The 288,358-nt window shown below is 42.8% G+C and overlaps 2 protein-coding genes across 2 annotated transcripts in view; one reads left to right on the plus strand and one right to left on the minus strand.

Moving 5' to 3' along the window:
- Positions 1 to 8,931: 8,931 nt before the first annotated feature.
- On the plus strand, positions 8,932 to 160,838 carry sorcs1 (sortilin-related VPS10 domain containing receptor 1; the record flags this gene model as incomplete). Its single annotated transcript, XM_079220231.1, has 27 exons — positions 8,932 to 9,872; positions 84,266 to 84,333; positions 94,712 to 94,811; positions 111,938 to 112,096; positions 119,207 to 119,280; positions 123,081 to 123,145; positions 125,160 to 125,278; positions 125,469 to 125,558; positions 128,249 to 128,428; positions 133,248 to 133,394; positions 134,256 to 134,358; positions 137,258 to 137,334; positions 138,915 to 139,006; positions 139,336 to 139,443; positions 141,614 to 141,731; positions 144,545 to 144,678; positions 146,142 to 146,255; positions 147,600 to 147,771; positions 148,956 to 149,142; positions 149,698 to 149,831; positions 151,096 to 151,222; positions 152,467 to 152,579; positions 154,597 to 154,731; positions 157,266 to 157,365; positions 158,294 to 158,399; positions 158,938 to 159,095; positions 160,777 to 160,838. Exons 1-27 carry the CDS (start codon positions 9,129 to 9,131, stop codon positions 160,836 to 160,838), a joined length of 3,786 nt encoding a protein of 1,261 aa, XP_079076357.1. The 5' UTR covers positions 8,932 to 9,128.
- An 85,013-nt stretch (positions 160,839 to 245,851) lies between these two features.
- Positions 245,852 to 288,358, minus strand: part of sorcs3a (sortilin related VPS10 domain containing receptor 3a) — a gene marked incomplete at both ends in the record, with an annotated part of 213,984 nt that continues 171,477 nt past the window's right edge. Inside the window, 15 exons of the mRNA XM_079219624.1 lie at positions 245,852 to 245,910; positions 247,687 to 247,847; positions 248,661 to 248,766; positions 250,071 to 250,170; positions 250,258 to 250,389; positions 260,223 to 260,335; positions 260,800 to 260,923; positions 263,951 to 264,084; positions 267,296 to 267,482; positions 276,871 to 277,042; positions 281,939 to 282,052; positions 284,750 to 284,883; positions 284,982 to 285,099; positions 286,962 to 287,069; positions 288,223 to 288,314. Coding sequence (XP_079075750.1) covers positions 245,852 to 245,910; positions 247,687 to 247,847; positions 248,661 to 248,766; positions 250,071 to 250,170; positions 250,258 to 250,389; positions 260,223 to 260,335; positions 260,800 to 260,923; positions 263,951 to 264,084; positions 267,296 to 267,482; positions 276,871 to 277,042; positions 281,939 to 282,052; positions 284,750 to 284,883; positions 284,982 to 285,099; positions 286,962 to 287,069; positions 288,223 to 288,314 — 1,854 coding nt within the window. The remainder of the gene's footprint in view (positions 245,911 to 247,686; positions 247,848 to 248,660; positions 248,767 to 250,070; positions 250,171 to 250,257; positions 250,390 to 260,222; positions 260,336 to 260,799; positions 260,924 to 263,950; positions 264,085 to 267,295; positions 267,483 to 276,870; positions 277,043 to 281,938; positions 282,053 to 284,749; positions 284,884 to 284,981; positions 285,100 to 286,961; positions 287,070 to 288,222; positions 288,315 to 288,358) is intronic.

Consider the following 288,358-nt stretch of genomic DNA (forward strand, 5'->3'; position numbering starts at 1 on the left):
TGTGTTGTTCACTGACAACTACAATTCCAACAAGCCACACTAGTTTCTTCATGGGCCGACACCACAAGGAAATGTCAATTTGCGGCTTGTAGAGTCGGTCACCACAGGCTTTCATATTTGCATGAAGTAAGGGATATTGCGATAAAGACTGAGTTGTCGGAAAGTGGGCAGAGGGGCATAAGCTGCTCTGAGAAACAGTCCAGTGTAAGTGGAATAAATAACAAGTAACCTCTTTAGAGGAGAAGTGAACTTGAAATCCTGAACAGGAGGATTTTCTCACAGTTTCACACACAGCTGGATTGATGCCGTCAAGGTTACTGTACATCTTGTTTGAGATGACAATATAACTCACTCTCCAAATTCATTCGGGAGATGCGGTATTGCAGTGAGTTTGGGGTTTTCATCGGCATCTTTAAATGGATTATCCAATTACTGCTCTTCAAATGCCATGACAATACAGAGCAGAGCTGCGGTCGGGCTCAGCCAATTTGGGGCACTGCTTGAAATTCAATTCATGAATTGGAAATGGAATCCTAAGTAACCACTGGTCTATTTCTGTAGGGAGGCTTTTTTTCCCACCTTGTGAACGACTGACTTTGATTGAGGCTGCAGTCCGTATCTCAGCAGCTCACATTGTTATGGGTGGACGGTTTTGCAATTAATGGCCGGCTGAGACACAAACATGCCAAAAAGTGTTGGAAATTGAAAGATGCTGAACTCCGATGTTAAACCCTCTCTATGAAACTGATTGCTCCTGACCCCCATGTCTGCCGTCTGCTCTGAGGGAATACCAATACAGTATTATGTTACTTATTTATCTGGAGACACTTTGAAATTCTTTCTTGCATTGGCTTCTCTTTTCTTGACTTCCTTCCTCTTTTCCGCTCTCAATTGTTCACCTAGAGCGCTTTGAACACAAGCTCTGCTCTTACATCCATTGGGTTTCTTTTGTCTCTCGTTAGAAACAGGAATGTTTTGGCTGGGGAATAAAGGACATCGCTGTTTATTCCACTGAGTCCAAGTCTTGTTTGTGTTAATGCTCTAAAGCTTTTACTGGGTAACCCCGGGAGCTGAGCCAGGGACGGGGGAACAATGTTGTAAAAGTGGTGAAAAGATTCTTTATGAGTGGGTGTCATGGTTCAATCGAGCGACTGAAATGATATGAAGCGGTGGCTTTGGAAGAGGAAAAAGGTCGTACAAGGTCTGCTAACTTCGATGGGATTTTTATGATGTGTTTCACATGTGGTGATTTTCCTGAATAACCAGACAAATAGCAGGCTTTAACAGCATGAAAAAAAAACAATGCTGCAAGTACATGTCCCTTTCCTACTGGACAAAAAAATGATGTATGTAAATAGTGTCAACAAATATTAAAAGGTATTTGTGGTATATTGATCACAGTTGGTTGTAACAAGTACAAATGCTTTTTGGACCTTAGTGAACACGGTCCTGCTTAGTAACTGTAGTGCGCATGCACAGTACTGTTTTGGGAGTTCTTCCATGGCCGATTAACGTAACTAACGTGCATCCGCTTGGTTAACACACCACAGTATCATTGTACAAAACATGCAATTAAAACGCTCTCCTCAAAGCCACCATGACCCAGTTAGACAACGGTCATTTCACATCACTCATCATCTGCAAACACAAAATGAAACTCATCAAAACTCTGGTTTGAGAAGTTGAAGGAGAGACTAATTAACTAATGGAGATGAGGAAAAGGAAGTAACCACGGTAAGACGTTCACTGTTTACTCACTCAAAAATATCGCCTATTTTTAGCGGATTCCCTCGTGCTGCGTGGAGGACGGGTTCACGTGAAATGAAGACAAAACTGTGAGGCGGCACCTGCCTCTGGAGGGGCTTTCACTTGTGAAGTTGCTGGCGAGCCAGAGGTCATATTCTCCGCCCTCACTTTTGCACACACCAACGTTTTCCTCTGATTTGTGAAGCTTCCTCCCTTGTTGTGGATTCATAGTCCGGGAGAGCACATACAAATCAGACGGCCCGGGCCTGCATATTGCCTTCTGCAACATCCTCAAAAATCCATTTCTGCTATTGGCAGCGCATCGATTCCCTGTGAATGGATGGTGAGTCCAGGCGTGGACAGGAGAGGATGCGGTGAGACGGTTGCCGCAGGAGACGCGCACACACACACACACGCACACGCACACACACACACCACAGAACTGCTTGATAAGTGTCTGAGAGCCATGTGGTCCCTGTCCATTGCAGCACCATTAATCCAATACAATATGTCTGCTTAATGCCGTGTGCCGTGAGGATGGGCGACACTTATCATCTTTAGTGTCTCTGATAGGACATGACTGGGGAGGATTCGCTCCCTAAAAATGAAGAGAGAGTGTAATCAGACCTCCCTTTAAGAGTGTAATTTAAAGGGTCGTTTCACCCACATTAAGAACAAAAAAACACATTTTCGTTCGCACCTCTGGCGGCATCGAGGCGCACAGACACTGTTGAGGTTGTTCTGTTTAGCTGTAACAAGACGGGATAGAGATCTTCACAGGTCTAAGATGGATCGGGTCGGGCCCTTTGCATATGGGTCTCAGGGCTGCTGGTGTAAAGAGCCCAGAGCAGACCCTCTATCAGCGCAACATATGCTCATAACATAAACATTCAGTTAAATTACCTCAAACCTAATTTGGCAATTTTGTACAGCCATTTTATTTGCTCATCAGCCAACATACACTCAGAAACTGATATATTTTCAGTAAGCTAGCAGCAGCTGATACGTCAGCCTGACTAATTTATCCGTCTCGCTCTAATGTACTGATACTCTATCTGACTCTGACTTGTTAATTAATAGCAGGTCAAGCTGCAGCGTGGTGTTCTCTTCACATTCGTCCTCAGTAGCTTCTACAAACCACAGGATACTGTGACTGTTGACTTTCTAAACCCAAACTATGTTTCATAAATATGTTTGATATCAGCCTCGTAGCAAGCTGGGCAGATGCTTAATGCTGTGAAACAACTGCTTAGGTTTAGACAACAACAATGCTTGTTGTAACATAACACGGTGAAAGTCAACATTTACATTTGGTCTCACAGGGAACATGAACAGGAGCCTCCTGGGTGAAAGTCTTGTGTTTGTTTGACCCATCGACCACTGCTGCCAAACGGAATAATTATGAATAATAATAGCTTAATATACTACGGCACCTTCTCTGACCAAATGCAAAAACATTGACACAATGCCAACAGATATATTTTGGCACATTATAATTATTATTATAAATTATTTCCTAGCCTCCGGTGAATTTTAGTTTTGGTCTCTAAATGTCTATTGTAGATAAACTTAAAAGACATTGTATTGTATTATTGTGGTAAAATAACAAAAACAATATAGAACACCATTGGAACAAAATGTAAGGTTTAACAGCAACGTTTTTAAAGTTCTCACTTTCGACAATACCTGCACATGGCAACTAGGGTATGGTTCAGATTAAATAGGTTCAATAGGTTTAGTTCACAGACCTCATCCGTCTCCTCCTCTCACCACACCTCCACACCTCCCCCTATGCCCCCCCTGTTGAGCTGCACTTTCGCTGAGCCCTCAACACCCAATGGCTCTTCCAATGAGCCCTCAACACCCGGTGGCTCTTCAAATGGGCCCTCAACAACAATAGGCTCCTCCAACCTCCCCCCTCTCTCTGTGACGACTGACCAGGTGAGAAGACAGCTGGAGAAACTCCACCAAAGCAAAGCTGAAGGACCTGATGGCATCAGCCCCAGGGTCCTGAAGACCTTTGCCACCCAGCTGTCTGGTGTCCTGCAGCACCTCTACAACCTCAGCCTGAGGCAGGAGGAGGTCCCGGTGCTGTGGAAGACGTCGTGCCTGGTCCCTGTCCCAAAGAAGTCAATTCCATCCGTCCTCAACAACTACCGACCGGTTGCCCTCACCTCCCATGTGATGAAGGTGCTGGAGAGGCTGGTCTTGGCTCACCTCCGACCGCAGGTGAAATCTTCGCTGGACCCTCTACAATTTGCTTACCAGCCTCATGTGGATGTGGACGACGCCATCATCTACCTGCTGCAACGAGCTCAGCACCTGGATGGTACCGGTGTCTCTGTGAGAGTCACTTTCTTTGACTTCTCCTCTTTGACCATCTCCTGGATCACTGACTACCTCACAGGCAGACCACAGTTTGTCAGAATGGGCCGTGTGCTGTCTGGGACGGTGGTCAGTGATGTTGGAGCCCCACAGGGAACTGTTCTGTCTCCCTTCCTGTTCACCCTGTACACCACTGACTTCCAGTACAACACGGAGTCATGCCATCTGCAGAAGTTCTCTGATGACTCTGCAGTGGTCGGGTGTATTAGGGATGGACGGGAGGAGGAGTACAGGGCAGTGGTGAGTGACTTTGTGAAGTGGGCCGGTGAGAATCACCTGCTTCTGAACGTGGCCAAGACCAGAGAGATGGTCGACTTCAGGAGGAAGACAACAGCTCCTAGTCCTCTGAGTGTTCTGGGGGAGGACGTGGACACAGTGGAGGAGTACAGGTACCTGGTGTCTCATCACATGGTGGAGGAGTACAGGCACCTGGGTGTTGCCATCGACAGCCGACTGAACTGGAAGGCCAACGTCAACGCTGTGTACAAGAAGGGGATGAGTCGACTCTTTTTCCTGAGGAAGCTTCGACCCTTCAATGTGTGCAGCAAGATGCTGGAGATGTTCTACCAGTCGGTTGTGGCCAGCGCCCTGTACTTCGCTATTGTCTGCTGGGGGAGCAGCATTGGAGCCGGTGACACCAACAGACTTAACAAGCTGGTTAAGAAGGCCGGCTCCATCATCGGCTGCAAGCAGGAGTTTCTGGAGCAGGTGGTGGAGAGGAGGACGTTGAAGAAACTTTTGTCCATATTGGACAACCTGGACCACCCTCTCCACCACCTGCTGCAGGGCCAGAGGAGCACTTTCTCTAAGAGGTTCCTTACGCTCCGCTGCAATAAGGACCGTTACAGGAAAACATTCCTGCCGACAGCAATACGGCTTTACAACAAGTCACCGCTTGCTAGTTCTTCCATGGATTAGTTCATCACTGTACCATATATACTTTGCATTTTGCACTTTGCACATCTGTTTATCTAATTTAAGTATTTACTTAATTAATGAATACACTCTTCAGCTGTAAATATAAATATTTCATTCCAGTTAGTTGTATTCTATTTTATTTTATTATATTGTGTATATTTAAATATATATATATGTATATATATATATATATATATATATATATATATATATATATATATATATATATATATATATATATATAACTTTATTTTAATTTGTATATATCTCTCATCCCTGTTGCTTCTTTATATATTTTATCTTTTATCTTTATCTTGTGTGTTTGTATTTCAAGTGGTAAGGCGCTACTGATGCCGACAAGAAAATTTCCCCTTGGGGATTAATAAAGTATATATTCATTCATTCATTAGAGAGGTATTGTGGTTCTGGCAAAAAGAAAAATAGGGTTAGGCCTTAACGGTGGTGTAGTGGTGTCGGTCTATATGAGTCCTGAGATAAACTGGTGACCTGCCCAGGTGAACCCTGCCTTCGCCCAGAGTCAGCTGGGATCGGCTCCAGCGACCCCGCGACCCTCCATTTAGGATAAGGGGTTCTGATAGTGGAATGGAATGGACAGGGTTAAGGTTATCTGAAACGCTTGGTGAACGTGGCCGTCACTGCATCCTGTGCAGAGCGCCGCCCAAAAAGTATTAAAGAACACAAACAATCCAGATTGATTTCTTTTCCTTCTAACAGAAAGATAATGGAGGAGCCGGACCTTCCTGTCACGCCTGACACGGCGCAATGGAGGCACGGCTCTCAAGGGCGTAGGTTTGCATCGGGTCCATAGGGACTAGTCACCACCAAAGTTTGGGAAAGACACAATGGCCCCCACCAATACGAAAAAATATCTTGCACAATATATTTGAAAACGTATTTGTATTCTTATCTATACTATGTTCGTCGCCCACGTTTTCCAATGCGCCTTCGAGCCCGCGAGACAAGATGCTGTCATTTAATTGGCTGAAGTGGCGAGTCAGGAACACGACGTGATTCTTGACATGCAGAAAGAGATGCAGCAGGTTGAGGAAGCGGGGTCGGCAACCCGCGACTCCGGCGCGGTAAACTCCACTCCTGCTGCTGTTTCAGTGGCGGCTCATGAGACACAAGGCGTCCGCGAGTAAAAACGGATCCGTCCTCCTCCGTTTGCGGTGATCTAAAAGTCCGTAGTGAGGACGCTCAGTGTGAACGTTGCAAAGAATATGCGTTTAAAATATAAACCTCATGTGGGGATCAAACCTGCTTGCAGTCCAAGGACGAGCACCCTACCAGATTAGCCACAAATATTGATAGGACTTTGGGTCTGCATAGTTTTGTGTACTCTCATAGTCGACACATGACAGTATTTTTTTTCTCCTCTTTATAAGAGTTTGATAGTTATATAGCAATACAATGTCAATAATTGTCTTTATTCTTGTTCTATGATTTCATAAATACAACAAACTATAGTTTTTGTATATATAATATGACTATATATACAACTTTATAAACTGTGATATCAAATAGCTTTTGCAGCTCTAGCCACATTTTTTGTGGAAAAAGGGGAGTCCCTACCAATGCTGAGACATAACCTGCCCTTGACGGCTCTGCCCGACCAGCTGGAACAGTTACCTCCCCTCTGACAGAAACAAAGATGGCTCCCTGGCCATAACAAGGGATCAGGTCACCGCCCCAGATTGTCATAGTGCTGACTTTAACACAGAAACCAGGATGTTAATACAACTAAATGATGCATGTTCACATTTTCAAAGAAAACTGGATGTTTTTTAGTTGTTTTCATCATTAGTGTAATTTCTATGTAATTCATATAGTCTTCACCAATGTTATAATTATAAAAAACATACATGGAATGCAATTACCTCATGATGATTCATAAGGAGATAAAATGCAGGATTACAGATTCACAGAGGGGAGACTGAACGTGGCAAAATGAGCAGTATTGAGCTGTAATCACCACAGATGGGTCATTATGAATATATGACTAATTAAAAACCAATGTGCTTACATCCAGCACACTTCAGAACACACAATGCAACATGTGTTAGGAGGAAACATTTGTTTTTTAAAGGATGCATGACACTCTAATTATATAACCCTTTACTCTTTAATCTTAATTTATAGCTTATAGATAGTTTTCCTTGTGGTAAAATGAACCAGCTCCCGAGGCCCAATCTGTCCATTTTATTCCCCGTCGGCAGCATCCTGAATGCAGCCAGCTGGTGTAGTAGTCTGTGCCCATTTGTATATCCCTTTGTGCTCATCAGCAATCACCATAACCTACAGTCATTAGACACGGAGAGCTGCAGGGCTCATATCAAAGGGATGGACTTCCAGCCTTGATGTTTCCACCAGTTACACTCGTTGCTATCGGCCGAGACACTCTGGCTGCTTGTTGAGGCGAAATTATAGCGATAAACATGGTGTCTCTTTGTTCACAAAGTGTTTAAAAAAATCATTATGTAGTCCGGGCTGCATGCTTCACCTCACAGCTCTCCAGCGCTGCCCTCCGCTGGTCTTTAGAGCATCGCATCAACCGGAGGATGCAAGTTCAGGTGGTAAATGCCTCCAGATAGAGGTGTGAGCTGTGTTCCTTTGTGGGCTGTTGGATTCTGTATTGCTCTTTAAAAAGTCATAGATTTGCCATCCCTGACATGCACTTGGGAATATTACAGTGTTTTGTTATTGACGAAGCTTGTGGCACAGTTATTGAAACCACTAACGCATGGAGCCTACAGTATATATTATTATTATGTATTATATAATAACATACAATATTAGTATAGATATATTCTTAACTCTACTCTCTCCTCCTTGAGCTCGTACGAGTGAGCCATGTCAGATTCAACCGGTCAGATAACGATGTGAATGACCAGAGAATGGTGACATCGTTAGGAATAACTTTACAATGATATCAGTTTCAATAAAACTATATTAGAGGGCTGTAATTGCAATATGCTGTATTGAGTTAGCAGTCAAATACAGAAGCTATGCTCAAGTCATCTTCAGTTAAGGACAGATGATGTTAACAGATATCACCATGAAACTGATTTTTTTATTATAAGTTTTGTGGAAAATGAGCCATCAAATACAAATTTGATGAATTTATGAGACAAATAAATAACATAAACAGATACATGTGCATTCTTTCCACTGAAAACTTCCTATGGAATCACAATAAACCAAAGTATCTAAATTGACTGCTTGACAAACTGTGTTTTGCCTTATAGCTCTCGTCTTAGTAACTGTGTGTGATGAATAAACCTTTTGTGTTCACATTAACGCCACGCTACACAGACTTTAGATAATAATGTTGCAGCCCATCAGTGTGCAGTTGACATGTGGAACCATGCTGTTTAAAAAACAAGACTTGTTTTGTCTGTTTGCTTTTGCGAGGGACGTTTTAATTTTTTATTTCATGTTTATGTTGTTTTGGTTGTAGAGTTTTGACAAAGAGGGCCCTAGTTTCAGAAATGGGCAATTTAAAAAGTCTGTAATATGTTGCAATTACTGGATGCCTTGTTCAGACCTAAAAGGATTGAATCCAAACAGGATCATCACAGGAAATTATGCAGTTTCATTTGCAAAATGAAGCGATTTACTCTCCCCGAAGGCACGATGGTGATCAAATCTGCATCAGGAGAGAGAGAGAGAGAAAGAAAAAAAAGTAGCAGAAATAGCTTCGCAAAAAATGTGGCTGTGAGGAGAAATAAAAGAATGAAATTACTATATTACTGACTGCTTTAATTATAACCGACCATATGGTGGGAAATAACAAATATGGAGAAAGTCAGTCCAGCATTACCCTCCATCTCTGTGTGGATCAGCTCCTCCCCCCTGCGTGCAGGGCTTCATTTGATCAAATCCTTCAACTTGGAGCACTTTTTTTTTTTTTTTTACAACACTGCATTTGAGCAACGCCACAACTTGCGCAGCACTTCCTCTTCCACCGCCGAACGGCAATTTACACCCGAAAAAGGCAGCGGGAAGAGTGAGGGGAGAAGAGCTTCCTGCATCCTCAGCATCCTCCTCTGCCGCCAGCGATGGAGAGGGAGGTCAGATTCCGCCCAAAGTGGCACAGTGCGTTTCGCTTTTTGCTTTTGATGATGCTCTGTTTCTTCCATGCTGCCAAAGCAGAGATAACTTGCAGGTCGTGCCAACCTGGGAATAAGTGGCGTGCACAGGAATTACGGCTGAAATTCGACACAAGCGAGTCCACAACCGGATTAAAGAGAGAAGTTGTTGGACCCGGAGACGGGGCAGCGAGGTCCGGGGCGGCGAGCGCCGAAAGTCGGCGTCTCCGGTGCGCAGCGGGTTCCGCCGAATGCGCTCCGGAGAACCGGGCGGAATACGCGCAACCGACGCTGCAAAGGAGTACAGACGAGCGGCCCGGTGAAGGAGACACCGGCGGGAGAGAGTTGGAGAAGATGAAAGTTTCTAATGTCGAAACCAGTGGCGAGCAGAAGACCCGCGCCGGGGCCACCGGCTCCAACGCGCGCGCTAGAAGGAACAGTGGTGATGATGATGATAATGATAATGATAATGATGATGATGATGATAATAAAAGCAGACTCGCCGGTCCAGCCCAGAGTCAAGACCCGGGGGAGGACACGCGCCGGGCGGCCGGACTCAGAGTGACCCGCTCTGCGCTGCGCCGGAGCGGAGCGGAGCGCAGAGCCGCCGGTCCCAAGCCGGAGGAGCTCAAACTCAACAGTTCCACGTTCGCCCTGACCGGGGACTCCTCTCACAACCAGGCCATGGTGCACTGGTCCGGCCAGAACAGCAGTGTAAGTGACCCATCATCCACTCTAAGCATCGCACGCATCCACCGCGGGGTCCCAACGTGCAGTCAGGTGGGCACGCGCCACCTCACGAGAGAGCATCGCTGTCTCAATGAGTCCGCGTGCGCGCGTGTGTGTGTGCGTGTGTGTGTGTGTGTGTGTGTGTGTGTGTGTGTGTGTGTGTGTGTGTGTGTGTGTGTGTGTCACTAGTGTTTTCAGCAACATTTGGTTCCAGAATAATAAAACATTACAGTGGTGCTATTCTACCAACTGACATTATTTAAACAAACCAGATTGTTAAATTATGATTAGATCTGAATTAGACCTGCATGCAGCTTTGGTCAGGGCGTGTTGTTGCTGTTGTAGTTGAGAGAGTGACCCCCGTAGAGGAGAGAGAGGCCTTCTTCATCAGGACTTTCTGCATTAAGCACCCAGCAGCTCTGACCACAGGGCAGGCTTCTCCTGCAGTGCTGTGGGTTGTGGGAGAGGTGAAGCAGCTTCAGCCCTCCTCCCTTTTCTCTCTCCTAAAGCCAGGCCTGCAGAGCGGCCCCCAGCTCGTGGCCCCTCTCTTTGCTCGATGACCTGAGATCATCTGGACGTAATGGCAGCAATGAGAGGATCACATTTACAGGCGCTCCAGACGGTATCAAGTATTGTCATTGATCGCGAATCGCAATGAAAAGCGCTTGCTTGTGTAAAAGGGCTTTTACACACCAGGGGCCGACTATGTTAGAACTGTTGTTGAGGTCACGGATATTTTCACACAGCGAGTGAATATTACGCCACCAAAAAGGGGTTTCCAGAATGAGGTCAATATTTCTGAGCTTTCGACACTGCGAATGAACCAATCAAGTTATGCCGAAAAGGTTGAGTCACAGCTTTATTTATGAGGATTATAAAACATCACTGTGGAAGCTCAGATCCACCCCTCCTGTTCTGACCTATCACAATAAAACCCCTAGACGTATAATAGTGGCAGGCAAGTATTTAGCATTTTCATGCGGTTTCTTTGTCACCCCGCCTCCGCCGTGTTAAGGCCTTACGTTGTGGATTTCCATCATTAAAATAATCGTGAATACCCCCACACACACACTCACTGTCATGGTGGAGAAGTGAAAAATAGAGCCGGATTTTGAATATACAATAATTCAATTGTAATAATGACAAAAAGAACTGATTTATAAAATGTGTTTTTTTTTATTCCTGCAGGATTCATGATTAAGGATTGTTTTTAGTTAGTTTAGTTTAAAAAATATATTTGTCCCATCTGTGACGCAATGCAAATATGTTTTTATTCACAAAATGTGACGTCAAATGTTTGTGCCATTTTAAGAGTGTAAGCATATGTAGATGCTCTTGTGAATGCCTTTATTTAGGACAGGAAAATGATCATTTCATATCGCACCTACGCCAGACTCCTTAGAGCAGGCAGGGAGTTGTTCAAACGCGGCACATATTTCCAAATCACATGAGCAGCAGCTGCAGGTGTCAAACCTCAATGCTTATTTGGTGCCCACCTGTTTATGTTACAGGCCTTAGCTTGTACAACTTCATGAGTGACACAGACGACCCTTTGATGTCAATCCAATGATCTAAAAATCCAAAGATTAAGCGACCACAGAATAGGACCGAATGAGTGATGTCATGTCATGATGTTCATTTATGTGAACTTCAATTGGGCAGAAATCTCCAATGGAGTCCCTGCCGTCTCTTTAAAGCATTAATAATGTGCAGCGTGTTTTCTGCTACATTATAGCTGGCAGTGCTGTTGAACCCCATTCTGGTCCAACGCATTTTATCTCTTGTTTGACCAGCTGCCTTTTATGCAGCATTTCATGCATTCTTCAAAGACAACACATACTGGATGTGGGAGGAGAAAAAAAAGGACAAAAGCTGTTTTTCTCGTGTTCAATCTGAGCATGAATCAGAACCTAGACGACACATGCTTTATTTTATGTTCAATCCCCAAGAGATAATCTAAGCCTAAATGCAATTTAGATTATTGCTTTAAACTTTAATTAACATGGTACGAAGAAAGTCTTTGGGCAGAAAAGCACTGGAGCACAGTTCAAATGTATTCATTTGCCGCGGGCGCTGATATCTCGACACGCCTGCTTCTTCAGAGTCAAAATATAATAAGCGTGGACCGAGAATCCAAGGCAATGAAACGGGGAAAGCGTCTTTTTGGCCTCCAAAATCTGCCGTCCTGAAAAAAAAAAGGAGTGAACGTTTCTCCTCAAAGTGCTTTCAGTGAGCCGATGTCCTGTCGTTCCACGGCTGCGGCTCCGCGTTCTGCCCACACCACTTAGTCCCGTCTGTAACAAAGCCCATTACAGTCCCATGCGTACCAGCAGCTCCCATGCCCTCCACTTCGCTTCTGACTCAAACTCTGTCCTGTGCCTCAGGTGCTTTTCTGTGGGCTCGGCAGACTACTGAAAAGTGACCTGACCAGTGGAGGCAAGGGGCGATACAAAATAATGTTCACTTATGAAAATGTTTTCCACGCTTATTTGTTTGCTTCTCATGCGTCGGCCAATTTGTGTTTACCCTCAGAATAAAGCATTGCTATTGAGCGGCCCTGTTTGAGTTGCTGAAACCATTTGCCCCTATTCTTTCAGTCGACGCAAACAAGTAACTCGAGGCGTGCGAGAATACAGGATCTTGCATTAAATATGTAGAGTTGCTGCTATAAGCAGGAACAGACGTTCTCGGTCTTTACAATCTGAGTTTCTGTATAAATAAACAGATGAGTCAACAACATGCCACGGAGCTTAGATAAGGCCTTCGCTCTTGCTCTTAATATTTAACCTTTAAGGCATTTACAAAGCTTGTCTTTTAACCATCCCACTTTACTGGCAGCCTGTATGCCAGACGGGATTGGAGGTTATCATTGTGACTCATGAAACATTGGCCACAGGAGTCAAATACAGGGAAACAAGAATGAGTAAAACATTACTTACACACAGGCCGACAGCCGCTGAGGACTGTACTGAATTTAAAATGTCATCATCTTAGTCTGCGTGTAAGAAGTGGATGTAGTCACTGTGGCGTCACCCATTGGTTAATGGACTGCCATCTTGAAGCATCAAGAACGGCCCTTTTGGCCGTTGCCATCTTGCTTTTTGCAACCAGAAGTGACAGCAGAGGGTTGAGCTAAATACAACACGACACTGAAGAAGACATTTCTTAGGCAACCAATATGTTACAATTACTTTCCGTGAGGCGAAGACATCCTTTGAAAGACAAAAACACGGCCAACTTCCAGACTGGACAATGCCATGGTAGCAACCTGTCAATCACCTTGTAGCCCCGCCCTAAAGCATACCCTGCTTTATGGTCTGTTTGACTCTAAATGGACCATAATTTACTAAATAAGACATGCTGTAGGAGACATGGGAAACCTCATGCTTAAGTCAATGCATTATGCCCCTGATGTGTTCTTGCATATTTATTTGTATTGAAATAAGAAGTTCAAACTTGTTTGCGTCTGTTGCAAAGTTTACATCAACGGTCTTTAAGAGTTGGAGCATTTGTGAACTGCGCTGCTACTTTCACAGCTGTACCGTTACTCCACACTCACTAATGTTACAAACACAACCTACACACTAACTATATCCCCAAAAACATTTAAAAAAACATTAACAATTATAATCCCATTTGTTTAGACCCAGTGGACTTGCATTACACTGGAGTCCATCATAATTCAAATGTAAAATAGTAGTAATAACCTCTTTTTTCTCAGTTTAGGGCTTATCCTCGCACCTGGAACTGTTACATCCATAGCCCCTCACTTACCTTCTCTCTAATTGACCAGCTGCTCTCCTAAAAATGTCATAAAAATGTATTTTCTCCCAGATTAGATTTCTTCTTTACATACCACAAATACGTTTCTAATAGTGTGAAGTCGATGGAGAGTTGTGTGGTTCAGTGTAGCTGCTTGGGAATGTGATTTGGTTGGACAGAGTTGAACTGACTCACGTCTGTAGCTACACTTGTTTTGATCAAAACGGGTTTTCTTTTCATTCCAGGCTTTACTTTGTAATTTGTTTAGAGTGTATTTTTTTCGGTGTATCCATTTTCTGTCAACCATTACTTTGTGTCTGTCCACTTCAGATACTGATTCCCCTCATTCTCTATGAAGACATTTGACAGCTCTCAGTGAACTGGGTTGCATTGGTAAATGGACTGTACTTTTATAGATCTTTTCTAGTCTTCCACTGAAAGCTCTTGAACACTACATGTCATCGTTCACACCCATTCATACACTGATGACAGGGGCTACAAGGTGTTACCTGTCCATCAGGACTCTAACTCATCATAACTATTTTGGCGTGAAGTGTCTTGCCCAAAGACACATCGACATGGACTATTGGGATCATTGGAGACATCACCTCCAAATAAAATGTTAGCTAATCTGGCTAAACTGTTTAAGAACCTGAACATACAATGTACATATTTGTAGATCTCAGTAAATAAACAAGTGAATAAATAACCAGATGTATTTAACAGGTGTTCTTTATCATACAGCTGCTAGAGAACTTCATACAGATTAGCAGTCATGCTAGCAGTGGGGCTCAAGGGATGGCATGTACTACGATAGCCAAAAGGCCTGAGTGGAGACTGGTGTAACTATAGGAATGTAACATTATTAATAGGGCTGGGCAAAGTTGAACAAATTTAACTAATTAATCTCAATATTTTTCTGTGATTAACTGTGATTAATTGCATTATGCGCCAAATTCAATAATGAATGACAAACTAGTGTATTGCAGGCTTTTATTTTAAAGTAATGTTATCAGAACAATGTAACAGGCACTCTCGGAGCACTAGCAAGTTAAGATACAGTATATAAATCTGTTTTCTTTTTTTTAAGCTGGTGAAAACGGAGTTGAAACGGAAGTCGCATAGTGCGCCGTTTAACGGCTAAAGCTACGGTCTTCACGATCAATTTTGAATGGAGAAAGAAACGGTATTAGCGCTCCCCCGAAGAGGCACAAGTTCCTATGTTGGTTTTGGAATAAATAAAACACATTTAAAACCCATGAGTCGTTGTGTTGTAACGTAGTGCGCTCCGTTTTCATACAACTTGTGTGTTCTCCTGACGACGGTGCGTCTGGAGGCTCATACGCGCCGTCAATCGTTGCGATTTTAACCCTAGAGCACTAACGTCAGGTGATTTTCACCCGAGCGATTGTTGTTACGTTATTTTCATTGTGTTGCTTTTGTCTGAGTTGCGTGGGTCCTTCTGTAGCTTCATGCTGCTCACGGACGTTAGTGAAGGTGGGCGTGTCTTATTGAATGTGGGCGTGTCTTCCTGCTGTTTGCGTGATTTTCACCCGACGTTAGTGAGAGTGTGACTATTTTTTACGGATGGGTTTTAACATTGACTTTTAACATTAATTAACCTTTCCTTCACATAATAAGACTCGTATGTTCCAGGAACATGTGGACCAGATAACAAGTTCATAGCTCCTTTATTTATATTTTTAATCATGTTTTATTGACGATTCCCACATTTTTCACCGGATTTTGGGCCTTTTTTTGAGTAAAATAAAAGAACTAAAAGAGTACTTCAACTTGCCTTGTATTGTTGTATTTGAATATATTTCGATGAGAAGTATATTTGATCAGGTACATTATATCGGATGAAATTCACCCGACGTTAGTGATAGTGTAACTATTTTTAACGTTAGTGTTTGAAGTTCAATGCTGTGTAACGCCTTTAAGGTCCTTCAGGCTCGTAGTACTCTGCTGATTAGACAATTAGAGTTTGCAGTGGTTACAAATAACTTTGCTTTTTTTATACAACTATGCCGTCTGGTAGAGCTTTAAAATGAAAATGTACGTTTAAGAGTGCAGTACCTTTCTCCATATTCTCGGTTGATGTGTGTAGTAGTGTTAATGCTAAAAAAATAAATAATGCTGTTAACGCAGGATTAAATCATTAACGTGCCTAGCCCTAATTATTGCAATTACGTTTTTAAGCCACTACTTGTTGAATTGTGTGGTACAATATTTCAATGTATTCTGCTGCCATAAGTTTGAGTAATATGAGACAATGTGCCCGGTTTCACACAGCAGCATACGGTGTGAGCGGTCTACCGCTACAACCCCCACCAAAACATTTGAATATTACTATTTCATATTTTTACACCGCCATGCCAGAATGATACACCAACCCACTCACATCTAAATTATGGAACCGAAGAGAGAGAAATACAACTGATCAAACAAATGTTTCTTGATCTGGTATTCACAGAGCAACATTGAGACTCTGAGAAAAAGGTTAGAGGCAAAGAGCAGCCTCGCCGTGGGGCTTGTGGCATATTGCTCAAATGCAGGTACAACATGCACAGGGGCAGTATTATTTGCATTATAAAATGTCAGACATTTGGTACTTTGCTCCGTCACTCAGATGGATTCAGGCTGACATATTTACGATCAGTCTAAGAAGATTACTCTTGAGCTTTATTGCTTCCAGACATGTAGGACATGTCCTGCTGGAACAGAAGCAGGTGAATTATAACGTGAAACCCCACAGAGAGAACAGTAGCGTCTCCATATATCTGAAGAACTCGTCACTAATGAATGAAGAGTCGATCACATGGCGAAGTGTTGTGATAAACTCACTAGTCTCCGCTGACAGTCTCACACCTTTCTAGCTGTTGAGGGAATCTATTTATGGTTGTTGCGTTCTGATAGTCATGGCAACGCCCAATACACCGCCAAGCTCCAGATTTGTCTCACCAAAGTCACATCTCGGGCCAGCGTCTGAAATACACCAGGGCAAAGGGAAAAACTGCCCCGAGAAATATAATTTTGCCCCTGGTATCAATAGGAGAGGAGCAAAAAAATGCCCCCATAATTTCCTCTAATAATTATGATTGTTTAATGAAGTTGTCAAAAACATCGCAGCCTATATGATCCGGTCCAGTTGCCAATGTTTTTGATTTCCGACTTGACTGATGCTGCGTGTGCGCGAGGAATTTTTTTTTTTTCAATGGAGCGCTCTGATCAGACCTGTGACTGCAAGTAGAAATCAGGATCAGCCAACAGAGTCTCTGATGTTGTGATCTTCGCAATAAAACATCTTTGATGTGACGTGTTGAGTCTTGGCCAATCAGCGTTAAGATGTCGACAGCGTCCCTACAGCTTTGTATCCTTTCACTCCAAGTTGAAGTTACCGGCGATACGAACGAAGTAACTCGCCATCCAAGTTGTGTGTGTCGTAATATTTTTGTCACGTTACCCTATTAAATCTTTCCCAACCTGTTATTTAATGGAAAGCTAGTCGTAGTGTAACGTAACGTGATGAAACATGTCGTACATATTTGTCTTCTTCAAACATAATATTGCCTGCCTTTGCTAAACAACTTCAGATACAAACAGACTTGTCAGCTGTCAGTCGTCCATCACTTTGGTTTCTTTGCACGATAGCTGGATTCACATGAAATCACATGAGAATCTTGTGAAGCAATGAAAGAAAAAGCACTCTTTCAAAACTATTCCTTTTCATTTTTTCTTCTTCTCCTAAATAGATTTACTTTTTAAATTGCACATGTTCAAGTGTTTTTTCTTACAATATTAATATATAAATATATCTTTTGTAAAAAAAATTAAATATCTGGAGTGCTCGGAAATAAAGGTACTCTTCTGGCAAAAGGTTACAAAGCTTTTAATCAGATGGCGCTTTCACAGTGAAATTGTAAAAACATAGAAGAAGCTTGTTCTTGTTAATATAGAGCTGGGTTATAACCCACAACACAGCTTTCCTCCCATTAAAGGCTTTTTAAGCAGTTTTCCCAGAAGAGAGCCTTGATCCTTTTCAAGCTGACGTAAGAGATGAGAAGTAGTTTACAGATAATTAACCTGAAGGATTCTTTTGGCCTTCTGTTTCTATTTGTTGTTGAGAGAACAAACTAATATTATTAGTATATTATTAGTATTTAATTAGTATGTATTAATACTTATAAAGCCTATAACTTTCAGATGTAAAAAACAAGAAGCCTTGTGATAGTCTGGCGACCTGTCCAGTTAAATTGAAAACCACATTTATTTTAGTTATATAAATTCTATATTCTTTTCCCTCGCTTTCTATAACACGTTTTTGTCTGAGCTTTTTTGTTGCAAGAGTTAGACTTTTTGGATGAGGTGATTGGATGTTCTTTTTAGAGCTGATTATTACATTATTAAACACTCTTGAGATGTCGGTGTGGCCATGTGGGTCTTATTGTAAACATCTCTATGAATGGATTTGACAAGTCATATATTCATAAAAGGCCTTCATTTGCCAGTTCTCCATCTCTTGTGCTTTTCTTTTCCTAAACCTGTGTACATGCTTCTCTCTGCCTCTCCTCCCTCTCTCCCTCCTCTTGGCTCACAGTCACCTTGTGTCTTGGCCACACTCATGTTGTGTAATGCGACAATTACAATGTAAGCTTCCAAATCAGGTTGTGAACATCCCATTGCCACGCAAGCACAGTCTGATCTGTGTGCTTTCAGACCTGGTACTTAACACATCCTGCTGAGAGGAGAGAATTTGAAAAAACAATCCCACAGAGAAAACAAGGGAAGACACATTGAAATAACAAACATCACCAAAGCCACTGTGTGGGCTCGGCGGTCCTTCGGGTATGTGCCTGGGAGTGATCAGGCAGGCGGACGCTGTCACGCTCCAATGAGCCGTGTTTACTCGCCATCGGGCTGCATATGCCCATAAACAAACTAGGCTCCCAGTCCTGCTCTCTTTCAGGAAGATAAAACAAATAAGTCATTATTTCCTTTAGTCTGAAGTTATATTCTGTATATGTCTCTGCAGTCCGAGTCTTCCTGTGGGCAGGCTTTGTGGGTAATATGTTGGGCAGTCTAAGCCGAGCCTGTGAGACCTCAGGTGCACACACTTTATTTCAGTAAGTGCCCTTAGGTGCTCCTGAGAGGATCGTTCCTATTGCTCCCTCCATTCTGTTTCTCCTTAAGTTCTTTCTCAATCATGCAATGACAATATTTCCACTTGTGATTTTTCACGGTCCACTCAATTTATGGCCCCTTCAATTTACAGTAAGTGGCGTGAATGCGTCTTAATTCACTCACAGCTGTGCTTCACAGAGGCCCTGGCGAAGGAGACTTTGCACATTGTACCAGTGGCGGGCCGTGGATTTTCTACCTGCGCTTTCAGTGGATCAGCTGTCCTCCCCGACCCGCGGCGCATCTCACCCTGCCTGGCCACCCGAGGTGCGATGTTAGCTCGCGAGCTAACTAGCGCTCGCTGTTATCTTCCACGGCCCGCCACTGCTTGGTCAACAGTTGAAGGCTGATCAGCTAAAAAAACATCGGTGCATCTCGAGATTAAAGGCAATCTCACAGAATCCATGAAAGGACCATGATTTATTCACAGCCTAATAAGGACAGTTGCAACTTTGAGTACCAGTGGAGAGGGAGGAGTTTACTACGGCGATGATGAGACACACATAATAAGCTAATAGCAGTTGTTCCTACACTGTACATAGCCATTAAACTAGCCTGTTGAAGGAGGAAGGTGGGATTTACCAAACTGGTGCCATGCCCACGCAAAAAAAGCCTGTTAAGAACAGACAGATTGCTTGGCAGTTCTCTGAAGAACAACTTATGCAACTTTACAGTCAGCCATTTGTATAAAGACAGATGTTTTAGTGTTTCCAACTTTCTTATAGGGGGCACCCAGAGTTGAACTGGGGACCCTTTGATCTGCAGTCAAATGCTCTACCACTGAGCTATACCCCCTGTTGTTCTATGAAGTGTAGTTTCTGGGCCATGGTGTTGTACCTGTAATGGTTTTGCCGTAAAATGTCATGTAGATGCTGGGGTTTGTTTACAAATTGGAGTCCAAGTGGGTTTTCAGTTGTGAGGCAACATTGTGTTCAGGCATTTTTAAGTTTAAGTTTTTCTAGATGTCCTTGTCAAGTCCAGGCTTTTTAAGGATTGGCTTAACAGCTGTTGCTTTGAGTAGAGATGGGGAAATACCAGTGGAGAGGGAGGAGTTTATTACAGCGATGATGAGACACACTGGTAGTGCCCACACAGAATAAGCTAACAGCACTCGTTCCTACACTGTAATGACCCTTCACACGTTTACAAGCCTGTTAAGAATGGCTTCATTGATTGCTTGGAAGTTCTCTGGAGAACCACTTATATAAAGACATATGTTTTAGGGAAACCAATGTTCTTATAGGGGGCACCCAGAGTTGAACTGGGGACCCTTTGATCTGCAGTCAAATACTCTACCACTGAGCTATATCCCCAGCTGTCTTTTGGAGTGTAGTTTGCCGGTCGCTCTGTTGTACCCTTAATGGTCTTGGTATAAACCGTTATGTCAGTGCTGGGGTTTGTTTGCAAATTGGAGTCCAAGTGGGTTTTCAGTTCTTAGGCAACAGTGTTCAGGCATTCTTTAACAGAAAAGTTAGATATAACACTGTTACAGCCCTTAAACTGTCCTGTTGTAGTATGAAGGTGTGTTTTACCAAACTGCTATCATCCCAACGCAAAACAAGCCTGTTAAGCGGTGGTAGTGCAGAATGTGTTAAAATTAGGTCCCACCAACACTGAAACAATTATGGTTTAAGGATCAAAGGTACTTTTAAGATTTACATAAGTACGTTCGTTCAATATGTTATTTAAAATAAGTCAATGTTGACTTCTGGTGTTAACATTGGACACAGACACAAGTATCCTGTGTGAAGGTCTTGTGTTTGACCATTCCATCCATCCATAAGCACAAGCTCTTTGTTTGAAGCTTGCTCACAGCTTAGGTCAGGCTCAACAAACACACCTTCTGGTAGTGATTCCTCTGCCTTTATTTGCCGCTTGTATTTTGCATTTCAATCATTTTCAAACTTTGACCTACTTAGTTGGTGACCTTTCAACATCTAATGAGAATAATACATTTGACGTAACCTGGAAGTGACTTGATTAGTTGCTCGTTCTCTTGAAGAAATACCTCCATCCTTGGACAGATTGTAGCATGGCAGAATGCAAATAGTCATAGGGAGATGTCTGTGAATGGGCATAAAGAAAATAAACCGTACACATGCCAGTTACATTTTTTGCAAACCGGCTGAAATGGAATTGTCATTATGACGTGTTCTGGCAAGTTAAAAAGTCTATATGTCACAGTGTTAAATCTAGCTTGTAATGTATTAGTAATAAGCAATACGCCAATGTGATGAACCTCATATTATGTTTGTTTATCAACGGACTAATGGAGTCAATGTATCCAGTGGCGGGCCGTGGATTTTCTACCTGCGCTTCAGTGGATCAGCTGTTTAACAGCCCCCCCCCTCGCGAGCGCTAGTTAGCTTGCGAGCTAACAGCGAGATCTGCTTTCCAGACCTGCTTTCCATCGCGCCTCGGGTGGTCAAGCAAGGTGAGATGCGCCACAGCGCAGGGAGGACAGCAGGTCCAAGTGTTATACAGTGTCCAAAGGGAAAGTATGAAGAAAGTTCTTCTTCTTCAGTTTAAATGGAAGATCGCAACCAACTTGACTAGATGCATACCGTCACCTACTGCACCCTGAGTGTGCAGATTCAGAGTGCTGCTGATGATCCTTGTCCCTGTGAGGAATCACACGTACAGAACCCTCCTAGCAGGCCGTCACGATGTAGTTCAACACGCTTTTCTACCATAGTGAAACAGAGGTGAAATGTGATTGGATAAGCTCTGCTTAACAGCTGACAAGCCACGCTCGCGCGCAGCCAGAAGCTGAGGAACAGACAAGAGCTGGAGCTGTGCAATGAGCTGTGCAATGAGAAAATAAGCTAATAGGGAAAAATAATTATAGTACATGTAGTGTATTTGTGAAAAACAATGAAATTATAAAATAGCTACAACTTTGTGATTCTGTTTAGATTGACGACCCGTCACTGAATGTATCTGACAGGCAGTGCACAACTTACTGCCGAACCGAGGCCGGCACCATGAAATTGATCAAATTGTAGTCAATGTGTTTACTCGGAAGTTTCGGGATGACGAGATCTGACATGGTTCCGCCAGCCGGTGTTTTGCAAGCCTGTAGCAACCCATAACGTTAGCGTGTGTGCAGTCGAGAAGGAGAGAGAGGGCGCCCGCATGTGGGACACCAAGTGTTACATTTCGGTACACGATCCAGTCCGGTGTTTGGCCTATTATCAAACCGGTTTGAAATGTTTTGCAGCAGCAACGTCTCCACTGGCAACATTACCTTCTGCGACAAGAGCCGGGCTGCTTCCCTGGCTTCCAGTCCCCATGCTACGCCAAGCTAATCGCCTCCTGGCTCCAGCTCCGATCTTAATGCACAAACATGAGAGTGGTATTGATCTTATTATAGAACTCTTGGAAAGATACCAAAGAATCGTATTTCCTAAAATGTCAAACTATGTCCTTAACAATCAGTCACTGACAGCTCTTTGCAGAGAGGACATTAACGAAACAATAGCCAAGAGTTTCACTTCGGTCTTCTGACAAGTTACTCGCCAAATTATGGAACTAAAGCTGATATAATGTGCTGCAAGCAAAGTTGTCAGCGCCATATAATATGAGAGGCCTGTTTCCAGATTTTTCCCAATGGGAGCCAGGAGAAAGGACATAAAATGTGTTAGCTTTGGAGCTGAAATAATTTCAGGCTGCTAATTTTGGATTCAAACTGGAACCAGATATCAGAACCAAAAGCGTAGCATATGCCTGGGTTAGTATCGCTGTAAGTTATACTGCAGTGCTAGTTTCTCTTCCCAAATATCAGTGCACTGTATTTACCTGCTCCAGCTGGTGACATCACTGCTGCTGCTCCAATGCCCTGTGATGTGATTGACACATGTGAATGATGGTGATCGAGGTGACTGCTTTGTGGGAGAAAGGAGCACTGCAGACTATTAGGAGAGTATTGAAGCGCAGCTAGAGGCTGAGCTGCAAGGTGGAGCACACTCACAGATCAGATTTTGTCCGGACACTTGTGACACTTATGGGAGTAAATGTAATGTATACCCTACACAGAGAGTATTACGTGTTAAGTATTAAGAACAAGGAGTTACATTTAATTTAGAATATCTGAAAAAGTCAAACTAGCTGGATGGAGTTCATGGAGATGTAGCTGCAGATACTCGGTCTGAGGCACAAGGATTGAATTGCTGGCCGTGGTGTTTATATATTATCTGCTTCCTTACCCCTCGTAGCAATTCAGATCGACAAGGGCGATTCAGGCAGCTGTTGCAAGGCAGTCAGAAGTCTCCTTCTAGGAGGCAGAGAGTCCCATCTCACCCACTGATCAGGTTCAGAATTTCATCGGACATTTCTGTGGCACAAATTGAATCCCTGGCAATCTGTAAACCACGGGAAGAGGCCTGAAAGTGAAGATGAAAAAGGTGTTTTTCAAGAGCCGCTCACGGTGATTGAGAGAAGCAGATGAGATGGCCGGTCAACTTAATTGCGCGAGTCGGATACAACACGGAGACACAGCGTGGTAAAAATAGCCTTGACAGACCCCGAATAGCACAAAGAAGAACAGGAGATGGATGGACGTCTGCTTCTCGACACGCGGCGCTTGTTGTTTTTGTTGAGCCGCTGTCTTTTTCCTGATCCGTTTGCTCGTGTATCAGAATAAAACTCAAGAACAGAACATGTGTTGCCCACTAAATTGACATCTAGGATGCCGAATACTCAATGTTCAAAAGTAACAGCAACTGAGCCTTTCTTCTCTTCCTTTACAACAGCCAACGCACTTCCTGTCTCTGACCGAACATAGCACTATACAAATCTTTTAATGAGCCCATATCGCATTACGATTCATTATGATCAATGCATTTTCCCACCGCCTTTGCACAAATGCTGCTGCTTGAAGAAGTACACTACAAACAATGCTATTTAGAACTCGAGCTGGAATTCATTATTTTCAATTTTTCTCTTATCTTGCTGGGTGGTAAAGTTCACACAATGATATTTTTTTCTCTGTAAGCTGCCAAGGTTCTAAAGGGCTTGTGTAGGGCATGTGTGTGCGTGAGCTGTTATGTCTTTCCGTGTGTGTGCGCGTGCTGCAGAACCTCTGAGTAGATTACTAACTCTGGGCAAGACAAACGCTAAACGCCAGCGCCTCGTGTTTGAAATATTCATGATTTGATGTTAATTAACACCATTAGAAAAGTTGCAAATAATTGTCTGCTCCAAAGTCTTTGTGGTTACTTATGATTAAGATCCATGAAACATGAGTGTAAATTCATCAAACATGTGGCATTTAAAATGCTTATTTCAGTGTGCGACTAATAGCCTATGTTTAGTGGAAGTGCATGATGCCACATTAGTGCTGCAAATCAACACCACGGATTTTAATTGGTAATGCAAAAGCCAGGCTACAGAGTGCAATCCAAAATAGACACTGCTCGTGTAATTACCTCCAAGGAGGATATGCTGGACCAGTTTTCATGAAACCTGGTGGAAGGCTGTATAATAGGAAAAGGAAGAGCCCATTGTATTTTGATTGAGATATATGCACTCATGTTCACTTTCACTAAAGGTGTTCACACGACATGTTGAACACACGTTCAAATGTGATCAGCTGATTGAGTGGGCGTCGCCAGCAGTTATCACTCCCGTAGATACGGGTTAGAACGGGCCTGTCACACCTTCTAGTCAGGTTCAGAAGGCCGTGATCATCTGCTCACGTGGTTAATCACCGATACGGATACAAGAGGACGACTCTGACCTCTAGTGGTCGTAGTTATCACGACGGGAGCAGAAGAGGAAGTCAGGTGATGTAGCATAAAGAGGGACGAAGTCTGTGTAGAAAGAAGGTCGAGGTGGTGGATGAGTCAAACAAACACTTTCACACGGGACTCAGCTTTTTGTGTCCAGAAACCAGGCTTATTTTACCATACCTTTGATACTTGACTTATGCACTTATTTTAATGATCTTTTTACCAAATAGTTTTGTCACAATGTTACATTTCACCGTCACAGTGTGGTAGGTGTAGTTTGACCTGCATTACAATAGTGATAACAACTGAGAACGGCCATTCAATTGTCTGTTATCATTAAAAATGGATGGTCTTCGCCGGGACTTTCTGCACATGGCTCTAACCTCTGACGACACAAGCAAACATAAAGGTGGCTGAAGCAAAATGGCGGCGAGCAGTGCTAGCCATGCTAACAGCGCCAACAGTGCTAACAGTGAAATAAAAACAGCAGTGATTTGGTGGGGAAAACAGCCAAACAAGCTTTGATGACAACACACAGAAGGTGGCTGAAGCAAAATGGCGATTAGCAGTGCTAGCCATGCTAACAGCGCCAACAGTACTAACAGTGCTAACAGTGAAAGAAAAACAGCAGTGATTTGGTGGGGAAAGCAGCCGAACAAGCTTTGATAACAACACACACAGAGGGAGAGAGACTTCATGCTCTGCTCAGGTAGACTATACTCCTCAATAACTTTACATAAATGATCGTTGTTTTCTGCTATATTATTACTCAGAAGGTAGCAACGGAACTATACATAACGATAGATTGGTCATTTGGCCGTGGATGGAAAGATGGATACAAAGACAGTCTTTGTAGTGAGGTTGATCAGTCTTACAGCAGCAGCTATACTCTACAGACCCATACTAATTATATGCAGATTTAAAAGAAAATTGCAGTTTCCACCTTTTAAAACATTTTATTATGCTGATTGTTATGTAGCACACATGGTGTAGAATTAATATGTAGTGTGGATTTTGGGTCACAGCTATGGTGTCCATACTAAATACTGTTTCTAAGGCATTTGTAATACTAAATTTGGTGATTCATGAAGCTACATCTAACCATAAATGGAGCACCACCAGTTTGAGTCATGACACAGAGATAAAGTGGTGCGGTTTCGATTCAAAACACGTCAGTCGGGCGCTCAGGGTCAAAAGTGTCCAATTACAGACGATTCCACTTTCTTTCTTCACAGCTCCTTTTAGTCAGTGGTCTCTGGTTCTATTAATGTCAACAGGGTAGGGGTAACGTACAGCCCAACAAATAAATACATACATGAAACATTACCTAATTTGTTCCAATAAGGGAACAGCTTTAAATCCAAATTGCATGCACGAAAGGGAGTTTTCAAAGCCAGAAGTGTCAGCACCTGAAGTAGTCATTGAGCGATTTGTGTTGCTCTGCTACCCCATGACACCTCTCCAAATGGTATCACTCTGTGCTGTGTGATGTTAAAGATGATGCTGCATCTTCAAAGATTACTGCTCTGTGAGCGGTCCTAACGTTTGAAGACTGATGGCAGCTGTAAAGCCTTTTGTGAAGGAGAAATCTGTGGAATCAAAATAAAACAGCCCCTTAAGTATTTTTTACATTTTTCCTAAAACAAATGAGACAGGCATTACATGCTCGGTACGAAAGATGTGGGCAAATCAAACTGTCCTGCATTCTTGTTGACTTTTGGCACCGGCTCTGCACGAACAGACATCAGCTTTTTGTCTGCCATTGGCAATGCCCTGCAAGAGTTGTCCATGTGTTTTATGAACCAAGAGTACTTGCAGAGGCAAAATAAATCACTTCCTGTTTCTTGGCAGGCCCCATCTGTGTATGGAGTCATCCTTGCAAAGACTCGCCGGGGACAGATGAAGACATCTGGAGATACAGTACCTGCCACATCTGCTAACGTCTAAACACATTTACCTCAACCCCGTCATTACCATTTGAATTACCATGTTTCCCTCGGATGATGCTTTGATCGGACCGGCTCCCTGTGTCACAGTCCTTGAAGCCAGCATCCAGCCATCAGAGCCCATTAGACAGCAGCGACGTTAGGCTGTCGACGACTTCAGCTGGATCACATTCAGAAAATATCCCTCTTCTATTAACAGCTAGTGCATACTGTACAGTCTCCAGATAACTGCTCCTAACAAATGTAGGCCAACTCAAAACATTGAGGGGGCACGGAATGAGCTGGACAATGAAGCGTCTCCGAAGGACAACATGAAGCTGTTAAGTCTCCATGTTCATAGAACGGAAGACATATTTTCCCCATCAGTGATGACTTTTTTCACCCACAATGTTAATTAGCTAATTAGTTCTTTGTGAGCTAAGACCGTGCCTTCAGTGTCAGGTCGTCTGCCTCAGTAGCTCGTTCCTACGTTCCAGCGTGGCTCCTACTGTTTGGTTTTCTCATTATTTTTTCTTTTTTTTGGGACTCCCAGCTGCAGGTTGTTTTCCTCATTAAATCATTGAACTCTACCTGCTGCCTTTTCATCTCCTCATCTGCTTTTGGGTCCAAACCTGTTGTTCCTGAATCGTGCCAGTTCTAAGGTTCTCCTTTTTTGTTTTGTTTTTGTTCCTACTGAGCTGCTGGAAGGGCTTTAATGTGAAACATCTTTGCTTAAGTTCCACCAATCAAATCAAATGGACGGCAAAGTAGAGCAGACTATTAATCAAAGAATGAGGACAGTATTTCTGATACAGGAGAGGAACTCAGAGCACTGGTGAGTTTGCATGACTTTGTTGTTGTAGTGATGGATTTAGTGCGGTGAAAATGCACATTACGCTGTTCCGTAACAGCAAGTAGGATGTTTTGAGTTGGCCTTAAACATCAAAAGAGAAAATTAAAATTAGGACTAAAGAGAGTGATACATGAATAAGAAACAATCTTGAATTTAAGCTTTCAAATAACCAGTTAGATGAAGGCCACTTTTGAGAAATCTAATTATGTTAATCAGGATGTCAGGATGTCACATTGGATAAGTGTGTCTGACCACATCAGGCATCAGCTCATTAGTACTTCAGGTCTTTCTGGTGGACGTAAGGAACACAGAGGTCTAATTAATTCATCCACCCTGGGGGCAGCAAGGACCTTTTTTTTTTTAAGTCGGATGATAGCATACATTCTTCCCAAGGCTGAGATGGACTGAAAAGATATCAACCCACTCCAGTTTAAAAAAAAAAAGCAAACCGTCACGCCTCTTTGAGCGCTGCCTCTGTGCGTCACACCTTCCACACTGCTGCCGAGTTAAGGCTCGGAGAGTAAAAAGAAATCTCGAGTTCAAACGTATGAGATAAGGTGAGGCTCCATGTGATCATCATTGTGAGAGCAGTGGTAGGCACTTCACATATTTGACTCACCACTTGGCCGATGCGCTGTGGAGGTGTGCGATAGTGGGAGGCACATGAGAGGAGTAGTTCACTGAGTTCAGGACGGTACCTTCTAATATCCTAAGAACCTACAGGATTTTGCTTTGACATGCAAGTAATACAGTTAAACCAGGAGCAGATAATGGGACTATTATTCATTTCTTTTTCTAATTATTTGATCTAATTAGCGTCCCTAAACCGCTGAATGAGGATACGTTTCTCTGTTAATAGCAACATTAGACCCCTGAAACGCACAAAAATTATTAGTCATGGGATATTCTACTTGCTCTATTGTTCTGGTCAATAGAAAACCTCCTATGATTTTGCTTTGTTCTCTCCATTATAGAGCTCCATTAAACAAAAGTACAAAGACATGCGTGAATGATGTCATTATACTGACACGTCCCTTCATTAACATGAACATACATATATATTTAGAATCTTTCCCATATACAAAAGGTTCCTGTCAGAAACCCTCACTAATGCAACAATACTCCTGTTTGAGTACCATTTACAAAAATCTGCAGTGTCTAGCTGTTTTAGGAAATGATTAAAAATCTTCATGAATTGATCATTGTATATTCTTTTAAAGATCTATGTCCTTAGTAGGATCATGTGTGGCTTGAATGCCACAGACAGAAAATAATGGGATATGGCAAATGTCCATGTTGGTCTTTTTATGGGAACAGAACGTTTCAACATTTCAACTTTTCAAGTCTCCATTTTGTGTTTGTCATCACCACATTAATTCACTCATTCTGTTTGAGGATTCATCTCTTTACAAGATGGCTTCATTCTTGAAAAGCGTCCCCTTTTTCAGTTAGATGGACTTAGAGCTCCAGCTGAGCTGCCCTTTGAACTTCCTCTGCTCCATTTGGTAACCTTCCAGCCAGAGGACCTCCATGCTGAGTGGGCCCGTCCAAACACGAGCGGTATCTTTCCATATCTGGCAAACTACCAAGGCGTTCCATGCCAACTTCACCAGGTGCCCGTGGCCCCGGTGTAGAGGCCGGAGTCAGGTAGCGCTCTTCAGGCCAGATGGTCCTTCCATGGGCTTCATCACTCAGCCCCCCTCCTGAGCCCTTCTGGAGACCACTGGTCACGGACATAAAGGATCCTAAAAGACAGAAACAGCACAGCAGAGAGAAATTATTAACAAATACATACATCCCCATGTCCTGTATGTATGTATGTATGTATGTATGTATGTATGTATGTATGTATTAATGTATGTATGTGTTGATGTATGTATGTATTAATGTATGTATGTATGTATGTAAGCATGTATGTATGTATGTATGTATGTATGTATTAATGTATGTATGTATTAATGTATGTATGTATGTATGTATGTAAGCATGTATGTATGTATGTATGTATTAATGTATGTATGTATGTATGTATGTATGTATTAATGTATGTATGTATTAATGTATGTATGTATGTATGTATGTAAGCATGTATGTATGTATGTATGTATTAATGTATGTATGTATGTATGTATGTATTAATGTATGTATGTATGTATGTATGTATGTATGTATGTATTAATGTATGTATGTATGTATGTATACATACATATATATACATTTATACATGTGTGTATGTGTATATATATATATATATATATATATATATATATATATATATATATATATATATATATATATCCCAGTAGTGTCTCTGAACATAGATCCTTCTTACAGCATTTTACAGTCTGCCCAAGTTTGAAATGAAATGACAGCATGGTTCACACAGTACGGCCAATCAGGATGGATTTAAATTCAAAGTCCATCAACGCACTCTGCCGACCCGCCGGCCCCATAGCCCTTTCTCACCACTTCTCCCAGCACTTGATTGCTCTAAATGAAGAAAGGAACAATCAATGGTCAACTGACAGACTGCATTGCAGCGTCGCATGCTGAGGGAAGTCGGGGCTCAAAGTGATCCGGCCACTCTCGTCACACAAAGCCCTCCCCTGCAGGCCCCAGCAAGGTCAAGGTTACAGGCTGAAGAAACTGTACAAGCATATCCACTCACTTCATATCTGTAAAAAAGTGACTCAGTCTGTGGCTCATGCGGAAGCTCCCCAGGGATGCACACGGACGATCTGTAGACACAATGGTGCCCATCTGCAGATGGAGATCGTAAGCTCAGATAGAGAGTTTGATGCTTTTCAATTGAAATATAAACAAGATTTCTCAATGCGATACATAGGGTTAAAGGTCTCAGGATCCAAATATCTATTTTATGTTGACCGTATGAATGTAGCTGACTTTAAACCAGTGCGATGTCTTAGGAGAGGGTTAGGTTTATCTTTTGGTATCAGATGTTGGACTTAGAGATGCTCCTTACATGTACAGGTTCATTAAACAGGTCATGAATCCCTCTCTAATATCTATTTCCTGTTGCCGTGAAAACATCTCCTTCAAACTTCCTTTGTTTAACATAATCCTGAATTTTAGTGCTGGAATTTCAATTTTGAGGTTGTTGTACTTGTAATACTTCTGTTCCACTACATCTCAGTGGCAAATATTCTACTTTTTGTGCCACGACATCAATACATATTTTAAAGATATTGTCAATAAATACTTTGTTTGTTTCTATTCCGTATCCATATGTATATTGTTTATAGGTTAAGCCACCCAGCAGCATAAAGTAGTTGCCTGCATGCAGTCCCATGTAAATATTCTTCCCTCCCTTCACTCTCAACCTCTCCCTCCATCTCCGTCCTGATGCTGTCGGTGGGTCTGACTGCTTACCGGACAGATTTAACGTCCCCCGCCGTCTCAGTGACATGAAACAGCGACTTCCCTCCGAGGGGGCAGGGAGGCCCGCGTGCCGCCGTGACACACGCTGGCCCATTAAGTGCAAACAACCAGGACACTGTGATGCTAATGAAGTGTTTGGGCTCCGGAGGAGCGGAGAGCGCCAGAATACCGGCTTGCAGGCCCGTGCTCCACTGAGAATGTAACCCGACAAATCTAAGAAAAAAGGCTTCAACATAGTCATATTTTCATGAGATGTCCATCACAAAATGCTCACTTTGAGCCCTAGGGTCCTTTATCCCTTTATCACAAGGTACACATCAAGAAAAAAACATAGTATAAATCCCCCAAAAACATGCTAGAGATCAAATTAAACATAAAAATCAGGGCTACAATAATATATAATCTCTGTGTACAACCTCAAAACACAACTCAAACAATAAATAGGATTAGGGGTTAGGGTTTAGGGTGAGGGCGTAAATCTTGTAAGATTGCTCTGTGTTGGAAGGCACAATTCCTGACACACGTCAAATATGATAAGAACAGCTTTTTTTGCGAAGAGTTTTTCTTTGAAATTATAAAATATGTTTCCCACTGTCAAGCCTCAACGCCTCAACGCATATCTGTTGGTGTTAAACCTTCCAGAAATGTTTTCACTGCGGTCAAAAACTCCCTCAATAGAGAGCTTGAATGTAAAACATCTACAATTCCGAACAGACCTAGTTTCCACTGATTTCCTCGTCATGCCGTCCATGAAAAAGACACAATTTTAGTGACGGTAAACACCTCAGATTTAACAAACGATGCAGTAACCAGTCAGCGCAGTTCGGTCCTTTGTTGCAAAATTCCCACTTGTGCCTTGTTGTGAATTTGGCAAACACAGAATACTTTAAGTCATCTATTTATTTGTGTCAACAGATCAGCGGCTCAGATGAGTATCGCACACACAGCTGTTGCTTACTGTACCTGATGGATCCCCCCTGTGTTGTATCATTTACAGGGAGAATAATTATATTGAATACAGCATCTCTTAAAACGTTCATGGACAGAATAGACAGTAACTAGAGGTGTGTCTCCTTCAGCTGTCTCGCCATTTCATGCACAAAAACAACAGCGCGTGCACTGACCGGGGAGGTGACACGTGTTGTTGTTGTTGTGTCTGTGTAGCCTAAATGAGCTGATCATTGATCTAATGACGTGATGTTGGATCGGTGCATAGACTCGAACTCGCCAACACCAATCCAGCTGTTTAGGCTGTATCGGAAGCATTTCTGAAACCGTGAAAAGACTCCACTTTGCTGTGTTTGATGTTTTGGTCCGAATAAATCAGCACATACGTCAGTATCCGGGTGCAATAAACCCCTTTAGAAGAAGCCGCATACCCACTACATACAACATGGCATCTCATAGTTGTCAGTGGCAGAGAGAAGACAGGAACAGTGTTTGCTTTGTGTGCGGGTACTTCCTTACATCTCCCTCCTTCCACTGTTTCTCTTTCCATCTCACTCTGCTGTCAGAGGTTGACTGAATCAGGTTAGAGATGGGCGGTGCAGAAACAGAAGCATTGCTGCAGAAAATGACAATGCATCTATCCTTTTTTGGATATTGAGATGCACAAACCTGCTTCCTTCCCTAGGAAAACACAAGCTTATGTAACCTGTAAGTACAAAACCAAAAAAAGAAGAGAGACCTGCAAACGTGTGTTGCAGGTGTGCAGCAGTAATCGGAAAGGGAAACCAATTTAAACATGGGAAAAAAATGTAGAAGCAATGGCTACTGAAATATTTATGTATATCAGAGATGTTCATAATCTATAACCCTTACAAAAAGATATTGTAATACAACCCTGTTCTGATTTACGGACGGCGCAGAGACAACAAGTAATAAAGCGCCTTGCAGATAGTGGGGCGGCGGCAGAATGCTCTATGGCTTTATTTGATGTGACATTCACTGACTTGAAATTCAAAGTCTGACACATTGAGCACAGATAGTCCTGACATGTCTGTCTGTCTGTCTGTAGTCTGTCTGTCTGTCTGTAGTCTGTCTGTAGTCTGTCTGTCTGTCTGTCTGTCTGTAGTCTGTCTGTCTGTCTGTCTGTCTGTAGTCTGTCTGTCTGTCTGTAGTCTGTCTGCCTGTCTGTAATATGTCTGTCTGTCTGTTTGTCTGTCTGTCTGTCTGTAGTCTGTCTGCCTGTCTGTAATATGTCTGTCTGTCTGTTTGTCTGTCTGTCTGTAGTTGGTAGTTTCACCTGTTTTCAGCAGAGCTCTCTCCTTCCACTTGAACCTGACTTTCCTCTCAGAATAAGGTGATCATAATGTGCAGCACAGATGGCGTCTGTATTTAGAGTTCAACCTCAGAGAGGAAACCAGCTGTCATCTCTTTCCTTCTGATGCACTCAAGGCTTTTGAAATGAATTCAACACTTATGGTCAGACGGCCTTTTAAAAATCGAACCTGCCGATTCTGATTTTCTTTCCAAGAACTATAATTAACAGCAAGAGCCAAACTTTTTTTCTTCTTTACTTGCCCGACATTTTGGTTTTAATGGCCCTGAAGTCTAAATGTTCTCCCTTTACTTCATTATTGTCGTCTACTGTGGTCATTTAAATAAAAACGTTTCGGCATTAATAGTTTTAATAATGCAACACTTCATAATTCCCGTCATACAACTGCGAAAAAAACATCTCCTTCAAACAACTGGATTCATTCATATTTCTTAAATGTCATAATTAGTTTCGCCCAGTATGTTTTTACTGAGTAGAGCTCGAACATCTTCAGGTGCGCCTGCGTGGAAGCAGCACTGCTGGACTCGCCGTGACACATTTACTGATGCATCCTCTGAGTGTGTGAGCGAGTGTGTGCTGCCTGTGACTCCAGCCTCTGTCGCCGCCGCTGATCTCCTCCGGTCACAGCGGGTTAGCGCGCCCTGCAGGCCCTGTTCATACACACAGTAGTTCCTTCATAGTTTTATTCTAGTTTTAGTCGACTGTTTCAACGGTTACCCATTACGTTCAGTCAACATGTTTCTTTAATGGCTTTTTAAATGGCATTCTGATGTTTGCATGTTTTCTTACACACGTAAGGCAAGCTCACACGCACACACACACACACGCACACACACAGCCAGATGAAAAGAGAGGGAGAGAACCAGTGTCAGTTGTCTCTCGTCCTTTACTCCCTCACTCAGTCAGAGAAAGTTTTCTGTTGTTCTTGTTTCTGAGTAAAAAAAATGCTGGAGCATCCATTTGTGTGTGTGTGTGTGTGTGAGAGTAACAGCCAGAATGCGCTTTGTCCTATCTGAATAAAGCACCTTTATATATGAACAGCAGGATAAGACCGCACCGTTGTCGGTCAGGGGTGAAGTCTCTTTCTGCTGCATGGAGACAGCGATGCGTCGGACCAAACCTTGTGTTAAGACCAACCCGATGTGCCACTTACACAACGTGGGTACGGCTTTGACAGCTTTTATAAGTACACTGGAAAAGAGGAACTTCTCAGGACCATCAAGTCCTCGGCGAAGACGCTTCCATCCCGTCGGCCTCACAGAGAGGTTCCTTCCCTCAGAAGGCTACTGATCAGACGTGTTCCAAGCTGTCTATTTTTATCTCCGGAGCTTTTCTTCCTGTTATTTTGTGGAGACTTTATTTTCTTCCTTCCTTCTGTTTATATGTGCTTCGTATGCAAGAGCTTCTGTTCCTCCACCTGGGAATCCAAAATATTGCTGGTACGAGCACTTTTACTTCATCTCATGGCAGGAAATCTGCAGCTTGGCAGCTTTTTTTTTTCCCTTTCTTTTGAGCGTCTGTTTCAGTGCCACCGATGCACATCCAGGCAAGCGGGATGTCTTTGTTTCTTCAGTTTGCTGCTTTTTTTTCACCGTCCTTAAACTTGACTGCTGGGATTCCTTAGGCTCGACATTGTGATGGGGCAGCCGTGTAAAAGAAGGATTGTGCCTAATGAGATTTCCCTTCGCCCGGGGCCTTCAGGAGCCTCGCGTAGTTCAAGTGGAGGTCTTATTACCGTATTCCTCAATTGAAGGACTTCTTCAGATTCACACCTCAAGCAAATTCTGGCCTGTTTGATCCTTCAGCACTGCACTGATGAGTTGATCTGATAGGGGGAAAAAATAATATAAAGAAAAGTGCTTCACTCAGAGATGGAGACATGCGGCGTCGAACGGCACTTGCCGGGTTTTTAATTGCTGGACAAACGGGGATCAGGTCAGAATGATGCCGGCACGGCGTCAGTAGATGGAATAAGGAACTTTCTGTCTCGTCAACCGGATCCCATACGGAAAGCATAGTTAAAGCAGCTTTAATTAGCATACCTATTGGATGACAGGCGGCCAACGTCTTCCTATGTTGACGATGTGTTTTTTAAATCCGCAGCTCGTCCCTCAAAAGGCTTCATTTGTTCTGTAATGAAGTCTCAATTTTATCTCACTCTTACAGTTTTATTTCACTCGGTGGCTGCTGCACAGCGCACAGACAGCGTGATACATCTGGGGACACTTTCTCTATTTCTGTTTACATATCCAGACAGAAACCAACATCACTTGAGCTTCTGTTATTGTAATGACGCTACTGATAAAACAGATATCTCCAGCATCCATGAGGGTGTTGAACTTGGCTAATAGAATTCACAGGGGAGGAGAGTTGAGGCAGTTTTTTCATTACCATCAATCACGAAATTGTTAATTCCAATGATTAATGTTGGCTTCAGTCTCCTTTGCTATTTCTGCCTGTCTCTATACACATCTTCAGCTCCTCGGGATGGCTCCAGCCACAGCAATGTCACAGCAAGGAGAAATTAAGGCTTTTATTCATTTAAATTAATGTGGCAGAAATGACTGTGAATGCATAATTAGCAGTCTTCATTAACAGAGAATGATTTGAGACTTATTGATGAATATCAATGAAATGTTTGTTTTAAAAAAGTAGTTTAGCAAGCGATGGTTGGATGTGCACGTCCCTTATCTGGAATTCAAGACATTACCAGCTATAATTGGAATATTTTACTGACTACAAGGGATTTAACCAAACAAAACAATATTTGAATATGAACAGATGCGCCACATGATCTGGAATCTGTGTTTAATGCATTTAATTATTATTTCCTCTCAACGATCAACACAGTATGCCTCAAATCCACTCCCCTTTTCACAACAGAACACACAGAACTCAGATAATCATATCGTATTCACTCTTTCCAGTGATGGTAGTGGTATTCATTTCTGATAAAGAGCAATTAATGAGATATTAATCATAGACACTTCTTATAACTTGATTAATGTAGATGTGTTCTACTTCTAATCCACTTCACGGCTCTCTGTACGTCTACTGTGTAGTTTGAGTGGAACCAGAAATGTCTCGGAGCTAATGCGGCATAAAATGTAGATGGATTGCTGAACTCTAAAAGCAGCTAATATTAATACAGAGACACAGTGTAGTTTACAGTTAGATGTTTAGACATTCTGCTCGAGTAACGGTGAAAACTGAAAACTGATAAAGAAGTTAGGGGCCGTCTTGAAAGTGGGAGCAACGTTATCAAGAAAGCGTCAACATTTTCTGTCATCATTTCTGTTTTCACCCGGGCTTCTCTCCATTTATCTATGTACCTATTTATCTATTTTAAAATGATGCAACGTGCCATTAGACATATGTCTGTTGTTTGTCAATTCCTCCCTTACTATTTACATTCATGCACTATTCAGTACAGTTTTTTCTGACTTCCTCACTGTTAAAAAAAACTTTAACCTTTTTCTTTCTTTATTATTTGATTAATTCTCATACACGATTTGAATATTGTTATTTTTGTGCATTTTGTGGGCAACTAAATTGACGTGAAGACTATAACGAGCACCAGAAAACTATTTAATACAAAAAGTGAGTCCGTAAATGAGGCATACTGTACAGCAGTGTTTTTCAACCTTTTTTGAGCCACGGCACATTTTCTACAATAAAAAAATCCCGCGGCACACCAACAACCCAAAAAATTACGAAATGTCACATTGTAGCATAACACAGCATATATGGTAGGTAATTATTGCACTACCTACTGGCATGGACGAGTATTCAGTGTTTCAAGTAAACCAGATCGCTCCATCTGACAAAAAAAAGGTGTTATCACTTTGTTAGAAAGATGAAAATAAAGCTATGTAAAAAATAACTAATAATTAGTTACTACTAAATAGCTTATTGTGGAAAACAATAAGCTATTTTGTTGCAAAATAAAACTGAATGAGTGCAGATGTGTGAGCATCAAGTTGTATCAGTATTCGTGGCTGCAGTGAGCTGCTTTCCTCTACACATCTTTTGAAACGAGGTTGTAGATTTGATACGGCCCTCAATTCATGCTCAATGATGAGAGACACAACAGCAGAAAGACGACCTCACGGAGATCTCATAAAGATCGTCTTTTGGCGAAATGACAAGAATCGGCGAGTATTAATAAATACTGACTTAAAGGAAACATGGTGTTCATTTATTTTAATGACAACCACAAAGTGTGCAAGCTTTGTTACTGCTATGTGTTTTTTGGGCTTTTGGAAGAATATTTCCAGAGCCTCGATATGCAAAGTCAGAAACGTCATTTATGGAGCTCCTGGCTGTTTGTCTTGACCTGCAAATACATGAACTGTTAGGTTTTACAAGTGAGAGGTCATAGCTTAAAATACTGATAGCTTTAGCAGCAAATCCCATTGTGAAAAGCACGTGACATATTTTTCGTCGCGCCCTGTCCACTGTGTGCTCACCTGTCACAGGCACAGGGAGCAGAGAAGAGTTGTAGACGCGACCCAGAAATGACAAGCTGTCTTGTAGATAAGATCAATAACATACGGCCGTTTAGTTTGTTTAATAGCAGAACAAGGTGTAGTCCTGTTCTATATTACTCTGCCAGTCGCTATATTGCAGGCTAAGACGCTCAACAATGGAAAATCATTGCAGCAACTGAATAATATTTTTTTGGACCAATTAAGTGAAATTGGACATTTTCCCATGGCACACTTGGTTGACAATCACTGCTATACAGGGTTTCCCACAAATCAGTGTTCAAATCCAGATACAAACCGAGACATTTTGATGAAATAAACACTAAATGATACATTCTGTTTTGGTTTTGGTTGCACATGTAGAACACCGCCTACATTTGACAAATGCTTCGCCCTCAGGTGCTCCTGCAGACCTGCTGCTGCGTACCTGGAGAACATTCAGCATGTGTAGGAGTTGCTTCTCACTTCTTATTACCTGTAGCGGATCTCGGCGAGCATCAGGATGCTGGAATCATGTCGGTACGACCTGCTGCCCGGCCTTGGATATTTAATGACAGCCTCTCATGAGAGAAAGTGGAAGTCAAGATGTACATGAGCGATGCTGTGAAGTGCATTATGCATTAAGGTCTCTACCTGAACCCTCCGTCACCTAGTTGACGTTGTCTTGTTGTAATTACAGTGCGGGGAAGAAAAAACCCAACGAAGTGTCACAACAACATCTCCGCGGTGCGGCTGATACGCCGCGCGCTAATGTTTTCTAATAGCTTTGATCACATGTAGACCGAGAGGTCGGAGCAGGAGAAATCAGGTGTTGTCATCCATCGTCAAACTTTTCTGCAGGAACATAACTCGCGGAAGCAGAAGAAGTGTGATTAGCAGCGCGCTGCTTTGTTTCACAATCAGACATTGTCTGTGACGAATCCAGAAATTGGATGAAATGGAGAATGAACAATTTGCAATCTAGCTCCTTTTAGCCGCAAATTGGACAGACATCTACTTTCTTTTCCATGTTGCTGTTTTTCTTTCCCTGCTCCCCCTGCGTGGGGGCGATAATCCGGCTCTTTGCTGTCATTTGAATAGCGTGTTTGTACAGATCCCTGCAGTGTGCATCCGTGTGATGCTTCTCTCTGAGGACCGTAACTCTCTTTATAATGTCACTGGCATTTTTTATTCTGACTCCAGCCCGCCAGCACCCCGGAGAGAGGACAGGAGGAGAGTCCATCAGTCATTGAGTGTAGAGTCATTACATCAAATAGGTGGGAGTTCCAGGAGTTACATATTGTAATGTGTAATTCTTGTCCACACCTCCTAGTTGCTTCGGGGAAGATTGATGTTGCACCACAGAAGGCTTTGGAAACTTTTTTTTGCGGCACTCTCATCGCAGAATGATGGACATCTTCATTTGAATTAAGAAAAACTTAAATCAGCGTGTGTCACATTTACTAAGTCATGGTCTAAAATACTGTGTGCCCACGGGCTTCTGCTTGTAAAACCCAGTTCTTGATCAAGTTCTTGATCAAATGAAAGCTGCTTCCAGCTCGAGAGGAAACCCTCTCCAGGTGAGGTTTGCTGAGCCGGTATTCACAGCAGCTCCTGTCTCTCTTTTTACACTTTCCCCCTCATTATGGCATAAAAGTTACAGCTCGCTCACCAAGAGAAAAATGAGTCAAGAGTCTCTTAAACTTGAGTAAATGCATTCTTAAAAACACAAACCAGCAATTCTTGAATGAAACTGGAGATGCTGCGTTCACACCAAACGCGTTGTTGAATTTGACGCGCGAGTAGTTTACATGCAAAGTCGATGCACAGACACGAATTACGTGAATTTCCGCGAATAATTCGCCTCAAAAATGTTCGTGGCGGAAGCCAAGAAGCTCCGCCCATCATCACCGCCGTCCTGCCGTTGCTGAATCAAACTGTAGTAGCGCTGGTAGCGGCCGTCATTCAGACGCTGTTGTGGGACTACGGATAATATTATGAACCCAGACACCATGGAGTTTGATGTTCCGACGTGTGTGGAATCTACACAACAAGTATAACGCAGAACTAGTGGTTATTTCCATGATGGATGGCGGAAACGGTAACTCTTTTTCCGGAGATAAGCCACGCCCCCTTTGAGGCGCGAGCAACTTTGGCGACGCGTTTGGTGTGAACGCAGCATTATTGCCGAGCGAGTAGACTGAGGCGAGTAACGCAGCATTAGCCTAAAGGCTGCTTCATTTCTTCTATAGATTCAATGTGGACGCCATTTTATTTGGTCATGGCAAAATAAATGCTGTTGTCCCTCCTCCTCCTGACATGATGGATAATAGAAGTTATAGCTCTAGAGATCACTAGTGTCATATGACAGAGGAGAAATACTACACATATTGAAGTACTACTCTTCGCACAAGGTTTACTAAACTAGGAGCGTGATGAAGTTTTGATTTAGGATATTCAGCGGTACAAGTATTCAGATATATTACTTTAGTTAATGTATCAATATCACATTTGAAACCTTACTTAGTGGTAACTAAGATTATATTTTGTTTGTAGAGTAATATTTCTGCGGCATTAATGTTGATTGCATTTAACTGCTGCAGTAGAGTTTGAGAAGATGTTGAGAAGATTTTTAGACTGTTGGCAAGTTCAGTCGACAGCAAAGCATCATATTCTAGACGTAACTTATAATCACATAATAATAAGACAGTGATGATAACATTCCATCATTGGGTATGTTTATCTGTTATACTTTATTATACTTGTATTGTACGCATTAAAGGAGTGCACATTCCGTATTAGTCTTACTTTGAAGATCCTCTACCTTTAAGTGCCTGCATCTATAAACCTGATTCTATTGTGTGCAGCATTGCATTGTAATCAGCCAGATCAGGGGTTTGATTCCACATTTCATGACAGTAAAATGTGATAATGCTGCAAATAACAGTAACAGCTGATCTCGACCAAATAAACACTGACAATGCCAAACGTATAAGATACTCAACATATCCCATGAATCAATGAAAGCTTCAAGACAGGTGGCCTTAGTAGTGGCACAGTATGTTTTGAAGAGGTTCTTCACATTGGATTTGATTTCTTTCCATTTAGTACTTCCCATGCACTTAACAGAGAGAGCAAATCCAGACTTTGTGCGCTGTTCAGAGTGAGTTTGTTATCCCGGTTCAACAGCTGGCCCAGACAGACAGCGCGGTGCTGAACCGAAGCTGAATCTGCTTTGGGTTTGTTTTCCCTCTCAAAAGGCTGCAGAGAATAGGGCTTTATGGAGAATTGCATTACTCTGCATAATTACAGCACATTATGCATCATCATTTGTCATCCTGTACTAAAATGCTCATCAGACAAATGTTTGGTCTCTCAGTTGTCGCGCCATTTGTAATAATACCAAGTCCCCTTTCAGAGGAGCAACAAAGTCTGTCGAGTCATTTGGAAGGATTTTAGTGTAATTCTTTTTAGTAAGGCAGACTACAGCCGAGTTATATTCGTGTTGGAACTCTTCAGCTTACTGAGGTATCAATGTTTCTCTCAAACAAAACCAAAAACATGTGTCATTCTTTAACACTCTCTTTTCTTCAGCATAGATCAAGAAGTGGGGAAAAACGCCTTTATAATTGGCCTCTCCTTTATAGAACACATTCATTAAATATGATTGTGAGTAGCATGTATGAAATCCCAGAGATTTTTGCCAACACTTTCTCTACATCATGTTAATATATTCATAGAGCCATCGTATTTAAAGAAGCAGTGCATTATTTATAGACCCAAGTATGAGTTGCATGGAGTCATGCACTAGTCAGAAGCTTTTGAACTGTATTTTGAAAAAAGTCGTAGCTGCCTTCCCCTGCACTTCCCTTTTTAACTGCTGTGCTTTTTAAGATTGTACTTCAACTATATATATAGTATCCTGGGGAACCTAAAAACTGTAATAGAAATACACAATATTACATGTATGTGATCTGCTTCAACTGACAAGACTACACAGTCTGGAGGCATTTGAATAACAGACATTGGTTTCCTTACGTATTCCCAGCGAGTGTGGATCCGACCGAAACAAACCCTTAAATAACAGGAGCTTGAGCTGCCATTGTTAAATCTGTCACTCGGTGCCCAGGAGATCCGGTGCTACAGGCCTCAGCTAAATTTGCTGTCTGTATTACTCGGGCAAGGTGGAACCAAGAGCAACTCAACCAGGGGCTTCTGGGCTTTCCACAATATAAAGTACTTCATATGATTTATGTGGGTTTTTTTTGGGTTGAAGAAATGTGAGCACAGTGTGTCCATAGGGTGGAACAGACTGTCATGGAGGTTTTTAGTGCACAGTCAGTTACAACTTCAGGGCTGTACAGTAAGTTTGGGATTTATTGAGACTCTCTTTAACTCGGTTTGTCTTTGCTGTGGAACTTTGTTTTCTTCTTTTTTTTTAACTCAATGTAAACAATAGTGTGCCTTTTAAAGACACAGTGAGTAGGATGTGTTGGTTTAAAAGTTGGCTCCTCCTCCCTGGCTGTTCGGGTGCCGGCCGCCAACGATTGAAAGCCAACCGCGGTTATATTATTTCAATCGGTGATGGAGATGTCCACTCTGTCTGTGACCACAAAGTCACGGGAAGTAGAGTGATGATGATGGTATGTGTTTGAATAATATATATGTTAACAGCCAGCATTTTTGAGCCACTGTGGTTAAAATGGAGACCTTTAAAGAGCGGGGACGGTTTCCAGAAACCATTAAAGTTATCGATAAAACCATAGTTCAGACGAGTGCATTGGCATTGAATCCAGCTGTGGAAGCTAAGCAGTCTTCTAAAATGCCTTTAGCCCTGATTCATTGTCCGTGAGGGGCCGTAGATAAAAATGTACTTTCCACTGGACTCTACAGCGTTAGAAAGAAGATAAAAATAATGTTTCAATAGTTGAGATTGTCGACATGGGACGTTATTAGTTTCGGGCTGAATGGCGACCGTGCTTACACGGGGATGCAACGGTGGTCAGATTGACGATAACATCAGTTACCTGAGCTTCATCCACGGACTCGACGTCCCTGATGGAGTCCCCAAAGATGACATCATAGAAAAGTTGGGTCTCATTTTGATCCACTGACGTTAGACACAATACAGGCTGATAATACATCCCTGGTTTTGTCATCTTCATTGCCCTATTGACCATAAGGGAGCCAGGAGGGACACTTCTGATATTATACATTTAAATAAATGTAAATATATATTACAAATCTGTAAATGTGTACATCGATGTTATTGGCTGATACGTATTTCGCTTCAAGACCTGGAAACACAGATAAGTCATCATTTTAAACTCAGCAGGCCTGTCACTTCTCTCTTTTTACACATTCCTATTGCTACACCCCCACGACATGGGAGAGATCTGCAGATGCATGAGGTGATTTGTCCGTTCCACTAGGGCTGTCATACCACCAGTCAGAGCACCCGGCCAAGACTGGCCAACCCTGTTAACTGCCAACTTTCAGCCCAACGTAAGACAGAATACATCAACATAATACATATACAATAGAATACATAGCTGTCCTTGGGAATTACTCTTTATTTTGCTTTAAAATACAATGTCATATCGGACATTGTCTGAACTGTCATTGGAGGTTTGTTTGATGCGTGTTCACTCATTTATGACGTGTCTTCTGGTGCTTATGTACTTATGTAAGGTCGTCCATGATGTTTTTGCTTCACCTAAGTGATTTTGTTGAATAAATCCAACCATAACTTTTCCCTTTTAAAATGAAATGAGAAAAGTTTAGAATGCATATCATGACACGGGGAATGTCCTTAAAAGTATTGTGCTCTTTACAGGCCTTCCCATGGGATCATATTGGAAGAGCATATGACAAAAGTGTCTAACTGTTCAAAGGTTATATCTCAATGGGAAATTGAAGAAACGGTTTGTTTGAAACGTTACATTAACTAAACAGTGTCTGCCGTGTTTGGACAAATTCCATTCTCAATAGATGGAGAATCTTCTTGGGCTGTATTGGTCCAAATCCTCTTCCTTATTGGTTTTGGAAGCAGAATATTCAGCTCCAGATGAATTACCCCGGATCCCCAGGCCTTTCATTTGTCAGCACTAATGACCACAGTTCCCTCCCTCTCGCTCCGCTGTTGTTTTACCTGTAATAATGGATTGATTTGCAGCTCTCAAAGCAGCTGTGAGTGAGTGAGAGAAAGTTTGCATTGAACTCATTAAAGTTTGTATTATCCAGTGTTTAGCACACTGATTATAGCAAAAGGAGCCATCTGCTTGTGGGAGTGGGGCTCCCATCACAGCTCTGTATAATTTACCAAACAAAGTTTGTCGCTCCCGTCAAAAGTGTGCAATCTAGAGCGGTAGAGCCCAGGTTTGAACTGAAGGGGTTGCTGTATCGGCAGTGAATGAACATTATGGAAATGATGTTTTCATGGGGTTCTCCTTGGCGCTCCCTGTGTCATTCAATTAATGCAGTTTGCTATTAATCTGTTCTTCAAAATTGAATTGGCTTACTGAGAAATGAGATTGTCTTGCTTCTCATTAAAGGGTAATAGTGTAGGCCTCTCCTGGAGGTCCTTCCTCTGGATGACATTCGAATATTTCTCTGTTAGCATTCTGGACTAGTTTTCAAGAAATTACACGTTTGTTAGGGTTGTAACAGGTACCAATACAATTTTTTTTAGCACTACTATACCAAAATTCCCCTACCTCTTACCTTCCTCACCATATAAATGACAGGACTGGTGATTTGTTTCAGTGCTTAAGACAACCTAATGCATTTTCGTGAAAAGCATTCTCGACAAACAATTACCATTGTTTCTCTGAAGCGCCGGTGGATAGTCATAAAAAGGTAGGTCAAGAATACAGGACTGGGGCCTGTCTGATCAAATAGGAATCCCTTGTTCTTCTCTAACTCATATGGCATCGTACAGAAAGTATTTGGTTGGTCCATGCAACGTGATTTCATCAGTAGTTTAATTATATAATTGTGATTGGAGCTCTTTGGTTTTGGCCGTATTTCATGCGCAAATTAAGCTCTTGCAAGGACATTAAAGCAAGGGGCTTTGTATGAGCCAATCCTTCCTTGGCAACCGTATAAGCAGATCTGAACTAAGTAGCATTTTACCGCATTACGTTAGCATTTACTTCAATCACCTTTGTTTTGACACCTTTTTTTCTCGTCTCAAAAGATGAACAGGGTTTTTTTATTTGCCAAAGTGTCTTGATGCTCTTAAATGTGTGGATCATCATTGCTGGCCTCGCTGCTGCAGACGGCTGTGGTGCAAGCTAGCCGTAGCTAACCACTGATGTCGTCCTCATTGCTAGTTGTCTCTTTTCCGATGAAGACTCCAAAGGGCTCAAGGTTGCGGTCGTTTTTATTTCGACATTCTTGCCCATACATGTTGAATGAGGAGAGAGAGTGTTTGAAAGTATTGTCTCACAAAATGAATTATCTTAATTAAGTGGCACCCTTGGTGGCATTCACTCATCAGCCAGAAGGACGCTCATGCAAAGGACGCATTGAGTGCACCCAACATGGATGGCTAGATCAGGAATAGACAAATATGTATTGGACAATGGGAAATTCCAAAATGTACGTCTTTATTTGAGCTGCCGCTCGATTTCTTAAATGAGGCTTTCCGGGGAGCTCACGAGCCAAATGGTTTTGGAACAAACAAATATGATTTCTGGACTTTGTTGCCCCAATTGGAAACAAACTGAGAGACCTCAAACCGTCTTACATGATCAACGATGAATCTGAGCTCCGCTCTTCAAGCTTCAGATGTTCTGAGATCGTTCTTGCTTCTGAGGAGTCTTTGTGGAGCGCGAGGGGAAGAAATTGAAAAACACCGCTGTCACGGCTTCAACGTTTGCCTGCACCTCTGGATTTGCTGCAAAGCCGAATAAAAATACCTCTGTTGTATTTCTACCGACCTTAATTTATTTAGAAGTCAATATCAGTGTCTGATTTAAGTGCCTGCTCCATTTGTTTCAGCTAATAAAGCCAGCAGCTTCATAGGGATAACAAATGTTCATTACCTTTCAAAGTTCACTGGGTTTTTATCTGTCCTGTTAAAGAGGGTTTTAAGTGCCTTGTTAAGTTGCCCATTAATTCAGCTCATATTGATCTCACATGGCTGCTGTAGAGCTGCCCAACTATACCATATTTCTAAAAAACTTCCCCTTGACTCAAAAAAGGTTACATACAAATTATTTTTAAATGTTGGACTTTCTTCACTACTTCTAACCATTAGTGATCAATAGTGTCTGATACTCCTCTGCACGTGGTCATTACTCGTGTCACTGCTGCAATTACTGCATGGTGGGTATTGATGCAAAGCTTTTGCTTGTCTCCAGGGTTTTACACTGTTAGTTAAACTTGTGACAGAAGATTTAGCCCTGATCCTCGCTAAATGTACACATTTTCATCATCCGCTTGCCCCCTTACCTCTATTCTTGCTCCCTCCTCTGTGGATCGCTCAGTCAATAGTTTTCTCAAGCAGCGTTTGATCTCACAATTCAAGTGATTCTCTGTCGTTCAGACATCCTTTCAACGGTTCAGTGATGTCCGATCACGTCTTTCTGACAGCATGCAGTGGCACAACAATCCAGTACCTGTCGTCTGCGGGTTGAGCCTCGTGTGTGTGAGAACAAACTTTTTTTTCTGTAGCACAGAAGCCAGAATAGATCAATGACAGTCAAAACAGTCGAGATTCACAAATAGCTTCTCCCCTTCTCCATCACAAGGACGTTTCTCCATCTCTCCCTTCATTTTCACAGATGAAAGTTCCTCTCTTCCTCTTCTCCCTGTTTGCTTGTCGCATTGTTTGCCTAACATAAATAAAGAATATAGAAATTGGTATTTTTTTATGTTATATACATTCAGTTCTATCTATTTGTTTCTGTGCCTGTCGGGCAGCCTTGTCAATTAAATGCATGTCTGCAACACTCGATGCGTCCTTCACATCCAGTGATGGAGAGACCGTTGAACAACAACGCTTCTCTTTTCATGACAATTCAATTTATTTTCTGTTCCCCAAAATCACAAATTTGCATCAGAGGGCTTTACCATCTGTACAACATACGTCCTCTGTCCAGGGACCTCACATCGGGGGGGAAACAGGAAGAAACCTCAGATAGAGAAAGGGAGGATGATCCCACTGTCAGGATGGTCAGAATATATGTACAGAATGAACAACATCATACAGTTACAACACAGTCAATGTATATGATAGACATTATTCATGAGACTGGTAAGCAGAATAATGAGTTACAGTAGTCCAGTCTTGAAGTAACAAATGCGTGACTGGACTTTTCTGCATCGCTTTGAGGTGAGATGCGCCTGATTTATGAAATGTTACGTCGGTGAAAAAAAAGGCAGTCCTTGAAATGTGTTTAACGTGGGAGTTAAAGGACAAGTCCTGATCAAAGATAACGCAGAGATGCTTTACAGCGGCGCTGGATGCCAGAGCAATGCGCTGTGAGAGCTCAGACGAAATTGGCATTGCTTTGTTGCTACCTAATCTTCTTCTGTGTGAAAGGATTCACGACAACACAAACATATATACTTCTCTGCGAAATAGTCCAAAATCCCCCAGGGTTCCTAAATCTCCTCCCTGCTGTGCACCTCCATGATTAGTCCAGGGGCGCCGGTGCTCCGGGAGGCTGCCAGGCTCCTGCCTGAAGCAGCGTCTGTACTTCAGGGATAGACCTCTGTCCTTTTAACCACTGAGAAGAACAACGACCTGTCCGAAGTGATTGATCTCCCTGAACTGACAACTAGATGACACATTTCCATTTCCTCCTCGTCCTCCTGCTGCACGTGCATGGAGACTTGTGAAGGTCAGGCTGGCAGGCATCATTCACAGGTGACTGCCAGGAGGGATCTTCACACACATCAGTGACATTGTTACCTCTTAGTGACATCAAGTGTGTACGCATGTGGAGCATTAGGTTGACTCAAAACCAGATTACCTCATCCCTACAGGGATGCTGCCTCTTTCCTTTGGTGTTGAGGCCCAGTCGGTCACACGGCAGCGTTTCAAACCAAGTCGGTTTCAATGGGATGGCTGCAGTTAGTGAACTCACTCTTTGTTGGCAAAGTAAATCCACATGACCTGTGGCAAATAGCAAACTTGAAAATGCTCCCTATTAGAGAACAAAGACTGACAGATGAGGTTGAATTAAAGTGAATGGAGTAACTAATAAGCTATGATATCTTCTTTAGAGTATTAATGTCTATGGCTAGACTGCTAAACTCCGGGAGAACAAAGGATACATTAGTTTTTGTCTTTAATCAGAATCAGATAATTAATATATGATTTTTTTTAGGTTCCTCGTAGATTATTTGTGTGTTTTCTTGCCAGAGAAAATAGACCAGACACCGAAACTAGTGCTGGGCCGTTCCTGTGTGACAGCTGGCAATGCTTCTCGGGGAATGTCGTTGCGTCTCTGGCCTTCCACATCCAGTGTGAACACATATTATCCAAACAGGCCGGACCATCGGAGCAGGGTCTCTGTCTATATATATATATATATATATATATATATATATATATATATATATATATATATATATATATATATATATATATATATATATATATATGTATATATACATATATATATATATATATATATATATATATATATATATATATATATATATATATATGTATATATATATATATATATATATATATATATATATATATATATATATAAACGTGTAGGGAACAATTATCATGCAAAGTCAAGAAGACAAATTATTCAATTGGAAATTTAAGCTCTTGAGCTTCAGCTCTGCTGTGAAAAAAATGGAAACCAATGTTGCAAATGAGAATATGAATCAATGAGCAAACAAGAATAAAAAAGGCAAGACAGATTGTAAATTTACGGTGTGAATTGTTAGTCGTAGAACACATTACTCTTGGTGCTATTTATATTTCCTATTGCGTAACTGCATACCTATAGTCAACCGGCTGAATTCAGACCGTGGAGGTTGAGGTTACATCACAGAGAAGCTACTTTCTCTCCCAAAACTACAACTGTTTTATAATGTGTCATCATTAGTTGACATAGTATATTATTCTAATATAATAATACGGCCTCCTTTCCTTGTTTTAATTGGACTTGACGGGGTCAAGTATTTAGTGACAAAACATGATGGGCAGAGTCGTGTGTGTAGTTGTTTCTGTACATGATGTTGACTCGTAATGACATGAACTTATCTATGAACTATGAATTATACATGGAACGCATACTGTAAATGAAGATATCCTTGTAGTTGCTTCTATTGTTATTTTTCCACTTTGTGATCAACACATGTAAAATGCACACCTCAATCACTTCTTCCTTATTAAAGTGTTAAAGTACAGCCTCTTTATCGAGAGGAGAAACATGGTTTGCTCTCTCTCCTTGCTCTCGTCTCGGCCCGTAGAAAACACCCCCTACACCAACATTTTGTTTTTTTCTCCATGTAAAATTCTGTGTTCATAAATTGTTAATCGTATACATAACAAGTGTTGAAATCAAAGCCTCTCTCTCCAGGTAAATCATTTAGCACATAAACAATTCAGAATTCAGTCAGCCTTTGAAAAAAAAAAAGAGGAGAACATTTTATTTTGCCAGAAATGTGCATCTGCTGCCTCCGGACCCGTGAACCTGTTTGAGAGAGAAATGACATTGATGCATGATCCTTCCTGGGTGGAAATGATGGATACCACACATTGGAAAGACTAAATTGCCACAATTTGTTTAGATCCTTGGCAGAGAATATTCTGCATTAATGAAACATTATCAATCATTAGCATGAATCTCTGTGCGGGAGCCTGTATGCAAATTAGCCTCCCGTTTTTAGCCAGAGATGTGCTTCTCATAAAAACCAAAACACATACGTCTTGTCATCTGCAAGCCGCCAAAGTCTAGAAATTCGAATGAGCCAAATAAAACATGTTGGTGTGCTTGAGGCTCAGTGCTTATCATGTGTCTGGGAGAGGTCCTGACAGCATGATGGGGAAAAAGAACAAATACTTTTTACCACTTTTCCCCCCGGGAGTACAGTGTGTCATCATTTACAGTAATCTGTACTCAGTCACTACGATTCCCCCGTCTAGTGATGAGGCTTCAGCGTGAATGTGACAATATGAGGTAACAAGACAACACATACGTTCCATGATCCTCTTCTTTAATGTTTCTACTCACGCATGAGGGATGTGCAATATAAACGTATATACTATATATATATATATACTATACGATATTGAAACCTTTTGGATCAATTCAAACGCTACTACTACTGATCATGTGATCATTTTTAGAAAAAAAATAAAAGCTCATTACATTAAAAAGCAAATCACATGGTATACTGCCATTAAAACATTTTTATTACAGAAGCAAATATGAACGCATTCATAAAGATGTATAAAAACATTGTCCAGTAATTTCGATTAAAAGCTGTGATTAAATAATAAACCTCTTTATAACTGTCTTGTTTTCAGATGTTTGAAGAGGTTTCTCGTGTTGCTGTGTGGGACTCGTCTTGTTTAAATAGTGCCTCCTATATGTTGTATCTACAGGTGAAAAGTAACACCACTCTACATTAACAACAGATGAGTGTCCCTGTCTTTCACCTCGCCAGACCACTTTTATTGCACTTGTGTGATGAAAAATATGAATAGAACAGGTAAAGCCTATTAATCTATCTATAGATGTATTAATTTAATCTGTTATTTTAGGAAGTCTCTTTAGGGATGAGGAGGCAAAGGACAAATGTAAAGGATGTGAATGAAGAACACGGCAGAGACAGCGTTTTGGGATGTTTGGCTCTGTGTGCTCTGCATTAACGTTTGTATCATTATTGTAACACACAGCGTTTTGAGGGCACGAGGGACACTGAGATTTAATCTCCCTCTCTGGGCTGATTTGAGTAAAACATGAAAAAAATGAATGCTGTATGTTGCATATTCTCCAAGATGATGTGCTGCTTTCTGACAGAAAGTAGAGCAAACATGTCCAGCTGCTTGAAGCACCTTGAAGAAATCCTCACAAAATATGCTTTTTATTGATAATCCGCAGCATTAAAGACCCCTTGAAGTAATCGGTGATGTTTACATTCAATAGCTCCTCCGAGAGATCGGCATTCTCCTCCCATCGCGCTCGATCCAACACGTGGAATGCTGCTGTCTGGACTTCCTGACGCTCCCACCATGCAAATGAAATAGACAGTGTGACATTTAAGTAAGTGCTGTGCCTTCGCCTTGACTTTACTCTCCCAAATCTCTCCCCCGTGGTGTTATCTTGGAAAACTAATGCATCGGTCCCCACTGTGAGGGCTCTAACAGCGGAGGAACACTGTGTACCGCTCACTTATGCCGAGACGCCAAAGTGGCGGAATAGCCTGGTCCGGTGTGGAAGAGAGGTCGGCGCGGCTATTCCGAGGATTTGAAAAGGCGCTTCTTGTGGCTAATCACGAGGACTCATGTTGTCCTATCGAGCTCTGGAGGCTTTCAGAAGGATCCCGCTGAGCGGAAAGCCGTCTATCCAAAGTGTGCGGAGGTCACCCGTTGAACAAAATTGGAGAAAATGGATGAAAAATGCATTTCTTCCACTTGGAATGAGTCGTATTTTTAGGTTTTCAGTCCCCGCATCATTTCTTGAGGCATCTTTCCATATTGAGTGGATTTGAGCGCTTCTCTTTCTTTAATGATAGACGCACAGGCCGGCTGTGTGTAGTGCGGCCTCATGTTGTGTCGAGTACGGAGCGGCCCCAGAGAGGCCCCCGCTCATCGGAGCCCTACCGACAGCTTCCAACAAACCAGTGCCTCCCTTTACTTAAAGGTTTTTGAGATAAGCCCCGTGTGGAGATGGAGAGAGGGGGGGGGGCACCGGAAGGTTTTCTTTTGCTATCAACCCGGCCGTAGGCTGTACGGGATTTCCCACAAGGCCCGGAGAGCAAACAGACCTTATGGAGAACTGGATGAACAAATCTCCTGAACAACCGGTAGGCCGTGGTGGGCATCACGGGACTTTAAACAGAAACCTGTCTGGACATCGCACCAATCGGCTCCAAGGAAAGTTGAATTTAATCAAGACATGCGGAGCTTCCTGACATAACTCCTACGTACTGTCACATTCAGAATTCAAGATGCCTCTTTAGACCTCCTCGAGGCTTTACAATCAAATCATCCGGGCAGACATAATACGAGGTCATGTTCAAGTTTGTGTACTGATGAATTTAATTGCGTCACATTGTTTCCAAGTTGGATCAGAATCTTCTGTCTTTCTCTTTGTTCCCATAAGTCCTTGGCATATTGGAAAAGAGCCTTAAGACGCCGGCTACAGTTAACACCTTGTCAGCAGTAAAGGATTCCTTCTAATCTATTTGATCACATTAAAATGCTCCATAGCACGCGGCCGTGCTACAGCTGGCTCTCTACAGCTGCCAGTCCTGGAAATGTGGTTACTGCGTGTGGATGCCAGGGTTTAGGGCAAAGGGGCAAATCTCACTGGAATAGAAAGAAAATGCTTTAGAACATTACAAGAAGATATGGGACAGTTGGACGGTTTAAAAACAGGCTGACATTGGGACATTGGGACAAGGACAGTACCGTACTAGTAGAGTTTGGCTTGTGCTTGTGTAAGAGGAGGTGAGGTACGCTACTGAATGCAAAGAGGAAACTGGACAAGGTGGGGAGAATTATACATGTTCATTAATAATAATAATCATGAAAAGATGGAGGATGTGAGTGTTTTAGTCTTGCAGGGTTGTAAATTGGCCATTTAAGGCTCAGGGATGACAGCTGCTTATATGAATATGGATGTTTTTTATTATCATTGTCGAGAGTTTTGGTCGCGCTTTGGGAGTTGCCGCAGCGGGAAACCCCCCTCGGAGGGGACCGCCCATCCAGGATCGCTCTCTGATGGTATATTGCACAAAGAAAAAAGAAAGAAAGATAGAAAGAAAGACAAGGCCTACAATGATCGGTTATTTATTCAGGGGTATTATGTTTAGAGATCAAAACTATGTTTTGTCCCAGACATGATTAGATATTAGTTATTAGCTATAGAGACAAAGGCGTTGCCTCTTGGTGGTTGGGGAGGATATGGGTCTTTTACTTCACCATGTCTGCCCTCCGTCAATCTCCATGATTGTCGATCACATTTTGTCACAGATCCAAATATAGATGCAGATGAAATCTTTTTAAACATGTTCGATTATTGGAACCTATGCAGTCGTGGTAATCTTTATCTGAGGGCGTTCTCATTTGAATACGTGATGCATCTATAAACATGTGGCCCTTATAGTGCTGCCCTGGTGGAGAAAACTTTGCAGTGTATAAAGTGTCTGTGAGAGAGTATTCTACTAAAAAGTCCTTCAGGTAAGTTGCAGAGACAGCAGCTTGCTGCCAGTGGGGAGAGGATGACTTTGGTGTCTGGCAGAAGTCCCCAGTCCCCTGGTGAGACACAGGACACAATTTACATAACTAACATCTTGATTTGCTGTAAAGTGAAATTAGGGCCTGCGCTATGTTCAATTACCTCCACGGATCTTCTTGTAATTAAAACTCAGCGCTCCCCCACTGTTCCATAACTCTGTGCCAGGAGAAAGAACGGCGGTGAGGGAGATTGAGAGAGAGGAAGCTGGAGAGAGGGAGGCGGAGAATAGAGAGGAAAGATAAACTGCTGCTTCATCATGTTTTCAGCAGACGTGACCTTGGCAGTCATAATGGTGGGCTGAGGCCACCGCTGGAGAAGAGCCACACTATCCATAAGTTGAAAGGTAATGTGAGGAGCGGTGGCCTCTTTATTGCGCCTCTGCCAGCTGTTATGTGGAGATCAGCGGCCGAGTAGCGGGCCTCTAATGAGATGTTTATCCTTAAATTGATAACATAGGGGAGGGATTATGCCGCGCTGTATATTGCTGAGTATTTTTGCTTTCAGGTTAACTATTTGCTATTCCATCCCAAGTCCCTTGCTCTTTGGTAATTGCTGTAATTCCAGCATTTAAGAGGATAAGGGACTTGTTATTCTTGATCCCTGTGGACGGCTTACACAAAGAGCAAGTAGACTTATTCCTCAATAACCAACTCTTTGATTCCTGTTTTTGATTGTGGGGAAGTGATGATGAGGCAGAGCGGTGCTGCAGTGCAGTGTCAGGTCTGCGGGGTGATTCAGTGAAGAAACGCTTGTCATTATGATATGCTGCTATTCTAAAACTGTACTTTAGCGTCCGTGCTTTTCTTTTATGCCAGCCATTAATCTTTATTATACGTTTATCTGGAAATTGCAAAGTGACAGAAAGGCAGCGTCTCCTTTCCCTATACAATGCATGTAAAGTGGCTGCTTTATGGGATCGGTTAGAGAATTTTAACTAAGCCATAATCCCTAAATTGATAAAATTGCTTGCAAAAGTACTGCAATGTTTAATTCATGAGCAATAATATGCAGGTAATAAATCTGAATACAAGTAAAATGGGCCCCGAACCTCTGCAACACAGAGCTTTAGCTGATTTCACTGTGTTTGCTAATTGTTTTCATGTTTCATAGAGTAAAACACTGTTAAATACGCTCTTTGTGGACAGAAGCGGTGTTCTGAGCAGCTCTCATTTTACTGCAGCAGGTTCTGCGGGTCGGTTCCGCTCAGTCCGGGTTCTGGTTCTCCCTCCAGCGTGCTCAGCCACACGGCCCGGGTCTGTCCATCTGCTGGAGTCTGAGCTGATGATTTGCTCTGATTTCACTGGATTCTGACCCAGTGGCACAGATGACAAGCATTAAGAATAACTATATAGAAATAGTTTCTCTCTCATGGTCTTGTTTACGGATGTAGGTCATTTAAGAGGAATCAGTGTTCAACAGAGACTTCAAATGTATTTGTACTTTTATTTCATTTTAAATATATTTTCTAGCTGAAGACCCGCTTGGCCATGTTCATTTTGCTCATGGTCAGCTTCTACGGGCAATTTCTTCCACATAACACCCCCTGCTTATTGCATATATATTAAAATCCTGTCCCTGGAGTGCATTCCCTTTGTGGGGATCACAGGATCCAACACACACCTGCCTGCTGTGAGCTGTGTGTGCACTTTGGGAAGTAATGAACATCCTCCATCTCCTAATTGTTTATACAGTCCACAGACATGATTGTATGGATGAACTCTGTATATCATTCAGAATAAGCTGCTAATGTGTAACAGCCTTTTAACAAACAAGTATCTTTAGGAGGGTTGGGTGCGGTAGCCGCAGAGCGCTATGGGTATCAGAGACCTGCTGACAGTGATGGTGGTGGGGAGCACAAGGCAAGACACCGACTAATGGCTGCACGGAGGCACCGCTCTTTGAAAGCATTTTTATTTATTTGTTTTTAATCACAAGAAAGGTTAGTCCTCAATCAATGAAAATGTAAAGCGGCCACTTTCTGTTCTATTGGTGCTGATAGCAGCTTAACCCTAGAACACCAACGTTAAAAATAGACACACTATCACTAACGTCGGGCGAATTTCACCCGAAATAATGCACCTGATCAAATATACTTCTCATCCAGATATATTCAAATACAACAATACAAGGCAAGTTGAAGTACTCTTCTTCTATTTTAGCCTATAGAACTTCTCATAAAACGATAAACAGGTAAAAGGCTCAAATTAGGGAATCATCAATAAAAGATTATTTAAAATATAAATAATGGAGCTATGAACTTGTCCTTTGGTCCACATGTTCCTGGGACATGTGAGTCTTGTTCTGCGAAGGAAAAGTTTCCCCTCAATGTTAAAACCCATCGGGAAAAAAATAGTCACACTCTCACTAACGTCGGGTGAAAATCACCCGAACAGGTGCCTATAGAAAAAAACGACTTCCTCTTCTTTTCGGGACGCCCCTGAAACGGTTGGGGAGGTAACGCTCGAGCTCGTGAAGGCTATTAGAGATTGTTTGCCCCATACTGAAGTGGAAACAGCTAGTGTGGTTAGACACAGTTTTTGTTCCTCATTTGAATCCCGGAGCCTGCTTCCCATGGCCGTGTTGTTGAGGAGTTAGCGATAGGCTGCACATTCACATCAAACACAAAGCCAACGTAAGTTCAAAAGGCCGCTGCTCTTGTATCATACGTTCCCTTTAATGTCTTAAGATCAGGGCGGTGCATGTTGTTGGAGACATATTCTCTTTTGCTGACACCAACAATTCTGCTCATTTTCTGTCGTGAAAATGCACGGCAGCTTGTTATGGTAATACCTCAGCTAGCGTGTCGGAGCCCGATAAGGGAAGTCGGGACATTATTCAGCCTTGAATCTTGGTGGCTCCCACTAAGCAGCTCTGTTTAACGGCCCATAGGAGAGGCTGCGTCAAAGGGAGTCAGGTATAACAGTAAACATTAAAGTTACAATTATGCATGCTGCCATTCCTAATGGGCATCGGCGATAAACAGCAGCTTAAACCCGTGGTAATACTTTCTATGAAGCCCATGTCTATAATGCATTATATACGTAATTATAATGTATTATAATATGCGCAAAGCAGTGTATAGTTATAGTTATAAGCCCTCATTGTTATTTATATTACTTTACATTATAATTAACACAATATGATGCATTTTTTATAATTACTTATGAGGTTAAGTATAATAAATCAGCTTTATTGCTCAACTGACTTTTTTCCATCATGAATTTGAATTTCCATAGTTGTCATGAATGAATGAATTATAATGCGATTATAAGAAGTATAATAACATTAATTCATAATCACATTATATTATCTATAATGTGATTATGAATTAATATTTTTTAATATTTCAGCGAGCTTACAACTATAAAGAGTGCTATTAGAAGATTATAAAGCATTATAAGTATGTGAATAATGCATTATAGACCTGTGTGTTATAGAAAGTGTTTCCAAAGTCATATGTGTTTCAAAGATGTGACCCCATATCAATATATATCAGAATAGAAGTATTCCTCTATTTTTGTTGCTTTTTATCAGTATAATTCTCTGCTACTCGGTTTCTCCTGGCTCAGAGGAAGTGGAAGCAGCAACGGTACAAAGTGTCTGAATATCAATCTTTTTAGACCAACTGAACCTTCTTTTGCTGATGCCATGAGCAACACCCCAAACGTACACTCTGGCAGAGCATCTCATTGATGCTGGATCAGTGGATTCATTTATATCATGTGAACACTCCTCACCCGGTCCACTATAAATCATAACTGCCGTGCCTCCAAGAATGGCTCAGAGCTGATATCCCTCCACCTTGACACCATTGTAATCACATTGGCCACCTGCTTATGTAGCTGCTGGGACATTTTCCACCACAGAGACGCCTAATTGCGAGTCATCTGATGCTATTGTCACGATAACATAGTGGAATTGTTGGAGAGGCTTGCAGGATTTGCATTCTCTTTTGGTGCTGATAGCATGTGCGCTGGTTAATCGTTTGCCTTTGTGCACAGCGAAAGAAACGCTTGTTTTTCTAAACACTACTATTCCTACTTCCACTTGAACTTCTTTGTGTCGAGTTGAAATCTTTTGAAGTTATTCTTACTATTTGTCTGCGCCCAATTTAGCCTCTGTAGCACTGTGTTGTGTCTGGTAGCTTCAGAGCTGCCAACTTTTCAAAAAACCTTGGAGTGAGATTTTGTCGGGGGTGACCAAAATCTTGCCGCGCACGCAGCCACACACGTTGGTGGCTCAAATATCAGGAAATTGGAATTCATTTGGCGTTGTCCCCATGTTGTGCCCTGCATCCTGGTGGTTTGTGGGGCCCAAAGTCGTTGATAGGGGCGGCCTACTGGAGATGGACAACATTGGTTGCATTCTGTGAAGCAAAGGCATAGCTGATGGTCCACCCCCAGGACATTTTGGTTGAAGTAGATGTTCTTTCATGCATTCTAGTGGATTTTTGGGTGGTATGCTAAAGATGTAGCCTGGTACCAGCCAAACTTAGCCCCGCCCACAACATTTGAGGTCTGGAAGTTCGGTCTGGCACTGCTCCGTTGGGGAGAACTTATCCAAAATCGAAAATTGTTCGGACCAATCAAATTGTCAGGGCGGGCTTTATACGATGATGGACAGATGACAGTAACGTAATCAACCACGTCACCAAAGAGCGCTTGGGAACCACATGTCATTAACATACCGTAGTCCAGGGGTGGGCAATTCATTTTCCCAAGGGGCCACATGAGAAATTTAGACCCTTGTGGAGGGCCGAACCAATAGTCTGAACTTAATTCAATTAACTCCATATGAATGTTATTACTTTATTAAAAAACTGTAAATTATATTGTTTTGAGCTGCTACTGGTAAGAATACATGTTACAATAAGGCTATGAAAATAAGTTAAAAAAATGTAAACCGTATCTTAAATATGTATGTTAAAGACCAGCAATTTATTAACTTTAAACAAAAGCCATAAGTGCTTTTGATGTTTTCCAGTTCAGTTGTTCTTACTCGGTGAGAAAAGTCCAGTCTGTGTTGCTTGAACAAGAGCATGAAGTCTGGTTGAATGAAGTGGAGATGAAGGACAGCAGAGAGAGAGGATCTGATCTGTTGAACTTCATCACTAGAATGTTTGTTCTCATGTAGGTAGATCCAAAGAGAACCAACATCTTCTGAGCATCTTTCCTCATGTGAGGAACGTTCTCCTCTTTGAGAGAAGAGTGAAAATCCTGACTTAAAGTGCTCTGCCATAGTGGATCAGACCGCAGGTCAGATCCACGGCGGCTTTCCGCGATTAATTTTCAATCTGGAGGCGGAGACTGCAGCGCGAGGCTCCTTGGGAGGCGGGGTCTCAAGACAGAAACTGCATAACAACACGCTTTCACTTCAGTCTCCAAGTCGGCAACACTGCCCGTAGAGAGGCTGCATAAGCGTGCGCGCGCGTACGCGCACACATAAATAAATCGCCTTCAAAGTAAAAGCAGTGCCGTTTGTATTGCACTCATGGCGTGCACCTTATTTATTTATTTTTCATTTTTGATTGACCTCACGCGGGCCAGACTGGGAGAGCCGCGGGCCGTCAGATGCCCAGGTCTGCCTTAGTCTCTGCTCCTCCTGAGTTTCTCCCGCGGTTGTCTCTGTTTGAAAATCTTCTTCTGTTGCTAACTTCGGGACTCTTTGGGGTAAATAGGATGTCTATGCAGCGAATAGGTTAACAGATGCGCTCCTTAGCGCCATCTGTCGTCGGGGAGTTTGAAAAGGAACGAACGCCCCTCGGCCCAAAATCGGAATTTTTTTTTTGCCGTGAGAAATTGGTTGTGTGGCGTGAGTGCGTGTGAAAACATGCAAAAGCGTGTGTCACACGGCGAAACCGTGAGAGTTGGTAGCTCTGTAGCTTCATCCCAGGATGTTAGCTGCAGTAAAATCCCCCTTGTCCACCATTTTAATCTAGAGATTTCTCGACAAACAAAAACGTAACCTTTTGTCGAGCGCCGTCATCATCACATTCTTCATTTATCCAAAGCTTTGGTTTAAATACCTCCCCTATTAGCCCGGGATCTACTTTGTGTTTCATGCTAACTAGCAAGTGCTAACATGCTAACACATTAGACTTAGATGAACAGCTAAACAAATCGATGTGAAATGCACCCGTAACTGTGCTGCCAAGCAAATAGTGTCTCGTTGCTCCTGGGATATTTGCACATATTTAAATTGGTTAATATTTAGACATCTAGCGCACAGCATGTCCCTTTTCTTTTCTGTCCAATTCACAGAGTTCAGCACTGATAGCCACATGCAGTGGCACTGAAATGATTACGGTAGCGTCTTCAGAGAGTCGATGTGAACTGAGGCACATTTACAAGGAGCGGCGGCTCAAACTCATTTATTTTGGGATGCAGTGACAGTTGTGTCATGAAAAATAAATGAATAAAGCTCCCCTTCATGTCACTTTGGAAAATACATGAGCAGAAAACAACGCAAAATAAGGTTGAATACATGAATAAACACATTGTTTCATACCTCTACTTTCTTTCTTAAATCCTTGGCCAGTTGCTGTGTTAATTGCCTTCTGGTGGTTTGGATGACGTGGCTCTCTGGCCGGCCCTCCTGACCTCTGACCTCTGGCTCAGACTCTCCCCTCTCACAACAGATGCTTTGGCCTCAAGGACATTTATACTTTGGCGCACAGAGAATAATTGCAATCTGACGGCAAATTGCATTTGCTGCAAAACTTAGCTGTGATATCATTAGTGCAAAACGAATCACGCCGCGGGCAAATAATGCTCAATGTGATCCATTCTCTGTTCATTTGCCCCTCAGTGTTAGTTTAGTTTAGAGGGCTAACTGAGTGTTGCAATGACTTTGCCTCAAAGTGTAGCATTCCTAGACAACCGATCGATCCTAAATCCTGTAAAATACCGTCAGCGAGATCATCAGTAACGTTATTTTCTTTGAAATGAATGAAATTAGTGTGATTGATCTCGGATGATACTTTTGAACATTATCGAGCCAAAGTCAAAAGCACACAACCGGATGTGAACGAGGAACCGTTGGCTCTGATCTCAGGGGGCGGAGCTGCTTTTGCATCCAGATGAAAGTGTTTTCTTCATAACGGTCATAAGTCATAACGGTTTAAAGAAATCAAGAAGGCATTTCCACCCAAAACTGTTTCACACCAAAACATGAGCATTGCTAATGTCGTCCTACAAATATTACCCTGGGCATTATGCTCATTTAGTTATTACTATTTTACCATTACTTAATTGTATTTATTCATCTTTAAAAAGTGTAATTAAGAAATGTGTAATGTATCAGGTTTTAGACATGGTTCCTGCTGTCCATAATAAGAAATCAGTCATTATAAAATGTTGTTTATTTCACTTTGAAAAGTTGAAAGTCTACTTTTACTGTAAATTCTCAGCATTTCCAGAAATATTTTTTCTTGATACAAATTGGAAGAAATCATTATTCCTTTTTACAAGCCTATGTTCACACAATAATCTGGATCAATTCCATCATTTAGAGATGAAGTATGAAACATTTGCATTTACACTTTTACAGAGGAATCAAAAGCATCTTATTTGCCTCAGTACGACACTACACACACACATTTTAGACTCGCATGTATAAATACATTTATGAAATATATAATTTTTGGAATGAACAATATGGTGAACAATTACACACACACACACCAAAGTCAGGAAGAGATAGTCAATCTTTGACTTCCAAATAGTTTGTGACTAAGATGTAGGTGGGAATAGTTTACCCTCAAGAAACAGAAGAATGGAGCACTTGATGGGTCAGCCTGTCAGATGTACAGTCCATGTTTAGAGTCAAGCTCTAAATCGTTTTTGGAAACGCAGCCCGTGGAATGCTTTGCACTGCCGGAGCTCGGTGGAAATTGAAGCAGAGGGAATATGTCTGAACTTCGACAGATGAGATATCAAATTGGCGGGCGGGAGTGTGATAATCAGGGAATTGGAGAGGGAAAATTGCATCAGAATGGAATCATAAGCCTGGCCAGAAGAGAGGATTTGCTGATCCCTGACCTTCTGTTTCAGAGCTGAGGATTTTAGGTAATGAGATCTATGCAGTGAAACAAGCGAGAGTCTGCCGCTACGAAAAGCACAGCCAATGGATCCAACACATATTTAGAAAAACTCAAAGACACGCAGGGTTAAGGAGGAAGACAGACCTCGCATGGAGATACAATGTGCTGCAGGGCTTTGGTGTCTGATATTGAATATGTTATCCACTGTCTACTCTACTGTTACATGAAACAGCTGCCTGACAAACAAGGGCATATATGAGATATTCTTCAGTACATTTGCATGAGGCTGTACACTCTATACTCTAAATATCTGGTAACTCTTTCAGTATTTCTCACCTTTTTTTTTTCACGTAACACGTATCAGTTTGAATAAGTGAAAGTAGAGCTTCTCATTCCTTCACTTTTTGTATTTATTATCTCTTCTCATTTCACGGGCATTGAGAGCAGCTTAGCAATAATAGAGACACAATGTAATAAGACCATCCGTCTTTTCTCCTCTAATCGCTTGCTAATTGCTCCTTACATGTTATTTTGTTTGGAAATGATCCTGAATTAAGAAGAGAGTGTTTTTCAACCCGGCGGCGTTGAGAATCCCCTCATTAATTATGCCTTCATCGCTGGAGTGATTAGCTCACATTTAAAGAAAGTTGCAAGAGGCTTGAAAAGGCTCGAGATGTAGAACTTCACGAAACCTTTTCAATGACTTCATTTCATTCGGATTATTAGCCTAAATGATGAACCTAATTGAACTAATTTGGTTAATTTCTTTCGCAGATTGTTTGAGGTTTGAAAAGGTTTTCGTGAACAATAATGTATATCCAGACTGTTTCTAATGTACCATTTCAACCAGTAAAATGATAATATTCATCTTGATGATGAACGTTGATAGGTTACATGAATTTCTCCAATTATCTGTGACATATGCAGCAATAATCTAATCTTCACTGCAAGCTAAAACATGCCATAACCATGCTGTTGCTTGTGATCGTCTTCGTTGAGTTAAAGGCCCCTGTGGAATTATTTGACACGAGTAGCACTATGTTCAAAATATTTAAAACGAAGGAAGTTCACACTCTCTTCACACTCTCTACATTTTCTATAACATCGACGCTCTGTCAGACGCTGAACACGCTGCTGCTCCCTCAGTGCAGATTTTCTCCTCTCACCCCATTTTAGCATACTTTTGTCCTAATTTCTGTTTTTTTTTATGCTTATTGCTCATGAGTTATATCCAAAATGTGTTCTACTGAAATATGACTATTTTATGCACAATTTGAAGAGTTTAAAATATAGAAACGATCGTCCAACCCTGGTTTTAACATGTGGGTGTCCGAGTTGTTTCAACATTGTACTCATTAAATTTCAATTTCATTTTAGTTTCTCCGATTTGTTTGTATGTCGTGCACGAGCACGAGCACGTGGCAACACAATGCATTTCTACCAGAGGGTTTAATGAATGAAATGCTCTCACAATTACATCTTGGCTGTCTCAGGACTGTAATAAGCCCGTCAAATCATTTCATTTGGCCCACATGTAATGATTGTGCAGGCTGCACGTATTCCTGCACTCATAGCTCGTTACCAGTGTCAATTATGAGCTAATAGCTTGACAGCTGTGAGTACAAACAGCAGCCATGTCCGTGGCGTGCATCGATTATAATATGTTTACATGATGATCGTTTATGGAGCGAGGCCCTTTATCGCTAGAGTGAGCAACTTTTTGAGCTAATGCTAAACACATAAAATAACTAAATCTAGTGTACTTTTGAATTCAACATTACCAACTCTGGGCTTAAAGTAATGTGTGACATGTCATCTCCTCTGGGACGAACGCTTTAAGACAAAAGACAAGTTAATGTCCAAATGATTTTAATCCACAGTTGAAAGAGAAAGCTTTATATAGTGTACATATATTATAGTGTACTTCTTACATGTGTATTGTACATAATTATCCTACTCTTTGTGATAGTATTTTTTTTACATTTAATTGTACTATCCTATGCGTATATTCTACATTTGCAGTATTTTTCATTTTTTTTAATTTATTTTAACTTCCTCTTAATATGTGTATTGTATCCACTAAACACTGAGCCTATTGAATGTAAACCTTATTCTGATTGTAAATGAGGCCTCTGCCAGCGTAGAGACTTTACTTACAACATCCGCCCTGTGCTCTGCTGGTTCCAGCTCTCGCCTCCAGCTCGCCACACAAGTCTGCCCAATTCTAGGCATCAGGGTAAAAAACAGGTCTGTCCTGCCATTGAATCTCATGCGTAAAGAGACGGGGATGATTGGATGGAATGGTTGAAGACAGTGGAGGGAAACCTGCTAGAAACAAGTAGAAGGAGAGGCGCTGCCACCTTAAATGAAATTGGATGGAGGGAGAGCGAGGTGCAGCATACTGTGAAGATTGACTCTAGATTGCAGAGCAGAGAATATACGCGGCAGATTGTGAGCACGAAGAAAGACACCCAAAAAAAACGCTCAGACTTCCTCCCCATCTTTCCCCTCAAAGCCCAGAGCGACTGCTCACTATCCAGGGAAGCACTGACATGTCCAGGCTTTTAGTCCAGCTGTGTCCAGTCCACTGCATGAACCACCAGACCCTAGCAGAGAATAACAGCATACACTCTTTAAAGGGATAGTTCACAGTATTTGTTGCGAGGTCGTATGAGGTACTTCCTGCAGTACCTAGAGTTTGGAGAAGCAGATATAAGAACCATCACAGGAGCAAAGTAACGCACTGCTGTAGCGGAGCAGCAGCTGAACCTATTTCATATGCTAACAATCAATATCAGTAGAAGTGTATAATAAGAATATTTTCCGATGTGGAACTGAACTGAATGTGAACATTATTTATGTATTTTTTTTAAAGCAGGTATATTTGAAGACAGTGATGTAACAGCTTCAATTCCCGTCAGAAATGTCCATCTGGCAGCAAGGTAAAGCTGTGAGAATATTCTAAGTATAGCGTTTAACTTGAACTGATATGGATCCTATTAGTGTCTAAAATACACAGCAGTACACTGCTTTGCTGCATCCACTGGCTCTGGAGAAGAGCCTCATACAACCACACACACAATCCAGACTGTCCCTTTAACCAAAGCACACCACATATTCTTCACTTTAGATATGCAAAGTCCATCCTATCATGAAGAGTTGCTTTGAGAACCGCTCGGCGCCGCACCATCTGCTGCTCATGCATTCCCTGCTCCGATGAGAGGAGGGCGCTGGATGTGTTTGTGTGAGCCAGAGTCCACAGTAATCCAGCAGCAACGCACTTTCTGCTTTCATCCGTTTACAAAATGATGAAAACAGCTTGCATTTTGAACTATTGGGGGGAAAAACAACGTGTCATATCTATTTATAATCTTTTCATCAATAACATATTACCGTTTGGAGAAACATTTGACATTTGGTGTTAGTCTAATATAGCTACGCAAATGTGAAGGCCCAAATGTTCAAAAGAACCGTGCCTATTTATGTTGTCGCTTCACTCCACAGTACGGTCTTTCTCTCTATTTCTCTATTTGCGATGCGTTTGCTCTTTGTTTTGGATTTTCGTATGTGTTTTTGAGTTGACATTTTTTCATATGCAGTAATAAAATGCTTCTTCTGGCCGAGACACACAAACCCTTTTGTTGTGTCATGTGCACATGAAGTTACTGTTGACAGCTTACTGGCAAGCAAACCCATTTTTTTCAGCAAATCAGACAAACTAAGCGACAACTAAAAAAGACAAAAATGCATTCACTGTTCTCAGTTCAAGAAGAGGATTGACTTCTGTCATAATGCATTACATGTGTTGTAACTCTGTTATGTTGTTCATTCTGAACACATGACATCTGAAAATCTGAAAATTTGGGATTTTTGATTTTGGGCTATACTAAATAAATTGAATTGAATTGACAGTTCAAGCCAAATGTTAATATCATCAATCAACAGCATGCATACTATATAAGGTATATAAAAGGGACGTATTCACCGTGACGTCAACCATTACACTGTAGACTCTGTAGACACACTTTGAAAGGGTTAAAGTTCCATCCATCCATCCATTATCAGCCACTTATCCGGGGTCGGGTCGCGGTGGCAGCAGGTTCAGCAGGCCGACCCAGGCTTCCCTCTCACCCGCAACACTTTCCAGCTCATTCTGGGGGATCCCGAGGCGTTCCAAGGCCAGCCGGGAGATATAATCCCTCCAGCGTGTCCTCGGTCTTCCCCGGGGTCTCCTACCAGTTGGACGTGCCTGGAAAACCTCTAATGGGAGGCGTCCAGGAGGCATCCTGACTAGATGCCCGAACCACCTCAGCTGACTCCTTTCGACACGAAGGAGCAGCGACTCGACTCCAAGCTCCCTCCTGATGTCCGAGCTCCTTACCCTATCTCTAAGGGTGAGCCCGGCCACCCTGCGGAGGAAGCTCATTTCGGCCGCTTGTATTCGAGATCTCGTTCTTTCGGTCACGACCCAGAGTTCGTGACCATAGGTGAGGGTTGGAACATAGACCGACCAGTAAATGGAGAGCTTCGCCTTCCGGCTCAGCTCCCTCTTCACCAGGACGGACCGGTACAGCGCCTGTTTTATTGCTGCAGCCGCACCGATCCGTCTGTCGATCTCCCGCTCCACCTTACCCTCACTCGTGAACAAGACCCCGAGATACTTGAACTCCTTCGCTTGGGGTAGGCAGTTTGTCCCCACCTGGAGGGAGCAATCCACCGGTTTCCGGCAGAGCACCATGGCCTCAGATTTGGAGGCGCTAACTCTCATCCCTGCCGCTTCACACTCGGCTGCAAAACGCCCCAGTGAATGCTGGAGGTCACAATCCGAGGAGGCAAACAGGACCACATCATCCGCGAACAGCAGAGAGGCGATCCCGAGACTCCCGAACCGGATCCTCTCCGCCCCCTGGCTGCGCCTAGATATCCTGTCCATGAAGGTCACGAACAGGACCGGTGATAAAGGGCAGCCCTGGCGGAGGCCAACACCCACCGGGAACGTGTCTGACTTACTACCGAGGATACGAACACAGCTCCTACTGCAGGCGTACAAAGACCGGATAGCCCGTGCCAACGGGTCCGGCACCCCATACTCCCGCAGCACCCCCCACAAAAACCCCCGAGGGACCCGGTCGAAAGCCTTCTCCAAGTCCACAAAGCACATGTAGACTGGTTGGGCAAACTCCCAGGACCCCTCCAGTAGTCTTGCAAGGGTAAAGAGCTGGTCCACTGTTCCACGACCGGGACGGAATCCGCACTGCTCGTCTTGAATCTGAGGTTCGACAAGCGGTCGGAGCCTCCCTTCCAGCACCCTGGCATAAGCTTTTCCCGGGAGGCTGAGCAGTGTGATGCCACGATAGTTTGAGCACACTCTCCGGTCCCCCTTCTTGAAGATGGGAACCACCACCCCGGTCTGCCAGTCCATGGGCACTCTGCCAGGGATATGGGAGAAACCACCCCAAAGACTTCCGGCGCTGCCCCCTCTCCGGGGGACATGTTAGCCGGGTTTAGGAGTTCCTCAAAGTGCTCTTTCCACCGCCCGACGATGTCCCCAGTCCGGGTCAGCAGTTCCCCACCCCCGCTGAGAACAGCCTGGGGTAGGCCCTGCTTTCCCTTCCTGAGCCGTCGGATGGTTTGCCAGAACTTCCTTGAGGCCAACCGAAAGTCCTTCTCCATGGCCTCCCCGAACTCCTCCCATGCCATTTGAACATGGTCCACTCGGGTTCCATGTCCCCAGCCTCCCTCGGGATTTGTGAGAAGTTCTTCCGGAGGTGGGAGTTGAAGACCTCCCGGACAGGATCCTCCGCCAGACGTTCCCAGTTCACACTCACTACACGTTTGGGCTTGCCAGGTCTTTCTAGCCGACTCCCCCGCCATCTGATCCAACTCACCACCAGGTGGTGATCAGTTGACAGCTCTGTTCCTCTCTTCACCCGAGTGTCCAAGACATACGGCCGCAGACCAGATGATACGACTACAAAGTCGATCATTGATCTCCGGCCTAAGGTGTTCTGGTACCAGGTACACTTATGAGCCACCTTATGCTCGAACATGGTGTTCGTTATGGACAAACTGTGGCTAGCACAGAAGTCCAACAACAAAACACCATTCGGGTTCAGATCGGGCAAGCCGTTCCTCCCAATCACGCCCCGCCAGGTTTCTCTGTCATTGCCCACGTGAGCGTTGAAGTCTCCCAGGAGAACTATGGAGTCGGCAGGCGGCGCCCTTTCCAGGACCCCTCCCACCGACTCCAAGAAGGCCGGATACTCCGAACTGCTGTTCGGTGCATAAGCACAGACAACAGTCAGAGCTTTACTCCCTGCAACCCGTAGGCGCAGGGAGGCGACCCTCTCGTTCTCCGGGGAAAACTCCAACATAGCAGCGCTCAGCCGGAGGCTCGTGAGTATCCCCACTCCCGCCCGGCGCCTCTCACCCTGGGCAACTCCAGAAAAGGACAAAGTCCAACCCTTCTCCAGGAGCTTGGTTCCAGAGCCCATGCTGTGCGTGGAGGTGAGCCCAACTAAATCTAGCTGGTACCGCTCCACCTCCTGCACCAGCTCCGGCTCTTTCCCCGCTAGCGAGGTGACGTTCCACGTCCCTAGAGCTAGTCTATGCTGCCGGCGATCGGCTCGCCCAGGTCTCCTGCCTGGCCCGCCGCCCGGTCTGCATAGCACCCGACCCCGATGCTTCCCCCCGCGGGTGGTGAGTCCACAGGGTTGCTGGTCCATGATCTTATTTCGGGCTGAGCCCGACCGGGCCCCATGGGTGAAAGCCCGGCCACCAGACGCTCGCCGTCGAGCTCCCCTCACGGGTCTGGCTCCGGGAGGGTGCCCCGGTTTCCCTTGTCCGGGCGAGGTAGCTTCATTCCGTGGGCCGTACATCATCAGGGTTTTTTGAACCGCTCTTAGTCTGGGCTCTCCCCCGAGACCTGTTTGCCTTGGGAGACCCTACCAGGGGCTGACGCCCCGGACAACATAGCTCCCAGGATCACTGAGCCACTCAAACTCCTCCACCACGTTAAGGTGGCGATTCATTGGAGGAGCCAATGAATCGCCATCATTGGATGGGCATGGAGGAGGACTCTTTAACAAACACTTCGTTATTTATCGATCAAATGACCATCATTTACTAAATAATCATCATGCTGTATTGAAGAAGACTTGAAACTAGAGATTGAGACATAAACTCATGGTTACAATGTTTACTGAGGGAATAAATCAAGAGAGAAGTAGAGTCATTTATATAGACTTCTATACAACCAGAGAAGTCGCCCCCTGCTGGCCAACACAGAGAATGCAGCTTTAACACATGAAGCGTTGGCTTCATTTTTCCGATTGGGAGGTTTCTCCTTTATTCCTACGCTGCATCCCTGCATAATACTACTAATAGTATCACTAATAGTGCAGTAGTGTCCAACAAAAGGTTCCTATCTGACGCTCCCCTCTCTTTGTTGCTTTGAAGGCTCTTCCTCCTGATTACCTCTTGATATGTTTGAACAAATCTGTGTCGCTGCAGCAGCTGCAGACTTGCATTGTAGCAGCAAACCTGTTCAGTCGAGAAAGGTGAGAGAAAGAACCAAACTAAGCCACATTTTCTCTCAGCCGGTATCGCAGCATTAGTGCTATTGATATTAATCCACCCATCACATTTGTTTCAGCTTTACTCTGAAAAGTCAATCCCAAAAGGTGATAGTTTTACCAGGTAGCTTTTTTGGCAGTAATAATGAATGTTGTCTAAAAGCTGTTTCACTAAATAATGAAATATCAGCAATGGATCAAATTAATAATTATATTGTAAAAGGTGCCGCTTGTAGAGACAAAGCCATGCATTATTACTATGAACAGAATTGTTTCGCGTCTCATCCTTTTGGTTTCTCTGCTCTCTTCCATCTTGTTTTTCCTCACTATCTGCCCAGCACCAAGCAGTAGATAAAGTTAGACTCTACCTGGGGAACATAGCGGAGCAGTTAGCAGCTAAAAAGACTGATTTGTCCTTCAGCTCAGAACAAACAGACCTCAAAGGAGAGTAAATATTAGACTTCCATTCGTCAGGTATAGCCAGAAAATAGACTCCATCTAAATTCAGCGAACATCACTAACATTACTCTGTGTCTCTCTTTTGGATGCATAAATAAATAAATGTCTAATGACCGAATTGTCCGGATCTCTAGTCCGGGCAGGATGTGAGATTGATTGGCCCTGGAATGGTACACTTTGTGGTAAAGTAATTGCAATGTGCACGTCCTTCTTTGACATTTCCGTGCAGGACATTTGTTTGCTGAGGGATGCTGTCTGTGTACCTTGTCACGGTTTCTGACAGTTTTGAACTTAAGTAGCATTTCTTAGAATGGAGGACATCCGTCTTATTGATACGATGAAGCCATCAGAAAAGAAATTCCACAATTTGACTACTTTCTGAGACAAGTCCTGATTTGCTGTGAGGTCTCGATCATGAGTAACAATTACCTCCTTCAGTGGTAGCCGACTTTTTAATTATAGAAGGTAAATATGCAGACAGTGAAACTGATCAGGCAGATTATACATAAATGCTGATAAAGCAAATTTGGCGAGAAAAGGAAATCATTTGAATGTTGAGCTAGGCCCTTACTCTTTTTCGGCGCCCGTACGTCCTTTTCTAATCACAATATCTCCTGGATACACAACAGTAATTACATTTCACTGAATACATGTGCTGAGACTGAAGTATAAAGCCTCTCCATTCATATTTCTCCAACCATAGAGAACATTTGAAAATGTCATTTACTCAGCAGAAATGTGCAGATTTACCAGGGGATTGTCAAAGCCCACAAATCAATCTGATCATAACTATTTGAAAAAAAAATTAGGCGATGACCTTTCACAGATTCACTTTCTGATTTGATCGTAGTCTGGATGCGTTTCATTTCATCAAGTCTGGATGGGAACTGACGGCTCTGTGCCGACAAATCGAATGCATTAGTCAGACCAAGGCACATTATCGTGTCTGCTTTTAGTCATAACAGATTTGTTCCAAACTCATCCAGTCAGTCCTCCCCTTTGCTAGCAAACATAAAACATTTGATACAAGGTCAGATTCCTAGTTTTATTGTGGATCTTAGGAGTTGTTCAATAAGTCATTATGGATAAAAACGTAGTGCTACTCATACGGCTGGTAATGGATCTGTCCATGATCTGCATGGAAGATCCCTGAGGACTCTTTCCCACTGGTTCACTCAACTCATCTCTACTGAGCAACGTTGAGCTGAGCCTTTGTGTTGTGGCTATAGGAAGCCACTGTTGGCAAGACATATACTTTCAGAATACAACACAGTAATGGTTTACCAATAACTCTTAATGCTGCCCATGGCGGAGGTGTATTTAGAGTCTTCTCCTGCGCTCTGTGTTCTGCAATGGACTCCACATTCAACTTCTAGTCAGCCACTTATTAATTTATGCATTAACTTGGAACAAGTCCAGTTTGAAATTTCCAATGGCGTCCAGTCGGCGGTGCAAGCTCCGATGATACCACAGTAAGTAATTGGATGGCGATGGGAATACCATTAAAAACTCTGAAGCGGCTGGCAGAAGCAGGTCAACAATCAATCACTCGCTCTTGTCGACCAGGAGGCTTCCTCACATACATCATCACATTTCATTTCCGTTGAGTTATTATTTGATAGGAATGTGTTGCTTGGTATTATACCCATTATTAACTCGAATCATTTCATTGTAGTCTATACGTGTGACACTGGAGGTCAGCATTAAGTTTGGTTGCATAGTTATAAGCCCCTTCTTCACAGTCATAAATCAGTCAAATCTGAGCAAACAAACACACATTCTTGGAATCATTCTGATAAGAACTTTAGTGTTAAAACTACAAACACGTATTGTTTGCATACAAGCAATGCATGCCCAAAAAGTCAGCAGTCAGATGGAGCTACCAGGTTTATGAATCGACATATAGTTTTAAAACCTAGCCAAATCTGACTTTTTGATGCATATACCTGCACTGCTATGTGCGCTCCCTTCTGAAGGATACCCAGGAACACCAACACTCTCCTTCATTGTTGATGAAACAGAAAAACAATGAAAGGATTGGTGACGATCTCACAGGCCTTTAGATAATACGAGTAAAACATACACTGGTCAAAGTTATAATTCTTAGATCTCAGGTTTAATAGTTTTGGAAACACCTATGATCACTGGTGGTAAAGAGTGCATTTTGATAACAAATTTAACAAAACCTCTTAGTTTGACCCAACCATCCACCAGCACCTCCTTCCTACGAGGACTATGAACTGTGCTGAAAACGTGTTTGTGATACAACGAAAGCAAACATGTATTTGTAGGTTGATCATAATATGACGTGACTAACGACCTCAGCTCAACATATATGTTGCCGTTATTTCCATAGGAATCAAATATTTGAGGTGTCATATCGTTGGCTCAGCGCAGTAATAAACTAACTTAAGTAGGAAGTCAACACAAATATATTACCGTTGATGAAAAAGTGATTTTCCAATTCCAATGTTCTGGCTTTTGTTGCCCCCATGGAAACCAGTACATGAACTATTTCACATCAGGCCCATATGGATGCTATGCAACTTGAAGAGGATTTTGTTCCTCTTCCGAAGAGGCCCAAGGACATTGGATGTGGTGTGCTGCATATTTGATAAAGCCCTCTGAGGCAAATTTGTGATTTTGTGCTATATAACAAATTATCATTGAATTATTGAATACATAGTATGCAGTAGTAGGAGTTTATGGCATTATGGCTGGCAATTTTGTATTCTGTAGAACTACAGACATATTAGTTCTACGGCATACAAAATTGCCAGCCATATTGCCATAAATGGTATCCGAAATAGCTAGATTTGATATAATTATTTTTTGAAGGATTATAATATGGTATCCTCTATAAAATGACAGCAAAGGGAGAAACCCATCCGTGGCATTGAGGGGAGGTTCCCACTGCAGGGCCCTGTTCCTTTACGACAGGAATCACAGGGGTCACAGGGGTCCGAACCCAGAAGCCGTTGTCTCTGGACCCTGGACCTGAGCAAACGGACCTCACATCCGAAATTAAGGCACAGAAAATAAAGAGCTCAATATGATCAGGATTCTAAGACATTACTTAACTGACCGACAGTGATGTTAACAGAGAGGAGAAATGAGCTGAAACCAGTTGTTTCATAACCAGAGATACAGTCCCTGCACCCACATTTCTCTTTTTAGCACAGAACCCTGAGGACAGAGCAGAGAACCCTAAGGTCAGATAATAGAACCCTGAGATCAGATAGTAGAACCCTGAGGTCAGAGCAGAGAACCCTGAGGTCAGAGCTTAGAACCCTGAGGTCAGACCATAGAACCCTGAGATCAGATAGTAGAACCATGAGATCAAAGCATAGAACCCTGAGGTCAGAGTGGTTTAATAAGTGGTTTAATAACCACAGAAGTCCATAACCCCACATTGATTGACTCCCGAATAAACTGAATTTAAAGCGGCAGGACAATTCAGTGAAATTATTTTTTCTAAAATAAAGTCCTTTATTTTAAGAGTCACATTTTTCAAAAGCTTTCTGTTTTAAATCCAGCCTTTCTTTTACTTGAAATAAGAGAAGGTACTGTCTTCACTATTAGAGTATGTATTATTTATAATTAATCCAGTTCAATTGGAAATCTGTAATCATAAATAATATATGTTTTTCAATTGAACTTTCTTTATTTACGTTAATACGACGTTAATACAACTGTTGGCTACTGTTGGAAATTCTCTTTCGCTGGATTCTAGTTGAATACCCCTGCTTCACGCCATGCTGCCGCCCCACAGCAGACGGACATTGCTCATGTTTACCCGCGTCGTCTTTATTAGCGTAGCGTGCAGGTAATGACAGCCATTCAGATCAACGGTTCTGACGGCCCCCGATCTGAGGATCCTGTGGTTGGAAGTCAATGAGCTTCAACAGATACTTAAAGAGAGAAACGACTCAATTCCTCTAATTCGCCTGCTTTCCTTTCTCGTTCAGTCCTGCCAAGCTTGCTCATTTGTCCTTGGATGTATTCCTCTAATCGGGGAGCCAGCATGCCTTCTGCCTCCGCTTGTACATGCACTCAGCAGCCAAGGCTCGACCGCCTGGCCTTGAACGACTTCCTGTGTGGGCCGGGTTGAATTCTTGGTCAGGACTGGCATCATGAGGAGATGGATCCAATGCCAACGGCAACTCAATTACTGCTAACTCGTGTAAAGTCAGACAGTTTGGTTTTGACCTTAAAAGCTGTATCTGGGTTTGAAATCAACATCTGCAGCGCACACATGAGCTGATCTTTGAAAAGGACCGCTTGATCACCTCATCATCACTGCGTTGAGACGAGGTCCCGACTGGAGCTCTCGTTCCTGTCCCACGGCGCCGCTTCCTCCTTGTAAAGCCTGTCCGTCGTTTGAGTTATCATCTATCTAATTGCCGATCTTGTTGATCACGCTCTCTTAACACAGATATCCCACTCAAGCCTGTAATCTGTAATAATTGCGCGAGCAAGAGCAATTTGCACGGCGCTTTGATGATACAGATTGAGAAGTAGGCAAAGAAACAAAAGAGGGTCAGTGTCAGTTCTGCGTTGTTGTCTGTGTTGATTAGCGGAGGCGAGGTTAGCCGTTCTGAAGGAGTGCTTTCATCACAGCCGTGTCTAATCACCTTTAATCAAATGCAAATGGTGAGAATAGGGAATCTTTAATTCAGAATAATGGGAACAAAGGGAGAGATGGTGGGGGAGCATAAGAGCTTGTTAGTTACCACCATCGGGTTGCTCTTCAGGCGGCTCCTAAGGGGGCTTCTTTTAATCTAGCATCGCCTTGGGCAACAGCTACCCAGCCCTAAAGCGTCCGAACCAGAGGAAATTAAGCAAAATCAATGAGGCTTAATTCTGTTTGAGAAAAGTTGACACGTTTTATTTTCACTCTGTTACCGCAGCATCTTTTGCTGAAAGAAGTCATCACAGGTTTCCTTTGTAGGCCTATTGAACAGTTAGCCAACCAGAGGGTCCTCCTGACTACGGAGATTTTAATAATGAATCGACGCTGGCAGCCAGATTCCTCCGGTTGCATCCCGCCGCCACGACAACGTGTCGGAGATCTCCCGGATTGTCACAATGTGTTCTCCTAGTTTCTAGCGGCCTCTCTCCGTTCCATGCTTCTACTTTACGCCGCTGCTCAGGGAGGAACACGTCTACCTCTGGGGCCAAGCAGTGCCCTCAGCGCTTCTCACCGACTCCACACAAGTTGAGTGTCTCCAAGCGGCACTTGACTCCACGCTTTTTTATTTATCGCAGCTTTTGAAAAACATCCTTACGAAACAGCTAAATAGGATTAAAATTCATATATTCAGTCTGTTCGTTCCAATGATCACAATAGGGAGACCATATTTCCCTGAAACAGGATTTACGTTTACTAGGTGAGTAACCCAGTTTCCCAGTTATACAAGGTTGTTGTTTCTCTTTTTATTCACACAACGCACTTGGAGGGATGCGCTGTCTGTTATCAGCAGGTGTCCATGAGCGTCTTTTCAATAATTGTGTCAAGTGTTATCTCCCCGTTATGACAAAGCACTAAACAGTGATTTATCACCTAAATATAAATTCCATCCAGACACAACACTCCATTAAAGCTGAGAATGTTTTTCACAGGCAAGTACACGTATAAGATGAGTCCATATTATAATCAGGGCCTCACATGCAAGGACACGGAACACAAGCTGCGTGTTTAGATGAGCTTCAAAGCCTTTTAAAGGACCGTGACCTGTTGATGCTGAGGCGGATAGCTGACGGTCCTCTGTTTGCCCCGATGTCGTCCTCTAGGATGGCCGATTTTTATTTCAGGCAGGATGACGCTTTTTTCTTTCCTGTTGGGTTTTCAGACAATTTTGCAACAAGTTACTGAACAGTACAAACTAAATCAGTTCGCTTTTCAAAAGCATATCGTTCTCCAAGGCAACACCAAAAGTTGTTCAAAGTGTATTAACTACTGTTCAAAATATGCAGCACTTTGATCATACACTTGAACCTCTCCTCACATCCACATGGATTAGATCCACACAGCAGCTATTCAAAAACAAGTCTGAAAATAAAAAGGTTCGCTAAAACAGTGTGGAGTTTTCATTAAAACCGCATTATGACTGGTGTGCTTACTGCATACACTGACCACACGCCAAGACAATATTATGTAAGGTATATTAAAAAAATATTTTAACAATCAACACTTGAAATGATGGAGCTACTTATTGCAAATGGCAAGGTAGTACAGAATGAAATCCATACTTTGGTGTATCATGTTTACCTCATTACTTGAGATTTAATTTGCTTTCTTTTTAAAGTGCACCAAAACACTGGCGACGAGTTTGATCTAGGATAAGAAATGATAAGAATAAATATGAAGAAAGAAAAATGTAAATCATACCCTCTAAACTAAAAAGGCAATCTGGTTTGAATTGACATCAAACACTATAACTAAGCTTGTTTACTAGATATTTAACCAAAGACTAGAATTTGAAAGGTTGCTTTTTGAAACGGCGTCTGGTGCAGTGCTGACTCCGCATAAAACACATCGGGGCTCCATTACATCACTTCCAGCAAACTTCACAGGGAACAATGAGGATCTCTTTTAACTCAACATCCTCTGCTCACACACTCACACACCGCCGTTGAGTCCACTCACCGTGGGCCGGTTTGGGCCTGCTGTCCCGCTCCTCCCCTGGAGAGGAACTCCAGCTCTTAAAGAGCAATAACAGACCGCTGGGCAGTGGCGACGTCTGAGGGTGTTGGATCTATTATCCCCACTTGTCCCTGACTCGGGCAGCTTGAAGTAGAGATGGACGATTTTGATATAGCTGCTAATCAGTTAGCAACATCTGTAAAGTACATACACACTACACTGTATGTGAGAGTGTCTACCCGAGAGGTATATGTATACATGTGTATGTGTTTGTATATATATATATATATATATATATATATATATATATATATATATATATATATATATATATATATATATATATATATATATATACACACATATACAGTACATAAATATTCTCATAAATATTCTCTTTGCTCTCTTCGTACCTATGTACATACTATTTACAAATAAACAAAAGAAAGAATATGATAATTAAAAATACAGCTTTACTGTGTGAAGGAAGTGAAAATAAAGGCATGTGAGAGAAAGTATGAACGTATAATGTGTATAGACAGAAGGGTGTATAGCGTATATTTGGCACTTCAAACACATCTGACTCGTTCATAATTAAATGCATTAGTAAACTCTTGAACTCAACGAAGGAGAGACTTGTAGAGCTATCATACTACGTCACGTCCCAAAAAGCGTATGATTTGTCATCATAATGTACATTTAATAATTCCTCTGCATACTTTTAATACTTGTCACCAGTAAACATCCCCTTCATGTCTTCCTTAAGCCTTTCATGTTTTAAAACGCATTAGCAACACCACACTCCAGAGATCTGCTCCTTAACCGCAATCATTTTCATACACTGAATCCAAAGTGGGTTAACAACCAATTAAGAGCAGCAAATAGCTAAAGATCAAGGGAAGTAGTTGCCGGGAACTTGGAGACCGCATCACCATCAAAAGACAAAGAAAACAAAGGTGACAGGTCTGCGTGGATCAAACGAGCAGCGCGTGAAACTGCAGATATTCTCAAAAGCTCAGCTCCCTCAGTCTTCTATGTGCACCTCTGCAAACATCACACTTCCCAAAATAATCTGCTCCAACGTAATCAAAAATAGAAAAGATCTTTTCTTTTCATCTCGGTGCAAAAGAAAATCGAAAGAATGAGATTTTGATTGTAAGCCACAGTTATTATAAGTTGTTATAAGTGACACGGTCCGCATTGAGGGAGCACGTTTACGTCTCCTTGAGCGCTGGAAGAGACCCGGCTACATGAGGCCACAGAAGGCCCACCGCTTGCTGGCTAATAAGCAGCTGAACATTAGTACGCATGTGTGTAACCTCCCTGGGACACACACACCTCCGACAGGCTTGATCAATTTTGATCCCGATGAAGACGTATTATCTTTAGATATGCGACAAGCACCTGGAAACCCGTTTCCTAGGTATATTTCACTTTTATATTAGCGACAGCCACGAGTAGTGAATCTTCCAAAGGAAGATGTGACAGCTAATCCACAGAGACGAATGATCCTCATGAGCCTGACAGTTTGAGGTATTCGGCGATGTCGGCAGGTACAACTTGCTTACATCATTATGTGTGTGTGTGTTTGTGTGTGTGTGTTGCAGTGTGTTTCCTCTCTCTGAGTCATCGATACGGAAGGAATTCATTGATTAAAAATAAAGCGCAAGACCGTGACATTTGTGGCGAGACAATTTGTTTGTTTGTTCCTCGTCGTCTTCTGTGCGAGCGTCGTTCTCTCCGTCTTCCCTCTAATGAAACGGTGCAAAAAAGAAGAGAGATCCGTCCCCTGGAGAAATCTGCTCTCACATGATGTGGAGATGTGCGGAAAAACAAATAGTCCGTAATGCCTTGCAGAACATGAGCACAACACATTTCCCTGTTCTGGGAGCCGCAGAATGTGTGCGAACATTCTGCATTTCATATTTGTTTATTCTGCCTTCTGATGCCCCAGGAAATGGTAATCGCTGTTTGTATACGCATGTTTGGGTATTTTGATTCATGGGGATATTTCCTCCCCTCCATCCTAGGACAATTATCAAGCAGTATAGGAGATAACAGTGTTTGCTAGCAGCAAAGGCATACGTTTGATTAAAAAGAAATAATGGGGAGATATTTTAAACACCTAAAGTTGTGCACAGACACATAAGTTACTGATCCCCTCCCGGAGCGGAGGCTTCCCTCCGCATGACTAACATCGCCGCTCTTCTTCTGTCTGCATTTGAAAAGCTTCCAAACACGAGACGCATCCAAGGTTGTTTTCTTTGAACGCTGCTCTTTATCCTTCAAAATCCTGTGCAACACAGAAGCTCATCAATTGATCAAAATTGTGTTGTTGTTGTTTTTTACAAAAAAAGGATCCGATGTTGATGGAATAATTACGGTCTGAAAAATGAAGAACAAAACAACACCTTGTGTGTTCTCAATAATGCTGTAAATAAGCTTTTGTTGTGTTGTTTTAAACATTTATTTTAGTCCTAAACAGAACACAAGGCCACACTAATAGCTGAGTTTAGCAGGAGTACATGATGGCGTAAGCGCTTGGAAAGGTGCATCATGCTGGAAAGAGGAACGTGAGCGCCTGTTAGCGTAGCTGTTAGCACGAGCATTCACAAACAACCTTGAGTATCTCGTCACTCTGGAGTTTACTTCTATGTGCGACTCTTCTACAGCGGTGGGACGAACACTGACATGGACGCAGCAGCAGGATCAGCTGTTAGTCGTCATGGTGACGGGTCACAATCAGTGTTCCCTCTAAACTGCGTGCATGCGCGGCCGCGCAGGCCAGTCGAAGTGGCCGCGCAATAGATTTTTCAGACCGCGCACATTTTTCAGGCCGCACAAACGATTTTTTGTCAGGGGTTAAAAATCTTTTTTGCGCCAGTTTTTCTGAGATAGGAGTGAGCCATCTTCACAATAATAAGATCTTTGACGTGTCGAGTCTTCTTGGCCAATCAGCGTCCCGTTTCTCGACATGCGCTCTCTGTACCTCTGCTAGCGCTCTGCCTCCGTTAGCACCCCCAACCCCCGCTGTCCTCCTCCGGGCGCCAGGAGTGAAGCTCGCCCAGAGCGCCACATGAGCTCGGGCCGGCGCTGTTTATGCTCCTCTTGGCGGGCCCTGCTCCAGCAGCTATAAGCTACCATGGAGAAAAGAAAGGCAGAGCAGGCGCCCCAGAAAAAGGTCTGCCTAACATTCAAACATGAGTGGCTAGATGAAATAGTCCAAACTGACACAGGGAGGATGACACTTTCAGACATATTTAAATATGAAGAATATGAAGTTATTAAATTGTTTATATAGGCTACCTTTAGGAAAAATGACACCATGTCAATTTAATAGGCCTAAAGTTATTGTTAAGCACTGCATTAGCATTTTTCTTTAAATGTTGCTGAGAAATGACTAAACACCTTTGATACTTTTATTTTGTTATATATATATCATTATCAGTCATAACCAGTGAACCAGTCATAACCTCCCCTTATTGAAGTTCAACAAAGATCCTTTAAGTTCAACTGAACTGACTGGTAAAACACCATCATTAAAATGTTCCCAAAGTCCAGCCATTATAAAGGACATTGAATAAATATCAACCTTGTATACATATTGATGCATTTGCTGTCATCTCTTTGAATCCCCTATGGCTAACGCAGGCTTGTGGTCATTTTCGGCAGGTCGCGTGGTTGCGAATTGCTCACAGTGCTGAAATGTTCGCTCAGCAAAAACAAATTTTTGCTCAGTGCTGAAAAGAATTAGAGGGAACATTGGTCACAATGTGTTTGTTTCAATGCAATCTCATCAATATCATATCCATCAAAATGAGTCAGTCACTTTTGGTACAATATGGGCTCATTATTGCGTAGCGAGCTGATTATTCATAAAACGTATTACAAATGACATAGTGGACTGTTGTGTTGTAATCTACGGGATCATATCATCTAAAAATGATATGGTTTCATTAATAACAATAACCTGAACCATCGCACTGACGAGATAAGCACGAGTGCTTTTGCCTTTTTCCGCCACAGAAACTTCAAGCGGCTGCGACACCCAGTGAGCTTGTTAACTTTGTCCCAACGAAGAGCTTTTTTGTGCGCCTCTGGTGCCGAGGACGGCCGAGACCGGAGGCACTTTGATTCCGTGTCTCACCACGCCGACAACAATGGGGTGAAACGACGTTATGCATGCGGCGCCGGCTGCTCTGACATCTTTGCCGCAGTTGGAATGTGGGGAGAAAGTCACGGCTTTAACTTTTTTCTTCAGAAACTTGTCAGGAACTGAACAATTGTCCTTGCTGTGTGCTCCTCTTGTTATCTGGAGCGGAGCAGGCGGCGGCTGACTGCTGATCCCGGAGCTACGGTTCCAAGTCAGATGCCTCTGACTCCCCGGGAAGACACCGTTGCATCATTCTGGTTGTTGTTCGAGACACAGACATCTATGGCGCCATCTTCTCTCGTCTGGTCAGTGCAGCCTCCGTAACAACACGCTGTAGGTCGCGCCGTACACTCAGGGACAGCGCTGGCCTTGTGACTGCGCCGTTTTGAAGCATCTGTTAATCCCTGCGTCGCTTTGCTCAAACTGTAACACACAGCCACGGCCTCCTTCTGATGCCTTCATGCTCCTCTGCACATCTCCTCGCTGTGTCTGAACCAGCGCCGGCTCTGCTGCCCCATCGCAGTATTTACAGGAGGACGAGCCCACAGGCCTAATTGGCGCGGTCAGTGATGGAGCATATGCACTTTCCAGTGGGAGCCCAAGTGACAGGAGCCCTCGCTGATGACTGCCTACACAGTGTCCATATGTGGCAGACAGAAGGGCCCGCATGCACACGGCCCTCCAACTAATGAAGCCAGGTCACCCGGCGTGTACCTCGGCCCTTTTAGAGGACTTTCTCCAGAGTCTGGAGCCAGAGCACCGCCTCTCACACACACACACACACACACACACACACACACACACACACACATATAGAGGCCGTAAAGGAAGGAAGGCTCAAGGTTGTAAATAGTGCTCCCTCGCCTTCACCCCGACAGATATGCTGATTCACAAACACACAGCAGAGTGACTCAGAGATGCTGGAAATATAATTGCACCATTACCCCATACCTTTACCCCCTCTCTCTATCTCTCTCTCTCTCACACACACACACACTCACACACATAGAGTTGCAGGAGAAAAGGGTGTTGAAATGTTTCGGGAGAAAATAAATAAGGGGAGGGGTGTTAACAGGGAAGTGAGGCGATACAGAGAAAGAGAAGCTGCGTGGCAAGAGTGTGAATTCAGCCTCCAGCTGGGCAGCTAAACGGACTTAGTCAGTCATTAGCATGCAAAGGTCTAGTCGGGACATTTAAGGTTGTTCATTCCCCAGAATAAACCTCCTCACACTCCTTCCTGAATCACTCTTGATGCCTGTTTTACTCCTCGTGGTTGTTTTCCACAACACGCCTCAACAACCCTCCAAAACCCCGCCGGCCGGACATTCCCAGTGTTTTACGGGGGCTGCAGATGTTAATAAGCTTGATCACAGGAGCCCCAACCTCGCAATGTAATTCCACTACCCAAGGTGCATCGGTTCTGCTTGTACTCACAGGGAACCCCACTGTGGTGGGACTGTTCCCCAAAGTCACACGAGTCATACAGCGGCCTCGGTATCAGGCAGCAGCGGAGGTATCAAAAGGCAGCCGGGGCCAAGGGGGAACAGTTGGATATTGGCAGTGCACAGCGGGCGCACCACTTCAAGGCACCAAGTACAAATTGTATGGACTCTGTTGTTTATTTCACTCCATGCATTGGGATATATCTGCACGCATCGCCTGCCTTGTACATACAGACACTTCCGCCCGATGGCAAAGATGGAGAGATGAGGCAGAGCGGCGCTTCACAAGCGATGCATTATGTGAACAGATGTTTCTCCATTGGCAGCTTCTCTTCGCCCACACCATAGTGCTGCAAGTTATCCACAATGCATATGGACTCATCAGAAAACTGTCAAAGTCACAGCAACATATCTCTGGGGATGTTCACACAGTGTTATCAAAATGAAGCCTCACTCATGAGCAAGAGAAGAAAGAGCAGGACACAACTGTAAAAAAGGACTATATTGAACTGAAACTGCAGCGTTCCCTGTGAAGATTTCCTTGCCTCTTCTTCTTCTTCTTCTGAGTTATATTCATTTCAGATTCACCTCCAGTCACAAAGTAAATAGATTGTGACTTTCCATGCTGCTTTACTTCTGTTGCTCAAAGCCAAATGTGATGTTTCTGCTTCTGTTTTTCCCTCAAGACTTTGGCTGACCCACTTTCCCTCATCCCGTGTACCTTGAGGGCGTTAACGGCATAAGGAATATTTACAGTGGAAGTGTTTAGAATCAATTTGATATAATAAAGTAATGAGTTTGAAACAATTAGCGGGGGATAAGATGGCACGATGTCATTGGAGCTTTCAGAAGCTGGTGGGGAAGAGAAACGCTGAGCCCTCGTCTTCACAGTGTTGCCACAAAGGTATAACTAGTCAAGGTATGTAATGAGAGAAACATGTTTGTGGTTTTAAATGAGAGTTAGAGGTTCCACATGGCAGCTCTGCTTCCACAACCCACCCAGCGGACAAAGTCAAATCACACTCAAATCACAATTTACAACAACATTAAAACGCAGAGACGCAACATCAGGATATTTTAAGAAGACGTATGTTTCCTTTGCTTTAAGGCTAATCGATCCTAAACATATCACTTAGCTAAGGTAAACTAAGCTAGTCCAAGCTAGCTGGTCACTTTACCTTCAAACTACAGGTTCACACGTTCACAATGATTCAAAGGAAACAACCCAAACCTGTCTGTACATAGCAAGCTCCAGAGAAAGAACCTAACCACAATGGACCTGGGGACAGTTAGACCCGAATAGAGCGAGGCATCATTAGACCCGGAGAAGGAAAAGGAACGGTAACTGACAAGGATACTGACAAGCTGGAGCCAAACGCAGCAACACTTCTTCTCCTGCAATTTACAGTCCGTTCTCACATTTTTGATTCAATGGCTGGAAGATCGAAGCTGAGTGAGTTTGCTCAGATTTCTACAGATATTAAGTGTTATTCATGTTATATATACAGGCAGCGTCGCAGTACTCGATATCGGTCTTGGTATTGATCTTTGTTGACGTCACTAAACTGCCTGTGCATTGTCACATTTATTTGTATCATTACTGTGGTTGCTCATAGAAAACCAAAGAGAATTCCTGCTGACGTTTCTCTTGGTACACTCACACATGTGCAGTGTATACGGCAGGAGAAGAGGTGACAGAGGAGGAGTCTTCATTGGTGTTTTCATGGGAATGTGGATCTTTCACATTAGTTTGATGAGTGCTTTTGCTTTGCGTGTTCCACATGTCATCATACGTGTATCTAAGTGTGGGACGAGCACTGCTCAGGTCTTGACTTGGTCTCAACCCTCAAAGTCTTGGTCTTTGGTGGTTGGTCGTATTTTTAACTGTAGCATCTGCAGAATGATTCCTTACCCAATGTGTTATGATCCACTGAAGTTAGGTATGCAACGAGATGCATGAATCCCTGTTGTTGTTATCTTTCTATCGGTCTCTCTGACTATAAGGGAGCGGGAGACATTGACTGAGATTGGAAAAAAAGTCAAAATATTGCAAACAAATCTTTGTTTGACTGAAGTGAAAGGTTGATACAGGAAATGTGACAAATAATCATAAAGTGCATGAAGTGAATGAATATCTTGTCCTCTGGTTCGGCTGCCTGGTCCCAGGCCAACAGTCCACATTTAGATCCATTAAGGATTTTTTTTTTACAAATTTAGATTTTAAGTTCTGCAAACTGATTTCTATTATGTGACGTGTGTTTTTATTACATCTTTAAATACATATATTAAGAGATTACAGAGCTGCAGCAGATCCACCAGAGCAGCTTCAAGTGGGAACGGTAAAGTTTTGCTCAGACCGCTTGTTCTATGAAAGGAATAAAGTAAAAATCCACAAAAAAAAACAAATTAGCATATGAACACTGTGACACATGCATTGCATAGATTTGTTCAGTTTGTCTATGTATATTGCATCTGCCACAAACACATAACCATGAATATTAAATAATCTGTCAACCAGCTCCTCTCATGAAACAAACACAAATGTCATATTCCCATCATGATTTCATGAATATTCTCCATTGTTCGGGTGTGATTTACGCTTTTTGGTAGGTTGATGTGCTCAACTCTGAGTAATATGAAACAAAAATGCACTTACTTGTAGTACTTTGTAGTTTGGCTCTCTTGAAGAAAATGTACTTTCTTGATTCTTGTTGTTCTGAGTTTGTTTGAATGCACTTATTGTAAACTTTGTATTTGTATTTTCATTTGCCGATTTTCTGGAAACATTTGGATAGAACACTGACCGTGGTTTGCAGGAATGAATAATACCCAAACATCGCCTTAGAAAATCCATGGTTTGGTCTGACAATTACTTCATAGGAGAACTTCCTTGATGGACACAAGGGTCTTTTGCTGTTGAACAGCCGTTTGTCCAATCCGGCGTGAAACTATTTAACTTGCCCACCAGACATGTGAGCGATGGGCCTGTGTATTGACTGACACCCTTGTCTCGTTCTGCAGGTGATTTTGATGCTGACCAAACTCTTTGACTTCAACCTCAACAGTGTGACGGAGAGTTCATTATGGAGGTAAGCTTATCACACGACATGACATTTCTAGAAAAGCCTGGAGCAGTTAGGAGTTGGGCACGACAAATTGGTCAGAGGGGACGGTTTTATATATTTCTGATATTTCTATTCCTGTGGTGTGAACCGCTCCCAGCACTGCTCTCAGGAATAACAAATGCTAATGCTCACAAGGGTCTCATAATGGGAATTAAAGAAACATCCAAAGCTCGAGAAAGAAGCAACATTCAAAAAGACATCTTTCAAATGGCAAGTTTGAGTCGCCGAATGTCTTCAATCAGTTTAATGTCTGTGGGCACCAGGAAGCCCTCACATGAAAGCCACTAATCAACGTGACTGGAGCTTGCAAAGTTATCCAGTAAATTACCTTGACCAGCCTTGAACTCAGCATAGCCTTGCTGAGAGCGCCGCTTCTGATCCTGATGTAACTTTGGTTGCTGCCTGTTAGGGAGCACTGTAGCTGCATTAATGTCTTGAAGAAAGAAAGTCATAACAAAGAATATCTGCCCAAGTAATAAGCATTATGATTTGTTTTATGGTTGTCTATGAACTGTCATACCAACAGACATGAACAGTTCGCTTTAGGAAAATATGTAGGAGGAACAAGAATGAATAAAGATTAACGACATGAAGGACTGACTGTTCAGCCTCGTGGTGTTTAATCTCCCTTCATGTTTTAAACCAGAACAATTCTCAAACTTGCTGAAAATACATTAGATGTTCTCATGACTGCCATCTCTGCAAATTCCTTGTAATAACTGACTGTAATTTATTGTCCCAATGAGACAAAAAGCTACTTTTTGAGGGATGTTTACAAAATCTGATTGTATTGTCGTAATACTCTTCACCTTCATATTTTTTCCAGTGAATGATATATTTTTCAAATCAACCTTAAATACCAGTAAACCTGTTTGAATACTTGAGATTTTCGGCCCTGTGACCTTTTGAACAGAATTGGCTTGTTATGTGGACCGCTGTGCAAGATCAAAGGAAATGTGTCTGAAAGCAGAGAAAACACAAGTGGGGGGAAAAAAAAAACATAAAACCGTAAGATATACAACGCGACTTAAGAAAGTTGCAATGTGACCTCCAAATAAAACTGGATTCAAGGCTGTTCTGTTTCATTCAAACTCACAGATGTTGTTTTAAATTCTAGTGGCGATCCCAAACTTTAAAAACATATCAGATATGTCTAACATAATTATGAAGGAGACACGTATGCAAAAAATGCACGAGACATCTAGATGATTTCCATTTGAAGTAATGGTGCAGCCCTGAAAACACGGCACCTCGGATTTCAACGTTTCACTTGGTATGAGCATCACGAAGCTGAAACAAGCTCATGCTGCACATTAGATGATGCTGCTCAGTGAGAGTCTTGAAGTAATATGAAGGTAGAAACTGTGCATGCAGTTGATACTGTATTCATATGATGTCAAAGTATAATAACATTCAGTATGAATATCTAATCCAGTGCATGGACAACTGACAGTAAGGCGTTCAGTTAACTATCTCTCATTACTTTGTAGAGTCTCAGTTCATCCACTTTCTACTGCTATCCAGATGGATGAAGTAGTCCTCAGGATATGAAAGTCAAAATCTTTCAAAGAGCTGTATACTAAGATTAATACTTGTCAGCTTAATTATTTAAATTAAAGGTTCCTGAAAGTCTGACTATTTAATTCCTGTTTCCAAAGTTAATATTAAGCTGTCAGGCAATACACGTTTGACACATTTTGTATTCTTTAAAAAATAAAAATAAGAAGTCATCGAATTAGAGATGACACACATTCACCTTATCAATCTGTATTCAGCTAAATAATCATTAGTGAGGATACAATGCTGAAATACTATGCAAAAAAAACCTATACACGCTTTACAGGGTTTATAGTAATGGATGTGGAATTGTTATTACACCTGTATTAATAGATTTGTTTTGTTTTGGTCCCTTGGGTCCACACCATGGAGGAGAACCAACCAAGTGGAACATTTACACATGAAAACGGCAAAGAGAAACTTTGGCTTTCTTTCTTAGTTGTGTTTTTGTCCACCAGACCAATGGAATACTTATATTCACTCTTTTTTAACTCTGTTTTTGTGAAAGTGTCGAGCTATTTAGCTGCCCGATGCTCCACTTTGCTCACCAGCTAGTTGCTAGCTGTGCCCGTCCATTGGCGCTGCGCTGGCAGCAGACAGTCGCTTTCTCAGAGATCGCTGGCTGAAAACAGTTGCTGTGTCTAAAGATGACAATGATGAGAGCAGTGAGAGTGAATCCAACAGAATATTAATCAAACACTTCTGGGCTGTAAAACCAAGACAGTTACCTGACTTCAAAGCCCATAGAGCTGAGGGGAGCTGCAGAATCGAGTCACACTTCTGTGTGGGTTTGTTTGCAAGTGACCCCGTTCACAAACCTGTTTGATCCACGGTTAATAATAACGTAATTCTTTGTGCAGCTTTAAATAAATCATTGGGTCATTTTACCTGCATCTCAGTGGAGCATGCCACGTTGTCTTGCCATCTTTCACAACTCATACATCTGCTTCTTTAGCTCTGTCTCACTAACATGAGGGGCAGAATTATCAACGTTGCTGTGCGGAACAAAGGTCTTATGTTCCCAGGGTTCTATGTTCCCTGAGTCCTATGTTTCCAGGGTCCAATGTTCCTAGAGTCCTATGTTCCCAGGGTGCTATGCCCCCAGGCGTCCATGTTCCCAGGGCCTTTGTTTCCAAGGTTCTATGTTCCTAGGGGCTTATGTCCCCAGATACCGGTGTTCCAAGACTATTATGTTTCAGGATTCTATGTTCCCAAGGTCCTATGGTTCCCATTTTAATTTCCTGTTAACACATATAAAGTTAAGTCAAAAGGTGTTTCATTGTCAGGGACTCATTTCCCCAGGTCCTTCTGCTCAACTCCATACTATGTTCCTTTTGACGAGTTCCCACAATAGTCCATGTCATATTAAGCGAAGCCGGGTACCATCTATTGCAGGCTCCCATTATGTGATATGAAGAGCTGGGGTGACCACGTATTTCTTATGCTTAAACCAAGGGATCCCGACCAAGCATCCATTTGTGACGAGTTGGGGATGAGAACATAGAATCCTTTGTCATGTTGCCATTATGTTCCATTTACATCTTCGGAACATTGGAATGACCCCATTTTGCCCAGCTGCCAATATTTATGCAAATCTAGGTCACGTAGCTCAAACACAGAAGAGTAGGATCACTCTTTTAATCCCACATGCAATTTAACAAAGATGTTTTTCACCAGGAAAAAACATGTCTCACTGCTTGCTTATTAGAGAAATCCTCTTTGCTTTTGTTGTTATTCAAAAGGGATTGTACCTGGGCCCTGTTTCTTGTACCTGGCTAAACAAAGTCAAGCAAATGTCCTAATCTCCAGTTTAAATTAGCGAGATGATTGATATCAGGCTTCTTTACGGCTGATCCGCGCTGAAACGGTCTCGTTAATTCTAGCCAGACGTCAGTCATCTGGATAAATGCGCCCGCTCCTCTTCAGAAGAGATAATAATGGAGCACTGACACCACCATGTTCTAACAGTACAATGGCAAATAAACTCAGAGGAACCTCTTTTTATTTATCTGATGAGAAGCAGGAGATGATCATGAAGGCATATGAGGAAGTCAATACTGTAGTCATTCACAGCAAACACGTTGCGAATATTCCAACGTTTTTGCAACATTGTTGCCGTGAACGCAACTTTAACACCTGCCCCGCTGCCAGACAGAAGCGTTGCAAATATATCAGACAAGTTAAATGCGTCAGTGTTGAGAAAATGTATCGGCTAATTTGAAGTGCTTCATCACCCAAATCAATCAGATTATATTTACGAATAAATATATACTTATGAGGATATATGTACTGTATGCACATATGAATCATGTACTATATATGTGTATATACATGTATATGTAGATTACCATATAACTAGAAGTTTGAATATGTGTATGGGCGGATCAGTATATATGTATTGTTCATAATCAGAAATTCAATAAATTGAAGCAGTGAAAATAAATTCTGTGTGATTCTCTGTATTCTCATCACGATCACCTTAATCATGTTCTACAATGATGATATGTTTGGTATACTAATAGCACTGTCATATAATTATGAGTGCTTTCAACACATCCATAAGTTTCTTAAGAGTTAAATAAACTTAAGAACAGCGGCATGCAGCGGTGATAGTCTGTGTCTGAGACGGGCGATCAGCTGCGCCTGTGGTGATCAATGTCCGCGACTCGAGAAGCTTTCGTAAATAAATTATTTCTTGCCGGCAAAATCTATATCGCCGCGTACGGGAAGTCATGATAATGTAAAGGATGGATCCTGGCGATCTGAAAGAACTCTCTCTCTATAAAACTAATATAACTAATATCGCTCCTTCATCAATGAGGAAGGGAGCTGCCTTTTTTGTCCGGTGGGAGTGGCCAGTTTATCCAGTGAATTTCAGTAAGCCTGCCCGGGAGCAGGTTTAAATTTTTGGATGTGTTGCTATGGTGATTTATCTTGCTTCGAGAAACCGAGAAAGCCTGACCTACGTCATCTTATCTGACAATTAGCCGCTAACTCAGTAAGCCAGGTACGAGAAATAGGGACCTGGTCATGAACATGTTATCCCGATTTTAGCAACATAAAAGCAGCAGGACGACCCAATAAAGCTCTCCAAATTGGCAGAGCAGAAAACTGAACTGAGCTGCTTAACAAGTTGAGGAAAACAGTTATGTCCAACAGTTGGATTATCGGCAATGTTAAATTGTTTGGAAAATGGGAAATAGCGCATAATGTCGCAATTGTACAACATTTTCTGTTTTTTCATCTGTTCAAAGTAGTTCTTGTCCCATCATTTGCCACCTACAATGCCATAACACGTTCATTATGAGTGCTCTTACCCCACGCAGACACAAGTGAGGCTCCAGCTCTGTCTCTGATGAAGGTCCTACAGTACCCCTGTAGTGGTGCATCTGCTACTACTGTTTCATTAAATCTGATGCCATGAGAAAAAAGAGATTCTAGTGATGGATGGATGATTAACGGTGCATGATGAAAAGTAGACAGATTGACAGAAACAGATGAGAGAACAGATGAGGTAGATTTTGAGAGAATAAAGAGAACATTTACAGCCATGAAGATAGACAGAGCAGCAAAGCAACTGATAATTGCAATAAAGATAACCAATTGGTCTGCTAGAAACCCAACTCTCCTCAGGCGGTGTTTAAAGTTAAACCAGGTATTTCTGCCTGTTGTGGCCCCAAATAGCAGCATGAGGTAACAGCTTGAAATGTTTATATCTGGAAATCATGTGGCGCAATGTGAGCATGCACACGTCTGTCAACCTGTCTGTCATCGCTTTACGCCAAAGGACAAACAAAACATCTAACCTTGGTAAGCTTTGGTTACAAGTGTGTTTCTCAGCTTTGACAACATTTATTTACAAGTTCATAGTCACTTGTGTTTCTACAGCAAGCTAACACGGAAACCTGAACTGACCCTGTACCTGTCAGGGGGCTTTCACAAGCCACAGTCCGTCTGGCTAGTCCCAATCACTGAGTGAAATTGATCCTTTTATTTTTTATTTAGTCAGCTTCGGTTTCAGTGCAGAACTGGCAAAATATAAATATATTTTCTGAGAGATGTGAATAAAGGAGAAGGGCCAAAGCTTTTTCACCTTAGCTCTGCACTGGTCTACTGTGCGCACACTTGGGGTTCGCTTGAAAATGGTCTCAGACCTCCTCTGGCAAACCGCGGCTGACCAATTGTTTTACTCAACAATCCAAAACAAACAGATCCACATTTAGACTGCCACGTTTGAGAACCGAACTACGGCTATATATTTGCTTTGTTTCATCCTTAAGTAGCTTATTAGGCCAATGCAAAACCGTTGGAAACAACGAGACCCAACGCTCGCCCAAAGCTTTCTACAACAAAACAGTCCAAACCTGACAACTAGGCAGCAGATTCCCAAAGGTATGCTCAGACTGAAGTACATTGTAGGTGAGCTAGGTGGTTAACTTACATAGAAAGAAAGAAAATACAATAAAATGCACACTTACAAATACATGTTCCAGCTTGATTAGGAAACACAAGTGAAAGAAGTGTATCTAGAAACTCTTAGATTAAACCGGCCACTATGCCAATCCGGGTCCCTTCCCCCTTTACACCTCCTATACTTCCGGTGCCCCTGCTCAGACCCCACCCACCTTCGAATTTGGCCTTCATTTTGGTCTCATCTACACACCTGTAAAGTTCCGTCTTGCCAACCCGGGGTCACATTGGGCAGATGGAAGTGCTTTTGTCACGGCTGGGGAGTTATGCCATCTATTGTAGTCGCTTCATAAACACACATCATGATATTGTGGGATGCTCTTCTCTACCTCTTAATCTTTACAGTTTTAAAGGACACTCTTGTCTCGTGTAGCTTTGAGAGTTAGCCTGCTGCTCAGCAGAAACACTCTCTGAGCTTGTTGAGAGTTTCCTGTCTCAAGCAGTGTCTCCAAAGAGTGACCTCATGTTAACTATCCCGAGATGCTTCAGCTCTCATCCCCCAAAACATAATAAATCAAACCCTCACGGAAAATGTAAAAGCTGTGCAGTTGCTGCCTATCAGGGTTCATACACATTTTGACCAATGGATTTCCATGACTTTAAACCAAATTTCCATGACCAAATCGGTGTATACATGAAAAAGTGAGTAAATGTAGTATTTCAACTAACAATGAGAATTCCAAAGCATACAGTAAACCTAAAATGACACAAATGAATGAGACAATAGTTTGATTAAAAGAATAAACATTTATATAGATGCCTGTATGTATGCCTGCTTATATTCTGAGCGTCTTTCTTTTAAAAGCATATTCATTATTTCAAATTCAGCGCAAATGAACGTCATGAACACATGAATATAACACATTTACATGACTTTTCCAAAACTTTTAGGATTTTTTTTTTTCAAGGACTTTTCCAGGCCTGGAAATGACCATTTTAAAATTCCATGACTTTTCCAGGTTTTCCATGAGCATTAATAAGTGGACATAGACATAATTTTAATCCGATCTCAGATACAGTAGAAAGGGATAATTAGGCTTTTGATTGTCCTCCTAGCATATCCAGGATCCATTTTCCTCATATCACTGTAATATGACTGATACCCTTATTGTGTCCTCGTACAATAGTTCAGTTTCTCCCCCCTACTTGGTTTCAACATGTGGTCAGTGAGCAGCATTGGCTCACCTATGGCCCCTGTGAAGCCAACATCCGCTCAACAGATGAAATCACCGCAGTGCGCTCACTCAGAGCTCTTTACACCCACACATAACCACGGAGTAGCCTTCCAAAGGCCAGCAGCAAGGCGGACAAGTTTCACTCCAAATCATCGTCCTTGAGAAACTGTCATTTTCCATTAAATGTAACTACCATCATCTCGGGGGGCTTTCAACTGCTGGGGTTGGGCTGTTTTATTGGTTCATGTTGAAAGTTGCTGTGACACTAAAAATAAGTCATTAACCCATAAATCAAGTGATTCTGTGACAGGGGCCTCCAAGGAGCAGATCGATAACCTGATGACGTCATACTAGACTGATCCAACAGAATGTGCCCGGTTGCAAGAACACCAGGTCATGGGGGGGAAACAGCTCCATGCATCATTTTCAATCAAACTTCTTTGGCAAAATGTGTATTTTAACGTAAATCAACTTAAATTATGCAAATTATAAGATTATTTTATTCCAATGTGATGTTACAGAAGATCAAATTAATTAATTGGGTGAAATCTCTGAGGGTGGGTAAATGAGCGAAATTGCCAGTGCGCCTTGAATATTTTCGTATTTTCATGGCTGTAAACTTCAAGCGTGAAGCTCAGTAAACTCCTTCAGAACCCTTCAAACAAGGACTTTAGTCTGGATTTAACAGCTACTCTGAGAGAAGGTGGAGAGAGAGAACATCAGTCGATGAGAGTGATTGCTTCATTTGAAGTCACACAAGGCATTCTACGGTGTCTTTGCTGCATTTTTAAGATTTGCATGCTTTGGGCACGATCTTCATGTGGAATTAGAATAGCTTGTTGAGCTGATTGAGCCTCAGACCACTCAAAACAAATTAGACCTGCCAGCTCAGATAAGTCGTTTTAGACTTTCGGAGACAGTCTGAGATGCTGAATTTCAACCAAACACAAATTTTGCATTAGCGCTTTGACCAACATTTGAATATTTCAGCAGTCATTCAAAGCTGGTCTTGGTTTACAGTCATAGACGTAAGCTGAAAGGAGTTTACTCATGTATTGGGATAAAAGAGGTATGTGGCAAAGAGAGAAAGAGAGAGAGAGAGAGAGAGAGAGAGAGAGAGGCGTGACACGGTATCCTCAGTGTTATCCTAATCACACCTTCTCAGTGTTTTATTTATCATTAATGTCCATTTTAAAATGAATAAATGTCCACACACACGATTTTAATTAATTTAGAAACGCATCTATTGAATCAGTTTAAACACAGAAAACCTTTTGAACTGCATGAATTTACACCCACATAAAACTTTGCAAAAAGATTCTGCTATTTGTCTAACCATTTAGTTTATGCAGATTAATGAGTGATTGTTAGCAGTATTTTTCATCCATAGAAGCTTTTAAGACTCACTTATTTAAGTGGTGATCTGAAGGCAGCACGACAGACGGTTCTGTATCTGTAGCCTCTCCTTTGAAGACACACATTCATGCACGATGATCCACCAATGAATGCTTGGACCATCAGCTCCAGGCCACAAACCTCTGTGTGTTCATCAAAGTGGTCAGTTTTATTCTGCCAGGTTACAACAGTGACCTGGCAGAATAAAACATGACATCCACAAAGCTAATGTATTTCTAGCATCTTTGGCAAAACTATTATATTTTTACATAATTCTACCTAAAACATTTTAATGATTCATTACATATATTTCACTAATAGACTGTAAAAACATGGGCGTAGTCTACGTGAAGTTACCTATGGGTTTCTAAAGTGAATGCCTCAAGCCGTCGCCATCATCTGTGAGGAATCACATGTCCACCCTAGCAGGCCGTCACCATGTAGTTTAACCCACTTTTCTACCATAGAGAAACAGAGGTGAAATCTGATTGGATAAGAGCTCTGCTTAACCAGATGCCAAACCGCGCCTGCGCTGTGGCCAGAAGCTGAGGAACAGACAAGACAGGAGCTGTGCAATGAGAAAATGAGCTAATAGGGAAAACAAATTATAATCGTGCAGTTGTCCCCTTTTGTTTGATCTGATTCTGTTTTGTTTGCCATTTTGCCCGTTTCTTGTTTTTTGTTTTTTGTTTTCTACTTGCTCACTTCTGGACTCACCTGCCATGCAGGTTTTGTTTGGGACGTCTCTTCATGAAAATCCGCATTAATTATCCGTCTGCTCCTCTTGCCTGTCTGGCTTTGGGTCCATCCTCCGTCTGTTCTCCAGACCGTGACATATTGTTGTTTGTCACCCTTGTGAGCTGCACCAGGAGGAGTGTCCAGCATAAAACCTATGTCAAATCCAATGATGTGGATCATAAAATCTGATTTCCACTCCGGATCAGTTGAGGCCCAGTTTTCCAACTAGGGAGTCGGCTTTGGTGACAGCCAAACAGCTGCAACTGACGATGTTTTATGTCCTATTAATCCAAAATGGTAACACTTTATAATAACTGCACGTATGAAGCAGTTAAGCTAAGCATTCTTCCACACTTTATAAATGATGGATTCACCATTTGTAAATGAAGCATTATATAATGCTTCATAGCGTGCAGTTATTATAAAGTGTTTCCGAGCCATAGGACCAGAGAGAGACTTCTCTAGTCCACTGCTGCCTCTAACGTGACCAAATATTACAGAGACAAACTCAAATAAACAGGAACACTTCATAATAACTGCACGCTTTGAAGCATTATATAATACTCAATTTACAAATGATGAATCCATCATTTAGAAAAAGTGTGGAACAATGCTCTATAAAGTATGAATGAAGTGTTTACTCATACTCAACTAATGCTTCATCACGTGCAGTTATTATAAAGTGTTACCTTCAGAGTTATTACATGTTCTAGGTTTAAGTTTAATAACTATAGTTTGGAATTAGTCTTTACATTTTTGTATCATTTGTGTGATTGCATTGCAGTTAGTAAATCAGACTTTAAGTTGTATGAATCACACTGATAATGGACATCTGGAGGAAACAACTGTGTGTTGTTGTTGACCATAATGATGTGGCCGTGTTGCTGCGTTGAGCACGACAGGGACTTCATTACATCAGCGCTCTCTCACGAAAATCTCAAGGGTGACTTTTAATTGCAACAAGTAATTCATCAAGTGTTCATCCAACCTTTCTGATTAAATTTCAGGTCAACTGACTACGGAGCAACGTACCAGAAGCTGAACGACAAAGTGGGATCCAAGACAATACTCAGTTATTTGTACGTGAGTCCCAACAACAAGAGAAAGGTATTGTTCTACTTTTTATTTCCTTTGAATTTAACAACTGTCTTGATTGTTTGTTACTTTTGTTTTCTTCTTCACGGTGAGTCTGATACTCAATGTGTAGAATCAAATACAGGCATGGCTCATGGTTTGATGCCTGTCTCTCCTCTGTCACTCTCTGCAATGTCAGTGAGATGCATTGAGCACAAAGACTGTAAATAAGACCTGGACCTGGGTCACGGATCAGCTGATTCCCTTCTATTGGCACATGCTCGTCCAGGGCCACTATTCAAGCTGTTTCCTCTGAACCCTCCTGAACCCCAGCTCCTCCTCCTCCTCCTCCTCCTCCTCCTCCTCATGCTGTGTTGGACTTAATGTTATTATGTTGTCACTTAGGCCGGCTCTGTTTTGTACCCTCTGAGGCTCTTTGATGCTGCTCTTCCTGCCTCGGGCTTTTTACATAAGCTCATGCTTGCGAAACAGAGATATATCGCCAAATATAATTGACTGCAACTAGAAATGAAAGTTTTCTTCTGACTAAAGTGGTGCTGACTCAATTACAATGTTTATTGAGGTAATAAATCAGGTGAGAAGTAGGGTCATTATCTCACAGACTTCTATAGAATCAGACATTTGCAAGAATGCAAGTTTCAGTCACTTCACTCTCCTGACCTGGAGGTTGCTGCCTGATTGAGCAGCACTTCATTTATTAACCCACCTAGACAGTTAGCTGGGAGCAGGAAAAGAAATACTCTCCAACTTCTAAAATTAATAGCTTGGCTATTGTCTCCCTTTTTCTTCCTGTCTTTCCGGGACTACATCAATTCCGAGCAAGGGGAAACAGACAGGGATGGGTTCATATTCCAGCCATTCATTTTGGCCGTGCCTCTGTATTTCTCTGGGTTTGAGTCAATTCATGGTTAAAACCATCCGGCTCGGTTCACTCCATAGTTTCACCTTTCTCCTCGTACACCACTCTAATCAGGAGGGGTCATTCTCTCTGAGTTAATTATTGTCTAATAATGAAGATGAATTGCAGCGCCACCTCAGATCAAAATGCTGGCTGGCCCACCTGATCCAGTTAGGTGGTCTGTCGGTAATTGGGACGTCCCCGAGGTCAGGTAAAGGTGACAAGCCCGATTAGACAGAGTAAGTGAGTTGAGCCAGAAGATAGGCTACACAGGGAGGATTTACACACATACAAATCACTGATACACACAGCAATAAAGAGGAGGAACACAAGAATAAAAACACAGCAGTGAAGTGATAGTTAGAGAAGTGATGGATACAGAATTGCCTCATAATAGAGAAGACGCTAATAGAGGCTGTGCAAATGTGAGGGGATTACAAAGCAATATGCAGATTGTGCATAATAGCCTGTGATTTACAGTAGAAGCCAAAGTAATTTAAAAAGTGCAAAAACAATTATATAAAATACAAAATGAAGACAAATATATGTGTGAAATATCATAGCCGTATTCTGTGAGAAATATACAGACAAATATGCATTTTGCTATAAAAGATAAAATGCCTTCAGTACTAAACCTTTTTTTACTGAATCATAGGTTCATATATAGATGCAGATTATTGTATATACGGAGCAACATGTGGGTTCTCAGGGAGAGACTTGTTTCCCCTAATGGCCAAAGCATGCCCCGCCCTCCTCTGCCTCTTAATACTCATTGCCTTCGTTGGTTGGGTTGGTTAGGTTTAGGCACTCATCATGATTAGTCAGGGTCAGGCTGAGAATATCAAGGTAAACCAATCAGAGACGGTGTAGGGCGGGTCATGCCTTGGCAGTCATTTGCTGCGTTGTGCAGGGAGTGTGTATTTTTGAAGCAATGGGCCATTACAACTATGGAGCTCTTTTGTTTTTGTAATTGGGTTTTCCCATTTGCAACGGCCGTCAGAACAATGGCTTGGCACCCAATCACCAACGCTAAGCCTGTGAGTGAGTTAGTGTCCCAAGTGAGGGAGTTCAGGTATCTTGGGGTCTTGCTCGTGAAAGAGGGTAAATAAAGTATGACGTCAACATGTGGATAGGTGTGGCATCAGCAGTTATGCATTTCAAACATGGTAACACATTTTGGGTGTCTGAAACAATGATGTCACAGGTAAAAGCGACCTTAATGATGGGTTGGCCCAGTAACTCCCATTGCAACCAAGTTTGCCTGCAAAATATATATTGGATCTGACATGACCTGAGGAGAATCAAGACTGGCGATACAAGCTGCATATTTAGTTAGAAAATCCAAATCTTATTGACCGAAATATTAAGTTGTGTTGGAACTTGTGCCTGTGACTTTAAGATTATTGTAATTTAGACCAGAGGAAGCCATGCGGGCCACTGAGTTGTTATTTGACGTTCAGACCCAACTATCGAAGGCAAGGGTGCATTGTTGTGTACTGTGGTGCGTTGCTGGAGTTACAGGTGAGACAATGAAATATGAACAGAAAGTTTAGCTGGAGTAACAGATATATGAGGCCCCACTAGGATAAATAAGGGCTGCATCCAGTGTGAATGCAGTATTAGCCAACCCAACTGAATTTTTTAAAAATAAATTATTGCCACAGAAAAAATGAATGCCCCTGTCCATAAAGAGGACTCCTTCCTAATGCTGAATTGAACCTGAATGAATGACATGATTAAAAGCCAGTGAGTTTTTAATCATCTGGTTTTGAGTTGGATGAGGTGACATTGGCAAGGTACTTATGCAGGCTAAAACAAATTACAGGCAGCACATTAATAAATGATGAGTGTTAACAATTTTTTTCTGCACTGAGGTCCATTTGGATCCATTTAGTCTGGTTTCATTACAGCCCTGGGCCATTAGCTTTTTTGAGCATTTCTGTTTTGTTTTTGTCTTTTATCCATGTCCATTTTTGTTTTATATAAGGGGGTAATGGGTCCGAACATCTTTGTCATTTTCATCTCTCATCCTTTTCTTGTTATTCAGTGTGCCACATTGACAAAAAGGTCATAATTAAACTTGATTAAAACACCACATCTATATTTAAATATTTAATTATTTAGCAGATCTGTGATTTAAGTGAACATTCACACAAGCCAATTCAAATGGTCAATGTCTTACACATGTTCACACGCCCTCTCTGAGTCTCATTCTCTCACATGCAGAGTATCCCTATGTGGCCAAAGCTTGACATTTGTAAACATAAACAAGACTAAAGGTCTACAGCTACACCAGCGGCCCCATGAGGATAGAATAATTACATGCAAGTCCCAACAATGGTGGATGGATGAAAAACAGAGCGGGAGCTTTGCTTTAAACAAAAACCCATCATGCTGGCGTGTAGGGCCCTGAATTATCAAGGAGTGTGGTATTGATAACCTCCGTCGTTAGCTGTCCTCTTTATCTGTACTTTTTAACATGCTTGTGTGAAGAGATCAATCATTACGACACTAACTACACTCGCTACTGTTACAATAAAATATGATGACACATCGGTGAGTAGAAACAAAACACTTTTTCAATAGAGCTGATTAACAAACATGAACATGTAAACAAAAGTGAAACCTATTTCAATCTGCTCTCTCCACAGTTTCTCATGCACGCTGGTTTACACAGGCACAGGACCCGTCTGTCTGTCTTATTGTTTAGCTCATTGTTCTTGTAATCTGGCTGAGACAAAGCAGCCCTCCTGCCTCTATCAGATATAGTATATATATCATGACTTTGATGTTTTAAATAGTTATGTTGCTGCTCCAGCAGCTCTCTAGCATTTAGTTGTATACAAACAAATACATTCTAATCCTGTACCTATTATGTTGTCATAAAAAATAACCGATCAGAGTATTGATAAAGAACTGAACCAATAAGAGGAGGAGTATCAATACACTCCTCTGGATCCCCGTTGTGTGAGAGCAGCAGAGAAAAGGCTGTTCCCTAAATCAAATGTTTATCCTCAGAACGGTGCTCATGTTTTGCTCTCAAGTCTCTAAACGCTTCACTTAATTAGAGACGGAAGACAATCTCCCTGCTTTCTGTTGTTAAACCTGTGTGAAACAATTATAGAGTTGTAAATGGACGAGAGACTGGTTGTTTTGTTCTGTTTTAAACCCCAAAGAGCTTTATAGTATTTTCAGCTGTGAAACAGAACCTGTTGTCTCATACATTCCTGCGGTGCTCCCAGTGACGTCTCAAACATCTCTTCCACTTCAAGGTCTACGGACCAGTTCCACACTGTATTCTTGATGAAGTATTTTATGATAGTCTCAGACCAGAGGAATCACATGTATGATTTTTGAAAAATGGGCTTGGTTCCTATTTAATAATGCAGAAGAAGCAATGCCTGAAAGTAGGGGAGGCTCGGTGTATTGGCTTCCTCACCGGCACCGCTGTCATCTCTTGGTGACAGCATCTCTTCATGTAAAAGGTTACGTCATCTTTTGGTTCCTTCAGAGATGTCAGTTCTTTGAAGGGTAATGTAATTCACAGTTTGGCCGTGGCAAAAATATAAATAATAAAATAAGAGTAAACGTGGGAGAAAGACGAAGAAGAAGAAGCTACTAACTCTCAATGAATCACGTTTCATTTACATTATGGGGCTGGCTATTCCTCAAAAAAAACATGAAGGTCTATTCCTGATTTTCATTCTTATTTGGACCCAAAATAATAAGTATATCTTCACGCAACCAACTCTGCAATCATGTGAATTCTTGCAGATCTTAAACATGGTAATCTTGATTCATCCCATCAACGCTTCATTAACAATGATCTCATTAGCATGCTGATGCTTGGCATGTAATCTACCACATGCTATAAACAAGCTAACTGTACGCATGCTAACATGTGTTGAGCTTAGCATGCTGACAGGTTTATTAGTATTAGTATATGCTAACCATGCTAATGTTGTTTCGTAGTAGTAATGTTTAGTGCCGGCTGTGGCACAGACATAGAGCGGGTTTCCCTTCAATCAGAAGCTCGGCGGTTTGATCCCCAGCTCTTCCCGTCCATGCCAAGACCCTTAACCCATGAATAGTTAGTAATGTAGTGCAAGGTGCACCTTGCATGGCAGCCCCCGGCCGTCATCACTGTATGAATGAGTGTGAATGACTTGTGGTTTTAAAATGCTTGAGTGATCGGAAAACTAGACAGGCGCTGTACAAGTCTATTTACCATTTTCCATTAGTATATTAGCATGCAGTTAGCATTGTAGCATGCTACAGTAGCATTAATATCAAAGCAGAGGTTGACAGGAACTTGTTTTCGAGGTGTTGTGCTGCACATGAACATTTTAAACTGTTGTGCTATATGAAAAACAGGAGATCACCAAATACATATATTTTTTTATGTTTGATTGTTCACCATCCATATATGCTTTGGACAGCCTTGGCATGGACACATTTGGCAAATCAAATGGCAATCCATCATCCAACAGACGGAAGGAGATCGCCATCGCAGTGTGACTGAAATCAAACACAAAGTTACATAATTCAGAGAAACAGATTTGAAAACAAACATTCTCCCTCTCAAATACACACACACACACACACACACACACACACACACACACACACACACACACACACACACACACACACACACACACACACACACACACACACACACACACACACACACACACACACACTATCTCTGTTCTTCCACCCACATACAGTTGATTCCCAGCACACAGCTCACATGTCGGAGAGGAGGGACTGCAGCTTCCTCACTCTCGCTGTCACCCCCGGCATGGCGCCATGTGACTGCTGCTAGTGGCAGACAAAAGCCCCTCTCTTCACTCAATAGTGGGAGTATATCAGGCCTCTGTGGCTGCAAGGTATGGAGGGAGTGAAGCGCTGGAGAACCTAGAACAGAGGGGGAGAGAAACGGAGAGAGAGGGAGAGAGAGAAACTGACAGAGCGCAAGTGAGCGTGGAAGAGTAGAGATGGGAGGAAAAAGGGGGGGGAAAAGTGACATAGCAAAAAAGTAGAGCGATGGCCCAGGGGTCACCCATGGAGAAAACTGTCTGACAGCACTGCAATTACATCAATTTTCATACTGTGGCTTCACACTGAGCCCGTACATGAGAGAACACATGTCGAGTGCATATTAGGGGAAATTATTCAGGGTTTTAGTCTGAGTCTTGTGTGAGAGCACATTATTACAGTAAATGGCTGGGGATGGTGAGTGCTGGTTAAAAAAGAAAAAACAAAAAAACTGACAGTCTCCTACAAATGGGTAATGCCTCTAATGGTTTGAAAACAAAGAGGAATTTTCCAGAGGAAAGCGTATGAGTGACAGATGGGTTCAGTCGCTGCTACTTTACACTCTTTAGTCTTTGAGTTCTCTTTTAGGAATACACTACTGCTTTTTCTCAAGGATGTATTGACTAAAACAGCAATTGCCGGCCCCAATTGTTTTTCCGGCAAAAGGCCTCAATTGTATTTGTGTGTGTCTGCCTCCTCGTCTGTGTGTGTGTGTGTGTGTGTGTGTGTGTGTGTGTGTGTGTGTGTGTGTGTGTGTGCGTGTGTGCATGTGTGTGTGTGTGTGTGCATGTGTTTGCCTGCATGGCGCTCAAAAACAATTACGACCTTGTGTGGCTCAAACGGCAACGACAGGCAGGTGGGTGGAATATGAATTCACCTCAGATGGGGCCTCTCCCACTGTCGAGCTTCAAAGACTATTGTTTAGTGTTTCACTTCTGGATACAAGCTCCAACTTAAAAGTGAACTTTAATATTTCATATCCTCAAACTGTCCTCAAAATGGCAATGACAACAAAAAGTCTCCCAGAAAGACAAACAGAATCCATTAGACAACAAGAGGGTGTCCAAAGACGTATGATGCAAATGCTTAGAGGAATTTCATACATAAATACTCAATATTATATTACATTTATAAACATTTCTCTGCAGTAGCATCACTGTACAGAAGGTTTCATATCTATTCATCTTTAAAGTATGACCAAAATATCTCTTCAGCTTTTTTTACATGGATTTGACAGGTTTACAATATTTGCCTTTGCTTGGACATTTTCCATTAGGTTAGAGTGGTCAAGTCTTGCTTATAGTTGGCTGATCATTGAATCATGTTTTTTTTTGCTCATTGATCCATATTGTCATTTGCAAGATTGGCTTCCATTCTTTCCACACACCACACAAAAGAGCTGAGGCATCAATATAAACTATTCGTCTTCTTGACTTGGCATGAGAATGAATGAAGTGTTCCATCCATTTCCTCCAGGAGGCAGTTCTGTGTGTTGCGTAAGAGGTGTGCGTTTGTGGGTGCGGCGCTGTCCGCAGTGCTGAAACGGAGCGGATTGACAGCAGGGAAACGATACTCCGTCAACAGCAGACAGACTATTATGGTCCCACAAATGTGGACAGTGCAACTTAGTCTACATGGGGATTTATTTACACATAGTGAGAATGATTGAAAGCACATGAGTTATACATTTTTTGGGGGAATTAACAGTGTTATTAAATGTCCATTAGTACCAAATTGATTATATATCATGATTTATTAGGAGAAACTAAACAATTATGTGTAAAACCGGACATTTAATCAATTCTTATAATAATAATTTAATTATTAATTCTTAATAATGACTGACTTTTTTTTTTATCTTAAGTGCGGTGTCAATTACCCTGTGTTTCCTGTGGCTCCTTCACAATAAAAGCTGGCTCACTCTCACTGGACACCTTAAACAGAACAAACCCATCATTAATGTAACTGGCAACAAAAGTATTTTTTTACATTATAACAAGAAAAAAATGCCCATTGTGAAAAAGCCTATTAGAATAACTTGTTGACCATCCTGGAAAACAAATCTAGTCACAAACAATTATGTCAAACTCAAAATGAAATGACCTTCAGTCGAAAAGTGCACAAAAATAGTTATTTTCAAAGTGTTCAAATGTCTTAAAACATAACTCATTGAGAACACAGGAGTAACTTTGGTGCTATGACATGTTTTTGTTAATGTTTGCACAACATTAGAATATTTAAACACACAGTTAAACACATGTTGACAGGTTTATGTAACAAGCATTACAGACACATTCCTTTTAGTGTGCTGAAAATGTAAATGCACTTAAACCTAAACACTGGAAAAACCTTTCGTAATAAATTCAGTGCAGTGGCCTGTTCATAATGAGCTGAACTCAGCTACTTACTGTGTACTTCTACAGGAAAACATTGTAATCGAGGTGACTGTGGGTCAGCGGTGGAGTAGGGTCGTCCTTCAATCAGAGGATCGGCGATTCGATCCCCATAGTCCGTGTTAATGTATCCTTGGGCAAAACACTTAACCCCAAGTTGCTCCCGTAGCGGTGTGTGAATGTTAGACAGTCCGGATGGGCAGGTGGCACCTTGCATAGTAGCCCCTCCCATCAGTGTGTGAATGGGTGAAGACTTTGAGTGGCCTGAAGACTAGAAAGGAGCTCTACTAGTACAGTCCATTTACCATTTAGTACAGACAGAGAAATTCAAAATTCAAACTCCACCTTGAACAGACACTAAGTGCATTTTAGTACATTGTGCTGATAATACCTCTCTTTCACTCTTCTCTTGAAGTAAACATTTGAATGCAGGACTTGTATTGTGTGGTATTTTCAGCTTTACTATTACTAGTTCATAATTTATCGTCGGCAAAAATGTTTCAAGTACTTTTTCTACCAGTGCAAATGCAAAATAGAAAGGATGAAAAGTGAAGCATGACAGCATTTGCCTGTGACCATCAACTTCCTTTATCCAACCCTGGGAAAAAGTCGGTTCACAGGAAAGATACCAGGGACCAACTCCACTGCAACCAGGGCCTGAGGCCCCCAAGAAATATATATGTATCATAATGTTTAAACATTAAAAATAATGGATCATGGTTCTATTCTAACTCATAGTATCCCAAAATAACTTACATGGTCGCAAAGCACTTACAATATATGAAACTCAACTGTATGTTGCTGAGTATACCTGACAGAGTGACGAGTTGCATTGCAGATTCAGATTATACTCACAAAATATAATATAATGAAATTATGATGAGTTATTATGAACTATATATGTATGTCGTTAACACGGCGGCGGACAAAAAGACACGTTCCCTCCTCGTTAAGAGGCCAAGAGTCATTACGTCACATACCACCTGGTGCAGGACCAACATTCTATCAGCCCATACCGACGCAGAAGTAACCGAAGAGGAGGAAGGGAGGTGAAGAGTCTCTATGTCCGCCAGCTTTTTAAGGACACAATGCATGCCAGATGAATCAGTGAATCAGCCATGCTTAGCTGGCTGGGACATGCCACGCACGCAGCGCTGAGAACCCAATTGAGGACAAGCTAGGGCATGATGGTTTTGTTTGTGGTGGTGGTTGTAGGGGATGGGGGGGGATGGGAGGGGTCCGGGAGGGGAAACAACATCTGTCTGCCCCGAGGCACAATCTCCAAATGGCTGCGACGAGCAGAGAGGCAAGGGCCCGGGACCCTGGGAGAAGAGGAGGGGAGACAGGATGAGAGACACAAATACAGATGGACAGAGAATGGAGGCAGGCTGACAGAGTGTGAGACAGAGACAGAAGAGGGGGGGAGAACAGGAGTTGTTCAGAAGATGGGATGGGTAAACCCAGGTGAGCAGCGGGACTCCATCAATATTCTTTTACTTGCCTTTACAGGACATTGCCCACTTTCTCAACATGGGAGTAAAAGCAATTCAATCCGCCTGAAAGACAGGGTGAGGGACCAGACGCCCCTCCACTCATGCTAACATAAAGTGTTCAGAATAAAGGCATGCACAAGATGGCATATGCCGTGGTGTTATTTATGAATGATCACTGTGAAGAATTTATTTCCGCTGAAGCTCAACACAGATCAGGATTTCCGAGGAGGGAATGCTGCTGGTTAATTATCCAAACGCATCTTGTTTGCCTTGTCTCTGTTCATTCACGAGTAATGAATGTGTAGCTCTGTGTTTTCCAACACAGCTGGCACGCCTTCCCACCTCTGTACCGCCATGAGGGGCAGCTAGATCGCTGTAGCCGAGATGGAAACCCAATTATACCAGAGGCAGAAACATGACATGTTGCTGTTTGTCAGGTCTGGCAGGAGCTGAAATGTCAGGCAGTGTTCAATTAGGCTGAGCTTAAACGCTCCGATCAAGAGACAGGAGTTGCGTTTAATAAGACTGATCAAACCGTTTGAGGATCACCTGGTCGATGTGCTGAAGGAGGCGGCGGGGAAAAGAGAAGTGACGATTATGAATATGCGCGTCGACTCTTTGTTTTCCATGTCCTCCACTTCAGAGCCACGTAGCACGTAGCCACGATGCGTCATGGATATTCATGGCCGAAGTAAGCGAGAGCGATGTGCTGTCGGTGTAGACGGTTTGCTAAGTTACCATGGTTACACATGGACACACAGGCCTGTCTGCCACGTGAGGGCTACAGTTAACTCATTAGTGATCCTGCAGCCTCCCTTACACCTGATAGCAGCTCTGTTATTGTCCCAGACTAAGAACATGTGTGTGTGTGTGTGTGTGTGTGTGTGTGTGTGTGTGTGTGAGTGTGTGTGTGTGTGTGTGTGTGTGTGTGTGTTGCTGTCCAAAGCACTGAATCGAAGCAACAGACCAGGTTTCTTAGCCTGTTTGTATGTCAAACTTTACGCCCATTTATTGGTAGAAACCAAGCAGAAGCAATAGATGTCCTGTGTACAGAATGAACATATGAATATGTAGTGGCGGCTGACAGTAAATGATGGTTATCTACAGCTGTATATTTGCTCCCTAATGAATGATTTAGTGACATAGACTTACAGACATTTCATGCAAGCTTTGACTCAACTTGCAAGGTATGTCAAGAGTCTATGAAGAGGTTAACATAAAAATACTTTGACTCTTTTCACATGATAAAAGAGAGTCTGGGTAAACATTAAAAACAATGCGTCTTTTTAAGCCAGACGTGGTATACAGTGAGAAAGACTTATTGTGGGTGGAAGGGAAGGAGAATAGTCAAGAGTTATTTTGAAGTTAAGTTACTATTTCTCTGACACATAGCTCTCTGCACTAACAGAAGGGTTTCTGTCCGTGTTTCTCCTCCATAGTACACCTCGTTCCAGCTTCACCCTGCAAGGGAAGAGGACACACGTGTCTGTTCCTCCCTCATCCATCTCCACAGGGAAGACGAGAGGGATTAAATACACAGTGACATGATGTGATCTGTGATGCGTTCACATACCTCATCACAGACTCGGCACTTCCAATGTTGGCCCAGCCTTCTGCTCATGGAGTGTCTGGCAGCGGAGAGGGCCGAGACAGGACATCCCGTGGCTTTAAGTGCTGGTCGCTCCTCTTCTAACTCCTGCACGCTGACAGAAGGGATGGACGGGACCCAGAGACTGTTATTTTCTTCAGTTCTGCAGTGTCCCTCCCCCGTTTATGGGTGACAAGGAGGTGAATCAATCCTCCAAAGAGGAGATCGATTACCTCTCAGCAGAGTTCCAGGACACCCCACTCGCAACAGACAGAGAGGGTTTTACTGAACACACTTCCTGGTTCCAAAGAAGATGGGAGAGTTCAGACCCATTAAACATCTCGATGGGCGACAGGTGCGTCGCCCACTCTGGGCCATCGTCTCCGGCTCCTGTTATTGAAAAGGCTGAAGAGGGACTCTCTGCGCAGGTTGTGCAGACCCTCCAGGTAGCAAGAGCAGGATCCATCACTGTCTGTTAGAAAAAGTGGTCCGGGTTCCAACGCTGATGCAAAGAAAGGCTGGAAACACTGATCCTATGCATCTGGGTTTGTTCTCCCTGTTCCACAGTGTTTTGTGGTTATAGGACCGTGTCATGCCTCCGTTACAGTGGATGCAGCACCCACTTCTTCCTGACATGAGGGTTTTGGCGAGAAACCAGTCTTTGGCCACCCTCTCGCGAAGTGGTTCTTGCATGGGGTCCGAAGGCAATGCCCAGCGTTCTGTGCCACCTGCACACAGTGGGAACTGCCATTGGTGCTCGAGGCCTCGCTGGAGGGTCCCTTGGAGCCTCCGGAGTGCAGCACAGTGGCTTGCTGCTTCATGGTGATTGTCGAGGGGCTTCCCTCAGACCAAACCCCTTTCTTTGTTCTCAATACCTTAAGGAGTGCGTTCATGCCGAGGGGTTATTCAGCTGGATCCTTGTTGTCTTCCACACCATGTGAGGGACATGGAGTTACATTCGCTTTGCACAGTTCATGCTTTGGCATGTTATGTTGAACGCACAGCCCTCATCAGTCACACTGAACAGCTGCTTATGGGCTTCTGGGATTGGTGTGGATGAGAAAGCCATGTACAAGAAAATCCTGCTTGGATGGCTTTGTGACTGCATCTCCTAAGCGTATCTGCAGGTGGGATGGGATTACTAGGGTTACTGTAGGGTTACTATATCATAACCTTTGTTTTGAGCACCTCAGTGAAGTGTTGTGGGTGAACATATTCTATAAGTTTTCTCTGAGTTCTAGCCTTGTTACTTTTTTGCCAAGACAGTGACGGCAGGAGATGTTGAGACCTTTAGCCGGTCCAGCACATGTTTACGACTGACATTTCTCAACCTCTTGTGAATACTTTACCCTCTCCTGGCTAGACCTGCTCCCCTTTGACTGCCCTTTGGCTTCAATTAGGAGTCTCGGTATCTCTGCTTTAAGTACACTTTTCCTTTTCCCACAGCCGCTGCTGATACGGGTATGAAAAAGTCCACAGTCGCTGCTGTAGCTTCATACAAAATAACTAATAGAATCATATTCCTTTTATGGTAAATATACTGTCCTTCACCACACAAAGAGACTCAATAAATACAATGTGTTGTAAATAAGTGGTTTATACAGTATCTGTCCTCCATGTCCTTTCTCTGCCTGGCTTTCTTTTGCATGCTCTTTGAGAAACATATACTTTGAAACATTTGAATCAGAGAAGAGTCACAGGCTATTCATAGTGGCAACACAAAGACAGGCCAACGGGCTCAAAAGGAAATTTCCGCCAATGCTTCAAAAGGAGTTCTGAAACATAGAGTAGGTGACAAACTCGAAGAATGCGCTTCTCAGATGTGAACTGACCCTCTCATTTTTCATATTGTTTATGCTCTGACATGTAAAATTGATTTAAAATACGAGATAGTGAGATAACTTGTGAGATGGCTCTGTCAAAGTCAGTAAGTTCAAAACTGTAACCTCAGGTGGATCGGTCTTTGTTCACGAGTAGTTTTTTGCTCAGAAATAAAAATAAACAGGAATTGGCTGAAACCAGTTAATTTACTTCCATTGAATCATTCCAAACCAAGTCGCTGTCACGGCAAAGATAGAACATGGACTTGCCCCAGAGAGATTAAATCTCAGGCTCCTTTTTATTGTTGCACTTTTTGAACGCTTTTCCAATCTGAACAATGTCTGACAACAACAACAAAAATACATATTTATTGCAGGGTGGGACACTAGGCATAGATTTATAGCAAGGACTCACAATCCAATTACTGGGTGACTGTGTGAAATGGAAAGTATGAAGCTAATTTCATTAATATTCTATCTTGGAGTATTTACGGTACTGCGTCGGCAGAATTAATTCAAGTATTCCTTACACATATCCTAAATGTCCTCCAGCTGGCACATATACGCTTCATTAACCTTTGTCATTTTCAACCTTTTGGCCTCATGATTTACAGTCTCTCACGCACACACGCACACACACACACACACACACACACACACACACACACACACACACACACACACACACACACACACATTCTTCTCTTCCACTGAGTGAAATGCTATTCTCATCCTATGAGTGTGCCACTGTTGATCCTTTACATATCTTGTGTCAATTGTCCAAAATCCATCGGGTTGCAATAATGTTTTGGGGTTCATTAATATAGCATTCTAAATACACTATTGGTGTGATTAGTTGTCAGTAACTTATATGAAGACCTTACAGTATGTGGAGATCTACAAATGTGATTTAAAGTTGAAAAGCCAGCAGATGTGGTCCCTCAGAAAATGAAAAGCTGCTAATTGGACCTGTCAATCAACATGAAGAAAATCAACAGGAAAAGGTTTCCAGGAGAACCATGGCCTCCTGTGGTGCTTGCTTTGGATAAAGCAGGCAGTGGCTCGGCCGAGACCTTCAGATAGACTGGAGCGAGTCACAGTGGACTGGTGGCTGGTGGCTGGTGGGTTGGTGGGTTGGTGGCTGGTGGGCTGGTGGGCAGGTGGCTGCTGGGCTGGTGGGTTGGTGGCTGGTGGGCTGGTGGGCTGGTGGGCTGCCGGATTGGTGACTGGTGGCTGGTGCCTGGTGCGCTGGTGGCTGGTGGGTTGGTGGCTGGTGGCTGGTGGCTGGTGGCTGGTGGGTTGGTGGCTGGTGGCAGGTGGCTGGTGGCTGGTGGGTTGGTGGCTGGTGGCAGGTGGCTGGTGGCTGGTGGGTTGGTGGCTGGTGGCAGGTGGCTGGTGCCTGGTGGCTGGTGGCTGGTGGGTTGGTGGCTGGTGGCAGGTGGCTGGTGCCTGGTGCGCTGGTGGCTGGTGGGTTGGTGGCTGGTGGCTGGTGGCTGGTGGCTGGTGGGTTGGTGGCTGGTGGCTGGTGGCTGGTGGGTTGGTGGCTGCTGGGCAGGTGGCTGCTGGGCTGGTGGGCAGGTGGCTGGTGGGCAGGTGGGCAGGTGGCTGGTGGGCTGGTGGCTGGTGGGCTCGTGGCTGGAGCGCTGGTGCGCTGGTGGCTGGTGGGTTGGTGGCTGGTGGGCTGGTGGCTGCTCGGCTGGTGGCTGGTGGGCAGGTGGCTGCTGGGCTGGTGACCTGGTGGGCAGGTGGCTGGTGGGCAGGTGGCTGGTGGGCTGGTGGGCTGGTGGCTGGTGGCTGCTGGGCTGTGGGCTGGTGGGCAGGTGGCTGCTGGACTGGTGGCCTGGTGGCCTGTAGCAGTTCTTGGTCTAACCTGCATGGTGTAACGGCAGCAAACGTGTTTTAGGTTTGACCCAGCGCTGTCGTGCCGGGTCTACATCCCTGTTTCGGAGGAAGAAGGGCAATTCAGGATCGGTTTTGGCTTCTTTGAATCCCTGCATCTGTTGATAGACCGCCCAAGGTTGGTTTGTGTTAGGTCCTTTTTTCGTTCTTTTGTTCTTTTCTTTTGCTCTTTGCTGATCCTGCCCCAGTATCATGGCTGATACTGCCAAAATAACGTCAACAATAAAATAAATAAAATAAAAATCTTCCTCCTACTTCCTTTGAACTGGATAATGTACTTGCCAAGGCTAAAAGGTGTGTAAGCACGTGTCTCTGCCATCGTTTCTATTAAAAAGTATGGATGAGTTTATATTATAAATCCTTGTTTTTAAAGTTTTCCGTGAAATGTCTCTTATGACCACAATCAGTCCAATATGTACAGATAGAAAATATGGATAGAAAAGATTCTGACATTTTCTTTCTAATCTATACTCCAGGTTTTTCTATTTCCACATGTTTTGCTTGCCTTTTCATTAGATGGTGGATTCCCATATTATCATTCAAGCCCATATAAAATCAATATATGGGAACTCATGCACACATCAACATGCAAAAGTAATTTTTTGAGACACTTTGGCATGCAGGAAAGCAACGTGTGGAGGGACTGAGGAGAGGGAATAGCCGTGGAATGCAAACAAGGCAAAGCCCTCCCAATTTCACACCATCGTTTCCTGATCTGAATAACATTATGCTCCCGGCTGCAAGCCTGTCAGTCGCCCAGCCTTTCCTCTTGTTTGTTTAAGATTGAAAAGGTTAAATAAGACTTCGTGTTTCATACAACAAACCAAAACAAGCCTCTTGCATCAGAACCGGAGCAATCTCCATATAGATCTCACCTGGGTGTATTAATCTTCTTATTCCGATACATATTATTGGAATACACAATTTCCGTACGCATGCTGAATCATATTTATATTGCTGTAATCCTCCATTTACCAGAAATACATCCACCACTGATAAAGTTGTCCACTGTTCGAGCTGAGTTTCAGTTCCAGGGAGAGAGCACAGCACTAGTTGGGATTTGTAGTTCAGACAGTTTGAGTACATTTGATTGAATGGGTCAGCATGTGGTCACGTATGTGGCATTATATCTGCCTTTTGTGATTGATGAACTGGTGTTAGTGGTAACGGCTGTTACCCCGGCGAGTGCTGACAAATGACTCACCGGCATTAGAGACCAGAACCACTTTGCTGTATGCTGCCCAGACGGATATTGACTGAGAGAGCCACGTCTCTCAGCTGTCTGACGGCGTGACGGCCACCGAGAGATTGCCACGTTGGCCTTATTCTAATCATATAACAATATATTATTTAATATATTAATTTTTTAACATGATCAGTCAGTTTCTCTTTCAGTATATCTACATTGACTACACTAAGCCTCTTTTTTATATATACAATTAGAAATATTCCCCAGTGAGTATTATGCAAAAAATTATGAAGCAAGAATACAAGATGCTGACCGGGCCTTTTTGTCTGCCATGAGCTGACTGCTAAACATCTGTATGTTGCTCCTTAGTGAACATGCATCTTTAATGGGGGTCACACCAGGGGCCGGTATTTCCCAGCGCTCGTATAGACCCTCTGCTACTGCACTCTACTAATCATGATTGCTCCTCTGACGTTCATTCAATTATATTTGCATCTGATATTACCTCGGGATTTCTTTGTGATTGTGTGATTTTTCTTCTGGGGACTGTGCCAGCATTTGAAGAAAACAGAAAAAAAACAGTAGAACCTCTAAGAAAAGAAAGAAGCTCATGGGAAATTATAGCTTTCAAGCCCTGATGGAGCATCAGCGGAGAGAATGAAGAGAGACGTGAAATGTGAATGATGAGGCACACGCACGCACAGCAACTCCACTCACACACACACACATATATATTTATATAAATATATATATCATACTGATTATATCATCAAGCCTAACAGAAACAAATTATTATTATTTGAGATGTGGAATCATAAGTGAAAAGCTGACTGTTGATGACACGTTTTTATCATGCTAATCTGCAGCCACAGTTGTAATAATACGCTTTACATCTCAGATATGGTAATATGTCTTGACTGACTCGTCTCTTTGTGTCTGTCTTTTTAACGATGCCGACCTTCCTTCTGTTCAGTGCTGAAAACCACAGAGCGGAGCTTCACGCTGTCGCTAATCTCTCATCCCTCTGCCGTCTTCAGATCATGCTGCTGACGGATCCCGAGGTGGAGAGCAGTCTCCTGATCAGCTCCGATGAAGGGGCCACCTACCAGAAGTACCGGCTGAGCTTCTACATCCTCAGCCTGCTCTTCCACCCCGAGCAGGAGGACTGGATCTTGGCCTACAGCCACGACCAAAAGGTGAGAGAGCGGCCACCAAGGCCAGCGGCCCCCAAGGCCAGCGGCCCCCAAGGCCACCAAGGCCAGGGGGCCACAAAAGCTACCAAGGCCAGCGGCCACCAAGGCCACAAATGCCACAAATGCCACCAAGGCCACCAAGGCCACCAAGACCACCAAGGCCAGGGGCCCCCAAAGCCACACAGGCCACCAAGGCCAGCAGCCACCAAGGCCACCATGGCCAGGGGTCACCAAGACCACCAAGGCCAGGGGCCCCCAAAGCCACCAAGGCCAGGGGCCCCCAAAGCCACCAAGGCCAGGGGCATCCAAGGCCACCAAGGCCAGGTGCCACCATGGTCAGCGGCCACCATGGCCACCAAGGCCAGGGGCCACCAAGGCCAGGGGCCACCAAGGCCAGGGCAGCAGGCGGTTGTTGAAAGGTATCAGAGGAGGCTGATCATGAAGTCAGATTAGAAACAAAAGATGGATAAATGTGAGATTTTGTTTCACAAGAGTGTGGCTCAAAGCAAACAGTTCATGACGTCCATTTTGGAGCGGAGCAGATACACATTGGATAATGCAGGTTTCTCCAAATTCACTGATCCAACATTTGACTGTCTACATCCCTGTCGGAGAGCTACGGTGGCCTTTAGGTGACATACACACATGAACGACAAAATCAGGAGACATTAAGTCTAACCTGACTTTGAAAATCAAAACTTTAAACCTAATAAGGACTGAATCATTTTAATATATCATAATGTAAGCAAGAACAATGTATTACTATTAAGTTACATAATATTAATATAAAACATGAAGCGAGACTATTCAAAATGAGTATGTTTTACGAGTAATAAAGCGAAACATTTACTGAGAGCTGACTTGGAGCGTCTGATCAGATTCATAATCTTCTTAGTTATGCTTTGATCAGATGATTCCTGGTTTTGCCAGTTATATGCTTTTTTTACGAAGTCAAAGGTTTATGCAGTTATGTTTTGACTTTCATCAAATGACAAAAGGAGAACAGACCCTTCAAATCCTTTTGCAGAGTTGTCATACCTCTCACAGTGAGCTTTCAAAACAACTTTCGTTGTGGTGCCTTCACTGACAGTCAGGTACATTTCAAACGCAGCCATATTATTGCTCAGTCAAATGTCTCATCATAAAGTAAATGATTAAAAAAGCTTCCTGGCGCCAGCTCAGAGACACAGTGCAAATGGTCTTTAAATAAATAAATGAATCTTCTAAGGAGGCCGTGCAGGATATGCAAAAATAATTGTGTCTGTGAACGTGAGGCAGAGAGAAAGAAAAGAGAGAGGTCAAATTCATACACATTTTAAAATAACCGTTTGCATTAATAAAATTATTTTCTCGCAGCTCAGCCCATTTGTGGCTAATGTTTCAGTTGAAATGAATAATGAAGGCATTCTCCTTTTCTGACGAGACGTGTGTGTGTGTGTGTGTGTGTGTGTGTGATCCTCCTTTCCCTTCTTGAAGAAAGACCACACTTACATTGTGCAGAGTATGATCTCTCATATACTCTCTCTCTCACACACACACACACACACACACACACACACACACACACACACACACACACACACACACACACACACACACACACAAAACAACATACACACATATACCTACACACAGACCTGCTGTTTGATAACTCTGAGATGCCTGAAAGCCATGAATGCAAGTTGTGTTTTTTTCACTTCATTTTAGCTTTTTTAGAATTCAGCTTTCTGGCTTTGAACGAGTCAGACTGAATGCAGAGCATGAATAAATGTAAATAAGGGTATGGGCTTTTAAACCTCTCTTAAATTATAATTATAATTATACTGTAAAAAAGCTGCCCTCTTGCATGAGCCATGTCTACAACGCTGCATATCGGGCCATTGTCCGTAAAATAAAATAAAAACGTGGATATTGAACAGATGTCATGATTTTCTGTAGAAGCAAAAAAACTCTTCTTTTTAAAGAAGACTTTAAAAAGATTAAAGTCCCAGTGAAGCCACACGATATAAAGGGAACACATCGCTCTGCTTCTGGATCCACTTCATCAAACCACAGACGTCACATCAAACACCATAGTAATTTGCAAACATATATTCATTATATCAGCATTCATTCATGTTCATAAAAGAAGATGACGGAAAACACGTATATGATTGTCTTATCAATCTGTGAGTTTTTTTCATGTCAATGTACCACTTTAATCTCAAAGGATATTCGACTCTCTTAAATCCAGGCAATGGCCCTAATATGCTGTCATATCTTGTAGTGAAAGCTTTCAGAATACTTTCCCCTCTCGCTCCATCAGCGGCCTCTTTAGAGGAATGTTTATTTAACACAGAATTCAAAGTAGGACATTGTGTCTACACTTAGCTCTGAGCAACGTTATGCTAAACACGGAGAAAAGTCTTCACGGCGCTTGTGACAGATCACCTTCCTATAAACTTGTTCTGTAAACATTACATACAAATGTCTTCAGGTTTAATCAAAGAGGTCACAGAGGGAGATGGAGTAAGTTGACCTCTGATTTTGACAAATCTGAGAAATAGTTGAATCGTCTTCTTTCAAAAGTCAGAAGCATATTTCGGTATCACACAAAAGCCTTTCAGCCATCAACTTGTTTGCAACAATTAATTGCCTCCCGCTTTGTCAGACGCCATTGCTTTAAACTCTGTAACGCTAAATATCCCTGTAGACCGCGTGTCTCTCTTCAAAGTAGCCCTTTAGCCCTTTAACCCTTTAAGCCCACACCCAAGCCCTGATTTGTATGTTTAATTTGATACATACCATGTTTTTTTCTGGATTTGTGACCTGATACTTCTGACGATGGTTTACATAGTTGTTAGCTTCACTTACGCAACAAAACTACGTTTGTACTTTAGGCTTAGGAGAGGATTGTGGTTTGGCTTAATACAAGTATGTTTTGTTTCTCTAACTGACCAAACTTAGATAAATTAAGTCAACGCTTTGGGTTTCACACAGGAAACAAACAGCGGTCTCCTGGGTGAAAGTCCTGTGTCTGTTTAGTCCATCTAACCTCCTTTCTCTACTGCCACCTACACATAAGCCTTTCACTGGGCAGCTTGTTGGAGTAGTCCATACTCTAGCTTGTGGGTACCACAGAGGATAAAGTCAGGTCCCTAAAACATCCAAACTTTAATTTTGTTGTGTATGAACAACAATTAAGGAAACACGCCGCTCTTGAAGTTCCATAGATGAAGTGAGGGGACATGAACTGCATCATGATGCTGTTTTCCTTCTTGGGACATCTTCACTATGAAAGTAACCGAGCCGCCCTGCGCCTATTATCGGGTGCGAAAATCTTTAAAAAAAAATGTGAACGTCTCCTTAATTATCTCCGGAACCACAGCGTTGTTTAACTTCATTCAAAGTGCTTAAAAAAACTCTTGTGAGAAGAGAAAAAAATAATGAAAGTAACCGTTAAATTGGAGTACTGACGTAATCTCCGACGACCCTACGTCAGCTTGCCGCGGTGGCCAAACGGTTTCACAAGATCCTTCATAAGTATCCCTTACAACGTCGGATTTCACAAACAAACACATTTAAAGATCAGGCAGCTCTCGGTGAGAGAAGGCTTTCACATAGAAAAAGTGATTTTTCCATTTTTGAACCGAACAACAGTTTTCTTTTGCAAAAAATAGGTGCCAACACCCCATAAGCTTTCAGAATCCGATTATTTAGGTCATACTATTTCCAAAAAGGTGTCTCATTAGTATGTGGGATGTTGGTAAGGGTCTGAACCATGGAGGTGGTACAAGTCGGCGACCGCTCCAAAACACGTTTGAGAAATCTTGCTTAGATCATGCTGGATGTTCATAGTTATGATTAAAATATAGTGTAAAAGTAATTTTTATTGAAAATATACAATTTTTTCACAAAAGAATTCTGAAAAAAATGATATAAAATAATACATGTAATATAACTCAATGGGGTTCATACGACTACTTGAACACGGGAACAAAAGTACAGAAGTAAAAACGACCCATAAGTGGAATTTAAAAGGTTCCTCCAGTCATTTTAGTGGGACTGTTCGAGCAATTGACGGGAATGACTCAGCTCTTTGACAATGCGTCAAGAAATGCAAATCAATAACGACAACTTAGTGGCCCCTGAGCCCTTGGGCTCCGAACCCTGGGCCCCGTAGGCCCTTTGGTAACGCAATGGTGGAAACAGACTGCGGTCGCCTCACTATTTTACTCTGTGTGTTCACTCCCTCATGTCTGGGGCCGACTCACTCACACATCATCTCCACCCCTGAGGAAGAGCTTCTCTTTCACTTCCCTCACCTCCGGTTGGCAGTGCCGCTGCATTTGTTGATTGAGAGACCTTTTGGAGGTTGTAAAGTCTGAGTCGACCCCTCCACCCCTCGCCTCCCCCGCCTCCCGCTCGCCGCCTCTTCCCTGTCACTTGCTTGGCTACATACTAACTTGCTGCGGGAGGATAATTAGGCAAAGTGATTTCCTGCACCCCTCTGCCTCGCCCCCTTTTGCTTGCATCTGCTTAGCACAGCTTGGCATGGAAGTCATGGTAATGTCATCACCCGGGCCGTTTGTCTCTCCCTCTTTGACTGGAGAATATACACACAGCAGCTGCAGTCGTCACAGTGAATATATAGTTTGCATATGCCCACTGAGGAGGAAAAAATATATGCGCCACATAATGCAAGGACTGCAATATCATTCTCATGGTGGAGTGGAATATAAAGTCTTAAAGGCATAATATGTAACATTTTCACAATGTTGTATATTGTTGTTGTGTTGTGTACATTATCCCAAATTTCAAACAATTTTCAACCATAAGAAATCTGTTATTTTAATGAAAGATATGGTGTTTCTGTACTGATAGAAGGCTCAACATTGTGGTGTATTTTACAGACTGAAGTGTACTTGTGTGACCTGTGCTGAGTGGGAGATGAACCTCTGCTGTTTGTGGGACACGTTATGGTCCTGGAGCTAGATTATGTGACCTATTTCAGGGCTGAGTCATACAGGGGTCAGGGTTGGGCAAACCTGTAAACGCTATCACCAAATCACTGGGAGCCAGCAGCTAAGCTTTTATCATGGGATGGAAGAACAGGAATTACATTAATAAAACACAGTCGTACAGAAAACACAGTGTGGATTTAACTTTTTGCGAGATGGTCAAAAGGGCATTTGGGCGACCCCTAGCAGCAGGACATGACATGTTTTTTTATTGAAGCGATAATCCATTAAAGTTAGCAGTAACCTTTGTCTTTTGTTTTTGTGATGTTAAAACACAGAGAAATGTAAGAAAGCAATAAGGAACTCAAAGAAAAGAAAAACTCCCCTCTTTGTAAAACAAACAAATACTTGATATGACAGCCGTGATGATCGGTCTGGGTTTTAAAGGATGCTTTGGAGATGCGGGCCCACGCTTCACTCTTGGGGACGGATTCATAAACGCAATTATAAAATAAATGAACATAAACAAATGGAGTCACGTGTTTGTAATCCACTAATAAAGGGTTGTTTACACAGTCTGCATAGTTGATCACGCTCACAATGGAAGAAGTCCAGCTTGAACCAGTGGAATATGTTTTATTCCTCATTGCATTCCAGCTGTGAGCTCAGGTGAGCGGGTTCGACATCAACAGGTGAGGGAGGGGTTTACTTTTGGGGCACGAGGGGTCGAGGTGTCGACCCGACTGCAACCAAAATGTCCTTTTTGTTTCTCGCCATCCCATCATATCTTGGCCCCTCAGAAATAAATTCTGTGTACTTGTTTGAGAGGCAAAGTAAACATGAATTCTGCTGATTCATTTCCACTGTCTGATCTAAATTGTCTTCTCTCCTGGCTTCATGACAAAAACAGATTCCAGGATTATCTTAAAGTTTCTTTAATAAAAATAAAGTAAAAAAAGGTGGGGGATAATAGGGGGTATAACTTTTTCTGAATTGCTTTTTTATTAATCATTTGAAAACAGATTATTGGCAGGATACTTTGTTATAATACTCGCTCTGTCCTCGAGGCTGAAGCACCTCCACCCCGTGATCCCAACAGGACCTGAAACATGAATGTGTTCCTCCAGGTGAGCTGTAATTACTCACCTGGGGAGGACGTGGAACATGTAGTCCTATTTAGAACATGAGGTAATATTATCATTATTACTATTTAGTTTGAGTTTTTTCTGCCAAAGCTCTCAGAACTTGAAGGATCAGAACAATCAAATAGAAATTGAAAGTTTGGAGTTTGTTGTGGCGCTCATAGCTTTTTAAAATGATATTTAAAGCTTATTTATTCTTTTAGTATTATTTTTGGCAGTTTGGAACATGAATCAATGGGGAAAATATTTCAAACTAAATATTAAACGTATATTTCTTTGTGATTTAGGTGAACCAACCGTTAAATATTGACTTGATTATATGTATTAAATGATATTGAATAGTGAAATATTTCCACTGAAAACAGCACGTCTGAAATGGCCATGAACCGGTGAAGGTTCTTATTTGAATGGACAACAGTTCCATCCCACAGAGTCTCCTCCTCCCTCTCTGTCTGGTAATAATGTGAGCGATGCAGTGATTTACTGACTGGGGAACAATGGCTGCATAGAGACCTCCCACCGGGCCGGGCGGCTCTCGCCTCATCTTCCCTCCCGCTCACAGGTGTGGAGCAGGAACACCGGCGGCCTGCACATCTTCCTTTGTGGTCCCGTTGTTAGCGCGGCGGCCATTGTGTGTGTCTGCGTGTGTCGCAGTAGTCTGGTTTCTGCAGTAATAGGAAGTCGTGTTGGACGGCAGACAATCCTCTCTCCCTAAATGTCCTTAAGCCATTATTCCTCTGCAGCGGTTGAGTCTTATGTAAATTATAATCTAATTTAGTGGATTCAAATAAAGACCTACTTACAGTGTGTGTGTGTGTGTGTGTGTGTGTGTGTGTGTGTGTGTGTGAGAGAGTCTCCCACGCGTTACACAGCAGCTGTTAAAAGGATCACTGAGGTACTGACTAAATCAAAGTGTGAAAACAAAGCAAGTGTGTAAACGCTCAGCAGTAGATAATGGGACGGCTCGCGTGGCGGGACATCTGATTGGCTGTTGGGACGCTACGTGAACGCGCTGGTTGTTCTCGTTACAGCTCTACAGCTCGGTGGAGTTCGGCAGAAGGTGGCAAGTGGTGCACGAGCGAGTGGCCCCCAACCGCTTCTACTGGTGAGTACAGACTGATGACAAGTTGTAGGCAATATGAAAATGTGAAACTAAAATGATTCACGATTCAGCACCGGTTGTGTTCTATGCAGGTCAGGGCTAATGGGGAAAAAAGATCTCACTTGCATCCCTTAATGGTTATTTTCTATAAATGGCCATAATATTGACATATTCCAGACTCACAGATGTGTGTGTGTGTGTGTACACACACACACACACACATCTGGGCCCTGATGATGCACATCTGGGGGAGTCACTCAGTCCAAATGTCACTATGGTAATTGATAACAGCTGCATAGTTACCCATACATAATACATATGACAACAAACATTGCAGTTTCCATAAACAACAAGGCATTAATCATGCCACTTTAATTCTGATTTGGATTTCCAGGTGAAGTTACAGGATTCATCCAACTCTGGAAAACGATTGAATGTGTTCAGGTTGTCACGAGAATAATGTTATAGCGATGTTCATAATACATAAAAATGTATTTTAAATAATTTATCTCTACCTTAGTTTATGGTCTGTTTAGTCTCTTTTTTGATAAATTAATTCAACTTAAAATCTAGAACTGGTACAAATGAAATTATTTGTACAAATGGATTATTTCCACAATATTAATATGTGCATAATTAACACATTAACACGTTTAATGTTGGTAATATCACAGCCATTGTGAAGCCCCTAGAATCAGAACCAATCTGACAATATGAAGTCGTTAATTCTTGAACAAACTGCGTATATTCATGCAGTTGAAGACACTGATATTACGAAACAATAATTGCGTGAGAAGTTATCAGAAAGACGTTGAGCTCATCACATGAAGAGCACTTTGACTCTGTGAGCGTCCTGGGCCGCCTGCGTCACGGCGCCTCACAGAGAGGAGCAGGCGAGCCAGAGAGGGTTTTACATGTTCATTATTCATGTGCTCTGACATGCTTGATCTTCCTCTGTGGCAGACGCTGCATCGTGTGACCGGCAGTGTTCAGCTGTGGAGGAAGGCTCTAAAATCACTTTTGGACTCAATCGGAGTTTTCCTTTGAGTTGAAATAAAAGTATATGAATGATTGAAATAATCTGATGTTTCCTCTCAGCAAAGGCCTTCAAAGGCAAGTTGTGATAGTTTGTGTCTTTATGGAATTGTTGCCCGCTTCACAGCACGCATTACAATGTGCCTCGTAGCCACGTCGTATCCAGATATATGATTGTACTGATAACGTGTCTCCAGTGCCAATATTGTATAGATATATGATTTATACTGATAACGTGTCTCCAGTGACAATATTGGTATCGGACTGAGATCCGATCGTTCTGCTCAATCGACATCACATCCTCTTCTCATTTTTGCCACGAGGATTAAAAACGCAGGTGTATTTTTTTACAATTTGTATTTTGTATTTACGGAAGTGGTTTGGACGACTGGATTGCAATGTGTCTCTTTTGGCTGCATTCATAATTAATGTGGTTAAGAACCATTCTGATCAGCCAAAACTGCAATTTTTTTTGGGGAGCTATATATTAATTAATTAACCTTTTAAGCCCCATGGCATCATGTCTAAAATTCAACCTAGATAGGTCCCGTGGGGCTTAAAGGGTCAATTAAAATATAGGAATATTCACCAAGGTCAAACGCATCAATCTGATGCACGTTTAAAACAAAATTAAGAGGCTTGATAAACTACTTCAGTAAACAATTTCATCATAAACACATTGTTAGATATAGAGATATGAATGGTGATGACCCGGCTACAAAAACATGTTCAATGAGACAGGGTCTGTGTTTGAGGTTTACCGGCATCGCTGCAGACTCCTTAGTCGTGCCGGAAGCCCCGTTCCTCCCTGCAGGGTGAGAGGGCAGGTCTGTGGCCCCGGGTTGCAGTGAGATCCAGGCAGGGGTGGCCCCTAGCCACCTTCACCCCGGGCCTTTTCAAGCCCACCCACTAGAGGCAACACACTTAACCCCAAGACGAGTGTATATGGATGTGTGTTGATGGGTCATTTTGACCCCAAGACGACGGGAGCGGTTAACAAGGGCCCGGCAGGACCGGGGAGAAGGTCCGCCCACACGGCGCGCCCGTCCCTGACCCGGCGAGTTGAATCCCCCCGGGCTCTCTGTCGAGAGCAGATGGGCACCACCAGTTATATAAAGTATATCTCTCTTCCACTTTGGACAGCAGCCACAAGGTTCAGGAAAGTTTCTCACTGGCTGCCGCTGCAGGGCCCACGAGCAGCGGCGTGGCGGCTCCGCTAGTCCATGTGGACTCGTCCTTGGGCGAGACACTTAACCCCAGATTGCTCCTGCAGGCGGTGCCTGCGGGGTGTGAATAGTTAGAGTCCTGATGGGCAGGTGGCACCTTGCATGGCAGCCCCTGTCATCCGTGTATGAATGCATGCGAGTGATGTCATGTAGTGTTAAAGCGCTTTGAGTGGTCGGATGACTAGAAAAGAGAAATAAAAGTACAGTCCATTTAGCATTCACCAATTGTTAGAAGCCAACATTGCGATTAATATTCAATTAACTGTGCCGCCCCACTGCTCTACATGGTCTGGTCCCCATCGGGTCACAGGTGCTGAGCTCAGCGGCTCTGGCATGTCTGACCTCCGCACAGTAACTAACTGTAACAAAAAGCTTTCCCCTCCACAAACTGTCAGGGTAGTAACAAGCTGGGCAGCCAGGAGTGAAGGGAGCCTGGAGGGCTGATGCTGCAGAAGCTGTCAGAGTTCTATTTCGGGACGCTCTCCGTGCCGTAGGCGCGGCGGTAAGCCCCGGTAATGAGGATGCAGAGGGAGCTCATGTCAGCTGTGCATGTGGCCACCGAACACGGGGAGGAGACTGAGAGCAGCCGGCTCGTCGAGTCGACGTGGCCGGTGCTCGGGCGCACGGCGCAGGTCGGTGCAGACTCCGACAAACGGCACTCTGGATCCCAGCTGTAATCTCTTTGTGAGCTTAGCCGGGAAGTGTTTTGCATCACAAATCTCTGCAAAAACATCTGGAGCCGCCTGAATGTGATTTTTATATATTTTTGGAGCGTCCTCAGAGAGCACCCGGCTGTCCGCAACGGAGAAGCTGAGCTGTGGTGAAGACGTGCGAGTTTAAACCAAACTACCCAGCTGCACTAACTAGAAGAGTTTCTCTCTCCCTGCTTCACAATGTTCTTGGGTACCTGCATAGATTATTCAGTGAAAATGGAAAAGAGGGTTTTGGAATGAGAAGACCATCCTGTTCACAGCTGTGTTTCATCGGTGAAATCACCAATACTTCCATTCCCATTGTGTCTGCTGTGGTGGTCTCCCACAGCGCCCTCACACAGACACACTTTTATCTCTCTCTATTCATGTGTGTGCTACCTGTGGACACGTTCTCTCTGTTTCTCCCCCACACCATGTGTGTGCTGTTTTTGCTTCTCCTGTGATCCCCCAGTCTTTTTAATACATATTTAACGTTTAATGATTATATGCTATTCCATCTGCGGACATCCTTACTGTAGAGAGGAAATCAATGGCTTTTCCTCTCCTAATGATGCCAGGAAACTTCTCCACATCCGGGGGCCCGACACATTGAGATCACACAGCAAACCCAAGGTCCTTTTCCCTCACACTTTAGACTGTCATACATAATGAAGACAAAGGCACGGCAATCTCTGCATCCATCTCCTGCTGATGTTTACCACGAGTCGTAGCACATGACTCAACCTCTCTCTAGTTATATGCAACCTGTCAGGCCGGGCCGTAGGTGGCGGCTGCCCGAAGGCTAAACACCAATGGGGATGTTCCTGAAACACATTTGTCTGCCTTTCAGGTCCAAAATGGGTTTGGACAAAGAGCCGGGCTTAATTCACCTGGAAACCATCATCTCTGAAGGACGTGAGTAATTTAATTCTGTGTTTTCAGCGCTCCGTTTTGTCCTGTCTCTGTACTGTATGAGCATTGTGTTTAAGTAGACAGGGATTGGTGCTTGTGTGGACAATTCTGCTGAAGGCTAGGGAGAGGGCCAGCAGAGATGGCCCAGGCTCGGGACAGACGACGACAATGGAGTGAAAAGTAATGCATATATTACTACGCTTTTAAAAGCAAATGATTTAGCTGAGTGGAGAAATATCACTCATCCCCCTGAATGACAATGAACACTGGGGTATTATGGGTAGGTATATATTTGATTTGATTTGCTTACTTAGTCTGGTATCAGAATCCTTCAGTAAAGTCCATTTCTTTGTTTATTTACCCCATTATTCCTTCATTTCATTATCTATTTGACATTATCTGTCAACCCAATTTGAAAGTTAAACAAATCATGTATTAGCTATAAATATGATGAGCTTCAAACTGTCATGAAGGGGAATCTCCACGCTCCCTGTTCTCTGAGTATGACTACACTCTCAGCTGGATGAGGCACAGAGAATAAATACGCTTCAGGACTAACCTCCCCATCCCCATGCCAAACAGAAAGTCATAACTTTTCGCAAACATGGTTTCATATCCGCATCTTTCAGAAGCAGCAGCCTAAACCTAGGGAGAGAAGTAAAACTCTCAAGCTTCTTTGGTGCCCTTTCTTTTATTTTCTAGACATCTTCTCGTGTTCAACTTTAATGTTCATGAGCTGCTTGGTTTTTGCAACAGTCCCTTAAAAAATATACAACAATTCACAGTCAAATGAAGACGCCTAGCGTTCTCTAGACATTTGATCCACATGGTAACCTTTATGTTGTTAACGTCCGTATAGTCATATCAAATCTCTTAGTTTGAGCATTAAGAGTAAATGTTTGTCCAGGTTGTCGGGCAGAAGAGGGTCAGAACGAAGCGAGTTCAACTCGCAGCAGTGGACGTGTAAAGGGGCCGGACACAATGTCCCCTGATGATGTTAACATGTTAACAGAAGGCATGTGTTAATGCCGTGTGCACTTTGGAGTCTCTTATCATATTATTTTATGAATATAAGCCTCTATTGCATCTGCATTTCTTTTTCCTTCTCAATACTTGTAGTCTAACTCAGTGATTTTCAACCAGTGTGCCGTGAGAGATCGTCAGGTGTGTCGAGGGAAAATGTCCAATTTCACTTAATCGGTCCAAAACAATATTTTTTAATTGCCGCAAATAATTTCCCATTGTTGAGCCTCTGAGCCTGCAATATAGTGGCTGGCCGAGTAATGAAATACTCTTCCATGCCAGTAGGTAGCGCACTAACTACCTAGCATATATGCTGTTTATGCTAGGTAGTTAGTTATGCTACAATGTAACTTTGTAACTTTGGTTGTTGGTGTGCTGCGGGATTTTTTTATTGTAGAAAATGTGGGTGCTCCTATGCGAGGGCTCTGATTAATAAAAGCCTTCTGTTATCGTCATTTGACAGACTAAAATTATGTTCTGTCGCGTTACTCGATACCCATTCATCAGTAATATAGGTATAAGTCTTTTTAAATGCATGTGCCCACCACCCCTTCACATGCCCTGAAATACTTTTCCTAAAGTATCCACCACCCTCCCGTCAGAGCGCTCTTTGAGGCCAAACAATAAAGAAAAGCCAATCACACAAACACACACAACAAACATCAGCGGTGTCAGATATCGCAGTCACACAGCCAGAGACTATTGATCATGTGCTCGTGAAACGAAGCTGACATATATTTGGCAGAGGCTAACATGCGGGGACGGGCTCTCTGCCGGCGCCGCGATTGAAGGCAAAGAAAGCAATCGGCCTCCGTGGTTGTCTGCCTGCCCCTCCGCCTGGGACCACTTTATTGACACGAGTAATGCAGGAAGCCAAAGAAGGCCGCTTGGCTCTGGATGAAGGCTGCCTTTTCTTCATTGGCTAACACGGCCGCTGATGCCATGACTTGACGTGTGTGTGTGTGTGTGTGTGTGTCTTTGTGCGTGGGAGCAGAGGCGCTGTACGTCACCTGCAAGCTGCAGAACTGCACCGATGCCAACAAGGGCAAACCGTTCCCCGGCTACATTGACCCCAATTCTCTGGTGGTGCAAGATGAGTATGTCTTTGTCCAGGTAGGTAATGGTCCAGTTTGCTCAGTGAAAAACATTGGAGCTGTGTATGAGGCAGAAAGCGAGGGATTTTGTGGGAAATTTGTCACGGTCATTCTCAGAGAGGTGCCATTAGCGCCGCTATGTGTGTGTTGGTTGTTTTTATTTTACGTGTCTCCAAAATGTTTTCACCCAATGATTTTATCACCTTAAGGTGTCAGCCGGAGGGAGGCCGATCTACTATGTGTCTGCTAAAAGGGATGTCTTCACGCCGATGAAGCTGCCCAAGTACACACTGCCCAAGGTAACACATATAGCGCCTGATTCAAATGAAATGATGACAGATACGCACCAGATCTTGATGATTTACCACCTGCTTCGCTATGTATATGTATGTGTGTGTATGTATGTGTGTATGTGTGTATATGTATGTGTGTGTGTATGTATGTGTGTGTATGTGTGTACATGTATGTGTGTGTATGTATGTGTGTATGTGTGTATATGTATGTGTGTGTATGTATGTGTGTGTATGTATGTGTGTGTGTGTGTATGTGTGTATATGTATGTATGTGTGTATATGTATGTGTGTATGTATATGTATGTATGTATATGTATGTGTGTGTATGTATGTGTGTATGTGTGTATATGTATGTGTGTGTATGTATGTGTGCGTATGTATGTGTGTGTGTGTGTATGTGTGTATATGTATGTATGTGTGTATATGTATGTGTGTATGTATATGTATGTATGTATATGTATGTGTGTGTATGTATGTGTGTGTATGTATGTATGTATGTGTATGTATGTGTGTATGTATGTATGTATGTATATGTATGTGTGTGTATGTATATGTGTGTATGTATATGTATGTGTGTATATGTATGTGTGTGTATGTATGTGTGTGTATGTATGTATGTGTGTATATGTATGTGTGTATATGTATGTGTGTATGTATGTGTGTATATGTATGTGTGTGTATGTATATGTGTGTATGTATATGTATGTGTGTATATGTATGTGTGTGTATGTATGTGTGTGTATGTATGTATGTGTGTATATGTATGTGTGTATATGTATGTGTGTATGTATGTGTGTATATGTATGTGTGTATGTGTGTATATGTATGTGTGTATGTATGTATGTATATGTATGTGTGTGTATGTATATGTGTGTGTATGTATATGTATGTGGGTATATGTATGTGTGTGTATGTATGTATGTATGCATGTATATATATATATATATATATATATATATATATATATATATATATATATATATATATATATATATATATATGTATGTGCACATGCGTGTATGTGCATATATGTGTGTGAATGTATATATGAGAATGTGTATGTGCGTATATACATATGTATGTGTATATGCGGGTATACACCTATGTATTGCAATTGTTCCTTTATTTGTATGATTATGTGCATTTGTTTCTTTATATACATGTATTGTGCACATCTTTTCTTTATATGCATATCTAAAAAATCAAAAAAGATTTGATCATAAGAACAAAGAAACCTGCTTCGGATGTCACCAGCCCATTGAATGGGAGTTATGATGACGGGAGCAATGGAGGAAGTTCAGACTTTCAAAGAGGTTGTTAGATGGACGGTTCAAACAAACACAGGACTTTCACCCAGCTGTTTGTGTCCCATGTGGAACCAAAAGTCAAAGTTATGTTATGTAACAGAGGAAGCCAAACCAAACACGTACTTTTCCTGAGTCTAACCAAGTAGTTTTGTTGACTAAACCTAAAGTTGTGTTCTTTCAATTCCCTGTCTGAAGCATTCACATCTTCAATCGGCTGACAACATTCTAAATGTGTGATTAAAAAGTATTGAATTGATCCTTGGTAAAAGTTCATGTGTTATCATACCACCAATAATATATGAGACAAATCTTCAGATTGAGTTGCCAGTGCTGCAGTTTGTGGTGTTGTACTTTTCTGCATGTGAAAGCACATAATATGCATTCAGCATATTGTGGGCTCGAGATGCAGGAAGGCGCTATTCCATCGCTGGCTCCGCGTGACACTCTCTCTTTGTTATTTATGGGCAAATCAAGGCCAAAAGTAACTCGCAGTGTTTTTCACAATTGTTATTCCGTGCTGCTCCGTCTGCGCATGGCCTCGCTTGTCACATCCCCATTGACAATTAGACATGTTTTATTCAATCAAGCCCTGGGCGCCCCGGTTGCTGTCGGCTCATTGCAAGGTGTTATTGGCACAGCCAGAGGTAGATGAAGCACACAGCCAAGCGGCATGTCTTCAACTGCATAATCTCCGCCCAATAAGCCTGACGTAGAGCTACTGATTGGATCCTTATTCTTATTAAAATAGATGAATACAGAGGATGTAACAGTTATTATTAGTATTGAATATGATTAAACCCAGCAAGAGTGTAAAAACACAAACGTTGTGTGTTTCTCATTGAGACATGATGTTGAAAGGAGCCATTTCAAAACGTTATACTACAAAATGAATTGTATCCAGGATAACTGCTTATTTACTTTACAAATAAATACCAATAATACATTTATAAACGTTTTTTGTTTCCCTTTTACAGAAAATAAGGAATTATATATTGGAAATGATAGGCACACAATACATTCCAAAAAAATAATAAATAATTAATAAAGAATACAGTCTATAGACCAATCTGACTTCTAGATGACAGTACAGCCCTCAGTGTTCAGATTAGTTCCATGGAATCAATAAAGTTACTTATTCATAAGCCAAATCCCCCAGCCGGACCCACACACTTTGACCTCTGTGCTAATGCAGAGACTTCTAAGGCGAAAACTGTGGCTGCCAAAAGGCGGCAGTATGTTTGGATCAACAGACGAGTTATGGAGACAAAAGTCACAAAGTCTGCATCGCAAATCAAAAACACATTAGGGAACGTTAAGAAGAAATATGAATGTCTGTTACTGAGTTATGTATTATGTATCACACTGGTGTTAACTGTGCCTCTCTGTCAGGATCTGCATGTGATCAGCACGGATGAGAACCGGGTGGTTGCAGCGGTGCAGGAGTGGAACCAGAACGAAACCTACAACCTGTACGTGTCGGACACGTCGGGGGTCTACTACACCCTGGCTCTGGAGAACGTGGTCAGCAGCATGGGCCCCGAGGGCAACGTCATGGTCGACCTCTACGAGGTAAACATCCTTCTTTCTTTCCTTCCTTCCTTCCTTCCTTCCTTTCTTTCTTCCTCCACTTATCCGCAGCGGGGGCAGCAGGCTAAGCAGGGTATTCCACATGTCGCTCGCTACATTTCTCAGCTCTTCTTCGGGGACCCAGAGATGAGATATTTAATCCCTCCAGCGTGTTCTGGGTCTACAACGGGGCCTCGTACCAGTTGGACGTGCCTCTAAAGGGAGGCGTCCAGGAGGCATCCCGATCAGATGTCTGCACCACCTCAGCTGACCTCTTTTCGAGGTGAAGGAGCCGCCGCGCTCCTCACCCTGTCCGAGCTGAGCACTTGCCACCGTACGATGGAAGCTCACTTAGGCCGCTAGTATCTGTGATCTGATGCTTTTGGTCACTACCCGAAGTTCATGACCAAAGGTGAGGGTCGGAACGTGAAGGCAAGAGCTTTGGCTTCCTGCTCAGCATCTCACACACACGTCTTACCCTCACTGGGGAACAAGACCTCCGAGTCTGAGGCCGTGGTTCTCTGCCGGAAATCGGTTGATTTGGATTGGGCCATCCGGGACGGGATTGGGTCACTGCCCTAAGCCAGTATCACAAGGTCTTGTTCATGAGGGAGACGTTGACAGGACATGATACAATTTGCGCGTCAAGTATTGTGCGGTGTTGGAACTCGAATGACTTCAGTTGAATTAAAATGGCTTCAATGGCACGATGAAAAAAAAATATATATATATAAGAATCTATCAAATTAACTGAAACATAAAGTCCTAAATGTCCGGCATCAATAGGTGATAGTAGCTGTGCTGTACTCTGGTGTCATGTGGTTGAGTCTCCATGCTGGTGCGTGGTCTTCCTGAGGCCCTGGTGTGTTGGTGGAGCAGGTTTGTGAGCTGCTGGTCTGCTCATCTCTCTTGGTAATGATATGAGTCACTGTGTCTTCGATGTGAACGACATGTAATTGCTATTCATTTTTCATGACCCTACATGCATTATTTGTAGTTTTCTTCTTGACATGTAGGAGCATCTTACAGAACTCTGCATGCAGGTTCTCAAAGGGGTGTTTATCCCATTGAGGATCATCTTGTTCTCTAGGTAGACCCAACAGCGCGCGGCCATAAAGTGCAATTGGGTCAATGAGTTTTATCCAAATTCTAAGTGGTATTTCAGTTTGGATAAATGTATTTAATGGTACATTGAGTTTTCTCTCTCAGCTAATGAAATGCCTCATTAAAGGGTCTCGTTGAACTTATTTCTAAACCTAGAGGTTATAGTAGTGTGTGCAGTACTCTGGTGGAACATCCTGGGATTTGGATCCTAATTTGGAAACCATTATTTTGGTCTTTTTGGGGTAGTTTTTGGGGTACTGCTCCAGCAGGTCCAGGCTCTGCTATGGGGGGCAGCAGGAGGATTTTTGTCGCTATGTCACTTTCAATAACTTTGTAGAACAGTCCTGTATGCCAAATATAAAATGATCAATCAGGGTTATGGATGGTGTAAATATGATCAGTTCAATCAGGAGAGACTTCATTCGAATTTAACAATAATGTATTACAATTGCATAACATTTGAATAGTGCAAAGTCTTTGGCGATTGGACTGCATCTTGCAGTAGGAGAATAGAGCAGCAGTGATGCTGAGGTCAGATGAGGCAGCGTCCCCCTGGAGTCCAGCCACTGCTGGTGGTGGGGGTGAGGATGGGAGTCGCTGCAATCCGATGATGAAAGAGGAGCAGGACTGAATGCTGACTGGAGGTGCCCGGGGTGGAGGAGGGTCACATCCGATTTGTGCTGGAATGACAACTGGCAGCAGCAGAGAGGAGAACATTTTTAAAGTCCGACAGCAACGATGTGATTGGCTTAAGGAAACTGTGCAGAAGCTGGTTGGTTAACTTAAAGTCAACATCCACAATCAGCTGATAGAGTAATAACTACAGACTGAGAGATTATGAATGAAAAGGAGTGAAAAGAGTCTTTTTGACTGAACTTCCACTGAAGCTTCATTTGTGTGAATGTTTTGAATAAATCAAATTTGCCTCCTGCTGTAGACATTGTGGTTGCTGAGGATACTTTGTTTGAGCGTTTTGTTCATGATGCCGTCAGAACCACATGCTTTTTACATTAGAGGGCCTGTGGTTGTGTAAGGAGCTCTTGCTCAGTAATTGGGAAGTCAAATGGATTTGTGTTGTCTTCTATAGGCAGTTTACAACTTCTCCTGAATGTATTGCTCTGTGTTTGGATTGAGTTAAACAGGAAGTAAAATGTTTTAAACTGAGTCATCCATAAGTCACTGTTTTGTGTGGCTAATTGCTCATGTCAGGATTCATCCCGACATGAGGAATTAGCTTTCCCCTAGCATTTCTACAGTCTGCATTAAATCAGTTGTTTTTCATTCGTGGTATATTTATGGTTATGTTCAGTTTTGCAGTTTGTATGATTATATTGTTAATGTCAAGTACTGCTAGATTGATTACTTCTTCATTGTGAGTCGTGTTTGGGTTTGGATTTTAAAGTTATGGATTGTTATGATCCCATCTGTATGCATTTTTTTATGTTGTACAGCTTACTAGGTTGTGTGTAATATTTGTCTGATCTTTGGATAAACAGGGTAATTTGGCTGTGATCCAACAGTGGGTTCAGTGTCTGTTGTCATATAATCTACGGTGCTGTGGCCAAGAGGTGAGCAGTAGGTGAAGCTGTGGGTGACAGTATCTGCTTTACACCTCGTCTCCTGCAGAATGAGGTCGACATCGATCTGCACAGCCCCTAAAATGTGGCCGTAGTTCTCCTTCATGTGTTCATGTGTTCATATATTCAATGAATCAATAATAGACCTATTGATCTCACATAGCAAATAAAACGGCACAGCCTGGGTTTACAAGAGCATATAAGTCAATGTTACTTGTTTAAAACACAATTCAACCATAAATATGAACACATATTAACATAACCTTGAAGTATGAATGAGAGAGAAGTTAGGGCATTTTGAGTCTCAGCAGATCTAATACTACGGGTCACACAATGTGTACTTGACTTTTGAGTGGCTAAAAGGGCTGTCAGTCACATTTGGGTGTCTTTATCGGCTCCAATAGGATCGCCTGATTAAAAGGAGGGGTTTTAGACTAAAATCTGACCCAGAATGGCAGAGATAGGGACCGAAGAATGAAAAGAAAAGTCTGCCAATAGATTGAGGGCATAAAAAGAATAATTTTGGTTGCTTTAGTATATCCCTGCTTTATGTGGATGTATTGAAAACCATTCGTGATATAAAAAGAAAGAAATAGCGTGTTCCATGAGAAAATGTTAATATCACAGACAAATCATAGATTTTGGAGATTTGCCTAAACTTCTATACTAAAATAATATCACTTTCAGTTAATCAAAGTTAAACTTTGCAGAGAGGCTGTTAACATATTGTGCTATTTTATATTAGTAAAAAAAGCTTTCATACGCGTCATTTGAAAGAGGACTTTTTTTCTTTTCAATATTTCAACTTTTTTTGTTCCCCTGTGTTCTATCATCAACCAATAAACCAGAAACACATGTACCGCTATACACACCTCTTAACTAATCTCAGTGTTTTCTGTATATTAAACCTTTTGAAATTATTTGAATAGCCCTTGTGGTTGAGGAGATAATCTGGATCTAGTATGGGTATGCAAACCATTCTCAATTTTTGAGGAAACACAGCTGAGATTAAAGAAGTTGTTAGTTTTGAATTAAAGAGCCTGAAGCTTGAAGATTCTCACTCATTTGTTCAGAGTCCACTCTTCCTCTGAGGGCCTCTGTGTAGCTGCGTGGGCCGGTCTGGACCAGTGGGCTTCTTCTTTGGTTGACTTTGTTTAGTTTTCCATCGGTATGCCGCACACGAGGCCCACCCCCTACCCCACTCCACCCCCACGTCTGCAGCATTAATTTTGGCCATTTTCTTCTTTTTAAGTAACAGTATCAAATAAAGGGCTGCTTGATGAGAGCTCAGCCCACAAGTTTATTATGAACACTGATCAATATTTTAGAGCTGGGAGGCAGAGATGATGTTTTGTCATTTTGGAAACAGCCCGTGCTGCTGTAGGCCAACAGTCTTCAGAGCACATTGTGTGAATACGAAGCAGCTTCAAAGTGCTGACATCAACAAAGGCAGGAGGGGATTGTGCCAGGGATATAGATTTTTGGGAGGCTGAGATTATTTCTTCCTTTGATGAATAACTGCAGATATTACTTTGCAAAATGCACCTAATCCAAAAAGAAAAAGATGTGTGCTCGGGGCTAATGTTGAGGCTCCGGTGTATCCATGTATGTACAACTCTTAAAGCCATAGCAGCACCAAACATCTGCCAGAACAATGAATGTGAATCAGATAATGAAGCTGTAGGTGTCTTGCTGTGGCCTCGGTGGTATAATGAAATCTGCTGTCTTGATTGGGGTCGCCACCCAAAACGCAGGATATGCTAAATCTCTCCTCCAAGGGAGACTGAAGTATCTGTCAATTACTAAAGCGACTGACACGGACTCAGTTCAGTATCCCTGAGACATTCCTGGGGGCCTCCGACAAGGAGTCAGATTCATTTAAGGCACATATTGATGACTCAAAAGCCCCCAGACAGTCAATCATTTCCCACTCAGTGTTTGGGTTAGTTGGGAATACAGAAGAGGTAAGCGTACGTGTCTGCATCGACCCCGGGGCTCGTGTTTTGCTTTGCAGTCTCGGCATACATTTTCTGCGACGTGACACGGAAATATGGAAATACGACGGTGACATCTTTTGGGCATGTGAAGTGTGCATCTGTTTTCATTTGCAGTAGTGAGGTGTTCTCTTTCTGATTCACCAGGTAGCGGGAATAAAGGGGATGTTCCTAGCTAACAAAATGGCGGATAACCAGGTGAAGACGCACATCACCTACAACAGAGGCAGAGACTGGAGTTTACTGCAGGCGCCGAGCAAGGACCTGAGAGGCAACAGCATCCACTGCGTGCTGGTGAGTGTCTGCAAGCGTTGGGCTGCGCTCATACATGGCTTTGAATGTGTGTGTGCGTTCGTCAAAGAGAGGCCTTGACAGGAGTTGACTGATCCCAGCAGCAACGAGAGGCCCAGCTAAGAAAGAGCAGCGCCCGTCAAAGCTGAGTGCTCTGAGGCTGCTGAGCTGAAAGGTCAGCCATTTTGATTCAGTCCAATAAGCTGACCTCCCATTTAAAAAAAAACAAAGACAAAGAGGTGTCAGACAGAAAAGCAGACGTCTCGTTCTTTCCGGGAAGACCTTGAAAGTTGCTTCTCACAGTCTCAAAGGCCAAGGTTTGACAGAGTAAAGAAGCTAACTGCATATCTTTTGACTGCGGATGTGGTGTTTTGCTTCTGCCACCTCCCTCTCCTCTATTCTGTGTGTCTAAGCGAGAAGAAGCCACGGTGACGCTATCGATTTGATGGTTTGTGTCTGCTGCACATCTTCTTGTAACATGACACGAGATGAAAAGTACTCACCTTTTTATTTTTTTTGATAAACCAATTAGTGATTCTGTGGCATGCCTCGCCTTCTATCCATATTATACAGTCATTTGTCAGGAAATGTCAGGTTTTAATAAACCTCCAAACAGCCCGTCACAACATGGCCTGCACTACTGGCATTTTGCTGGGTCGTAATGAGAATTGTGTCGGTAAAGGTTAACCCAATCAAAATTAATGGCGGAAGCAGCCAATGGGGAAATGGTGTTTGTGATCAAACCACTACTTGGGAGGGTTGTGCATCCGAATCGATGCAACAGACGTTTTATCCAGCAGTGTCTTTTGAAGGTCTTCGGCATAATAGTTTTGATAACTGAGTTTGTGATTTTCCTCCCTGCAGCCGTACTGTTCATTACATCTCCATCTCCACGTGTCTGCGAATCCCTACACATCTGGAAACATAGCCAGCAGGGACACAGCGCCGGGGATCATTGTCGCATCAGGTAGGTGAGAGGGAATCCCTCTTGAGTGACGTCTTTCTCTTTTTTCTCGGTTTCCTTTATTGTTTGGAGGGTGTCTTTAGGGGGAGATGGCAGATCAGCAGTATACCAAACATAGGAGTGGTGCACATCGTCTGAAAGCTGGGACCCTGAAGTAGCTGACGTCCATTCCCATGATTTGGGATTTGATTCCCAACTTTTGACATTTGCACTTCTGTTGTGGAAATGGCGCAGAAACTTCCACATTGTCAATATACTTATGGAAGCCATATATAAAATCCTCTGAACGCCCTCAGTCTGGAGCTTGCGGTTGTACAGTTTGTCCTAGAGGTCACAACAGGTCACTTTATTACACAGGTCAAGATTCCAAAAATGGTCAGCAGCTTTAAAAGTGAGCCTCTTGAAGACAGTAATGTCGCAGGATCACCTGCTGACCTGCTGGTCTCTGAGGCACAGGACTGAAACAGACTTGCCATTTAACTATAGCAGAATGTGCACACATTGAGGAAAGACAAACTGCAAACAAATGTCAAGAGAATGCATCCTGAAGAAATGGTGTGTTGTTTCTTTGCTTCAGGTTTATTCAGCTCAGCTCTTGAGTCTCAACATTTCCCTGCTGCACTGCACCTTTAAATGCTCCATTCTTCTATCTATGCTATTGCGTTTGCGTTTGGCGTTTTTCACTTAGGTTTCCGATAGTTTGTCGCTGTTCAGCATCAGTACACGACTCCCACAGGCAGCTGACAACATGCATGTGTCACCTCACGTTTGAAAAGGGGCCAATGACAGAACAAAGAAAGTATATAATCCTCCTGTTTTAGTCCTCAGGAACAACGATGCTCTCTTGTTGTTCCTGAGAACACAGGCGAGCAGGCAAAGAGTCAGTGGAGAGAAAACAAAGAAATGGAGGAATATGAGATCAGCAGCCCCCTCAGGTGAATTCACACCTCAGTAATATTCACTCCCGCATGGACCGACACTGTCAATAACACATCAGCACACGCCTGGGGTGTCTGGACCTTTGTGAAACATTGTGAATTAAACAGGTTTCAGGGATGTGAGAATAAAACAATCGGCGGATTTAGTTTGATCTCTGCCATTATATAAGCTACAAAATGGCCAAAACGAAAAGAGCGTGAGGTAATCTGGTACTGCTTTGTAAAATAGCAGTGCTATTGTGGCTTGACCTCCCTCTTGAGATTCAATTCAATTCTTCATGTATTGAATTCAATTCAATACATTCAAAATTATTTGATGTAGCCCAACATCACAAATACAAATTATCCTCAGAGGGCTTTACAATCTGTACTCATGACATCCTCGTCCCGGGACCTCACATCGGATCAGGAGATGCCGGCAAAGAAAAAAAATGAATCGTGGTATATCATTTAACTGGTCGAGGTCAGAAGTCATAGCTGATCACACTATGAATTGCTCATCCTTTGAAACCGCTCTCCGTCCCATCTCAAGATGTTGGTATTGATATTACAGCTAACATGCCGATAAAGATGATTTGAGAATATACTGCTTCCGATTGAGTTTATCCATGGGACAAAGTACTCATGTTGCCTTAGTGCCAGGAACACAGCGGGCAGAACAATGGCAGAGAGAACAAATACAATTGAAATGTTCAGCTGCAGGTCCTGACCGACGAGGCGGACAAAGAATTTAGACGAAACAACCCGCATTAGGATTCAGTCTTCTCATCTGTCTGAGCTGCTGCTGTTTTCAAACGCACACCTTCAGACTGCAAAGTCAATGTTTTTAATGCGCTTCAGTTACGGACAGCCTAAACATACTAAACGTTACTACAGTCATCACATACATGCTGGTTCTGACATGGAACGTGACCTCTGCATCTAAACCCGTCCTCGGCACCAGGAGCCCAGAGAGCAACGCTCCGCTCAGTGTGCAGTGTCTCGGCTCACGGTCGCTTCTGCATGCAGACAGTAGCAGTAGGATTAAATCGATCCGACCCAGCTGAGTCTGTGTTTGATTGTATTTTTAGGCTTCATGTTTTGAGCTTTGTCTGTCAGTCCGTCCCTCCGCGTGAACTCCAGATGTCAGGAGCGTCTGGAGGGAACCGGCACAAATATCCGCCTGGACTCAAGGATGCACTGATTACTCTTTTCGCCTTAAAAAGATCCAAGGTCACTGTGACCTCCTAAATCTTTTTTTGGCCAAAACTCAGAAAATTCAAATGCTAATTATGACAATTTCACACAAATGTGTAATTAGAAAACGCGATGACGTGATGACATTTTGGGTGAGAGCTGTCGTCTTTAAACACGTGAAGGTTCTATGTTCCAGCGAATAGTCTCTATGGAGCAATCACAGCAACCTGCAAGGCACTCACCTGTGGGCGAGTTGCACGCACACGCTGAACCTCTCCATCGCCACGCCGCCCACTGGAGGTCAGCAAAATGGAGATTTCCAGCGGGTGTTGGGTTGTTCTCTAAATGTCGGGATCTAATCGTTTCGAGGGGACGACCATGCCTCGGAAACACTTGCAGTACTTTCCAGCCCGGCGTTTAACCACCTGGCACCAATTACAAGCTAAATTAAAGCAATTACAGCAGTCTGCGCAGCATTAGGAAAGCTCGTCTTAATATGCTGAAAGATGAATACAGTAATCTGGATTTATTGGTTAATTTAGGGGTTTGGGCAAATGTCGCAGTGCACAGTGGATCTCCTGGAGCTGTAATCACAGCCCCGGTCTGCAGCTGCAGGCTGGAGCCCCTGCTGTATTACCACTGCTGGGCTGAAGGCTCTTTTTTTTTACACAATTTGGGATTCATTTGATCTCCAATAGAATTCATTTCCGGTGTCTTCATGTCTGCATTATGTAATATCCAACTCAAACGCTCACTGTAGTTTTTTCCCTCTGCCCCCGCCCCTCCAGGCTCCATCGGCTCAGAGCTGTCCTCCAGCAACGTCAGCGTGTTCGTCGCCTCGGACGCAGGAAACACATGGAGACAGGTGAGGGTGCTGCTTGATCCTTATTATACTGACCGCTATTGTGCGTAGACATTTTTCAAAAGATGATCAAACAGTTTTTGGAAATAATTATGGAAACAGCCTCCACCTTTAAGCTTCACATCTGGGTGGAGTGCGTGTGTCTGTGTGAGCCAGTGTTGTTAGGATACCCTGTCACCTGCTGGAAAATGAAACAGATACTGTACATGCTTCAATGAATCCACATAGTATTAGATACCAACTGTTAAAGCGATGTTAGGTAATGCATTTTAGAATATTTTGTATTTGTTGAAAAGTTCTTTCGAGCCAACTCGTGGCCCTACATTCAGACTATGACGTTCTACGTTTCCCTCTCGTGTCCGTTTTGGACGAGGCGGAGTCATAAATAGTGTCAAAATAAACATCAGTCTTTACAGGAAGTTGGGTTGAGGCAAACAATAAGATTAGAGTTTCTTGGAAGCCCAGCGCATCTGAATCAGACTTCATGGGGCTCTGACCATGTGTTTGTGACGAGTGAGACCGGGTTGGGATGAGCAGGACGAGCCCATCCAATCATGTCATTGGGCACAAATGATCTCATTGCTCGTCTCCGGAGTCTTCCACAAGCTGCTATCTTCACAGCTGTGAGTAATACCAACGGCCATGTTCGTTGTTTACGTGCATAATGATGATGTTTGGGGAGTGGCTTGGGAGGGAGGCCTGAGGGCACGGACCGTCCGTATTGCAGATACTTTCATTGGAGGAGAGTTGCCAACACTGCATGTTTTTTGTTTTTTAGGTGGGTGCTTTCAAAATCTAGTTAACTCTTGCTGGTTCCTCCAATGTCTGTGACCCCAGGTTTAATTGTATACATTAGTCTGTTAAGTTTGACTGTAGGCTAACTAGCTAACTGCACCGGTCAAATTGTTAACAACAAAGTCACAACCACTGGACATCAATGCAAGGGCTGCTTCAACGTTTTATATTTCATAATTACAACGTGCACTCAGATAAAAAAGTATATACAGCTTATGTATACATGCAGTATTTCCACATAACTAATTTATTAGCAGAGCTTCAAGCTAATAAACAAACATGTACAGCACATATGTTATTAATATTACAGACTCACACCTCCTTATAATAACTTTTCCCAATGATGTGCTCAATTGAATCCCAGCCACTCGCCATGCGCAGCACCATGAACTGACTGATCTGCTATCACTGAACATCTGCTCCTCCTCACTCACTCTCCCTGATTTCATCATGTAGCCTTTTAATCCTCAGACACCAGCCTGAGCTCTTTAAGGTCGATAATCAAATTTCTAATTTTCAAGAGTTTTATGATTCAGTCCCCGCCTGCAGGGCCCGTGGGTGCCCCTCACCTCCCTGGATCCTGGCGCTTTTCGATTATTTTTGGGGCTCGGTTCTAATTAAACACGGCGATGGAAATGTGGAGGCTGATGTAGCGAGTTCTAACCATGAGGTGTTTGTTTGGTGTATTATTACCTGGTTTACTCTAAATCACACAGTGTGGGCACGTGCACAGAGAGAACACGCCACTGCAGAGTGATGAGCGCTCTCTTTTATGTCTGTCCCTGCAGATCTTTGACGAGGAGTATGCGCTGCTGTACCTCGACCAAGGAGGAGCCTTAGTCGCAATAAGACACACTCCGCTTCCCATCCGACACCTGTGGTGAGTCATTATGACGGAGACGCCATTTGTCACACCGTGACTAATTCCCTCAGCGGAAGCTCCGAGTCTTAAGTTAGTCAAACAAAGGAAAATGAGTCTGTCTTCAGACTGAAGGACAAGGAGCATATTCTAGGTAGAAACCCATCAGCGGTGGAGAAATCAGCTTCTTGCAAATGTTCACATTTCTGTGTTTGAGGCCATAATGAGCGTAGTTCTGCTGATCGCTGTTTCTTATTCGTGAGCGCCTCACTCACTGCGTATAACTCTCCAGGTCATTGGCCTGTGCTCACAGTGGGGGGGCCTCGCGTGACGTCTGTTTGCGTTCCCAGGTTGAGCTTCGACGAAGGACGCCAGTGGAACAAGTACAGCTTCACCAACACGCCTCTGTTCGTGGACGGGGTGCTGGGAGAGCCTGGGGAGGAGACGCTCATCATGACGTGAGTGACAGCGACTTGTCAGCGTGGAAATCTGTCAATCAAAGCAACAACAAATAGCCTGTGTGTGCGTGAGTGTGTGTGTGTGTGTGTGTGATCCTATCTCCCTTAACCCATGCATATAATATCAGCCTCCTCGATTAAGCATTCCTGACTGCCTGTTTTCCTTTTCGTAAATAAAAAAGCATCCTCCCAAGGTCTTCCCGACATCAAAAACGGGCCGTCTCCAGATTGTGATCACAGGAGATCAATGCTTTGGCAGCCGGCGACGGCGTGACTGTCCATTTTTGAAGAACATGAAGGAAAATGATCACAAAATGCCTGAGAAAGACCGACAAGAAACTTTGGTCTAAAGTTTTAACAGCATTGAAAAGTGGGAAGAGCAGTTATTATCCTTTCAGTCGCCGTGTCCTCAGAAAGCAGAAGCATGAAGATTCCTTCTGTGTTCTTTCACATTTATGAGGAGAATAGCCCAGAGCTGAGTGCGTGCATGTGATGTGCACAGCGCTGCTCCCACATTGCAGCAGAGATGTAGGACTTTGGGATGTGTCACGAAAGGGTTCACGCAGCCATTACATCAATGTTTCAAGACACCTGCCATACATGAGAGACTGACAGTCGGCTGTGTAGCGAGATCTACAGGAGAGTGATAGGGCGCAGCTGGAGAGACGGAGGGGGAGGGGAGGAGAGGAAAAGACGCGACGAGAACGGAATAAGACGACGCTGGCAGCTCTTCATGAGAACCAGCATCTCGGGTGGCAGACACACCATTAGTTTTCATAAGACCATCATGCACTGCTTTTTTTTATTTATCAATTTGTACTCATTCTTACAGTAAGTGCCTGTCATGGTCGGGTGCCTTCGGGAGCTAATTGACAGATTGATTGTGATAAATATGTTGATGTATGAATGGTGAGAGGGGTCAGGGCAGAGAAACACACCCGCTCAATTTAGCTGGAGATGGAATATGTATCTGGTTAGTCTCATAACCTTGGATTGTGTTTGTTTTTTGACCAGTGGATATGTGAATATGTATTATGATTAAGCTTTTAGAAGAAATAAGGCGACTCTTTTAAAAAACAACATATAAGTTCAAACTTGCTATACAAAATAAATGAAAATGTGAAAGTGCCCGATTGGGCATTATTTTCCAGGTTGTGACTTGAAGGGGAAGGATGGCACTTTACTATATTAATGTAATGTTCACGAATGCCATGTAAAGTCCAAAACCAGCGATGTGTTCGGTGCAGTTTGCCTCATTGAACCGTTATCTTCTACCGACGTGGTCGGCAACAAGTCGTATAATGAGTTCTTTTCTAGTGAGCCCTCAGTCTGTCTGACACATCCGATCCCAAAGAGATGTCGATCCTTATAAACGTTCAACTGTCTCTGACTCTCGGTCTTCCTCAGCCGAGTTTTTAATCCAAAAAGGCTCAGTCGTGTCCCAAAGCAGCTGGATTAAACCAACGGAAGTAGCCTGAAGTGGGGGAAGCTTTCAAGAGACATTATATTGTGAAAATTTGATGTGAAAAATATTTTTCCAAAGACCCCCCCCAACAAGTTCCCATTGAGGCTTTCAGGGGTCAATCAAAAGGACTCGGAACCCCCGAGACCCCCCCACATTTAACCACCACCCAGCATCGGTCCACCAGCCGGTATGGGGGCGCTTATGTGCCAGACCGGATATTCAACTCATTCATGTGCGAAGTGGTGTCCTGTTTGTTTTTCTCTGGTGTTGTGATTACACGTTGAAAAGAGGGACGACTGCAGATGAGGAAAATTCGAAAAAGCCACCTGCTGACCGCATGGCGCCACACCGTTAGCCCCCGGGGGCTTAGCTCTTCCACCACTGGGAGTAAAGAATGTGTTGTAGTGCATTTGTTGGGGTCTATTTTTAGAAGTGGATCAATGTACATGTGGTGCTCCAGTGAGTAACCATGGCTGCAGGACTGTGTATGTGGGAACCACTTATATAAACCACAGGGTGTGTGTTCATGGCGGAGAAGGAACGTGTCCGTTAGCACAACAGTGGCTCACTGTGGTGTTTTCTTGGCAAATGTGTTAACAATAAGAAAAAACACACATGTACCCAGACGAATCTATATAAATATTTCTGTTGGTCTTTTTCTGCAGCGTGTTGTGTGTATAACAAGCGTGCGTGGCTATTTTCCAGGATATTCGGCCACGTCAGTCATCGCTCGGAGTGGCAGCTGGTGAAAATAGACTTCAGGTCCATTTTCAACAGGAGATGTACGGAGGCCGATTACCAGACGTGGCACCTACACAACCAGGTACAGTACAAACCGGCACAGACTTGTTTGTGTGTGGAGAAAACTACACCTAAAAACTCAGATTCACTTGGTTTGTAATGCCTGTCGGCAAAATGCTGGGGCCCGAGGCAACATATAAAGATGTGGGTTTTTTTTGCGGTTGTCCGTCTGTCTGTCATGTGAATGTGATGTGAACTTCTTCAAATTCGACACAAATGTCCGCTTGAGAATTTGGTTCACTCTTCCGCTGTTGGTTGAACTGCGCTTTAGTTTAAATACTTTGATCATGCTGCAGCTGAAGAGAGGCTGTCTTCTCTAAAGCAGAACCACTGAGTCATCTATGCAAACATCACACACAGTAACATAGGGCACTCTGCAAAATGGGTAACACTTAATTTGACCTGACTTTAGCATACATGTTAGTAGCACAGGGGCTCTTTTAAATGTAAAGCCTTTATTAATTCCTTTTTCTGCATGCATACTCTACAACCACTAGGCCTTGACCTGAGAGTTTTTCCTCAATAGCCTCATAATTACTGATTAGAACTAAGGAAGTCATTGCATACAAACAAAGGATCTGTATGCTTTGCTCAGTGTAGGCCAAATCAGGTGATTTTTTGTGTTTTGTTCCATAAAAATACTCAGTTTCAAGTGTCAAAATGACTTTCTAACTCAGACTATACTCCCCATTCCAAAGTGAGCTCTTGCTCGTCACTGATTCACTAGTTTGACACGTATTAACCCTCACAGGTCCCTGTTCCAAAGCTGCCTCCCCTTCACATAGTTAATCCATTATCACACACAACTACTGCAATTAACACACACACTATGGTTAAGTGATGGAGGTCTGTTCAAATGCATTCATTCAGAGGGAGAAGAACAACGTCCCCACACGTACACAGTACCTTTATTACTGAAGACATTCTGAACATTAGTATGAAAAGATTCAGAATCAGAAAGAACAGAATTTCAGTAGACCACTATTTTCAAGGTGTAACCCATTTCTTAATGTAATCTCTCTACAGAGTAGAAAGACACTTTTAACACGTCACGCTTTGTGTTTCATATGAATAGACCATATTTATTCAGTGGAACGATGAATATCCTTGTGGTTCACGTACCTGGCTGGCATCAAAAACAACAAAAAAACACAGGACTTTCATCCAGGAGACAGCTGTGCATGTCTCGTGTGAAGCTAAAAGTCAGTCACGCCACGTCACTCATTAGTCTCGTGACTCGGTATGATAATTGGCTTCACGTTGGTTTGGTCACTACCGTTTGTCACGAAAGTCGTTCGGCAGTGAAATTAAGGTCAACCGTGATTGTTTCCTAACCCAAGTGTCTGTGTTGCCTTAACCTTAGTTTCTCTAAAATAATATATTTTGGAAGGACACCATTCAAGTAACGAGAGTTTATTGCCATAAAATCAACACTAGAGAGGCAGTGACCAAGCAGCAGTCATTGACCCTCTATAACATGTGTAGTTTGTGATTTTGGGTGATACAAAACAGCTTGAACTGAAGAGTTGGGAGTGAGTGTGTTGAACACACCAACAGCAAAAACGTTGTGCTCTGCCTGGGACTGTTTGAGGGTTCTATATTGTCCACATAGAATCCCGACACTCAAATAAAATGGTGGAAAGTAAATAGCGCTGAAGGTAACATACAGGTATTGATTTCCGACGCAGTGCATGTGTCTCATGTCAGCAGTCTTAGCCAATCAATGCACTTCAACTCAAAATCCCTAAAGAGGATTAAAGTTTGGTCTTAATGTTTATTATTCCAAAATAACTGGTCGATCCCTTCATGGAAAACCGAATCATCTGAATTCGTCTCTGCCTGCTGGGTTGACACAGACGCTAGATTGAGCTGGACGTCCAGACTGCAGCCTCAGGGTAATGTGCGATCACTGGCTGCTTTATCCCGGCTGCATAGTGAGTGGACTAAACCTGGACGCTTCTCGTTTCCCAGAGCATTTATGCAGATTTCCTAGCCCTGTCTGCTGATGCTCTGAGAGCCGACTCTAAGCTCCGTGCATACATTAAACCGCCCCAAAACTCCTCAACCTGGCCGGACCTGAAGCCGAGCCAGCGATCCTTTATTCATGGGTCCGTTCTGTAATTGGTTGAGACATCCATATGCTCGGAGCAGGCTAATGATCAAAACATATAGCACGGAAGATGAGTGGAGTCCAAGCCAATTACAGGGCTAACCGGCCTAAATGTGCAGGAACTGCAGGCTCTAGTCTGCTGCAAGTATAAACTCAGCACCGCCTCAACACAGAGAGCAGCGCTCGTGTTTATTAATAAAGACCACTGTGATAGTTGAGGACATTTTGCAGGAGCTGGTCGTCTATTCGTGGATGCGGCCAGGTTTCCTAAGCATCTCACTACTGACACCTAATGCACAAAGACAGAATGTTCTGCTCATGCAAGCAGAGCTCTAGTGGAGCACGGAGGATGCAGTGAAACAGGCTGCTTCCACCTGCTCATCGTTATTGGAAAGCTGATTTCATATTCACGCCGTACGCATAGATTCAAGACTAAAAATGGACTGGGCGCCGGCAGCTTCTGCGGCGGAAGCTCCTTCTCATTCGCTCATCTCCATGTCACCAAAAACAGAAACCTCCAAAACAAGAAGTCAAGCGGCACAATCTGCAGTTGTTGAGTTTAGACCGCCGGGCGCTCTCTGGACAGGGACGCGAGGCAGCGCTGCTTTCTCACACACACATGCTCGGTTGCATCGTGTGAATTGTTAATGGTGGCAAGTTACAAAAAGCAGCTATATTTTTTTAAACTCTCTCCTTCTGGTTTGCTCCTGAAATCGGGCCTGCAGGGCGAGCCGTGCCTTATGGGGGTGAAAAGAATCTACCAGAAGCTGAAGCCCACGTCCAGGTGCGTTATGGGAAAGACGTACTTTGTGTCGGTGACCTCGGGCCCCTGTGATTGTACAGAGGCGGACTTTGAATGGTGAGTGGACTTTTCTTTTTCATCCCATATTCAGTTTGCCTTCCCTCTGTATTGTTGGAGAAGCGTCGGGCCTCAGTTTCCTCCATTATGACCTTTGTTTTTTTGGTCCGTCTCTTGTGAGCCCCTAACTTTACACTGTCAGATCTGGAATGCTGCTTCCGTTACAACTTCAAACAAAGAGGATGCGGAATGAGTTTGAGAAGATTAAAGTCGACTTCTTGAGGTCCTCTCACCAGCAGCTCCTGGCTGTGGCCCCCAGCCTGGAGCCCGATGATTTCTAATAAAGGGAAACTTTATGCTGCATTTCAGGGCAACACAGAGGTCGGACTTTTTCCCTGTTGATATTACATTTCATTAGCTGACGCGTTTATCCAAAGCGACTTACAATAAGTTTGAGAAGAAACCTTACATACGTGAACCTCTACACCAACAAATGCTCATTCATATTCACAACCATCCACATACACACCCGCTTTTTTTTAGATTTTCGAATGTGCACTGCCACTTTGAGTGGCGATCCATTGTACTCTACTAGTATCTATAAGAAAGGTCTAAATCTGAGAAGTGCATTGATTAAAAACACGTTCACACACTAAACACAGATTGTGAGTCTCATGCCTCTGAGACTCCCACCGTGAGCCCTTTAGCAGTTTAAAGCCATTACTCCTCACGCACATTGACACATTGAAAGAACGTGTGTTTATCCATTAGCAGACTCTGGTAATTGATTTCACCTGAATACAAATGATAATTCACAGAGGATTGTGAAGCTGCTGCCGTGACTGAAGTGCAGTGGCAGAGAATGCGTTTCCACATACGCATGCTTTCTTTGAATTATCAGCAGTATTAATGTTTTTTTTTTCTTTTCTTGCTTTGGATCCAAATCTGCAGGTCTCTCGAGTGAGGCAGCTCTTGGAATAAGCGCCATAAAAACCATAAAAACCATAAATCACTGTGCCTAATCGCTTTCATTAACAATCACAACACTTTTGCATCTGTGAGCATGTCGCACTAATTGGGGCAATTTGTCCTTATCATTTTGAGGACGCGGCGCCGCTCTGCCTGAAGATTTGTAGGACAAAACAACTCGTGGGCTGTGTTTAGAAAAAAGCACCTTTACAGGATTGTTGCTTTAACTTCGAGACTAAAATGACATTCATTTTACATTTTCTTTTTTTTCACAGTTGTGTACCAGAATAACAATATCCAATACGTCTGAAATACAAAGCAGCGGATCTTTTTCAGCTTGGAATATTTTGTATTATCTTTCGATTGATTTGTCTGTCAGAAATATCGGTGATTTTAAAAGTACGTGCCACACTCCAAATAGGGTTTCTCATTTTTAGAATTGAATGTTCCACACAGCCGGAGGAGTATTTGTCATCTGTGCTGTCTGTCAGAGCTTCCACCGAGGTTTCTGATTGGATAACTCTCCCCGTGTTTGTCTGCTCTGATCATTGCAGTGATTACGGCTACGAGAGACGGACCAACGGCAAGTGCACCCCCGCCTTTTGGTTCCATCCATCAACGATGTCCAGGAGTTGCACCACAGGGATGACGTTCCTTAACAGCACCGGGTAAACACGAGACGAGAGCAGACTACAATCAGCACACATATTCTGCACAGTGACTCACAGGCTTTGGGTAAAATGAACGGTGCAATTGAGTGGAATAGCTCTGGGTGCATTCATTAGTCTCTCAGGGAAACCAAGGACGGGCTGAAGATCAAACAAACTACTGCTAGGGATGTGATCCACTGTGGAGAAGTATTGTGTGTCAGGCATGTTGGAAAAAGCTCTGAATGAAAGAGTCGGTATTCCTTTCAGTGTAAAGTACGGTTTCTCTGACAAAACAACATTGGCAAGAAGTCCTTAAAGTGCTCAGAAATCTACATTAAAGTAATAAAAGGTTTTAGTTTTGTTTGTCCTGGTCACATGCTCCAAACAAATATCAGGCATCATTCCACAACTACTCCTGAGTCCATACAATCTACATTCACAGTCATCATTGTTTATCTATGCCCTCAAATCATCCGACCGACTCAACACTTGGCGGGTGTGTGTTTTTGGGGGAGTTCCGCGTCACGTTTGGTGCAATTTGAAAAAAATGACACGTTCAATATTGCTAAACTTTGAATAAACGAGTGAACAGCAGTCTGTGCGGCGGCGGGGGGAGGGGGGGCGGGGCTTCAGGGCTCAGCGAACCGAGTCGAGGGCGTCGCCTGCAGTGGGCAGTTCGCTGTTGCTGCTCGATGATGTACTGACATCACTCACACTGGACCACCGCACCCCGACTGGGTACTGCACTGGGGAAGAAGAGCCAAAGATAAATGACAGCAGGGCGACAAACCACGCAAAATCTGACCAAAATGCTCTCTGATATTACACACGTGTGACGTTAGCCATAGTTAGCGTTAGCGTTGGCCATCTGAATGTTTACTGTGACACCAACAAACAGCGTTCTTTTAGCCGGGAGGCAGCTGTTTGTTCCCCGTATGAAACGAGAAGTCAATGTGGAATATCAGTAGTTATTTTAACCCAAACAACGATCTCTTCCTTAATCTAACTAAGTAGTTTTGTTTCCTAAACAGAACCAAGTATTTCATGATGTTTGCCTCAACCTAACTAAGTATTTTTGCCTGAACAAGTTTTCTTAGAAGACGGAAGTTTATTTATTGAAAAAGACTGTATGAATGTAACGAGCTGAAATTGCCACGTGTTGCTGGAGGATGAGGAGTACATTTTCATAAGACGTCATACAGACTGTGTACGAGCCCCGTGGTTTCATTAGATATCTCTGGCACACAGTGCATGGACATCAACGCTGTAACCTCTTCACATTCTGTTGATGACGTTTCAAACTAAAGTTCTTGCCACATCTTCAGCACCTAAAACAAGCTTTCTGTGTTTTTCCTCCTCCAGCTACAGGAAAGTGGTCTCCAATAACTGTACAGCTGGAGTCGGTGTGGAGTACACCGCCCGGAGAGAGCAGTGTCCCACCCAAGCACCCAAGGGTCTCCACCTGGTCACCAGTGAGGGGACGCTGACAGCCACCCTGGGGACCAACGTCACCTTCCTGCTCTTTCTGGAGGAGGTACGCTGCAAGAAAACTCTCTTCAAAGGTTCTCATGAACACCGAGTCGATGGTATTATATTCACGATAGTGTCGGTAAATCTTTTAAGTTCCATAAAGTAGTTTGATCCTCTTCTGTGCGAGCTGTTTCATGGGTAACTGAGCTGATAATCCCGCTGTTCTTCTTGCACCACTGCCCATGGATGTACTCAGAGCGCTGGGTACGGGGCCACCACTCACTCTTGCTGCTAATATGTCCCAGGGGCCACTTGCAGTATGACAAAGAAACAATCTCCTGTGGCCAATAGAGCGTTTCCTCCATTGGCCGCTATTGTGAAAAAGAGGTCTTTAACGCACTCGGCAGGACGGCTCCCACTACAAACCGCCCTCTCTCTTGGAATCATGGATTTTTAATTCATGAAAGGTTTTATATTTGTGAAATGTCTTTAGTTAGTATAACGATGAGACTGTTTATTAACAAAAATAAACAACATCTTAAAACATGATACAAAAAATAGAACGAGACAAGCCAAACAAAACCAGATCAATAAATATATCTGCTAACATTTCTTTGGAGCTTCCTGTTTGCTAAATTACAAATCCTACGATTGCTTAGTGTTAGGGTGAAACATCAGAGGAAGCCACTGAGATGCAGAGGAGGGCGGGTCATGCCTTCACCGTAGTGCCAAGAAGATATTGCCTTTATTGCTTTTGCACATGTCCCAGAAATCAACACGCTGTTATGAGCTAAAATATATTAAAGGTGTTTTTTGGGGGGAGTATGTCGCATGTTTACTGAGGATAATTTCTAATTTTGAGCTATACAAAATAAATTGAGTTTGAATTGTATAATACATCATGAGATTGCAAATAGATTTGGTAAATCATTAGTTTTAAACTAGCTTGTAAACAGCCATTCAGAAGTGACTGAACCCAAAGGGTGCACTCCGCAGCAGCAAGGCTGACCCCACCCACAGACACTGCACTTAGGATACAGTGAAGTACAGCAGCATGAATTGGCCCCATGGGTCTGAAGCGCCACGCGTTATGATGAGCAGGGCCGCACTGAAAGCAGTGGAGGTGTCGAGCTCGAGGACACGGCTGCGCCTCTATTCCCCAGGAGGGGGAACCCGAGTAACTCGGCCCACGATAAAAAAAAAAAGGCCAAACCTGCAGATTCCTGTGAAAGCGTTTGTCCTGTGCAGGGCGACGGGGCGAGGACGAGCATCACGCTGGACTTCGGAGACGGCCACGCTCTGACCTACTCCAACGTGAGCTCCATCGAGGACGGGATCAAACACATCTACAAAGCTGTGGGCATCTACCGGGTGACCGCCACCGGGGAGAACAGCCTCGGCTCAGAGGCCGCCATGCTCTACCTGCACGTCACATGTGAGATACCGAGCACGTTTTCTGAGATCGGTATTATAAATGTGCATATGTAGTTATTCAGATAGCAGAATCTGTAATGTGTGCACTCGTGCTTTTGGCTCTTTCTGCTTTCTGCTTATTTATTCGTTATCACATGGGGGAGGATTGCGACCGTCAGCTCGTACACAGCGTTCCACATTCTGTGCTTTATCTCTTCGCGGAATGTTCTCCCCTCCCGTAACCACACAAACAAGTGAGATGGAACAAATCCCATTACATTTCCTCTCAAGTCGGCTCATGCTCCACAGCCGCTCCGCCCACAGGAGCCACAGCACACTGGTGTGACCCTCGGTGTGTTCAGGGGCCGACTTATTGATCCGGGGGCGCCGGTCTGTCAATCCTGTGTGCCAGCTGAACAAATAGTGCTACCGTTGAGGGTCCCGGGGCGGGACTCCGCCTCCACACCTAACTATAAACCCACCGACAGAAAAAGTTGTTTCGTCCTTTTTTTTCTTTCTTGTTTTTGCTCAGCGGGATGGAGTTCTCTCTGTAACGCATGTGTGTGTGTCTGAGTAGGTCAGCTGGAGTACATCCATCTCTCAGCTCCCTTTGTGGCAGTGAGGAATAAGGAAGTGAACCTGACTGCTGTTCTGTGGCCCAGCCAAGTGGGAACGGTCACCTACATCTGGTGGATCGGAAATAACACAGAGGTACTCGAGCCGCTCCGTCTTCTCCCTGAGCTCCTTCCCTTTCTGCCCGTTCGCAAATAAGTAGCTTGCTGACTCGCCTGCTCCAAAGTGTGAGGATCATTACTTTGTTTGCAACCTGGATGTACAAGCTATTCTTGTACATCCAGGTTGCAAACATTGTGGCCTTGTTAATCAGCATCAGAGCATGCTGACACATCAGAGACACGGAGAGGAAGAACTGACAGCCTCATTCAGCCTCACTCTGACCTCTCTCTGAGGTCAGAAGCTGCCAGCCAAGATGATCCATCCCACACGGAGCTAAAACCTTTCCATAGACCTCAATGCTATCTTATCATGCAGATAGTTTGGGTTTTATGCGCACAGATGTTGAGATCTTTGCTTTTTAATGTGTTTGAATGGGTAGATTTACATTGTTCTGCTCATTTAAACAGTGAAACATTATATTTTAAATGTTGGATCTGGCTGCATTGTCCAAAACAGATAGGGGTCAGAATGTCACCTCTACCCCTCTGTCTACAGCAGCTTCATTTACAGTTATGTGTTCGAAAAAAGATACTTAAAATATAAAAAAAATATTGTTTTGTCAGGCCTGATGTTTTGGGCGCCATCATTGCTCTTTATGTAATCAATAAACCACAAATTGTGACTTAAAAAAACAAACATATTGTAAAATCGAATGCACTACTTCTGAACACTGCTCGGGTTATGTGAGAAAATATCTTTTTTTTTCTATATCTGTGTGCACTACCCCTATTAATATAATAAAATCTTGTTTACTGTAGTGTTGATTTTACAGCTAAGACTCTGAGCCTCCGTCTCCCCGGTCCAACAGGTGCTCCGTACGCGGGACGCCCCGTATGCAGGATAGTCAGACTCTCACTATTTGTCTTCATAATTGTCGCTGTGTTAATGTGTTTGTTCAACACCATCAGCGGCCGTCCACAAGGACAGCCAGTTATGTCAGTCGGTAATAAAGCGCGACATTATTAGCATCGTATAGCTATTTGAGGAACAAATGGAGACGTGAGTGATGACAGGACGTCACACGGGGAACTCTCCGCGGGCCGCGTTCAGTGCAGCACAGATTATTGGCGAGCTCGACAACTTATGCTCGTGCGTGAGTGTGTGTGTGCGAGTGTGTGCTCACGCCTCTGCAGTCTGAATAACAGCAGTGTGAGAGCAGCCGAGTGCCCATCACCCAAACCCCCAGACTCTCACTCGCTGCCTTCCCTGTTTTTGATGTGTCTGTCTCCTTCTCCCCCAGCAGCCAGTCATCACCCTGGAGGCCAGCGTGGCGTGCACGTTCTCCCGGGAAGGCGTCAGCACAGTCACAGTGCAGGTGTCTGCGGGGAATACCATCCTGCAGGACAGGAAAAGCATCGCTGTCCACGGTGAGCCGACTCTGAGACTCCGTCTTCTCTGGGATGTCCACGCGAGATAGCTCGTCACATCGGAAAGCGTCACTGTCTTCATAACGTGCATAACTACCTGCGTCTTATTGCTGTTGTTCATGTTGGTGACATCCTACCTCTCAAGTGGCACCGCTTTCTAATGAGTCAGCTTTTTATAAAGGGTTGTACTTTTGATAAAAGTTCTTTCTGAATAATGTATAAAGTATTAATAAATAGCTGTGAGTCTTCTAGATTATACAGTTTCCCTCTGCCATGAGATATTAGCGCTTATCACAAAAGCACAATAAGACTTTTTTCACGCTCAGTGAAGCACCAGTTATCAGTTGTTACCTCCACCGTTATTAATGCTCACAGTTTGAAACACGCGGTTACCGTTGAGAATTGACATCCAAACTACTTGGTTGGGTTGAGGAAGAAAATACATAGTTTGGCTTAAAATAAGCACGTTATGTTACGTAATTCTCGACACAGACTTCGTCCCTCTTTATGCTACGTCACCTGACTTCCTCTTCTGCTCCCGTCGTGATAACTACGACCACTAGAGGTCAGAGTCGTCCTCTTGTATCGGTGATGAACCATCTGAACAGATCAAAAACGACCTTCTGAACCTGACTAGAAGGTGTGACAGGCCTGTTCTAACCGTATCTACGGGAGTGATAACTGCTGGCGACGCCCACTCAATCAGCTGATCACATTGGATCGTCTGCCTACCTTAGAGAGCCACTCAGGTGTTCTGATCGGTGTCTGTTGGGCGTTCCTCTCTCCAGGAGAACAAATAAAGGAGACTTTGTTTTTGAACATTGTTGCTACTAAACTTTGGAACTCTCTCCACTAAAGAACTCTGTGGATATTTTAAAAAGCAGCTCAATAACCACCTGATTGGATTTGCCTTTGTTCATCAGTTTTCCTTCTTCTTTTGTATTGTTTACTTTCATGGAGACACGCAGCGGTTATATAGACGGTCTCATACGGATACACTGCCTGTTCACAACACGTGTGGTCGCTCATGCTTCTTCTTAATTGGCCACGTTGCAGCAGTGTCACTGTGGCCATTATGAGAACTGAAATGAATCAATGAAAGTGAGACTCGAGTTGCGATAAATAATCAATAGGATTCTCCTCTCTGTGTGGCGCACATGAGCAGAATCTAAAGGCGGAGCTCTGCATTGTATTGACAGATGAAAAGTAAAAGCAGCTCACGTGCGTTTACTTTCTCCCCGCAGAATATTTCCGCTCTCATCTGCTGGCCTTTTCCTCAAACCTGGACGACCACAACCCTGATGTTGCAGAATGGCGGCTGGACGTGAGCCGAGTCATCAAGCACTCTCTGATCCAGGTAAAGCTCCCGGGTCTTTTCCCAGAAGCCCTCGCTTTACTCTGGTAAAGGCCGTCGCCGCTGGTCCAGACCTCTGGCGCTCTATTAGTGCGGTGTGACCTCTCCGGCGCTTTGAGACATCTTTCTGACTTTTATGATGATAAATGACAATGCAAGAAGAAGCAGGACAGGGGTGGGGTACAGTTCAAGAGCATGCTGATTGCAGCGGCCCAACACACTGTGTGGGAGTTCAGGGCCGTGTGGTAACAAGGTTGTGTGGAGGGGAATAAATGTCAGTGTGTGCCTAATGTGTTCTGCGCTGACCTGAAAGGACGCTCAGCGCGACCTGCCAAATGTAAGACGTGACTCAAACCCACGCACGCCATTGGCAGGTACAGATTTCGCCTCATTAACTCTGTTTTTGTTCAACATCCTCGCAACGTCGGCCCTCGTCTGCTTCCTGGCAGCAAGAAATCTGAGCCTTGCATCATATTTTCACACTTTCTGATGCCTCAAAATCTAAATCGATGCCAGAAATAAACCCGGCTGTTCTGTCTTCAGTGAACATGTCTGTTGTGTTACTTGTTCTGACAGCACTTGTCCATGACACCCCCAGCCTGGGAGGCAGAACACACACCACAACAACAACAGCTTCCAGTTGAAGATGTAATATGAAACCTCACCAGAGTCACTGCATGAAACGCTGGGACATGAACCGGAGGCTCATGTGGGAATTATGGAAAACGTGTAATAAATGACAAGCTGTCTATTGGTGCTACAGTCACAGCAGACTGACATGGATGCATGAAGCCACATAGTTCAGCTGCATGATGCTGCTAAGAACGTGTCTGAATATGGTTTAAATGTGCTGATACTCAACATTATGTTTCCAGGGAAAAACGATTTTTCTCCTGGAATATAGTTGCAGTTTAAACACGAGGTTGTAAATTGAAACCAAACTAGTTGTAAAACCTCATGCTCTAGCTAAGAATAAGCACTTTGTTATGTTATTTAAGTTTTCGTCATTAAAGGAAGTCTAGTTGGTCTGTGGACACGACCAGCAGTGTCTGTTTGACCCATGCAGCACGCTGACCTCCTCCATCATAACTACGATCATAAACCTATTTGTGATTCCTCAAAAACAAAACTAGTCGGGCAGAACATATATTTGTGTCAATGCTGTAATATTATACATATATATATATATATATATATATATATATATATGTATATATATATATAGGAATATCATTCCTTGGCCTTCAGCCCGTGTGCTCAGGATGGGAAGATACTCAATATTAATGTTACGATTCATATCAATGTATTCATCAAACAGGTTGCAAATCATCATTATTTCCATAATAACTGAAATGATAGAAACATTTGAAATGTTGTTTAAAAACAGCAAAGTATGTAACAGAGAGCTGATGGTGTTCTAACACGACTCGTACTTTATGATAAATATTGTTGTATTTCCATCTACCGCACCACCTCTGGAGCAAAGCAGAGATTCTCTCGTGTGGATTTTTGTTTTTGTTGAGAGACTGTGTAAGTCCAACTGAAACAATAAATATCTGAAATGAATATAAAACAATTCAACCCACCTTTCTCACTTACTGTTAGCTCAAATGTTAAACATTGTCTAACGGTGATCCTCAGTCGGGTCCGTTGATCTCTACAAAAGGATGTTTTAACAAATACTATTTTAATATTTGATTCTAAAATAGTTGATGAATTTTGTTCTATCGAACAAATCTACAACTCTTTAAATGTGTTTCTAATAATGGTATCTTGTTTAATAACATAATCAAACTAAAATAGGCTACTTGAAATCATTCCAAGGTTTATACAAGTCTTCAAACTAAAAGAAGTGAGACAAAACATTCTCTAAATAAATGAAATTGCCAAACATGTGATAGAAAAGAAGAAGTATCTCTTGTAAGGATGCATCTCAGAGAGCATCCATGGCAGATGACAGCTGTTCATGCTCTCAGTGCTGATGAGAGGATGAACTCTTCTTCCTCTCCTCCTCCTGCAGGCCACAGGCGTCGGAGAGGCCCAGCTCCTGGTCACCATCCTGCCAGGTCTCCCCACAGCAGCGGAGTTCTTCCTTCTCCCTGACAAACTGTTAACTGAGGGCAAAGCAGAGAAGAGCGCTGCTCATTTAGATCAGGTGAGACAACAACAACAACAACGTCATTCCTTCTTTTCCAGTGTGTAGGTGGAAGGATTTCACCTCGTTATCCTCTTGGTGATTCTCCCATCACACCGTGCATATGTTCAAAACGTCCTCTCTCTCTGTCTTTGTGAGTCACGGGTTGATCCTCTTTTCCAGCCAGCAGCTCGCCCAGTAATTGCTCCTTGAAGTCTAATCCCAAAACTCGAGTTCTCCCTTCCTCCAGCAGGTGTCAGTATCGATCTGTTGAAGCATGTCCAGGTTCTTTCATAGAGTCTAATCCTGGAATACGCCTGAGGAATCTCTGCAATAGACTCATCAATAAGCCTGACAAGTATTAACAAGTTATCAGGGGGAACGGCTTTTAAACTCCCCCGAGTCACATCCTGTGGGGTGTCGGGGCGGGGAGCGGGGAGCGGGGAGCGGGAGGCGGAGTCCCGAGCCGAAAGGAGCCAGACAAAGAAATTGTCACGCTTGATCGGTCCAATAAATCACCGCCGTATCAAGATGGACCGAATTAGCTCTGAGCCTCGCTAATAGATAATGACTGATAAGAGCGTTGGATCTGCTCTTCGTGGGAAGACTTCCACTGCATGTGTGGGGAAGGAAAGTGGGAAGCAAATCAATCAGATTCCCCTCTTCCCTCCGCGCTCACACCTGGTTGATCGCCTGGAAAGATCCTCTCTCCCACAGGCCGGCGATAAATCCTCATTCAAGGTTGGCATGTTAAAAGTGAGCAGCGCGCCCTGCTTATTAGAATGTATAATAGATTCACTGACCCTGGTATACAGTGGGAACAAAGTAATTAGTCAGAGCATAGTCTAAATTTAAACTGCTAAGAAATATAAAGGGGAGAATGAGGCACTACAGAAATTACTCACATCACTATTAATTTGGCAAATGAGGCAGATGAGATAAATGGAGGCTCTGCAGAGGAAAAACTAGGACCGCACAGAGAAAATGGTGTATTTTGTTTCGCTTGATGGCTTCTCTATGCAGCTGTGCAGATGGATATGAGAAAGAACACTTTTATGGTATGAGAGTATCCTTGAAAAATACACACATTTACTGTTGAGAGTGTTTAAAGATTAGAGCCTCTGGGTAGGGATTCATAAAAGAAAGGGTCCGTGTGGGGAAATCGATGATGACTACTGTGGGTCTGGGTAATCCGCCCGGTTTGTATCAAAGTGAGACGTTCTCAGTCCAAAAGGTCACTTGCCAGTCTGGAAAGCCGAGTGAGGCCTCTTCCTCTGCATTATGCAGCGCAGTGGAAAGGTCCCGCAGACAAACACTCTTACGTAAACAGGAAAGCACAGATGGGCTTGCTGGCAGAGATGTTTCTTTGGATTATGAGCACAAATAATGCAGTTGAATCCTAGCTTCATAATGTTCAGTGTTTAAAGTGCATCAGAGTTCATTTGTGCCCATAATACTTCAGTTCTGTCTTATCTTTTGTCTGTTTTGCGCAATGTTGTTATTATTCGGTCATTTCTTTTAGAACTTAAAGGTGCAATAGTAGATATTAGCATATTAACAATGGATCACATACATGTGTAATGTGTAAGGTGTCATAACAAAGCAGCGACCTCCATGTCTGAGAAATGAACCCAAAAGCTGCAGTTCCTCACATGTCCACTTGAGGCTGCCTCCACAGACCTCCATGTTCAAACCCTTAGAGCAGACACATGTTTACAGTCTGGTACAACAACAGTTTTGGTCTCTAAGATGCTCGTTCATGAGAACTGTACAGACGGAGTGCATTACTATGTAACTTTTCTGTATATTTGATTAAAGCTTATAGTTGTGCATAATTAAGGGTGTGTTTGAGGGACTCTGAGGAAGTGGCTATTCAATTTTGCTAAAAAAGGCATATTTTGCTTTAAGCCTTTTTTTAACCCTTTGTTTTTTATCAGGCATAAAAAAATTAGCGTTCCAATTTATATCACATTTCAAAGGAATAGTCCTCCAACCAATGGGTGATGTCACGGTGTTCACTCTGCCTACGTGTATATACTCTCTATGAGAGTTTCACACCCACAGATAATTATCACCCAACTTTGTATTTCCCCTCAGAGCCAAATGATCTGTTGGCTCCTTTTGGCTCATTGTCGCCCTTTCCGCCCTGCGTTGGCTGGATTGCCATCTGTGCAGCTTCCTCTGTGACCTGGACGTGAGCTAACAACGGTCCTCATCATGACGTGCTTCTGCTATTTCGTCCACCGTCTGTGCTTGGCAATCATTCAGCGACTGACTCGGCAGACATTTAAACTAGAACACCTGCGGAAGTGCTGTCAAGGGCGAGCGATATTTGGACTCAATTATTTTTCCGTCTGACATTAAAAGATTTTGATGCGTCTGTGTGAGATTGATCAGGACAACAAACCAATTGGCTGTGAAATGTCAGGACAGAGTTATTAACTGACGAGTCCAAACCCAGAGCTTCATGATACCGAGGCTTGATAGTCTTGGCGATGGCTTTACTCAATTTCTTTGGCTTTTCTACTAAATGAAACTATGTTGTTTCTCTACAGCTCTCTGAGGTTCTGCTCAGCGCCTTGAATCAGAACCTGGTCCAGTTCACGTTGCGGCCCGGGGTCCAAGTCACCGTGTACGCGGCACACCTATCAGCAGGTACACGCACAGCATGCTGGGAGATGCCCAGCAGGGCCTTTGTAGTTCTTGTAGTGGGACAGGATATAAAGCATGCAGACTATCAGGAGACCTAAATACACTGGCCTATGGAAGCCCATTGGGGTCCGTATTCAAATGAAAATGTACACTTGAAGCGGAAAATGTAATAATAATAATAATTGCATTATGATGTTCCACACGTGGATGTGTTATTTGAGTAAAACTTTTCAAATGAAAATGCAATAATCCAATCGTCATCGTCACATACCAGATGGCCGTTCTATAACCATATTAAAATGACAACGGAAAAGATCTTTGATTCAACTGTCAATTTAAAATTTGACAATGGAGCCTAGTTTTCTGTTATGGAGCCACAATTCAATTAAAAGTACAAGTTTCTAACGATTTGAAAAACAAAAGAAAATCATTTGACATTACATGTTCAAAGACTTAACCACCTGTGAATTTAATTATTGCATTTTCATTTAAATATGCACTCAAATAACATACAAATGTGGATAATCAGAATGCTAACGTTGTATAACTCTGTTCTCGTTTACATTTTCCTTTGAATAAGTTCGATTATGGGCTTCCATAGCGGACAATCAGGTATATTATAATTTTTGCTGCCCCCGTCAACTAATAACCCTGTGTCTGATTGGCTCCCACCATGTAGCTACACAGAGACATTCAGAGAGTGAGCATCGTTACAAGTATGTGTGCCTCTTCCTATTGGGGATGCTGCTACTGTCCTAAAGGGGCTTTTAAGATAAAGAGTAAGAAAAGTCCATAATACAGAATTTTAAAATGCTTCATCCATGATTTAAATAGGTGTACATGCTCTTGTTGACTGCTCATTGCATGATTCAGCTGCATGGAAATACAGCTTGTGTTGACGCTGTTGTCTCTTGTCTCCCTGTCTCTGCAGCGCCTCTAGTGGACACCAGCAAGAACCACAGTGGCTCTGCCATGCTAATGCTGTTATCAGTGGTGGTTATGGGTTTAGCTGTATTTGTCATCTACAAATTCAAGAGGTAAAGTGTTCATGGAATGTCTGGTGTGTATATCCGTCACGCTGTACGATAGGGAGGTGGTGAAAGGTGCTGTAGCGTCCTGACAGCCCAGTAAACAGAAGCCGACGGTCGCCTTTCAAACGTCTCCAACAGGCGCTTCTCAGTGGAGAATCGGCTTTGCTCTTCCACGTCTTTTGGAATCCTGTGGAGATTCTTTTGTCAGGTCATTCTTTTGCAAAAGAAATGTCAGTCAGCCTTCAGCCGCTATCAATAATAAGCCCTTTGATCGTGAGCGGTTGACCTTTTCGGAAATGTTAAATGATGTCCAAGGTGCAGTTTCAAGATAAAAGGGCACGAGGGATCATGAAAAACGTCAGCTTGTCAAATCGTATTGCATCTGTGTAAATACTGATCTACATGCATCTGTGCTTAATCACACGATTCAAAGTCACAAACAAGTTGAGTAAATTAGGAATGTCGGGTGTCGCCTCCTAGCTCTCGTTGTTTTAGTTAGGCCGCTGTCTTTGTCCCTTTGCCTCACTGTAACTCTTTCCTCAAGGAAGATCCCAGGCCTCAACGTCTATGCGCAGATGCAGAACGAAAAAGAACAAGAAATGATGAGTCCAGAAAATCCAACAGAGGGCACAGCCGGCTCCCAGCGGGCCGTGGTGCATTCTTTGGAGATTCTGGACACAGAGTTGAACTCACGGCCCATCGGTAAGACCCCCGCTCTGGTTGGACTCTTATCTGTGATTGGGCGCTTCCATTTTGTTCCCTCCATTGCTTACCTCCCACCATTGTGTTTGTTGTTTCACCAGACTCATCCTGTGCTTTTTGTTGTGTGTTTCTCAGAAGTGAAAGGGTCCGGTCACGGGGTGAACGACAGCAAAACAAATCAATGAGTATGGTGATAAAAAACAGCTGCTTCTCCATTAATCCCCTCAGTGCTGTCACCTTTTAATCACCCGAGAATACAGATGAGTGACACATTGAAGGAAGATCCAAGTGCAAGACGTTTGCTCAAACATCGCCCACAGGTGTGCCGTCGGGTTGAAACTTGGTGCTGTAAAGGCATCGTATGCGATTCATCGTTTTCATATTCATCAAAGGATTTAGTAAACCTGTGTGCCCTGTGTGGAGACATTAGCATTGTATTTATCTGTCTCCTCTGATTTATTCAGGTTCTTCCTGTAATTTGTCACCCACCTGTATTATTCTCATACGATATTTGATTGTGATGGCCTAACATGAAGTTGTTACCCAACTCTTTTATGAATTTATGACTGCAGTCTTTTTTTTCAAGGCGATATAAACTCTGCTATACGCCTGTGGCACTATAAATATGAATAAGTAGGGTTTGACATTGACAGATATTGTTATTAGCTTATATTCAACATAATATGTCTATGCCCTGTTTCTTTCAAATAAGACAATGCACATTTTGAGAGTTAGTGTTAGCCGGGAGATATTGTTGTGGAACTTAACAACTTAAAAATTTGGTTTTGCAGGAAATAAACTACAAGTCTGTTGTAGTAAAGTCTGCTTTAAAGTTACACAAATCAATCTACTTTTACATTGAAGGGATAGTTAGGGTGTTTTGAAATAGTTGTGTCACGTACCTATCCATAGTCAGTGTATTAACTTAACTACATTACTGTAGATGGTGGTCACAGAAACGGCCACGAGTACTGACACAGGACCTTAAAACAAGCAATACTCTACTCCCCAGCATGAAGAAGTTAGCGGACAGCGATTCAGGTTCCGTTGCAGCCGATAAGCAGACGACAGATATCCAAAGGCTTCCTCTTCCATGCGGCGTCCATTATCTACAGTCCGATTAGCAATTTGCATCGTGAGAATGTCGAAGGAGTGGAGAGACACCGTCTCACTGGTCTAAATAAACATATAGGACATGCTAACAAAAAGCTAACTTGTCGTCACACCGACCATAGTCCGCTCCGACGTGATGGTAAATCTTTACCGGACTACAAACGGAAACCAGAACGCTTCCAATACCTAAACCTGGTCCTGGTGCCTTCAAATGAAGAGCCTGTTTAGAGATTAGCAGCAAACTGATCACCATGGTGGAGCTAACGCAACTAAAGAGCGGTGGAGACCCAAACAGAACAAAAAGGAGAATACACGTTGGACTTCCTTTGATTGAGTTCCCAAACACAACTCCAAATGAATACTAACGTTGCTCCATGTGTGCTGGATGTCTAAACTGTTTGCTAACATATTTTCCTCACTCATGAACGTGTCATATGTTTCCAGCTTTCTGCCAACAATCAATGAATGTATCAATGCATATGTAAAGACTCAATGTTCTTTGTTTTTCAGCTACTAGTACCACATGTCCTCTGACACCTGTTTCCTTCTCTGTCCTCTTCGTCCCCAGGATGTATGAAACCTCATGTACATGTGACATTCTCCACAGAACTCCCCACGTACATCGTCTAATCTCTGGACTGGATTACCACTCCACGTCATGGATATGTTTTTGTATCATTTGGGACACGATGGTTTTGAGCTTTATACCTGTGCATGTTGGACCTTGCTGACACATACTGTGCTCTGTTCAAACCAGAAGAAACTGTGTACAGGTTATCATTTTCTTTCAACATATGTGAAAAACTAAACATTTTAGGAATCCATACAGGTCAGACACATAATTCAGAGGGAGCACCAGCATGATCTTCAGAGGGGAAAAAAATTAAATAAGCAACAATGTTTTGTTTTTGCTTACATATCTGAAATTGGTTTGCTGTTTTATGAAGCTAACAGCAGTAGTGTATTATTTATTCATATGAATATACTTTCATGAAGTATGTTATTGAAGTGAATTACACATTTATTTACTAAATCATGAATGTCTATGTTATAAATTTGTGTACTTTAATAACAAGTGTCATACTAAACAGAAATGCTGTAATACAATGTGAATAGGGTACTTCAAAGCTTTTGGTCCATTGTCTCTTGGAAAGCTGATTAATGGCACAATACACATTTTCTACTGAAACATTTCCTTTTTTTCCAGATTTTAATTTATTAACAAAAATACAGGGTTTGGTTTTCTGGATACATTTAACATTTGCTGTTAATCTCATGCTTCTGGTACTGTTCATGATACAGACCAGTTTGTAAAACGTGTTGCAGAATAAGTGACCACTCGATGGCCATGATGCTCCACTGCACCGTCAGGCTGCAGGTGAGCCGACACAACCACAACACCTTTTGGGACTAGAGGAAGAACTGGGGGTGAGGGGTAACAGGAGGACTATCCCACTGAAATAAGTATTCTAAAGTGGTCCGCGGCCACACCCCCCGATCAAAGCCAACATCCCTGCTGGAGGCAGAGTACAATTTATAAAAGCTCTGATTTACGATGGCAGTTGGAATGAGATACAACCACTTTGTGGAAGAATCCAACGAGCATGGCGGCGGGAAAGAGAGAGAGAGGTGTTAAGAGACATGGAAGAGTGCTTATTGGGGCCAAGAGTGTTCTATTGGACAGAATGAGAAGAGGCTGCGTTCTTGAATGCGTAATGTGGCCAGTCGAGCTCAAGGCTGGCTAAGGTTGGTGACACATTTAGGGTAATGTCCCGACCCGCTCTGGAGCAGCACCCATCTTCATCCCGGCTCATTATATCACACTGTAAGAGCAGGAGAACTAGAGCGCAGATGCTACCAGGCTACACAGACGGTTAGCTTGTTGGGGAGGACTGTCGAGCCCCGTGGTACTTTGTGTGCGGAATCTGACAGATGTAAAGTCCTGATTGATGGCCTTCAAATCTTCAGAGGCAACCTTTCCGGATTAGTGTTCCCTCTTTTTACTCTGCTGAGACGTAGAAATCCAGCAGGAGTGTGGATGCTCTTTTCTACAATTGTTCCGTCGTGGCTGTGCAGGCGTTTCCACAGTAGATATATTCACATCGCAGTCAGTAGAGAATGTAACTGTAGACTCTACAGAGGAGCGATGGTTAGACGCTTGCCTGCAACACACACTCTCTGCTTTGCATAGCGTCGCTTCATTCGGTCCACTGAACACCACTGAGAGAAGTTTACAGCGATGGAATTTAGTCGGGACGCAAGTGAATCGCTCCTTAAGATGTTGAGGCATATCAGGGGAGGCGGGGATGCACAGTGGAGAAAGAATATGCCGGGGTCACAAGTTCAAAAAGGAATCCAAATGAGTGTACTCCCTGGTAGCTCTGTAGTGGAAGTACCTGTCAGGAACATCATTATTCTGGACCCTGGGATGGAATGTGGATGGTTGATGCTGGGGGAAGGTTGCTCCCTGTACAAGACCGGACTACCAACCAGGCAACTTGAGGCAGAGCAGCGGAGGGACTCCAAGAAGCCAGGTTCAGGAGTTTGTTAATACTGTATGTATCAGTAATATTCATTATCAGTTGAAATGACAAGGATGTGTGGAGGATTAAGGGGGTAGATACTTTAAAAGAAACATAATATAAGTGTCATTAGTGTATAATCACTTGAGACTAGAGTGGTTGTGTTTTAGTAGCTTAGAACGAGTCCTTATCTAGATAGAGAGCGGGTCTTCTTCACGTCAGCCATGTTTCTACAGTAGCCCGGTACGGACAAACCAACGGCTCTGGAGAGGGCTTTTCATGGTTCTACATAACCTGAAGGCCACCGTAGTCCCCCGACACCCTTGGAAAAGAGGGGGGTCGTGGACGGGTATTTAGTTGGTTGCAATCTGCAATGAAATTGTACACGCACTCCTCCTTTAAGGCCAAATTTGCATCAGCATCAGCGATAATCGAAAGGCCCCGTCTTGTCGATCAAGTGGTCATTTGGGGCGTGGTCATTTGGGGCGTGGTCATTTGGGGCGTGGTCATTTGGAACAGGTCGATTGCCCGGCTCCCAGTAGCGCTGTCTGCAGCTTGTGGACGTGTAACGTTCGTGCATCCAGCATCCAGGCGACATGTCTGACTGAAGCCCCGCCCCCCGCTGCTGCACACAGCACTACCGCTTGTTCCCTCAAGGTTTATTAATATTGATCGTCGCGTTGCACCAACTTCAACGCTGCACACGTCCTCGGGTCCCCAGCATTACACCACCAAGTGTGGAGTCGATCAGATGAATGGGCGGCGGGCGCACACACACTTTCTCTCTCTCTCTCTCACACACACACACAGATTCCTTGCTTTTAAGTTATATTGTAGAGAATTGAGAAGCCTTTGACCGTGACGATCAGCTCTTCCTCCACATTGTTTTAAGTTCTTTCTGTAGTTGAGTGGAGTTAGGGTATTTGCATAAAGTTGAAGCTTCTCAACGTCTGTCCTTTGTGCCACACTGAGAAGGTCTTTGAGGCCGCAGTTTCAGAGCTGAGCATTTTTTTGGATGAGGTGTGATGAATCTGTTTAAAATTAGGCGTTTATATTTCAACGCTGCATGCAAAGAGGATTTTGGTAAAAACTCTGGCTTCCATCTTCATCTCCATCGTGGCTGTGTGAGATCGCAGGACAGACTTTGCTCTCGGCCATGAAGTGATTTATCTCGTTCCATCGCATGGCGTAAAAAGGGTCATTTCACTTCCTGGTGGTGAGTTTTCGGAAATCAGCAAAATCAGTGAAAGATTTAGGAATGTAGCAATACAAGAAAGATTGGATTTTTCTACATTAAGGAAATGAAGGAATTGTTGTCAAGTGTTGCAAAGTAAGGATTTAAAGTACCGAGTTAGTTTGAGGGAGAGATACACAGTAGTCTGAAAGCTCAGAGCCCGGGGAACAGGAAATGACTCTGGCCATGAAGAGCACCTCCTGCCTGTGGGCTTCACTGGGGAAGCACTGGTCCCACTGGCGGGACGCCCCGCTAACTGGGGCCTCCTGTTAGTGGGAGCTGTGATGCGGCAGCGCCTGAGAGCTGTAGACTAGCTTCCATCTACTCTTTTTGTCCCTCTCCCTCCCTCCGTCTTTCTCTCTGTATCCTCCTCCCTGCAGAATTAGCAAGATTATTATTTTTGTAGACAAATATTAATAATAATAAAAAAAGAGTTTTATTACTGTACAGCTTTTGTATAAGAACAGACGGTAAGGTGTTACAGTGTTTTTGTTTGACCTCAACTGTGCTGTGTGTAATTGTTTTATGCATTTATAATCATATTTATTAAATGGAAAGAAGTCTGTTAACTGTGTTCTCATTTTCTTACAATATTTGTAAAGAAATACTATGTATTTGAGAAAGTAATATTCAACCTATAAAGAAAACAAAACAAGTATGTGTTGGTATTTTATTCTACACACATAACTATCTTTTACATGAATTTAAACATTTGCAAACATGTAACAATATATATTGGGAAGGAGTTGCTAGAGGGTCTCGGGGGGACGATACTATCCAGAAGTAAATAAATAAATACAAATTAGCCTCACTTTTGCCAGCTGCAACATTAATGCATCGATAAGTCGTCCATAATAAAATATATATTATTGAGAAATTGGCCGTTCTACTTAATGAATACTTGAAAAGGGTACTTTCACTTTGAATGCAGGACTTTGTCTTGTAACAGAGTATTTTACAGTCTCATTTTACTGAGTATTTCTTCCACCTATGTTATGATTAGTTTATTGAAAAATTAAAAGAGTTTTCTTTCACTCACACACAGTTAACAGTCTAGTGCACTGTTCACCGTCCATCATCGGCTACTGTCTGTCTGTCTGTCTCTCTCTCTCTCTCTCTGTCTGTCTGTCTCTCTCTCTCTCCGTCTGTCTGTCTCTCTCTCTCTCTGTCTGTCTGTCTCTCTCTCTCTCCGTCTGTCTGTCTCTCTCTCTCTCTGTCTCTCTGTCTGTCTGTCTGTCTGTCTGTCTCTCTGTCTGTCTGTCTGTCTGTCTCTCTGTATGTCTGTCTCTCTCTCTGTCTGTCTGTCTGTCTCTCTCTCTGTATGTCTGTCTCTCTCTCTCTCCGTCTGTCTGTCTGTCTCTCTCTCTGTATGTCTGTCTCTCTCTCTCTCCGTCTGTCTGTCTGTCTCTCTCTCTCAGCTGTGACTTTAAGAGTCAAAGAGAGTTTGTCTCTGAGTCGTGACGTACAGCTGTTATGGAACGTGAGGCAAAGAAAATGTCACGACACCTCCAATCCTGAGGAAGAGAAATGTATTTCATATCATGAATCATATTCTCATCCTTTTATCTCAATCACAATGTTTTCCAAGAAGCCCATAGGCTCTGCCATCGCTGCTCTCCTCCTGCTGTGAGCAGCGTCAGGGCCCCGCAGACTAGCAGTCTTACATGTTACAAACACTATATTGCAAATTCACACACAAATGTCCAGCACAACAGCAGCTCCATGTTTTTACCCTGAGAAGATCTGAGCTTTGATCCTGTTCTTATTCCACAGAATATACACTGAGCAGTTCTGTCAGAAACGCCGAAAGATCAGATCAGAGGAAATTTACTATGAAGATGTCCGTGAAACATTGTATTGTATGTAAGATCACTGAACACAGACCACTGCACAACTACAAGGAGAGCTGTCGACAACCAATCTCACAGATTCAGAGGATTCAGTCGTACAGCTGGAGAGAACAGAAGTAAATTCATCACTGCAACTTATTCAGACATTTGGAATCCAGGTGCCGGATCTTTTCTCTCGCTGTGAACAACCCCGTGGCCGTTGTGTGTGTGATGAAGAGTCTCTAACTCCGGCTCCAAAGTAGTGCCTGCCTGTTTATCTCTGACTCTTAAAAGGAGTGATCTCTGCAGTCAGAGGTGAAGCACCGAAACTCAGGAAAATAAAAGTCTGTTCGCACAAAGCTATCAAGCACTTTTACATAAGCGCATAAGTATTTTCCTCTAAATTATTCATCGACAACTTACTTGGGAGAAACTTAAGCAACCTAATAGTAATTTGACTTGAATATATGTATATATATATATATATATATATATATATATATATATATATATATATATATATATATATATTTATATACAAAAAGTTATGTGTTTCCTTCCCCTCCTCTGCCGAGGGTAGTTTGGAGCACTTTGTCGAGCGGAGAGGAGACTCTTATGAATAGGGATGAGAACCGAGTGCGAGTCATTAAAGATGAAGATGTTAATTTCGGCATGGACATAACCTTAACAAGTTCCAGTGCAGAATATAATGATGCTGAAGTGAGTGATAATGCATACAGAATAGGAGTAATTACAGCAGGCTCTTTTTACTCTTATTTATGTGGCCCCTAAAATAGCCGTGGCCGTGGCTGGAGCAGCAGCGGCGATAACGATGATGGCCACAGAAAGTAACCCGGACCGATCGTTTGACTGACTCACACCGATGTTTAGTCATCGGCGAAAGCATTCGGAGACCATCATCTGATCAACGATGATGACGGGCGTGCTGCTCACGGGGCCGAGTCCTCATAGTCCAGCTGATGCACATATCCAGAGGACTTTATTGTCCTTAACTAAAGAGAAGACAGAGAGCGGCCTCGGGGCGGCGTCATTACTGATGCGTACTGATGCTGTCGACGGGGTGGTCTGCAATGGACTGAGCAGGGGGGAGGCGGGGCGGCGGCTGGTTGATGGACTCTTTAATCCTTCTGAGCCAGAAGATGCTCGGGAGCCCGGGGAGGAGAGAAGATTACCAAGAGATCAATTCCAAAACAGGAGGCTGGCTCTGCTGACATCTCAAGGTAGCGCTCCATCTAATGTGAAGGAGACTCTCGAGGCTTTTTGGGAGATGGGGATTACACAGAATGCTGCGGCGTTAACGGGCGGGACCCGGACCACTCGGATGAGGACTGCAACAGATAACACGGCTCATAGTGTTCAGGAAGTAAGCAGGTGACTGCAGAGCAGAGGAAACATGAAGTGCTCTGTTTCCTCCACACTGACAAAGTGAATCATAACAGAAAATATGAGACGATTAATCTGTTAGAAAAACACACATATTGTAGTGTTTGCTCATTCTCTTCAATCTAGGTTCAAGGTTTATCTGTGAAAGTGCACTGCATTCATCAAAGAACACAAAGGGAGACATATGAATCAGACGTGGTCTATGAATTTTAGCCGTGTAATTATGAGAATTGAATTATGTGAACCATGAGTTATGATATTTAGATGATACCTCATAATGGCATAGACTGATATATGAAACAAAGAACCCATTATTATCATAATTACGAGATGTGTATCTCATAATTAAAAGATAATCATGAACAGATACATTTTATTTCATATTGATGTTGGCTCACCTGTCTCCTTCTGGTTGTCATGCCGCTGCATCCTTCACATGAGAAGCTGGAGGAGGAGAACCGGACCTGAACAGCTCTTAGACCGCAGTGGACTGCAGAGACACGGCACCACCTCTGTGAACCTCTGTGAGGTTTTGTGTCAGTACAGGTAAGATGGAGAAAAGAATGTACAATTGAAAATGATCCTCTTGACCTTGACATTATATAACTGGTCTCTCCAGCACCTGAGCTGCCTGTCTCATTTGAATTAAAACCCCGTTAAAAGAAATTTTAAGTTTCGGAGCGGGAAATATTCATCTATTCTGATGACTTTGTCTTTCCTGGACAAGATGTATCACCTTTTATGTAGATCAGTGTCACACCGGGGTCAAGTCATTCTCCCAATTTGTTTTAAATGCCTAAAGTAGTTACTGTAAAGTTAGACTTTGCTCCTAGAATACCACAATGGCTGCCACGTGCTGTATGCCTCTCTTCACTGTCTAGAGGGAGCAAACTCTGTCAGTTCACTCTTTTGAATGATTACGGCCAATACCTTCCGCCTATAATAATCACCGTCTCTTTCATTTCCCAATATATTTCTGAGGCCACCACTGATAATGTCAGATGCAATGGCTCGTGACGTCATGTTCAATTAACAGCTGAGCTTAATGACAAGGAGCGAGACCTCATCGCCTGCAGAGGACACACTGTGAGAACGAAGGGCAGGAGGAGGACGGCCTGTTACTGCGGCTGCGGGGTTCTGTGAGTGTGTGTCGTGTGTGTATGTGTGCCGTTGGCGTGGTGGTGGTATGTGTGTGTGTGTGTGTGTGTGTGTGTGTGTGTGTGTTTCACACCAGTGAAGATGTTCTCAGATTACAAGTTAGCCTCAGAGGGCTTTACAATCTGTACACATACGACGTCCTCTGTCCCGGGACCTCACATCGCATCAGGAAGGAGGAGGAATCAGACTTAACTTTTTAAATTGTTGAAAACTTTCGCTAAAATATGAAATATTCATGTCTCGTCATGTTTGTAGTGAAAGTAGACTTTTACTTTTGGAGCTGACATTCATCCGTTGGCCTTCAGTAAGTATGTTTCTGACATTTAATGAGCTGCTTTTCTGCCGTGGAACCCCAAAAAAACTGTAAGCAGAGAATGTCCCAATCCCCCCAAGGCCTTAAAAACCTGAGGTGGCACCTCGCATGGTAAACGGTTGAGCGGGAGAGACTGCAAGGGCTTTACATTTTGTAAATGTGGAGAGTCAGCACTTTGTTGAGACATTTCAAATTACCGTCGACAATGTCACAATGTGTTATGTACAATTGTGGGTTTTTATTATGTATTTTTTACTCCCTGATGTGAACGTCTTCCAGGCTCTTTCCTTATTAATTGTGAGTCTATTTGCTTGTTTTTTCAAAACAGCTTTAATTACAAAATGTAAAGAAATGGTGAATGAATAAATCAGCTGTGTCATATAGTCTCTGCTTTTATGCTTTTATGTACCATTTAAATCCTTTATGTGAACATTCAATATGCCAGGCTGAACCTCCATGTGCCTTCCTCTGCATTTACCTTCCACTGGTAACTCTTTGTTTATGAATTGTGGGTCATTCCTTCAGACAGGAGGGAAAATCTTCAAAAAGGTAATCATGTCTTGAAGAGAGCCCTCAAACACTCAGGATGTGACAGAGGGACCGCCCTAGACCCTCAGGACCTCGCCTCAGAGTCTGAGTGTGCCCATTGTGGATCTGTGTCTATTTTTTTAAATGTATGCTGACACAAAACTGCCCAATTTATCTATTTAAACATCCCCTGATATGTTTGTGCCCAACTCAAATGCAAGCATTTTGTATATTTGATTTAGCTATACAGCTAATAAACGTCTGCACTGAACTGAAAAGAAGAAGAAAATCCAATACTTGAGTCAAACGGAATTCCCAAGTGATATCATATGTGATATTCATTATATTAAGACAGGGAATCCCTGCGGTTACATGCAGCATGTTTTAATATTTTAGGAGTCCTTTCAGTGCAACATCTGAACCGTTAACCACCAATGTCTCCTCCAGTTCTCTCCATAGATCACTACTGCACACCAATGCACTGCATGTTGTTAATGGGACTATTTGTTCATGGGAACAAGAATGATGTCACTTGACTTTGTCTGGAATGAACGGAAACATTGCAACTGGTAAACTAACTTGTACTTGTATCAATGGAGACTCATCCATGAGAAATTAAGTCAGTTCGCTGACCCACCTGCATCGGGGTGGACGGCGCTGTCAACTACCTTCTACATATTACTCTCTCACCTGGGAGTCTGACCTGACCGTGTCCTGCAGCACGGGGGCCCCACAAGGAACCGTTCTGGGTTGACTCTGCGATCGTTGGCCTCATCACGGACATCGATGCCAGGGAACACAGGGAACTGAACCAGGACTCCATTTGCCGGTGCCAGACGTCCAGATGAACTCAGGAACCGGTAAACACACTCTCCCATGTACCAGTGAGCATCCAGAGAATGGACACTGAGATGTTGCGATCTTCCAAGTACCTGGGTGTTCACCTGAACAATAAACAAGACCAGACAGACTGACAACAGGGTCACAATACAAACAGGGTCAGAGCAGACTCTACCTGCTGAGGAGACTTCTGTTGGCGAACAGGGAGCACTCCTGAGGACCTTTTTTCAACTGGAGGCATCAGCCATCTTTTATGGCGTGGTCTGCCGGGGCAGCAGCATCTCGACAGCTGACAGGAAGAGAATGAACAAGCTGGTGAAGAAGGCCAACCATGTCCTGGGATGCCCACTAGATCCAGTGGAGGTAGTGGCAGAGAGGAGGAGGATGAATAAGGTATCTTCCCTGAAGGACCACATCTCCCGCCCCACGCACACTGCTCCTGCTCTCTGTCCTTCCTTCAGACTGCAATATGAATACAATGTATACACTGTGCAGTATAAGTAGTCTGTGCAATATAAATAAGCCTTCAATCGGATTACATCATACTTTAGTTTGAGTTTTTTTTTAGTTTTACTTATTTATGGCCCAAGTCATTTTTTCAGGTTGTTCAAATGTAATATAGTGCACAAGCTGCCTTTAGACACTGCACAACAGGTATACTGTAATACCGGTCAAATTATGTTATGATTACTAATATTATGTTCAAGTGAGATTTTCATTGACAAAAATGCTCGCGAAAATGCTAACTGAATTGTTAGCTTAAATGCTAGCTTCGAAATGCCATCTTGAAAAGCTTGTAAAATTGCCTAAGTCACTTTTGATTTAGGCAAAATAAAATGTCCTAAGTCACACTCTTGACTTAGTTATACTACGGGGTAGAGTCACATGATCTGTTCAACTGAGGATAGAGGAGATTTTACCAGAGGTGGCCAGTATCATGAGGAGATGATTTAGACAAGAAAATCATTTTTGTAAAAAAATTACTTAGTCCATTATTTTTGGAAGGTGACGTTATTATATCTTTACTGTGTAACTACGTACATATACTACTTGTCGCTGTGGGTCTATAAAGGATTATCTTATTGTATCTTTAACTGTTTGGGTTCACTCTCACCGAGCTCATCAGCACATTGGAGTGCAGGGGCGGTTGTGGGCACGGGCGAACCGGGCAGGCGCCCGGGGCGGCACTTTTTCATGTCACGTGGGGGACGACCACTTAAAAAAAAAATATCATATCACTATGTGGGGAATTGGCAAATTGGCGCCCCCTGCAGCTGCAGGAGACCCTGCTTGCTAAGAAGGTGCCGTCTACAGATCATGTGTGAGGGGGGGAGGGAGAGAAATGGGAAGGGGCGCATTTTCGCGGACCGGCCTTCACGGTGTGCGAAAAATATGACGTAATAAATATGACGTAATAAATATGACGTAATACGACCGGCATAAAGACAATTATAAAATGCATAAAGATACATCTCACCATGACGCTGCATTAGTGGAGCCCTGAGCTTGTTTCTCTGCTACGAGCCGGTCCGTCTCGGGGTGACGGGAGAAAAAGACCGAGCCCCGACGTCTGTTGTTTATGTCCAGTCTACTGACTCTACTCCGTACCTTAAACCTTATTGTGCACTCTGTAACTTCATTAAAACCCGCTTCACAAAGACAGGATGTGGAATGGAGGCAGGGTTTCAGATCTCAGTAACTCTGCCTTGATTTCAATCCAGGCAGAGTGGGGGTGGGCGGAGGGGCGTCTCGCCCGGGGCGTAATTACATGTAGAACCGCCGCTGTTGGAGTGCTTATGAAAACTGACACGATCATATATCTCGGGGCAGGTATCCGGCCCACCTGGCTTGAGTCTTTGAACTGTTGGGATTAGTCAGAGCAGCTGGAGAAAAACCTATGCAGACATGTGGAGGACATTATTATTTATTTATTTATTTTACAATGCTACCTGTTTCTCATTATGGTAATATCTCACATTGGCAGTTCCACTATCATTTCTGCTGATACAGATCCTGCTGCTCGTCTGCACGTCCTGTCAATACTGGATTACATTGGCGGGTGCATGTGATTTTCCAGTAAAACTCCTCTTTGAAATATGATAATGTCGATGCTGTACTAACCCGTACGAGACCAAACAGGGAGGTTGCGGGCCGTTAAACCAAAACGATGAGCTGGAAACTCAGAAACTGCAGATTAGGGCTTTATTGTTGTGGGATTGTCACGATGGCTGATTTACATATATTGTTAATTAAAACAAATATTGATCGATATATTATAATATTGCCATCTTTAAATCTGATAATACTCACACAAACATTGATCAGTTCATGCAGAGTGCTACAGGATAACTGCACATACTTGTTGTTAGTATACACAGGAAGCCTGGCAATATTGCCTGTGACTGTGGAGAGGCTTTGATTGGAGCCTGGAGACTTAATTTGAGTCATCGCAGCTTCTGTTTGGAGGCAACTCAACTGTAACACACAGCTATATTTTCGGATATAAATATCAGCCTTAAAAATCCAGTTTTCAGTTAGAATCCAAACACAGTGTTTTAAATGAGGCCCTTCACAGACGTCTACGGAGCCCTACAGCTGAGCAGGGCAGCGAGGACGAGCGGAGACCTTCCAACCTGTTCATGGTGAGAGAGACGGAGAAAGGCCACCGGTAACGAGCTCTCGCTGTCCCCTGAGGAGAGGGGACACAGCGAGGAGAGATAGAGCTGAAGCCTGGGTGTCCATCAAGGGAATGTCATTTTGTTCTCCTGGGCAATTTACATGCTCTAATATTAATTGCTATTGGAAACGCTTGATTTGATTATGGGGGCGTCCCGGAGGGGCGCCGCGTATCTCCCCCTCTCTCTGTGGTTGAAGGCAAGGGAGTGGCGCCTTTGCTCCTAACCTTGTTATGTTGAAAGGCAACTGGTTTGAGTCAATAATGCACACGGCATGCAGCACAGTCTATATTAAGTTAGCTGACATAACGGTACGGGATCATGTTGGAATATTGATATCGCTCTGCAAGCGTCTCCAAAAGAACTTGCCATTGTTGAATTGTTGTTATTTTCTGCGTGCTATTTCCAATGAGCACAGGCGGCCCACGCTGTGCCTCTTCACTCGACACATCTTCTGTTTTGGAAATCATTTATTGTGCCTGTGACTCGACAGGGACAGCTGCTCCGATGCCAAACTGTGATCGGTGCTTGCAGGAGCAAACGAAGCCGGTGAAAGCCGGACCGCCCAGTTTCTTTCTCTATTTGTGTTTACTATTAGGAATCAGGCGTTTAGATAGGGACAATACTTCAGACCAGTGTTTTTCAACCTTTTTTGAGCCACGGCACATTTTCTACAATAAAAAAATCCTGCGGCACACCAACAACCAAACAAGTTACAAACTGTCACATTGTAGCATAATACAGCATATATGTTTGGTCATTATTGCGCTACCTACTGGCATGGAAGAGTATGTAATTACTAGGCCAGCCACTAAATTACTCATACGCTCAACAATGGAAAATTATTTGAGGCAACTAAATAATATTTGTTTGGACCGATTAAGTGAAATTGGATTTTCCCACAACACACCTGACTATCGCTCACGGCACACTGGTTGAAAATCACTGCTTCAGACAATATGTATTCTGGCTAATATCCTTGCCCATATTTGGAAACTGGATTGCAATAAAAATTATTTTCTAATAGAATGATACAATGATGCTACATTGTACACACTCAGAGCATGTTGATGAAATACAATTTGACTAATATTACTGAATCCCCCATCCAGAGAGAAGAAGAAAAATCAATCCAGTACTTTTTTTTTTACCAGTTTAAAAATATTTTAAGCGGTAATGTTCCCACAACCAAATAAACGCACCTTTCCAACCTCACTGGAAAGTGTGTTATGTCTCAGAAGGACTTGATTTCATTCGTTACAGTTATACTTGATAGCCTTTAGCCACCGGTCCTTTTGAGGTGTGAAACACCTTTACAGAGGCACAGCACTGGGAGGCTCTGACACAACCGCTTCTTTGTCGGACATGTGCAGAAGAATTGCCCTCCCTCCCGTCCGCCCGAGCCCGATGCAGACGCAGTGGTCTCCTGTAGCGAAAGCCAGGAGAAGAGAGGCTGTGGCTGGTATTCTTCAGCCAGACAAAGTGTGAAGGAAGGTGGAACTCCAGTTCCCAAGGGCCCGCGCGGTGGCTGAGCCTATTAACCTGGACTCTGCATCTGTAGCCAGTAGCCTGCAGGTCCTGTACGCTGAGAGCTGTGCTAGCCTGCAGCCCGAGGAGGACTGTGGCCGGCCGGCCCGCTACAGCTACGTCTTCTCTACGGGGCCCAAAGGCCTCGACTGCAGCGGAGACTGGAGGCTGGCCGATCCCAACCCAGCAGCAGGGGTTGGGCTGCATTGATCGTAATGGGAGGAAAAAGTGACAAGATGAGTGACTGAATGGAGCTATAAAAATAAAATTCCACTTGAGACAGAGTAGATGTATGCAGATCGCTGCCCTTTAATAATAACAAAAACAGTTCCAGTATTGTAATGTTGCAAGTTGTAACTGAACTGTTTTCTTTAGGTTGAGGGGTATACTGTTCTATATGTTATGCTCCTTTAGTGGTAGTAATGAATAATCTGGATACGGAGGGGCTGCACACTATTGTAATAGTTCCTTGTGCATATTAAGTAACTGTCGAAATTTCAGTAGATATGCGAGTTAAAAAGAAGAATTTAATTTGGTCTTTTGTTTGATAAAGGTATTTATCTAAAATAAATATCTCATGGATTTTAAGTAGTATTTCTTCTTCCTTCCTTCCTTCCTTCCTTCCTTCCTTCCTTCCTTCCTGCCTTCCTCTACCATCAAAGACAATGGGAAACTAAGGTTATTATGGAGAATGTCCAGTATATAGTGTCCTTAAAGGTGCAGTGTTCAGGTTGCAGATTGCATTACATTAAAATATTATATTTATGCTAAGAGCATGCCAACACATTTCCATAGCAAAGAATGCCATACAAAATGTCATAGTATAGTGCCATAACATATTTCATTCTATAGTATATAAGTCATACTATACTATATCAAATTGTATGTCATAATACAGTTTGATATAATAAAATAATGTTTTTTTAGTCCACTAAAATGTCATAGTATAACTATGTAGTAATTTCCACAAGTGTTGTTCAGGTGCACCTCTCCTCCCCTTGATGTCCTCGTCTCCTCCCCTTGATGTCCTCATCTCCTCCCCTTGATGTCCTCGTCTCCTCCCCTTGATGTCCTCGTCTCCTCCCCTTGATTTCCTCGTCTCCTCCCCTTGATGTCCTCGTCTCCTCCCCTTGATGTCCTCGTCTCCTCCCCTTGATTTCCTCGTCTCCTCCCCTTGATGTCCTCGTCTCCTCCCCTTGATGTCCTCGTCTCCTCCCCTTGATGTCCTCGTCTCCTCCCCTTGATGTCCTCGTCTCCTCCCCTTGATTTCCTCGTCTCCTCCCCTTGATGTCCTCGTTTCCTCCCCTTGATGTCCTCGTCTCTCACCACTCTGCTGCTCCTCACCAACACCTTGTGTCTTTTCTCTGAGATCCAAAGAAGGAGGAAAAGGGCTTGTTGGAATGGAGGCTTCCGGTATTCATAAGTATGGACATCAAAGGTAATGATTGATGAAGGAACAGACCGTATCCTATAATAATATGACTATCCATATGACTTTTCACGAAGTTGAAGTTCCAATATTCAACCACATTAAACACAACACAGCTTGTAATACATAATATCTTTCCTTAGAGCTTCATCACAGAGCAGATGTTGACTCAGTTTCCCTGTATAACGTTCCTCTTCTTGCCAGATTCCGTCCATTGAGGTTGCATGTCTAAAAGTGTGTGACAAAAGGTCATAACATGCAACACACCTGACACTTAAAGGAAGGTGTACGTTTTAGTGGCATCTAGTGCTTTGCGGCAGGTTGCAACCATAGACTGTACATAATAAGTGGGCGTTTTAAAGTCCTGAGTTTGGCGATTTAACCGTCGCCATCTTGGATTACGACCGTCACCATGTGATTGTTTTCTCAACCAATGGACAGAAGTTACCATATTTGGAATCCGGAGGAGTGAAGTAGAGACGCCAAACGTTTCTAGTAGCGGCAGGGACCTGTCAATCACAGTGAGCCCGTCCTAAAGCATACCCTGCTTAATGGTCTATTGGTCTATCCAATTGGACCATCACTTACAATGTTTATGTTAAGTTGGCTCATTTTCTCATAGACTTCAATACAATCAGACTTTTTTTTCCAACCAGTTTTTATAAGTCATTAATATCTGACTGGAAGCAAATGTCAAATGTGAATAAAATAAATAATTCTTCCGAGTGAAGTTCATAAAGAACACAGACGTCGGACAGTATCAGTCATTCCTCCTCCTGATTGCTTTGTCTCAGCCGGCAGCAGAATCGCTGTTGCCCGACGATGCATGCTGTGTTTGTGTAAAACATTAAAAAGTACTAATAAAAAGCACCAGTAACGTTGAGGCTTATCAAAACAATCTTTAATTATTCAGTACGCTATCAATGCTTCTAAACTCATCCCTACCTTCAGAGAACGTAAAACATAAATGGCTCTCACCATAGTTATGCATAATATATTATATCATATTTTATTTAATATCTGCCTATAGACCCCCCTAATGTTTCTTGAAAGTAAAAACTAAAGAAGAAAGGTGTGCTCAGTAGAGTGCAGATCTCTGCCAGGTGTGAGCTCAACAACCACTGCTGTATGTGAGACTGGATGAATACAACCTCGACTGGCTCCTCCCACATCTGGATGCTGATGGCCTGCGACCCTTTTGTAAAACACTCTTCATTCCTGTTCAAAAGCAAGAGGCGATGTATGCCGGCAAACGGCTCCACGCGTTTCATACAGCCTTGACAAAAACAAAAGGAAACTCACCAAGCTTTTAGTTTGTGTTTAATTGTTGGGGGTTTATACCACTTAAATATTCAATATTCATATTTTGCACACAGCTGGTACAGCGTGGGTACCTTCACCTAATATTACCTCCACTAATAATGATGTATACCACCATGGCATGTGTATATATGGTCCATAATCACTCCAGTGGTCACAAAGTATAGATAACTTGGGGGTTATTTAGCCGCTGAGGCAACAGGTCAATAAACGGCAGCGCCTCCATTTTAATCCAGTGGACAGAGAGTCAGTGCGGGGAAAGTCTCAATTAGTTAACTCAATCCGGTTTTATTCAGTGTTGTCCATTACTCCATTATTTACCAGACTCACTTTACCCTAATGGATGACAAAGTGGAGGAATCCATCAGCAGTGGCGGCTGGTGGATTTTTTTTGGGTAGGGCTAGCCAATCAATTTCAGCAAACATCCTAGTATTATTCAATGCAAAAAAAAGGTATCAAAAACACATTACTACTTTGCAGTTTTTATCATTTATATAATTGATTCCAACACTGACATAATAAGGACATCTTCATACATTTCAGTATATTAATATAGTTAGTTGGACGTGCCTGGAAAACCTCTAATGGGAGGCGTCCAGGAGGCATCCTGACTAGATGCCCGAACCACCTCAGCTGACTCCTTTCGACACGAAGGAGCAGCGACTCGACTCCAAGCTCCCTCCTGATGTCCGAGCTCCTTACCCTATCTCTAAGGCTGAGCCTGGCCACCTTACGGAGGAAGCTCATTTCGGCCGCTTGTATCCGAGATCTCGTTCTTTTGGTCACGACCCAGAGTTCGTGGCCATAGGTGAGGGTTGGAACGTAGACCGACCAGTAAATGGAGAGCTTTGCCTTCCGGCTCAGCTCCCTCTTCACCAAGACGGACCGGTACAGCGCCTGTTTTACGGCTGCAGCCGGACCGATCCGCCTGTCGATCTCCCGCTCCACCTTACCCTCACTCGTGAACAAGACCCCGAGATACTTGAACTCCTTCGCTTGGGGTAGGCAGTTTGTCCCCACCTGGAGGGAGCAATCCACCGGTTTCCGGCAGAGCACCATGGCCTCAGATTTGGAGGCGCTAACTCTCATCCCTGCCGCTTCACACGCGGCTGCAAAACGCCCCAGTGAATGCTGGAGGTCACGGTCCGAGGAGGCAAACAGGACCACATCATCCGCGAACAGCAGAGAGGCAATCCCGAGACTCCCGAACCGGATCCTCTCCGCCCCCTGGCTGCGCCTAGATATCCTGTCCATGAAGGTCACGAACAGGACCGGTGATAAAGGGCAGCCATGGCGGAGGCCAACACCCACCGGGAACGTGTCTGACTTATTACCGAGGATACGAACACAGCTCCTACTGCAGGCGTACAGAGACCGGATGGCCCGTGCCAACAGTTCCGACTGGTAGGTACCGGTTGTTCCATCATTCGGGTTGATCTGGGACCAGGTGTTTTACCTGAAGTTTCTCAGCCGAAGGTCTTCTCTCAAACAGGTGTTGGAGGAAAGATTATATAGAGCTAGCATTTGGTTTTCTGTGAAGAGCAGCGCTCCTGCTCGGTGCTGTCCTGTTGTTATAATAGGCTCGTTGGAGATGAGCCAGTTCTGCGCAGAATCGATCGGCGGCGATCGGCGCACAATGCATGCCGATTAGATTTGTGTCCGACTTGGTCCCGACTTGCTCTGACGTCATGCACACGTGGTCAACGATACTCTCACGAGACCAAGCCGGCTGTCGATTTCAGAGTCAGTCACCGCAGTTGCTCTCAAACGACTGCTTGGCCCAGTGCATGATGGGAAACGCCTGGCTCTCGCCACATCAGAGAGCTGATTGGCTCTTAGATCTGACAGCAAACACCACGTGTTGTAGAAAATCCTTATTTTATGTGTAGTTGGAATACTTAACGCTGGATTATTGACTTTTAGTCTCATGTTTGATCTAAAAACATTTATTGTGTGGTTGATAATACAAAATCGTATTTATACAACACACATCAAAACTACTAGTAATGTATTTCACAGGCAGACATCAAAAGACCAAAGGATGCAGCTACACACTCATTTTTACATAAATATATATTTATAAACACATATAATAAATCCAAACGTGATCTGTAAACTACAAGTAAACAAAAGTTCGGAACTAACAGGAAGTACTTTTTTCTGTGACTTCCTGCGTATACTTTGAAGGCAGCTGACAACTGTCCGACTTGATTGCAGTTTTTTGTCAACGCCTCCTGCTGCGGCCGCTGCTCTCGTCTGGATTCCAGGCGAGGCGCAGCTCTAAGGAACGAGCCTAATGAGTGGCGTCTGCCTCGACTGTCCGAGGAGACAGAGACACGTGAACGCGCAGCCCTGGGGCTTGATGAGAATTGTATGTCATTCATTTGTTTCTTTAATCAGTGATTGGTTAAACTGCGTATTAGACCCGTCTTCCTTGGGCAGAATCGATCTGGCCCCACGACGTGCACTAGCAGCAGAGCTGTGCACTGGAGCAGCTCAGAGGTGCATTAGCAGAGGAGGACAAGCAGGAAATGCAGATATTTGGCGCAGATATCCAAGCCCCGTTGCCCTCTATTGGCCGGCCGCCACTGTCCATTAGGCCGTAACCTTCATTAGGTTGGGATACAATTCACACAAATAATGTGTTAGCTTCAACCTGACGGGGACAAAACACAGGGGGCCGGAATTGAAGATGAAAATGTAGAATGGAAGACTTTAAAGAAAACAAATCAATCAATCTCCAGCAATCTGATCCAGTAATAATGGGTTTGGTGATTTGCATCAAGGTTTACATAAAGTAGCAATGTGAGTCTTGGCTCAGCAGCATTCAGTGGCTTTACTTCAGCTCCTTCAACCAATATATGCTGTTGAAACACAGTAACATGCTGTTAAAACACATTCAGACTATACACACCCTTTAAAAAAAAACAACCCTCAAACTACATTCTGCAGCTGCTCACTCACAAATATGAACACATGATCTCCAAAATGATGGAGTTATGTTCCTTCAGTGTGACCAATCCCATCATGATTGATGGGATTGGTCCTAGTCATTCCGACTTTTACAATGTTAACTGTGATCACGCATTATGTGCAATGCATGTTATGTAACTGCTCGAACTGACTGCTGTGAAAAAAGGACACACTGAGGTTTTTATCCTGAGCAAAGGGACTCGATGGTGTAAATTGGTCTAATCTGTGAGTGTGAGGGCAAAGCCGACCATCATCATCAAAATAATGAGAAGAAGGGTTGTGTTTTGTTTTTCCCCGGGTCAGGTATCTGACAAACAAAACCCTTTTGAGGATGTGTGCCTAAATTATTTCCACTGAATTCCATCAGAACATTTCTCAGATTGAAATATTGAAGCTTTACACACACACACACACACACACACACACACACACACACACACACACACACACACACACACACACACACACACACACACATTTAGCATTCAGACAAGGCTAAGGAATTGATCACAGTGTTTGATATGGAAATGCAGCATAAGCACATTGTATCAGCCGCACATTTGCATTCTGCTGATCACTACTTAATTCATGGCAGAGGTTTTTTGTACATGTTTTCCTTTTGGTATGCACCAGGCAGCTCAAAAGGATCTTTTGTTTTGACTGCAAAGGGCATATTTGTCCCTTGGCCTTAGCACAAATAGGAGCTGACGGTAGCATGCAGCCTCCAGGAGAATTAACCATGGACTGAGAATGAGAAGGAGCACAGCTATTGTGTGTCCACGTGTTGCTGTACATAACGGCGTGCCTGGGCAGGACATGTATACAGTATGTGCTCGAGTGTACAATGAGAGAAAAAGCATTTTGATTTCAGATTCTGCAGGAGAAAAAGAAAGCTCCATTTGGTAATTGGGCTTGCATTTGCACAGCACCTTATATCTACATGTCAACATTAACCCTTTCACACTGATGCAGAGGCCGCTCAATTGTCTTCAGGAGCTGATTATATCATTCACACTTTTTGGGGTTCATTGAGTGTCTTGCCCGAGGGTGAGCGGACGTCCCACTCCACCTCGTCTCACTTGTGTCCAAACATGATGCAACGTCCCAGACAGTTCACTGATAAACACAGTATGTACATGACTAAGGATTAGTCATGTAAAGTAGCTCACTTTTAAATGCTTTGGAAACAGGAGCTGCATTTTGCAGGATATCCAACCTTTGTTTTTTCTTTACAATATATGTTGTACGTGACTTCTTTCTTCACAGGGCTTGTACAAAAGTAACAAATTACCCCATGAATATGAGATATGATATGATTATTACAATCCCTCTTCGTCACAGTGGAGGTTGGTATATGCATAGCTACACGTGGTACATGGTTACACCTCCAGTCCGTGGGCGTGTCGATGAGCTACACTCGGTCACAGTTCATTTGCCCTGAATATATAGACCCTAATACATATACACGCCTCGGATCAAGCTCGGAGCTATGCCGCTAGAAGAAGAAGAAAGAGCAGGATTGTCCTTCATTCAGAGGATCGGTGGTTCAATCCCCGGCTCTGCTAGCCCATGTCGATGTGTCCAACTGTCTCCCTTGGTATGCCTATGGTGTATGGATGTTAGCTACTCCTGATGGGCAGGTGGCAGCTTAGCTCCTCGCATCAGTGTGTGAATGATGACATGTAGTGTTAAAGCGCTTTGAGTGGTCGGAACACTAGAAAAGCGCCGTACAGGTTCATTGACCGGGTATTGCGCTGTACAGAACAGCAGCTAATGAATTCAGAATCCCTGTGAACCTTCAGCATTAACATCCATCCCCAGTCGGCCATTTGATGCACGCTATAGTCAGTCCCTGTTTGTTTCCCGGCTGGACGTGACTGGGGATGCAAACAATCCCAACACTTACTGACACAGACACCGTTTCATTAAAGCCACCATCAGGGCTGCAGACAGACTTATCTGGGTTGTGAATGAGCCGTGGAAGATGAGGACATCATCTCTGATTCATGTTAGCGAGGGACACATTACAGCGTCAGTGTAACGCTGCTGCACAATGAGGTTGTTTTGTCACTGATCCAGTATGTGACTGTTTAGAATATCTTCTTTGGATTCAGTATATACTGTGGAATGTATATTAGCATGACTGTTGTTACTATGTACTTGTATTGCTCTATTCTGTGTAGTATTTATTGCTTATTATGAATGTAATTAAATGAGTCAAAAAGTAAAGAAAGACAATCATAAGGGAGCGTTTGTCATTCTGCTTGTCGTGACACTAAACTCTCTGCCAAGCAATTTCTTCCTCGATGTCGTCCTACTAATTGTATAACTTTTCTGTGATTATTCAATCATTTGATTGTTTTTTAAATATTTATTTTGCAACTGTAAAGCTGATATGAAAGGACGTGTAATTAATTGGCACGAAGTGAAAGGGAAGAAAATGGAAACGAGTAATGCTTTCTGACATGCAGCTGGAGTGTTTTATAACCCCCAAAGGGAACCGTCTCCCAATTAGAACAACTACAAAAGCCTTCTCACCTTCTCTTTCCAAACGAAATGAATTACTGAAACTACTGTTGCAGAGTTACTTTAGAATCTACCATAGACCACAGCCACATCTTTTCTAATATTCATGCTTTCAGAAATATTTGCCCGAAAGATACTGTTGCCTTGTGTAGCCCAAGTACTAGCAAAGCAAGTAATGGGTGTTTAGCTCAATCGTCCAGAGGCATTTAATGGCTACTGCCCACTGTATCCATGCCAGAATGATCTGCAAAATGACTCAGTCAAGTCTGCTACAGAGCAATACTTCACTAACGTCTGGTAGCATCTGCCATCATCATATCAGACCAAGTGAAGCTGTAGCAGCAACACCTCTGGATACTGAGCTGAGTCAGTGTTTACTTCCATTCAAATCCTCAATTCTTTCATAAGATGGCATCTCACTCCTTTTCAGTCTTCAATCTTTCTTTTTTTCTCCGTCTGAGCTTACAGTCACTGTTACAGTCTGTCACCATTTAGTTTAGACTATTATCACCTCTCATAACCCAGTATGTTATCACTGATAATCCGGCAATGCAAACCAAAAAGCCCTGGAGCTCTTGCCTCGCCTCGTTCGTGTGTGCGAGTGTCCCGTCATGTCACATTAACTGCATGGAGCTTTAAACATGTCGTACACTTTCTCCCAGTCGCACAGCTTCACCTGCATCAGCCAAAAGCTTGAGACATCGCATGCAGAGACTTGACAAGCAGTATACTTTCCCCTCAACAGGGGGAGATGTGGCGCTGTCATGTTGGGCTCAGCCCCGCGTCAGTGAGAGGCGCACCTTGTGACAGCCGCCGCTGTCCCGCCACACAACCAGCAGGCTGCTTATCTGGTTTGAACTTTGTGTTTTTATGTTGTTTAATAGGATTTCCAGAGCAATGTGTCACTCCCTGCAGGCTGACACTTCCACTGAGTGCAGATGTGTGCAGATGTGTGCTGGGAGCTGGCAGGGAGTTCATCTTGGTCGTCGAAACAGGGACCTGATTCTCAAAACTTTAAAGTGAAGTGAAACGGCAAAGGACTTAAACATTGGTATACATATATATATATATATATATATATATATATATATATATATATATATATATATATATATATATATATATGTATATATATATGATATATATATGTGATATATTTAAGGTGGCCAGCAGTAGCCAAATACAAAGCTTCTGATATGTTGGGTCACAAGCATAGACTGTACTAAAAGTGGACGTAGTATTTTGATGGTCACCATCTTGTTTTTTGCCACCAGAAGTGACACAAGAGGGTGGAGCTACGCACAAATAAACGTTAACTCTCATGAAGTGAAAACACACAGTGAAAGGGTTAACGTCGTAAGATGAAAACACGGACAACTCCCAGACCAGACAACGCCATGGTAGAGACCTGTCAATCACCTTGTAGCCCCGCCCCTAAAGCATCCCCTGCTTTATGGTCTGTTTGACTCTAAATGACCAAAAGTTACTAAATGAACATCATGCTGTATTGAAGAAGACTTGAAACTAGAGATTGAGACATAAACTCATGTTTACAATGTTTACCGAGGGAATAAATCAAGAGAGAAGTAGAGTCATTTATATAGACTTATATACAACCAGAGGAGTCGCCCCCTGGTGGTCAGTAGAGATAATGCAGCTTAAACACATTAAGTTTATACTTGTCGATTGAGCAAGAGGGACACTTCAACAGTGAGCAATTGAGCTCCAAACAGTGACTTATTTAATATATCCATCTTGTCTAAATGTAATGTTCACTCTACTCACCAGTGTGGAGCTTTCCCTCCACCTGAGGGAGCTTCTGAAGCTGCTTGAGCTCTATGGACTGAGGACACATTGACCTATATACACTTATGGCGACACCAACAGTATTTTCATGCCTTATTCATTCTTGTCTTATTATTCATGTAGCCTATACCAACCCATACTAGTGCATATGCAGTAGTCCTGAAGGAATACTCCATCGGAAACCTGTTTAGCATCAAGTCCTCATCTCCTGCTGGATTGAAAGCTGGCGATGTAGAGGCTGTAGCTCGCTACTTCCCAGTGGACCGAAAGCAGTAGTCTCCACATGTTGTAGTCCATGTCGATGCTACCGTGCATGGTAGCCCCTCTGTGAATAGGTGAATGATGTCATGTAGTGTTGGAGAGCTTTGAGTGATCAAAAGAATAGAACAGAGCTCTACAAGTGCAGTCCATCCATGTGGCTAATGAAACACAATCTGGAAAGTTATGACGGCGGCAACTACGTTTCTCTCATCTTCACAATCGCGAGTAAACAGTAGAAATTCACTGTTCGTGTTACACAGACATGTATCATGAATGTGCACGTGCATGCATGTGATGCAGTGGCGTTGTGTTGCAGTCAAAGTTGTGTCGAAAAATGTGCCGTCAAACTGGCTCCATACAGACGAAAGAGAGGGAATGTGGGGTTTTTTTTCTCTGAAAATCAGTAAATAATTTTTTATGAAGTACGGAAATGGAACAACATTTCGGTTTTGGTCAAAAGTTCTTTCCAATTGAAGTATTTATTGTCTACAGTGATTAGACAGTTGCCACACTGTTGGTTATTGTGGACCTCTGGATTCACGGAGATTAAACTGAAATGTGGAAACTCAATTTGCCTAATTCTCCCCAAATAACAATATATATATATACTATACTATACTATGTATACTTGTTTTTGGTTTCATAAATAACACAAGTTCAAACCTCTCTAGCTTTGCCTCACCGTTGCTGTCCCTACCTGCAGTTTAATAACGAAGCATTCCTTCAGACGTGTCTGCCTAGAGGTTGATCCTCACCTTGCATCCAAACTAAATCAAAACTTTCAGTTCAGCCTGCACACCAACAACAAGGAGTCAGCATCTCCACAAGTAGCCTCATAAACATGATGACCGCATTAGAGACGTGGAGCAGTGACATAGATGCATCACTGAAGACGGGGTGCGCACTTTACGATGATGAACGCTGTCACGCCCACCAGCACAGAGGCTCTGCTGGAGTTCAGGACGAAGAGGTTGGAATGGAGAGAAGAAGACAACTTGGCCCTGCAAGGTGACAGACTACGGATTAGCTTCTCATCGATGTGGAACAAAAGGCGGCCGATGTGTCTTGTGTGTTAAACGCTAATTGTCTGATATTCCAAAATAGAGGTGGATAACACAGAGAGATCAACAATTTGTCTCCAATTCTTCATATTCTGGTAGTAATGAGGACTAAAGATTAGATTCATCAAGAGTTTGGAGAGGTGAGCAGTCTGAAAAGTTTGCAAAAAAAGTATCACAACAAGGAGAAGTACAAAGTGTTTAAATATCATCTGGAGATGTTGCTGGCTCAATATGACACTGTCTATGCTATATATGTAGGTAAAGTATATGTTAGAAGTGTTTTATCCTGCGCATACATACATATGCATAAATATATATATATATATATATATATATATATATATATATATATATATATATATATATATATATATATTTTCCTGTGCATAGGTGTTAAAGTTGTTTGCACTAGGTGGCACTGTGCACATGGTTGTGAGAACCCTCTCGTATACTCTGGCTGGATCAAAGCGCTCACACATCACTTATATTCGGTTATCGACACTGTGTTTAGTATTTAGACCTCACCCCCATCACGCCGGCTCTGTTGCCGTGGGAACGGGTCTAAAAGCGGCTGCACCGGTGTGATTTACGCCCTCTCCAATGTCTGTGAGGCGAGTCACTGCGGCCGAGTTGAGTTAGCAAAAGGTCACAGAAGATGACACGACACTCCGAGAGTGAATTAGCAAGGGGTCTCTGCCGGGGCCAGGTGCTGAGCCGCTAGCCGGTAGCCGGTAGCCGGTAGCCGGTAGCCGCCGCTGGTGCGCAGCCGGGCAATAAAAGTCAAGTCTTAGATACCGATGTCGCGTAAAAGCCAAGTCTTACTTGAACACTGTGCCGGCCAGGAAATCCAGCAGGTGAATGAAATGTCAGCCTCGCTGGACGAGCTCTGCACACCTGTTTGGCCGCTCAGGTACATCAGGGCAGCGGCTCACACGTCCATCTGAGGGGAGGCTAAGCCCCGCAGGACCTATATAGGTCCTTTTTTAACATTTTAATTAAACTGTGTAAAACATTACAATAATCATGAACAAATATATTGATGCTACACATCAAATTAAACAAGAGAACCTGGGCTACAATAATTAGTCAGCCATTTCAACACAACTCAAACACCAACTAAAATAATTATTAAAATAAAATAGTTATAATTTTTGTCACGAGTCAGACCACTCTGCATGTTTCCGGAACTAGCAGCCCGTAGCTTGGTGCTATCAGAAAAAGACAAATAGCAAAAAGCAAGACAATTCCACACAGATTCCAAATCTATTCACCAAATCCCTCTGCTGCAAAGCATCACTGAGATACGAACCAAAGAACACAGCAACATAAATCGCTGAGTCAGCACATTTTGAAACTTTATTTTTTTGTTGTTGAAAAAATGCATTTCCCCCAGTAAATCCACACTGATACAAGTTTATTTAACACCATAAGTCATATGAAAGTGAAATATAAGGTTTGCTACATGAAAAACTTCAAATGTCACAGATGCGCGAAAATATGCGCAAATGTGCCGAAATGCAAATTTTGGAAACCTCGCCTGAATTCTCTATGTACTTTACCCAATCGGACTTTGTTCTGCTTCACTTTTTCAAGTGAAAAGAGTGCAGAGAGACTGTTCACATATTGTGCTATGATTTGGGAGAGCTTCAGGGCTTCTTCTTCTTCTTCTTAGTGAAGCATCATTTCAAGGAGATAATCATCCTGAAAGTGCTTTTTTCTATAGACGGACCTGGAACTTCTATTTGTTCTGTGTTTCAATCTTTATTTACTCTTAGCCAGCAACATATATACTAATATTTACACATCTAACCAAAAGCTCACAAGGGTTGCCTAAATTATAACACCAAAATTATTCAAATAGCCCTTGTGGTTGCAGAGATACACCCTTTTTAGTTTGGGTATGCTATTTCGAGCTAAATCCTAAAAAAATGCCTTGGGGCTCAACGGGGCTTAAAAGGTTACAGCGGTGGATTCACCACACGTTATTATTGACCTCTTCTGGGATGGAGCCAGAGCATTACATCAACGACCACCGGCCATGAGGTTTTCTATCTCATATAACATATTCTATATGTTCTATATCTATTATTCATCCCCTTTCCGTTCTATTTCTGTATGACACGTGTGGGGAAGTACTTTAGTCACTCGCTTTACAGTTGTAACTAATGCCGTGTTCACACCAAAAGAGTTGCGAATTTTCGCAACGCTTTTTCGCCTGAGTTTACTCGCTCGACTTTATGTGGTTAATTCACTTTTTCGCTTTTTCGTAACCATTCGCTTTACTCTGTGAAAACATTTACCATTTCCGCCATCCACCATGTAAATAACCACTAGTTCTGCTTTATATTTGTTGAGGAAGTCCCACAAACGTGGGAACATCAAACCCCCGTAAAGGTTCATAATATTATCCGTAGTCGCACACAGCTCCGACTCCTCCAGGACGAGTGTCTGAATGAAGCCGCTTCCAGCGCTCCTTCAGCGGACCAGCAGTCTGCTGAAAAAGCAGAAAAAGCAAATTTTTCCCCGTGTTTTTGTTGAGCCGGAGATCTGCAGACGGCAATCGCTCACAGGCTGACATGTAACCATATCAGAGCTTTCATTATTATGACTTTTATGAGTGTCTGGCAACATTACGAAAATACTCTCTCTCGAGGAGACGTCTCTTTCTGAAAGGTGACGTGTTGGTGGAAGACAACGGTGGAAACGTGACCGCCGGTCAGGCAGCTTGTTGTGCTGGAGTCCAGAGAGCGCAGCTCAGTGTCACCTTAGAGGCTGAATATTCAGATGGTTTCCACAATGTGGACGAGGTCTTTGAATGTGATGGTCGCCCGTATTAATTAGAGCCAGAGTGTACGGATGAAGAGTTCCTACACACTGAAGAGAGCGAGAAGAGGAGGCTGGAGCAGCTGCTGAAAGGCCGTGGAGCTCAGGAGACTGGTCCGACCACAGAGACCAGGTCCGCCCCATATTCACGGTTCACCACCAGACTTCTGCTTGAGCGAGACTTGGGCACGATAACAAACAGACGGGATACATTCTTATCACCACAATCTGAGCCACAACAAGGACAATTAAAAAAAAAAGTGTTGTCCCCATCAGTCCCAAACACATTGGTCAATGGGGTCCATCCAGGTTTGAAAATCCCAAAGCTAGCTTTGAATATGATTAACGGATCCAAACATTGTGTAAAGTGGTCCAGTATATGTAATTGTACTTTTGCAAGAAGACTCCAACAAAACAAATTGAGAACCTGTCATGACTTTCCATTAATATGTAATATTCATCATATTAGTAAGAGTCATTACAGTGAGGAGTGAGACTTAAATCAATGCCTTACAATGTGGAATTGTATTCTAACAGTTAAGGCTAATGCAGTAATCTGGAGTTTAAATGTTAAATGTCTGACTATAAAGGAATGGAAGGAATATATATATATATATATATATATATATATATATGTATATATATATATATATATATATATATATATATATATATATATATATATATATATATATATAATAAGTCTTGTTCTGAGGCTTTGATACTAGCCTCATTAGGGTGAATACAAAAATGAACTGCTTTCTAAAAACACTTTTCTTAGTGCGCCGCATCACTGGAAAGGTTCGCTCTGAACAGTTTGTATTGGAACAACTTCCTGCAAAAGAACAAAGCCCTCTGAAAAGTGTTGACAGTGTGACCTGAAACAACGTGGACATGGGTTTTGTGCAGACACAGTGTTGTTGAAGGGATACTCATTTTGCATTTGCAGGAAGTTGGGAGTTTGTGAGAGAGATTTAAAAACAAATAGTCAAAGTCTGTCTTTTATGAGACCATCCCTGTCTGATTAAGGCTTTCTGTTGAACATATGAGTAGTCTGGCCTGATTCACCATAAGCCTGATGACATCACTGAGCCCTGATGACATCAATAGGTTATTTCCTCAGACCTTAGAAAGCTGCCTTCAGAGCCACATACAATAAGGACCCGTCCTTGTCACAGCATGCATAGAGCTCTTCCTAATGAGTGAAGCGGCCCTCATGTGTAGGGTTACCCTTTAAATGCCATTTTCACTTCTATAAGCAGCACAAATCAAATTCCATTCCTCCTTAATGCGGTTGCGTGAAAAAAAATTGAATGTCAAATATTTAATTTATTATTTAATCTTATCAGATTAAACTGGCCAGGAATTACAAATGGTAAATGACACAATTTGTTATTATTTCATTTAGGTTCACTGCCCTTTTAAAAGTCTGAAATATTCATTCCCTGATTGTTAGCTGATGCATGCTACTGGATCTAATGCATAATATATGTTACAAAAGAGGCAGTGGTTCCCCTCCTTTAGATATGCAAAGTCTGACATGTGACTTACCCGCATGTAATACATGGAAATATCAGGACAATCACATAACGTATCGCCCTGGTCTGGATTGTGCTTCCTACACAACGTCTGCCAAGAAGCCGGCGCCCGCACGCTCATGAATGAAGATCAGGAATGGAAACACTGCTTTCAGCATGCAGCAAGCTTTCCCTTCTCGCAGCAGTAGGAAACAAAGTATACGTTTCAAAGGGATTGAAAACATCTGGTGCGAGTTCAATGATGCCATTGAAAACTTGTCATGAGAATAATAAAGCAGTGGCGTCCTGTCCAATACATCTGTGATATTGCCTCGACTTCATATGCTCAAAATCAGGGTTCATCCACATATCAGTGGCTCCATCTGTCTCTGCAGCCGCTCACACACACACACACACACACACACACACACACACACACACACACACACACACACACACATCATCATCATCAGTGGAGTGGGCAGTTTCACAGTCTATTCAAACAAAATTGTGGAGCAGCTGAATTGGTTGACAATCCATATCAGGATTTTGTTGATGTTTTGTTGTTGTTTTCATTTCAAGCTCTAAAAGAAAGTGTAAAGGGCCAGTAAACGTGTGTTCTGACTTCAGATGTAGGGAAGATTTTCAATTCAGCTGAGGCTTCTTATATTTTTTATCATTTTTATGAATGTCTTAAAATAGCCAGGGCAGCTTCTTCATAAATCACATGAAGGATCTGATTATCATACTGAGAATGTAACGTATTCCATCTCTGACTGCTTCTTCCTGTTTATTGTTCAGTTGAAATTAATAAGACCAACAGAGTGCAACAGTGAAATTGAGATATCAAAAACAGCTTCTTGTAATTTTTCAAATCTGTCGACAAATGATTCAGCTCCGTGTTGGTATATTCCGTCAGGGGCTCCCTGCTCCAAGATTGGATTTGCATATGAACTCTTCCATATCCTCCTGTGCAGTTTTATAAAAAAAAAAGTTCTGTTGTAAAATGTGCGTTGCTGTCAGGGTTTATCTTTTTCAAAACACAATGTGTGCATACAGATGTGGCACGTGGAGGCTGGGGGTTCAATTCATATGCATGCAGCAAAATGAGGAAAAGCAGCTTTGTGCATGAACATATTGAACAGATATACATAAATAAAACAAGGATGCTGACATGAGCACCTCCCCCCCCCCCAACCCACCCACCCTCTCATCAAAACATTGTCAGTACACTATAGTTGTTATATTTTGCTTTTATTTTATTAATAGAGGGTAACATCAGGAAGAAGCCCGGCTGCGTTGACAGGGAGCATGATGAAAAGACACGCTGCCAGAGCCATTGGGACCAGCAGGCTATTGCACATATCCTACACTGTGCAACTGAGAGTAATTATCTTTCTCGATGGGAAATCAATTCCATATCACGGAGGGTTTCCAGTGACCAACTCGCTGCACGAGTCCAAGCTGAGCATGATAATCGCCACTGTAGTACACATTTAGACCGTCCTACTTACTCCTGCAGCCACCCAGAACTCCCCGAACCTCTACCTCAGCTTTGTGAGACTGTGCTTACGGGTCCAGTGTGCAGGATTTGACGGGGTTGTACTGTCTCCAGACGCCTCCGTGCTGCGGTCAACCCCGGTCGACTCCAGACGCTGGTTCCCCAATCGCCACCTCGGCAAACCCCAGTCCTGGCTGCCGCCTCCGTGCCGCAATCTAACCCAGTTCCGACTGCGGCCTCCGTGCCGCTGCCAACCCAAGTTCCCACTGCCGCCTCAGTGCCGCAGTCTACCCCATTCCCTGCTTCCTACTCCATGCCGCTGCCAGCTCCAACCCTGGCTGCTGCCTCCGTGCCGCAATCTACACCGGTCCTGACTGCCGCTTCCGTGCCGCAGTCTACCGCCGCCTCCGTGCCACTGCCAGCCCAGGTACCAGCCACCGCCTCCGTGCCTCCACCGTGCCACCACCGGTTCCCGCTGCCGCCTCCGTGACGCAGCCGACCCGTCTTCAGTTGGCGGTCCGGATAACTCCAGCCGGTTTTCCACCGGCACAGCGGTCGGCACAGCGGTCGGCACACCGGTCGGCACACCGGTCACGCCACTCCACCGCTCTACCTGCATTCACCTCCTGCCCTACAAATCATCAGTGTTCTTTGACTAAAGATCCTTTCATCCACCTACTCGTCCGCCTCTGTGTCCGCTCTTGAGTCCTGCCTGAACAAACTTTAACAGTATTCTTTTACCAACTATACCTACATAACGATGAAATATGACCTGTTTGGAATGTATATATGCTCTTTGGACTAGCCTTACCCACATTTACCTTATTGACAACATTATTTATCGTTACATATGTTTTCCATTATAGCTGTGTGCATATCAGCACACAGACTGAAACCTTGACGCCCTCAAACTTCTGTACATGTGGAGCAATGTTGATGTGTCTGACATATGCTCGGTTTAACTTTTGAGGGTGATGCATACAATAATTCCCATGCCATAGAACAACCCTTTAGATATTAGGAGGAGCATTCTCTGCAATGGATTGCATGAGGTGCTCACGTATGAATCCATGGACCTAAAGGTTATCTGCAGCAGGAGCACTTCTCCAGCACACCGGCAGCCAAACTCAAGGTCATACAGGTCAGCTCTTGGACTGGTAGCTTGCATCATGGCTCAATCAGGGCAAATAGTGTGCACAGGAAGAGTTGCAGAGACTGTGGAACATAAAGCACTTGTCTTCATCACTGATGATATTTGCTGGACTGGTCAGATCGGTACTGTGTGCCTGCACACAAGGACTAAATCTGCACTCTGTACTAAAATACTGTAAACTGTTAATACATTGTGTTTTGCATTTGCTCTAATGTCGGTTTTGTAGACATACAAAATCCAAAACACATATCTCTAAATACTGTGTGCTTTTATACATTATTGTGAAAACTTGAGGTTTCCCAGTTTATAAATAATATGTAGTGTTAATTTCATGGTAAGATGTATATTTGTTTCCTGCCACATAATGACGCTGATGGTTCAGCCAGCAATAAGCTCACAGACCAGGCTGCCCTCATAGGCATCTCTGTTGCTGTGCTTGTCGTGTTAACTCCATTATCATCTGTTGATTCAACTGATGAGGTTTCATTTCATGATTTAAATCAAAGTTTGTTACCGTTCTGTACCTGAAACAGCCGGACTGAATATGAAAGTAAACTCGTATTAATTCTGTGAAAGAAGGTTAAATGAGAAAGAATGAAAATAGTGTGTTAGGATTGCAGTGGTTCGACACAAGCTCATATCAACACGCAGAGGAACGTCTACTCTGGATTGGACGCTGAGGTGTGATCTCTTCTTGGTGTCAATCAAGATGCCGTGGAGTGTATGCTGTATGTTCGTGTGAGGGCGCTTTGAGGTTTGCTCCTCACTCAATCAAATACATCATTGTGGAGGTGGAGGTTCTGTTGCAGGTCTGTATATTAATAGCTTGTGTACTAGTTTGTATCATAATAGCTTCAGCTTCATGACAAGTGTTCCTGACTGAACTAATCAACAGTGGCTTTTTCTCTCCCACAGACATTGTAATTATCTCTGTGGCACTTCAAATGACCTGCAACTAAACTCTACATTGTTTTGGGTTAGTAATTACTGACTCATGTGACATAAATCAGTAGGCATTCAGTATCTAACACTGTAGCCACACATCACTGAGCCGGGTAGCTGCAACACTTCATTTGTGTTACGCCACCAGCAGGCGGTACCTGCTGAGGATGATTGTTTATCAGTTTTCATTTGATAAAGGCCATAACATCATTATGTGAACATGTTGCACAGGTTGCAACATGATTCTGTGTATTTTCTGCTTTTTGTGTTTGCCATTTTATGTGTCCGCACTTAACACAGCAAAGCTCTTTACTTTTGCATGAACACATGTGCCTTGCAAAATCAGCTCAAGCTGACAATAGAATATCTGGAGAACTTCCAATTTGGTACAAAGTAAAGATAAGTAAATATGGCAATGCATCACGGAGGTCACACAAGTGTTATGGTCACTGCAGAAAGTCTTGAAGTGTTTCAGCATTGTTGTCATTTGTTCTGCTCAACTAACTTTCCATCATGACATGCCGTCCCCACTGATAATGTGCATAATCATCCTGTGGACACGTAGCATTAATACTGCCCAGTATCGGCGGAGTTACGTCCATCTTGTGATAAATATCTAATTCCGGTGTTTAACTACTAGAAGTAGAGTGTCCTTTTGGTGAGGAGGTCCAGCTGGCTAGTTGATGGGCATGTTTTCACAAAACATAACCACGCTCAGGGATGCAGCTACCCGGGAGAACCACATTCAGAAAGATTCATAAATGCATTCTCCAACCAGAAAGCCTGGATAAATTAAGAGGTGAGGGCTCTGTCCAGAGGTGACACGAAAGCATACAGCATCGCCAGAGCAAGACTGAAAGCTGGCGTCAAGGTCTCAAAGGAGAGAGAGCTCCAGAGCCCCGACAACACTAAAGATATGCAGCAGAATGTGACAGGCTACCAAAGCAGGAGCGCCTCCGTCCTGTGTGAGGCGGCGGCGCCAGATGAGCTGAACACCTTTTACGCTCGCTTTGATCTCCTCAACAAAGAGTCAGCTGTCAAGCCCAGAGGACCGCGTCCAGTCTGAATGACTATTGCCCTTTTCACATTCTGATGAAGGCCTTCAAGGAACTGATTCTCCAGCACATACATTTTTTTTTAAAACATCCCAGTCAGCCGGGACCCTCAGCAGTTCATTAGATCCACAGAGGATGCCGTCTTCACTGCTCTCCACTCACACACCCTACTAATAACAACGTTACATGCAAATGTGTTGATTTCAGCCCAGCATTCAATGCAGTCTACATTCAACTGGTTACTGAACTCACAAACAGACCCCAGGCAGTTTGCATTGGAAGCAACCTTAGTGTGCTCAGCCCTCCTGCTCATGAAGAGCTCCGTTGCTCAGATGACTCCACTGATGTCATCAGACAGATTACAAAAGAGAGTTGATTTTAGAAAAAAAGGGAGGAAAAGACACCCGTCAACATCAGGGGAGCTGAGGTGGAGCAAGAGAACAGTATTATAAAGAACCTGTCATGGTCATCACACTTCTCCATTCTGGGGACAAAAAGCTCATAAACGGATGTTTTTCTTTAGGAAACAGGCTAAAGTCTTTGCCAACTATTACAATAGAACGCATTTTGAATGGAAACATTACAATCTGGCATGAGATGTGCACGACCCAGGACAGGAGGGCTCTACAGCGGGCCATTAGAACCGCCCAGAACATCATTGGTTCATATCTCCAGAGCATCAGTGATATTGGTGACAACCCAGGCGAAAAAAAAGTATACTTTTGTATATTTAAAATATACTTACATTTTCAATAGTATATTTCAAATATGCTATCAAAGAAGTGTACTTTCTGCAAATATATAAAAAGTGTACTGTAGCATACTTTCAAAAAATATATTAAAAAAATATATACTTTAAGTGGAAGTTGTGTGCAATTACTCAAATGTACTTCTTTTAAATATACTTTATTTAAACACATTTTAAGTGAGCTATCTGCATGTATATTAGCACATACACAGTAATATAATTAAAATGTACTAAGTATACTTGAGGTTGTTCCAATTTAGCACACAAAAATATACTAAATATACTTAAAGTTGTACTTAAATACTATTTAATATACTTAAATATATTTAGTCCAAAAGAAGTTGTTCCAAAATAACACACTTTAAGTATACTTATGATTAGTATACTCAAGTATGCTAAGATTAAATATACTTCGTATATATTTTTTCCGCCTGGGAAAAGGAGCCCGCAAAGAGCCTAAATGGTTTCCTGTAAACTTTGACGAAAAACGCCTATCCAGGTATACCCAAAGTAAATTGGAAGCTGTACTTGATCTATTTGGAGTAAATGCTTGGTCTTGGTCTATTTTGAAAGGTAACAATCTGAAGCTTTTTTCCCTCAATAGTCAGAATCACTTTAAGTGCTGCTGACACTGAGTTATATGAGTTTGAACACACTAAAGTACAAGGTTTTTATTTCCGCCTGAACATTTCTTTGTAAATAGATGCCTGTAGATGACTATACATGTGACTTATGGACTGGAAAACACAATGGTACCATAGACTGAAGCCTTTTCTAGTCTAAGTAAAATGCAGATAACAATATCACAGAAAATGAATATTTTACACATGTTTTTCTAATGAAATGTCTAGGCGTTTTTCCATTTTGAGACTGAACATAGTCATGATATATATATATGTATATATATATATGTATATATATATATATATATATATATATATATATATATATATATATATATATATATATATATATATATATATATATATATGCATATGTATGTATGCGCAGGATAAAACACTTCTAACATATACTTTACCTACATATATAGCATAGACAGTGTCATATTGAGCCAGCAACATCTCCAGATGATATGTATATATGTATTGCTGACACAGAGAAAATGAAGTATAAATGCATTTTCGTTCTAATTCAATGCCAAACTGAGGCTCAGTGAGCAGCTGTCTGTTCTGGTGAAGTTGAAGGCTGTTGGAATCAGCTCCACTGCCACTTACTGGTATTGTTTTTTTTTAGGCAATTTCATTGGCTGTACGAAACGCCTGTCATCTGAGCTGTATGAGGTGACAGGCTTGAGCCACGTAAGAAAATAGAGGCTGAGCCTGAACTTCAACGTAGCTTCTGGTTGGGTTATGTAGCCTGTCAGTCAGGACATGAAACTCCTATTGGTTCAATACAAAGCTTAGATTTCGGCGGTCATTTTGATACCGAGTTTGTAGCTGTGCTCTCATGCAAACTTGCTTTTTTCTAAAAACAAAACGTTATTCTTTCATATCGTCCAGCTGATATGAAATGATGCAACACCAGTTGGTGGATATTTATGGATGTAATCACGTGTTTTGGACTAAATCTTTTATGGGATTTTTTTTTATTGGACCTTTACGACGTAACAACACCGCTTTTGTTGGAATGTTATGGATTTATGGATAAATATGAGGCATCATTGGTGAGTTGCCTGGATTTTGCGATCGTTTGTTTGTTTGTTGTTGTCTGACAAGAGTCTGTTTGTAGCTGCTGTGGTGGTCTGATCTTGAAACGGATTGCACAGCTGGAATCACAAGAATCGTAGGTTTCCAGAAACATGTGGCGCTTGTACCGAACTATAAATAGATGTACAGTGTACAATAGAGTGTCCAGTAAAGGACGCCCGCAGGACGGCAGAACGTAAAGAGTTAAAAGATAAACCCCACCCAACCACAGAAAGGTTCAGATCATTTAAAGGTGAGGCTTAAGAGAAGAAAACGGTACTACTGGCACATTATTCTCAACAATACATAGTAGTATTTACAGTGCCTACTCTGGTATTTAGCATATTGTCAGCATAACTTTCTTTCAGTGACTAAAAGCGTAGCATGAGATTGGGTTACCTGTGGTACCCTGGTGTATTTGATGTTGTCCCTCCTGTCAGAGTTTTTACTGCCATCCACCAGGAGCTCCACTGTGTCCAGGTCTCTTCAGCCAACTGCCAGATGCACAGGTCAGGTAACAATGTGCATGTGGATGAAACATGTTCGATAGAAGAAAGGACAAACATTTTGTGGTGCAGCAAATTATGAATATCGTGACAATTTATTTTTCAGAATGTTGGTTGAAACAATCAAAATGAAAGTAAAGATTGAACAAAAACATTACAATGAAATGTTACAATCACGTTTATACACAGTCCCCTATTTTCTAATGTGATTGATCGAATTAACATAATATAAATAGATTGTTACTGGAATCCACAGACATTACGAAATGTCCTCCATTGTGGTGTTTTGCCAGGACTATATTATACAGCTGCATTCATCCATTCCCACACATTCATACACCGATGGGAGGGGCTACCAATGCGAGGTGCCACCTGACCATCAGGTCGAAACTAATTCACGCCCATTTATACATCAATAGCATCAATGGGTTTAAGTGTCTTGCCCAAGGACACAATTACATGGATAGAAGGAGCCGGGATGAATCAAATCAAAATGTGTGTATAGCTATGTAGAAAAAGAAAAAGATTTCAATATAATAATATATCAATTCATTAATATAATATGCATCGATAATATTAATCTGAAAAAGACAAGGAAAAGGTATTTTCTATGGTTTTTGCACCTTTCAAACATAGAGGTGTGGGCAGTTAGGATTTGCCCTGAAATGTAATAAACCAAATAAAAGCTCAAATAATGGATTGTTTATTCCATTTTTTCACTATTTGTTAATTGAATTAATCATTAGATCATTAAAATCATAAATTTTACCTAATTCATTTCTATTTTTCAGTATCTAAATTGTCAATTTTAAATGTCCAATCATTTTTTAGAACAACTTTGTTTCAACTTAGATCTACCGTACTTCCTATAGTATGTGTTTACGTTCCTTTCAGTGCTAGAGATAAAAAAAAGGCTCCCTTGTGAATTAAAGCAAGGCTGCTTCCAGGCATGGGTGAGCTGGGCGGTTCCCCATGATGCTACCAGCTCAGAAAGGGGAGGAATAAATCTTTTTAAATGTAATAATAAATTCCATATCTGCAGTAAAATGCACTCATTGGATTGTTAAAATAAAAAGCCAGCTGCTCACTCTGCACTAAAGACCTGATACTGAGGAAGGACACTCTGTTGGGGCTGATGCACGATGTCATACCATTATGTTGTGAGTCCATTCGCTCAGACCACTGCGATAGCATCCTGTATGACTAACCAGATTACTCCATTCAAACATCACGTGATTCTCACCGGGGTAAAACTTGGATACGGATACTGTGTGCAACCTTCACTTACTATTGTTTGAGCTACGCACTGGAACTAAAGTAAGGTTAGGGATCTCCAAATCAGATTCACAGGATTGAGATCAGGACCAATGAAGCCACGCAGGTCCCATTGTGCTCGCTCAAAACTGTCTATACAGCGTTGTAATGCTGACGTCAGAATATATTACAATGGTGAGTATTTCAGTTAGTGAAGCGACAGCAGCATTAGTGAACATCAGCATTAGTCTGTTACAGTGACATGTTGCAGGTGAGCCACACTTCTAAAGGGCTGCTGTTGGTTGATAATATCTCCCTCGCCTCTTTGGTTGAGCTGTGAAGTTTGGCCCACCAACATCTAATGCTGCGTTCACACCAAATGCAACACGACTTGTCGCGTTGCGTTTACCGCTTCACTTTTGTTATCTTTTCCGGTATCGACTATGGAATAAGTAACCACTAGTTCTGCTTTATACTTGTTGTGGAAGTCCCAAACATGTCGGAACATCAAACGCCCTCGTGTCTGGGTTCATAACATCATCCGTAGCCGCACACAGCTCGGTGAATTTCACCGACTCCTCCAGGAACTGCATCTGGCTTATCTCCGTAAAATGGATACCGCTTCCGCCATCCACTATGGAAATAACCACCAGTTCTGCTTTATACTTGTTGTGTAAACTCCACATACGTCGGAACATCAAACTCTATGGTGTCTGGGTTCATAATATTATCCGTAGTCCCACTTCAGCATCTCAATGACGGCCGCTACCAGCGCTGGTTCAGGCGGAGCAGCAACAGTTTCATTCCGGAACGGCAAGACGGCGGTGATGACGCTGATTGGCTGACGCAACTATGACTCACGCGATTGTGTCGCTGGAGTTGGGAAATGTCAACTCGCGTCGCCTCAAACGCGTCAGTCGCGTCGCCCGGCGGAAATGTCGCGCCTTCGCAACCTGTCGCGTCTGTGCATTGACTTTGCATGTAATCTGGTCGCGCGACAAATTCGTGTCGCGTTCAGTGTGAACACAGCATTAGGGAAAAGGTGTTCCTTAAAGGCCACTGAAAACAACAAATATTTACATCATAATATCCTATTGATTGTTTTAAAGATAGCATTCCTCTCCGGGCATATAAAGCGAGCTATTGAGAAAGTCTCAAAAGTCTCTGTTCGTTGTTACACATTTGGGGATTTCGGATAAGGTTGTCTTGTGCTCCAATGACTTTGACGAGGAAATCAAAACAAAACAAGCAGTCCTTCAAGTCAGAATACAAAGTCAGAAACACACATACACAGTGAACCGTAATTAGATATTGCTTTTGATACATTGTTACTCCATGTCGTGTTGTGGAACGTCCTGTAACAGCTTCATAGCTGCCGCTTTGAATTAATTCAGTTGATTGATGCTTGGTAGAGGTATTTGGGAGCATGCGGTGGGGTAGATGCCTCCTCCTCCTATCTCTCAACAGGGTTACCACGGATCCTTAAAATGCCTTTTAAATTTGATTTTCACAATTTGAGGTCCTAACCTTTCTTAAAAAGTAGCATTCTTGTCTCATGGTGCTGTGGTTATTGATGTAGGTCCTCTGTAAACTTTCCAATAACAACACCCGTTTGCTGTGGCCATCCAGGTTTTCCCAAGCAGATGCTCTTGGGACAACTTTTGATCAGAAGTTGGTAATATCCGAATAGTTAACGTAGTTTTGGTTTCACTTAAGCTGTCTCTAATAATTCCTCGTCCCTTTTGCCAACCTCCCAGAACAGATCCTCATAAAGATATACATATAGTTTCCTCATACCATGAGGAGTGCTGCTACTACTTGATTTCATCTATTGCAATAACATCAACATGAATAATATGAAATACACAGACCATGTAACCAAATGAAAGTGAAGCTACATATTTTTGGCATATATGTGGACATTTTCCCTTCAAGATGAACACATAAAACACACTCCCTGCAGCGCTTTTCTAAAGCTGAGTGCCAGAATGTCAATCAGGGACTGAAGTGACATCAGCGCAAGACGTGTGTGATTTCTTCCGGGCGTATTTTCAGAGAAAGCTGCAGATGGTGTTCAAAACTTTACAAGGTAGAGATGACACACAGTTGGATTGTAATGGAATTGGAGTCTGCTTACCCACACAGTGAATTGGAACTGGTGCACAGTCTGTCTTTGGGTGTGAACAACACAGGCTGGAGAGTGGCAATGTGATATGATGGTGTAGGACTTTCTCATGTTTTCTAGTTTTTGGTCAATTTCTTGAATAAAAAATGTGAAAAATGTAGAAAAATGTTCTTATCAACCATGCAATTATGTCGATGTGTATAAAAAGAGTAATGTGATTAAATGTGTTCGAAAAAAATTTGGTACCTTCAAAAGGCATTCTGAAGGCAAATGATTTATTCACACTCGTTCATGAAGTAATTAACAAATGATCACGAAGCGGTTAAAAGGCAATGACACCCATAATTGCTTGAAGACGTGCTGTTAACGTCCACGGTGCTCTATTGACTGGAATGTGTCAGAATGTATATTCTACAAAGCTTTATGAAGCCATGCGCCTCCTTCTCAGCGAGCACTCATGTGACTTTAGCCATCTGTCCTCTACAACATTCAACAATTGGGAGAACTCAACAAGCTATTAGGCTTGTGGAAGCTAGCAAGCTGTCAAACAGCGGCGCTGGTTCCCACTCGAGCTTACTTCTCGTTAATGGTTCCCAAACAGCCGCTGTACCATCAACGGCTCTTTCCCTCCCGTGTAACATAATGGTGATTGGCCCCGCATGCTCATGCACACACAATCACTCCAGACAATTACAAAAAAAAAGACAATTGCTACGCCACCGTGGAGAGGCTCACCATGCACGTCCCATCCTGCATAGCAGCCGCTATCAGTGCTAATTAAACATCCTGACCTGGTTTCAGCAGGCGAATGTTATTAAAGACGCAAAGTAGCGTCTTTGTGCATTTTACGACATCAGAGAAGTAGAATATAGATTAGAGAGCACGTTGAAGGATTTCAATGTGGATTTTTAGTGAAAACTGGGTGATATTCAGTCTCATACTGAGACTCTGAGGGTTCTATGCTCTGGGGCCTCAGGGTTCTATGCTCTGACCTCAGGGTTCTATGCTCTGACCTCAGGGTTCTATGCTCTGACCTCAGGGTTCTATGCTATGACCTCAGGGTTCTATACTCTGACCTCAGGGTTCTATACTCTGACCTCAGGGTTCTATGCTCTGATCTCAGGGTTCTATGCTCTGACCTCAGGGTTCTATGCTCTGGCCTCAGGGTTCTATGCTCTGACCTCAGGGTTCTATGCTCTGACCTCAGGGTTCTATGCTCTGACCTCAGGGTTCTATGCTCTGACCTCAGGGTTCTCTGCTCTGACTTCAGGGTTCTTTATAGTAATACTCTATAAAGCATCACTAACAATCATTCATCAATCATCATTCAAGCCATTCCTTTCAACATATAAACACTTTGGAAAGGTTGATCTATCAAAAGTGTTGCCAAAGTTATGAAAAAGTCTAATATAATATTGCATTATTTTTCATGTCAAGGTTTTCAAAGACAATCCCTCAAGAGTGAAAAAAGAGAGATGTACCAGCTGCAGCATGTATAACTGAGAAGAAGAATGAGTTATGGCTGGTAATGCATCAGATGTCTCATGATATGAAAGTCAAGCAACAAACCTTTTCTGTTGGAAACCTGACACTGGATCATATTAACGTTGTGATCACAAAGGGGGCGGGGCCACAACTTGACTTTGCTTGTATTGTGGAACCAAAGGAAAGAAATAGAAGATGTGATGTTCCGTCCTCCTACGCGTTCTGATGAATGGGAGCTAGAAAGCCAAAGCTGAGGTGATCCATCATGAGCTGTATTGTTAATTAATGTTGTAGGAGGGGAGCCAACGAGGCCGGTTCCACATCAGCAAAAAGAAAAGCTTTTCTTTCAGCTCTTAGAAGGACTGCAGGTCTTAAATGTAGCTCTTTGCTATGAGAATCACTCAGATAATGATGCAGAGGATACTCGTAGGGAGACTAATAGTAACACACACACACACACACACACACTTGCATATGCATGCAGTCAGCAAACTACCTGAGCACTATACTCTTCCTCACACACCTTGTACTTGTCACTGTAGCTTGAAGCAAAGGTATCCCCTGCCATGTAATAGCCTCACCCGTATCAGCCTGAGATGTGACTGGTTTTCATAATGACTTTTCATCACACGACAATATGATTTATGTGAGCGGTCAGTTTGAACACTCTGCCATTGTAAATCATCCCAAAGGGAAATCCCAGCAAACAAACAAGCATGTTATGATCGTCAGCATAAAGCGATGTTAATTCATTACAAGCGGCTCGGGAACATGTCCGCTCCTCGGAAGGCCGACCAATAAAAAGGCTCATGACAAATGAGGGATGTAAAGCTTCATGTGTATGAAGTCGTTTGAATTGGTGGGTGTGTTTAGGGTGTAATGCTTACAGCCCCGGGCAGAGGAGATTAAAAATGGAAGCGCATGATTACGTTGCATTTGTGCACACATGCGAAAGAAAAGGTTGTTAAATGATTTGCCTCACATATTGTTTTGTCCCCAGAAAAGACGTTGGCTTTGTCCTTGTACGATGTTGACATATCTGAACCAAAAGCACATTTCATTAATTGGTTTCACATCAGCCTCGTATCATGATTATTCAGGTTTAGGCAACACAACTACATGTGTTTGAATTAAATCCATAACAACGTGACTACTGTAAATCATAAACTGCCCTGGCCAAGGCTGTGTTGGTTGTTCCAGGCCTGAGAAAAAAAGTTGCACTTTTTCTATTGGACGCCTGCAATTTGGAACAATCAGATTCATCTTTTAAACCATTTCTAAATCACTTTCATAAACACGCTTTTATTTTGAAACACTCCCATTGCATTGCAATTGGGGAGTTTCGAACCAGCCTTTGTTTTTCAGCGTTTCCCATGTATTACTCTTTATTTAAGTTTTGTATCTGTTCTTTCTTTTTTTAAAGTGCTACACAAATAAAGGTATTATCATTAATAATGTATTATGAAATAAATACACATCTTGGGAATTACTCTTATTTGCTTTCTTGCCTAGAGATGCATGAAAGGATTGATAGCATATTTGTCCCTGTCTCTTCAGCAAGAAGCTTTATTTGCTCCACAAATAAAGTTGCTCTTAGTAATTATAACATTATGAAAAGAATACACATTTTGAGAATTACTCTTCATCTCTTTTTTGCCGAGAGATGCATATTTGTATCTGTCTCTTTTCATGGGAGGTTGTGTTAGCTCAGCTGAACAGCTGCTGGCTCTATTTATCATCTAACCCTACGTTACAGGAAGTATTCCTTGTGGACAATTGTTTTACATTTACATTAATATTACATTAATAGTTTATTTGATGCCAGCCAGATTGTGTGACTTTCACTTTATTTATGTAATAATAGTCTGTTTACTTCATATTCCCTTAAATGTACTTGCATTTATTTTCCTTATCTAGTACATTTACAGTTTTCTTTTTTGATTCATTTTTCTTCAAGCTTATGAAGATATTTCCAGTTTATATGAAAGACTATTTATTATTAACCGTCTTTGTGGCATGTTTTCATTAACCTTAAAGTGAAGGTGTCAATAATATATAAGGATATGGAGTATTTGATTTTGCAAAGACACTTTTTGAAGGGATTTATCATGTTCTCTATCAGTTCATCTGCCTTGATTCCTTTTACATTTCAAGACAAAATAGCAACATGCCAGGGCTCATTTCTTACCCCAGTCCACTTATGTCCTGCATAATTACTTCAGAAATTAATGGAAATTAAACAAAGCTACATGAACTAAACCGAGGTATAACTAATAGGTCAACACTGTGCTCAAAAACCAGGTTCCTAACGTCTCTATATCAGACACTCAGAAACTCTCTGGCTCCAGCCCAACCTCTGAAGAGCAGGTCAAGAGAGCCATTCAAGCTTGTTGCTTAAGAGCCACCTCCAAAATTAGATCTTGCATAAACCATGCATACTTATATTTCATCTACTGCCACTCTTTGTATTGCTGCCTCAGTCAGAAGCAACTCAAGGCCTCCAAACTCTTGAATATACTTCCTGTAGAGATTAGATCCTTTACGTCTGTATCCACTTGTTTGAATTATTCCACATCATTTTATGTTGTTTGTACCCTTTTTAAAAGGAGATTTTGTGAACAAAAGACAAATTTCCTATAGTATTTTCTATAAAGAATATTGGATACAAGAGCCATGTATTCTTGGTTTCAGCTGGTAAAAATGACAACGTGCACTTTAGAATCTTAAAGAACATCGTTCGATTGACAAAGTGGACATTTTCCACTATGAAGAGGGAAGAAAAAACGTGCAGTCCAACAGTGTAATAGGCTAAAAGTCAAAGTATAAAGAGAAGAGCGAAGATGTGTCTTAAAGTTGGAAGTGTCCAGGAGTAGAGCAAAAGGGCATCTGGCCAGAGCGCTGTCAGAAACAGACAGGTCAATGGAGTTCAGCTGGACATACACTCATCAGATCATATCTAAAGGTTATGAAATGCACACAATGCATAGGGGCTCCGCTGAAAGGAAAACAACAGCATCAACTGAAAATAGATGCCCTCCACAATTAATGAAATTCAGCACAACAATACAACAAAAGTTCTTCCTCACCAAACTTCAACTTTTTTACAGTTCATTAGTCACCACAAACTCGCATGCCCTTTAGGTGAAGAAGAAGTTCACGTCTGTGAGGCAGCTGTGACAAATGAACGTACAAATGACTTAATAAATGTCTGGCCATTCTCTTTAGATTTTTTTGTTGAGTCACTAAATGCATCTCGGTTCTGATCCTCAACCATATATCCTCCTGTCTCGGTTAAATCTCACCTCCATTATTCATCTACAATCACCCGTGCTCTGCTGGTAGATTTCTCCTTTCCTTTTTTTAATGCATCTATCTCTGAGCGAAGCAGAGTCAAAGTCAGCATAGGGGCAGATATCAAGAAGGCAAATTATCAGCTGCCATCATCTCTCCTCGGGCATTATAAATATGGCATTTATCACAGAAACGATCCACAAACCACACTTTAATATATTCTCATTTGACAGCAGGCAAAGTGATAAATCTCTCCTCGGACCGTTTTAGACGAGGTAACTACAACTTGAAGAAGCAACAACCAGAAATGAATAATTCATACAGTGACAAAATGGTGCACCAATTACCCAGCACATTTACAGCGCTGTTGTATTCCATCTTGCTTGCAGTTAAACGTGGTATGATGGGGGAGATGGATGGGAGATCAAAGTAAGTTTTCACAAGACAGAGATAGCACGTCATCCTGGATTTCATTTCCCTCATACAATCTTAAAAGCATTTGTTACACACTGACAGCACTGTTTTTCAGGAAAGCGATGAACTGCACATTTCTCAGGCTGGATGTGGTGTATTTAACAGGCGAAGGGAGGAGGAATAGTTCTGCGTCTGGTATCCCAAAATAAAAGTGTACAGTACACACATATGCACATTATTTAGTTAACTATTACACATAATAATCAAAGATGATTCAAATGACTGTTTTCTATGGTTAAAGTTTGCTAAAACAACTCAAATGAATCCGGTCAACCCTGTCTCCTGCAAATGATGTTCCAATTACCCACCCAACTAAACTGCATTCTTGATTACATTTTGAGGAAAACATATTTTTTCATGATGGTTTTAGCACTTTGTTAATTGAAAAGAAAAGAAGAAGAAGGCAGCATGTTCAGGCAACACAATATTCTTGGCTAGGTTTAGCAAAAGATCATGGTTTGACTCAAAATAAGTAAAGTTTTTAAAGTTTGTATTAATACCCAAGGGAACAGTGGTCTCCTGGGGAAAAGTGCTGTGTTTGTTGAACCCATCCATCCATCCTGACCTCACTACATGGATTTCTCTGGATTATGATTAGAAACGTAAAGTATTCCGGCAGGAACTAGGTTTCCCTCAAAGCTTTACTAACTGTGCATTTCTGTTGTGAATGTACATTCTAGAAGCACGCTTTAACAGGAAGTACAGTCTACAGCCATGCTAGCGGCTCTGTGACGCTGTATGCTAATGTTAGCATGCTAACAGGCTCACAATACAACTCTAAACTAACATGCTGATCTTTAACAGGCATTATGTTTACCATGTTGTGAAAGCACAAAATACAAATTGAGCTTGATATTGTTCATAAAGTAAAGTACAGAGCCATAGAAACGTGATGGCAATCTATTAAAGAAAATGGTCCCTAAAAGAATGTAAAAACTACTTAGTTAATTTGTTTGCTGAAGGAAAAAGAAAGGAAATAGCTGTCGAGACAGAAAAAGCAGCGCTGCGTGTAAATAATGGCAATCAGCCTCAGTGCAAATGTTTCTGTTGGAACATTTCCCACATGTACAGACTGCCATGTCTCAATGTTGTACGACATAGACATTATTGCATTGCTCGCCAGAGGGAGAGGGGAATTACAACACAAGTGTCCGAGCACCATCTTACATCAACCCCTATTTAGAAGGTAGACCCTGAACTACGTAGCTGCTGGAGCTTGTGCAGCACATGGCAGAGGTCTGTTTAGGCATAATTATGACTATTTCAAACAAATGTCTAATTTTGTAACGGCCCGATAACCCAAGGACCCAAAAGCACAACTCAGGAAGGCAGAGGTACGGAATATGATTCGTTTACTTAACAGGTAACTACAGGTTACACACAGGAAATGCTGGAGAGCTAGGTTCAAAACACAAGACGATCTGGCAGAGGACACATGCAAGTGAGGGGACCTAAATAGTGAGCTAATGAGGGAACGGGCTGCAGGTGAGATGGGCGTGAGGCCAGGTGACGGTGATGAGTGGTAATCAGGTGTGAGTGGCAGGATCTGGAATGACAGGACAGTTAGTATACAGACAGGCAGACAGGATGAAAATAACAAAGAAAGTGTGGCGCTGAACCGTGACAGAATCCCCCCTCTAAGGGACGGCTCCTGACATCCCAAAGCCATCGCCACGAAGAAGATCTGAGGGAGGACTAATACTCCTCCGACATCTCCGCCCTCTCCTCATCGGCGGGTGGATTGTCCTGGTCGGAGGACGGCTCCTCCTCGATGTCTGACTCTGCCGACGGAAGAGAGGGAGCAGAGTTCGGCTGGGTAGCCCCCGTGGGCACAGGCCCCTTGGAGGGCTGGTCAGGGTGGCTGCAGTGAAACTCTCTTATGAGAGGGGCATCCAGAATGTGTCGGGCCGGGACCCAGCATCTCTCCTCTGGGCCGTAGCCCTCCCAGTCTACCAGGTATTGTAACCCTCTCCCACGACGGCGGGAACGAAGTAAGCGACGAACCGTGTAGGTAAGACCTCCATCGATGAACCGCGGTGGAGGCTGTACTGCAGGGACCAGTGGACACTCCCGAACCGGCTTGACTCTGGAGATGTGGAATGACGGATGGACCCGCATGGCCCGGGGCAGCTTGAGCCTCACCGCTGCAGGATTGATGACCTTCAGGACCTCGAATGGTCCGATGAACCTGGGTGCCAACTTCTTTGTCTCCACTCGCAAGGGTAGGTCCCTGGTCGACAGCCACACCTTCTGACCAACCTGGTAGGTGGGAGCCTTGGAGCGGCGCCGGTTGGCCGAGCTGAGGAGCGCAACTCTGGCCTTGGCCCAGGTACGGTGGCAGCGGCGGATGAAAGCCTGGACCGAGGGGCAGGAAACCTCCTTCTCCAAGGCCGAGAACAATGGAGGTTGAAACCCGTAGGCACACTGGAACGGGGACATTCCAGTGGCAGAGCTGGTCAAGGTGTTGTGAGCATACTCCACCCACAGGAGCTGCTGGGACCAGGATGCTGGAGTTTCGGAGTCCAAGCACCGTAGAGCTGTCTCCATCTCCTGGTTCTTGCGCTCCGTCTGGCCATTAGACTGTGGGTGGAATCCCGATGACAGGCTGGCTGTGGCCCCGATTAGCGTGCATAACTCCCTCCAGAAGACTGACGTGAACTGAGGACCCCGGTCGGAGACTACATCCGTGGGAAGCCCGTGAAGCCGGAAGACATGCAGCAGAACCAGCTCAGCAGTCTCCTTGGCCGAGGGGAGCTTGGGCAGGGGGACAAAGTGGGCCATCTTGCTGAACCGATCTACCACCGTTAGGATGGTGGTATGCTTGTTGGACAGCGGGAGACCGGTCACAAAGTCCAGGGAGATGTGAGACCAGGGCCGATGCGGCACAGACAGAGGTTGCAGGAAACCAGCGGGAGCCTGGTGGGAAGGTTTGTGCCGGTTGCAGACAGGGCAGGCGTTGACGAATTCCCGGGTGTCCTTCTCCAGAGTAGCCCACCAGAACCTCTGCTGCAAAGCATCCTTAGTACGCTGGCTCCCAGGATGGCACGTGAGCTTGGAGCTATGCGCCCACTGGAGGACCTCGGACCTCAGGGTCTGGGGAACGAACAGGCGGTCAGGGGGACAGGAGCTCGGCCCGGGCTGGGCCTCCAGGACAGCCTTGACTCGCTCCTCTACCTCCCAGGTGATAGAGGCAACCAGAACAGGGGCAGACAGGATCTTGTCAGTGCAAGGGGTGGAATCCCCCTTGTCCACAAACTGACGTGACAGGGCGTCCGGCTTGACGTTACGGGTTCCGGGCCGGTAACAGAGGGAAAAGTTAAACCGGGTAAAAAACAGAGACCATCTGGCTTGCCGAGAGTTCAGTCTCCTAGCGGACTGAATGTACTCAAGGTTCTTGTGATCAGTCCAACACAGAAATGGCAGACTGGTCCCCTCAAGCCAGTGACGCCACTCCTCAAGGGCCAGCTTAACGGCAAGCAGCTCTTGGTTCCCCACGTCATAGTTGCTCTCTGCCGGTGAGAGCCGCCTGGAAAAGAAGGCGCATGGGTGGAGCTTCTGGTCGCTGGCAGACCGCTGGGACAGGATGGCCCCCACCCCTACATCGGAGGCGTCCACCTCCACCACGAATTGTCTCTCTGGGTCGGGGACTTGCAGGATGGGGGCCGACGTAAACCGGGCCTTCAGGTTCTGGAAGGCCTCCTCAGCCGAAGGTGACCACCGAAACTGCACTTTAGATGAGGTAAGTGCCGTGAGTGGGGCAGCCACGGTGCTATAGCTGCGGATAAACCGCCGATAGAAATTGGCGAATCCCAGGAATCGTTGCAGCTGCTTACGCGAGTCAGGGATGGGCCAGGACGTCACCGCTGACACCTTGGCAGGGTCCATCTGCACGATCCCCTGTCCCACGATGTAGCCCAGAAAGGAGACAGAGGAGACGTGAAACTCGCACTTCTCTGCCTTCACAAACAGGGAATTCCTCAGGAGGCGTTGGAGGACCGATTGAACATGGTGGATGTGCTCCTCTCGGGACCTCGAGAAAATGAGAATGTCATCAAGGTAGACAAATACCTGCTTGTTCAGCATGTCTCTCAGCACATCGTTCACCAGTGCCTGGAAGACGGCTGGGGCATTAGTCAGACCGAAGGGCATCACCAGGTACTCATAATGTCCAGTGGGGGTGTTGAAAGCTGTCTTCCACTCGTCCCCCTCTCGGATCCGGACCAAATGATAGGCGTTACGTAGGTCTAACTTGGTGAAGATGGTAGCCCCTCGCAGCAACTCAAAGGCAGAAGAGATGAGTGGGAGTGGGTAGCGGTTCTTGATGGTAATGTCATTGAGGCCCCTGTAGTCAATGCATGGCCTCAGTGACTTGTCCTTCTTCCCTACGAAGAAGAACCCCGCACCTGCCGGTGAAGAAGAGGGACGGATGATCCCAGCAGCTAGGGAGGAACTGATGTACGCCTCCATGGCCTCTCTCTCAGGTGCCGATAAGGAGTAGAGACGGCCCCTGGGGGGGGGGGTGGTGCCTGGTTGCAGGTTAATGCAGCAGTCGTAGGGACGATGTGGGGGCAGGGATGCGGCCTGGACCTTACTGAATACCTCCCGAAAGTCATGGTACTCCGTAGGCACTCCTGACAGATCCGACGCTGAGCTGGGGCAAGCTGACTGCGGAACTGCAGCAGCTTGTTTCAGGCAGATCAGATGGCATGATGCACTCCACTCCCTGATGGCCCCTGTGGCCCAGTCGATGTGGGGGTTATGGCGATGGAGCCAGGGGTGTCCCAGGATTAGTGGATGCTGGGGTGACCGCAGGATAAGAAACCGAATGGTCTCCAGGTGGTTACCCGACAGGAGCATACGAACTGGTGCGGTCTGGTGAGTCACTGTCCCCAGTAGGTGGCCGTCCAGAGCGTTAGCAGGAACAGGGCATGGCAGCGGTACCCGCTCGATACCCAGCTGACGGACTAGGTCCTCGTCAATGAAGCTGTCATCAGCACCAGAGTCAATGAACGTAGCTAGGGTCTGTGATCCGTTCACAAGTAGCAGCTGAGCGTGGAAAAGGGGTCTTTGGTTGGGAGAGAGTCTTGTGGTTCGGCTCACCAGTACCTCCCCTGTTACGGGCGAGCCATGTCTTTTACTGGGCACCGGGATACAAAGTGGCCAGCCTGGCCACAGTAGAGGCAAAGACCTCCCCGGCGACGGCGCTCCCGCTCCTCGCGGGTGAGACTGGTGCGCCCTACCTCCATGGGTTCAACCTCCACTGGTTGAGAGGCCAAGGTGAAGCTGGTGGCTGTCGGAGGAGCTCGACGCTGGTTGAAAGCGCGGCGATCTGTCTCCCCCTTGCGTCGCTCCTGTCGCCTTGCCTGTATGCGTCTGTCCACTCGGGAAAACAATTCTATTAAGCCATCCAAACTGGCAGGCAAATCAAAGGAGATCAGCTCATCTTTAACATACTCCGCTAGCCCAGTCAAGAACACCTCGCACTGTGCTGCCTCGTTCCAGTCGCTAAGGCGTGCTCTTGTTCGAAACTCCAAGGCATAATCTACCACAGTCCGGTCTCCATGACGCAGCTCCGCTAGTCCCCCGCTTGGATCTGGGCCCTTGGAAACTGCCCCGAAAACCTTGCGAAGCTCTGCAGAAAACAACAGGAACGAAGAGCAGGCCGGCGTGCGTCTCTCCCATTCAGCGGTACCCCAGAGTGGTTGATGGTGAAGGCTACCTTAGCCTCCTCCGAGGCGAAGGTGTGGGGCTGCAGAGAGAACAGGATGGAGCAGTTCGTGATGTATGGGTTGCAGCCCTCAGGTTCTCCAGCGTAGCGCTCCGGGGTACCCACACGAGGCTCGTGTGTTGGCACGGGCGCTGGTGAGACCGGAGGTGTAGAGGCCGGACGTGGACAGGCAGGAGACGGCGCAGCGGCTACCAGCTGGTTCAGGGCCGTCGTCAGTTGTAGCATCTGGGCGGTCATCGTCGTCATAGTCTGCTCCTGGACTGCTGCAGACTGCCGTGTCTCCGCAGCGAAGCGGACCATCTGCGCCTCGTGCTGCTGGAGGGCATTCTCGATCCTCTCGAACCGGCTTGCTGCAGAAGGTTGTGCTGGGTCCATAATTGGCCAGATCGTAATGTAACGGCCCGATAACCCAAGGACCCAAAAGCACAACTCAGGAAGGCAGAGGTACGGAATATGATTCGTTTACTTAACAGGTAACTACAGGTTACACACAGGAAATGCTGGAGAGCTAGGTTCAAAACACAAGACGATCTGGCAGAGGACACATGCAAGTGAGGGGACCTAAATAGTGAGCTAATGAGGGAACGGGCTGCAGGTGAGATGGGCGTGAGGCCAGGTGACGGTGATGAGTGGTAATCAGGTGTGAGTGGCAGGATCTGGAATGACAGGACAGTTAGTATACAGACAGGCAGACAGGATGAAAATAACATAAAGAAAGTGTGGCGCTGAACCGTGACAAATTTATAGTGATTGCGAGATGAAGCTTCCTGAAGCATTGAAGCTTTCCATCCAATTGGTTCGCTCATGTACCGGAGCTTCATGGAGCTTCATTTGCTCTACTGCGCCACCAAGTGGACAATAGATAGGCAGAGTGATCATAACGACACCATGACTTTGGTGTGTGAAGCTTTAAATTGAATAAATTATGTTTGTGACGCCAATACATCAATTATTAACTTATTAATATTGTGTCTATCTTTATGATATATTGGCGGGGTCAAAATCAAAACTCGAAACAAATTGGGAGAGGGTTGTGATGTGACTGTGGGTCAGTGGTTAGAATATCCGACTTTCAGTCAGAGGATCGGTGTTTCAAGCCTCAGCTCTGCTAGTTGATGTGTCCAATTTTTTTAAAGTAAAAATAAGAACTTTTCCACAGTGCTGGGCTTTTTGAGACTATTTTCTCAATACGCGCTTCACCAAAATCTACCTGGATTACTCGACACGCGCATCGAAGCCTCGACACGAAAGGACACATCACTACTAATTTGATGAAACGATAAAGTGATGATATTGGACAGGTATGGATGTAATCTGTGATATGAAGGCAGAGGCATACAACTGGACGGCAGATATTTACATTTTCTCAATGTATGTATCATAAAATCAAATGTAAAAATGTTCATGCAAACCGCGAATGAATAAATCATTTCTTCAGGTATTTTACATTTCTAAAGGCTTCATTTTGGAGCATTGAAAACCGATACAATGAAGTAGAACGTTGCATTTTAATGGGTAAAAAAATTCAAATGTAAGAATTCAGTAATTACGACACCTTACACCAGTGTCCAAAGTAGCAGTACTGCAATATAAGAAAAATAATTATCACATTTTAGGTCCCATTTTGGTAGTAGAACAAAAGCATGCAAAAGTAAAATGTACTTATTAGGCAGAGTAGGCCCCTTCCAGAGTGTTTATTATAATGCATACTATTAGGTCATCATTATTGATGCATGCATTTATTAAGTTGCATCCGGTTAAGCCAACTGCAAAGTGCTTTATATCTTGTTATTTAGTGGGGTCAGAATTGCAATATGTTCTTCTCAAATATAGTCGAGTACAGTTAATTAAGAAAGTGGTGAAAAGGAAACTACTCCGGAAAATAAACTTCCAATCGTTGATTTAATCTAAACAATAAATAAATGGTAAGACCATATGTTTGGATTTTCCTTTCAATTTAGGACAAATCAAAGTTCATATAGTGATCTTGAACTTGTTGTACCGTGTATGCAATTTGAAAGTTAAAACAATTTTGTTTACATTTGCAGCTAACATAACTCGGGGCAGGCATAATGTACTCAAATATTGTAGCCATGAACAACATAATTAGTCACCAGTATGTAATCATGCTTATTTATTCCACATTACTGGAACAGCCCTCTCCTGGTTCAGGTCATACCTCTCCGACCACCAACAGCTCATTATCATCAATAAATCCAAGTCTAACACAGCCCTAGTCCCTCAAGGTGTCCCCCAAGGTTCAATACTCGGTCCCCTCCTCTTCATCCTCTACTTGCTCTCCCTTGGCAACATCATACGCCACCACGGTCTCCAGTTTCACTGCTAGGCTGACGACACACCGCTCTACATCTCCACCAAATCCATCACAACCACTACCCACGCCACCATCACCAACTGCCTCACAGATATAAAGACCTGGATGCAAGTCAACTCATCATCGGCCCCAAATCACCAAATCCCACCACAACTTTTCCCTCTGCATCAATGGCATCACTGTTCCTGCTTCCACACACATATCTGTAACTTGTCATTTTGGATGCAACCCTCTCCTTTGAACGCCACATCTCATCTTAAAAAACTTGCCCATCTATGCCCCTCTCTCTCCTCCTCTGCCGCAGAAACACTCATCCACGCCTTCATCACCTTAAACCTAAACTTTATCACATCGTTAGATTGCATCAGTGGCGGGCGTGCATTTTGTACCTAGGCCTGCTGTTTGATATCGTATAAATATAGCGAAATATATGGTTTGGTACAAGAAAAAATTAAAATGTCACAAATGTGCCTCGCATGAATTTTCTCTGTACTAAACCCTCTCTAACTTGTTCACATATTGTGTTATGATTTAGGTTAGAGAATGTTAACATATTGTGCTATGATTTGGGTTAGAGTTGGACCTTACAGCTGCATCATTTCAAAGAAATAATGACCTGAAAGTGCTTTTTTTTATGGGAAACCTTTCAATTTTTTTCTGAACAACATCTCACATGTGTACCTTTTATTATAACACCAACATTATTCAAATAGCCCTAGTGGTTGCAGAGATAGACCCCTTTTAGTTTGGGTATGCAATTTTCGAGCAGAGGCCTAAAAATAGGTTGGTTTTCAAAGTGTTAAAATCTCCATTGCTAGGCTCAAGACTTCTTATGTAAATCATGAGGTTCATTTAGTAAATCGTAGTTTCATTTAGAGCAGGAAAGACCGTGAAGTGGAGAATGATTTAGGGCGGGCTTCCTGTGCTTGACAGAGCTGTATATGTATAGTCATTCTGTACACATGACCACAAAAATCCCTTCTCTATGAACTATATATGAGTATGCTCACACATATATTCACTCAGCAACTCCTCACCCGATGTTATCTGTTGTTCTAATACAAATACAAATCTATCGTTTACACAAGTTATATTTGTCACACTGGGGAACTGTTACGTCTGTTTGGCCCTTCAAGGCAATGAAAACATGAAGAGTAATTGGATTCACAAAAGGTTAAGATTGCTTCAAGTTGGTGTGTTTTAATTAGTCCTAAAAGTGTGCGTAGAAAAGACTCAAATGTAAACAGCAGTAGTCTGGAAATCAAGACCCGCTCAGCTCTGCAAAATGACGCCTCACTGTCTTGAGAGGCCGACTCACGTTGGTTCACATAAAATGATCAACAGAGTTGTAATTTGCCAAACAATCAAACATACAGTCAAAAATCTCTCATCCAACCAGTTATTCCAACAATGTTCCTTTAAAAAAAAGTGACTTGATAAAATGTCCAACTTATTTGAAATGGTGCAGTTTTCACTGGCTTGATTTCCTAAAAACTGCTTTACTCACGGATTCCATTGAGCATCACATTATGCTTTTACGCTGCGCTTTCATCCAGAGATGTTTTAACTTCAAACGAGTCTAATTTAAAGCTCATTAACTCCACTTTTGCTTTTGTCTACTTCCCTTTTAAAGTTACAAAAACATACACACAGAGTGAGTCTGGGCTCTGTGGGACAAAGAGGGAGGGTGTTGCCTGGGATGCCCCACAGCCTTTTGATATAAATGACCTTATTTAATTTTAACAGGGAATAGAAACATAACTTAGCACTAAAATCACATTATGATTTCATATTCTTTTTGGATGTTTGCTTTGGAAACTTGTCAGCTGACTACAATACGCAGAACAATAGAGTTAAATTAAAGATACAATTTAATGAATGACTGGATGAATTTATACTTATCTTGACTGTCAAAGTCATTGTGGACTACTCATTATCCTGAAAATGATTTGTACCAACTGACAAGAATTTTTATTTTAAAATGCATGTGGGGCGACTTTGGTTCAGTGGTGGTTAACCAAACTTAACCCCAAATTGCTCCTCCCATCAATGTATGAATGTGTGTGAATGGGTGAATGATGACCAGTAGTGTGAAAGCCCTTTGAGTGGTTGGAAGACTAGAAAAGAAGTACAGGTCAATTTACCATACATTTATATTAGGTTTTTATTTTACATATGTTTTTATGACATTATTAAACAAACAAATTGAAATACCTTAAAGTATGCTCACTACACAGGAAGTTGTGAGTTTTAGGATACTAGTGCAAAAGTAAACTGTCTGTCTGTGACGGCCCTCTGCAGACGCTATGCTCGACTCCCGCTGCATCACAGAGTGCTATCGCTTTTTTAATTAAAGTTTATTAATATTGAATTGCAGCAACTTTGGCGCTACACGTCCTTGAGTCCCCAGCAATACAGCCACCAGGGGGGAAGCAGATGGGATGAACTGTTCTTTAGGTGTGCGATGGACACACAGAAAGACAAAGCGACCAGACATGAATTACTTTTCTTTGATACGTATAAAAAAAAGGTCTCGGGGCTCGACAGACACATAGTGGTTTCATAAAAAAGGACCTATGTGTTAGAAATATTTTTTGGGGACGCTCCACCAGACTGAAATATCCTCCCCATAATATCTTATCGAAATAAAACTGAATTGATACAGTTAGCTTCACCATGTAATCAAAAGAAGCAAAGCATTAACAAATGAAAGATGATGTAACCAAATATAGTCCTTAATATATTAATGGAATAATATATCTCTCTATAGCCACTGATGAACACATTAGAGGTGGAGAATTTTATATTGCTATTTCTTTTCCTTCAAAAAGGATATTATTGCCACAGGTTTTCAATAAAAGATACAATAATAGTGTATGGCCCCTTTTGTAGTTTTTGACACTGTTAGAATAAGTTATTAATGAATTTAGAAACATATTCCAAATGCTTCAGCGTGATCATATGCATATTGGGTCTCTGTGTCTGTGTGATATTAAGTCACCAAGAGCTTTACTGGTTTTCGGTTGCATCCACATTAGTGTGTGGCAATACACACTGTAACAGGGCTGAACATTATTAGAATGACTTTGGAGCAAAATGACTGGGCAGAGATCCAATTCAATCAAGCAGGAAGTGAGAGGCCATACATATTCATGACTTCCTTTTGTTAGTTTTCTCAATAACTGAATTGGAAAGACACAACCACAGTAATTGTCTTTGGGCCGAGATATATGTGTAAGCTATGACAATGTTTGCAAATGTGCTCTCCTTGAGGTGCTGAATGCAATGATGGTCTGTTCAACCAATCACAACGCCAAGAACCGTTGTCAAGACAAGAAGAGTACAGTTAAACTGTGCCTTCCACCGGGAAAGTTAAGAGACTTTCAGAGGAGATTAATAACAAGAGCGGTTATAGATGTCCTGCGGAGGACCCATGAGGCCGTTCTAGCAACAATCTGTTTCCTCTGCGTCAGGTGAAAATACTAAATTGAGGAGATTAATCTCTGCTGTCTGGGGCACTAAGGTTTAGGTCACCTGGTTTGTGGTCGTCCACGAATCCAGAAGCAACGAACACATTTATCAAATGTGCCCAGTGTCACTCGTGTTTCGCCCTCCTCTGATGCCGCTTTTTATTCAGGGGAGATTCTGTGACGATGCGCGTCGGTTCGGCAGTGGCTTTTCTCGTGTCCATGATGTCAGACTCATTGACACCTGAACGTCTTCCACTGTTGTGCAGCGAGCAGCTCCATCAGACCTCTGGGCGGGCGGGGGAGGGGCGGTCAATGGGTCAACAAAAGACGGTCCTTCTGTTACGATGCAGTGTGTTTTGTGTTCCTGTTTTATTCTGAAGTCCTTCTTGTGTGTCCTCTGTGTTTCCTGTACTTCCTGCCCCTGTGATTGCCTGTTGATTGTCCCTGATTGTTCCCTGGTGTGTCCAATCACCTGCCCTCCCCAGTGTATGTAAACCCTGTTTGTCTCCTGCCTCGGTGTGGGATTGTACTGCGTGTTTGTCCTGTCGGATTTCTAGGTTTTTGTGAGTCTTGTTTCTGTCCGTTTTTTGATTCCTGTTTTTGTTTCTTCCACCTTTTTTTCTCTCAGCCTGTTGGAGGCCCGTCCGTATTTTTTTTGTCAATAAATATTCTTTTTTAACTGTTGCTTTGGCGTTTGGGTCCTTTTTCGTACCCCACCCCGTAACACTTTCACCCATGACAGTTTGTCAATTGGGTATCTTTCACGTAACCGCCTTATTTAACGTCTCTGTAATTTTAAACCATGAACTATTCCTGAACTAACTAACTAACTAAACCTCCTGTGAAGATGGACATTTATTTTTGGAAAGACTGTATGCAGAAAGTCACACAGGTTGGTGGGCTTTCTTCTTTCTAGAAAGATGAGGTGTAACGTGTCATAGGAACCGTTGTATGAGGACACATTGCTTCAGTACATTCAAACCAGCAACCGCTTGCTCACCAACCTGCGTCTCAAATGCAAATGTACAAAAAGATGACTGTCGCCACCCATGATACCATCTCAGGGCGTAATGCACTTTATACAAAGTACACACTATTTAGCATTAGTAAAGCATAAATAAACACTGAATTCATCAGTTATAAAACATTATTCCAACATGAACATCCAATAGTAACTCCTTAGTATGCAATTCATAAACACAGTTACAAATGTTTCATTCTTGATTAAAAAGCTTGGGTTTTCATACTTTATAAATGATGGATTCCTCATTTGTAAATTAAGTAATAAGGACATATAGATGAATAATTAGAGCTTGAATCACAGTGGAATAATGTGTCCTATCCCCACTTATATGTGATCTATAGATTCACCCCTTTTACCCAATCATATTAGGTTTAGGGCTGTACCAGGATTTGAGAAATATTCTGATCCAGAGTCGGGGGCCACCCACACCAGTGTTGTTGTACAGTGTTAGTTCACAATATGGAGCTCTACATGTTTTTCGGATTTCCTTCTCCTCGCTTAATGCCTTCGTTTGACCTAAAACTAGTCATTTGGAACGAAAATCCTCACAAGACAGGAAGCGACAGAGAAAAGGACAGCTTGAGAAGGACACAGTAGCATTATATCATTGAAGGATACCACAGGATCTATAAATCAGTACGAAGCAGTGCACAATCACATGGTAGTGGAAGCTACGTGAGAGCTGTTCATGCTCCACAGTGTTGCCTCTGGCTCGTTCACCTGGCTCGTTGTAAGACAAAACAACAACAAGGTAGATTATGGTTTGAAAAAGAATAAAACCAAATAAATACAATGCATCCAATATATATATATATATATATATATATATATATATATATATATATATATATATATATATATATATATATATATATATATATATATATATAATAAAACAAGGTACACTTGACCTTGGCCATCGCCAGAGACAGGTAATCACGTCTCGTGTGGGTGGTGATTTAATTATTGCCAGTAGGCAAGTACTATATAAGATTATATAGAGATTATATAAGATAATACATTGTATTTGTATAGCGCTTTAAAATATACTCAAAAGCCCTTTACATGGTGAAAACAAACAACAGAAGAAACAACAATATAAACAAGAGAATGACATAACAGTAAGAAACAGCAAACCTGCAGCTTTCAGGAACCTTGTTCCAGATGTGTGGAGCAGAAAAGCTGAACGCTGCTTCTCCGTGTTTAGTTCTGACTCAGAACCAAAATGTGTGATGAGGAGGATCTAACACTGTATGCTTTGCTGTATGGGGAGTCAGTGGAGGTTTCAATGAATAACACTGAATGTAATGAGTTTAGCTGATAGAATTATTTGAAGGTATGACTTTCAAGTGAGGTAGAAAGTAGGGAACACACTCAGGAATGTGAGGTGCAATAAAGAGGCGGGTGCAGGATGAAACTGTAAGGACCGTCTGAAGAGGAGGAGGAGGAAGAGGAGGACTTTCTAACTTTATAAAACTTGAGACATTCCGAGGATCGACAGCTTTTCTAGCGGACTATCGATCAGACTATAGACAACGGTAGTCTGGACGATGTCTGGACGTCTGAGGCCCTGTTCCGCGGAATATTCTTTGTCGTACTTCAAAGCGTTCAAACTGGAACCATCGATTTGGCTTAATTTCTTCAAGGACCGGTCAAGAAAATGAAGATGGTTCCAGTGAAGGTTCCATTAAGATGGTTCCAGTGAAGGTTCCATTAAGATGGTTCCAGTGAAGGTTCCATTAAGATGGTTCTAGTGAAGGTCCCATTAAGATGGTTCCAGTGAAGGTTCCATTAAGATGGTTCTAGTGAAGGTTCCATTAAGATGGTTCTAGTGAAGGTCCCATTAAGATGGTTCCAGTGAAGGTTCCGTTAAGATGGTTCTAGTGAAGGTTCCATTAAGATGGTTCCAGTGAAGGTTCCATTTTCGATGGTTCCAGTGAAGGTTCCATTAAGATGGTTCCAGTGAAGGTTCCATTAAGATGGTTCCAGTGAAGGTTCCGTTAAGATGGTTCTAGTGAAGGTTCCATTAAGGTGGTTCCAGTAAAGGTTCCATTAAGATGGTTCCAGTGAAGGTTCCATTTTCGATGGTTCCAGTGAAGGTTCCATTAAGATGGTTCCAGTGAAGGTTCCATTAAGATGGTTCCAGTGAAGGTTCCGTTAAGATGGTTCTAGTGAAGGTTCCATTAAGGTGGTTCCAGTAAAGGTTCCATTTTCGATGGTTCCAGTGAAGGTTCCATTTTCGATGGTTCCAGTGAAGGTTCCATTAAGATGGTTCCAGTGAAGGTTCCGTTAAGATGGTTCCAGTGAAGGTTCCGTTAAGATGGTTCTAGTGAAGGTTCCATTAAGGTGGTTCCAGTAAAGGTTCCATTAAGATGGTTCCAGTAAAGGTTCCATTAAGATGGTTCTAGTGAAGGTTCCGTTAAGATGGTTCTAGTGAAGGTTCCATTAAGGTGGTTCCAGTGAAGGTTCCATTAAGATGGTTCCAGTAAAGGTTCCATTAAGATGGTTCTAGTGAAGGTTCCATTAAGGTGGTTCCAGTAAAGGTTCATGAAGATGGTTCCAGTAAAGGTTCCATTAAGATGGTTCCAGTGAAGGCCGGAGAACCCATACTGTTTAACTTAGTTTCTTCTTGTAAACTTCTCTGCTGGCTGAGACAAAATTCACTCAGGAATGATATTTATTTGATTGACTAATTATTATTTGTTTTCATTGAGATATTAATGACTTTATATAGTGACTTTGCTCTATAGTATTATTATATTATATAGTGACTTTTGCTGCTCTAGGACCAATTTAGTTATATCTAGATTAGATTATGAATTATCTTAATGCACCTGGTAATATAACATAATCCCATTAGGGTTCTCAACGAGCTCCAGGAACCACTAAAGCAAAGAAACTATTCCTTTAGCTCGCTGTTGGTTAGCCGAGATGTAAGCTAGCAAGTTACAGACAATGTGGTGAACTCAACATATTACCACAAATTATCACTTTAAAGCATTTGTTATGGAAATTATGAATCCTCTTTAATACATAACCTATGAACAAAAATGAACTTATTTAGATATCACAAGGGAGCTTGTTACGGATCAACCTACCACGGTTACAGCGTACAGCAGACTGGTAACAGTGTGCGGGGCCCAGCAGGGGGCGCTCATGCACAAGCAGCTAGTCCCAGTGGGAAACTAATGATAATACATTGTAAATTATATTGACAAAAAAAAGGTCAATCATTTATAAATGGTATGGATTAGTAATAACAGTAAAAATTGCAAATAATGGCCAGTGATGGCAAGTGGAATCAATAACTCTGCTACATGTGCACATGATTTCAAAGGATGTAACGAATGCATACAACACACTTTTCCAGCTCCATGGCCTTTTTTATTGTTAAGCGTTATTATTTTTAACCTTCAGTTGATAAATATGCCGGCTTTGACCAAAACCGTTACCCCTGGGAAATCATGGATTTTGTTCCACAGATTTAAGAAGACTTAACTCTAACCCTGCTCCAGGCTTCAAAAGAACGTTAAATACTCTCTTCTTTTTTTTATAACATGATTGATATTTGCTTCTATGCTGGATGAATATCACACAATCACTTGATACTTGCATGAAACAATCCTGAGGATTTGTGTTGATGCACTGACTACAAAATACATTTAAAGTGGAGCTGGAAAGCCAACGATATATGTGTAATTTGCTATAAACTGCAATGTTTCCCCACCCAGGATTATTTATGTCCTTCAAAGTGTACTTTTGTATTCTGTCAAAGACAACAAGGTCATCTGCGATGGATTAGCTTCACACACGCTCTGCAAAGAAACACTAAGAAGAAGGCGGCTGGCAAAATACCGAAATAGTGTTAAAGTATGGAGGGCAAATGTGTACAAAACTGATGCAATCAACTTAACTCTGATAAAATAGTTTATCTATGTGCTTAAGACAATGTTGTCAATCTCTGAGACCCAACTCTTCAAATGAGTTACAGTGCTTCAGGAATGAGTGCTAAAATCCGGAAATGGGTTAGCATGAAGTCATGTGATCGCTCACACTTCAAACATCATGAACGTGGTGTTCATTCAAGGAGATAATCATGCTGAACAAAACATGTAGGTATCACGAACTTGTGCTTGCCAGAGTTCATTTTCTGCAAGAAGCATATGGAGAAATGCAATTGGCTTTTTATTGAGTGCAAAGATAACTCCTGAGTTTTCCTAAAATATAATACATTATCCCTGCAGCACTCTATTAGCAAGCATGCAAGGAGCCTAGCTGTGGTAAAGATAGCTATATGCTAACATTAAAATTTACACTGTATTGTATGGGTGTGAAAGGCACCGCTGCTGTGATTTAGAACAGACTTTTTTAAACTGGGTGTGTAAAAAAATAAAGAGTGAGATAAAGGATAAATACCTTTGTATGTGTAATTTAATGCAAAACCTGCCATAAACCACCTTCATTTTATGTAAATGTCCTCATTATTGCACCTTAAAACCCACAAACCCACCACAACAGAACATTCAGGGCAATTTGAGCCATGAATAAAAAGAGTTGTTAGTGGCCATACAATACTACAGTTTCCAGTGCATTGGCCAACTATTGTTTATTTTTCAAATGTATTTACTTTACCACTGAAGAAAAACTAAAAAAAGATCAAACGTAGAATTGCTCTGCAGCGGCACCAGTTGTTTTATGATCAACAGTGTTCGACTGCATCCATGCACACCTCCAGCTGTCACGCGTTCAAGCCCGGCCAGCTCGTCCCCCGGGGACGAGAGGGGATGGGGAGCCGTGTCAGCTCCAGAAAATACATAAGTGATGGAAGCTCCAGCAAAACTGCTTCCCAACGAGCAGGAATTCTGTCTCTCTGTGAATAGATGTCAGTGTATGAAGTTCAACATCCAGTCATTTCAGAAAACAAGAACATCTTCATCAAGTGAACTAAATATAGCAGTTCACAAAGCCCTGCACACACGTTAAAGCCCCACACCCCTGCCAGTTCTCACATTTCCAAGAAAGAAAATCGTCCTTATGTTGAATTTTCTGGTGACATTGTCTCTGCTCAAATATTCCCTGACTTCCCTGAAATGAATTTGTCTGATTACATCCCACCTCCATAATCTTTCCCTACAGCTCTGTTCATTTTCCAAAGCTCTCTCTATTCACAGTAAACCCCACTGTCAACGTGTGACTGAGGGCGTACATGGTCTGAATGCATCTACACATGTTCCATGCCACCTGCTCATGTGTGGGCCGAATTCATTCTCATGAAATGTCCTGTAACAGTAATCTGCCTCGCTCTTGTACATCTATTCAACAGGCAGTGAGATGTCCAATGGTAGACTGACACAATTTGTATAAAAGCACCTGGTGAAGTGAGTTAAACATTGAATCTCTGTCAAAGTCCTTAACCTGTACACTTTTTAATATGATTTCATGGACATGCACCTACTGTGATGTCATGTTCTCAAATCAGACCACTGGACTGGCTGGAAAACGACTCGGCACCAACAGTCCTGAATGCCAGATAGCTGGACTCAACTAAGCATGAATGACGGGCCAGTATCGGCTCAAGTACACTGGGCTCATTCCAAGGGCCACATTGGTCCCGTGTGCTGCTGACTGCAGTTGGCTGTCAGACTAAATCTCCCCAGGTCTGCATTGCCAAAACCTTGCCAAATCTTGCTTGGCAGCCAAATAGCACTGACGCATATTTGGACTCACAATTTGGATCCTAAACAAGCCTAAGTCACAATCTGTTCCATTCACCAGGCGTCTTGGATAGAAATATAAGAATGAAGTGATGAGCAATTATCACTCAGTTGCTCATCCGATAGAGTCTATGCCAAAACTAGCATCAGAGATATGTCTTAAGGTGTTTAATGTAGGATTTTAAGAAGATATCATATGAAGTATATCCAAAGAAATGTTTGACAAAGTTCCAATGTGAAAGCTGAGTGAATCTTTAAGCTCATTGTTTTGGTTTGGGATGCGCTGATGTATCCATCGGTATCGGCCCATCAGCACATTACGACATTCGGAAGGTGGCCGGTGCTTCTAACAAAAACAAAAGCATCTGCATGGGCCAGAGGAATAGAATAGGAGTAGAACAGATGTTAAACTGTTTGCCGTGGTCATCAGATTAGGTCAAAAGAAAATGGTGATTGTTGTTATCGTGACAACATGTCAGTGGGGCTGTGAAGTGTGTCACTCATTGTTGCCCTGTCTCTAAGCCCGTGACCTGCCGGAGGTTTCATACGCTGTGGAAAAATTGTTGCTTTGAAAATCAGTGTTGGCACAAAATTTCACACTCATTGCAACAGATTTGGTTTAATGGCCCACAACTTGACAGTGTTGGTTGACTCTCACCGCTCATATCAAACGCTGTCCAGCACCAATCAGCTGATAGACACAGTTAGCAACTAGCTGGTGCAAATAGCAGAAGATTTAGTAGCTGAAGAGACAGATATATTGCCCAAAATAGAGCTAAAAGAAGAGTCAATATTGGACTTACCATTATCACATGAACAGGAATAATTGATGCCTTTTTGCTGGTTGTGTAAAAAGTGAACTGTTTACTAATGTTCACTAACTTAACTTGAGGGGTGATTAAACATCAACGCTGTGTTTGTGTTGTTGCTTCCCAAAGACGAGGACTTGCGAGATAATTATTCAAAGAATGGTCAGACTCCAATACATCCTGACTTGTACTCCTGGGAACAGTAGAACTCACCCAGACTAGTGGGACTTTGACATGTAGAATGTGTGGATTGTACCTTTTAACATATCTTCTCAGCAATTGATAGATTGATGAATTCACTATTTTTTAAGAAACACATTCACACTGGGAGAGCAACAACGACGTGACAATCTTTTCCCCAGCTGACACAGTTGTAGACTGTTCACACGTCAGCGAGATGCCCTGCTCTCTCAGCTCTGGAGGACACACATGGACTTCCAGTTAGTTGTTGATACTGCCGTTCACATGGTGAACACACTCTTGTCTGCTACATCGATGCGGCCCCTTTATATGCTTATACTATGACCACGATAATGAAATGCTGATTGGGAGAAGATTAATGACGATGCAGGCATGTTGGGAACACATTATCTCGGCTTGTGTTGCACCGATCGGGCTCCACTGGGGGAATAATTGCAGAAGGGAACTAGATATTGAATTTTTAATTTGCTGTGCCCTTAGAGTAGTGTGACCTGCTATGCGTTGGAGTTATTGGGAGTAGTTCCAGTCTCATTAACAATTCTCCTGGTATGTTAAAAGAGGTTGATGAAGTGACCAGGAATCCATAGTCATTTAGTGGAGAGGAGAAACAGAAAGATCCACTGAGAGTTTCTCTGCTGAGCCTTGATGAGGCTTTGTTATTAAGAGGATACATATGTGACAATAGTGAGCAGGTTATGAATCTGAAATAATCCAAAATGAATTCTATAAATGTTCTGTCTATTCCCATAAGTGCAGGGAAAGTGAGAGTGGAGGAGCTTCAAAGCCTCGGCTGTGTTTAGCAGGTAAGCAGGCATACAAATGATTCCAGCAAACTGCTTTTCTCCGGTGTTGTCTCCGTCCCACTGCAACTGAAACAGCTCAGGAAGTTTTATGTTTATCCTCTCCGTTCATCTTGATATGTGTCTCCAGGTGCTTTGAAGTGGGTACTTACCTCTTGAAAGCTGCAGCCTATTCTCATCTTAATGAACAAATCACCTAGTAAAATATGTGAGGCGCCCTATTGATGAAATGGAAATGGTGAAGCTGACCCGGCAGCATCGTTCAAGCACTGACATAAATTAACAATTCATGGCTTGTTTCCTTCTTATCGGTGGAGCCACAGTGATAACTCACAAGACTAATTAATTTTCACTTAGCACTTTTTTTTTTGTGTTGTTGAAATACCGCTCACATGAATGCTTTTCTCTTCTTTAAGGTTGTGTTTTCATGAGAACGTGCTCAAGTGGAACACCAGGGAAGGAAGTTTGCTTGGAAATACAAATTAAAAACGCCAGAATTTGGAAATACAGCCAACCTCACACAGCCCAACCAAGGAGACGAGAATGGGCATATCCACACTCGTCATACAGTAACCTCTAGCCTGCAATGACCTACCCACCATACAGGTCACCAAGGTCAGTCCTGTGTTTCCTGACTTTGGTGCAGACAAGATATTGTACAACTTGAAGATTATCCAACTTGCTCATCTGGGCCCTGTTTCTCGTACCTGCCTTACTGAGTTAGCGGGCTAATTGTCAGGATTTCGGTTTCTCGAAGCAAGCTTAGATAAATCACCATAGCAACACAGCCAAAAATGTAAACCTGCTCCTGGGCAGGTTTAGGGAAATTCACTGGATTAACTGGCCACTCCCACCGAAGTGGCCCATCAAAAAAGGCAGCTTCCTCATTGATGAAGGAGCGATATTAGTTATATTAGTTTTATAGGGAGAGAGTTCTTTCAGATCGCCAAGATCCGTTCTCACATCTTCATGACTTCCTGTATGCGGTGCTATAGATTCTGCCAACAAGGAATCATTTATTTACGAGAGCTTCTCGAGCCATACATTGACCACCACAGGCGCAGTGCAGTCTCACAGACTGTATGCACAGACTATCAGCCGCTGCATGCCGCTGTTCTTAAGTTTATTTAGCGCTTAAGAAACTTATGGATGTGTTGAAAGCACTCATAATTATATGACAGTGTTATTAGTACACCATACATATCATCATTGTAGAACATGATTAAGGTGATCGTGATAAGAATACAGAGAATCACACACAATTTATTTTCACTGCTTCAATTGATTGAATTTCTGATTATGAACAATACATATATACTGATCCGCAGATACACATTCAAACTCCTAGTTATATGGTTATCTACACATACATGTATATACACATATATAGTACATGATTCATACGTGCATACAGTACATATATCCTCATAAGTATATATTTATTCATAAATATAATCTGATTGATTTGGGTGATGAAGCACTTCAAATTAGCCGATACATTTTCTCAACACTGACGCATTTAACTTGTCTGATATATTTGCAACGCTTATGTTGCTGTTAAGCTGCGTTCACGGCAACAATGTTGCAAAAACGTTGGAATATTCGCAATGTGTTTGCTGTGAATGACTACGGTCTTGACTTCCTCATATACGTTCATGTTCATCTCCTGCTTCTCATCAGATAAATAAAAAGAGGTTCCTCTGAGTTTATTGTCCATTGTACTGTTAGAACATGGTGGTGTCAGTGCTCCATTATTATCCCTTCTGAAGAGGAGCGGGCGCATTTATCCAGATGACTGACGTCTGGCTAGAATTAACGAGACCGTTTCAGCGCGGATCAGCCGTAAAGAAGCCTGATATCAATCATCTCGCTAATTTAAACTGGAGATTAGGACATTTGCTTGACTTTGTTTAGCCAGGTACGAGAAACAGGGCCCAGGTGGATTGGAGCGTAGCCGCTACCAACACCGGAGGGTTTGTTAGCCTGTCGACGGTAGCAAATAAGGCACATGTATTGTTATTGTTTTTGGTTATAATGTCAGAGAAGAAGGACTTTCTTGCAATGGCATCAATAACATTTTTAACTTTAGAATTGAAGCCATCCACAAGCTCATTGACTGAGATGCTAGAGAGGGCTGGTGTGGAGCAGAACTTCTGAATAAATAGTTCACTGGTGTTTTCAGTGATGTAACCCTTTGACATAACCACGGTTTGGACATTTGTGTGCAGGGAGATTGCACTCTCTGCTGCTAGCTAGCGCTGCTGCTGCTACTGCCCGCTGCTGCTGCTACTGCCCGCGTCACATCTGCCCAAGTCGGGTGTCGAGCCTGGTCCCGCTACCTTCGGTGGTTTTCGGGGAGCTAGCGGAAGTTAGTGGGGAAGTAACGGAGCGCTAGCAGGAGCCCCAGCTGGCTACAGCGGAGAGCTAACGGGGACACTGACCGAAGGTAGTAGCGGCTCGTAGCTCGACTTTTACGGAAACATAGATATTAGAATCACCAACAATCAACACAATCAAAATCAATACAGATTTCAGACGGCAGTTCAGTAAACTCATCAAAGAAGGTTGCACAGCATTTAGGTGGTCTGTAAATGTTGAGGAATAAAACTTGAGTGGAATTGAGAGCCACAAAAAAAAGGAAGTAAAATGACCAAAAGACATCTGCTTGCATTGAAGAGACTCATTATATAAAATAGCAACCCCACCTCCTTTCTTATGCACTCTTGTTTCACCAGTAACTCCCCAAGAGGAGGTGCAGGAGGATTGTTTTCTCTCAGACCAATATGTTGAAACGTAATGGAATTGTTGCATATTAATGCAAAAATATGTGCTGCCTACCCGGCTTTAAGGTTTCCAGAAAAAACTTGACATTTTTAAACATGTTATGTAATATCTCCAATTGCCTACTAGATTTCATAGCACGATTAAAACACATCTCAAAGTAGCCATCATCATCATATTTTTATAATAACAATGAATCAAATGACATTTGAAAAACTACAAACCATCTTGATCACACCATTTTAACATGAGGACTCAGACAGGCTCACAAGGTGTCTTCATATACAGGGACAGATGGATTGTAAGAATTGTGGGCTACTAAAAATGAAAAAAGTGGAGTCTGATATTTTAATTTAATTTATATTATATAAATGAGAGATAGTAATGCAAGTATTATTATTACTTGTTTGGGACGAGATCTTCTATGCAACAACAGCTTTGCCAATACAGTCATTCTAGTGCCACACATCAAGCGATCCTCAGTCATTAGTGCAATGATTTATACATATATAATATGTGTTATAAGTGTGACTGCCAATCCATCTAAAATGTGTATGTATTAGTTTATGTTTGCTTTCACACTGCAAATAAAGACATCGACCAACCACTCAGGTTGTGCGGAACGGAGAAATAAAAAATGTACACTGACTGGAGAACATAAGACGGAGGATAAATAATCCTAACTAAGAAGGCAATCTGCATTACTCTTTTCTTACTTTCACAATAAAAGTAGTAGAAAACTCTAGTAAAAATAGTAAACTAATAAGTAAAAAAAAGTTAACTAATAAAAAATTAAAAAAATAGTTTAAAAATAAAATAATAATAAATAATATTATTAAACTAATAAAAAACTAGTAAACTCAAATTCAGTCAAAGCATTTCACTAAGAGCAAACTCAGTGAAATAGCTTTAAGTCATGTTGGTTTTGTAGTAATGGTTAATACAATGTCGTAAAATACATTTTTGATTTAATGCGATGCTGGGTAATGTAGGGAAAGGCCAATACATCTGTAAAGTTAAACACAGCACGCTCTGTGCTCCTCTGTATCCGACACATATGTATGGGACCCAGCCTCAGCGTTACGGGCAGAGCAAGCGATGCGGTCCGTACAGCTGGACGGTCCACACGGGACGGTCCACATGGGGCAGGGCAAGAGGAGGTCAAGTCAAACACACTTTCGTCCTGGAGACTGTAACGATGCATCGCCGTTACCTATGCTTGATGTTGTCATGTGATGAAGGTCAAGGAAAACTCACACACAATGGTATTGAATAGATTTATTGTTGGACTGTGAATGCTGGGAGCCGTGAGCACAGCTGGGACAGAGGTGCTCCTCTCTTTCTCCCTGGGAACAAACGGATAGAAAACTGCAGTGAGTGACAGATGGAACAGATCCGATTGTATTAATGTCTGAATGCGTGCATATATAAATATACATGTATATATATATACAGAAGTTCATTTCCTGTGGCATTCTTTAGTCACCTGACTCGCGTGCGGTTGTCAGGTACGCAGTCAAGTTGAGTCATCTTGCATGAAAGTAAAAGGGGTTCAACACAGAAGCTTACAATGAAATATCCAAACAACATTTCATGGATAATGGTTGTCAGTTCGTGAAATGTTGACATGTTGACGTCTGTGCATGGCGCGAGTGAGGAGGGTTAAACCTCTGGGGAACATGAATGAGCCCATTTTCATGATGACAGACGCCTCATGAGAACAAGATAACACTTTGGTCTAATGGGGGTGTTTGAAATGGGGTCGGTAAGAATGAACCTTTGGGAACCGTGGATATCCTCACCTCATTTCATAGCAATTTTACCTATAAGATAACATGCTCCAATTAAATAGACAAAGCAAAAAAAGAGTTCAGAGGTTTTGGGAGTTCTATTGGCTATTCAAGCAGCTTTTATCTGAGGAGCAGTTTCATCTGCAAGACCTTTTTGGTAATTAATTCAACTGCCCACGAAGCTCCTGGGAGACACGTTCTGTTCCGAGTCGGAGTGAAGATCAAGCTTAATTGACCTTTAAACTGATATTTAATCTTTGCCAGATTGCAGCATCGGCGTTTGAGGAGCTCCAACCCTGTTGTTTGCTGTCAGTTTGAGTTGCCATGAATAACCACCACAGACTATGAAAGTGGCATCCGATCTCAATGAGCTGCTTTAGACAGTTGTTGGTGCCTCATTGTATACAGCCAGCTGTATAAAAGTGCATCTCAATGTGGGTCTGCCAGTATTTGGGGGAAACAAACCTCTTCGCCACTGCATTTCATGATCAAATGTAAATGTAAAGTTTCTGTTCACAGTGAAGCGTCTCAGTCTGGTCTGATGCCGCCTGATGAGTTTTCTGTACATGTCATTGAAGGCTTCAGGAATTTAGAGGCAAAATATCAAAATACAGCTAGAAAACAGAACAATAACTTATCATTTGGAGACCAATTCCCAGCATCCATCCTCTCAGCCACGAGGCATCAAGGACACGCGTTTCTCAGGAAGAGAAGGAATACACCGGGTTGCCTTTTTTATATGCAATTCCAGATGTCTCATTAGAGCTTGATGTCTTTCATCATTATTCTTTCGTGTAATTCTGAAGCACATGGCATCTGCACTCGTCTCACAGTGTTTGTTATTTATGTAAATCATTTTCATCAAAAAGCAAATAAACATCCTTTGAAAAAAAAATGAGATTGAAAATCACAAGGTGAACAGACAAGATTGGTCCAATCCTAAGGAGTTCATAATTTTACACTATCAAGGTAATGGAACCAGCAGCTGTCTTTTTTCCATTTACTGACTCAACCAGGTGTCTGACACGTATTTTCATTTTAAGAAACCACATTCAGTTTCATTCCTTGACTTTCAGTCACCCTTTAAATGAATAGAAAGTCAACATGCCTTGAAGGAGCTACTTTCTGAATGTCTCCTATGGAAATAACTTCTTCCAGACCTTGAGTTCACATAACTACACTGATGTATAGAAATGACATCACTTCATTCTCAGATCAGGGGCATTAAAAGCAGCATTTCACCGGGGTAACTAAAAGCCTCAAGACCGGATGAAAGAAAGCTGTTCTCAAACAAGCCCGACCTGCATGACATGCAGATTAATAATCTGGCTGCTCAAGAGTAAACATACAAGGATCCACGCTGCATGACTCTGCAGCCGGTCCCATGGTTTGTGTCACACTTCTGCTGTCCTGAGATTTACAGATTTTGCACGACAGATCCAAACTGGAATTTTCTGCAGTTCAATATTTTTCTTTCCATACCTGAACAAATCAAATCCATCCTACTGTTTCTGTTTTTGTTTGTCCACACTGTCTCTACATTTCTGTCTCCTCTATATTGTCTGCTAGCTCTTTTTTGGACTCCACCAACGTGTGAGGGACATGTCTGGCTCCTGAGTTGCTCAATGCTCCATTATGTTCAGCACTGACCCATAGCAGGCAGTGTACAAGGTGTGATGTGTGGACAATGTGTTGCATCAGTTAACCCTTTAAAAAACCTGCGGGAAAATCCCCCTGCACCTATTATCAGACGATCAAATAAAAAAATGTGTTTTTTACGTTTCCTAACTTATTATTTTATAATTTTAGTAACCGTTAAGTTTAAGTAATTATGTAAACTCCGTCAGCTTTGTTCATAGTTATCATCAAAACATCTTTTAAACAGTAATTTTCTGCAGATATACACTTTTCTACTTTTTTTTACAAGACTTTGCTGAACAAATACATACAATAAACAAAAGTATAGGAATTAATTTGGGGTTCCTACGACTCAAACACAGGGAAAAAAGGAAAAAAAGGTCTGGAACCAAAACTGGTTCCACCGTGCTTAAAGGGTTCAACGCCCATCGAGCTGAGGGGAGCTGCAGAGTTCGCTGATACTTCTCTGTGGGTTTGTAACTCAGGTGACACCTTTCCCACTTCATATAGTGATTTAAAGTATTGTCACTGGATATAATAATGACAAGTGACCAGTTAACTTCCTCTGCTGACATGATACAGCCTCTGGTGATGACTGATCATTTACAAAATATGATGTGGATACGTAGTATGAGAAGTGATGTTAAAGGAATGCTATCTCCTTGCTCTCTAACTCATAAAGGACAGTTTAAAAGTACATGAGAGCTCGATTCACTACCATCTCATCTTTCATACATCCTTCGTTGTGTGACCGTCCCCGGTTCCAAGCAGCTCCCAATATCTCATGGTAACAACTGCTCCTCCTATACAGTAGTAATGCTTTGAAGTGGGAACAACTAGAAGCAGAAGGCTATGAGTCTCGATGAGAAATGTTTGGAGACACACAGTCAACGCACCATTTTTTATTCCTTAACAAGAATTGGAGGTCCCTTTAAGTGTCTGTCAACAGGATGCTAGCTAGTGTTAGCCTCAAAGGTACCAATATGTCCCGTAGCCTGGCAACTATGTCAGCAACTCCTTGCCTCTCTTTTTGGCTATTGTGGGCTTGGAAAGAACGTAATCATTCAGATTTGAACTCTTTACCTTTTTATCCCCGCGCCCCCTTTATCGGACAAGGAAAATAACTAAATAAACTTACCGTTAAGTTTATGTAATTACATAAACCCTGTAACCTCGCCGTCATTTCCGGGCGCCGGCCGTACCTTTTCACTAGATCGGCAATAAGAGCACTTTACAAATTTCAATAATAGACACCTCTTCGTAACCCTACAACCCTACAAGCTCACCTGGTGACCTGGTGCAGCCAGGAGTGGAGACAGTGGAGATGGTTGTGGACTTCAGAAAGAACGCAGCCCCACCCGCCCCTCTCATCCTGTGTGACTCCCCCGTCGACACTTCCTGGGCTCCATCATTTCCCAGGACCTCAAGTGGGAGCTGAACATCAGCTCCATCACTAAGAAGGCCCAGCAGAGGATGTTCTTCCTGAGGCAGCTGAAGAAATTCAACCTGCCAAAGAAAATGATGGTGCAGTTCTACACTGCCATCGTTGAGTCCATCCTCTGCTCCTCCATCACCGTCTGGCACGCTGCAGCCACTGCCAAGGACAAGGCCAGGCTGCAGCGCATCATCCGCTCTGTGGAGAGGGTGATTAGCTGCAATTTGCCATCCCTCAAGGTCCTGTCCACTTCCAGGACACTGAAGCGGGCAAGAAAGATCGCAGCTGACCCCTCTCACCCTGGACACAACCTGTCCGTGTCCCTCCCCTCTGGCAGGAGGTTGAGGTCTATCAGGACCAAGACCTCACGCCACACTAACAGTTTCTTCCCGTTGGCAGTCGGGCTCATCAACAGAGCCCGGGTCCCCCACTGACTGTCTCTACCATCACAGGACTATTCTCGGACCATTCTTTCGGACCATTTATTTTTATTTTATTCCTTTCTCTCCTCTTACCGGTCACTCCACTGCACAATTCATATTTAAACACTCATGCCACATACACTTAACTTTAACTTTAACTTAAACACACACATCACTTTAACATACACCTATATTAATGTTTTCTGTTGTCTGAGCACTTTATCCGTATCTGATTTAGACATCATTGCACTGTTGCTGTCGTTGATTGTTGTTTGTCTCGTCCAATGTCTAATGTCTAATGTATGCACCTTCCGCCTAACTAAATTCCTCGTTTGTGCAAACATTCCTGGCAATAAACGGTTTCTGATTCTGATTCTGATTCTGATTCTGATACACCTCATATGCCTTGACGGGTGCATCGGGGACAATTTGACTTTAGCGTTGAACCCATCTTAAGTATGTTTCGGAGCAGGGGGCTGATTGTGTGTGAATAAGTGACGCCCACTGAAACCCAGTGTTGCTTTTTTGTAATATTAAAAAAAAAATCTCCAAATCATCTGTGTTATACTTTTTATTTTAATTAACTTTTCAATCACATCTTCAGAACGACTGCAAAAAAAATACTTAGTAGGAAAATTGTTGAAATTGTTGAAATGAGTCATAAAGGCTCAGTGGGAGACAGAAATATTGTGGAACTTAGAAAGTGGAATGTCTGACAGTATTATATGTTCCCACCCACAATGTTGCTTTGATACAACTCAGTCTGGGGTTTAGAGTTCATCTCCATTCAGTCCGACAGAAACACCATCGGAAAGTTACAAATATATATATTGACATTTTGCAACTGAGGGCCTTAATGACATTTCACTCACTAAAGAAATATTGCACCAAAACATCCACATAGCAATGTCAATATGTTTTTTTACAAACACAGTTGTGATCATCGCTGAGCCGACTCTCCTGTATTCCTATGCAGAGGATGCACCGGTCGGTAAGCTCATTTCAAGGTTTTTCACTCCCAAATAAGCCAGATTTGACTTTTACTCAAAGTTTATGGGAGAATAAATGAACCTCAGGGCACGTCTTGCTGTGTTTATCTCCCACCGCCCCACTGAATGGGATCACACAAAGTAGAGCCACAGTCGATCTCTAAATCATTCTGGTGAAATAAAGCATTTCAAAATAAATGGTGAGTGCATCTGCATCCCAGCAACAAGGCGCAGGGATGAAATGCAAAGAGCTGAAAGATCTGCATGCACAAGTGACACAATAGCTTCAGACAGTCTCCATATGGGCCTCTGGAGCCGGTGAAATTGAAAATGAAAGCACAGATGCTGTCGCAATACATCGGGGGATCACAATTCAACAAAGACTGTTAGAACTGTCAGGATGTGGCAACAGGACTCTGACTGGTGTTGGGGAGGAGACGCGGCTTCTGACAGCTTCACTTAGTGTATCATCCCTGTGAGAATGGAAGCCAAATTATCATATTTCATATGTCAGTCAAAAATGAAAAGATGACTGTTATCCGCTGGCTAAAGCAACAGAGAGAAGTGTTTTTCACTTTCAAACAGATAATCGGCTTCATGAAGTACTTTTTCATTAAAGATTTTAATAAGTTTCAATCCATTTAGCCTTCTTAAAAGCAATCAAATGTAGCCTCAGTATCCCGTGTACTTATCTTTTAATGGGTTATTTTAATGGGTAGTGCTAATCCAAATATCTAAATTATTATCAAGATAGAGCAATCATATTGATGTGCAACTCTTTGCATCTGATAGATCTGCCTCCTCCATCTCTGCAGCCATGCTGAACCCTTTAATTGGCCCCTGTGACCTTCTATCCTCAGCACAGGCTTTGCTCGTTAGATGGAACTAATTACAACCAGACATGTTGTTTTGTCTTAAGCTTACTGATGCACTACCCTTCAGCTACAGAGTTGCAAGCTCGGTGCCGTATTTATACATTTACTGCACAGCTTATATGAATCCACTGTGTAGCTTGAAAATGCTTTGTTTTTAGTTTGTTTTTGTGGAATGTCAAATCAGGGTAACAGCTAGTGGGATGAGTGAACTTTACTGTACTAAGCAAAGGGCGAATGAGCGGAATAAACCCAGCTTGAGGCAGAGGCATAAATTACAATTGTTCTACTGATTATATTTCTGTTTTGCCCATTATGAATACATCTGTTATGAATACTGTGTCAGTTGGGGTTGACACTCTGGAAGATGGTTAAAGTGTCTTCAAGGAACTTTTAACTGGTTAAGAAACAATTCAATACTGATTGGTTATTTCTTAATTCCGGACACCGGGTCTGATTCCCTGTGAAATCCTCCACAGGTTCACCAGAAACTCTTTGAGCTCAGACTCCAGCAATGGCAGACTGGTCCAGACCCGGACCCAGACCCAGACCGGTCCAGACCCAGACTGGTCCAGACCCAGACCCAGACCCAGACCCAGCACCAGTCCAGACCCAGACCCAGACCGGTCCAGACCCAGACCCAGACCCAGACCCAGACTGGTCCAGACCCAGACCCAGACTCAGACCCAGACCCAGCACCGGTCCAGACCCAGACCCAGACCCAGACAGGTCCAAACCCAGACCCAGACCGGTCCAGACCCAGACCCAGACCCAGACAGGTCCAAACTCAGACCAGACCGGTCCAGACCCAGATCCAGCTTTGTAGCCACTCTTGACCTGCAGACGCAGCTCTCGCGGGTCAAAGCGAGCTGTTCTGCTCTCAGTGCTGGGGAATTGGCGCCCCCTCCTGGGCCCTTTTGGTTGTGTTGTTAATTTGCCTTTATTTTGACATGCACTATGAACAGGAACAGGAAGTTAGCAACATGTAGTTTTAGGGAGATGCTCTCTGAAAATCATCCGCTGCCATCCATCATGTGTGTACGCCTTCGAAAGCATAGTCTGTAAGTATTTGTTTAGCACAGATTACAGAATAGTATTTCAGTAATATCTTCTTCTTAAGTACATTTGTAAGGTTAATGTTGTATCTGTAGCCAGTTGTCGTTATACCAACCACTCGTTATACCAACCACTCAACCACTCTCAAAAGGTGCTGTACCCAGTCAGCATTATCCCTCATGCTTTCAAACTTGATACAAGGATTTGTTTTGCACAGTTCAGCTCAATACAGAACAATCATTCTGGCTATGAATTCATAACAAATAGCCCTAGACTTGCTGTTCCAACTGATCAAAAATGCAGGCCTCACTAACAGCTCTGACATGAGGCAGGTTATGAATATCAAGGATTTTCATCTGCGGGTATAAAATCATAAATAAATAAATGAAATGTCTTTTCTCAAAGAGGATTCATTCATGTTGCATGGAGATCCTGGCAGTGTGGGAAGCGGAGATCACTCTCAGTGCTTATTGTCTTCGTCTAAGTGTTCAGAGGGATGATTACTTAATTTCTTGAATACATAAGAGGGAACATTGTAATTTGTTGTGCAGGGAATCATTACTCATATGTTATTCATATGGTAACTGCTGCAGAGGGAGGCAAAGGTTCCTCTCTGTGAAGCCCAGCTGAGTTAATTGGGTGTGAAGGCTGTTTTCTTACGACGGCGTTACAAAGGTCAAAGGTGTCCCTGCAGTGGGCCTCGCTGGTGTTGGTGCAGCTGCTGCGTGATCAAAGAGCTTCTGATCTCACTAAGTGCCTCTGTTCATGTAATGTGCTCTTCTCTCCAAAGGTGTTTTGGTGACAGAACTAGTAAATTGATTATTATCACAGGAGCTCAATACGCATCAGCTTTTACTCTTGAAGCGGCCCTTTGTCAAACCATACACACACTCCGCTACCCTTTGTTTCTTTTGGTGCTAAAACTCACAGAAATGAACACACAGGTAACATGCACAGGCAGTGAGTTCCCCTTCCTCTACATAGTACAATCCAACAGGCAATAACAATAACTCCCACATTATCATTCCTCACAGACCAATGTAATCAAGTCGTGTTGATAGATTGCTGACGGCTCAGTTGTTTATGGCTAAACACATGTGATGTATTCAATTGTCAAAAATAGTCATTTATTATAATACAAATCATTGAATGAAAATTAAAATACACAGTAATTACACTGAACAAAAAAACAAAAAAACCTAACCTTCTGAATTTATATATAATTAATATGTTTCATATGCCTGTTTTCCACAGTCGTCTCTTCTGTCGGGTGATGAGAGGCAGTGGGACTGAATGAGTGTTCTGCTCAGGTCTAAGCTGAGACCTGAGTCCTGGTCCTATCGACCCAAACCCAACCCGAGGCCGAGGCTTTATTTAAGACAAAGGTACTGTATACCAGTGAGAGGGTCAACACAGATAGCAGCTGGTTAGCTTAGCTCAGCACAGAGACCGGAAACAGTTAGCCTGACTGCCAACCACTATGAATATGTACATTCATACTCATTATGTTCCATTTGATGAATCCATATGAAAAAAGTGTATAAACAGTTTTATTCGGCGGCTGCTGCCGTAGTATGAAGAGCGAGAAGTTCTGTAAGGGCAGGAGAGGTGGTGGACTTTCACTCAGGGGACCGCCGTTCGTGTCCTGGTTGAAGCCAAAGCCAGGTGGTCTGACACTAAGTCATTGTATTTTATGACTAGCTAAGTAGTTGTGTTGTCTTAACCTAACTTCCACCGTTTCACAACACCAACCGTCACGAAAACCTTCGTCAAGATACGATGCAAAAGACGGATAGATTAGATCAGATTGAATCATCCACATTTCTTCTGATAGATTTAAGTGGCCTGGTCAGTGTGGTGTAGTTAGTAACTGTTATTAGTGGAGAAGGTTGGTGGCGATACTTTAAAGGGTGAAGACGGGTACCGTCTCCCTCAAAAAGTAGGTTTTATTTACCTTCCAATATGCATTGTAATGCATTTACATGTCACTGCTGTTTGCTAGCATTTCCCTCAGTCTGTCCATGTTATTTGCACGTGTTGATGTATTGAGCCACAGTTGGAGAAACACCAAACATTCGGGATAAAACTCAAAGCGTATCCATACTGTTTCCAAAGTCAGCTTGTGCAGCTGAATATAAATGTGTAAATCGATAGACTCTTTTGATCTGATTTCCGTCCCACTTTTCTGCCATAAAATGTAATGAAAATCAAACTGTGCAGAAACTGTAGTATTGTCAGTGGAACCCCAGTTGAACCTGTTTTCTCCCCACTCAGCTAGCATTGCGGCGTTGCTCTGCACCTCGTTCCTCCACCTGACACGCACGTCTATTGGTAACCCGCACCAAGGGTTAGAGTATGTGTTCTGGGTTTTAAGAGCCCTGTAATACATTGTATCGGACTCCCAAGGTGAAAGGGAGCGACAGGGGCCCAAGATTAATTCAAGCCGCAGTATAATGAGACTGCTCTTAGACTTCCCCGCTGAATAAAGACAAATAGCTTTTGTTTGTGCCAGCTTCGCTATTTTGCATTGATAACTTCAATAATTCCTTTTCATGTCCGAGTCTCATCTGCCACAGCCAGAGACGACTGAAAAAAACTGATATAAAGTGTAATTGAGCGAGACTTTCATGAAGTAACAGCCCATTTTCATACTCTCATGGAAGTGAGACCCCAAGCAGGGAGAGCAATGATGGAGCTTCCGAGGCGACGATGCTGTTCTCACTCCGGAGAAAAGTCTTTCAATGAGGACAACAAATACCTCGCCTCCCATCACAGAGATGCTCTTGGCTCAATGGACGTTTTGCATGCAGGATTCCAGGAGCCACCAAATCAAAGATTTTACCTGTCAGGGACAAGACCATCACTCTGGTGATAATTGAAGTCCCAATCAATAATGGCTGTAACTGCTCCATCGCCCTCGGATATATCATGCCTGAGTCTACAAGGTCAAAGCCATCCCATGTAGGCTGGACCAATAACACTCAAGTGCCGTACTCGGCCCACTGCAGCAAATAAGTGGAGAATTAATTGCAAGTCAGACTACAGCACATGCATAATCAATCTATAATCCTCTTGTTACCAGCAGCAACATTCACTTAAACGTGCCTTAAATGATGGACCACTTGGGACATGCAGAAAGCTGTAAACAGAACATATTGACATCTTGTCTATGAACTTATGAGGTTCTGCTGAATATGTCCAGCAGCTTTTTGCTAATTTATGAATCATAATTTCGTCTTTTGTTTGAAGATGGCCAGGTCGATGTCTTGCTATAAATAGCTGCCCGATATACTGGAACTTGGTCTGATGAAAGCAGTGAGATGAACCAAAACAAGCACTTCAAAACTTTCAAAGACTTTTTCAAAGTTAATCCGTGGAGGTGGAAGCTTTATCGCGTCTTGTTTTTCTATCTACAGATGATATTTGTATCATCAGATGTAAAGTACTGTATGATTTGTTTTGTATCATGAAATAGGAGCTATTTATTTCAATATCTTCTTGATATCATTTAATAGTAATATCATTGTGGAGTCTTGTCAACACTAGATAGACGATGTGGGCGCTAATGCCCTGAAGAGAGTCTATGGATCGGGTCTCTGTCTGTAATTCAAATTCCATCCCACTTTATCATAAAGTCTGTTTCCTGGCTACAGACTGTGGCCAGTCACGAAACTTCAAAATATATATTCATATCAAAATGATACTGTGCACTGTAATTGTTTTGCTGTTTGACATCATAAGGCAGCATTTATATGTGAGCTCTTTAAAGCCGGCGTAATCAATATCATGTTTAACAAAGTCTCAAAGGATAAAACCAACAACGATGTGACAATGGGAAAGGGGTTGCTCGTAATGTTTCCTGACGAGGTCATCATAACAACTTCCAAGGTGATGTGCCAATGTTGCGCACAGTTTACCCCTTCAGTGGCCGACAGACGGCAGTTAAAGACGCAGCCTTGGTGTCTGAGCGCCAGACAGAGAAGCTGTGACCACCTGCAGCCGCCTGGAGAAAAAGTGCTGAACTCAGACATTTTTTTTTTCTCAGTGCCCCACTTTGTCTGCTTCAAGCGCTTCTTGTTGAAAATGTCTAACATTTTCAGAAAGGTGCCGGTGACGTCACTGCAGAGAATTAAAAGAAGGTTGTTTTCTGTCCGTCCTCAGCCTCATATGGCAGACAGACAGTAGCAGAACAAGAAGAGGAAAGCCCATCAGTGGGAGCAGATTGGTTGAGTGGACTCTGGCGGGTGAAGGTGAGTGTGTGACTGTCACAGCGGTGACGAGCTCATCCACACAAAGCCTCTCGGTTGATGCTCATGGTTAACAACTATGTCAAACAAATAGATGACAGATTATAAAAGAAGGGATGCTAGTCCATCATCCAACAGTGATTAGACTGAGTTATTGTCAAGATATTGTGGTCATAGAAACATAACAGTTTGGATAAAATGCTTTAATTTAATCAGCCTGCAGAATTTTATTCAGGCATTGTAGGTGAATGAGGAGTTACTTGGTTAAGATTTGAAAAAAGATCATACTTTATATTATTAATATTATATTACGTAACTTTCTCAACAGTCAATTGATATTATATCACTAAACATCAACATTCATCCGAGGTTTTGCACAAATGTAATGCCATAATTGTTTAACTGCCTAAACCAATTTATCTGAAGATAATACAGATTGAAGGCACACAAATTGTTCGTATCATTCCATCGTTGCTCAGAGTTATATTGTTTATCTAATAACTCTAGTGGTTAGTTTCCTGCTATATCAGATTTTTTTTTAGCAATGCCAACTCATTCCAAGATCTTAGCAATTAAAGTAGAATAAGAAATGAACTGGAATGCCAAAAATATTAGTATAGAACAGGTGAATAAGAATTTTTTTTAGTTAATATAGAAACAAGAAGACCTTTCGATGGGCTCAGATGGACTGTTTGAAAGTTTATATCTCATTGGACTCAAATTAAGTTCTTTTTTATGTTTATTTTTAAATTTTTTATACAGCACACAAGTGCATATGAATATGAATGTAGATATCGGGTATGTGCATAGTGGTCAGTATGATAGTCACTGTATGCTGTGTGGGAGCTTCTGCACTGTAGCTTACAGCCAGCATCTTCTTCTTCAGTTCATCTCACGACCCAGAGAACAAATGCCTTGATGTACAAAAATACATTTATTTGAAACAATTTCAAAATGACAGTTTCCTTACCATAGAAATATTGAAATAAAGATGAAACAGAACATTACTGATGATGCATGCATTGTAGATTGTTGTGCACTGAAGAACATTGCTATGCCTTCTGAAATATGACCAATGCAAGAATCTCTTTCAATTAAAGTATGGATCCCCACGAATATCTGCTTCCCTCAGTACAGCGTGGCCTTTAAGACAATGTCCAGCGATCAAAGGGATAATTAACGAACAATGAGGAAATCACCCAACAAGTATGAATGTCTTTAACTGGGGACAGTTCCAATACGTCTGAGCAGATATGAAGTACAACGTTTTGAATAGCTATTCTTCACTTTCTTTTCAGACTTCAACAGATTGGTACCCAGCTTCAGCGGCTACAAAGCCTTATGGCCTGGCTGTGAACCTCGTCCTCGTACATTCTTTACGATATCAAAGGAAACAAAGAACAAATAAAATACAATGAAAGTATTATTTGAGTTGCACTCAGCCCAAACTTTTTGATAGTTCTTTTACTGTTTCTCCTAATACTGTTTTGCTAATAGGAATCGGAACAAAGTGAACATCCAGATACTTTGCTCATGACATGAGTGGAGAACAACACTATAAAACAATCTTCAAAGCGTATGGTGTCTGCATAACAAGGCTTGGCATGGCTGTTCGGCTTGAGACGAGCTCCCTTTGTTTGAGGTGATGCACGTGTGATGTGACAGCCTCTAACTTTGTGCAGTGTTCCCCTCTCCCTCTCGCTGCTCCTTGCAAGTGCTGTTTATTGGAGCTGAGCATTGTGGGAAAGCTCTGCACGGGGCGTCCTCTGCTGAGCTGTCCAGCTTCCTTTGATTATCATCATGCTGGATACCGGGAGGCTGACGGGAGACAACCCGTGGCCACTCAGCGTTTGTAGTGCTGGAAGAACGCAGCGCTGACGGACACGCCCTCATCTTAAACCAAACGCAAAGCAGTGAGGCAAGTGTTGGAAGAGAAGCCTGTTGGCACCAGCGAGAATGCTCTGTTTGCGCTGCTTTTGAGGCCAAAGAGCTGGCAAAGAAGACCAAAATAAAGCCTTGACATGCTTAAATAAAGTAGGATGCAGATATTTAGCATAACTTCTGCCCCTTTTTAGTTAAATGAGCCTCATTGCAGAAAGAAATCCAACTGGCTAAGATCAGCGCTGAGAGCCATGTGCTGATACACTGACTCTCCCAGAATGCACTGCGGCCGCTCACAGCACCACGAACACTCTCCGCCACGACCCAAGGGCCGAGTCACTAAAGATAGTGGCCGAATGATATCACAGCACAAATATGCCCATAATATTCAGCAATTTGCCCATGTTTGCGTCTGCTTGCGATCCAGCGCGTAGCAAAGTGAAATGTGCTTGAAGCCGATGTTGTGAAGGAATCAAGCTGAGCCCAAATCCGGCGTTCAGAGCTCGTTCAGTGCGTGCGGTGATCTCTAATTGTGTGGGACGGGTGTGCCATGAAGACTAAATGAGCAAAGCTCCCGGACACGTCATTTTTAAAAACAAGATTTCAATAATGAATGAAGCTACGCTGCGCTGCCTCGTGCACGGATGCGTGACACGACTCTTTTATTGTTTTTGCTGCCATGGGATCGCAGAAGGTAATTAATAAACTAAAAAGAAAAATCTCAAAACTAGAGAATGTAATTCATAGTTTCCTCATTAATGTTGTATCACCCCCCCCCCCCTCCCCCCACCCCGCAGTGTACATGGCCTCACAGCCCACTTATTGACCTCAATACATTAATACTTGGAATCAGATGCAAAATAAAGTAGCTAATTTCACTCAGCTGCCACCCTTTATTGGCTTTATTTGTGCTGTAATAATTCTACGTTAATATCTCAGTGACGGGCAATTCATGGTGATATCAGCGGCCGCAATTTTTTCGATGCTTAAATTAATACAAATATTACAATCTTTATAATTAGAGACAATATTCAAGTTTTTGTATCTTGAGATGAATGCTTGCGAGACCATTTTAGCCATGAAATATGAAACAGTCCTCAAGCTGCATGAAGCAGACTGCTCTGACGGGTCCGTTCCAGTTTCTGTTGTATCCATGTACGGACAAAGAAATGAGCTATTTTTGATATTCTATTTTCAATATAACATGAGCAATGGTAAAATATTTATACTCTGTGGGCTTTCTGAGAGATGGATTTCAAAAGCAGTAGGTGTTGCCTTAAACATGTGGAAGTCCCCTGTTTTCATAAATAACTCAAACATTCATATTTGTATTCAGTTTGGTATTTTACAGAAACTGAATCCAAAATGTAACCAGCTATCAGAAGCTGTGTTAGAGGATGTACACATAACCGCTAGTATCAGCATTTCATTTTTGGAATGAATGGTTCTCCCATCACTTGAATATTGTGAATTTGATCACTGGTCGCCACAATAGAATAAATATTCATAAGAACTGATACAGCTTTTTGTATTGAGGCCAAATCAGAACTACCAGAGCCAATGGCAAGTCACGTTTGGTTCAGGTAGTTTAAAAACTGTCATCTGTGTAAAAATGTCTGACGATCCATTGTATATTCCTAATGCAAATATAAATATATTGAATATGTTGATCCTCCCAAGGAAATGGTGGGAAGTTGAATCTGTTTGCTGCCAACACAGTTCTAGCTGCATCAACACACATGTTCCTACCAGATACACATCGCCAACGGAAACGGAGGAGAAGGAGAGCGATGCTGACGTCGAGGCAAAGTCGCTCTTCTGATGGATGATTAGAAAATAACTATTTACAACACTTGCTTATCTACAACACAGAAACCGTGTCCTCAATAAGAACATGCACAAGTCAAGGACCTCCGCCGAAACAAAGTGGATTTCTGACTTTTAAACACACTTTTCAAAACAAAAAAACAACAGCAGACCATCGTCAAACCCTCTGTCGCTGCCATGGTACTCCGACTGCGATGCATGTAGAAAGTAATAATATATACATTGAACAGAACAGATGATAATATTGTACATTTCTATAATATTCCCTGTTTGATTAAAGACTCAGACATTATAGTCTTTATATAGGCAGAAAAGACTTTCAAAGCAAACTCCTAAGGAAATGTACATAACGTTTCGTAGGTTTTTGACGAAAGATGATTCACTCTGCAGATTAATGTCGGCATGTAGCTCACATCCACAAAACTGAATACATTGTTTTCCAGTAATTACAACGATCTCATTGAGGAACTCGACATGTTCTGCATGGGTGTTGTTGGAGGAGGCGTCCGTGCGAGTCTGTATAAATGAGGTCCCTTAGAAAACTATTAACATCAGCTGTGTTGAGAATTACAAAACAGAAAAAGAGAACCCCCGACACTGTAACACTTTGCTCTGTACATGAACTGCTGCTCCGGCTCTACACGCTGGTGCAGTTTGGAATCTCCCTTGTGCTCTCGCAGGCGTTTCCAACTCCTCCTGAGCAGACGAGGAAACAAAGGAGGAGAAACAAGACCAGAAGAAAGATGGTTAGTTCTGTGTTGGCACTTTGAAGCCCGTAACAAAAATACCTTCTTTGACATCGACCGACGCCTCGTGTTCATTTCTGAACTATTCTTTTATCAAAGGCTGTGAAACAGTGAAATAGCATAGAAGTACAAAAGTGGGCCATTACTTATAATGTGGCTTTTTTTTTATTATGTCCCCTATAACACGTAGGGGGCGTGAAGGATGAAAGAAAAATGCAAAATACTCGCCTGAGAATATTATATGTCTAGGGCTTTTATTGTGAAAGGTAGGAATAGGAGGAGCTGAATTGGTCGGCGTTGCCTTTTTCAAAGTTATGAGGAGTAATAAAGTGAGCCGTCTCTGTTCAGAATACAGAGCCTTCAATTTGGTGTAAATTGAAATATAGGCTGCAACTCAACCTCATTCAGTGCTGCGGAAAACATTGTTCTGGAGATAAATTAGTTTGTCAAGTAATATTTGCATTATGGGGAAGTTCTGATGACAAAAACAACAGTTCTGAAAAATGCATTGATGTCCGAATTATTCCCATGAAGAAGACTCGCCCGCTGTGTGCAGCCTTTAACACACAGACATGCAGAAGCATAACTCTCAGCTTTAAAAATGTATGAACTGAATCGTTCTCCCCTGACTTTATGGAAGTGCAATACCAAATCACTGTTAATGTATTGTGCCCTCCAGGGCGGCAAATTATTATTATTTTCATTACCAAATTATTTTCTTGATTCATCAATTAATTGTTTGGTCAATAAAACCTTATAAAACACAGAGAAATGCTGATTCCCAAGTTGACATCTAAATTTTAAAGCTCCATAACACACAACGGCTGCCTTTCATTTTTAATATACTATCGTTACTCGCAGACAGTTCAGCACAGGCTTCCTTTATTCTGACACTTTCATTATTGTCTTTTTGCCCACAAAGCTTGTGAGAACAAATTTGCTGAAAGCAATTACATGATTGTTTATTTTCTATTCACAGTTTTTCCAGTGTATGTTTTACATTTTAATTGTATTCAGAGTTTTCTACCTTCTTATTATAGCACTTTACTATGGAAGCCCATTTCCGCAGTAAAATAAAAAAATGATGAGATAAAAAGTCGAAATTATGAGACAGAAAGTCAAAATTATGAGATAGAAAGTAATAATTATGAGAAGAAAAAAAACGCCAGCGCCACTGAAGCACTTTCTATCTCATAATTATGACTTTCTATCTCAAGTCAGAGGAAGCAACATTCAGCAGATTTGCTCATGTTTTTTTCTTTGTCCTGGACTAAAATCATATTTTTAAATAAGTCTAATTCTGACCAAATAGTTAAGTGATTAAGGCTCTGTGCTCCTGCTGGTTTATTGGCTCCCGAGGCAGCACGACGTTGGTTTTATTAATTATTCATAGTTTTCAGTACTACGAGCCTGGCTTGAAACTATCCTTCACTGTGTTGAAACCCAACCAGCCTCTCTACTAAGCGGCTGCCTCTGCTTTCCTCCTCTCCTTACATTTAACAATGCCGGAAAGTTGCCAACTTTTTGTTAAAAAAAATATTTAAATTCAATAGCTAAATTGATGTCTGGAGGGTGAATCTGCATACATTTATTCAGCCTATTCTAACTTTACTTCTAAAACCATCTTTAAAATAAACTGTATCAGACCAGAATCCCTTCAAGCAACAGTCTTTACGGAGAGAGATGTCAGCCAGTAAACCTGAATGTGACGTAATACGCCTCTTACGTTTGACCCTGGCATCCAGCTCCTTCTCCATGAGTTCTTTGGACGTGGGGAACTCACTCAGCGTGATCTTGGCCGTGCTGTCGCCCTGGCCCACCGAGCCGATCATCTCCTGCTCCTTCTCCTGGTTCACCTCGGCGTAGATGTTGATCCAAGGGATTTTTCTAAAGATGTACAAAAGAAGAGAGTAACGGAGGACCCTCAAAACAATGTTAGAATCCATCTAGTGGCTATATATTTCATTAAAAAAAATGATATGTAACATTTTTCTTAGAATGAAGAAAAAACAGTACATATACATATTTTTGTCAGGCAGTATTCTTACAACTTGTTACTAACTCAAAGACAGAACTGCCATGCGCGCATATCTCAATAACTAATCTATACGCAAATTGCAGTAAAATGTGCATCTTTTCCAATTTTTGCATTTGTTACACTTAATAATATACATCTTTATTCAGTCACTATCCAATTTATTTCCAATTACTATTCATTTGGGTTATTAATTGCTCTGTTTTGTCAACTGTGAGATTTCTTGAAAAATGCATGCTCTTTAGACTATGTGAAAAAATTCATATCCATAATTAATGACAGCTTTTCCATTTCCCTGCGACTCTCCAAGAGAATCATTTTGCGTATGAATAATTTATTCAGCAAATAACAGCCTAGGCACAGCAACTGCATATTAAACCATTTGATGCTCGTTTTCTCCACTTTCATCACTGATTGCTGTGCGTGAGCCTCGGAGTCCTGAGAGAAGTCTGTCAACAACCTCGAGGGGGACTGGGATCTCCAAACACGACTGATTGATTGGTCCAGACCGTGCTCATCTGGTATCATCAATAATGGACAGTATGGTAAAATATATAAAATATATATATATATATATATATATATATATATATATATATATATATATATATATATATATTGGCGTTCCAAGTGCAGCAGCTGGAAGTAATCAGACAGGTGGGTACCTCTTGAATTTGTAGATGAGGAACACCGCTAGGCCCAGGAACACCACTGAGAGGAGCATCAGCATGGCGGAGCTGCTGTGTCGGGGGTTAGAGTCCACCAACGGTGCTGCGGGAGCGGGAGAGAGGACAGGACCGATGCTGCTGTCATTACACATGTTGCTGACTGCCTTTTGCTTTCTTCTGAACCGTTACCTCAAACTGCCCCGACTAGGTGCTTGGGTGAATGCGATGTAAATCGATGTAGGCCTGAATAATCATTTATATTATATGTATGTGTCATAAGTTGTGGTGGTATGGAATTGCTGTTGCTATTGATGGACGAAGAAGTTGATGGCAGCAGGTAAATCTTATAACTTCAGTGGCTTTGAAATGGTTAATTACGCCTACATTCACCTCAAACTAGAAGCCAACCAAACAATCACTTACAATGATTAATAAGAGCTCTGAGGCGTCATTATTCCGGATAGTGCATTTATTTCCGTCTTTGGAGGGAGCATCCTCCGATGTTTCCGTGCTCCTCCCGAGCCCTCGGGCTCAGAGACAGTGGAGCATAGGCTGCTGACCTTTCTCGAGCAGCTTGAAGGCTTTTTAGACCTTTTCTTGGGAGGTGAAGTATAAAGAGGGATCCAGCTGGGTACACCTCCAATGTCATTAGAGTGCAGCGCAGCACAGAATGTCACAGAGCAGCACATGCCAGGCTGTTAATGCCGAGCACTTTGAGCTTCAGACGACTCATGGCGGTGTGCCTCCAGAGACTGTGCGCCTAATGAAACCAGCCAAGCAACGACACAATGTAACTATATCTGTCCAGCAGTGGGACACAGCAGTGGTTGAGGCTTCCCAATAACAATAAAAAAAAGCAGAGCTGTCCACAATCTATGTGCCTCCGTGAATCCAGCATTGATTGGATACTTACAACAGCATCGTGAAGTTTTTCCGATGTCGACCGACCGTCCCATTTTCAACCTTCAGGCACCGACTCTTTCAGACATTCTGGATTGTGTTTCTGCCCTTGAAGCGTACAGAGTTCTTTCTCAAGGACTACATAATCAACATAAGGATACTTAGTGTAACACCCATGTTGTGGTTGGATGGTGATTCAAGTAATGGAACAGATGTTCAGCTCTTGATGGCAGTCATAAAAGATGGTCTCAAGGAGCTCCACTTGAAATCAGACCCCCTCCCTACCCCCCTGAGTTATTGTGCCTGTGCGAGGCAGACTGACAGGATAGTAATGGTGGACCCAGAGAAAAACTCTCGTTGTCAAAACATGGTTATTACAGTTCTACCTCATGTCAGCTCAGAGTGAAAAACAGGACACGATCCGCTCTGATTGAAACTGCGCGTGCAAGTTGAATTATTTATGGTTGATAACTTCGTGGCAGTAGCGAAAGAGCAGCTGTGTCTTACCCAGTGTTAACTGTGTGTTGTACACAATCACCCGGACGCCAGGCTTGAGCTCGAACTCCACCAGATTCTGGTTCAGCGCGTTGACAATGATCTTGGATACCTGTTCAACACAAACAAGGTAAACAGCGATCTTCTCACAGCAAAAAAAAATAATGTAAATGTGAAATGTGGTCGTCGTCACGCGTACCTGCTCCAGCCCCTCCTCACTCTTTTTCTTGCCCTCCGATTGGTTCTTGTGCGGTAACAGGAAGAGCTCAGCAGCTGTTGGGACTCCAGGGAACACGGCGACCAGAAGCTGCTCCTCTGGGAAGTCAGACACCTGCGACGAGGAGGAACGGGACGCATCACACATCGCTTCGTCGATTAGAGATGCGTGGCTTTGTTCTGTGCCCACGAAGTCACACGATGACATCATTCAAGTCTTCTTTTGAGCATGACATACATGTACGGCATTTGAAGCCCAAGAGGGAGTGGGCGGGGTCACAAATGAAGGCGGCCCCTCCCCGAGGAACGCAGCCTCGCTACACCGCCAAAACCGAAAGGGTGCGTTGGATGTACGTCGCAGTGAGATGAGCGGGCTGTGTGAGGGGAGCGGGCGGAGATGGGTTGACTGTATGAACTCGCTCTCGCTTTCCTTTTGATTCGGTGCAGCAGCAAAACAAGCTGCAGTGTTTTTCCCACACTTCTGCGTCCCAGTGGAGACAGAAGCAGGAGAGAGGGCTACAGAGTGCTTTGTTAGAAGTGAGGCGCAATGCCGCTCAAACATTCCCTGCTGTAGCTCAACAGCAAAAATGGCAAACCCAAAATATGAGAGCAGAGGATGTTGTGTTTTCTTTTAATCATTGTTTTGGCTGATGTGGAAATATCCATGCAGAGAAAGGCTCGAGCCCGAGAGCAAACAGCGACTGATGGAGCCTTTGCTCAAACGGCCCTCCGACGCCGACCGGAACAGAACATAATTCTGTTGTATTAAAAAAACAGGGTGCGAAAATCCCCCTGCGCCTATTATCAGACAAACAACAACAACATATTATCTCCAGAAGCACATCGTTGTTTAGCTTCATTTAAATTGCTACAATACCGCAACCCTTGTGAGAAGATACATCTGGTGTGAAACATAATTAAAGTAACCGTTAAGTTTAAGTATTTACGTAAACTCCATTTTTTAACCGAACGACACCTTTGAACACCCAAAATGCTGTTTTCTATTATGATTTTTGTTGCAGATTCAGATTCTTTAGGTCCTAATATTTCCAAAAAGGTGTCTTATGAGTATGTGTGCTGTTGTTAGGGCACCATAATACGGTTTGAAAAACTTGGTGACCGCACAAGGAGGCATTTTTGGGAAATCTTGTTAATATCGTGCTGGATGTTCATAGTTTTGATCAAAATATCTTTTAAAAGAGATTTTTTTGCAGTGTTTTTTCATCCCAAGACTTTGCTGAACAAAAACATACAATAAACACAAGTATTGGAATTAATTTGGGGGTTCTTACGACGACTCAAACTGAAAAAAAAGTCTGGAACCAAAACTGGTTCCACCCTGCTCTCAATGGGTTTTAAGACAGCTCTTTTTGTCGGACGCTGTCGCCGTCGACAACCCAGAGGAGGCGCGTCCTCCTTACTATGCGTGAAAGCTTTCCTCCTCACTTAGCACAGCTGTGCTGGAGGCCGAGGATAAACTGTAAAAGACAACCAAGTCCAGCAGGGGGATTTTGGAGGCAATGTCTGTCTTTGTCTTTTCTAATTTAATACTCTGCCTTCAGAAGAAGAAGATGTGAACGCTGCAGCGGGGCGGCGGCTCAGCGGGGGACTCGGTGTGTCGAGTATTTCCACGGCTTACTCTGTGAATTAAGGATTTATTTGGACCGAGCCACAGCAGCTGATTGTTGTTGTTTTGCCATTTCGTGAGTTTCTTTTCTGTATTCGGCAGACGTAGCGCTCCATCCATCCCGGTGCTCTGCAGCAGGAGAGACCGGCTTCTGAATGAAGTACACAATGGGAAATTGATTTCTTCAGGGAACTGCATTTACCTGGGAAGCGGCAAGGTCGAGGCGAGGGTGTCGACCGACACCGCGAGCGACCTTCACCCCGGGCCTTTTTATTATGAAACTGGCGAGCCGCAGAAACACCGAAGCCATCTTATGAATGCTGAACTGTTCTCAAACGGCCGATGATGAACGCATGCATTGTTGAAAGCCGTGGCTAGGCAACGTTATCCACACAGCACATGTCATTACAGCGATGTGTCATGCTTCACATACAAATGCATGTAGATCCATACCTGTTCAGATTACGGAATAAGTATAATTTCCCATGAAAATACATTTTTGATCTTGAGACAGTACTTAATATTCACTCAAACTCTTAGTCAAGATATAATTGCCTCAGTGGTTGTATATTCAGCACTGAAACTAAAAAAGCAGCAAGAGTGCAGACATCTTAAAGTTTTTGAAACTTGAAAAATGCACTTCAACTAAATCCAACACAAGTTTGAGTGTTAATATTTATCGACTACACCTTGAATAAGGAAGGTAGCGCCGTAATAGAACTTTAGTGGCACTTAAATGTCTCTTACTGAAAGCACTTTGTGGTTTAACTTTGTTGAGGAAATTGTGCTTTCGTGATTCCTGTTGTTCTGAGTCTGTACTCGTGGCTGAATTGTACTTATTGTAAGTCGCTTTGGATAAAAGCGTCAGCTAAATGAAATGTAATGATATCAAATACGTTCTTGAGGTTTGCAAGCATCACCATAATGAATACGAGAGGTGGGGGAGAGGAGATCCAGCATAGTACCATGATATTTTGCGTGGCAATAATGTATTGATACATGAACGCCAAGTATTGTTCTCTGATTAAATTACTATTTATATATATACGTAACCATAACGGGCGTACAGCTCTCATATGGAGGGTCCCTTTAGTTACATTGTGATGCATTCAAGTTCCATTTAGAAACATTTGTATTGGACAGTAGTACATTATAACATTATAACGATGTGTAAAAATGTAATCTTGCTAAATGTAGTTTTGGTGAGAAACTTGAATATATCCAGTGGTTTTAAGGAGATGTTTTCACAGAACAATAATATAAATATTAGAGATGAGTTATGACCTGGAGTACAATCTGTTATTTCCTCATCATTGGTATTGTGTGTTTTATGCAAATCCCATAATAGGTGGACAAAGTAAAAGGAATGAGTCGATGATGATAATACATATTTTAGTTCATCGGCTATGGTCCCATTATTGATGGACTGAAGAGAGATGAACCAGTGAAAACGTAATCTTATTGGATACAACAGATGTTGACAAACTGCATCATTTACGATATATCGCAATTCTTTATATCACTATACTCAGCATATTGTAAAAACGCAAAATTGTTGAGTTGAGTTGTTAGCTTCTGAGGAAATAACAGAGCTCATAGTACGCTCCATCGTTCATATTGTAAAGTCGTGAATATTGTTGGGAGCTAATGTTTCTCAGGTAGATATTCTGTAATATCAAAATACCTCCCTTTACATTTGACTGGTATGTGAATGTCACACTACTTTGAGCATTGCTATTCCTAATATGTGTATACAAATATGATTTTCAAACATGAAGAGCATCTCTAGCCTTGGAACGGGATCCTTCGATGTCTGCTCTTCTCATCATTGTGAAGCAGAATTCACAATGATAAGATGTCGGTACTCAGACCGACAGACCAATTAAAAAACTACTGGACGGACTGCCATGAACTTTGGTTCAGACCTTCATGGTTCCCAGAGAATGATACAACATAAAAAGGGTCTACAATAATGCACTAGTGTTTTGTTTTGCCATGTTTATATTGTGCACTAAATAGCCTACTCCAACATTTCGTTGTGCAACCCTGTGTTGCATAATGACAATAAATTATCCTTGAATCTTTTGGTGATCCTCTGACTCTTCATAGCTGTTGTAAAAGAACAGCTATGAGTCGCTATTCAATCAAAACTATGCACTTCAAACATGAGTAATTTGTATTGTTCATTGTGGGTTACGAAAAATATTAATAAACCCTTTACAATCGGTTGGATTAGCTTGAAAATACATAATCACAAATCTGAAAATAAGACATTTTGAATATTCATGGTTCTCAACTAGATTATTTGAAACAAATACATTTGAACTATTTGGTGGACATTTTCTGTCTTGATCTCAATTTCTAAGGATGCCAAAACCTTATTTTTCCTTCGATAAAAAAAAGTAAACTCAAACAAATGTTTCTGTTTTTGTTGATCGTAAAAAAGCCTCAGCTCTCCAGCAGTTCATAGGAGCCGGGGAGGCTGAGCCCGGGTGGTGATCACTCTTCATTTTAGAGCCTGTGATGGTTCTATGTTTTCTCAGTAGCCTGTGTGAACAATGGAGTGGGTATAGCCAAAACACATCAATTATCAAGCACAGGAATCACTATTTGAGTACAAAAGTAGTGGACGAATGATAGCCGTGGGCCTGACTTACAATGAGGGAAGGCGGGGCGGAGGGAACATAAAGTGAATAGGATGACAGAAGAGGCAATAGCCTCTGCAAAAAAATCAATACACTTTGACCATGTTTGTTCGCATTGCAATCAGTCATTAGAATATAAAGCTCTCTTTTGAATCTCTGCAAATCTACTGCTGGGTACAAATGTCACATTGTGATGGCAAGCGGGAGCAGAGACACTCCAAGAGGTTACATAGCGTACATGCTAATGGGATTCTAATACCGATAAGCCCTGTGAGATGTACCAGATGCAATTCTTTGGGATATTTAGGCAACGCTTCATCTGGATGATCAAGTGTTCATCCTCAACAAGCACGTCTCCAGACATGCTGGCTCTCTGAGGCTGGACTTGGCACACACATGCCATGTGGCAAGAATCCACGGTAAGCGAGCCAAGACGTTTCAAAAATGTTAAACTGCTATACAGTACACAGTACAACACTACCTCCAATCTCTATTCATTTAAGCCAGTATCTCAAACTGTGGGGCGCGCCACTCTGGTGGGGCGCGGTGGTATTACAGGTGGGGCGCAAGGGGAAATGCAGACTTTTGAGAACTTCACATATAAAAAGAAAACAAATTAAGTCACAAAAAGTACTTTTGAAAGAAATTCAGCATGGACCCTTTTTGTTACAATTTTGTTGGGGTGGTGGGGCATGAACTTTTTTCTTCCTCCAAAGTGGGGCGTGACAGAAACAGTTTGACAACCACTGACTTAGGCCAAATACATTGTTAACCCTAGCCTACGTATTTATACAATCCTAAAATGACTTAAAATCCAGATTATGTTTCAATAATTGTGAGGGGAATAACGTAAATCCTGATATGAGAGTGAGATAATGATCAACAATGCAATTGTTTAACCGAGTGAAGCCATTTCTTATAGCTGCATGATTTAGCAATGCTGATGAGGAAGTATGTTGGTGCCTTTGGGGAAGCAATAAGGAGATGATGGCTTGGTAGCTTGTATTAACCTTCAAGGACAGCTATGGGGGGTCTGAACATTGTCAACTAGATGAGTGTGAGCTGAGAAACGTTAAGGGAATATGAGAGGGAGGCCGCTGAAGACAGACAGGGTGGAATTAAATAACCTCCATTACTGGATGTGCATTCAGACCGGCGGAGGCAGTTGCAACAAAATGAATCTCGTCAAACGGAGCAAAGTCCGGACTTGATGGTTTCAGCGGCAGGCCAACACAACACGGCCCCTCAGTTAAATGGACCTTGACTTTAATTGCAAGTTGTTCCCACTCTCATCTCCTCTTTTATTGTTGGGGAGTTGTTCACTATGTTGAAAAGACATCAGTTGTGGACTGGCCTCTGTCTCCTCAACCAGAACGAAATAGAGGAGAAATAGCCACCCGTTCCATTTAACACCTCACATCAAGGATGGTCATGTATTTTACATGAACAGCAGTCCTTTATTTGACTCATCTCCCTCGACCTCCTCCCAATGTGGAGTTCTGTGACCATGATAAGAAACGTATATGTGATACGTCAAAAATAATAAATAAAAAATATGTTTCCCTAAAAACATCATTAACAAGGCATTCGTTATTAGGAGACCAGGGTGAACCTGTTTAAATCCATCAGGTGTCTTTGTAGAAAGCAGCAGTTGTCCTCATCCACTAAAAGACAAGCTATAGTGATAGCGGCAGTCAGGAACGGCGGAGTAAGAGGGAACGACATGCAGCAAAGAGATGTGAACCCTCTAATCCAGGGGTGCCCAATACGTCGATCGGTATTGTGGGTAAATCGCATGCCATGAAAAAAAAAATGTATTCGCCCGCAAAGGTTGGCAGCTTGAATGGATTTATTGCCAAGTACAGGGAGGACGATGTTTTCCCCGACTTCCTTAATTACCACTGCATAATACACCAACAAGCATTACGCGCTATAATGCTAAACGTGAAAGAGATCATGGATGTGGCAACAAAGATCGTCTGTTCTGTTCGAGCGAGAGCTCGTCATAGACGGCTGATCCATGCACATCTGGAGAAGGCCGACTGTATAATAATATTATAAAAATATTAAGTCCAAACACCATCCCACCATGACTGATGACGATTTGGAAGTCTGCCTGAGGCTGGCTACCAGCAGCTACGAGTATGTTGAGAATTGTATTGTGTCATAATGCACTTAAGCAAGGGTCGCCAATATTGTAAATATAAAGTATATATATATATGTATATATATATATATATATATATATATATATATATATATATATATATATATATATATATATATATATATATATATACATATATATATATATAAATAGGTATTTATTTTAGGTATATCTTTTTGACTTGGTCATTTTAAAAGTAGCTCGCGAGCCAAAAAAGTGTGGGCACCCCTGCTCTAATCTATCAGTTTGAATCAATTGACAAATTCAAATGTTCAGGAAAGACAGAGAAAAAAAAGAAAAAAGACTGTGAGCACTCGAGCAGCCCAGTGTAGATGTAACTGTGATGTCATGGAGAAGACGAGTAGTTGAACAAGACAGCTTGTTTTCTCTAGAGGAGGAACTTCACACAACTCACACCATGCAGCGTTTATGAGCGTCATCTTCAAGCTGTTACTGCGTCTTCTTTTCTTATGATCCCTTGTTTCTCCCACTCTCTGTGCATTTTGTACAGTATGTGTTGATTAGCAAATACTACTTCTTTTTTTATTCAACTGCAAAGAGGAGCTTACTTTTCATAATTAGTGATGCAGGTGTACAGAAAATCTACAGTGCCTTAGTCTTACTTTTTTAAACCTAATCCATTGTTCACTTTTTCTGTTAAACTTCTGTCTTTCGTGCTCAGATGACACATATCCCACCTCTCCATCACCTGCCAGGGTTGCATGGGGACCGGAGCCCGTCACTGGCATCGGACTAAACGTGGACGGCCGGGTGTCACCGGGCTGACACATGGGCGACAGCGCTGGCCGCTACGCTGCCGTGCTGCCAATTTTTCCTGTTGTATTTGTAGCCACTGTCTATGTATGGGTCAGTCCATTACGAGCCCGTTTCTAGTAATGGACTTCCTGCCAGCTGTGAGTAGGACTTTAACCAAGTCATTATGTTCCTTCAGCTCCAGTTAGTTATATTGTCTAGGTACATAATGGAGCATTTATTGGAGATTATAGCGTTAATATCTCGTGCAACACAATGCACTCTATCCCAGACTGGTTCTATTCTTGGTCAACTCCAGAAGATATGATTTTCATATGTATTGCCACATTGCCTCAAACATGTGTGTTGCCTTAGGAAATGCTTGATTGTTATACTAAGCGTATTAAAGAAACAAATCATTTTTTCCAGTTAAATAATCTCCATTTATGTGAATTTGTGGATAGCTAAAGAGCTGCTATTCCTTTTCCCAGTTCCATTAAACCATGAACAAGTTTAGACATAATACTCTTCATTTTTGATGATAGGCATTGAATTTAACTTCTTCTTGTAAATATGTCCCTCAAATCTTAAAAAGCATCTTTTAGATTATCAGTAACAGTACAAATTACAGTAATTACTTTTTTTTTAATCCACCCATATATGCATACATGTCTGTTTTAATATCCTGTCCTAAGCATCCATCCAACACCTTTTGTCCTATTTTTACTGTAAAATGTCTGTAAAGAGTAAACCAGATTTTTAACTTAAATGGCATGACATTGGATCAGTAATACTCACAATAAATCCACAAAGTGTTTTTTCTCCAAACAGTGTTTGAATCCAGTAGCTTGTGATAAACCTCTAAATCTCTTTCCACTTAGCTATAAAGCTACCATGACACCAACTAATTATTTGTTGAAAATGTGCTCCATAGAAAAAAGTTTAGAAGTGCTATACCACAATATGAGTGTAATGTATCGGACATTCTGTGAATTGTTTTAGGAATACCTCTATTGGCAGGGATTAAAATAAACACAATAGCAATTGCAAAATATGAATTCGCACCACATTTGCATTGCTGCTAAAATCCACTCTATCCATATTCTTTACTATGTTTTGGTTGATGTGATTATAATTGGCGCTGTTTGGCGCACCTCAGCAAGGAAAGGCTGCCGGAACATAGAGAGGGAGATTATTCCTAAAAAGAATACAAATTTGGAAAACTTTGCTTGTTTTCTGAATGTAGTTCAGATCCATCAGTGCTAACTCTATGCTAACTTTGTAGCTGCTGCACCAACACTCAAAATAACTCACAGAGGGAACTCTGCCCACCAATCAGAGTGAGGACCAGGTTCCATTACAGGCCGGTCCAGCCCGGTACAACAGACCACAGCTTCCTGTGGCCGCTGGAGAACAACATAGAGCGATGGTGTAACGGCAAGAAGTCAGTCTACTATCAACCCTCGTCAGGAGAGGATCTCTGAGTGGTCAGGCCAGGCAGAAGGAAAATAACAATTTAAATGCATGAACACAAATGAGTTTGCATATTTACAACGGCCTTGAACAAATGTGAGCAAGCGAGAACATTAAATAATATCGGATTTAAAGTAGGCTTTAACTCAAAAGGACTAATGCACTTATGATTTCCATTTATAATGAGCCTCATGGTAATTTCCTAAATTGCTATTTTTTGGTGGTGCTGCATGAAAGACTGCATGCATTACTCTCCTCCCACACAGCGTCCGGGGGAGTCTTCAGACCCAAAGACCGGCAGCGATACAGCCTCGTTTTCCAGCCGCTGTGCCGGGGAGCATAGCTGGCAAGGTCTTGATCAGATTCAGTTATGAAATATGGCAGAGATTAGGCAATTAAAGTAGCAAACTTCAGTGAATGTTACTGTCACTGAAATAAATAAACGATGCAGCCCTGAGACAAACTGTAAAAACTAAGTGGCATGTTTTGAGCCGTGGCCCAGAGTTCAAGTTAAAATAAACAAAGCGTTGTGTCCACAGGGCTCTTACCATCGATTTGATCTCAAGCGTTTAGCAGAAATGTCTTGCTTCTCATCTCAAAAGGAAAAACTAAAAATCTCTTATTTTTCTGTCAATTTGCTTTACAATGGCGTCGCAGTCCAGGCAAAAAGGCAAAGCACTCATCTCAGACGCACGGGCCTGAGTCTGGGCGTTCCAGGTTATTTATGAGATCTCCTTCACGCGTTTAAATATTCCTCAAAGCGCCCACCTGCAGCTCTAATGGCTAACAGGTTGGTAAGGTGGTCAAGAGCAGCAACACCAAACGCAGTGCGCTATTCATGAGCCGTGAATGGGGAGATGAAGAGCACTTAACAACCAAGGGTGAGCTTCCCACACACACTGAGAGCACTCACACACACGCACACACACGTTAGACACAGGGACGGGAGTCGTCTCTCGCAGGTCCCTGCCAGGCTTCCCAGATCATTTTATTTGGGACTTCTACAATGAATGAATCAGCTCTCATGAAGCCGTCTTAGGGCGAGAAGGAAAGCAGAAACATCTTCACAGCTGTCTGGTGATGAATCACACGGCGACCCGAGGGCGTTGTCTTGCCGCGCCACTGAGTATTGGGCAGCACAGGTAATAGGAGCACAGGAAATAATGAGAAACAGCGGGGAGAGAAAGACAATAAGAGGATGGAGAAGACAGAAAGGGAAAGGAGCTGAAGACAGAAGGGTGGTTGGAAGAGAGGGGAGGACAGAGGAAATGAAAATCACTCACTTGGAGCAAAGCCTTCTTAATTACTCTGCCCACATCCTGTCTCCACTCGGGTATGTCGGGGTTGAACTCGTCCAGATTCGGGGAGAAAGATAAAAGTAGAGATTTGAAGAATTCTGTCGAGGAGAGTCGGGGGAGAATCAGCCATTAGCACTCGGGTCCAGGGCATTATTCTCAGGGAGCCGTGCCAACTGTCATTTTGCTCCAGTTGAGTTTCAGGTAGTTAACACTTGATGAAAAGAGGAGGGTTTCTCATATCCCTGCACTTCCCCTTTGGCAAAATGTACCAGATGCACTTCTAGATAATTAGAAAATGTCACAGTTTTATGCAAACCCATCCACAGGTAATACGTCTCCTCATTTTACAGATACTTGCTGCCGGGTTACTTCCTTTTTAAATGAAGACATATTCTTTAGAGGTTTTAACCGTAATGTGATATATGTTAGTCAAGTGGGAGCGGTTTCATTTCAAAACATTGTACACACGGCAGAGTCTGAACATGATGGTACAAGTACTGAGCTAAACAAAAGCATCTTGACAGTGGCAGCTCCAGGACACCATTAGAAAGGAGATGCTGACCTTTGACTGCAACAGTCTTGGTGTCCTGCAGGATGGAGCTGGCTGCAGCCACTTGGACGGTGATGGTGTGCATCCCGTCGTTGGGGAAGATGTGTGAGATGCTCCCGTCCAGCGTGATCACGGGCTGCAGGCACACACACAATGTTACACTGCGTCCGGCTCATCAGCAAGCTTTATTCACCGGACACGCCTCGCCTCCACCTGGGGGCCGTGCCTGGTGGATTCTGTTGCCTTATGTACATCCATCAGTGGTGTCACTTGTAGATGTTAACCTTCTGAAAACCCACCTATTTTTAGGCCTATGCTCGAAAAATTGCACACCCAAACTAAAAAAGGTATATCTCTGCAACCACTAGGGCTATTTAAATAATGTTGGTGTTATCATAAAAGAGTATAATGTGAGTTGTGTGTTCAGATGTGAAATTCCAGTTTATATGTTACTGGTTATGAGTAAGTGAAGATTACACACGACAGTTTGTATAGCCATATCTGCCATAGAGCCCATTGGGGCTCCACAGTTTTCAACGGTTAAAGAAACCAGGACATGTGTAGTGTGGTGTGTGTGTGTGTGTGTGTGTGTGTGTGTGTGTGTGTGTGTGTGTGTGTGTGTGTGTGTGTGTGTGTGTGTGTGTGTGTGTGTGTGTCTGTCAAGTGAAGGGAAAAGGCCCAATGCATCATCTTCATCATGGACCTTACTTTGGGGAGACTTTTTAACAATGTTTTACTCAGGGACGTGAAGGAGAGCCCAGCTGTCTTTTGCAAGAGGCCTTGACCAAAATCTCACGTCTAACGGCATCATGGGGTGAAATTTGAATTTTGCTATATTGATTGTGTCATTTTGCTCTATTTCACAGCATGATGAGCTCAAACAAGGTGGACAGGCACCTGCTCACTGTGTGAAAGCTATTTAGTCTAGATAGAGATGGATGGATAGATGGATGGATAGATACTTTATTAATCCTGCAAGGGGAAAGGTAGTATAGAGGTATCTTCATCTATAAATCCCAGGACTGAAGCAAAGTGGGAGTAACCTTGGGCACTGACAGAGTCAACAGTGTGTAAAAGGCAGAGGAGGTGAATAGAAGTAGAACAGACATTCCCATTTAAGTCAACATGGCAGGATGGTCAGAGCGGTTACCGGATCAGATTCCAGTGTAGAACTGAAAAACCATTAAATGTGCAATAGAAGAAGAAAATAAATAAGCACACAGATCTTCATATCTGCCCTCAAATGACCAAAGATAAAATGTTGGATAACTTTGCAATCCACAAAGAGTGCAGTCAGACAACCCAATGAACTCATCGCAGTGTGCTTTTTGACAGACAGGTGAACTGACTTGCAGTGATTAAACACGTCTTTGCTTCGGTGTTGACGTTGACATGTCGGACCAAAATTCATAAAAAAAAACATCTACTGTTTTTAATCAGCACTAATCTTCACGGCGAGTTATGAGATAGTTGACTGTTTGGGACTGATTACGTCATCCAATTAAATAATGTGAACAGCCTTGGAAACAGACCCTCATCCTCGCCTCCTCCCATTGCATCTATGGTGTTTACTTCTCCATGACCACTGAGAAGAGTTTGCTTAGCACGAGCCTGTTCTCTGTTTCTGTGGACTGGAATATGTCTGAGTCTGGAAAATATCATATTTGTTAACAGTAGAACGAGGCTTTTGTCATGTGGTTTCATCTCTTAGCTTTTTTGGGGGGGGGCATTTTTCCAAATGATACAGTGGATGGACTGAGGCAAAACAAGTAACAATAATTAACTTGATCAAAAACTTCTATGTCTGTTCTACTCCGATTCTATCATCATAATAATACTAGAAGAGGATAAACTACACTTCTCTGTGTATGTTCCCACAGTTAGATGAATGAATGAATGAATATATACTGTATTAATCCCCAAGGGGAAATGTGTAGCAGCAACTTACTTACAACCACAAAATATAAAAACAACAGGGATGAAAGATATATACAAAAATAAAAATAAAATAGCTGGGATGAAAGATATGTACAGCTTTTTGCAGAGAGTATTCATTTAGGAAATTAAATTAAACTTAAACGTTTAGCTACTCAAGCATGTACTGCTTTAATGTAATGTTAATGATAATGTTTAGCTAATAAATAATAAACAATTACACAGCAAAAGCCAGCATACAGTAGCATACAGTAGCATACAGTAGCATACAGTATCATGCAGTAGCATACAGTAGCATACAGTAGCATACAGTATCATGCAGTAGCATACAGTAGCATGCAGTAACATACAGTAGCATGTAGTAGGATACAGTATCATGCAGTAGCATACAATAGCATACAGTAGCATACAGTAGCATACAGTATCATGCAGTAGCATACAGTAGCATGCAGTAACATACAGTAGCATGTAGTAGGATACAGTATCATGCAGTAGCATACAATAGCATACAGTAGCATACAGTAGCATGCAGTAGCATACAGTAGCATGCAGTAACATACAGTAGCATGCAGTAGCATACAATAGCATGTAGTAGGATACAGTATCATGCAGTAGCATACAATAGCATGTAGTAGGATACAGTATCATGCAGTAGCATACAATAGCATGTAGTAGCATACAGTAGCATGCAGTAGGATACAGTATCATGCAGTAGCATACAGTATCATGCAGTAGCATACAATAGCATGTAGTAGGATACAGTATCATGCAGTAGCATAGAGTAGCATGCAGTAGGATACAGTATCATGCAGTAGCATACAGTAGCATGCAGTAGGATACAGTATCATGCAGTAGCATACAGTATCATGCAGTAGCATACAATAGCATGTAGTAGGATACAGTATCATGCAGTAGCATAGAGTAGCATGCAGTAGGATACAGTATCATGCAGTAGCATACAGTAGCATGCAGTAGGATACAGTATCATGCAGTAGCATACAGTAGCATGCAGTTACATACAGTATCATGCAGTAGCATACAATAGCATGCAGTAGCATACAGTATCATGCAGTAGCATACAATAGCATGCAGTAGCATACAGTAGCATACAATAGCATGCAGTAGCATACAATAGCATGTAGTAGCATACAGTAGCATGCAGTAGCATGCAGTAGCATACAGTAGCATACAGGATAATGTCTGACTGACTTGTGTGTGTAAAGATTACCTCAGTGTTGTTGTCGAGCCACCAGAAGTAGGTAACAGTGCGTGCGTGGCTGGGCAGGACCGCCGCTGTGATGTTCACCTCCTTGTTCTTTATGACCACGAAGGGAGCGAGGAGCCGGACGTGCTCCACTGGACCTGAGGGAGGAACCCACAGGGGAGCTGATACTATGCATGGACGCACGCTTCCAATGAGGCGCACTTGAGAGAAGGCTCTTCATTCCAATGAGAACAAAGACAATTGGCCAGACTGTGCAGCATGCTTCTGGGAGGGAAATACTCCAAACACCATCACTTTTATCTGACAGTTTAGTGCACTCAGGTTCTAAAGACCGGCACCTCCGGTGGAATGATAAATAGTCCAAAGGTGTGACTGTGTCTCTCTGTGTGTTAGTTCTGTGATAAACTGTCCAGTGAGGGTGCTTTTACCTTGCCCAGTGCATTCTGGGATAGGACCACACACACACACACACACCCTGAATTAAATAGGTGAATAAGGAAATGGTAAATGGACTGCACCTTATGATTGGCCTCTCATTCATCCGTTTATACACACACACACACACACACACACACACACACACACACACACACACACACACACACACACACACACACACACACACACACACACACACACAGATCAGGAGCAACTTGTGGTTTTATATGTGGACAGGAAAAACTGAGGTTGTGTTCAATAATAATAAGAAAATGTGTTTGCTCTCTACATCACTGTAGCACAAACATGTGTAGTGCATGTTGAGAGTCTGGGATGTGGGCTGATAAAGGCTAAGCACACTCAATCTTCACAGACTTTTTCCGGTATTAGCCATGACCGTGATCTCTCCCTAACCTTGTGTATTGAGTTCCCTATTGAGAACCAAAAAACTATTTCATTGAGCTTGAGTTCCATCTTTTACATCTGCAAGCCAGTGGCGTCCATGTTTTTCATAAGGGTGGGCAGATGGGCCCAAAACCAAAACCAACTATAACTGAATTTCCGGAATTCTATTATGCCAAGGCAGTATTTAGGCTGGTTGAAAACATTGTCAATGGGTGGGTTAAGGAATTGCATACTGATGTATTGGTTTTCTGACATCACTAACACAACATGACAGGATGCTGTATGTGTACAGATTGCAAAGCTGTCCGAGGCAAATTTTTAATTCGTGATTTTGGGCTATACAAAATAAACTGAATTGAGTATTAATACGGGTACAGTTCACATTTTCAAATCCACAATTTATGTCCCAAGTGATCAATAAAAAGTTGTCTTGAGTATATATATATATATATATATATATATATATATATATATATACACATATATATATATATATACACATACATATATATATATATATATATATATATATATATATATATATATATATATATATATATATATATATATATATATATATATATATAAATATAAAACGACAGATGATCTAATGCATTACTGACAATAACTGACCGTACTAAGTGGTGACAGCAAAAAAAAAGTCCTTATGTTAACAGGTCCAATTCTAACATTGAAAATATGTTGAGGCCGTCGTGCATTACATACATACATCTGCAACCCGCCGCACTAAGAAGCAAACAGGACCTGACAGCGGTCTAGGTTTCTTTCCACTAAGCTCTGCATGAAGTTCCCCGCGCTGCGGACGGTGTGATACACTACTTTCTTGGAAAGGGTTGTGTAGTGCTGCGGTTTGGGGTGTTTGTCTCGCCAAGGCTTCTGTTAGCCCTCATCCTCTTTAACCAGAACTAATCTTTATCCCCACTTTCAGATGCTCAGTGCGTGTGTGTGTGTGTGTGTGTGTGTGTGTGTGTGTGTGTGTGTGTGTGTGTGCATATGCATGTGAATGAGAAAATGAGTCATTTGGTATTAAATACGCTAAGCCGAAAAATCATTGTAGTGGTTTTTGGCATTTTCACAGCTAAAATTATTGCCATCAGAAATGTAAAAATACAGAGCACTCTGGCTGTCTCATCAGGATAGAAGTGGTTCAATTAAAGTGGACTACATGATTTGATGAAAGAGAAACAAACAAACAAACATACTATGAGGAGCAAGTATTATTCTCTTGGGAACTTAAAACACCACTTTCTGTTTGTATTGCCGTCTGAATGGAGGTGGAAAAGCACGACGATGCTGTGCTTTGTTGTGTTTGTGGCTCTATAAATGTGCTCCACTCTAAAACAAGCCCTTGTCCTGGTGTCCTATCCTCAGATAACTCAGCCTTGCAGACGTAATCTCATTGTCTGCCCACAGTGCACCGTCACGTTGGTTATGACCTTTCTCCCAAAAGTTGTTTGTGTTTATCACTGCTGCTTTATTACACAATCCTGTGTATAAGGTCAGTGCAGTTGACTTCAGAGGAGTTCAGCCTGGATCAACAGTGAGGCTGTCATTCAGCAGAACACATTTTAGCAGCCAGAGCTAGGCAACATACATGAACACATATATATATATATATATATATATATATATATATATATATATATATATATATATATATATATATATATATATATATATAAAACAGATAGAAATAAAAAAGAACACACTATGAAGCATTGGTGGTAACGAATACTAATAAAAGACACAAAAAAATATCTCACCCTCGTGGACATTTTAATGTTATAATTTTATGGATAATGTTGCATTTATGTCTTCATCCCAAAGAGCACGGTGTATTAATGCAATGCCCCAGTGCTGCCAGGACGAGTCCTAAAACACCCAAATGCCATATTTGCACCTTGAGTTTCCTCATCTAGAAGTCAATGTGTTTTCTGAATGTGTTTTTGGGTTAATGTCTGAAATAAGGTCTGTATTTAACACACGCACAAGAGACTTCAACGTTTTGTTCTACAATATAAAATATGTTTATTATAATGAATTTAGAAGTTTTTATGTGTCTTAAAGAGTCTAAATGAGCCGACTGAACATCCTCCCTAGAACACTAGGGACTAGGGATGTCATGTGTACAGATTGTGAAGCCCTCCAAAGCAAACTTGTATTTGTAATGTTGGGCTGTATAAAATAAACTGAATTGAACACGATGCCTCCCTTAGCTTAGTGACGGAGACATGAGGTCATGTGACAGTCGTCCAGTTTGACTAACTTCCTTGGTTGACCTAAAACAATATGTCATCCCTGCAGCACTATTTTAGTGTCTTCGGAGACAGTTACAACATGAAAGGGACTCCTTATAGGAAGCGACTGACGCCGTGTGTTGGGACGGTGTCAGCTGGACGTGTGAGCGCCGTGCAGAGCGGTGGCCATTAGCTAACCATAGCACGCAATGGAGAGAGAGACTAGCATGCGCTTAAAGCGACTTACATGTGACATGCAGGAAGAGTGTGGTGGAGTCGTAACCAAGCGTGTTCTCCGCCAGAGCAGTGACACGGAAAATCCCAGCGGACTTGTAGACGTGTTTGATCCCCTCCTCGGTCCAGCTCAGGTTGGAGTAGGACACGGCCGTGCCATCGCCGAAATCCAGCTGGATGTTGGTGCGCAGAGAGTCGCCCTGAAACACAGCAGGGCCTCGTTCAGAGACAGTCAGCGTAGACTGGTGACTATTCCAGGAATACGCCGACTGCCCACAGTCAGCTACTGAAAAGAAAGATAAACAGATAAACACGATGCACTGACATCTCCTTCGGCAAAAGGCCAGGAGGCCGAGGGGTCATGGGGGCCGGGGGATCCTCCCCTGGCGCTCTTTCTTTAAAATGAACAAGCTATTGTAATGTTTCTAGCACTCTGTAACCTAATGTACACTGAACAACAAAAAAGCTACGTAAATCTATTTTTTTTTTATTGTAAATGAGAAAAGTGCCTACAGGCTGCTTGAAAACGTTGGCCGTGGTTTGCTTCTCTGCGAACTCTTTGGTGCTTTATTTGTGGTGTGAAAGCAAACCAACAACCCTCTGTCAGTTCAGTATGTCCATTAAAAGAGAGAGATGATGGTAGTTTGTTTCATAACTCTATCAGAAGTATTAAAGAGCTGCATGAACACAGGATGTTATTTCCCTCCGAGGGTCCTGATGATGCAGCGTGACGATCGCCTGAAGCTCTGTCTGTGTCTTCCTCCTCCTGGCTGTTTGTAAAACGTGAATAAATGAACTCAAATGCAACAATGGGTCCTTTTGTTCCCTCGACCAACCAATGAACTCAACAACAGCGTTGTAGGCAGCCTCACACTCATCAGGTGACTCAAACACAGCTCACAATGAATAATGCATATAGTATTGCTGCGTAACTACACAGACCTTGTGCTGCCGGGGAGCTTTCAGCTGTACTCATATTGAACCGTCCACAAACTCACGATAATGGAGACTGTTACGAGCACTACAAGGTCTCACAGGAAGCGCCGGATTCATGACCTCAAAGAAAAAAGATTAGTCTTTTTCTCTGAATAACACCCCAGCTGCCCACTCGCAGCTACTTAATACATTTCACTCTTACAAGAACTAACAGCGATGGAAACATGATCATAGTTCACTGCATAATGAAACGCTAAAAAACTGCTTTTTAGTTGGTCAGAAGCCCCTCCCCCGCACAGCGCACATCATCGCGGGCTCGACCCTTGAAGCTCACTCTGGAGAGCAGCTGACCCGATGCAGCTCTGAGAATAGATTTACTTCACGACTGAAACTCCCACCGATTGATTTCAGGCGGATTTACACCAGCAGAGAAAGGGGAGAGGCCGGCGAGAGACAAAGACGCACAAGGATTGTGTTGCTTTTAGCTACTCAACCTGCACAATGAGACATTACGTTACCGTTAGCTGACGCTTTTATCCATAGTGACTTACAATAAGTGCATTCAACCATGAGCACAAACTCAGAACAACAAGAATCAAGAAAGTACAATTTCTTCAATAAAGTTAAACCACAAAGTGTTATCAGTAAGTGCCATTTAAGTGCTACTACGGCGCTACCTTCTTTATTTAAGGCAGTCGAAAAAGAAGTGTTTTTAGTTTGCGAAGGAAGATGTAGAGACTTTCTGCTGTCCTGATGTCAATGGGGAGCTCATTCCACCATTGAGGAGCCAGGACAGCAAACAATCGTGACTTTGTTGAGTGTTTAGCTCGCAGTGAACAAGCGGAGTGAACAAGCCGGGGTGTACGGTGTTGCCATGTCCTGGATGTAGATTGGACCCGATTTGTTCACAGCATGGTACGCAAGCACCAATGGTTTGAAGCGGATGCTGCGGCCACCGGTAACGAGTGAAGGTGTAGCGGAGGAGCGGAGTAGTGTGGGTGAATTTCGGGTTAAAAACCAGTCGAGCTGCTGCATTCTGGATGAGCTGCAGAGGTCGGATGGCATTAGCACAGACCTGGCCATCTTACTCTCCCAGTCTGGCCCGCGTTAGGTCAATCAAAAATGAAAAATAAATAAATAAGATGCACTCCATAAATGCAATACATACGGCGCTGATTTTACTTTGAAGGCGATTTGTTTATGTGTGCGCGCACGCTTACGCAGCCTCACGACGGGCAGTGTTGCCAACTTGACGACTGAAGTGAAAGCGAATTGTTATGCAGTTTCTGTTCTCAGCGAGCAGCGGGTGCTGCCGCGAGCCGAAAATTAATCGCGCAAAGGTGCCGCGGACTGACGCACTATGGGAGAGCACTTTAAGTCAGTATCACTTCTGGATCTTTACTCTTCTCTCAAAGAGGAGAACTTTCCTCACACGAAGAGGCCTGCTCAGAAGATGTTGGTTCTCTTTGGATCTACCTACATGAGAACAAACATCAAAAGCACTTATTGCTTTTGTATAAAGTTAATAAATTGCTGGTCTTTAACATACATATTTAAGGTAAGGTTTAAATAAGGTTTTCATAGCCTTATTGTAACATGTATTCTTACCAGTAGCAGCTCAAAACCATATCATTTACAGTTTTTTAATAAAGTAATAACATTAATATTGAGTTAATTGAATTAAGTTCAGACTATTGGTTCGACCCTCCACAACGGTCCAAATTTCTCATGCGGCCCCTTGGGAAAATGAATTGCCCACCCCTGGACTAGCAGGTAGACCTGCCAGGAGGGAGTTACAGTAGTCAAGGTGCGAGATGATCAGAGCCTGGACGAGAACCTGTGCCGCCTTCTGGCTGAGAAGAGTATTCTCCTGATGTTGTGCAGCATGTAACGTGTTATTGCAGTATGTGGGCAGTCAGGGAGAGTTGACTGTCGAGTCTCACACCGAGGTTCCTGGCAGTCGGGGTTGGTCTAACACGGAGTTGTTGATGGTAATATTCAGGTCCTGGGTGGGAGAGCCTTTTCCTGGAAGGAAAAGTAGTTCAGTCTTGTCAGGGAGACAAACAAACGACAACAAAAAAGATGGCGCTCCTCTGCTATTTGCACATATTCATATTTGGTTATCGACAGAGATTTGGCCCCTTTCTGTGCAAATGAGCCCCGTTCCAAAAACAATGACGGCTTCCCCATGACCTTTGCATTGTCGGGTTTGAGAACACCAACAGCACCGACAGACTGGGGTGTTTCATCTGAAATACAGTTTATCGTGTCACGTTTACATTGTTTGCCCACCTTAGTTGGTCAGCACCTGAAGCACATGGTCTGAAAATGTCTTCTTCCGTTTCTGCTCCTCTCTGCCATTGTTCTGCCTGCCGTGTTCTTGGCGGGAAGGCAACATTCATACGCTGCCACATGGATAATATGGATAATCGCTAACAGACGCAAGAAAGTGGGCAAACTGCACTCAGCTGCAAAGCCTTATGGGTGTTTGCTGTGATCTCATCTTTTGTGAATTGAGCCTCAGACAGTGGTGGCAGATGATGCATGGAGCCATCAGCAGCCAGCTCTTTGTGAATCACGAAGCTGTTGACTAAGTTGTTGGCTAATCTATGTTCATTACATAGTTAGAGTTACACATTCATAATACTTAGTTATGATTACGTAGGAATTAAAGTTATTCCAATGTCTCCTTGTCCAGACTGAAAGTACTGACGTCTCTTGTATGGAGTTATTACAGCTGGCTTCAAGAGTTTGGTCTCGCCAATTCAGCAGAAAACAATCTGTTCAATAAAACAGGCCTTGATGCTCTTTGTAGTTAAATTATAAAAACTTATGGAACTTTGTTGAAGGAGTCCTTGCAGACAGCTGGTAAAGAAGTCCATCCATGAGTAATAAAATAAGATTGATTTAAATGTCAAAAGTATTTCATCACTTAATATCCTCAATGTTAAGATGAGTAGTGTAGTTATGCTGTAAGTGTGTGTGTGTGTGTGTGTGTGTGTGTGTGTGTGTGTGTGTGTGTTTGACTTTGCACGCCGTGCAGGTCTTCAGCCGCCTGCGCGGCGTCCTCTGGGATTCACATCTGTATCCGAGGATCAGCGCACAGTGAGGGTGTCGGGGGCTCCAGCTGCCACGGCGACCAAATCTGCACTCCCCGCCCCCCCAGGCCTGCGAATGCAAACTCCCAGCCTCCCCTTGGCACGCTGTGGCGGCGATGCTACTGGGACCTGCATTTGTCACGCCTCATTTGCATGCCAGCTTTGCCAAAGCACACAATGAGACCAAAGTGATGCACCTATTGTTCCTCTTCTTCTCGCTGCTCTTTGGCTCCTTCGCTACCTGAGTCTCTTCTCTGTGAGGGGGAAACCGCGGGAGGTTTGGTGACCGCTTCTGGGGGTATTTCATGTCACTCTGCCTGGAAAACGATATCTTCGATAAGTGACAGGAGGCAACGTCTCAGAGCTCTTCTCGCGGCCTGACAGAGCAGCATTGTGACGAGCCGTAATGAGTTGGCACGCAAACAGGACTCGGGCTCGGCGGCGCCAACGTCACTCAGCTCTCCTCGCCGTCTGCTCCGGTCCACGTTCGTGTTTGCTCTCTATTTCAGCCACAATGGGATTCACTTATCTGCATGAGACTGATGGCGACCCGTCTCTTTTTAAATGTCACTCTTTGTGCGCTGCGCCTCCGAGGGCCACGCAGGTCCAAGGACGTCGCGGCTGGAGCCTCGAGGCGGGGACACGGTGTTGTGAGGCCTGAAAGGGGGTCGGGACATGTTTGTTCAGGTGTGTGTCAGACTGGAAGACGCCATGTCGGAGAACAAAAGACACGGCAGCTGAGAATGATTCTGGAAAGTCACTTTGGTTATTTCCACAGAAGTCAGAGGAGAGAGGATTAATATGCACTGATGATGAGTTATGTGTATTATCAGGAGCTCCATTCTAAGAGGTACCATGGTGGAGATAAGACACATTTTAACAATGTAAATAGAATATAATTACTTTATATAAAACACCTTTACTGAAAGCTTCATCGACAAAGACCAAGAAAGTGTATAGTTTGACTTTATATTTTAGTTCTAAACTGAATGTTATATTAATTAGATGCTAACTCCACTGCCATACATTTGTACCCAAAGTTGTAAAATTGCTGGAAAGAAAAATCATCGTTTCATATAAACAGATTTAACAGATTTTTTTTTCAGGAATTCCTTCCTTGAAATGATTGTAATACCACTTGATTTTTTGTAGTGAACTAAGAACTCACAATTTCAAATACCTTTTCAGATGGGGTATAGAAAATTATCTTTTGCATTTTTTTATATTATTAATCAGGCACACAACCTGATACATTTATTTCACGAGATACAACTTTAAACTCATTTCAGCACGAAATTCAATGAAATTTAAATTATTATTATTTATTTTTTTGTAAATGTGTATTATCAAGAGTAGGATGGATCCCTATATGTTGTGGTTGAAGTATTTTCTCATTAAGTAATATCTGGTGTCTTAAGAAACTGTTCTCTTGTGTTACTCTTAAACTATTTAAGTCAAGTTAACGTTTAAGAAAGTATCATTTTCTTTAAAGTAAATTGATCGCCGGAGAAAATGTGAAAATTAAAGTCAGATGGAGAAAAAGTCTATATTTTTACATTCAGCATGTGGTCAGAAACACAACAAATACATCCAATGTTACTCAGCATGTGTTCGCTTACATGTTTTATACGTGATTACTGCTGTTCTGCTGTCTCCAAGTGGCCAGAAGAGAATACAAAAAAACAACTACTGCGGCTTTAAATATCACATCGCAATCCATGTTACATTCTGGATTTCCACAGAAGATTAACTGGATTATTTTGTTCATTTTGGGCTGGAATGATGAAATAAATGGCCAGTTATTTTCCAAATAGCTTGAGTTTACCGCCCGTCCCCTAAGGGAAGAGAGAGTAAAGGGTGTTTATGTGTGTGTGCTGCTTTAAACCGATCAAACAAGTCAGGACACGTTCTTGGAGTATGATGACAACACAGAGTTTCAAAATGAGCACTGAAGTTAATATTTTAGGTGGGATTCCTCAGTGGTTGCACCTGTCATGTTCGATCACAGCGTTTTCCGGCAGGAGATTCCATCTCGCTTTTCCACTGGGGCAGAAATAAGTTCCACAAAAAAAAGATAACAAGAGCAAGAACAACTGCAGAACATTTTCTCCTAAATGCGACTGGAGTGTGAAACAGAGAAGCGATGATTGCACCGGGGGAAGCGATGCAGCGGCCACACAAACGGGGACACGGCATCGAGCTCAGCACCCACTGACTAGAATGAGACCGTTCAATAGCTATAAATAAATCATTTGAAGTTTTCATACCTTATGGGGACAATTAGAGAAATATTCTAAAACCGAAAAGAACCGGCAGGAAAAATCTCCTGAATTATTCCGTGGAAATCAAAGTAATGTCTCTGGGATGAAAGCACACAGATGAAGCTCTCCGCGGTGTCCACGCTGCAGCTTTAGCTGCCTAAGCGGTGTCAGGGACAGCGAAGCTAAATCTGATTCATGACCGCACTGAACCGACTGAACCAAGAGGGCCGGCTCACTCCGACTGCAGCGATCTGTTGGAAAGAAAAGATGGAACCCGTCTCCAGTGTACGCTTTTGTCCTGGCGATCGAGTTAGTGGGGAATGTTCCAGAAACCACGGGTACAGCTGTGGATTGATTCTAGCTGGAGGTTTTACGTGCAGTTATTTGTATAATGAATGTGTTGCTCAAGTCTTTTGTCAAATCATCTCCCTCCTTCTGCTTCATGGATCATGGACCATGCCTACTACTCATTATATGATTAATATCTGTCATATTCATGTAATGTACTGTAACTCTGTTACGTTATTCGTTCTGGTCACATGACATCTAGATCCTCCTCTGTTGCCCTTTTTTCCCTGTGAAAGGGTTTTTACTGTCTTTATTATGGGGGAGTTTTTCCTGATCCGACGTGAGGTCCCGGGACAGGGATGTTATGTTTACAGACTGTAAAGCCCTCAGAGGCAAACTTGTATTTGTGATTTTGGGCTATATAAAAAAAAAAAAAAAAAAGTGAACTGAATTGAATAGAAGCAGGTGTCTCGCTGTCTCAGGTACTGAAACAGAGATGGATAGCAACACGTTTCTTAGTCGGCTTGCTTTTAGTTGTTGTGAAGCTTCGGCCATAACTCCACTTTCCCTTTATAGCAATCCACGAACAGTCGGGAAAGAAGAGGAGAAGAAACAGTCAAGGACACAGAGAGAGAACGGCTGATTTTAGAGGATCATTCATAAAGTATTGATAAATCAAGCGCTCTGTAGTGCTTTGTTCTCATGTGAGTGCTCTGATTAATACTCATATTCTGTGGTTTTGGAACAGTGGCCCCATGCTGTTGTGGTTTAGCCTTTCAGAGGCGACAGCCAAGACGCTGCTCCGACTGCTGCACATTTGTGTAGATGGTGATTTATTCACACACAATAAGGAGATTGATTGAAAGCACGAGTGGATTGATACTTTGTTCCATAACCCCGGCTGCTGATTGGCTACTGAATCGAGCTCCTGAGATTGAATCACCAGATAGTCGACTCTTCAGGGTCTCCCAAACAGTTATTTGTATTAATGTCGTCGTGCATTTTGAACAAAGATGAGCTCATACATGTTAGACAAGGCGTTAAAATAATGCTACTATTTATTGTCTCTATCTCATATTCTATACACTGCATAGCAAATCATTTTAACTGCCCGAGAGAAAATTATTTAAACATGCAAGTGTATCAAATTCCAAATCTCTCCAAAAATGAACAATTCTTCAGACTTTGTTTCAGTTTTGAGCGATGTCATATAAGCACGAGCAGAAAGAAAAGCCCGTCGCTTTGATGAAGCCCGTCTGCACATTGGCTTCTCAACCAATAGAAATCCAGTTCTAACCCGGGACAAATGTACCGTGCTGATCTTTTCATATCCCAAAACGTGTGTCATTTTCTCTCTCTCGGTTTCTTCCTTGTTTTGAAATGTGAACGTGCACCAGAGTCTTCTACCCACTAAATATTTTAGGGCATTTGCTCTCCCCAAGAAATACAGTCATCACAGGGTTCATGAATATAAATTAAACTTTGAATTCATCTTGAGAATTTTCTCAAATTGGATTGATGCCACGAGGATTCTTTCCCTCGTCCTTCTCTTCTTTTATCACGTCGTTCTGCTCCCCACACACCTCTCTCACACACACACACACACACACACACACACACACACACACACACACACACACACACACACTCCGCTTTCAGGCAACCCCCCTCTTAATTAACAGGCCTTGATTCCTCAACTAATCACACAGTAATATGACAACTGCGTCTGGACAAGACCTTGGGCAACACACACACACACACACACACACACACACACACACACACACACACACACCTTGAGCAGTGGAAAGAAAACACTTGCAGTTATTATCCATGGAGCGTATTGTTCCTGAGAAACATGTGAGGGAAGCTGGCAGGCTTGCCTCTGAATTCGGCATTTCTCTCACTAACAGAGGTCTCAAGTGAGGTCTTTTAATTTCGCCTCTGGCTCAGAACTCTGCATTGCATGGGTGATTTGGAGCCATTTGACTCCATTAAACACTTCAGAGTGTTTGGAGTACGGTTACTTTCTTCTAACTCACCAGATGGAAATCAGACTTCAGCATTCCGGCTCCAGGGTTCTGTGAATACGTCTTTTTTTGGGTGGGGGCATTTAATTTGTGAAGGATTGGAAATAATTGCAATGTTGTCTCAGTTGAGCTGCAGTACATTTTGGGACATTAAGTTGTTTTTATTTATGTTACATTCAACCAGTTATTTACCGGGGTTTATGAATCCAGGGGGCAAGTACAGGTCAAAGTGTGTCATTACGATAACAGATGCACTTTTAATACATGAAGGGACCCAGTATTGATCCATGAGGGATGCAACATATTATGAATAGTTTGGCATATCCAGCTTTTGAACATATAAATGCTACCTAATGTGTTCTTGGTGCAAAGTCAACTTATATACTTTACCACACGGCTAATCATAAAAAGACACGAGGGAGCATTTCACTCTGCAGGCTTTATGGATGTGCTGGCACTGTAATATCATTCCCGCAACATCTTTTGAATATTGGACCAAACACTTTGCTGTTTTGATTCAGTCTCATAGCTTGTTCAAGACATGAATTGCAAGTGTTTTTAGCAAAAGAGCATCTTAGCATCTTTCAGCCCTTTTGTTACATTTAATGTCCCGGACCTTTCCTAGTTTTCTGGATGCAGCAGCCGTCTGTTTTCAGCAAAACAGCTCTGACAAAAGAACCGTATACCGCCTGCTCCACTTTATAGCAGACAGACAACGTTTGAAACTAGCTGGTTAGCATTTCCAGGCTACAGAGGCAAGACAACTATATTTGAGCAGTACCTTTCAGTGCAAAGTGTTTTCACAGTCAGACACTCCCAAAGGAGTTGGTGGAGAACAAAACAGAGCTCAAAAGGAAACACAAGTCCAAACAAATGCTATCCTTTAAGTCAAAATCAAATTAATAAATCCGTGCCTGAAAGAAATAAAAAGGGCACTGAGCTCGCCTGCTGAAGGAGAATGGTGTCTGTTCTCACCTCATCCAGATGAACCAGGAAGGTGACGTTGCTGCCCAGGTTGGCCGTGAGTTTGCCGTCTTTGGTGGTCAGCAGGAGTCCCTTCGGAGGTCTGTTGGGGCACTGCTGCTTTCTGGGCGTGTACATTTCCTTAACTCCTTTAGTGCAGTTGTTCAACACCACTTTCCGGTACCTTTGAAAGAGCCCAAAAACATGAACATGAACTTTATTCTAAGACACAACATTTCTAGTTCAATCTTCTCAAGTCTATGCCCTCCCTTAGTTTTCCAAAGAATCCCCCAGGTGCTACATGAGCGCTTGGTTCAGAAACAATGTTGTTGAACTCGGCAGCGTGGTGTGTCAGTACAGCTGTTGTGACTTCCAATTTCAAAAGCAAACTAGATGACAAGTGACAACACAAGCTGTGTGAGAGGCTGAGACACCTCACAAAGCTTAATCACAGCACGAGTGAATGAAAACACTGTGATTAAGCTTCGCGAGGTGTCTGTCCCCTGGGGAGCCTCGACTCCAACAACGTGCACACGTCTTGCTGGAGCAAGAGAGAAAATAGAGTGAAAAGAAATGATTACAGCACCGATACAAAAAACTATGTATTCGGTATGAAGAACATTCTATCACAAGTGTAATGGACAGCCGCTGGCTGTGGGGCTGCTGTCCACAGAGGATGCAGACTTCTTAGATAATTGGTAGGCTTCACGGGGAAAAGCTGGTTTGATGAGGAGAGACGGCATTCATCTCATCCTGGAGGGAGCGGATCTCATCTAGAAACCTGACCGGGTTTATGAGTGGACCTAAAGCCTGACAACTCATTTGAGAGCAGGAAGCAGAGACTTCTCTGGGCTTCCATTTGAGCAGTTACCTACCCGGAGCCCAAAAGGGACTGCGACTGACCCGCACCCACCTACATCCATTAAATACATAAAAAAGTAAATAGAAAAGGAGTTATACAAAATAACCCAATATGACTTAACACCAGCACTGCAACAGTGCAACAACATAGCTCTTAAATAGCAGATCTCTGTCTATGCTCGAGAGAACCTGAGGTCATAGCATAGAACCCTGAGGTCAACCCTGAGGTCAGAGCATAGAACCCTGAGGTCAGAGCATAGAACCCTGAGGTCAGAGCATAGAACCCTGAGGTCAGAGCATAGAACCCTGAGGTCAGAGCATAGAACCCTGAGATCATAGCATAGAACCCTGAGATCATATCATAGAACCCTGAGGTCATATCATAGAACCCTGAGATCAGAGCATAGAACCCTGAGGTCAGAGCATAGAACCCTGAGATCATAGCATAGAACCCTGAGATCATATCATAGAACCCTGAGGTCATATCATAGAACCCTGAGGTCAGAGCAGAGAACCCTGAGGTCAGAGCATAGAACCCTGAGATCATGTCATAGAACCCTGAGATCATAGCATAGAACCCTGAGGTCATAGCAAATAACCCTGCCATACTTCACGGATTGTAAAGCCTTCTGAGGCAAGTTTGTGATTTTTTATAAATAAATTAAGTTGAATTGAATTGAACTCTCTATGCACAGATTCTGCATTCATATGCAACATTTTGGTATCCAAAGCATTCTGGTTTTTGTTTGCAGTCCGAGTAGTTTTTAAACAATAGACATTGGTTGGCATTGTTTGAATGTCGGTAAATAGTCTGTGTCATGGGAACCCGGCTATCAATGAATGGTTTAGCTTTCCATTGGTTGGAATGAGCTCCTAAACTGGTCCAGCCTCACATCAAGCAGGTTGCGGAAAAGAAAGTCTTGACCTGAATATCCACTACAGCGGTATCCTAGAGATGTGACCCCTGGCCCCCAGAGGCCCCGATAGCCCATCGGTTCAGAGATTCACAAGTTGTCACAAGTGAATACCGACATCGTGCAGTGGGGATCATTTCAACATTAGGGATGTGTTGGTAAACCTGATTATTGAAATAAGATGAGTGGAGTGATCACAAAGCGAACATAAAGTAGTGATGCTCTGATCCATTTGAAGGGAACAGGAAACGGTCAATAGATTGGAGGTCCATAATCGATCAGATAGTGTTTGTGAAATAGCAAAAAAAAAAAAAAAAAGAATTAAGTAAATGTAGCACATCCCACCACAGTCCAAATACATGTAACTTGTAACTCGGTATTAAATTAAATTATTAAATTAAATTATTTTTTTATCCTGTGCAAACCCTGATTCACATGCTCACTCTCTCCAGCTAGTGTTGTTGCACATTTATGATTTTGATTGGTAGTTATTAGTTGTATGGTGACTTCCAGTGTCATGTCACTCCATGCCTTTTTACTCAACTCAGCAGGTCTCATCAGTCTCAATAACCACTTGTTACATTACATTGTTAAATTGTCTTTTCAAAATATACTTCAAAATAAAAGTTCAAAGGAAACAACTCAGTTATGTTTGGGAACATGTTGTGTTTGGGTTAATAATAAGTACTTTTATTACAGCGAACTAGGATACGTAATGTAACAAAAGCCTAGTTTACAACAGTTTAATATAACTAAATAAGGAGAAGCTTAAAATAAGGAGAGTTTCACACGAGACATGAACACCAGTCTCCTGGGTGAAAGTCCTCCATACATCAGCTCAACCTCCTCCCTACAGACTTCTTCAGAGCAACCAACTCTCACGGTTTCGCCGTGTGACACACGCTTTAGCATGTTTTCACACGCACTCACGCCACACAACCAATTTCTCACGGCAAAAAAAAAATTCTGATTTTGGCCCGAAGCGCGTTCATGCCTTTTCAAACTCCCGACGATAGATAGCGCTAAGGAGCGCATCTGTTAACCTATTCGCTGCATAGACATCCTATTTACCCCAAAGAGTCCCGAAGTTAGCAACAGAAGAAGATTTTCAAACAGACACAACCGCGGGAGAAACTCAGGAGGAGCAGAGACTAAGGCAGACCTGGGCATCTGGCGGCCCGCGGCTCTCCCAGTCTGGCCCGTGTGACGTCAATCAATAATAAAAAATAAATAAATAAGGTGCACGCCATGAGTCCAATACAAACGGCACTGCTTTTACTTTGAAGGCGATTTATTTATGTGTGCGCGCACACGCGCGCCTCCCAAGGAGCCTCGCGCTGCAGTCTCCGCCTCCAGATTGAAAATTAATCGCGCAAAGCCGCCGCGGATCTGACCTGCGGTCTGATCCACTATGGCAGAGCACTTTAAATCAGGATCTTCACTCTTCTCTCAAAGAGGAGAACGTTCCTCACATGAGGAAAGATGCTCAGAAGATGTTGGTTCTCTTTGGATCTACCTACATGAGAACAAACATTCTAGTGATGAAGTTCAACAGATCAGATCCTCTCTCTCAGCTGTCCTTCATCTCCACTTCATTCAACCAGACTTCATGCTCTTGTTCAAGCAACACAGACTGGACTTTTCTCACTGAGTAAGAACAACTGAACTGGAAAACATCAAAAGCACTTATTGCTTGTGTTTAAAGTTAATAAATTGCTGGTCTTTAACATACATATTTAAGGTAAGGTTTACATTTTTTTAACTTATTTTCATAGCCTTATTGTAACATGTATTCTTACCAGTAGCAGCTCAAAACAATATAATTTACAGTTTTTTAATAAAGTAATAACATTCATATGGAGTTAATTGAATTAAGTTCAGACTATTGGTTCGGTCCTCCACAACGGTCCAAATTTCTCATGTGGCCCCTTGGGAAAATTAATTGCCCACCCCTGGACTACGGTATGTTAATGACATGTGGTTCCCAAGCGCTCTTTGGTGACGTGGTTGATTACGTTACTGTCATCTGTCCATCATCGTATAAAGCCCGCCCTGACAATTTGATTGGTCCGAACAATTTTCGATTTTGGATAATTTCTCCCCAACGGAGCAGTGCCAGACCGAACTTCCAGACCTCAAATGTTGTGGGCGGGGCTAAGTTTGGCTGGTACCAGGCTAAATATTTAGCATACCACCCAAAAATCCACTAGAATGCATGAAAGAACATCTACTTAAACCAAAATGTCCTGGGGGTGGACCATCAGCTATGCCTTTGCTTCACAGAATGTAACCAATGTTGTCCATCTCCAGTAGGCCGCCCCTATCAACGACTTTGGGCCCCACAAACCACCAGGATGCAGGGTACAACATGGGGACAACGCCAAATTAATTCCAATTTCCTGATATTTGAGCCACCAACGTGTGTGGCTGCGTGCGCGGCAAGATTTTGGTCACCCCCGAAAAAATCTCACTCCAAGGTTTTTGGAAAAGTTGGCAGCTCTGCTTCTTCCTTTACTCCCCTCATAACTACGGCCAGCTTTGATTATAGAGAACGTTTTCAACTCAAATCCAAAGTAACTGTAGCTGTTAATAAATAAAGTAAAGTGAGTACCGTAAAAGTCGGGTTACAAGTCGCTCCTACCTCCGGTCAGTGTCCCGCTGTAGCAAGCTAGGAGCTGCTGCTAGCTCCCGCTCCTGCTGCTAGCTCCCCGTTGCTGCTGCTACTGCCCGCGTCCCCTCTTCCCAAGTCGGGTGTCGAGTCGGGGATGGTCCCGCTACCTTCGGTGGTTGTCGGGGAGCTAGCGGAGCGCTAGCGGAAGTTAGCGGGGAACTAGCATGAACGCCAGCTGGCTACAGCGGGGAGCAAACGGAGACACTGACCGAAGGTAGTAGCGGCGTGTAACCCGACTTTTACGGTACAACATTTCTCTTTGAAATGCAGTGTTAGTACAAATACACAGTATTTGACTGAGTGTGCTTGTAGGTCCTCACAGACTCCAGATGAGGCTGGTAACTGCTGTGGGACTTGGGAGGCGGTTGTTTGTCACACTGCTAACAAATGGGCTTTTGCAGGATTATCTTTATGGATGTATCAGACTTGTGTATGCCCACATTCTCCGCCAACATGTTGGAACCAGATTGTGAACAGTCGCTTCCTGTCGCACAGTATCTCATCCAGTAAGTCTGATCACATTAAGTTTGGGCTCAGTCTCTGGTCTAAAGCCCTGCTTGATTCGAAACAGGCATGTTTGGGCAAAGAAAAGAAACACACATGAATGCATGAACAATAAAAACACACTCCTCACCCGGTGCTGTTGAGGTAGTTTTGTCCCAGGCTGCAGCTCCTGGACACGGTGGAGGGGCTGAACCAGAAGGCCGGCCGGCAGTTCCCGTCGCCGCGGCGCTCGTATCCATAATCACTGTCGGACGACAAAGCACATCCACGTGGCACCTGATCAATATCAGCATGTTAAGAAACATATTGGCATTCAGAGTGTCCCGCCACGCTTTCTTGTCTTTCTCTGCATAGATGGTCTGGCACAAAGATGAACCGTTATTATGTATCGATTAAGGCCGCAGTTGACAGATGTGTTACAGCAGTGTGAAGCAGACTGCATGGAGTTTTTTGTTCTTCTTCTTTTTTCCCACCACACTCAGAGATGACTGACTCTCATTCACTCGCCTGCTCGCGTTTGCAATCAGAACGTGATTTACATCTAACAACGAGAGGTAAGCAAGTGTCCGTTCTGATAATGGTCACGACATTGATTTATCAATTACTCACCAAGCCAGAACCAATAACAAAAGCAAAAAGGCCGGCGGCTGAATGGGCCAGTTTGACTCTGTGATAATGACAGCGTGAACTTCTCATTAACAGGTTGTCAAGGAAGTGTGGTTGCTCAGGTGCATGTGGATTTAGAGGCAGGAGGTGAGGATGGTGATTTTGGGATGAAGCAGACGGGAGGCATAGCTTGAGAGAGTGTACAACGATGATAGAGCTTCTGTGTGGAATACAACAAAGCCCATCTCTGTCTTTGTTACCGATATGTTTTAGTTACTGGAGAACCTTTTCAAGAAAATCAAGAAAAACAACGACAAACGCTTTGGTAGAGCTAGGGGTCTTCCTCATTTCCCGACGTTTCCTTTCCACGCCTCCTTGCCTCCTCCACTGGAGGAGAGAGGAGCCGTGGCAACAAGCATTCAACAAATGAGACATCCTTTGCTCTGAGATTCATTTAAAAGTGACGCCAATTAAAAGTGATGTGTGTCACAACTGCATCATATATATGTGTTATATATTTTATTGTGTGAAGCTAAACGTTTGTGTGAAAAACACTAGACAAATAAATGACATCTGTCAACACTTTGCTTTCACTGTGAGGAGCTCTGGTTGGGGCACAAGTGGGACACAAGCATGACTCACCTGATTGAGAATCCAATGTCGACTTTCAGTACTTGACAGTTTCCAATACTGTGTGCTACATTATGGTCTGTATTCAAAAGGTATGGAGGGTTGACATCCAGCTTTGATTAGCCTTGTACATACAATAAGATGATGGATATTGCCTTTTTACAGAGCACCATTGTTCTCATGAGCATGTATTCTCCTGATCATGAGGCACCAAGAGTTACGTGAAAGATTTGAGGTTTTTTTCAGGTTTCAGGTATTTCTCTGCAGAGAGACAGCAGCAGAAATCAGACTAGTTACAGAAAGGAAATATAAGTAACTTTTACATGAGTTCAATGGGAAACGTTTGGCTCTGTACAAAAACTAACTGCGGTATGTTGGGATGGCTTTTTTCTTCTCCCCTGTCACTACAAGATTAAAAAATACAACCGTTTGGGATTTGCATACAAATTGAAACTTTTTACACCCACACACATCGTCTCAACAGAATTACAAGCACAGCGAGCTCACAGAAAGACAGGCATTATGAGCAAATCGTGCAAAACGATCCCAAATTGATCAGATTATTGGAAAACACACAGTAAATGGAGTACATTAATGAGACACATGAATAGCATATGCAATGGATTCCACTTAAATGGATGAACATTGACCTTGAGATGTGTTTGTCTAGAACTCCTCTCTTGTGAGCGCTGCATGCTTCCACTGACGCACCGCTAATGCTCTGATCATAGAACAATACTCTCCTTTCTTGACTGCTAAGGAATAACTCACGCACTTTACATATTTTCTCTGTCCTTCAGAGAATCTCTTTGCACAAAATGCAACCTCTATCTTATCATTTCATGTGTGTTGCTGTCAAATGAACCGGTTCATTGCTCTGTTTGAGCTCACATCTCTCTAAATATATATATATAAATAGATATATCTGCGCAGCGTGTTTTGTAATGAGTTATGACTAGATGAGTATCAAGACAAGAATGTGTCTGGAAGAACACGATGGTCTCAAAGAAGAGCTCAAAACATCCGCGTCCCTTTCTCATCTGTGTTTTGTTCGCCTGTTTTGCACTAAATCCAGCTGATAGAAGTTATGGGGTTGGAGTGATGGAAGTGAGTTGCTCGGGGCTAAATGTAGGGTGACTGGCTCAGTGGTAAGCAGTGTCGTCCTTCAATCAGAGGATCGGCGGTTCAAACCCCGGCTCTGCTAGCTCAAGTCGATGTGTTGGGCAAGACACCAAAATTGCTCCTGAATGTGTGAATGTTGGTTATTCCTGAAGGACAGGTAGCTCCACCCATCAGGGTGTGAATTATGTCCGTCAGGGACATTACATGCATAGAGTCTCTTCAAGATGGAAACGGGACAGCGGGTTGGGGTGGAAGGACTTGCAAATAACAATAAATAAATTTGGAAGAAGTCATAGACGTGTGTTTTGTTTACTTTTGTAAACACTGGAGCTTTTGACTGGGCACAGCGTTTAAATAAAAGACCTGTGGACGCGTACTGTCCAATAAACAAACAAACACATTATGTCAAAAAGAGGAATGAAACCACTCTTGGTTTGAAAGGAGTGATTGGACATGTGTGCAGTGTGTGAGAACAAACAAGGATGTTCATGAAGCTCTCTTCTGCAGACAATGGAGAGAGACATAATCCCCCTCGGCGACCACGGGGAAGGAGCTTTTGTGGAAAGGGCATGCATCATCTTACCATTCAAAATCATGAGCTCGACAAATGCAGGACTCGGCTGACAGGATTCTGGAGTAGTCCTTTCCCAGCATGCAGTAGTTCCCCGGCCTGCGCTTCATGTAAATCTGTTTTTGCCCCATCACACATGGCTCCCCCTGTTGGCACAACAACACCACACACACTGAGACTGTTGTTTCTTTTCATATGATGATGATGATGATGATGATGATGATGATATGTGTATGCTTCTCACCTGGTTGTGCAGGTGCCAGGTCTGATAGTCTTCCTCTGTGCATTTCCTGCTAAAAATGGACTTGTAGTCGATCTTGATGAGCTGCCATTCAGAACGATGGCTGAAGTGTCCGAAGAAGCTGCAGAAGTAAATGATACAGTTACTTTAAATCAATGAAATGATGACAATCTGTGCATTAAAGCAGATAATCTCAACCACTGGGCCCAGGCCACAATAAAGCACATGGTAATTCAAATGAACAATGTTCAGTTCCCACGCTGATCACAACACAGTCAGGTGGAGAAGGACGTGTTCCGGTAGTGATAACCTTCCCTCGGACACAGGTGGAGTGTTTTTTAAGCTAAACCGTGACAGTTAAAGCTCCAAGAAGTGTGGAGAGGAAATATGAACACATTTCATTTAGTTTCATAATGGCAGACAGCGGTGGTGGAGGTGAGTTTATATGATGAGATCTGGGAAGATACTCTCACTACAACACAGTCAGAGGGAACATGCACATAGACAGGGCTCTCAAGTGTCACGCATTGAGCGTGACTGTCACGCATTTCAGTTTTAAGTCACGCCCTCCTGCCACAGATCGTATTTCTCAAGCTGAAAAAAAACTCTTGGCTATTTAATGTGCCGCAGCGCACAAACATGACCTGGTCGCGCTGCCCTCACCATGGAGGAATCAAGCACGTCTCCCCCGAATCCCCTGGAGCTCTGCCGCGAGGTGCCACTCATCAGCCAATCAAAAAAAAGAGATGGGCTACACAAATAGCCAATCAGAAAAACGTATCTGTTGTATCTGGGTAAAATGTAATCCAGCAACCAATGAAAATAAAGCTAATAATAATATGGGGGGAGGGGGGCTGGTCTGTGGGCATACGGAGGGGGGAGGGGGGGGATATGTCACTCTTACCTGTCTTAAAAACTTGAGAGCCCTGCATAGATGAGGAAACAGGTTGGAAGTGGTTCCCAACCTGGGGGTGTGGACCCCTCGAGGGGTCCCACGGAAATTCTAAGGAGTCACAAAATGTTTAAAGGGACAAAAACTAAGAGAAAAATGTGTTTCTTTTTTCCTTTTCTTCCCTTTTGTGTTTTGAAACACTGGATACCTTCACCTCGGTCACAATGAACCTTAAGTTGGAGCGTCTTTATCTCCTGCACTGACGTGTCTACAGCAGGTGGAGGATAAACAAGACTTCAATATTGTTTGGGAAATGTTTTGCCAGCGGAAAAACAAACAAACACAACAACACATGTAGCTAGCCACTAGCTAGTCCGGTTGGTTGCTAGTTAGCCCAAAATACAATTGATTGACTACATTCATATCGTGTGATATCCAGCCAATCCAAAACCGAGGATTGCAACCAATGAGAGGTAGAGATACGATGGTGACTGGGTCCGCCCACTTACTGTCAAAAAGAAAATCTACTCGAGAGCGCGCAGGTTAAAGCTTCGCGAGCGACTTTAGCTCGCGGAGTGATCTAAAAGCGCTCGTCAAAGTAAAACACACGTGCGGATGTTTGATTTGTGCGCACGCGTGGAGCTCATTTGCACTCTCAGATTATGACATTATGACTTGCCTTCATAATTATAACTATAGCTCATTAAATCATGACTATTTCATTTTATTGAGAAACATTTCAGATTTGAAGTCATGTTTTTGGGCGCTTTATAGTTGTCATGACAGCACTCTCATTAAACAAGTGATCTCCTAATGAACAAACCCATGTGACCAGTGGCCTGTTATCCACAATGACCCACTACCTGCCCCTCAGCAGTGTGGCTTAATACAGACTAAATTCCACAGAGCCCTGGCTGCATGACTTCCTTAAAGTTCCTCATCCATCTCGCCCTTCTGCTGAGAACCAGAGCGCTGAACAGAATAGAAGAAAATACAATTCACCTTTCACTCAGCTCACAAAACACCTGGAAAGGACAAAGAAATCAACACATTTTACGTCCTTCTTCTTTTTTATTTATTTCTGGACTTACGTCATGATTTGGTTCTCAGCCCCGGCCTCCACCAAGACCCCATCCACGAAGAGAGGCACCGAGGAGAAGCTGTGCTGGGTCCACTGCCTCCCCTCGTCAAAGCTGACCCTGTGTGTGAGTCACAAGGCATTCCCATCACAAACCAGCAACAACGGAGACAGACTATTAGAGCCTGGTCACGGGGGGCGGATCAGGATGACTGGCTCGTCTCAACAGACGAGTCTCTGAGTCTCTGTGCAATTAGCTACTGTAGCTTTGGGTGTGTATCAAAAGGCTGAGCATTAAACGGATATCTAAGAGACAGACTGTCTGGGTATCAAAGCGAAGATGCAAGCAAAACGGCGTTAAGAGAATATGCCAAAAAGGAAAAGGGAAACGTCACAGGTCTGCCTGGTCTGCAGGGGGGTGAAGAAAACAAGACCAGAATAGAACTGTTTCATGTTCAACTACAAAACTGCAGAGGGAGAAAGAGACAGCAAGAGGAATACAAAAAAAATGGACGGCTTTCATCATCGGGACCCGGCTCTATTGATTCTGACAGCTTATCAACATCAGTGCTGAAGGGAGAACAACGAGGAGAACCTGAGTGTAACACGGGTGGAAACACTGCTGAGGCCTGTGCTTGGAAGAATGATCCCCCCCACACACACACACACACCTTGATTTCTGATTTGGCTAAAAGCACTGACACCAGAAACAGCGTTGACATGCACCCAGGATGAGACTCAGAAGGGGAGTGTTGAACTGGAGCGATCCGGTTCCATTGCTGCTGCACACAGCTTTGGAGCTGCACAGGATTCTTTCTATCTTTTTATTTATTTTATTTTTTCACTTCTCCTACCACTACACTTAAATTGGTTTGGAAGGAAGAAGAAGAAAAAAAGCCAGCAGGCTCCACTTCACTGGCTCTAAAACTAATTTCAGAATTGTTGCAAAAGCGAGTGGAGAACAGATCTGGTCTCCCTTGGATTAGCTGCACTGAGGCAGAGCGTAGGCACCGCGTTGGCAAGAGGAAGGCAATGTGTTAATGAAAACACTAAAGGGGGGAGCTGGCTGTTAATGATAAGTGGCTTGAAAAAAAAAAAAGAATCTCTCAAATTAGACCGGCTTTTTTCACAGTGGAAGTGCATCGCTAACTGGATCAAATGTCACATATAGTATAAACCAAGAGGGTGGAATGGGCCTAAAAATAGCTGGAGGAAATTGGAAAAGCAATTTAAGAGCGGAAGAGAGTCCAAAAAAGTTTTCTAAATGGACATACCACAAGTGTCTGGTTGGCACCGACGGCTGTTTGACGGCCACGATGGCCCCTCCTCGGTCCAGGAACCACACGTTGTGCTCCTCTTCAAAGATCTGAACACAGAGGCCCACAGGTTTTTCATTATAGCATTGCATGG

Source organism: Taurulus bubalis, assembly GCF_910589615.1.
Source record: "Taurulus bubalis genome assembly, chromosome: 6".
NCBI classification, from domain to species: Eukaryota; Metazoa; Chordata; class Actinopteri; order Perciformes; family Cottidae; genus Taurulus; species Taurulus bubalis.